We start from the raw sequence: 287,485 nt of genomic DNA, 5'->3' as shown, positions 1-287,485 counted from the left end.
TAAAGCTTTGATTAATAGATGAATAACTGATCCTTCATTAACAACAAATTGTGATCGCTTTAATAACTGATTAGCGTGAATTAACACTGGATAATAGACTGGTTTATTGCTTGAATTGAGTTTTTTATCTATCAAATCTATAATTTTGAAATGCAAACATTTTAAGGACCACTAGAAAATTTCAGAAAATTTTCGAGACAGCTTTCAAAACTGAATGTAAGCTTTTGACAAACTTCATCCTAATATCGTGGGGAACCTTAAAAATTTTAAATTCTATAATTTATGTGGTATAAAAAACCATCGCTGAATAATTTATTGTAAAACTCAAATCACTTAGTAAACCAATACAGTTTAGTTTATAATTATTTCAGCAAAATTCTTATAAAAAAATATAATGATTTTTATTTTTAAAACTAACGTAAATGTGAATATTTTATTGTAATAAAGTTAAAGAATGTTTTTTTACGCTAATGCTGTTAGGTTATCGCTTAAATTAACTTAAGATATTAAGTAAGAAAAATATTTTTTTAAACCGCGGTAACTTTTGGGTCCTTTTACGAAAGTAATTCACACCAACGGATTTTACACGCTGAAGTATCACTTTTTGTTTTTACAAAATGCTACTGATGTGTTCAAATTTCAACCGAATACTTCAGAACACGTGCCTCATTTGATTGTTACTACTTGGGTACAACAGTTTTGGGTTCATACTAGGGTCATATTTTCCTCAGCGTATGGGTACATAACATTTGGCCAATTCACAAGGTCTCTTATCATGTCATATTGTCATAATGTTCTAATATTTCACGACTCGGTGTCTCGGCTTAACCGACTCTTAGGCGTTCGGCGCAGGTCTCTGCTGGTTGGAGACGATAGCACAAAAAATACAGAGTAATATTATTTTAGGATATTTTTAGCAAGAAAGGCAATAACAACATTTTCAAACCATTTTGAAATATTAGGACATTATGACATGATAGGAGACCTTGTGAATTGACCAATTGTTTAAAATGGATATGTGCCTACCTACACTGACAATACTGACACTGCTAAATTTGTCTTATTTGTGTACTTGGGGTCCAGTATCTTTCAATTCGGTCATCTTGAAAATGTTCTCCCATTCGAAAAGAGAACATTATTTGATTTCTGTCTCTACATGTTTAAGTGTTTTTTCGCAGTTCGAGATCTAATTTCCAATTTGAGATTATTTATAACCTTTTGGAGAGTTTTCAATAATCTCTCTTATCTTGGAGTAGTTTTTTCTACCAAATGTTGAGTTTTTACAGTAATTGTCTCTTTCGTATACTCGTAATTTTTGAAACTGCTGATTTATTAATTGACTCTAGCAATTTTTACTTTTTTTACTTTGCAAAAGTCGTGAATAATCCCAGGAATATTCAATAAATTATTAAAAAAATAAGAATAATATTGTTGGTGTTTTGTTTAAGATTTAAAATTTTTACAAATACAGCTTGATCATTCGCTCTATAGTTTTATTTGTGGACATGGTTTCCTGATGATCTGGCCTAAGCAACCAGTGAAATGTGCATAAAAATAAATTTGAGTGCATCTTACTAAAAAATAAATTTTGATTTCCAAAAAAAAAATTTGAAAAATATTATAATTTTTTAGAAAATTACCAACACAAACCTTAGAAATGCTAATTTAATAAAAAAAATTACTTCAAGCAAAAAATACAATTTCTTAAAAAAAAACTCTAAAATCTGTATGAAAATTAAAATATTTGAAAAATATTTTAATACCTAAAATAAAAATACAAAACTCAGACTAATTCATTCTCCCAGTGTACTTTGTGTAACTTAAGTAATGATGACACCTAAACTTTTTCAATGTTGGTCTCATACTTTTGTATTTCCTTGGCAAATCCTTACAGCAAAAACACTTCAACAAAAAAAAAAAAGAACAGAACAGACAGAATACTGAAAACATAAAAATAACCTTTACCTTACTCTTTACATTATACATTGTTCAGGGTAAATGATTTGTATCTGGAAATTAACTTGTAAGCATCACATTTCATTCATTCGTAACATTTTCACAACATTTAAGCACAATGAAAAACGCCAACAACATCAATAACACCAAAACAACAAATACATAATGAACTTTTAAATTTCTAAAGAGCTTTTCTACTCCCTTGTACATAAATATAAATGTATTAAAGGTCCTTAAAGAAGGCGCATATTACCACAAACCTGGGTGTTTTTATGTATGTTAAAAGTGTAAACACGATTAGGTTTTTGTTGCATGCAACACAAATAATTTTAAAAGTCAATTTCACTTTCAATTGTGTCTGAGGCTGCTGTTTTTATTTATTTTGTTTAAATTTTGTTGTTGTGGGGAGTAGCAGGAGCACGAGCATTTTTATGAATTAAGAGTAATTTCATAAGTAATGAAAGTGAAAAAGAGCTTTTGTATTTGTTCACTTGTTGGTCTTTCGCACAATGGCTCATAATAATATGAAATTTTAAATAATTTATTGTATATTTTCATTAGGAAAGTGTCCGAAATAATTATTATCAAAATTTTAAGTTAATTGCTTAAAGTCTTAGCCAGTTCAATAAAGTAACTAAAAGAAAGCACGAGCGTGTATTATTTTGTCAATGAAATTTTGTCCATAATATCAGATAAGTTTGATGAAAAATCTACATTGTTGGCACTTTTGTTTTAAAAAATCGGAATCGTCAAAAATGCTAAAAAAATTACTTTATAAATACATGCAGATTCATGACGTCTGTCTATTAAACCCCAAAATTACTTACAAAAGTGCTTCATGAATATATTAGATATAGTCGCGGTTGCTATTTCAAATTAACTTAATAGCAAATATAAGCAAAAAACCACGACTACCTTGATTTATTTTTTAAGTCGAATTGTTTACTAATTCATGTAATCCTTTTAGAGCTTTTTTTAATTAAAACAGTTAATCCCTTATTCATAGTCAATTTTTAATTTTATAAAAGGTTTATAAAACAAAGATTCCATAAAAAATTTGTTTTATAAAGCTAATGAATTTAAAAATCGGAATCTTTATTATGTCATAGCCGCGAATACGCTGTAGAGTTGGTCCATTCGGAAGGTCTAATTTTCCATCACTCTTTCCGGTATCTCGTGAAATACGCGGGTAATCTTTACTTTAAAATCTTGAATCGTAGCTGGCTTATCGATGAAGACTTTTCACTTCACATAACCCTAACGATAACAATCAGGAGGTGTGATATCACACGATCTAGGCAGTCAGTTGGCAATTGTGGATCAGTATCATCAAGAAGTAGTGGGCTCGGAAAGTCGACGATGCAAATCATATGTTGCTCAAAGTGCAACATATTGTTACGTTTTTTCCTTTCCTAAATAAACCGGATACTTTTGATTGCAAATAAAAGCAATTGCAACAACTCTTTATTTATTCAAATTTACACAACAACAGTTTAAATAGTCACGGACAAAACTAGAATGTTCCAATTCAAGATATTTTATCAGCTTCAATGTTAATGTTAGCAGCTTAAATATTTAGTGTTGCCATTGCTAATAAGTAGAAGCTTTCAGTCCGTATTTTGCAATCTACAATTTCAACATCCAAATACCTACCTCATTGGATTGTAACTTGGTGAAAAAAATTCGAGGTGTGTTTGGGGTAATTCGAATCTCCAAACTAGGGGGATATTTTCCTCAGCGTATGGATACATACCATCGTTTAAAATGGACCTGTATCCAATTTCAGTCATAATATATTTTATGATATGAATTGGACCAATACATTGCCCTGAAAAACATAATATTGCCATCGCAAACTTGACTGTCTTATTTGTGTACTTGGGGTCCAGTCTCTTTCCCTTCGGCCGTCTTACAGATGTTCTCCCATCACTGCCTCTTAAATTCTATTTGGATCCACAATGTTTTCAATTTCGGGAAAAATTTCATAAACAATTTTGTTTTCCATCAAAGTTTCATTTCTCGAAAAAAGTTTTTTCAACAAAAATATTTTTAATTAAATAGTTTTTTTAATCTTTATCTTGTTTTTATATTTTAAACAATAATATTATGTTTTTAATAATCTTTAATCTTCACAAAAGGAACAAATGAAATTTTTATTTATTCACTTAAAGAATCTATTCTTTGCCGTTTAAAATGAAAAATCGCCAAGATGTCGATAATTTCCGATTTACTGATGTCGATAACTCGTGTTTCATATGACAAATATTTTTTCCCTGAGGATGCTGCACAAAATCACAAATATTCCAAAATATTTTCCTTTTCAATAGCGAAAACTTACCCGTTATATTGATATAAAGTTGATTTTAATGAAATGACAAATAGTTTAATTTCATTAAAAGAAGATTTAATTTAACCCACTGTAACTAGTACAACCAACAAGTGACTATTGAAAAAGCTTTTGTTTTCAATCGAAACATGGTAACCAAAAGCAAAACAAAAAATAAGAGATAAATACAAAACAATACTCTTAAACAAAAACACAACATAAAGTGAATCCTTCAACTACCCTCATCACACCAACAAGAGCTTACAAAATAAAAAGTGTGAATGATAATACCAAGAATTTCCAAGAAAAGTGTTCTATAACAAAATAATACTCACTCACTAGCACAATAATACAATGAATATGGATAAAACACAAAAACGAGACACAATACTACAGAAGAAATCCCCAAGAAAAATCGAAACAAATAAAAGTAAATTTTAATAAAAGAATGACTGTAAATATCAGGAGAATTATAAATAATACAGATGAAATACTCACTAAGGACATTCAAATTAATTTAATATAAATAAAGCCTTTAAAAAAGAGCTGATACAATTGCTGCCTATAAGTTGCACAGTGAGAGAGGTAAAGAGCCAGCTATGGTGAAATTTAAGAGTATGAGCGGTAAAATGATAATACCGTGTTTTTTGTTAGAATGAAAATTAAATTAAATGAGTTTCAGTAATTTTATTTTTAAAAGAAACCTGCTATAATGTAAATAAACCTCAAGACGAAATTAAAAGCCCTTAGATATGGTGGTTACACTTCATTAAGAGGTGTTATTCATACAATCCAACACGGAAAGTATGCCCTAGAAGCCATAGTGACACACGACTTAAAGAATCGAAAAAAGGTGAATGAAAAAAATTAAAAAAATAAATATAAATAAATACCATAGACATAATAACACTGCTGTGTTATGTACTAAATAGAATAATATGTTTGTATGCAAGAGTGTTAGTGTGTGTACTTAAATATGTATGTAGGTGGATACTACTAAACCAAAGACACGCATTCTAGCACCTGCACACATATCAAACACTCACTTGTATACATATTTATTCGTACACACTGTTAACAATTGTACACAACCGGAAAGGCAGACATATTGTGATTGTCAAAGCTTATGAACATGAGGGTGGCCCTTATTATTTATTTTTTTGTAATTTTCAAATTCTAGGACATTTCTAACCCTTTTATATATGAGAGCATCGTGAATCACAAAAGTTCAAAATAAGAGCCGCCTTATTATACATGTATTTGTACTATAAGCATGCTGTGTGTAAGTGCCACACTATCCAGCAGTTAAGCAAGTAGTCAATGTATCCCTTATAGACGGTAATTGTCACTAATATCTGATCACTTGGCTGAATGTGGAGGAAGGTTTGTTTACAAGCAATCGTTTGTTGTACTATCTGTGATATGTAGCACCCGTACATGTTAAAATAACTAGTTATGTAGCTGATCAAGTAACCAGTTAGCTAACTAGTAAAGTAAGTGACACTATGAAACCTGGATGTGTATCCAATGCGTTGACTACTTTGGACCAGCTATCGGACAGTCTCATTGTAATCAAAAAGGGTCATGCACCAGTTAAAATAACTAGTCACTTAGCTATTGAAGTAACTAGTTCCCACCCTAAATGATGGATAAAATCACTAGTTCGGGACTGTATCCTAGAACTGCTGGGTCGTTTTATCACTCATACACACACGTCCATACGTACATATTCAGTTAAATATAAAGTAAATGTGTAGTACTCATATGTATGTGAGTACGATTTAAGCTTAAATACACTCAAAAACAGATGAATGATAAGAGAATTAACTTCCGCTTAACATACTGTTACGAAATTGCATTATCAATTTGAATTTAACGGTCTGTAAAGGCTGCTTGCAACATTCATCATGTTTATAAACATTTCCATCAGTAGAAACTTCTATTTATCAATAATGTTGATAACACGCTGTTATTAACATTGTTTATAAGTATGACAACATTAACTGTAAAGCAGCTTTGATAAAATATCTAGATCATTGGTAGGCGTTCATATTGTTGAGATTACGAACATTTTCGTGAATTTACACGTACACAACCCGAAAGTAAACAAAACACACAGCAAGAGCGTAAAAACTACAAATAACTCATTGAATTGCAAACAATAGAGCGTAAAAATACAAACATTTCATTCTGTTGCTTGATGTTGTTGCGGATTTTTTATTTTTAACCTATACATGCACACAAACTACAATTTCTCTTTTTGCGCTTCCCTGATCTAGATGATCATTGTGGAAATAGAATATTCGAGTTTTTTCCGTTATATAATTCTTGAAACTATTTAGAGTTAATATCAACTGTAATACCAGTGTATCTTGTGAATTATTCAGTGTATTTTTAAAGTGTGTATATTAAAAGAGAGTGACTATTTAAATTGTTCAGTAAATTTAAATAAATAAGGACTTGTCACTTGTCACAATTTAAAAATTATCAAATCGCATAGTCGATATGAAAAAATAGTAACGCATTTTAATTATTTTGTTAAGATTTCTGATAACCCCGCCCCTGGTACTTCATCTTCACGATCAAAATCGCAAAAAACTTTAAAAATTTGATTTTTTTACCTTTTTTTCCCTGTTCAGGTCCATAGGTAGCAAACCGTTCAAAATTCAAGGAAACAATCAACTACAAAAATGTACCTAAGATCTCAATAAACAACTTTCTAGAACATATGAACTTCCTAGGAGTGATTCTTAACACCGTTTATGTAGGTCAATATGAGTTAGTAAGAGAAACTATTAGAATTAAGTGTTTTGGGCCATAAACTATTAAATTATAAACTAAAGCATACTTTTAGGCAGCTTTAATTTAATTAATTTCTTAATTTATTTCGAATTTTTTAAAGTTTTTTGCGATTTTGATGTTGAAGATGAAGTTTTTTTGATTTGATATGTTTTTTTGTTCTTTATGGCAAGGGCTACAACTTTGCCTCAGAGAGTAAATCAAAATTCCGAACTGTTTGCAAGATATGAGCTTGAGAAAATTATCACTTTTTTGCAAATATTACACCGAGGTCCCAAATCGTAGGGGGCAAATAAAAGAAAAGTACATTACTTTGGGCAAAACTGAGAGACACGGGTTTTTTTTGGTCTTTTATTACGTACTGGTGTCTGTATATGGTTATATTTCCATGACTTACTTCAAATATTCAAACCTAGTGTGATAAAGTCCTTAACCAGGGCTTTATTTACGCTTCTAGTGGGTAATTTTCCAATGTAGCACAGTGTTATTAATAGTCGAATTTGTTGTTTATTATCATAGGCAAGGTATTTTTATGATTTCCTATCAGCTGATACAAAATTTACTATGTAGCATTTATTTTAACATGAAGTTTCACAATTTAAAGGTCATCATGTGTTCCAACTGGCCCCTATTACTTCGCGTCTTAATTTCAAGATAGATTTTCTGAAAGCTGATGATCTCCTTTATATTATTTACTTAAAATGTTTCCTGAGTGTATACTTTAGTGACGGCACTAAAGTATGTGGTAAAGTCTTACACTAGCATACATACTAGTTAGTACCTAGAGAAGCTACACGGTCCTTTTAATAAATAAAATATGTTTATATTCTCCTAGTGGTTTTCACTTGATGTCATACATACAAACGACCAAATGAAATAGTTTTACATGTAGCCGGCCAGCACACAAAAACAGGGGGGAAAAAGCATTTCGTCATAAAGTTCATATAAAACAAAAAAATATTCCTTCATACCTTTAACTCTGCAGATGCTAAGAAAAAAAACTAGCCGTAGTTGAAATAATACACAGAACAATCCGTTTGTATGTCATTGTTGTTTTAGTTGTATGTAGTTTAGTTTTTATTCTTATTTGTTATAAACATACTTGACACATTCCTATAAATATGTACTTACATTCATACATACAGTAAGTGATAATACAATGGAACCTTTTTTTTAAAGTATATTCCGTAATTTCAGTTTTTAAAAACATAAATTTTTACCAAATATAAATATTTTTTCCTGCAATAATGTGAAATACTACTTATATTAAAATTAAGTGCTTATCAAAATAGTAAATTTTATTTAAACAGTACATTTGTCAAACATTTTCTACAAGAATACACAGGTAATACAGTTGATGTTAACTCTAACAGAGCCTACTATATACTGTCTGCTCTGCATCTCGCAGAGTGCCATCTTCTAGTAGTTTCATGAATTATCTAACGGCCAAAACTAGAATGTTCTATTTCTAAAATGATCACCTAGAGCTTTTATTAGTTTTAATGTTAATGTTAGCTGCTTTAACAGTGTTAGCAATGTTAATAACAGCTTGTTATCAACATTATTTATAAGTAGATGTTTCTACTGATGGATATGTTTACAAACATGATGAATGTTGCGAGCAGCCGTTACAGACCGTTAAATTCAAATCGATAATGCAATTTCGTAACAATATGTTCACCATCAACATTTTGTATCACTTCCAATAACAAATTTAATAAAAAAAATATTTTAGAATTTTCCATTTATATTTCAGAAATTTGTAATTGTATTTCAGAAATTTCCAATTGTATTTCAGGAATTTCCATTTGTATTTCAGAAAATTCTAATAGCAATACCAATGGAAATTTCTGAAATACAAATAGAAATTTCTGAAAAACAATTCGAAAATTCTGAAATACAATTAGAAAATTTTTAAGTATAAATTAATAATTCGGAAATAAAAATGGAAATTTCTGAAATACAATTGGAAAATTCTGAAATACAATTGCAAATTTGTGAAATACAATTACAAATTTTTGAAATATAAATGGAAAATTCTAAAATATTTTTGTTCAATATATTTTGACCGACACTGTATGTATGTTTGTAGGATGTAGTACGCCTAGTTGTAGTGGTTGTGTTTATTGTTTTGGTATTGGGTGTTCACATGCATGTTTTACAAATAATGTAATTGAACACAAATATTCCTTGATATCAAATGGACCTTCCATAACATTGTTGTACATGTGTATTACTTCACACACACATAAATACTTACACACATACGTATGTACGTGTAAATGTGTGTTTAGACATTGTTTATAATTTTGTTTTTTATTGTGGGCGTATTGTAAACATGCAACTTGCTGGTTGTACACAAGAAATCGTATAATTGTAATAGTATTTAAAGGAAAGACATTGTTTAGTAATTTTATTTTTCAATTATAGGTTTTATTGAATGATTTTAATGGAAACATTATTGATTTATGAATAAAATCAATTCTTGAAAGGATTTTTAATAAAATCTGATTTAATTATTAATACACTAGTGAGTGTTAAACAAAACAAAAGAAAATATTTCTAAACAGTTTACAGTTTAGCATAAAAGTTGATAGCCGTTATCATTTTAAATGTTTAGTACTAGAAATTATAATTTAACAATTAAAAATAACTGTTTTATTAAAAAAAGAAGCTGATACTTTCATAAATAATGAACAAAAATAACGACTGAGCACACAAAATAAATACCATAACTATATTAATTCTGAAAATAGAAATCAAACTAAAAAGTATTCATTATTATGGTATTGACAAAACAATGGAAACTTAAGTCTCATTTTTACAAAATTTGACTGGCGCTTAAGTGGCTCAGTATTTTGTTGTATAGCCCTGGGTTTTTATTACTGCAGCACAGCGCCATTTGCAAAGATCATAACTTTTGAACCAAATGAGATAATAAAAAAAGGCATATGATAGAAAAGGGTTCTACGCCTTTTAGGTGACTTATGGGTTAGCAAAGTTTAAATTTGTGGAAAAATCAATTTTATGGGAAGTAACCCAGCAAAAACTTTGCTTACCTAGTAAGCCAGCAAGTATAATTGGAGCAAAGCGATAACTACTTATTATTTGACTGAAACACTACTTACCGTTGTTCGAGATTTTTAAAAAATTCAGGGGTCAAGCTTACAAATGTACTTACAATCAGTTGAGAAATAAGTAGTAAATTCACAACAAGAATATGTAGCTAAAAAAAAAACACAAAAAATATTGCCTTGTGTGGGAATCGAACAGTCACATTATTTGCTTGTGTTTGATAGTCAAGCTGCTAACTCACTGCTCCATGTACGAGTTATTTTATTGGAAGTTAACAATAGTTTTAACATCAACATATAAATGAATATGATAAGAACAAAAAAATTAATGGCTTTGACAGGTGGCGAACCACTAACCTCCCGTTTTCCAGTCAAACACACTAGATAGCTGTGCTAAATGCAAAAGTTCATTACCAGCCTGCATAAAAATAAGTACTTATTCTAGTAAATAAAATAATGTGCTGGGTAACCACCACTCCTTACAAAAGAAGGCATGAAATAACTAGTGGTCATTACAAAAATTCACAAAATTTTTCCTGGGAAAATAAAAAATTTTTTAAAAGATTTTTTTTTTTAAATATTCCAGAAAAGATTTCATTTTTTTTTATTTATTTTTAAATTTTTTGTAAAATATTGCTCTAAATGTTTAAAATATGGGTTTTCACGGTTTCATGACTTTTTACAAAATTTTACTTCTAGCGAAAAATGGGGCAAGGACGGGCAGCTGGAAATTTGAAAAAAAGAGGAAAGTAAATCTGTAAGTTCTAAACCCTAAGACCTATTTGAATGAAATTTTACCACCAGGGGTGCGGTCAGGGGTCCTTAAATTAGCAATCAATTATTAGCTATCAATCATCTCTTATAACTTAGGAGATATTCGCATTTGATAATTAAATTTTCAAAATTTTTACCCACCCTACCCCAGTTTTTTGATAATTGCGGTTCCAAATTTTTCCCGATTTTCTGCATTTATCTCTTGTTAGACTAACAACAAATGTATATGTCAACCAAAGAATTGTTTAAAAATCGTGACTGATTCCAAAGTTATATGCATTTGAATTAAAAAAGGCGATTTTTCCCTAGTTTTTTTGGGATAAAATACTTTTTTTCTTTTTAAGTTACCTAAAGAAATTTCTAAAAAGATATATTAGGAATTTAAACTTTTTGAAAAGCTAACTTTATTTTAAAAATTCTAAATGAAAACAAATTTGAAAATTACTGATATAAAGGGGACCAGGTCCATCCAAAAAACGCCTATTTTTTATGTAAAATTTAACTTTAGGGCAAAAATTCTCAAATCGCATTGTCGTCGATATCAAAATATAGTAACCCATTTTAGATGGCCAAATATGTTCTTAACTATTTTGTAAAGGCTTCCGATAACTCCGGTACAACAAAATTTTTAAGAGATTTATGCACGTTAAAGTGATTTTCGAAAGCGGGTCTTATATGGCAGCTATGACTAATTATGGACCGATCGTCATAAAACTAGGTGATATGAATTCAGTATATATAAAACTTATTTAGAGCGAAATTTGTGTAGATATAAATTAACCATTTACAACCGATAAAATCCATTTTCGGGAGAACATTTGTATGGGTGCTAGGTGAAATAATTGAGCAATTTCAGCCAGTTTCAATAGGCTTCCTAGGGCCAAAAAAAATTTATGTACCAAATTTTATCGCAATATCATTAATATCTTAGTACAACAGACTGTGTATGACTTTTTAAATATTTCGTTAATCTTCAGCATTTACAGTCGGATCTTAAGCTTTGACATATCAAAGGCCCTTAGAGCAAAACATTGCTGTTCTTGAGAAAAAACCAAAAATATTTTTTTCGAAAATTCGTATTTATAATAACAAATATTAAAATTATTGTAAAAAAAATTAACTAATTTCCCAAAAGTTCTAAATAATTCTACTTTTTATCTAATTGAAAAAACATTTTTTTCCAATCTAACTTTTCATCATTTTTGTAATACACAAAACTATTTCTATTTAAACATACACACCAAAAAGTTTTCATAAATTCTAATATTTATTTCAGAGAAACATGATGGCTGTGGTGCCTTTATTCTCAAATTATCATAAAGGTAAGTCTATTATTTTCTATAACCAAAAGAGTATTAATGTAAACATTTATTCATAAACATATAAACGCACAAACTTTTATCTTTAAAACATTATAATCATACAAAAAACAAGCAAAATTTAACTAAACCAATTTAAAGATAAAATCAAATGTCTGAAACACACTTACGCATCCGCACACTTATGCACGAACCATAACAAATATTAACTCTTATACGATTTTTATAAGTTTGTGCGTATTTTGCTACAAATTAATTTTATATAAATTTTGTTAACTTTACTAACAACACAGTGTGTTTCACCACCCCATACCTCCCAAAAACAACCAAACATCATCATGTTTAATTCCAGCTAAATATTTCGCATAACATTATCAAAAGGTCTCACGTACTTGACAATCACACATGCAACATAATGATTCGATACTGACACTAACACTTTCATTTTCTATATAAAATATGTAAACACAAATACATACATACATATTTACATTTGTATATATATTTAAGAAACAACAACAATGGTAAGTAAATAAATATAAAAAAACAACAACGACAAAACAATCATATAAACAATAACAAAAAAGGCAACAGTAGCTAAATGAGAAAAAAAGTCTAAAAGAAAATATTTGCGAAAAACCCAAACAAAACAAAAAAGACAAAAATTAAGTGAAGCAAGTATGAAGTGCGTAAATTCCAGGCTAAAAACTTCAAAAACATTACAATCTTTCACCCACACAGATTCCACTCATATTCAACACACACACATTCACACACACCAGAGCTGTAAATGAATCATTCATTTTTGATTTTAATTCATTATGAATTAGCTAAATTTTGAATTAATTCATTGAATTGAAAAAATGAATTGAATGAAATTTGAATCAATTCAAACGAATTAGGCAGAAATGAATTTCAATTCATTTCCAATTCAAATGAATTTGTAAAAATGAGTTGCAATTCATTTCCAATTCATTTGAATTGAATTGATTTTGAATTAATTCAAATGAATTTGTAAAAATGAGTTGCAATTCATTTACAATTCATTTGAATTGAATTGATTTTGAATTAATTCAAATGAATTTTTAAAAGTGAATTGCAAATCATTTACAATTCATTTGAATTGATTTTGAATTAATTCAAATGAATTAGAAAAAAGAATTAGCAATTCAAATGAATGAATCAAAAATGAGTTGCAATCAATCAAATTCAAGAAGCAATTAATAAATTTTGAAATTTTGTGACCCACGACCACCCAACGACAAACTTTTTGCTAATATTTATGTTATATTTATTTCAAAAAAATAAAACTATCTTCAACAAAAAAACAATTGTGTTTCATAAATATGCTAAACAGATACATACATACATATGTATGTACATATGTATATTAAATGAGCTACATATATAAGGAATTAATTGCATCAACTAATTATGCTATTATTTTAGTTACAAAATAAGGCTAATTATATTTAATTAGAATGCATCATTCACCTTCAACAACAATAACTTTTCAAAATTATCATCTGAAAGAGATCCACGTTTAGGGATGTTTAGAATAGAGGCGTACGAAAATAATCTTTCAACAGCAGCTGACGATGGTAACGGCGTATTAAATTTAAAGAAAGCCTTTTTAACCGTCGGATAATTATGCAGCATACTTAATGATTTTGAAGAATCTGCTAAATATGCTGCGAATTCCGCTTCCGCGGGAATATTGAGTAACACTGTATTTTCTGGAGTTTCTGTAATAAATGTTAAAATATTATGGTTAATGTTTTTTAAAATTATTCTGCAAAGCGATTAGATAATTACCACAAATAGAAAAATCGAAGTAATTTAACATGTTACTCTCTGAATTGGTTGACGTTGTGATGTCCTTATCAGACATTTGTTGAACAGCATCCTTTGCCATTTGAATAATGTCTGCTTCAGTGCCAATATCAAAATTTGGGTTCAAAGCTTTTAACCACAGACACTTAATTGGTGGACAAAGAAGAGATGCCACAATTGCTGTTTTGACGGTTGCATCTAAGTTATAGAAATTGTTAAATCTTTTTTTCGTCGCCTCCATTAATTTTGTAGCCATATTTTTCAGATAACCACTTCCATCTTTCAATTGTATTTTGGCAAATTTTATTTGAATTGTGGCTAAGGATGGCAACAGATAACCAAATAACATGCCGTCGTCTTTTTGGAGAAAGTCTATAGCCTCTGCTATTGGTTGCAGAAGCTGTAAGTACTCTTCTAAATATTCAAAATCACTGTCTAGAAAAATTTCAATATTTAACTTTTGGCATAGATCGTAGAGCTCGAACTTATGGGACAGTAAGTCTTTTATACTATCGTATAAAGAGTTCCATCTTGTTGCTACAGGGTATTTTAACTGAGTCCCCAAAGATCGCACTATCTGTTCCGATGACTTAGGCCTGTTAACTTTCGCCCACAGCAAGCTGCACTTTCTCAAAACCTAACACAAAAGCAATTTTAAAATTGAGAATAAACCTGAAAAACCGTTAAAGTATTTTGGCAAAATAAAGATTTGACTTACTTGCTTATGCTTTTCATAAATAAAGTTCTGTGATTTAATAATTATATTGAAATCAGTTGTCGCGACTAAATTTAGTGTGTGGGTTGCGCATCGAATATGATTTGGTAAAACCAGTTTCAAAGCACGATTTGATGAATCTGTTAATTCTTCATCCAGAATATTGTCCTCGTCTTCGTTGGTTTCTTCGCCGAGAACGCCGAATTCTTTGAAGGCCTTAACGAAATTCGATCCGTTGTCCGTTGTTGTTGCTACCAAGTTGCTAACATTAAGACCGTATTCGGTATGAATGTCGTTTATAATTTGACCAATCGATTCAAAAGAATGGGTACCTCCAAATCGTTTGCAAGTTAGCGAAATTGACTTTCTTTCAAATTTTTCATTCAGCCAATGACATGTGTACCCAAAAAAGCTGCGGTGCTTTGTAGACCAAATATCTGCTGTGGTACAAAAAAAACTTCCACTTTTTATTATGTCCTTGATTTTAGCCTTAAAGGTGTCAAAAGTTGAGTCCATTAGCTTCATTGCGGTTGGCCTACACATAACTTTTAACGTCGGATTTGCAAAATGCATCAATTCTTTAAATGAATTTGACTCCACAAGTGACACAGGTAGCATATTTTTAGCAATAAACTTAAGGACAAGTAAGTCAAATACTGATTGTGTTTTTGGAGCTTTTTTTTCAACTTTCATCATCAACTCGTACTCATCATATATTTTTTTATGTTGCGTGCGTAGATGGCGAATAAAATTTGATGTCACATTCAATGAGCCTGATAATATCTTATCGCAATTGTTGCACTTTGCCATGACTTGTCCTTTATTAAGTTTACTTATAGTCTCCTTACGCTGTAGAAATAATGTCAAACTTAATAATTTATAATTTTAGAAGCAAATTTCAAACCTTTGTTTTAATTGAAAAAAAATGTCCAAAAAGCAAACTCCTAGGCGAGCATTTAGTAGATTCTGACGATGTTGATTCTAATAATGTGCTGCTATCCGTCATATCTGCAAGAGCAACGCGCGAGATTTTAAAGGAAGATGGTCCGTCTTCATTTGTATCATCAAACAATCGTTTTCTGGTTATTTGTTGAATAGAATATGTTGGATCCATCGACTCATCATCATTTGAGAAATCACTTGCTGATGACATTTTTAATAGTTAAACAAAACAATATTAATTTTTTGATCAATCACAAGAAACTTTAAACAATATATTGACTCTCAATCACAAACAATAAACTATAATCAAAGCCATCTTTGACGACTCAAAGACATTAGAATCTTTAAAATTCGATTGAAAAATTTTCAAAAAAGAAATTTTCCACAATATACAAATATTTAAACAAATAATTATTGCTAAAGTTTAAATCTAAGAATTTTTTGTCTTTGGACTATATTAGGTGATATACAAAACGTCTTTTACATAAAAAATTAGTTGAATAACAAAACGACAGTGATGCTTACTGTAGATTTACTTACAAAATCAATTCAAATGAGTTGGAAATGAATGGCTAATTCTTTTTTCTAATTCATTTGTATTAAATCAAAATCAATTCAATTCAAATGAATTGGAAATGAATTGCTAATTCTTTTTTCTAATTCATTTGAATTAAATCAAAATCAATTCAATTCAAATGAATTGGAAATGAATTGCTAATTCTTTTTTCTAATTCATTTGAATTAATTCAAAATCAATTCAATTCAAATGAATTGGAAATGAATTGCTAATTCTTTTTTCTAATTCATTTGAATTAATTCAAAATCAATTCAATTCAAATGAATTGGAAACGAATTGCAATTCATTTTTACCAAATTCATTTGAATTAATTCAAATTTCATTCAATTCATATTTTTGTGTGAATGATTCACGAATTAATTCAAAAATGAATGATTCATTTACAGCTCTGACACACACTCTCTCACCCAAAACAAAAAACTTTAGTGTGACAATGAAAGTAGCAAAAAAAAACAAAAAAAGTTCACAATGTTAAGAACAAATGCTACTTACTTATGTATATTACTCTGAATTTTTCACAGATGGTAGATTTCACTTACACCTACAGTGGAACAAACAGTATATTTGTTATACCCTTCACCTTCTGTGGCAAGGTTATATATAAGTTTGTCATTCAGTTTGTTTTCGACTGAGATCAAAAAAAACCTTAACACACGTTTTTCATTAAAACTTTTAACCCAAGTATTATTTGAATTTTTTTAACCAATATACCTCTGAAAAGTATGTCAGTTATTATCTTTAAAATTAAATTAATCTGATTAAAATGAGTGATGAGAAAAAAGTGGTCCTATAAAAAGTTGGCCACACAATCAAAGGGCTGGCTTTAAACCGATTCCAATGTTATTAAACAGTATCGGGAGAACATGTCCGTTGATAGAAAACCTGGTTCAGGTCCAATAAATAGAAAGCTTTTTCAAAAGAGCATATGCGGTAGGAAAGCCAATGTAGGTTTAATAAGTAAGAGAGCTATATTCGGCTGTGCCGAATCTTATATACCCTTCACCAAGTTATACTTAAAAATATATTTTTTTTAAATATTTTTATTTAAATAAAATTAAATTTTTTTAAATTGTTTTTAAAAAAAATTTCGTTGGGCATTTTTTTCCAAATGATTTAAAAAGATTTTTCCAATTTTTTTTTTAATTTTTAAAAAATTTTATTTTTTGGAAATAGAATTTAAGAAAAAATAAAATTTTTTGTTTGGTGGAAAAAAAATCGGGTTAAAAAATATTTTCTCCATTTTGACCCCATTGCAGGTCCAACTTACTATAGCGTTATATTCATCGTTGCAATGGACTTTAAAATATCTATCATTAGCTATCCATATTGTCTATATTACACAGAAAAAAGAAATTCATAATTGGAATGAATTTTGTAATAAATATTATTAATCGAACTTGATTTTTTTTTCCCAAACTTTTTTCATTCAGAATAAGAACATGTTCATAAATATTATTAATTTGTACATGACGGAAATTTTTGCTTTTTTTGCATAAATTTAATAATATTTTATAATAAATTGAATTATAATTGCATTATCTAATGAATTAATTCAAAACTATTTGCATAATAGCCATATATTGGCCAATATTTTAAGATGAATCAACAATATCTGAAAATTAAAAATATCATTAAACATAATAAAATATAAATAAACATAAAGCATATCATCCCCTTAAAAAAATTTAATCATTTTCGCGCATATTGGCTCATTTTGTAGCTGAAAATCATAAAAATAAATAAAAAATTTTCCAAGAAAAATTTCAAACATTTTTCAACAACATAAAAATATAAATGAAATTGAAATTATATTTTTCAAGCCTTCTAGATTTAATTTGAAAACATAAAATATGAACAAAATCTTAATATTTAAGAAATTATTTATAAATGTTATGAATTGAAATCAATGAAATCAAATCATAATATTTATGTTGAAACTTTTTTCTGTGTAATGACTTAGTAATCCAGATATTGATCAAAAATAGGGCAAAAATCGAAGTTGTCCCGGTTTTTTCCCCATATCTCAGCCATTTATTGGTCGATTTTAAATAGCAACCGAGCCGGAAGAATTCGCGATATATTGATGTATGAATCATGTATGTAAGTTATTAGACGGACAGACGGACATGGCTATATAGACTTCGGTATCTATAACCATCCAGAATATATATACTTTGTGGGGTCGCAAATGAAAAATGTAGAAATTACAAACGGAATGACAAACTTATATATACCCTTGCCACTCATGGCAAAGGGTATAAAAACATACAAGATTCAAAAAGTTCCTGACAGGAACTCTGCTAAAAATTTAGAGGCCAAAGACAGAGCACGGAAATTGAAATCAAATTTTATACAAAAAATATACATGCATAAAGGATGGCGAAAATTACGTATGGGTAAATATTTTTATGTTGCTGATGCTCAATGGAATGTTGTACAAAAGTTTAAAGGCAGAAAATTTTCCCAAAATGTTCCTGGTATATCAAGCAATATGCAGTTGTGGCAAAAGAAGCCAAACATTTGTTACAGGCAACATTTGTTGGAGGCAAATCCTCCAAACTGCCTGGAGCTAAGGCCAGTGGAGAGATATTAGCCTTTTGTTAAAAGAGAATTGAAGAGCACAAAAAAGGTGTCCAAAAATTAGGTAGATTTTAAAAAGAGATGGACTACGTGTTCGAACTAAATGACAGAAAGCTCTATAAAAACCTTAAGGGAAGGGTTTCGGGAAATGATTCATAAATGCATCACTAATGATTAGAACTATAAAAATAATATTTTTTGTAAATTGTAATAATAATTTCAAGCAAATAAAAAAAAAAATCAAAACTGTATGTTTAGTGTTTTCATTTTTAACATTAGGATTTTTTTCATCTCAGTCCTTATGTTGAAATCAAGTTGCCAAAGTCCCTAAATAACTGACATACACGATTCATACATCAATATCTCCGGAATTCACCCGGCTCGGCTGCTATTTAAAATCGGAAAATCGGTACACAAATGGCTGAGATATGAGGAAAAAATCTGGACCTATTTTTTGACCTATATCTGGATTACAAAGTCAATAATATAGACAATATGGATATCTAATGATAGATATTTCAGAGACCTTTGCAATGACATATATAATACCATAGTAAGTTGGAACTACATTGGGTCAAAATCGGAAAAATATTTTTTAACCCGAAGTTTTTTTTACCAAAAGCTTTTTTTTGCTAAATATTAAAAAATTTTAAAAACAAAAAAAAAAAAATTTTTAAATTTTAAAAAAACAATTCGAAAAAAATTTTTTCTTAAAAATTAAAAAACAACTCTGGAAAAAAAATTTATTTTGTTTACTTAAAAATATAGACAATATGGATGTCTAATAAAAGATATTTCAAAGACCTTTCCAACGACGGGGTATATGACTTAAAAATGCGGTATTTTTTAAAATTTTTAACTTTTATTTTGAAAGATTTCTACAATTTAAATTTATTCAAAGTATTGACCATTGTTAGCTATGACCTTTTCTTTCTGGCAACATATGGATTCAAGCCAATATCGGATACTCTCTTCCAAAGTGAATCCTATCCTAGAGAGAGCGTTCTGCATCGATCGAAATAAATAGTAGTCGGACGGAGCAATGTTTGGAATATAAGACGGGTGAGGCAAAACTTCCCAACCACTTGTGTTTGTTTTTAAAAAAAAAAATAATAGGGTTGAGCGTTGTCATGATGGAATTTTACGGTTTTATGTATATTCTTGACGTTTTTCGGCAAATCCTCGCTTCAAACGAATCAGTTGTTTTTGTCATTCCGATTGTAACACATCGGAATATTCATCGCAGACCCAAAAACGTATCTAGCACGATCTAGCTATGTCCGTCCATCTGTTTGCCTGTTGAAAATACTATAGAACCCAAACGCAAAGAGCTACACGCAGAAAAAAAATATAATTGGGCATGGTTACTGTAACCATTTAAATAGTGTTACAAAATTTTTAACAATATTATAGTCACAGTAACTATTTACATGATTGTGGTAACCATAATATGGTTAATTTATGATTCACATGATTGTATCAACCATATATATGGTTACAGTAAACAAGCATATGTTTGTGACAACCATATTTATGATGAATAATTTTATCATAATATGTTGTTCTCAGATTATGATAAGCCTTAAGCCGAGAGCAACATAATATGATCCTTCATCATATGAATGGTTGTCACAAACATATATTTGTTTACTGTAACCATATATATGGTTGGTACAATCATGTGAATGGTAAATTAACCATATTATTGTTACCACAATCATGTAAATGGTTACTGTGACTATAATATAGTTAAAATGGCAATATTGAAATGGTAACCATGCCCAACTATATTTTTTCTCTGCGTGTACCTGGATCTGTTTATAAGGTTTGTTTGGTATTGAAAATGGGCAATATCGATCCATGATTTCACCTAGCCCCCATACAAATGTCCCCCCGGAATACTTTAAACAGTATTCAGAAATTATATTGTAGTTGTAGTCCCAATTCTAGGTCCACTTCAGAAAATGACTGGAACAAAAGATTGCCAATACGAATTGCAGAGTTTCCTCTACTAACATTTCCAAACAAATAAATAGGTCAGGGGTCTTCGTCAATATAAGAATTTAGTAATCACGTAAAATTTAAAACATTAATTTTTATTTTAGTAAAATTGTTTTATGCTAAATTCCAAATTTTTAATTTGATAAATTCACTGAAATTTATTGTTGGGGGATAAGCTAGTTCCTATGCGCATTTCACTTGTTGCTTAGGCCAGATCATCAGGAAACCTTTTCCCAAAAGGCTTTAGAAAAACTAAAGATATTATACAAATAAAACTATAGAGTGTTTGAGAATTACAGACACTCAAGCTTTATTTGTAAAAATATCAAAGCTTAAACAAAACACCAACAATAAACCGTGATTTATCTTTTCTTACATTTCCTTACTACAATTGGTTGGTTTCTTGCCGACACAAACTGTAGTGTGTAAGTGAGTAAAGAAAAAACAAAAAAATAAAAACAACTTGCTTTATTGTTTTCGCAAGAAAATCAAAATAAAGCGAGTTGCCAGTTTAGTCTTAATGCAGAAGCAACTGCAAATTTATCGTTAAAAGGTTATTCGGGAATACAAAATTAGTATTTTAGTAAAATTGTTTTATGCTCAATTCCCAATTTTTAATTTGATAAACTCACTGAAATTTATTGTTGGGGGATAAGCTAGTTCCTATGCGCATTTAACTGGTTGCTTAGCTAGATCATCAGGAAACCTTTTCCCAAAAGGCTTTAGAAAAACTAAATGTCAATGAAAACAAAATACATATTTAGATTTAGAAAACTCTATTATTAATCATGCTAATCCCATAAATAGATTACAAATAAAACTACTGCCTATTTATTTATTACAACTTTATCTTTCTTACAAACCCACCGTTATATGTATTTCGTTTACGTAAAGAGCAACAAAAATATTATGAAAAAACCCTACACAAAAACAACTGTAGATTCAGGAAAAAGTACAAACTAAAGACAACAACAGCAACAAAACGACAACAACGACAAAAACTTTATTCTAATTCTAAATAACAAAAAAAAAAAAATAATAACAAACAAAAACTCAACAGTGCTGTTAAGTGCTGGAAACTCTTAAAAGAAACATTTGTTGTTATTTACCGTACTCTTCTTGCAAAATTCTACACACATACATGTAGAAATGCTCCATTACACACACTCACACACAAAGTAAAAGAGAATGGAAAGAGAGTATAAAACACAAAAAAAGTCTTTCGTTTATCTTCGGCACACACAATGCCTTTTTACAACAGAAATGAAAAAAAAGAACGACAGGTTTTCAACAACGAAACAACGAGAACAAGTGGCGCCTCGATTATACCCCGACATTGTAATGTTTTAACTTAGACAGACATTCGCCAGCTTACAAAGCTGTCTAACGGTCACATTTCTCGCATTACAACAAACAACAGTTTTCAATATTTTTGCTAGAACAGAAAAACACACACCTCAAAGACACGTGAAGTATGCGTAAAACTGTTTTTAAATTAAATGTCGTCGTGAATGAAAGTGTATGCGTGTGTGTTTGACTTACGAGTACGTGTTTGAGTGTGGAATTTAATAAAAAAGTAAAAGTGAAAATTATAATGAAAGAATAAAAGTTTGTTTTGTTAGACATAAAATATTAATAATAAAACACCAGCAAAACAAAAAGAAAACCTACGCGAATAAAAAAGAGTGTTGCATATTTAAAGGCTTTATAAATATTATAAACAACAATGTCAGGCATACTTTAAGGTATATTTTAGTGTTTTTTTTTTTGTTCAAATATAAATTGTGCAAGATTCTGTGGGTTGGAATTAGAAACAAGTGAAACAACTGGTGAATAATTAAAATGCAAATTAACAAAAAGTGTTACATACTTTTTAAGTTCATATTTGACAAATAAAATGCTAAATACTTTTAGGCTGAATGTGAAATATTTAAAAAAAGAGCTTACAAAATATACAAATATGTACTACAATTATTCAAATTAATATTAAGGATGATGGATTATTAATTAAAACAAAATTTAAGGCAACACATTTTGGAATTCAATTTTAAATAAGGTAAAGTTAACAATTTTAATTAAATTAATATTATATTGTTATGTAGGCTATTTATAACTATAACAATTTAATACGCTTAGAAAATTGGTTAGTTCTAATGAAAGATCAAATAAAACTACACACCTTGGGATTCACAGGTCTGATTGAAATCCTGCGAGAGTGAACATTACTGAGTAGATCACTAAGCTTTCAGAAAATTGTCTTCAAATTGATAAAGTGTATTTGAGTATAATGTTGCGAAATACTAAATTTATATTGAAAAATAATAAATTCTTATTAGATTAAAAAAAATTAAATTCATACTCCATGCATGTAAAAAATTTCTCGACATAATTTTTTATTTTCTCAATTTCACTTTAATTTTTTTTAATTTAATTAAATTTATTGCGACTAGGGTTTTCAATTTCCCGACCTTTTTTGATTCCCGGGAATCGGGATTTTTTTTCTACATTCCCGGGTACCCGGCTATTCCCGAAATATATAATTATACTGTAAATGGGGAATATTATAGCCAAATTTCGTATAAAAACTTAGTGTTATAATTATTATATATCAGAGCTTCGAATTAATTAATACAACTTGAGCTTAATTCACTAAAATCTAAAAATGTCAGCCTTTCATTCCATAAATCCATTCCCAATATTTATTTTTAGATTCCTTCAAAAGCCTTTGTTTAAACTAAATTAATTTTGAAGTTAATTAATAACAGAATTTATTCAAACTTTGAATGATTAAATTTTTGTTAATTCAAATTGAGTTAACATTTTTTCTTGATACAGTTTTGTTGTTATCATTTACAAAATTAATTGAAAAAAATTGCCTTAAGCCTTTTTGTAAAAGATTTGAATTGAAGAAAAATTTAATCATTTAATACATTTTTGAAGCTATTTTGTTATGGATTTGAAGAAGAAATTTGAAGAAATTGGAATGATTCAATAAGAAAAAAATTATATAAATAATGAATTCTTTTTTTAAATTTTCATACGAAAAACCCCATATAAATAATAATAAAATTTTCATCAGTTTTTAATTCCCGGGATTCCTGAGTAAAAATCCCGGGAATCGGATAGTGAAAAATTGGCAAAATTCCCGGGAAATTTGTACCGGGAATTCCCGGGATAAAAACCCTAATTGCGACATAAAATTTGTGTAATAAAGTCAAAAATAACAATAATAAATGATAATAAAATTAATATATCAAACTTGCTTAAATAATGAAATAAATGTTAATTAATAGAGTGAAATCTTTTTAAGTTCTATATTATACTCTGTGAATGCTGGGAGTATGTCTATTATAAAAATTTTGTCCAGAAATATTCTGCAGTCCCCCGCAGCCTTATCATAAATAAAATTATTTGAAAATCTCTATATAATTCTTTTCTATATATTTTCGTAATATATCACTTTCAAATTTTTTCATAAAAGTTGGAGATACATATATATATAAAAATGTGGATTTTTTTTAAATTATTTAACTTTTATTTTGAAACACTCCACTATAGTTCAAAGTACCACTTTTTCCGTGCGAAATTAATAACTATAAAAGTATTCTACTGTTTGATACCAAAATTGGACCATAGGTAGAAATACTTATATTTTCAACAAATTTAAGAAAAAATTAACCCTTTGTCGACCATTAACCCATCAGGAGAAAAATAAAGTAAATTCATTGCTTTTGATTAGAAAAAAATTATTTCATATTAGTTGAATCAGTAATTCATTTTGTAAACACATTTGATTCAAAATATTAATTGAAGTATCAGATAAAACTTCGCACAGTGGTATAGAAGAAAAAGAGGGAAATAAATCTGTAATTTCTAAATCCTTAGTCCTCGCATGGGTGCGGCCAGAGGTCCCCATTGTAGGACACCTCGGGTATGTTCAATTTGTAAAACGATCATATTTCTTCGTCTGTGTTTTCTATCATCTGCTTCGAATGTATTAATACCTTGTGTACTGTGGATGTCATTGGTAACCAAAGATACAAATCTGAAAGCATATATCACTATTAAGCCATATATTGTTTTCATTTCGAAAATCATCTTCCTTTCTTCTGCATTTTTTAAATTTTTCTTTTAAGTAATTGTAGACACAATTGCGAATTTTTCATCCAATAATTTCTTACAGCCCTTAGGAATAACAGGAGCACTAATTTTCTTCACAATATATTTAATAATAGCATCATTCTTTGTGTCTTTTGGGCGTTAACATTTTTTTAAAAGCTTCTATAAAGTTAAAGTTTTGTAATCAAAAGAAATTACTTTAAGGTTATGTTTAAAAATTGTAATTTTAAATATAAAGGGAAATAGTTTCCAAATATTTAGGAAAGAAAAATTAAGTACTTATACGTCTCATTGTTCTCCATTTTAAACATTATTTAAATTATTCACACACTTTCCACAATTAACGGTTAAAATTTACAATATAATATTGATACTAGTCACAAATTTTTAAAAATGTATTGAAACTTTGACTTTAAAAGCGTGATGTCAAGCAGTATTTTGTATTTTACGAAAACCAATTGCGAATTTGATTGCATTGGAGTTTTTGTAACAGGTTGATAACAAAAACTAATGAATAATAACAACTTCGAAATTTGAATTTCGCACGGAAAAAGTGATACTTTGAACTATAGTGCACTCGTACAATATAAATTTAATCAAAGTATTGGCCTTTGTTGCTATGGCCTTTTCCCATATTTCTGGCAAAATATGGATTTCGAGCGAAATGAACTGCTCATCTTTTGAGGCCAAGAACGAATCAAGCCAATATCGGATACTCTGTTCCAAAGTGAGCATCGATCGAAACAAATAGTAATCGGACGGGACAAGTCTGGACTATAATGCGGGTGAAGCAAAACTTTCCAACCAATTCCTTCTAAATAGTTTTTAACAGGTATTACAGTTTCATGTCTGGCCACATATTCTGACCATTTTTCGGCCAATGCTCGATGATCATCCTCGTGATGATCTGGTCAGATTTAGGCAGCTCATAATAGAAAGGACTCTTTTGCTCCCACCAAATACAGAGAATTACCATGGATATTTGGCTTTGGTGACGATTCGTCTGGTTGGCCGGCCTTCACATTCGATCTGTTACGCTTCGGGTTATCGTAATAGTTCGATTTTTGATCGCAAGTAATGATTCGGTGCAAAAATGATTTTCTTTTATAACGTTCTAGTATCATTTCGAACGTACATAATCGTCTTTCAGTTTGGAATTTGTACAACATTTAGGGATATGTATTTTAAAATATCCCTGCTTAAAGGATATTGTTTGAATTTATTATCCCTTATCTTTAAGTAAAGGATTTTTGGTAATATTTATTTAGGAAATTGAAGTCCCTACGGTTTTATATAAGACTAAGTTTATAAAAATCGGACAAAGATATGCTGTAAATATATTTAAAGTATATATTTTTGGTTAATCTTCGAAATATTAGGAAATTTTTACTGAATGTCGACAGCTCTTCAGTACCACATTCTGATTTTGCGACGTGCTGTTAACCATACAATGGCTTACAATTGAGGCGAAGCTTTAGTTCAAGCACATTTTTGTTGTTCAATATCCTGTGTTCATAGAAGACGATTTTTAGGAAAAAATAAACCAAAGAGAATTTACAAATTTTGAGCAACTTAATATTTTGTATGACCATGAAAAGTGTAACAAGTTTTAACAAATTTGGAACGATAAAGATCCAATGTCTTGTCGAATATTTTTTTCTCCCGTATATTATTTTAGATTTACAACTCATTGTAGTTTTATCTTTATTAAATTGTTCATACTCCTTTATTGCAAAGACTTACTCTTGATTTATAACTTTGAAACTAAATTAGTGTTAACTGGAAACTTTGCAAGAGTAAAGACGATAGCTTGGATATAGCCCTTTGAAGGTTAACCTTTGACCTTTTGAAGAAAATTATATGTATTCATACTCTATTTAAAGCAATTAAAATCAAAGTTGAAGTTGTAAATGGTTTAAAAGTTATAAGCAATTATCTATGAAGACTTTTGTGAAATTTTTTGTTTTTTTTTAATAAATTTTCATAAAATCATATTGTTACGAAATTGTACTTGAATTCAAATATAACGATTTTAACACGGCTGATTTAAAAGTAGTATAATGCATTCAAATAGCAGTGCTGTAATAGCAAACTGTAACATATCTGTTTCAGTTAAAGAACATTGTAGAAAGTACACCACAGATGGCGTATGTATTAGAAAGCTCTAGACAGTTAAAGAGCAATCTAGAGTGCAGATGGCAGTGTTAAAAATAGTGGCAGATGTTGTAGTCGTTAGTGAGTTTATCAGAGACGCTTTTCGAATAAACATCAACTGAGTGCTGTGTTTTTCAAGTGAATTCGTGTACATTATAAAGTGTGTCTGTATTTCTGAGAATTTATAAACGTGTATAAAAAAAACATTGAGAGACTATTTAATTCTGTTGTTGTACATTTTAAATAAATAAAGAGTTGTTACAATTTTTAAACTACTAAACGGCTTTTATTTGCAATCAAAAGTATCCGGTTTATTTAAAGGAAATAAACCAACGTTTTGAAAAGGTTAAAACGTAACAATATTTTTGGGCCAGAATGTTTCAGGAGTCCAAATGTAAATAACATTGAATCCGATATATCGAAATCCAATTGCTGTCTACTTCCAGATATATCCTCCCTATTGTTGAATTTAATTTAAAAATATACATATTTAAAAATAAATTTAGCTTCCAAAAATGTTGATAACATGTAAGACAAAAATCATTTAATATTTCAGTAGTTAGTGAAACACTTACTAATTTTTGGGTTGCAATACAAAACGAGAAGCTCTCCCGACTGTAGGCAGTTCTTTACTTTACAGCATTTTTTTAGAAGTTTTAGAAGCTAAATATTGTGAAAAGCTATATGGAAGCAAAGACGATGCTGGGATATCTGGGATCCTTCAAGAGTTTGGGTTGTCCACAAGTCTATATTTATTTCGTGATAAAATAATTGACCCGAAATTTATTGCACATTGTGACAAGACGGCCTTATTATTTTTTGTCTCTAGATATAATCGTTTAAACATGAAAAATCAATTAACAAATTAACTCTACTAAAATTCCACTTTACTACTTACATAATGTGTATCAATTCTCAAAAATTATTAAACATTTAAGTCTGCCTGCCCCTAATGTACACATTAAATTCTTATTAGATTTGCAAAAACTTTTCTTAAGCACACAAATTAATTAATTTAATCCTTAATCCAACCTCAAAGCCTTTGAAACCAAAGTCCAACAACAATATTACTTTTAGCTTTCTTGGTAAATTTAAATTGAAAATAAAAGCCAAAAGAATAATTTGTTTGCTAAATTATAATGAGTTATGTGCCTTGAAGGTTTCACTTTAGTAATGACTAAATACATATTAAAGATACATTTTTGGCATGTAAGAATCTTAAGGAAATTTTAATTTGAAAGAAAGCAGGAAGGTTTCTTTAATTTATGATTTTACTTAATTGGTTTTCTAAATATTTATTGAATTTGTTAAAAATTTAATGTTATGGTAAGATAGTCTATATTGAATTGTCATTGATTAGTAAGAAATTGTTGTCTCTTAAGTATGATGCAAGGAGCTCCAACTTTTCTAACGGAAATTTGAGATCTTAAGGTTCTTCAAAACTTTGACAGTTGTTAGCGGCCATATTGTTGAAGCTACATCTGTTGAATTGTCCTTCATTTATTTAAATTGTTGTGCCAAATCACCAATAATGGATATATCGTTCAAAACACGTTCAAATAATAAAATTGTTTTATCATAATTGGTGTTTTGTTCGGGCAACGTTTCGCGCGCTTCGCCCATTTTACGGTGAGGCCCATTTCTGGATGAATGGGTACGTCAATTAACAAAATTCTCGATTGCGAGTTCCAAGGGCGTCCAATGCATCAGGAAAAATTCACTGTTTTATGTGGATTCTGGGCTGGTGGCGTCGGTACATATTTCTTTTAGAACGACATTGGCCATGCCAACTTACCTCAACGGCGAGTGCTATAGATCGATGATTACCAACTTTGTGTGTCCTGAATTGGATGATAAATACACCAATGACATTTGGTTTCAATAGGACGGCTATACGTGCTACACATCTCATGCCACATTGGGCTTCTGAACAAGCGATTTGAGGGCATGGTAATGAATGTGAACTGACCAGCTAGATCGTGCGATTTCAGCTGTTAGACCTTGTGGGGTTTTCTTAAGTCGCAGGTCTATAGACTTAAGCCGCAAACTACTGCGGCCCAATTTGGACTGATTTCTGGACCAGAGTAATGGAAAGTTGAACATTTCGGATGTGCACCACCCCACGAAGCTGCAGCTGACATTTGCACGATGTTATATTCTATACATAATGACGCCGATAGGCTTTTCTAATGGATAAAAAATGGCGATGTCACACACATTTTATTTTATTTAAATTTGTAGATAGTAAGCGCTTAATTCAAGATATATTATTACCAGATAATTTAATGATGTGTAAGTTAAATGCTTTGGATCCAAGCTATCTGATTTGTAGCACACTCTTGAGCTTGAAGGTTCTGGGAATGATGAAACCACCTGACTATATGATGAGTATATGCTGTATATTTGCCACATAATAAAATATCCGCATCATTTTCTTAAGTTGTCCCAAAACAAAGAGCTTATTTCTAAGGCATAAAAATATTGATATTTGCCCAATTCACAATTGGTGTCGTAGCGTTGTATCGTTGTATGCGTAATTTTTTTTTATTAATGTTTTGTTTTTGTTTAAAAAAAATTGTTTGAAAAATATTTATGACATACAATGTTACAACGTTACGCCACCAATTGTGAATTGGGCAATTATGTATATTTATAAAGAATATTTGTATTATTGAGAATTTTTTAATTAAAGTACCTAAAAAATACTAGGGACAAAATGCCTGTTGTATGCAAACATGATAAGAATAGATCCCACAACTGCCTACAAAATCTACTAATAGGCCTTCAGGGGATCCCTTGATTGATATGTGTAGTAAATCATACTTAATCATCTATAAACTAGGTTATACAGTATTAAACATATTGTTGGAATGATTACGCTTATCCAATGGTTATTCAGTTGAAAACACGCAAAGTTTTAGTGCTTTTCAGACAGATTAGTATAAAGTAGGCTGGAATTATTTACATATATGTACACGAGTAATTTCAAATAGTTATTTCAATACTAAAGCTGTTTATTTGGCTATAATTTGTTGTATTACATGGTAATCTAAATCGGTCTCACAGGACTGTTTTCTCAAATAAAATGTCTGTTAAAAGGAATGTTATGACCATGACGTTGTTGTTTTTTTCCACAGAAACCTAAAATATTTCTATTGATTTTTCTTTAGGCAGTACTTGTAAATGTACTTTTATTATTCATATAAAAAATTTGTTAGAAAATAAAATAATTCAGTTACTGGAGTAGAGTATTGTAAGTATTTAAGGAATTTTTATAATGTCTAGAGAAAATGTCATATTCTTTATTTTTTCTTATTATTTTGATTGGTTGGTAGATACAAAAGTAAAATATGTATTTACATTAGGATAACCCCATTTGTATGAAGGAAAATAATGTTTCGATGTTTCCAACTAAAATACAAGTTTAATTTATTTCAAGATATCGTTTATTAAATTTTAGAATATAAGAAGAGACCATCTCTGGTTAGGAGAACTTTGTACAGCTTGTGACTTGTAAAAAATATAGACAGATTTAAATAAGTAAAACTTAGCAACAAATCAAGTGGGATGATAAATAAATTCCTGTTTATTTCACAAAATTATTTTATTTAGTTTAAAAGATATTTAAGTTTAAATTTTGAAATTTTCGTTCATTACCTTGATTTTATTTCTCGTAAATATGTTCGATAATGGATGTCAAAATATTCTTCTAAAAGCATCCTCTTATTTCTAACAAATTCCTTAATGACATATAAACAGGTTTTTGGCAATATCTCAACCCGCCTAATAGTGAAAAATAAACAAAGTTGGAAATGGTTTTCAAAATTTTCCAAATTGTAGCTTAATTGATTTTAATATTTCTCAAAGATTTTCTGGCTTCAAAAATTACAAATTTCCTAATTTATTACAAAGTTTCATTTATTGAAATCTGTCCATTTTTGTACAAGTCACAAGCTGTTGAATGTTTTCATCACCAAAGGTGTTTGACTTTGACACCCTGTTTCTCTCCTTGTATTCTAACAGGGTAGTTGAAAATTTAAATTTCTTTCAGCCTATGTCCTTCTCTACGATTCGTATATAATTTTGCAATCGTTCCAGTAGTGTAGAATATGCTGATTTATTATGATTTTTTTTACGATTGACACCTCAGTGTGGCGGGATTTTTTCAAATTTTAAGCTTTTATTTTGAAACATTGTTCAATGTATTGGCCTTTCTGGCAACATATGGATTCCGGCTGTTCATCTTGAGGTCAAGAACGAATCAAGTCAATTTCGGATACTCTGTTCTGAAGTGAAACGAATCCCAGAGAGAACGTTCTGCTTCAATCGAAACAAACAATTGTCGAACGGGGCATGGTCCGAACTATAAAGCGGGTGAGACAAAACTAGGCAACCACTTTATTCTAAATACTTTTTAATAGGTGGCCGAGCATTGTAATAATGAAATATTATGGATTCATGTCTGGCCGCACATTCTTGGCATTTTTCGGTCAACGCTCGCTTCAAACGAATCACTTGCATTCGCTACAGGTTCCCTGTGATGGTCTGGCCAAATTTCAGTAGCTCATAATAAATAGGATCCTTTTGGTGCAACCTAAATCAGACCATTATTTTAGCTCCAAGACTGGTTGTCCGGGCTTCACATATGATCTCTTACGTTTCGGGTTATCTTAATGGATCCATTTTTCCATTTCTGTGCAAAAACTATTTTTTTTTATAACATTCAAGCAGCATTTCAGGCATAAAAAATCATCTTTCAAGGTCTGTCCGCTTCAATTTGCATGGTACCCAATATCCCAGCTTTTAGATAAATCCTGTCACTTGCAAACGTTTTGAAATTGCTGATTGAGTTGCTCCCAATAATTTTGCATGCTCTTGTTGAGTTTGACAAAAATCTTCATGGACTAATAGCTACAATTCTTGGTCTTTAAATTCTTTAGGCTGGTTTGGTTGATCTTTGTCTTCCGTATCAAAATCACCACTTCTGAACCGAAAAAAAACTATCTTTCTCACGTTGAACCGATGGAACACATTCACCTTAAGCTTTGGTGTGCTTTTTTCCTTTTTAAAGAACTTTTATCCTAATTAAAGAAATAAAGCAAAACTTCTTGAATATGACCCTTTGTTGGCACAAAATTCGACATTTTCGAAGCAAACAAAAACTTTGTTGTTTACACTATAATGTTCAATAACTATGTGAGAATAAATGACAGATATGTACCCTTCAAACTGTCATATAAGTTATTAACAATAAGAACTTCCATCAAAGGATAAGGCATTTTTTGTAGATCCCTCATTTTGAAGTCATACACCCAATATTTTCTTCCCGATCTGATGTTAACTGATTTTCCTCCATACAAACGGGGTCAGCCTAATATACATATGAAAAATATATTTTTTACAAATAGTGTTGCCTAGTTGTAGGGGCTATGTTGTTGAATAATTTATTGTTCAAATGAAAAATCCTGGTTTTGTTTTATTTTTTTAAATACCGAATAAATCTGTTAGAATCCATTACCTAGTTAGTTTGTACAAATATTTATGATAATAACATACATTTTTACTTAAATTCCTTTGCCTACTTTTAGGAATATGTAGAAATTTAATTCATTGTAGACAAATTTGTTTACCTTAGTTTTGCCTCCTTAAGCAGTGAGTCTATTGAACACAGTTTCATTAATTTAAATGTAAACTTTTTACTTGGAAAAACCAAGTAAACTTTTTCATTTCCACAAATATGTAAGAAATCACACCTTTTCTGGGTAAACTGAAAATGAAATTGTCATTAAAACTTTTGCGTATTTTGTGTGTAACGACAATTTTGATTAAATTTTCCTTGTTTTATTACTAAAATAAAAAAAAACTCAAAAATTGAAGCACATGTAGTTAATTAATCTATTTCTTTTATGTTCCATGTATGTATGCGTCATCCGCAAAACATCAACAGCAACAACAAATCGCCAAGTAACACATTTTGTCGTTTTTGTTGTTTTAATACCAGTTGTCTTTATTAAAAAAGTTTTCAAAGTTAACAAAAAGTTGAAAAAAAGCAGTGGTCTTTTTGAAAAATGTCTTATTGTCAGACTAAACTATTGCAAAGTTTAACAAAGGGAGGGTCTTAAAAATAAAAAATAAAATATATTGCCTACATTAGGGAGTTTTTTTTAAATTGTTTTGTAAAGGGGATTTAGGCTTTAAATAATAACAAAATCCTTTAAATTAAGTTTTAATAAAATAATTATAAACTTATCACAACTATTTCAAATTTAGGGAATTGAAGATAGATTTTACTAAACCTAAAGAAAAACTTACTTATAAGTCAAACTAAAAAACTTTTTTAAACCGGAAAAAATCTTATAAATAAAATCAAATCAATCCAAGTTTTCAACTCTCAAAAAAGGTTCTAACTATATTTAAAACAAAATCGTTTTAATAAAAAAGGTTACTTACCTTTAGTTCTCTTAAAAAGAAACCCAATAAAGTTTAAAAGCCTTTTTTATAGTGTCAACTCTATCTAAACTACATCAACTATATAGCTGGGTGTTAAATTACCAATTTTTATTTTTATGTTTGTCGATGGCTCTGTGCCATTAAACACGCTAATAAATGTTGGGATTATTGAATTTCTGTTACCTGTCGAACAATAAAAATTAAGTAGCAACAAATGTGCGTTTCCTTTTCCCACTCTCTCACTTCTAATTTCCTTTCACTTTTATTTTAACTATTTTCTACACAATTTTTTTTGTTTTTGTCTGTTTACGACCCTACTTTTATGTGTTTTTGATAATACATGTGTTTTATTTCAAATTAATCATATTGACCATAAAAATACATGTTCATGTCTATACTCTCACCAACATCAAGATATCTGAATATAATGAACCTGGGGTGGTTTCATTTGTATGGAGTTAAAACTTGTTGTCATTGATTCTCAGTAAAACTTAAGTGTTGATAGGATGAAGTGCGATAAATAAAAATAATATTTATCTGATTTGTTTCATATTTATTCTATAGGAAAACAAAAATACAGCTTTAGTAAACTATTTTTTTGTTATGAATGTAGTTGATAATGTTTAAATATTTTTCAAAAGATTTCTTTCCATTCATCGGAATTGCTTTTTGTTGGAATATTTAATAAAAGTTTAATGTTCAATACGGTATAAAGCTTTCCATATAAAGCACTTTACCATGAATGATTTAAAACTTTACATAATTTAATATAATCGATTAATTTTATGCAAATAAATCTATATTACTGACATATAAAATAATTGAGACGAATTGGGAAAAATGTTGATCAGAAAAATTAATTAAAATTAATTCGATAAATAGTTTCCATGGGCATACAAAATTTAAGATTCTCCAAAATTTCGAAATTTGCTTTAGTTTGCTTTCATGTAGGTTCGAAGTTCATATTTTTTAATAGATGCGTGCAAAATACTTTAAATACAACTGTAAAGAACTGTTAGTAAGATTTTATAATTCTTGATCTCAAATTAAAGCTAATGAATCTTAGATTTTAAAGTATTTTCTAGAAATCTCCAAAGCACACCAAAGCTTATGATGACTGTATTCCACCACTTTTAAAGTACGATAGATGGTTTGTGCGATTTAGACGTGGTGATTTTGTCACGCAACACAAAGATCGCCCAGGCCAGCCAATAAAGTTTGAAGACCAAGAATTGGAGGCATTACACCATGCAGGTTGTTGTAAAATCATTTGGATCTACTATAGCATCAATTTCAAAATTTTTGCAAGCAGCAGGATTCATCTAAAAGCTAGGATATTGGGTCCCATACGAATTGAAGCCGAGATGATTTTACATGTCGGTAACGATGCTTGAACGCTATAAAAGAAAATCATTAGAGTATATACAGAAGAGCAAGAGATCGTATTTGAAGCTCGGCCAAGCAGCCGAACCAAAGCCAAACATCCATGGCGCCAATGCAATTCTCTGTATTTGGTGGGAGCAAAAGGGTACTATCTATTATGAGCTTCTGAGCATCATGCCAACGATCGGCCACTTATCGCAATACCTGTTTAAAAGTATTTAGAATTAAGTGGTTGGAAACTAAAGACTAGGTATTATACTAAATACTACGTCTTATACTAAAGACTACGTCTTATACTAAATACTACGTCTTATACTAAATACTACATCTTATACTAAATACTACATCTTATACTAAAAACTACGTCTTATACTAAAGACTACGTCTTATACTAAAGACTACGTCTTATACTAAAGACTACGTCTTATACTAAAGACTACGTCTTATACTAAAGACTACGTCTTATACTAAAGACTACGTCTTATACTAAAGACTACGTCTTATACTAAAGACTACGTCTTATACTAAAGACTACGTCTTATACTAAAGACTACGTCTTATACTAAAGACTACGTCTTATACTAAAGACTACGTCTTATACTAAAGACTACGTCTTATACTAAAGACTACGTCTTATACTAAAGACTACGTCTTATACTAAAGACTACGTCTTATACTAAAGACTACGTCTTATACTAAAGACTACGTCTTATACTAAAGACTACGTCTTATACTAAAGACTACGTCTTATACTAAAGACTACGTCTTATACTAAAGACTACGTCTTATACTAAAGACTACGTCTTATACTAAAGACTACGTCTTATACTAAAGACTACGTCTTATACTAAAGACTACGTCTTATACTAAAGACTACGTCTTATACTAAAGACTACGTCTTATACTAAAGACTACGTCTTATACTAAAGACTACGTCTTATACTAAAGACTACGTCTTATACTAAAGACTACGTCTTATACTAAAGACTACGTCTTATACTAAAGACTACGTCTTATACTAAAGACTACGTCTTATACTAAAGACTACGTCTTATACTAAAGACTACGTCTTATACTAAAGACTACGTCTTATACTAAAGACTACGTCTTATACTAAAGACTACGTCTTATACTAAAGACTACGTCTTATACTAAAGACTACGTCTTATACTAAAGACTACGTCTTATACTAAAGATTTTAATTCTTTGTCGAAATATGAATATCTTTTATAAAAATCGGGCCATCCTAATTTATGCACACCACTTGACCCTATATATAAATAAACTAACAGCCAGTGCTAAGGACGAAAACCGTCAACAATTTCATATTAAAAATGCATGTTCAAATGTTTATTAAATTTAAATTTAAGGAATGTTCACATTGTAGAATTTTTAAATTAAAATTATGTTATCACAATTAGTTTATGATATTACAAAAATTGTTTAGATAAGTTTAAAAACATAATGTATTACTGAGGGGATAAGCTAGTTACGATTTCGCTGTTTGCCATGGCCAGCTCATCAGGAAATCTTTCCCAAAAAATTAGGAAATATTTATGTTTTTAATAAAAAATATTTTTAATGTTAGTTTTTTCTTAAGCACTTTTTTGTGGAATTAAATTATTTATATATTGCAGTTTTGCTGCTTTTCTTGTTTATAAAACATCCGAATTTTTTACAATTAATTACTTTTTTCCGTTTAAAATTCTTTTGTCTTATTTCTCTTTGCTGGAAATATATACTAAAATACCCTGTAATCCAGTAAGGGTATTTCGTTTAAAAGTGGAATTATTATAATTAAATTTTTGTTTTTTAAGTTACTTTAATTCCAGCTATTATTAATTTTTCCAGTGATGTAAAATATGTTAAATAACTGAATTAATATTATTCAAATTTTGATAGACGAGTTCTTTTTAAGGACATTTAAAAGTAGTCAAAGGAGTGTTTAGGAAGTATTAAATCAAATAGTTTAATTACAATCATTAATGTGCTGAGGTAGGAGTTGTCATAAATATGTATTTACAATATCTCTAGAAGCCTAATAAATACACAAAAAGGAAAATAATATAATAAAGGAAACATTATATTTAGTGATTAAATATGTAGACTACTAAATGAAATTGACAAAAGAATACATTTTAATAATAGAAACTATCATTAAACTATTGGTTTTTATTGTGGTTTCATGTTACAGTCAAATAATTGTGTGTCTATATGTATATTTGTATTGTATAGGTATTTTTGTAATATAATAAAAAAATAATATAAATAAAATAAAAATTTTGTAAAAAAAATGTTCTCTCATAAATATTTGTCGTCAAAAAGTTTCAATTCTGTTCAGTTGTGTTGTTTATTTCCATTTGTATGCATAAAGTTTAAGTTATTTATTTAAAAACTCATACATGAGTATGTGGAATTTTTTTCAACTGTCCAATATTTTTCGGTTGTTTTTTCTTTAACGTTTATCTTTCAGTCTTTAAATTGTTTGATATTTTGTTTTATTTTATTTATTTGTTTAGAGCTTTTTTTAGAAAATAATTTATTTAATCTTATGAATGTGTGTGTGGGCAAGTCTTTTATGAGTTTAACAACTTAGTTACATTTTATTTAACTTTAAAACGAGCAAATAAAAAAAGAAAATTTGTAGAAAAAATTCAAGGAAATAAAATTTAATTGTAAACCATTTAAGCAATTGAATAAAACGTTATTTTTTTTCGTTACAAAATATTTACGGCTGAAAATGGAATTGAAGGAATAAAATCTTTTATTTGAGTATACTTAATATTTATCTGAAGGTATGTGTTAAATATTAAGTATACGTTCTGGTGACTACTGGCAATTTTCTCTACGAAAATACCGGCGCACAGTGGAAATAATTCGGTATTGGAGGTATCATAACGAAATTTCACAAGTTTAGAGTTGAGGTGTTTTCGAGTGAATTTAAAGTTGTTTATTTTTGTAGGCGAAAGGTGGTTCATTGGGTGGCCCCTCAAACGTGGTAACCTCGGGTCTCATATTGTTTTTTGAAAAAATCACCAAAAATCAATTTATAATCCCTATGAACTGAAATTTAAAATTTAAATATTCAGATGTCATTCAGAAGGTATACAAACAATTTTTAGGTTATGTTTTTTAGTGATATTAAGAGATATTTAGGTTTATTATTTTTAATTTTGCTCGATATTTTTTAGTTATCTTATTCCAGTTATCTCATCCTTATAAAAAGTTACAATCATCCAAAGATGGAACATGTAAAATGGGTTATATTTTCTAAGATATTTTTCTTAAAAAAATTCCTTTTATTTTTTCTTTTATAGAACAGAATTTTCTTTGAGACTGTATATAATTGTTATATGATACGGAAAGAGAACTTAATGCAAAAACGTGCAAGGTAAAGTTTGGCTCACTTAAGCGGATATAGTCCATTCCAAAGCTATCCAAACTTGGACAATTTAAAAAAAAAATTTAGGTTGGAGTAAAAAATTCTTAAAACTCAATGCTCCTGTACTCATAAGGGCTCCATATTTGTATAGCCCTATGTGTTAGTGAAATACGTATATAGTTTTTTTTACTATCACACTGTAAGTAAATTCACAGTGGGTACTTTTATAGGAAAACTCAGTTTTTGGATCACATTTTCCCCGTTTTAGGAATTTCGGTATTTGGAAATAAAAAATTACAAAAATTTTTATGGCATTAATTTGAGAACATTTGGAAGTATATTATTTCCAATTTTTTTTATGATATCTTTAACCGTAAAAATTTTCCATTAATTCAAATTTTATATTTTTCTTCACTTTTACGCATTTTCCCCGTTTTGGGAATTTCTGTATATGGAATAAAAAGTGACAAAAATTGTAATAGCATTAATTTAAGGACATTTGGATCTATATTTTATGATATATTTAACCCTTAAATTTTACATTAATTCAAATATTTTTTTCATGAAAAAATCACCATATTATATTTTTTAAGTAAATTAATTCGAAAATTTTAAAAATTTATTTAAAATATCAATCTCCAAGTTGTAAAATTTTTAAAAATATCAAATACCTATATAGAAAATCTTATATTTACTCTTCAGAAACTCCACAATCCTTGCCCCCTATCAAATTTTTTATAGTTATTTCATATATTTCATGCATGAAAATGCTATTACTTATTTTTTTAAAGGCAAAACAATTGATGATAGTTCTGGAGTTGAATTCATTTTTTATTTTTGTCTTGAAAACAAAAAAAAAAATTGGATATTTTGATTTGTTTTACATATAAACTAATACTTGATTTCTATTTTATTATAAAATTTTGTTGGAATTTGAATTGAGTGCTAATGTAATTATGTTTTAAACTTGAAAAATTAAATATTTTTTAAACAAAAAACATATGTATGGCTTGAATTTATGTATGACTCCCTTTTACTGGAGAATGCTAAGTGTAATACAACTGTAAATCAAATGCTTGTCTATAATTCTAGGCTTGAATTACACTTGCATTCAACTTGAATTGGAGTATAAATTCTTATTGGGTACCTACAATACATAATCCTCTTTAAAGAGTTGCTACTTATATCATTTTCTTGGATATTTTGTGTATTTGATTAGTGATTATTGTAGATTTTTGTGGTAGACATTTATAATTCTCTTCCAAATAATTTACAGTTGTTCGCCTGGCTACAAAGATGTATATTTTTAAGTATAAACACTTTAAGTGGATACTTTGTCGCAATATTTCTTGTCTACTTAGATTAACTTTTAAACAAAAAAGGTGGTTCATCAAAACTGTTGACTGTTCGCTAAAGTTAAATAATGAAAAGCATTTCATGTCATGTTTATTTAAAATTACAGCTTAAAGTTATTATATTGTTTAAACAAAATTACTTTTCTAGGATTTTCGTAATGTTGGTGGAGTATTAGGGTGTAAAATAAACTAAAAATATATGAACGAATAAAAACAATTGTGCACATATGTATATTCGAATATGCTGAGTTTTATACAAGCCTTTGCAGAAGGATATCTCGAAATTGTTCATGTTTTCATTAAACTGATGGGACAACTCTACAGATTGAGTTAAGAATCACAATAGTATATGATTTCTAGACGTGGTACTAGTCACATCACAAGTCTAAGGAATCTGAAGCCCTGCTGATTATAGTCATTCTATAAATAGTTATTTTGGAACAAGTTCTAAACCTTTTCTAGGTCTTCTACTATATATTTTACATACAAATTCATAATTTTCCCATAAATATATATTTTTTCCTTAACACTCTCCCTTCTATCACCCTAATATTACTGCATAATAATGTAGATAATTACAATAATTCCTTGCCATAAACAGCAGCCCGTGTTTTGTTCACCTTTTGCATGGAAGCGTCGGTGTGCGTATACTTAACATTTAATTAAACTTTTTAAGTTAATATTAAGTATACGCCCGCTGCACAAACCTGAATGGAAGGCAAAATCTTTAGCAACATTTTTAATTGCTTAAGAATTTATCAAACAAAATTTGTATAAATATTATCATAATACAGACAGGCAGATTGAAATGATTGTTTAAAGTGATAAAGAAAACACCTTCTAGCTAATGATAGCACAACAAGAATGCCATTAAAAAACAATATATTTAGATAAATCTATTTTAAATCGATTGTTAGATTTAACAGGCGAAATTATGTATGTTGAGAAGATGGTTTGTTGTCTGCCTAAAGTTAAACGTATTAATAGGTATTTACATAGACGGCTGGGAAATTTGTAGATAATTAAATGATGCTGTGTTACCTTGAAGTGTGGCAAAGAAATTTAAATTTTTAAAATATAAAACAGTTTTAAACTGAGATATTTTTGGTAATTTTTATTACCGTTTTTCTATAAACGAAACTGTTTCTAAAACTTTTAAAAATTTCCATACAATCTTTGATAAACTTAAAATGTCACTATGTACATTAATGTCATAAAGTAGGAATTAAAATGTTTTCTAATTTAATATGTACATAAACATGCATATATATGTATGTTTTAAATATATTTACAAAAATATATAAAATTTGTTAAATAATAAATAATAACGATATGGATCATTAAGGCATTGGATGAATGTATAAGGAAACAAATGATATGGAAAACGTATATTTTTACAAAAATGTTTGCATCATAATTAAATATTAGGTTCATATAAGTGGTGGATTAAAATCTTATTAGCAGATAGTGAATAAACACAGAAATTTATCATAATCCGATTTTCAGTAAATATAAATATTCTTAAGCTAAATCTATAATTGAACTGTTCCTAGAAAATAATTCTACACAGAAAAAACAGATTCGTAGTAGCAACCGAATTTGTTGCCAATTGAATGATTCGGTTGCAAACATAGATTTTTGCGGTTCAATCAACAGAAAGTCAGTTGATAAAGAAGAATTTCGGTTGAACCAACCAAACTTTTGTTACCCCTTCTAAAATTTTCTAGCCACAACTGTAAAATTCGGTCTCTAAGGTAGCGCCATTCGGTTGGCAACAAATTCGGTTGCTATCACGAATCTGTTTTCTCTATGTATGTAAGTGTGACGATTTGAAACAAAATTCTCTAATGAATGAACTAGCTCTAGAACTGATCTTAAGAAACTGTGTATATACTATTGCTGTTACTATTTCCCAGATTGAAAATTTAGAACACAAATCATTGAAGAAGTCTTGCAAGCGGGTTCAGGAGTTTTTTTATAGCCTTATAATTGTAGTACAGGAATATATATGTCGATTTAGATGTTATAAAAAAAGAAAAAAATTTAACAAGTTGAGGCATTTAGTTTGTGTTTGAAAGCCATTGATAGCAGACTACCTCTTGACTTGATATGAAATTGGAAACAAGTGAACTTCATCTGATAAATATTATGGGAACACACAAAACTATTTCATAAACCGTTTCAATTCAAATATTTTTCACATATTGAACTGGTTTCAATTATTTCATAATTAAATCAAGTATTCATTTGCTTAAAAACAGAATTTCTTGATATTTACTATTGAATTTTGAGTTTTGAATTTGATTATTTTGACAATTGAATATAAAATTTTTTGTTATTGGTTGAATTTCAAATACAAAAATTATTGAATCGATAGATTTCGTAATTGAAAACACATTTTTGTTATTTTTTGTTTTTTAAATTACGAAAATAATCTATTCAATAATTTTTGTATTTGAAATTCAACCAATAACGAAAATTGTATATTCAATTGTCAAAATAATCAAATTCAAAACTCAAAATTCAATAGTAAATATCAAGAAATTCTGTTCAAATTCAAAACTCAAAATTCAATAGAAAATATCAAGAAATTTTGTGTTTATCATCAATGTAACTTATTACCTATTGTTCTTAGCAAAATATGTCACAAATAGTTTAGAAATCTATTTCTTCAATCTTTCGAAAAAAATTTTAATTTTTAACTTTTTTCTCAAAATAAAGCTTAATAGGTACCTTTTTATAAAGGTTGGTAATTAACTTTTGCATTTAGCACAGCTTTCTAGTGTGTTTGACTGAAAAACGAGACGTTAGTTAGTGGTTCACCATCAGTCGAAGCCATTAATTTTTTTTTCATATTATGTTAATTTATATGTTTATGTTAAAACCATTGTTAACATATGTACGATAAATCTACTAAATAAAAAAATGAGCTAGGTAACGACCACTCATTACAAAATAATGTATGTGGTAACTAGTTGCCATTACCAAAATTCAAAACAAAATTTCAAAATTCTGGAGACCTTTAAATTGTGTATGGTCATGGAAAATATGTATGTGTTTTTATATTATTTTTAAATTTTCATTAATATTGTTTAAATTATGAACAAAAAAGTGGTAAAACACATTGCAGCTAAAGCGTAGGTTTTTTTCCCTAGCAAATTATACAAACAAATGTTGTTAAACTAAAGTTTTACTTTGTACGACTAATATATTCATTTGTCTAATCTTTTTTTTAACAAGGTGAGATATACATACGTACATTCTGGTTAGAAAAAAAGTTGTTAGTTTTTTGCTTTCTTTATATTCATTTGCATAAAATTTATATTCACCACAGAGAAAACAATGAAGCAGAGTATTACTGCATAAAACTTTTTGCCAAGTATGCTAAAACTGTCTTATACTGTATTTTTAATGGTAAAATGCAAAAAAAAAAGGTTAAACCCTTTTTTTTTTACAGATTTTATTATCACTTAGCATTTTCTGTTATGTAGACACATATACTCGTATTAATATTAATAATAATTTTTTATGTTGTCGTCTTCAATTTATGATGTTTTTGGTTTGAATTTATATGATTACATATTATTGTTGGGTGACCATTATATTTATAAATAAATTGCTTATACATAAGTAAGGACTTGGATCAGTTACTACTCAATTCTTATTATACATTTTGAAAATGCTTAACAAATATATGTATTAGTTAATACTCAACTCTATTAAAGAAAGTCTTTTAATTTATATCCAAAGCTAAAGTTTATTTTTCGTGCTTTATTTTGTTTAAACTCAGTCCTCAATATCTTTGACACACTTATTCATATAGACAAGTGCAAACAAAATATAATCCTTAATAGGTTTTTGTTTCCGGTTTTATTTTTTTTTTGTATTTAACATTACATCATGTAGAACATGATTTAATATAATATACTAACATGATTACATACAAATCTACTATGAATATTACAATTTAATTATGACACAATTTCAATTTTAATACTTATCATTTTTATATTACTTCGTAACGATATAATAACAAATATATTTCGAAAAGAGATAATAGATAAACGATTTGTTGTGCGACAAAATACATTTTCAAATATACATACATAAATACATATATATAAATGTATATTCTAACAGTAGACTAACTGGATTATATCTATATGGAAGTGTAAATCCAGTTCTTTATTACAGTCTCTCTTATAAGTACATATGTGTAAACTTAGATACAAACATTTGTTGTTTGTTTGCATGCTGGCAAACACATTACAGAAATGGAAATCGGTTTTCATACATATTCATAAGTACATTAGGGTGGTCCTTATATTGGAATTCTTAGATTTTTTTATGATCCCAAGTTCTGAAATTAGTCTGAAAACCAACTACAGAAATTTTCAACAAAATCGGATAACGTTTAGAAGTTGCACATTTTATTTGAAGTTTTTAGTTTAGGCTCAGTGTGGTCCCTCCCAAATTCAAATCTTAATGAAAAAAAATTATTTAATGACGTTTTTATATGGATTTGGAGTCTTCAAATCCAAAAATTATTTTTAAAAAGCTCTGTATTACGTATTTTTCCAGATATAAAGAACTTCTAAAAAAAATTGAATACTATTGTTTCGTTTTTACCTTTTAAAAACAATGGTTTATTTTGATTAAATAAACCAGATACATTTGATTGCATGAAAGCAGTTTAGTAGTTTAAAATTTTTAACAACTCTTTATTTATATTTATACAACAACAGTTTTAATAGTCACTCAGTGTTTTTATACACGTTTATAATTCGCAGAAATTCACACTAAATTACACACTTTATAATGTACAATTATGAACTGGTAATGCAGTTAATGTTTACTCTAATAGCGTCTATGCTAAACGCACTAACGACCTTTGAAACCTCTGCCACTATTTATAGACAGCGCCATCTCTCGAGTAGCTCCTACAATAATCTTAACGAACAAAACTAGTATATTCGAATTCTAGAGCTTTCGATGTTAATGTTAGCAGCTTAAACATTTAGTGGTGCCATACTTACAAACAATGCTATGCTAATAACTGCATGCTATCAACATTGTTGATAAGTAGAAGCTTCTACTAATGGACATGTTTATAAACATGATGAATGTTGCAAGCAGTCGTTACAGACTATTCAAATTCGTTCAAATTTAACACTATGTTAAAATTAAGGGTTTATCAAAAACCTAGTTTGAAAATTATTGTTTTTATATTTTTCTCTACAGTAAAATTAATTTAATCAAAAAATTTTCGAACATTTTCTGTGGTAAAATTCATATAATAAAATAAAAACGTGGATATACAAACACATTCCCTATTAGTTGCCATAAGAGATAAAAGCATAGTTATTAGATGGGCTTTTAAAATATTTGTTATTTGAGATCCAAATTTAAAGTACTAAAATTGGACAATACACATTAAAAAGACTTATTTTAACATCTATATAAGCTTTGAAGAATGGAATTCGAAAATTGTTGCCTAGAATCTAATAAATGCAGAATGAGTATTACAAAAATTAAAATTTAACGGTTGTTCCTATTTTGGCTATTGATTTGAAATTCGGTCTCCCAACATGCCCATAATAGGTACAACTGTTCAAAAATATTTGTTTTTATACCCTTTACCATGAGTGTAATTTCTAAATTTTTCTTTTGCGACCCCACAAATTATATATATTCTGGATCGTTATAGGTAGCGATGTCGATATAGCCATGTCCGTATGTATGTTGAAATCAATTTTCCTTTCCTTATATACATGATTTATTCATCGATATATCCGTTATAGTCCCGGTTCGGCTGCTATTTAAAATCGAGAAAATCGGCCAACAAATGGCTGAGATATAAGAAAAAAAACAGGACAACCTCGATTTTTGGCCTATTTTTAATCTATATATGGATTACTAAGTCATTTATATAGACAATATGGATATCTAATTATAGATATTTCAAAGTCCTTTGAAATATATTTTTAATAGTTTTTAACACGATTTTTTATTGCACCCAAATAAATTTTGTTGTCATAAATTTTTTTCACAATAAATTTAAAAAAAAATTTAAATTGAACAAATTTTTAAATTTTTTTTGGAAAATTAATAAAATAAATTTTGAAGAAAAAAATTGTTTAATTAATTTTTTTACCAAAAATATTTAAAAGTTTAATTTTAAAGTGTAATTTGGTGAATATAAGGTTCGACATAGCCGAATATAGCTCTCTTACTTGTTAATCCGCATTAGCGTTTATTAGAATTGAAAACTATTTTTTTATATTTTAAAATTTGGGATTTGAGAAATGCAAAAAATTTTATGATTTGTGAATTTTGTGAATTTTAAATCAAATAAAAAAGCAATATTTTTGATTTTTTTTAACAATTATTTTTGATAAAACCAAAAACTCGAAACTTTGAATAATTTTTGAACATGGGAACAGCGAATATCTAAAAAGTCCAATAAAAAGGTCACCCTAGTACACATACTACAACATATATAGTTTATGACAACAGTTGTTACATTAAATCAATTATTGTTTGTTTCATATTGTATCGTTTTTGTTTGTCAGACAGTCACTCTGTCTGTTTGTTTATGTGCTAGTTTGTATGTGTCTCTAGCCGTCTGTCTATGAAATGAATATTAGAAATCTATGCATTCATTACAAATGTTGTGTCTATTTTTGTTGTTACTGTTATTTTCATACTGTTTTTGTATGTCTGTCACTTTGTTGTTTTGTCATTACATCATCGCATAATCAGAGTTTGTTTTTTCAATGTTGCACAGTGGGATTCAAGAATAATACACTCAATATTCGATTAAATCGCACAAATGCAACATTTAACAACATTTCATAATTAATTAAAATAGTTTACTATCATGAGTATTAAAATCATTTACCAGACTACATGCTGCCGGACCTTGTTAAGTCAATTCACTTATTTTTCCCATACAATTCAACCAAAGCCAAATTATTGTACGCTTAACCATGAGTGTTAAGTTTGTTATTTTAAAATTTGAATCCTGAAGCTCGCATACCTTTTGAAATGGCTGCTTGAGTAATTCCCAATGGTTTTGCAAGCTCTTGTTGAATTTGAAAACAATCTTCATGGAGCAATGACTCCCATTCTTGGTCTTCAAACTTTTTTGGTTGTAAACAAAATTAAAATAGTTTTTTTTTTTAATTGTAAAAAAATATATGAAAAACTAATTTTTTTGATGAAAAAAATTTGTTTAAAAAATATTTTTCCTGATTTTTACTCATTGTCCAACTTACATGCAGAAAAAATATAGTTGTGCATGTTTACTGTAACCATTTCAAAATTTTTACAATTTTTTTTAACAATTTATAGTCACAGTAAATATTTATATGGTTGTGGTAACTATAATATGATTAATATACGATTTACATGATTGTATCAACCATATATATGGTTACAGTAAACAATTATATGTTTGTTACAACCATTTATAAAAAAAATGTTTGCTAATAAATTAGAAAAAAAAATTTATTTTGTTAACCTAAAAATATTTAAAATTAGCATTTTAAAGTATAATTAGCTCTCTTACTTGTTACACCCTTCACCTTCGTGAGAATGAGTCGATTAAGCCACGTCCGTCTGTCTGTCCGCCTGTCTGTTGAAATAAATTTTCTGAAGACCCCAGATATCTTCGGGATACAATCTTCAATAATTCTGTCAAACATGCTTTCGAGAAGTTTGCTATTTAAAATCAGCAAAATCGGTCCACAAAAGGCTAAGATATGAGGAAAAAACCAGGACAACCTCGATTTTTTACCTATATCTGGATTACTAAGTCATTAATATAGATAATATGGATATCTAATGATATATATATCAAAGACCTTTGCAACGATGTATATAAGACCATAGTAAGTTGGACCAACAATGGGTCAAAAACGGAAAAAATATTTTTTAACCCGATTTTTTTTTCACCTGTTGTCTGTCTGTTGAAATAAATTTTCTGATGACATGCTTTCGAGAAGTTTGCTATTTAAAATCAGCAAAATCGGTCCACAAATGGCTGAGATATGAGGAAAAAACCAGGACAACCTCGATTTTTGACCTATTTTTGACCCATATCTGGATAACTAAGTCATTAATATAGACAATATGGATATCTAATGATAGATATTTCAAAGACCTTTGCAACGACTTATATAAGACCATAGTAAGTTGGACCTACAATGGGTCAAAATCGGAAAAAATATTTTTTAACCCCAATTTTTTTTCAACAAAAAAATTTAAAAAACAAAACAATTTTTTAAAATTTAAAAATAATTTTAAAATTTAAAACAAACTATTTGAAAATTTTTTTTTTCCAAAATATGAAAAAACTGAAAGAAAATTTTGTGCACTTAAAAATATTTAAATTTTTTATTTTGAAGTATAATTTGGTGAAGGGTATATAAGATTCGGCACAGCCGAATATAGCTCTCTTACTTGTTTTTTAGTAAATTTGTGTGATAGTAAACTAACAATAAGTGTTAATTTCTAAATCGGAATTTCTAAAACAGTTATTATGAATAAGAAAATAATTTCATTTTAAATATTTGATTTGCTCCATAAAGTTTGTTGAGTATAAGAAAAAAAATATACTAAATTTTGTTGTGAAAGAATCGAATTATTTCAAACCTACGACTAAGTGAAATGTTTGCCTTGCCGTCTTATAGGAAATATTGCTATAAAATAAGAAAAACAGCCAACAATATTGTATATTTATCCGAAAATGATTGAAGGAAGTTCTAATGGTTTTAAATTTTTCAGTAGTGACCATTTTTCTATTTTTCAATTTTCACTTAGCTAATGAAACACTTGAAAAACTACATGGTTTAATCTGAAATGTTTCTCTGAAAACCACTGTAAAAAGTGTCAGTTTCAGCATACACACATATGCAAGTATCCTCAGTTATACATATTTATGTATAAGTATATGCAAGTTTGTATATTTACTTTAGCTGTGAGAGTTGTTTGTGGCTTGGTTGACAATAATAGAACTTTGATTTGATTGTTGTCAAATTGCAAATGTCTTGTCAATCAAAAACTCATTTCGAGCGTCATGTGTGTTTGACTATAAATTTTGTTTTCTTTAGCTTTATATGAATATGTTTTTCTTTCTTCAATTTTATATTCCTTTTTGATATCATATATTGTTGTGGTATATATTTGTGTTTTTTTTATACAATATAAAGTCATAGCTATCACAACTTGAAGTTTATTAAAATAAATAAGAAAAAAAAAATAGAAAACAAATTTAGTACATACTTTATATTAAATTCGACTAAATAAAATGATTTATTTTATTCTATTATGATTTTAATATTTGTTCATATATTTTGTTTGTTGTTTTTTTATTCATTTTTTTTTATAAATAAACTACCAGTTGGAATATTTAATCTAACAAATATCTGTCGTCTCTTAGTTTTCTTTATGGGTTATGGTTCTATAGAAATTTAATAGAAAATGTAAGAAACAATTTCTTATTTATGTTGGTATTATGAAGAAGGTATAATGACATTGGTTTTTTTTTATATTTATTAGTTCATTTTTTGTTTGTTTGTTTATTTATTATTGAATTTTCTGTGCGTCGTCTGTTTTGCTGAACAATGAAAAATGACATTCAATCAATGCCAGACAAATCGTATAAATCTCAAAAGCATAAATGGAAAAAAGCAACGGATTTAAAGTGGATAATGATGATTTAACATAAATATGAAACAAGTAGAACAAAAGTAGATTAAATTTTTTTGCAAATATTTCTTATTGATTGCATTTTTATGTGTTTGAGAGAAAATCTTAAAGCAAATTTGATTGTATTGGTAGGAAAATTGAATGCGTTAGAAAAAAATAGAGAATTTTGTGGTTTAGACTGTGGGTGCACAAATTGTGGCTTTTTTGCCAGTACAAAAATTGCTTGTAATGATTCACAGTGGGATGGATTGTAATAAAATGGTAATATATAAAATTTATTTCTGCCAAAAATTTACGAAAACTGTTTTAAAAACTTTTCGAACTTAAGTTTGAATTTTCGAATAAAATATTAAATAAAACCATTATTTCATAATTGAATCAAGTATTCATGTGATCAAAAACCACATTTTCTGATATTTTCTATTGAATTTTGAGTTTTGAATTCGATAATTTTGATAATTGAATACACAATTTTCGTTATTGGTTGAACTTTAAATACAAAAATTTTTGAATAGAAAATTTTCGTAATTGATAAAACAAAAAATAACAAAAATGGATTTTCAATTACGAAAATTATCTATTCAATAATTTTTGTATTTAAAGTTCAACCAATAACGAAAATTGTGTATTTAATTATCAAAATTATCGAATTCAAAACTCAAAATTCAATAGAAAATATCAGAAAATTTAGTTTTGAGCACTTGATTCAATTATGACATGATTGAAACCAGTTCAATATGTGATAAATATTTGAATTGAAACGGTTTAAGAAATAGTTTTTTCTGTGTATGTACCTTTATAAAATTTATATTTAGAAGTTAAGTTTTTAAAAAGTTTAACTCCTCCTCTATAGTATTTATAAAAACTTTTTTGAAATTTCACCAGTAATTCAGAGAAACATTGTCCTACAAATTCCACACCAAACTTTCACACTTAGTCTTAATTAAAGTTTGGCTATTTTTCAAAAAGATGTATTAAAAATTAATAGATTTATCTTTCGAAACTTAACCTCTACCACACATCATTAACTTGTCTTAGACATCTGCTCTCTGTGAAAAAAGACAACCAACCATCCTCTCCAAATGCTCTTACAGTGTGAAATTATAAATAGACCATAATTAAGACACGCATGAACACGTTTAAGTCATATTGTTCAGGCAGCTAAATGAATTTATACTTATCACGTATACGTTTCACAACATTTAATAACAAAAATAAAATAATAATCATAATAATGTGTCCAAAAAGTAAAGCAAAGAAAAAACAACTAACTATAAATTGCCTAAGAATGGAGAAGAAAACTTATCAAGCTCAGGAAAATTGCAAAACTTTTTGCCGCAAGTTGAGAAATTAATCACTAAAATATAATGAAATCAAATAAAGAAAATGACAACATTCCAGGGGTCAAATATAAAACTACTATATTTTACTTGAAATGAATAGCATATACTTAGTGAAAATCAGGGACCGCAAATAATGATTATTTTTCAAATTTCAACTAAAAAAATTATAATGAAAGAGAAAATCCATAAGGAATACATACATACTTATTACACGAACTAGTGTTAACTACAGGTATTTTTATTAAAAAACTTATACAAATTTGTTAGTTTAATTTTTTACTTAGAAAATAAAAGTTATTTTTTAAGTTAAGTTAATTCCTTCATTAAAATTTTTTCCAAATTTTTCTATAAATCTGTGGTGGTTTGGAAAAACTAGGTAACTCCATTTTTTGAAAACATGAGTAAAGTTTTAAACATATTTCAATAATTATTTAATATGAATTTATGTTATTATGCATGCGCATTAAACAAAACGTAATTTTAAATTATGTTGAAGATTTCTGGTTCCATTGAACTCATTTTTGGACATTAGAACCGAAAATTGTTGTCAGTTACCTTGTTTTTTCGAAAAATGGAGTTACCTAGTTCTTCCAAAAAAAAAAAAAATTTTTAATTTATTTTTATATTTTACGGAATTAAGGCAACTTTAATAATCGTTTGTGGTAAAACATTGACTATTTGACTCATTAAGTTAATTTATCCGTTATTTTTTACAAAAAAATGGAGTTACCTAGTTTTTTTCAAAAAAATAAATTTTCTTTTATCTAAATAAACCGATTTTTTTAGGTTCAAAATTTGATCCGAAAGACCCGTTGTTTTCGAAACAACGTCGTTTTAAACTTCTAATTTTTCAGTTTTTTAAGAAAATATGGAGTTTTTTAAAAAAATGCATGAGGTTAGCATGTTTTTACATGAAAATAACTTTTAAATGAGAAACTATACCAAAATTTCGATCTGACAGAGTAATTGTAAATAAAACGTACTTTCTATTTTTGGTGTTATCTCAATTTTCCCAAAAAGTGGACTTACCTAGTTTTTCCAAACGACCACAGAAATCTAGAAATTTTTTGCTATAATTCATTATTACTCTGCTTTAAAAGTCTTGTAAGGAATCTACACATTTGTTATAATCATAGCTGTAACTTGTGAATAAAATACAAAATATAAATATTTTTTATATTATTTTAGTTTTTGTTTCCAATTATAAATATTTATTTTCCAAATTATTTATTAGTTGAATAAAGTATTTGTCTAATTTGTTAATAATATTTACAGTTAAATTTATGCATATTTATATCTTTTAAAACCAAATAAATTATAAATAAAATCATTTTATATTAGTTTAATCAAATTATATTGATATTTTTTAGAAAATAGTAAAATTTTATATAATCAAATAAAATAAAGTTGAATAAAATTTAAAATTATTTTATTTAGATACAAAAAAAATCAACTAATTTCTTTGGAATATTTATTCAAATAAAATACAAAAAATTAAAATTATTCAAACAAAAAATGATTGAATAAAAATAATTCTAATAAAACTTTAGAAATATTTTTATTTCTCACAAATTTGAAACAAATAAATTTATTTTTCCAAAAATTACTGAATAGAAATAATTCTAATAAATGTTAAAGAATATTTTTATTTCACAATAATACTGATGTAAAATGTCTTCTGATTGCATTCTGAGTTGAAAAAGTTATTTTCGAAACGAATTACAATTTTGTTTTCAGATTTAACTTGTTTTTTTCTTAGTTTGGGAATGGAAAAATTCCGTTCCGACGTTCAATTGTCGTTGAATTATTTTTGAGCATTGCTTTTGTTTTTCCATAGCAAACGAAGGATATTTTTCAAAATTATCGGAAGAAAAATCATCATCGTCCGAGCTCATTGTCACACACAAAAATATTATTAATATTTGACTTTATTTTCACAAATAAAATTATTCAAAGAAAATTTCTGTGAATAAAAATATTCCAAAATTTTTTGTTGAATATTTAAATATTTTTCTTTTCTTGGAGAAATAAAATTATTCAAAGAAAATTGCTTTTAATAAAATCTATCAACAAATTTTCGAATAAGTAGAATAATATTTTATTCATAACTAGTTGAATAAACTAAATTAATATTTAATTTTAACTATAAAAATACAATTTGAAAATAATTACATGTTTTCATATTGATTAGAATATTTTAAAATCTATTCATTACATAATAAATAAAATACAACGTATTGTTACTAGAATACAAATACTATTAGTATAATTTTCTAAATGTTTATTCAAAACTTTTAAGTATAATTTATTTAATATCGTATTCTATTGAAATCAAATAATATTTAATGCTTTATATTCTAAATAGATATATGTTAATTAGTATCCTATTTTGAATAATATAGAATGATTTTAATATAAATTTATTTTTTCAAATATAACTAAAATTCAAAAATAATAAAGTTTTTGGAAATATTTTGAATAAAAATATTCACAATTTACAGCTATGGTTATAATAACACTATGCAACAAACGAAGAGTTTTGGAAAAACACAAGATCATGACAGTATAGGTTCGACTCTAAGTAGTAGTAAAACCCTATACTCAGTTTGTCCATTTTGGTGACCGATTTTTTTTATGGGCCCCCAAAGTTTCTGAAAATCAGTGGGGCCTCTAAAAAAGGTGTCATCAGTTTTTGGTTAACAGCTAATTCAAACTTTGTGATACGGCTTAACTTTATATGGCAATAATATAGCTAAGAAACCGCCAAATAAATTTTGTTAAAATTCTTTTCTAAAAAATAGCTTTTTCGTGCACTTTTGTTGAAAAAATATAGGAAGAAAAATTTTTTTTTTCTTTTTTTAGAATAACTTTGCAAAATTGTAGCTACTGAATAACTCTTGTGAACGAACATATGAATGCAATCCGAACATATCTAGGCTGTCAAAAATCACTTTGTAGCTTAAAAATTTTAGTTTTTTACTATTTTTTGACTCTAAAACAAAAATGTTTTGTTAAAAATGTATGTTTGAGTCTATACATCTCTATTGTGCTGGAGAATGGGCAAATCATTATCGGTATGATCCAGGCGCATCACTTTACCCAATCTTGATCACGCAAGACCGACTTGATGCAAGATATGAAAAAACATTAAAATTTTTGAAAGTGGGCAAGGTTTGTGGAGCTTCTGAAGAGTAAATATAAGCTTTTTATACAATTTTTTGATATTGGTGGAAACCTTATGACTTGGGGATTGACATTTTAGTGAAATGAATTAATTTTGTGTTTTTTCGGACGTATTTTACTTTAAAGACTAACAATATTATAAAATGGTGCTTTTCCATCAAGAAAAATAAAAACTTTAAATTAATGTAAAATTTGAACAGTTACAGATATCACAATAGAATTTGAAAGTAATATAGATTTAAATGTTTTTAAGTCAATGGCATCGCTAATGTAGCCATTCTTTGTTTTCAAACATCGAAATTCCTAAAACGGGGAAAATGTGTTCCAAAAACTGATTTTTTTTTAGAAAATAGGCCACTTTGACGTTATTTACAGTATTATAGTAAAAACGTTTTGTATGTATATAAACGACATATAGGGCTATACAAATATGACGAGCTTTTGAGGATCGGTGCTTTACGTTTTTAGAATTTTTTACTCAAACCTAAAATTTTGTTTCAAAATTGGCCAAGTTTGGGGGGTCAATGTCCGCTTAAGTTAGACAAATTTTACTTTATACGTTTTTGCATTAAGTTCTCTTTCCAGATCATAAAAAAAATGTATATAGCCACGAAGAAAATTAGTTTTTTATAAAAGAAAAAATATGGGGACTTTTTTGGGAAAAAACTTAAAAAACACACGCATACAAAGTTGAAATATATAAAAAGATGCTTCAACTTCAGATGCGTGTAACTTTTTATAGGGACGAAATAATTGTTATCGGGTTTGTTTTATTTTGTTTAGAATTTTATCGCAAATATACGTCATATATAAAAAACAAATTTCGACCTTTCGTAGGCCCATCATATATAAGATAAAAAAAGATCGAGCAAAATTTAAAAAAAAAATTAAACCCAAATATCTCTTGAACTAAAAGAGATAACCTACAGATAAAAGCATATTTTTGTAGACCTTCTCAAGGACTATCTATGTGTGACATTGAGGGTCCACTCACTGATCCCCATTCCGAACACCACAGACGAGTAAATAATACAGCACAACATAGAAGTGTGGACTTGATCATACTATTTTAACAAAAAAATCTTTGTTAAAAAATTGTTAAGGTACAAAGTGATCTTTATGTGCTATTTAGAGTGACTAAACACGTTCAGAATGCATTAATATGTTCTCAAGAGTTGTTCAACTTTACCGTAGCTACAACTTTGCTAAATATTGTTAGTGACAAATTAGGAGACCCTGGAAGTTATTCGAAAAAAAGTAAAAAAAAATATTTTCTTCCTATATTTTTTCAAAAAAAAGTGCACGAAAAAGCTATTTTTGGAAAAAAATTTTAACAAAATTTATTTGGCGGACTCTTAGCTATATTATTGCCATATAAAGTTAAGCCGTATCACAAAGTTTGAATTATCTGTTAACCAAAAACTGATGACACCTTTTTTAGAGACCCCACTGATTTTCAGAAACTTTGGGGCCCATAAAAAAAATCTGTCACCAAAATGGACAAACTGAGTAAAGGGGTTCACTACCCTTTGGTAGTAGAGTCGAACCTATATAGTCATGATCGTGTGTTTTTTTCACTGTTGCACTGTGTAATTAATAATATTTCATATCTGCAACATGTTATTTAAAGTGATGACAATAGTAATTATAAAAAATTAAAATACTTAAAAAAAAGTTTTGGAAAATCTGACAAGTTTCTTTACAAAAAACATTTAAACAACATGTCTACTATATATCCCAATTTTTTTAAGTGTATTACATACTTTCTGAGCATAACAATTTAAATAAAGTTGCTTAATTAACAAAATTTCTCACCATAAAACAAAAATAAATAAATTTCCAACAAAAATCAGACAATATTAATCATAAGTTTGTCATACAATTTTTTTTTTATTTTATATTACAACAACTTTACAAGTATTAATACAATTCATAATTGTACAAGTACGAAAGAGAGAGAGAGAGAAAAAAAATATATATTTTTGCACAAAAAATAAAATACAACAACAGGTTCCTTAACACGAAAAAAAGCCTTGAAATAAAAAAAATGGAAAAATGCTTAAAAAGGAAAACCACCAAAACAAACGTAATTTCTTGATTGCTAAAGTTTAATGTTTTTGTAGGTTTTTCTTTTTCTTCCTCTTATTCATTTTTTTAAAGGGGTGGTGGGTTAGCATGGTTTTGGCGCTCATTTGTTTGTTACTCATGTGCGAGTAAGAATATTTTCAATTAACTGCAAAGTAAACAAACACATTTAAGGAATTTCTCTACCAAGCAGGAGAGGAGAAGGAGGAGAGCTTTTAAGAAGAAGCAACAACTACATTAAGAAAATAAGAAGAAAAGTAACAAAAATTAACACAAATATAAATATATTAACACATATACACACATATACATAGTATCCCTGGCATCAATTGGAAGTTACTCTGCTAGTCGTTTTAAGAGGCTTTGCACATAGAGGAAAAATTCACAGTAAACATTTAAACATTTTTATAAGTTTTTTAAATTGCAGTAACCATAATATGGTAATGTTACCATCCACATGATTATCGCAATCATGTATATGATTGTAGTAAATGAATATATGTTTATGGCAATCATGTTCATGTAGTATATATAAAAATTAAATGGTCCATGTGTGTGATGTCATCACGTGAGAACGGCTGATTTTTTTTTATTCGATTCGAAATTTTCAAGAGATGGTTTGTAAAGAAAAAAAAATCAAAAATTCCGGGTAAAATTCGGAAATTCTTTTTTTTTGTTAGACCAGTCAGCTGTAATAAAAAAGCTCCCTAAAGTATGCAGTACAAATTTAGATATTTTATTTGCAAATAAATAAGAACAGGCTGGTGTGAGTGGGTTGGAGAAACTTGAAGAACTAGCATTGATCAACTAGTTTATAATAATTTTTATTTTTTTTTATAAGATGAGACGATTCAACTATATGTGTTTTTTCGAACTTTGACACTATATCGATAAGAAACCGATGTAATATTCGATAGGTTTCAACTTTCAACAGAAATTGTTGACAAAATTATAATTAGCAATAAAATCTGTTTGCCTTCTTATACACAGCTTTAATGTAACATTATTGGTACAAAAAACTAGAGTGGGTAGCAATATTAAAATTTATATATGAGGAAAATCAAAAACATTTCTTTTGGGTTTCGATAGCGGTGTCAATATAGCTATGTAAGTCTTCAAAGGTTTCAATGAAGGGTTTTAATAAAATCAAATACATTTTTTTAAATTTTTTTTTAATTTTCAGACTTCATATTTTTGGACCGTAAAGGCAAACACTTGTAATACATAATAACTGTGGGAAATTTCATTAAAATCGGATAAGACAAATCCGACTATTATCCGCTTTGGCATAGATCGCCCCAGGAGAAAGATTAGTAACCTAAAATGTCGCATACATAGGTTTTTTTGGTATGGTCTACCACCGATATGTTTCACTATTTTTTTTAATTTTGAAACACAAAAGAAATACATATTTTGTGAATTCAGTTTCAACCATTCTCCAAGAGCTCTTCATTACCAAATCACCCCTAATATAAACATTTTGACAATTGTCTAAAACTGTTTATGTAACTTAAAAAAATATTAATTAAATTGTTTTCAGTTAAAAGAATTTTAATTGAGATTTGGCAATTTTAAAAATATATTAAAAAATAAATTTGTGTAAATAAATAAATAAATTTGTTGCTAAAAATTCCTAACATTTTGCTTTATAAACAAATTAAAATTCAATAAAATCATTATAATAACAATTTAATATAATTCTTGTTCAAACAAATATTTGGCAATATTACATTTGATTTATTTATGAAATTTTAATTTTGTTAAACTCTTTACAATCGCAATATTTTAATTTATTACAATAGCAGATACTAAAGTTAGGTAAGTTGTTAAAATAATCAAATCAAACTTGCGCTAATAGAAATTGAAAAAGACTTACATAAATAGTAGCTGATATGCAAAAATTATATATAATTTAAATTTGGAAAATTAAATTAATTCTCAGAAAAAATTTTGTAATAACTCCTTAAATCAGAGAAAGCAAAGTAAAACTGAAATATATATGGAAAAGCATTTTTAACAATAAAATAGAATGCTAAATTTATCCCATTTAACTACAAACTACATTTTAATAAAAAAAAACTGATCCTAAAAGTATGCAACTTTTTTTTGAAATTTGATACGTACGGGCTTGATTTGTGCAACCGAAAGGAAATCGGGGTTGTTGCAATTTTAGAAATGTTGCAATAACCGACCACTAAATACAGTGTAATTTTTAAATTAATTATACCCTACACCACCATAGTGGGGAGGGTATTATGCGTTTGTGCAGATGTTTGTAACGCCCAAAAATATTAGTCTAACACCCACCTTAAAGTATACCGACCGACTTAGAATCACTTTCTGAGTCCGTCCGTCTGGTTGGCTGGCTGGCTGGCTGGCTGGCTGGCTGTCCATGTAAACCTTGTGCGCAGAGTACAGGTCGCAATTTTGAAGATATTTCGATCAAATTCGGTACATATTACTTTTTCGGACCAAGGACCATGCCTATTGAAACTGGCTGAAATCGGTCCATTATTTCACCTAGCCCCCATACAAAGTCCCCTCGAAATTGGACTTTATCGGTCATAAATGTTTAATTTATCTATGTATCTACACAAATTTCGCTCCAAATAAGTTTTATATAAACAAAATTCATGTCACCAAATTTTGTTACGATCGGTCCATAATTAGTCATAGCTCCCATATAGACCCGCTTCCGAAAATCACTTAAACCTGTATAAATCTCCTAAAAATGATGGTATATACACAAAATTCAACATAAATAACTTTCATTGAGACATAAATCACACGACTTAATTTCAAGGTGATCGGTCCATAATTGGTCATAGCTCCCATATAAGGCCCACTTCCGAAAATCACTCAAAAATATAAATTATTGAAATTTTAAAAGAAAAATGTTTTTGCTCTTTTACTTAGTGTAGGGTATTATATGCTCGGGCTTGACCGACCATATTTTCTCATTTGTTTTATAATGAAAGTATTCTTCTAATTTCAAAATAATATTATGGTCATATTCGAACCATAACATAATTTGACAGCAGCCATAAAATATAAATCTGTTCGATTACAAAAATTAAGTTTGAAAAGTTAGCATTTCTATATGATTTTCTACTAATAACAACTGATTAATCCATATTATAATGAAATATCAGAAAGAGTTACCTACTTTTAGGAGTATATTTTTTTATAAAAATATAAAAATTAACCATATGCATCAAGGCGTATTAACAAGGTGAGTGCATAAAATCAGCTGTTTCTTAATTCGCTGTGGTTTTATGTACACTATGTGTCAAACAATGTTTATGTTTACATTTGTTATTGTAAATAACATAGTAATATTTTAATTCGCCTTGATTTTGACATTTAACGTACATTTTAACAAAAACAAATTGCCTGTTGTTTTTGCATTGTTGTATTTGTTGCCGGGACGCACTCACCTTGTTAATACGCCTTGATATGCATAAACAATTTTTAAATTTATCAAAGGTTTATAGATCAAATTTTATATGGAAATTTTTTATAAACCTTTGATAAATTTAAAAATTGTTTATGCATATGGGGGTAAGTTTATAATTTTAGAATAAGAATAAGTAATTGTTTGGAATATTTTTTAAACTATATTGCTTATTTTTATATGAATCATACGCACCAGGGGTAAAATAAATTAAAAAAAATCTTTAACAAATTCACACGAAAATTAAAAATTGTTCGTACAAATTATACATATAACAAATATTGCCTGATTTTCGTCATACTTCACAGTATAATTTGAGAGTACTTAGAACTAATTCGTGAACAATTTTATCAGGATTGCAGCATAATCAACATATTTATGGCTTCTCAAACAGTATTTACTAATATGTGTCTGCGAGAAATATTTTGATGTGTTACAAACGGAATGCCAACATCAAATCGTGTTTCCTAAAAGTAGGCAACATTTTTTTAAATTCTTTTTTCAATCCAAAATTTTAATTTCATCAATAAATGAACCAAATTAATAAAATTCTATAATTCAAATATCAAATATTTGATTAAATTTAAAAAAAATACGCCTAAAAGTAGTTAACATTTTTTGTAATTCTGTATAAGAAAATTTAGGTCGCAAAAATTTAAATATATTTGATTTTAATAAAAAATTAATATTATTAAATATTGAAAAATACTAATTTTATACATAAAATAATAACATTTATTAAATTGTATTATTTACACTTAGATTTCTATTTTTTTTAATAAATATTTTATTTCAGAAAGTAGGCAACGTTTGTTGAAGTAATTCAAAAGTTATCTTTAGGTCATATTAGATTTTTCAGAAAATCAATAAACCATAATTTCACTTTTAAATTATTTCCACAGTAATTTATTCTATATTCCCTGGCCTAAACCAGCAATAATCACATTCCAATACCATGTGGATTATTTACAAGTATTGTTGATAAATTAGGATGATTTTTAAGAACAGTTTATTATTTTTTTTTATTTTCTTACATAGTTTAATTGCTAAGAGTATTACATTAATACCAGATCAATTAAAATTTTTTTAATTTCCTGTTCGTTTTATTATTATTATTATTTCATTATTCATAAATGAATAAAAATAAACCTTAATATCCTAGATTTTATTTCTAAACCGTAGAGGAAAAGACAAATTAAAGGTTGTGTGAGAGTTCTATGTAGTTATTTATAAATGAAGGATAATTCCCCATAATAGTCATGTGGCACATACAAACATATGTTATATTTTCTAGACAAATACTTAGGAATAACTATGTGCGTTTATGCATATTAGGGTGATGTTATAAAAGTTGAAAACCAATTATTTATGGACAAGCAGTTTATTCCTGTTGTTGGTTTCAACAGGCAAGACTTTCATGAAAGTTTCTTTCTGTTTCTCTCGTATGACTCGGTATCGTAGCACAAGTACAATCATAGATCGATTTCTAGATGGAAAATGCATGATTATGCAGCTATCACAGTAGTATTATGATTGTCCTACAGCCATGATTTAATATCATCTATTATATTTATATATAGCCATCTTATGAATAGCAGCAATCATGTTTGTGCTGCAACCATGATATGGTCATGTCATCTAATAGGTTTAAAAATAATTATATTAGGATTGAGCTCGAATCAGTTGGGCTAAACAAAAATATAACATGATATTATGCTGTACACAATCATATTATGGTTGGGCTTGACCGTAATATGATTGAGCTACAACCATAATTTGATCATATCAGCTATCATGTTTTTACATGACAATATTATGTTTCAGGTGGAATCATAATCAGCTTCGAATTAACTAATTTAATATGAATTCATTCACAAATCCCTTCCCCGTCATCTAATTCTTTAGCTTCATTCAAAGGCTTTTAATTAAAAAAGAATTAATTCATAAAGGAATTAATTCATTACAGAATTCATTCAATCTAATACAAATTGAATTAAAATATTTTTTCTTCATTCTGTTTTGTTTCTGTTTTACATTTAACCATTTACAAAGCGAATTGAAAAATTTAAGCATTTAATAAATTTTTAAAGCTATTTTGTAATGAATTTAATTTCAAGAAAATTTTAATGATTTAATAAGGGATTAATTCTATACAGAATAAATTCTCAAAGCAGTGAATTCATTACATTAGAAGTACAAAGGAATTAATACTATGAAATAATTCATAATGAATACATCAACGGAATGGTTAAGAGATAACGTTTATTTTGATGTGGGAAGTGGTATTAAGAATTAATTCTTTTGAACCTTTTTGCTACTTCTGTATATGATCGTCGATCGATGTACACCATGAATTAAATTATAGTTATGTGTTCCATCGGTTTCAACGTATGAGAGATGGTTTGTGTGGTTCAGAAATGGTGATATTGATGCGGAAGTCAAAGATCGACCAATCCAACCAAAAGAGTTTGAAGACGAAGAATTGGAGGCATTACTACATGAAGATTGTTGTCAAACTCAACAAGAGCTTGCAAAATCATTGGTAGATATTCAAGCAGCAATCAAAATATTTGCTAGCTGTAGGATGCATTCAAAAGCATGGAAATTGGTATACAAGAGACCTAGAAATGAGAGACCGAATGATTTCACAGTGCAACACGAAAAAATAACCATATACGGACAACACTACGTGATAAAAGACCAAAAAAAAATCTTGTGTCTAACAGTTTTGCCCAAAGTCATGCACTTTTTTAATTTTTGCAAAAAAAGTGATAATTTTCTCAGGTTTATATCTTGCAAACAGTTCGGAATTTTGATTTACTCTCTGAGGAAAAAAAAATTGTGAACATATTGTTACGTTTTAACCTTTTCAAAACGTTTGGTTTATTTCCTTTAAATAAACCGGATACTTTTGATTGCAAATAAAAGCCGTTTAGTAGTTTGAAAATTGTAACAACTCTTTATTTATTTAAAATGTACAACAACAGAATTAAATAGTCACTTAGTGTTTTTTTATACACGTTTGTAAATTCGCAGAAATACAGACACAATTTATAATGTACACGAATTTACTTGAAAAACACAACAACACACTTTAAGGCACTCAGTTGATGTTTATTCGAAAAGCGTCTCTGATAAACTGACTCACGACTGCAACCTCCGCCACTATTTATAACACTGCATTACCATCTAGAAAGCTCTATTTCTACAATGTTCCTTAACTGAATATTGGAATTCAAACAGCGTTGCCAACTTACGATCAATGGTCAACGGAAAGCTTTTATTTAATAATGCCCACAGATATGTTACAGTTTGCTATTACAGCACTTTTGTTTGAAAGCATTATGCTACTTTTAAATCAGCCCTTAAAATCGTTATATTTGAATTCAAGTACAATTTCGTAACAATATAGAATCAAAAAAACTTCATCTTCAAGATCAAAACTTAAAAAAATTCGAAATAAATTTAGAAATACTTTTTTTAAAGATGCTTAAAGGTATGCTTTAGTTTATAATAATTTAATAGTTTATGATCCAAAACACTTAATTCCTTTCGTTTTTTCTTATTGACCTACCTAAACGGTGTTAAGAATCATTCCTAGGAAGTTCATCTCAATAAACAATATTCATAGTTCTAGAAAGTTGTTTATTGAGATCTTAGGTACATTTAGGTACTAGCCGAATCGACACCAAAACCAAATATCCATGCCAATAAGATAATGCTCTGTGTTTGGTGTATATGTATATTATGAGCTAGTGAAATCTTGCAGAACGCAACTATTCTAATATTTATTATAATTTTACCACTGGTGCGTATGATTCATATTAATTAAATACAGTAAAATTAAAACTAATCTATCGGGCTATATGTAAATCATTGGTAGGCATGTATAGGTAAAAAAATAAAATATCCGCAACAACATCAAGCAACTGAGTGAAATGTGTGTATTTTTACGTTTTATTACTCTCTTTTGTTCAGATTCGAGTTGTGTACCTGTAAATTGACGAAAATCATTGTAACCTGAACAATATGAACGCCTACCATGGATGTAATGCAGGAATATATCTCTTCTCGAGAAGTGCAAACTAGAATTGTTTGCTTAAATAAACTATTTTCAAAAATTTCTCAGCAACTTGGGTTGGGTTTAAAATAATACCATTCTTAATTAATTCATTCGTTTTATGAAATATTTATATTTTTTTTTTATGAAAAACGCTGGAAATGTGTAATATTCAAAGGCATTTTAAAATTCCATCATATGTGTTCAAAGTTGTTTATTCCTTTGAAAATAACAGAAATACCGGAGTAATTACTTATTTCTCAGGTTTCCAGCTCAGCATGGCATAATTTAAAGTTAAAACATTTACATTCTGTGGCAAATATACACATGTTCGTCATGTGTGTCGTTTGAGATTTGTATGAGTATGTAGCTCCTTACTATATATGCCCTTCAGCTTATACTTTTAGTATTTATTTAGTCCTAACCATGGTACTGAAAGACCTTTAATGTTCACAGTTTTATTTGCTCTAGAAACATATTTATACATATAAAGGATTATAAACATTTAGGTTTTTATTACACAGAACAGAGAGACGCAAAGAATAAAGTATTCATTCATTCATTTATTTACTATTTAAGCCGTTTTGTAGGGAATATAATATAGTGGTTCTAGTTTATATTTCAAAGGTTTCCTGTGCTGCAGTCGCGCCTTAGACAAATACCAGAGTCTGTCACAAAAATCATTTCCTTTTAGGACTTAAATAAAGTAAAGTATTAAAATTTGAACACAATGAAGACCTATATGTTGCTGTTTTCAATATGTTACAAACTTAAGGATAAACTTACAATGCTTTCCCGGTAACAGTGAAGATTGTTAAGGGCATAATAAAATAATAACATAAACTTAACTTTTTTCAGACTCGTTAGAGCCTTTAAGAACCAAATCAACATTTTCGCTAAAAGGTCTTAACCACAAACCAACTCATGTAGAGACATACACAAGTTGGCACGCTCATGGTTACAGTGTGTGTTCCTTCATATGTTTAAGTGTTCGAACACATGTTTGTACTTGTACCTACACTTTTTTTATTGTTGTTGTCGTCAATGTCGCTGTAGTCCTTTACGCATTACGTGTGTAGTACGCTTACAAAAGTATAAATGATGATGACTTTTCAGTTGTAGGGTTACGTTACGTTAGGTATTATGATTTTATTTGCTTTTTGCGAGCGCTCTTTAATCCGTTACATTTGGAAAATATAGAAAGAAAATTATAATAAAACCTGAAATCTTAATGACAAATGTAACAGTTGTAATTTGACATAGAATATGATATACATACTTTTAATAAAAACGAGTGGAGGCTGAAAGCTATTTCCAGAAAGAATGTAAGGTACTTTATTAGATAATAACTGTGCATCTAGAATAATTGTAGCTTGTCTTTTGTATGCCTGCTTTGACTCGGAGACGCCCACTGTTTTATATATTACTTTTTACTGCTCATTTGATTACCACTCATTTGTAATCTGTAGAATATTAATTTATATGTAATAATGTATATGTATATTACAGTCCCTTGTTTTGCACTTTTGCTCCCAAGGTCCAAAATTGTTCCTCGCCATCTTAAAACTAATTGCTGAACATTTTGCAAGATCGGATAACGTTTAAATTTTACAAATTTTATTCTCTAGAAAATGTAAAAAAATAAATGTTGAAGATAAATGTTTAATTTAAATATTCAAAAATAATATTTCAATATTTTTTAAGTAAATTAAGTCAATTCCGGCCAAAAATCCATAACTTCTTTACTTCTTCATAAAAATTTTGGTATTTGTATTAAGAATAACATAACCGATCGATCGATCGATAAATATTTCGATGTTCAAATACAGGGTTTGGCCAAAAAAGCATGGATGTTCTAAAAGTATAAAAGAATTGCATGTAAGTGGCTGAAATTTAGTCCAAAAATAAAGAATACAAATTTCGGAGTACATATGTATATAGGGTTTGGCCAAACAATCATGGACGTTTTGAAATTATCGGAAAAATTAGGTTATTCATGTAAATATTATAAATTGCATACAGGAGTTGGCCAAGCAAATATTGACGTTATAAAAGTATCGAAAAAAGTATGTAATTTTTGTATATGGCTTCAAATACATGGTTTGGCCAAATCAGCATTGACGTAAATAACTCTCAAACTTATATAATTTTTGAAATTGACCAAAAAAATAAAAAAAATATGTGCAAAATATGAAGGCACTGAAATCGTTCTGCTTATTGGAATGGCAGATAATTGCATCTGAAATTTATAGTACTTACTCTTGATACTTTACAGTATTATATGTAATTTACATTTAATCTCTAATAGCCCCTTTTCGATTCAAAAGTAAAAAAATCACATTTTTCTAATATTAAAATGACAAGAAAAAACCTTTGACTTTACAGGAGTATAAAGAACCATATAGTTACTATATCGCCAAAATAATAATGAATAGCATAACCCGGTGCACATCGCTACCCCTACCCAAGTAAAATTAAAAAAATATGAATGGAAATACGAAAATAACACATACAACATTTTAGAATCTCTCAATTACAGTTCAATTGATATTCGAAAATAACTAACTAGATCCCACCCATTTTTGAACCTTTTATGTAAATAGCAATCTTTACTTTCCTTTATAAGGGAGAGGTAATTCCTACTAAGCCGATAATGCTTAGCTAAACTTCGAACAGGGAAAAGGAATAAATTCGTTTTTAGCTAACCTCCGTAGAATGGTAATAAATTGATTGATACAAAGTTTAAATACTTTTAGAATTATAGTTAATTCTCCAGATATTCAAAATTAATTATTTACTTTGTGCCACAACTACTAATGCAATCCCGACTATTTTCAGCCAATCTGTGTAAAATGGTAAGAGAGCTATGCGGACAAAGTTTGAAGAACCTTGTAATTATTACTTTGTATGGGACGTGACTCACATCCTTTTCCGACCCCTCCCATTTTAGGTGCTATGCCCTCTAATCTAATTCCGTCTATGTTCAGCTAAACTCCGCACAGTAATAATAAATTAATTTGCTAAAAGTTGAAACACTTTTATAATTGTAGTTCTACAGATATTCGAAATAAATTATATACTTTGTATAGGGTAAGCCACGCCCACTATTCCAATCCCGATCAATTTCGGTGAAACTATGCAAAATTATAAAAGAGCCATTTAGACTAAGTTTGAAGAATATATTCACAAAATATTTAGAAACATCTATTTACTTTGAATGGGAGGCAACTCACCATTTATTCCATTTTTTGATTAAACTTCATGCAGTGATAAGTAATAGATTCGTATGAAGTTTGAAAACCGTCACAATTATATTTCTGCACATATTAAAAAATAACTACCCAGCAGTTTGGAAAGTGCCAATTGAAAACCTTGCACTAGCTATATTACTACTTCTACAACTAACTAGTTCGATGTGGCTGCTAAAGTGGTAGTTAAATGGTTATCACTTGCACTACATTTCACCAGCATATTCAGTAATAAGCAATAGTCAGCTATTTGTCCTAAGTTTTTGAAAATAAATTCAAGAAAAATAAAATCTTCTAAAATATACCACTTCGATGGCCACATGTAATGCTGGCCGTTTGTGTTTTCATTCTCCGTGATGATGTAGAAAATGCAAAAATAGAGAGTAGACTCACATGTTATTCTTAATAACAATTAGAGAGCAGTACAAATAAGAGCTCTGTGGTTTAATGGTTAGAGCATTTGACTAGAAAACGAGAGGTTATGTGTTCAACCCCGCTCTCAGAAAAATTTATTTTTTCTTTTTTTCTCAAATGCTGGAGTATTTTCACTATTGAATTTAATAGTGAAGTGTGATGCAGAGTGTGCTAATCGGCCACTTGCAATGACATCCCCATGTTAAATTCACCAGTCAATAACGTTCTAACGTTCTTAAGTGTTAAGAAAAATTTACCATCAAAATTTTATAAAAATTAAAAAAACAAAAAAAAAAACATTTTTGGTCGGAATTTACCACCGTGCACTGTAGCAAACCTATTGGTTACCAAAGCTTCTGGTGAATGTGTTTCATCATTTTCATCATGCAAAATATGGTTTGTGCGATTCAGAAGGAATGATTTTGACACGCAAGACAAAAAAAGAGTCCTATCTGATTATCTGATCGATGTAGAATTCTCTCTCTGGGATACGCTTCACTTTGGAACAAAATAGCCAATATTGGATTGATTCGTTCATGGCCTTAAAAGATAAGTAGTTATTTTGGCTTGGAATTCATATGCTACCAGAATGATTGCAAAAGATTGAATAAATTTATATTGTACAAATCTTCCAAAATAAAAGCTAAAAATTTTAAAAAATTTCTATTTTAAATATTTTTAATTGGCTTTGTTTCCAACTTTTAATTAATTTTTTTTTAAATATTGCTGCTTGATTCAGAATCAGAGCTATAAATGAAACATACGTTTTTTGATTTTAATTTGTAAGAATTAGCTAAATTTTTAATTAATTCTTTTCACAAAAAAAAAATTAAATTTGAATCAATTCAAACAAATTAGGCAGAATTGAAATTCAATTCATTTCCAATTCAAATAATTGTTTAAAAAGGAGTTGCAATTCGTTTTCAATTCAAATAAATCTGTAAAATGAATTGCAATTCGTTTCCCATTTAAATTAATTGCATTTCGTTTCCAATTCGTTTGAATTCATTCAAATGAATTAGAACAATGAATTGCAATTCAAGTAAATGAAATCAAAAATGAATTGCAATCAATCTAATTCAAGAGCAGATCTAGGGGGAATGAAAAAAAATTTAAGTTTTTTGTAGCAAATAAACAAAATTTTCCCATTTTGATAGTATTTTCGCCGATACCTAATAATTCAATTTCTATTCTGCAGCTATCTGACAATTCCAATATATCATAGGAAATTCAAATCTAAGAATTTTTTGTCTATGGACTATACTAGGTTCTATACAAAACGAGAGTAATGCTGTCGTTTACATAAAAAAATTGTTGAATAACAAAACGACAGTGATTACTGTAGATTTATTTACAAAATCAATTCAAAATTTCAATCAATTCAATTCAAATGGATTGGAAATGAATTGCAATTCATTTAAATTGGAAACAAATTGCAATTTATTTGACAAATTCATTTGAGTTGAAAATGAATTGCAATTAATAACACGAAAGTTGAAATAAAATGTGAAACCTCTAGATATTATTCTATGTGTGAAATTTATAAAGGAGAACAGTTGAGGAGCCGCAGAACAAAAGGTACTTTTTCGAATTTTTGTACATATTGATTTTTTGGTACTTTTATAATATTTGGGTTGAAATCTTCTAGAAAAAAATCAATTTCCCAAAATTTTCAAAAATGTAACTTTTGTTTTTTGCAGCTCCTCAGTTTTCAACTTTCCGAAGATATCTTACGTACACGAATATTGTATCATTTTGGTATGGAAATCGGTTCAGAATTTATTGAGAATCATGACGACATTATTTTTTGACATCTTTAGGCTTATGTATATATCAGATACTGTATCCTATCATGTTTGGTGCACGACTCTGATGATTGGTAGTATTTTAGAACAATTTTAGCTTGAAATGCAATAACAACATTTTCAAACTATTGTGAAATTTGTGACTCCACTAATTATGAGAGGTATTTTAAATAGCATTTCGGAATGTTAGATTAAGCACTCTTGCTAGATTATTTCTACTATTAAACATAGAGGCAACTATATTACTAAATTTTCAAAAGACAGTTTCAGATTACCCTTCGTATAAAATATATGTGTATTTCTGTTTGTATGTGCAGATGTATAAATAGAATTTGTCTATGATTCTTCTCTCTCTCTCTATCTCTTCCTTAAATTGCTATATACCGTTAAGCTGATTTTTATTGTGCCATTTTGCTAAGTTGTTAATTTTTTCTTTTATTCTTAGTCAACATTTTTTTCTCTTATATATAATTTATAATATTTTCTACCTTCTATTTACGACAATTCCCAGGGATAAGTTATTTAAATTTATAATAGTATTTATTTCATTTTCTCACAGCAATTTTTCTAGGAATTCAAGTTGTTTGTCGTTGTTATTTTCATTGTTAAAGTGAAATCCGATTTTTATTTTATTTCATTTCAATTGCAAATATGTACATAAATATAATTTTTTATACCAAATGTCATTTCATTCATATGATTGTTATAGGTATTGCAAATGTACATGTAAAGATATGTACTTATACATACTATATGACTCTGTATAAATGTCACAAATATTATATTTTCGACATTTATGAACAGTATTTTCCAAGAAAGATATTTAAATTACATACTTGTTGAGAAATAGACATGGTTAAAGGATTTTCGTTGGAACTTTTTAAACAAGAAGGCTATTTATAGTTATATCAATAAAAATGTTTTCCGGTGCGTATGATTAATATTAATTCAGTGGTTATTTCAAAAATTGTTCTTTATTTCGAAAAACAATTAAGAATTTTTAAGTAAAATAATGATAAATGATAGCTAAACTATTAAGCTATATGAAAATGTATAAATTTTTTTCGGAAAAAAAGATTTGTAGACTTATGAGAAGTTTAAAATTAAATTTTTGACTTTTTTTCAAGAAAAAATTCGAAAAAATTTATTTTACAAAATTTTATATTTATATTGTTTTGTATCAATTGAAACTCAGTTTTAGTAATGTTTTTTTTTTTAATTTATTTTGCATTGACATTTAAATAACATTTTAAAGTGTCATGGTTTAAGTAATAGAAACTAGACCTTTTTGAAAACAGTATCTACCTAGAAATGTACTTGAAATATATTTATTGCATGTTCTAATGCCGTGAAGTACCTTTTTAACTCGAGTTATTAATTTTGTTTCGTATTATTTATTTTTTCCTGTTCAGTGAACATCAACATTTAAAAAGGAAAAACACAGGACAAACATACAGATACAACTACATTTACATGCATATTAACTTGTTTAAGAAAACGGATATAAAAGACAACTAACAACAAACAACTGTCATCAGCTGGCGCAGGTTGTAAAAAAAACACAAACACAAAATGACTGCAAAAAATGCTTAAAATAACAAGCACGTCAATAAAAAGAATATTAAGATAGTGCTCTACGAACACAACTGCTAAGCCAAGTATTTGCAAATGTATATGCAGCAGATAATAACTGTGGAATAGCAGTTACTGTGGAATTATATATTTAAATATTCATTTCTTTACAATATACATCAGCCAGTTAGTCAGTCAATTTTATAAATAACTAAACCATAACCTTGCTCACTTGATGGCCTGTCAAATTTTTTATATCATTTTTATTTTTACTATTTTGGTTGCCTATTTTAAATTTTATAGTTTGTTTTATACTTTACTATTCCATTAGTTCTCTTCATTGTCTTTATTTGTTAGTCATCGTTTTTGAAATTGAACATTGATTGAATATAAATAAATACATTTAGATTTACGGATATTGTACCAAATATGTGTATGAGTTCTAAGGATAAGTACATCGAGAAATATTGCACTAAATTTTTTTGAAGAACTTATAATAAATCATGTATGGTATATTTTTTAACGTTCTACTCTTTCGAATACCTTTTTATATTGAAATATACGTTTTTATAAATTTTGTAAAACAAATTTTGTCAGAATTTTTTTTTAAAAAAAGTCAAAAATCTCACTTTACACCTCTCGTAAGTTTTCAAATCTTGTTTTTACATGCCAATTTTAACATTTGCATATAGCTTAGTAGTTTATTTTTCATTTGCCTTTATTTTACTTAAATATTCTTAATTGTTTTTCAAATTATATAACATTATTTGAAATTACACAGAATTAATATTAATCATACGCACCAGGGGCAAACAATTACACTGTCCAACAAATTGAGACTTTTTTATTGGAACAGAATAATGACCCTATAATTCTGAAAAAGCATGTTGAGTAGATAATTTTTGTAGAATAAACTTATAGTCCAGCTGGTCTGAATTTTTTTTTACAGTGGGTCTAAGTTTTAATTTTTTGATCGAAGGGAGCATTATACTAACTGAAAAAATGTTGTAAGTTATTATCTGAGAGAATTCTTCTGATCAGAGTTATATTATGGAATTTTATCGGGATTATTTTTGTGGAAGATCTTTGAAAAACAAAATTCAGACCAGCTTGACTATAAGTTTGTTCTAAAAAAATGATCTACTGAACATTCCCTTTCAGAATTATAGGGTTTTATATTCTGTTCCAAAAATGCTGTCGGACAGTGTTATTAATATTTAATAAGCTTCAACGAAAATAATTTAACCATTTTTATTTTTCAACGACCTAAATAAATACTGCTTTAAACAATCTTAGTATTTAATTGTCAACTTTTTTTTATTATTTTTATTTTTACTATTTTTGTTGCCTGTTTTAAATATTATAGTTTGTTTTATACTTTACTATTCCATTAGTTCTCTTCATTGTCTATATGTTTTTTGTCATCGTTGTTGAAATTGAACGTTGATTTAATATAAATAAATACATATTTGTAATATTTACTGTAAGGATAAGTAACATTGAGAAATACTGAACAACTTATACTAAATCTTGTATGGAAAATTCGTTAATATTGTACTCTTTTCAGTACATTTTAACATTTTAATATACGTTTCCTTCAATTTTGAAAAACAGACTAATTTTAACATTTGCATATAGCTTAGTAGTTTAGTTTTCATTTGCTCTTTTTTTTACTTAAATATTCTTAATCGTTTTTCAAATTATATAACTGTTTTTGAAATTAACACAAAATTAATTACGCATTAGCGATTTGAATTTAACGGTATGTAACAGCTGCTTGCAACATTAATAATGTTTATTTCCATCAGTATAAACTTCTAATTATCAACAATATTGATAACACGTAGTTATTAACATTGTTTGTAAGTATGGCAACATTAACATTGAAGCTGCTAAAAGCTCTAGAAATAGAGCATTCTAGTTTTGTCCGTTAAGATTACTACTGGAAGGAACATAACGCTATGTATAGATTGTGGCAACAGTTACAGTCGGTAGTTAGTTGATCATAGGCGCTGTTAAAATTAACATCAACTGCATTGCCATTGTGTTCCTGTATATTATAAACTGTGCAATATAAATATAGAGTGACTATTTAAACTGTTGTTGTGTTCATCTAATAAATAAAGAGTGGTTACAATTTTAAACTACTAAAGTGCTTTTATTTGCAATCATAAGAATACGGTTTATTTAAAGGAAATAAATCACCCTTTTTAAAAGGTAAAAACGTAACAATATTAACCATATTACCAGGGAATATTATAATATTACAAGCTTCAACGAAAATCCTTTAACTATCTATATTTTTCAACAACCTAAATAAATACAGTTTTGAATAATATCAGTAACTAACTAGTAAAACCAATAATAACCTCTGATGATACTTAAATTTTCATTATTTTAGTAAAAAAGTGTTATTTTCAACAAAAATCTTTCAAAATTAGATAGAAATTAATTAAGAAATGGTTCAATATGTTTGTATATTTGTAGTTCTTTAGTGTTATGAAATGAAACAAATCAGTGATTGATGTTTAGTGGTAATGGTATTTGCTGTTATTTCGGTAACGATATTTTAATAATAACTAAAGTTTTTAATAGAAAAAATAAGTTGACAAACGTGGTATTTTTTATATTAAAATTTTGTAGATTTCATAGCAAACGACAAATTATGATAGAAAACTACACACTTTAAGAAGCAATATAAAGTATGTAATTTTTCTACCACTTGATTAGAACAATCATGTAGTCTTGAAAACAAATCATGATTTACCAGTACCAGAACGCGACATTAGAACATGAATATGAACTCAAAATAAAGTGCTGAGTGAAACCTAGTTTAGCTGGAAAATTAAAAAAAAAACATAAAACCGTATTAAGAATTCTTTTCCTGATTTTAATTTATTAAAAAATTGAAAACAAAATAGAAAAGCTAAGTTTTTAAATTACTTTGAAAGCAAAACAATTACTATATAGAATTTTGCATGATTTAACAACAACAAGGAGGGGGAGTGACTTTACAGTTTAAAAGAGAAATGAATTGAAAAGAAAACAAAATTGAAAAACAAATATTTATTGATAGATTCTTACACTACTTGCACAACAATCCCCCTGGATCGCACAAATACTTCATGTCTACAAAAGCATGATGAGGAACTTTATGTCGCAAATATTTCCCTTTGAACAAAAATTTAAAAAAGAAAACTTCAAATATTTTTTGCTTTTTATATGAAAAACAGAACAAACAAAAAAAAACAGTTGATAAAACAGATATTTTTTGTAACGATTTTGTAGTTTTATTCTGTCATTTAACTCATGTTCGATAAGGTTTATTTCAATACTTATGTGTGTATCATAAACAATAGGGTGGCGCCAAAAAAAGTTGCGGATGTTCAGCAACTATAAAATAAAAGTTGAGTTCTTTCTAAGAAATCAATTATTATTTTAGTTGAATTTACACGACAATTTCCAATACATGATACCAATATTTCATGCTGTTCCGTTTTTACCTTTTAAAAACGGTGGTTTATTGCCTTTAAATAAACCGTATTCTCTTAATTGCAAATAAAAGTAGTTTGGTAGTTTAAAATTGTAACTACTATTTATTTATTAAAATGTACACAATAATTTAAATAGTCACTCTCTTTTAATACACACATTTATTACACACTGATAATACAGTTGATGTTAAGACTAATAGCGCCTACAATACACTGACTGGCTGCAACTTTCTGTTATTATTTATATACCAAGTGCCATCTTCCACCAGTTTCATGAATTATCTTTATCACGGACAAAACTAGAATTTCTATTTATAGAGCTTTTAACACCTTTAACAGTTAATGATGCCAGACCCACAAATAATGTTATCAACATTGTTGATAAGTAGAAATTTCGAGCACTGGAAATGTATATAAACCGTTAAATTCAAATCGTTAATGCAACTTCGTTATAAGAGACATGGTCTCCTCAAACAAAATAAACTTTCATTTTAGTTGGGAACGTCGACACATTATTTTTCCTGCACACAAACGGCTTCACCCTAATACACATATGAACAAATATAGAGTGTTAAAAGTTTGAGCAGGGAGTGTCAAGGGATTTATTTATAAACACACACAGTTAGATGTTGTTTCTACAGTAATCTACTCTATCAATTTAATCCAATCATTTTAGTTTCCTTCTTTTTTTTGCTTTTGTTGGTTTGTTTGAAAAACATTTCAATATTTTTTAAATTATTTTCTATTGTCCATTTCCTAGAAGTATGTAGTTGATATTGTCCACAAAGACATTCATTCATAACAATATTTTCATATTCTTTTTTTGCAGCTTTTCTTCTAAAGTTTTTGATAACCCATCAATGTGTGTGATTATTATTATATTTTATCGCAAAACTTTTTATAGAAAATATCATCTTTTTACATTATTTTTCCATTTCCTTTTTTTTTGCTGCATAAACTTTTTCTTCATACTTTGAAGGGAAACAAACTTTTACTTGTGTAAGTAAAAATCATATATATATTTGTTTCTACGTCGATAAAATAATAATGTTATTTTGTAAGTGTCCAATTTGTTTGGTAAGAAATGCTTGCAATTGAAAAATCTTAATACAGCTGCTTAATATTACAGTTGGTGACATGAAAAATTATTTAAGAAAACTGTGTATTTTACACTTTTTTGTAGATTGAAAGCAATGCAAAAGTTTAAGAAGCGTGTTTTATAAAGTTTTAGTTTTTTGATGATAGAATGAATATGAGGAAAATAAAAATTTTGAAGAACTTTTAAAATCATGAAAAACACAGTCATTTTGACCCCAAGTGCTTTTAAGGGTTAATTTCCATTTTTGTACTGTTATTGTAAATATTAGGCTTCATGTTATATTTTTCTTAAGTTTCATCGAAATAGGCCCAAAAATATATAACATTTCGCTATCTTTCCATTAGAAATTCCAAATATTGAAAAATTTTACCTTTTTCTGATTTTATGAAAACTTTCAGACTATATTTAAAATTACCTGGACTATAATATCCTGAACCGATTTTACTTAAAATTAATAACAGTAAGGAAATTGCGCTCATTCGCCAAAATATGTCCAAAAAATTAGTTTTTCTCGAAAATCACAAAATTTATATCGCAGGTATGGAAAAACTATAGGAGGTATTGAGATACCTTTTCACATTTTTATTCCCTATTATGTTGTACATAAATCCCTATATGATGATCAAAAAATTCTGAAATTTGTTTAACAAAATTTTTAAAAATTTGAAATTGGATTTTAAACACTACCATTAAAAAAATATTTTTTTTGGTTATACCTGTGAATAGGTTAACTGTATCCTATGAAGATAAAAACTCATATACAAATAAATATGGATATATTTTAAGTAAGAATAAACTTTAGTTTTAATATTTCTCAAAATATGTTAATTTTGTTCCTACATTTCTTGTTCTAGTGGCCTGAGACACGTTAATGGCCTGGCGATTTTTTAATAACTTTAACATTTTTTAACCAATTTTTGTCATTTATATCTCATTAGAAAGATAATTGCGTACACATTTCAATACTTTTAAATTAAATTGCAAAAGTAATTACTTAATAGCAAAATTTTAAAAAAAACTGAAAAAAATGCATTTTTTCCCCGTGTAAATGCACCTCAAAACTAAATCGAAAGTCGGCACGGGTTGCTCTTCTTAGAACAAGCTAAAATTTTTTTTGGTGGTATTTTAGGTCATAACGAAAGTTTTCAGCGGGTACCGTTTCAACATTTCAAAAAATTTAATTCTAAGGGACACTCTATTGTGCAAGTTTACTGTAACCATTTCAACATTTTTACAAGTTTTTTAACAATATTATAGTCACAGAAACTACTTACTTGAGGTAACATGATTGTATCAATCATATATATGGTTACAGTTAACAAGTATATGCTTGTGACTACTATATTTATGATGAATCATTATATCATAATATATTGTTCTCAGATTATGATATTGTTACGTTTTAACCTTTTCAAAACGTTAGTTTAATTCCTTTAAATAAACCGGATACTTTTGATTGCAAATAAAAGCCGTTTAGTAGTTTGAAAATGGTAACAACTCTTTATTTCTTTAAAATGTACAACAACAACAGAATTAAATAGTCACTCAATGTTTTTTTATACACGTTTGTAAATTCGCAGAAATACAGACACAATTTATAATGTACACGAATTTACTTGAAAAACACAACACACTTTAAGGTACTCAGTTGATGTTTATTCGAAAAACGTCTATGATAAACTCACTCACGACTGCAACCTCTGCCACTATTTATAACACTGCCATCTGCACTCTAGATTGTTCTTTAACTGTCAAAATTCGAATATTCTAGATCTTACTAATACATACGCCATCTGTGGTGTACTTTCTACAATGTTCTTTAACTGAATATTCGAATTCGAATACAACGTTGCCAACTTGCGATCAATGGTCAACTGAAAGCTTGTATTTAATAATGCCCACAGATATGTTACAGTTTGCTATTACAGCACTGTTATTTGAAAGCATTATGCTACTTTTAAATCAGCCCTTAAAATCGTTATATTTGCATTCAAGTACAATTTCGCAACAATATCCATAAAAATGGTTGTCACAAACATATACTTGTTTACTGTAACCATATATATATGACTAAAAGAATCATGTGAATCGTAAATTAACCATATTATGATTAAAAAACTAAAAATGTTGAAATGGTTACAGTAAACTTGAACAACTATATTTTTTCTCTGCGTGCAGTTTCGACTTTAAACGGAAACTTCACTTCAAACCTTTTCAGAAAAGGAAAGTTCTTTGTTTACTCTCAAGAAAATGTCAAATGTGTCCATTTGAATTAGGGTGTCAACATTTCAATTGTTCTTCTTCTTTACTTCTATCATTCATTACTTTTATTTAACTGATTTTTTACAGCTCCTTATTTAATAATTTCCATTGTTTTATATTGTGTTACTATTGGATACCAAATTATTTATTGTATTGTCAATTCTGAAAACCAATGAATTTTTAGTATTTTATTTAAACATTTTATTATATTAAAAATATTAAAAAGAACTGTATCTCTAATAAATATATTTTTGTAACATTTGTTTTTTATTCAAGGTTAAATTAATAATTTTAACCAAGTTAGTTTTTGATAAGGGTCTTTTATTTCTGAGAGTTTGTTAAAGTGACCAGATACAAACATAAATAAATTTGGTGTTGTCCAAATACTTATTTACAAATCAATATTTTCATTACTACTATTGTTTATTTTAAAATGAATTTTTCCTTTTAAGGTTAGTTACAATATTTTATGCAAATATTGGCTGGGAACAAATAAATAAGTCTCCATTTATTGTATTGCATAAAACTTAATTTAAAATAAGTTTTCTTGAATATTTTACAGATGGTTAAATGAACGCCAAAGAGTTTCTATTTGTGTGTGTTTATCTGTATCGTACTTGAAACATTTGAAAAACGGTTTTAATTTAAACGTCAAAAACAAATTGTTTAGTTGCATGTAAATTTATGAGTTGGAAATACGTTTCTAACTTACACTGAAAGAATTGATGTGAACATGGTTTGGCAGCAATCCAATACTATGTCTGTTAAATAAAATTAATAAATGTAAGAATACATTCATTCATCATTTTTTGTTTAAATTATTGAAGGGTATAAATTTGTTATTCGTTTTGTAATTTCTAAAGTTTCCATTTGCAACATAATAGTAAATATATATGTATGATAATGGCTTATGTTTCGAAATGAAAACAATCGGTGGACCATAGACAAAATTGTGTGAGTGCAAAACTTTATGTTATCAAACTTTTACTTCTTGAATTTATGCTCATTTATAATTTAAACAAGTAAGAGTTTTATATTGGGCTGTGCCGACCATCAATATGTAGATTTAGCGTTCTAGGGTTAACTGAATCAGTTATGGTCCAAACTGTACAGAATTTGAAATTTAAATTTTCGAGTTCAAGTCATATGGAATTTTTTTTAAATATTATTAGACATATTCTCCAAAATTGTTGGTTTCCCACATAATATTGTTACATTTTTACCTTTTAAAAACCTGGTTTATTTCATTTAAATAAACCGGATACTTTTGATTGCAAATAAAAGCAGTTGAGCAGTTTAAAATTTGTAACAACTCTTTATTTATTCAAATGTACAACAACAAAAGAATTAAATAGTCACTCAGTGTTTTTACACCCGTTTATAAATTCGCAGAAATACACACACTTTATAGTATACAAGTATACACTGGCAATGCAGTCGATGTTTTTACTTAACGATTGTTTAAAGTAGACTCACTGACTACTGCAACCGCACCCACTATTTATACACACTGCCATCTTCATGTGATTGATGTTAACGGTCAAAACTCGTATATTCGAATTCTAGAGCTTTCGATGTCAATGATAGCAGCTTAAAGTTTTAGAGTTGCCATACTTAAAAAAATGCTAATCAATCGCATGCTATCAACATTGTTGATAAGTAGAAGCTTCTATTGATGGACATGTTTATAAACATGATGAATGTTACAGGCAGTCGTTACAGACCGTTAAATTCAAATCGCTATTTCAAATTCGTAACAATATATATCTGTGGAGTTTGGACAAAACATCTTAAGTCGAGATAAGAAAATATCATATTTTTTTTATAATAAAACTAACTTTTCAAAACGCTCCGTTTACACTAATCTGCTTCTTCTTACGAATATTAGTTTCTGAGATATCATAAAAAACAAATCAACTTATTTGGAGTTGATGTAGATTTATTTCTGACAAAACAACTTAATTCGCAAAAACTGTTGAATTTATCGATAATTATTTTATTATTTATCCTTTGTATCGAGAATTAAGGTTTTTCTGGCACAAACTGAGAGGTATTTTAATAATTTAAATTTTACTAATTCTAAATTCTAATTCTCGATTATTTGTAAGAGATACGTTTGTATAAAGTTCAATTGTGATAAAATGTTTGAAGGCTTTAATGTGGTGGAACACTTGCTATAGCCCACCCGACCTGAGTTTCGAAAATAAAGATTATTCAATAAAATGAAGAAATTTCGAAATAAAAATGTTCGAGAAAACATCAAAAATTTTGAATCCTCGATAATTTGTCGATAATACGTTTTTTTCGTTAAAATTTCGAAACAAAAATGTTCGAGAAATTATCTATGCTTCAAAATTTCTCGAAGGTACGTTTTACAAAAAAAAAAAAACTGAGCGACAGGTGAGCTCTAGGAGCACATTCTCTTGTCGCTTTCGATAGCCGTTTTCGAATGATTTACCCGAGAAATGATTGAGAAAACTTCGATGGTGATTTCATTATGGACAGCCGTGGTCAAGTCGGAGTGGTGCTGTTTATGGTTACAAAACTTTCTTTCTCAAAGGTTTACTAACATTATCAATAGTTAATATTTTCTCAAGAAATTATAAAGAATGGTGGCTGTGGAAAATTTGCATATATTTGAAAATTATCTAGAATTTCTTAAGCATTTGATAAAATATCGAGAATTTTTCTGTGTTTCAAACTTTTAGAAACAAAAACATATAAAATACGAACTTAATTCGCTTAAGCGAAATAACATAACTTCTCGAATATTTGGTTAAACGGGTATGTTTTCCATACATGCAAAATTTCCCTAAACCTCTTAGAAATGAATATGTATTAAGTAATATGCACATAAACATTTCCTAGTTTCCTCAAATACCCAGAAAACTGTTTAACACTCCGCTTAACTTCCAAATATTTGTTTGTACACCACCTGTATACGTACAATACATTTGTATGTTTGTACATACGAACATGAGAGTATATAAATTGTATTTATGTATCTAAGATAGGGAAAGTGAACTGATAACCTGAATTGTAGTTGTAGTAATGAAGTCTGACTACAGGAATTAACTTAACATTGAGGATGAAGTTAAAGTTACAGGACGAAGTAAAACAGACAGGAAAAGCAAAAAAAATATGCTGAACTTTAAGTTTATATTTAAAATGAAATAAAAGAATAATAAAGGTGAAAGTTGCTGCGGAAACTTTATACTTTTACACCGTTTGCTTTGCACCTAAAGTTTTTTTTTGTTTTTATAAACATGTTTTTATGTGAAAAAAGAAACTTTATTACACAGAGTTTAATTATTTGTATGGTTTTCATGGAAAACAAAAGTAATTGAGAGAACTACTGGTTCTGTTCCATGACATGGTGGAAGGAGAGTTTTAGTTTTTTTTTTACAAAATTTGATTACTTAATACAGTATTATAAATTGTCCATATAAATATGTACATTTCTATAACTAAATTGATTTTAACATTATGTCCTCTTCGCGAAAATTTTGTCGCAATGACCGCAATGTGTTTTTTTAATAAAATCAATTGTTTTTGGAAATAAATCTGGCATTTCTAAACTGCTTTGACACGGGTGTAGCCAAGGAGTATTCGAGTTTAAGTTATTAAAATGGGTCCTATAAATGCTACAGGGGCGGCGTTATGTGGGCTCAAAGTAGGGTGCCTTCGACATTTAAAACTTTTAAACACATTTATTTATTTCCCATAAAATTTCAAAGATTTCTATATTTTTTATGGAAAATATGCCACTTTTAAACTTCGTCTATCAAAAATATTGTATAAATTTTCTTAATATTTTATTCAACAAGTCAATTTATTTTATACTAATTTTTTTTACATGTCGAAGGTACCCTACTTTGTGCCCCCATAGCGCCTCTGGAGCATTTGAAGGGTCCATTTTAATAACTTAAACTCGAATACTCCTTGTCTGCGCCCACGTTTGAAGATTAAGGGAAAATCTCTGGTTTCAAAACATTGTAACTATGTAAAGTGTGTAGTTGAAATGGATTAATAGTTATCCAGAAATGTGAAATCTTTAAAAGAAATTGAACTTTCTAAACATCAATCGAAAACAGTGTAAAGAAAGAGGGGAAGTAATTTAAATAGTGTACCATGTTCAGTTATTCAATATCAACCAACCAACAATGCCAGTCTCTCCACACATACATAATCTCACTAACACAAGAATAAATTTAAGTATAAATGCATGTACGTATGTACATTAGGATGGTCCTTAATTTGCACTTTCTTGGATTTTTTACCAAGGCCTAAAAATATCCTTCTTCATCTAAAACTCATATGCTGAAAATTTTGTAAAATCTTAGAACGTTTAGAGGTTTCACATTTTTGAATTCTATGGATTTTTTTTAAATTGTGATTTTTTTTAGATGTTTCTCCACATAATGCATGATAACTCAAAAAGGGTTAGTCCGAAATTGAAGTAAACTAAGAAATGTTCAAATTTACGTAGTCTTTAAATCGTTTATATATTGCCTTTTTATCGGATCAGTAGTTTTGGAGACAAATTTGAATTTGGCGGGTTTTGGTCACAAATTTTTTAAAACTATTTCTAGAATATACATTTCTAATTCCACCAATTTTAAATCGTTAACCCACTATAAATAGAATTATTAAATTTGCGATTTTAATGCTCATGTAGTTTTTATTGGAATCGAAACAATATTTTTAATTTTGTGGAAATATCGTTAAAAAAAATTTAGAAATTTTAAATTTGGGATCATATAATGAATTATCGATGTCAGAAAAGTTTTGTGTTTAATATTTAAACATTTATGGGTAAATGAAATACACATAGATGTTTAAATTTTCAGTATTTGGATTTTACTTAGATGACATGCAAACATAAAAAAGCCACCCTAATATTTGTATTTATATGTGTATAAATGAGCTTCTATGTCTACATTTATGTGAAGGAATTCCAAAAGAAAGGAATATGTTGTACATACAAACTAAACGACTAAATACATTCGTTCATACCATTTGTACCAAATAGTTGTACATAGTTTTAGTATTTGCCTTGATATTGAATTTTCATATATAAAACGATTTTATTCTTTACTTACATATATTGTTTTTAGTCCTTTTTCTACTCTATTTATTGTTTATTTATTTTTTTCCTTCTGTCTTTCTTTCTATTTCTGTTAAATATTTATGCTATAAAAATACCAATAATATTTCTATTTACTCCCCTTTTGCCACTAAATGCCCTTAACTATGACAAGGTTTTTATTGTTGTTACGGGAAAGCAAGAAAAAAAGAAAATCTAATCGAAAACAGTTTGAAAATAGAGGAAGGAAGGTTGTGACTATGATGATGGTTATGGCTGTAGGTGAGTGTATGTCTGACTGTATGACGGCTGGCTTTTGGCAAAATATTAAGAAACGTGATTTCATGTTAATTGTGTAATAAAAATGAAATAAACAATATTTTTTATTGCCCTAAAAGGTGATTAAGCAAATGAAATAAAACATTTGGTCTTATTGATATTTAGAGAAAATATTATGAAAAATATCTTAATAAAACAAAATAAATACATGTGAATGAGAATAAAAGTTTATTGGAAGCCAAAAAATTAAATAAAGCATAAAAAAATAATACAATGTCAAGGTGTTGTTTCTAAGAAGATTAAGTAGATGGTCAGCTACTAATTATGCGATATAATATGAAATAAAATTTATTGTATTTGTAGGCTCATATTTAAGTAAGAAAATAAAATATTTAGTTGACATTAATTGGAAATTTATTTTTCTTAATTGCATTTTTATTATTTATATTTTTGACTTTATCTCTTTTCTTGATAAACAAATGAAACTAGTAAAAATGTATCTATTAAAACCATTACGTGTATAACTTATATCGCTGAACATAATTTATGTCTTAATTATTGTCATACTCCTATTATTTCATTAGCTATTTAGTGTAATTAGTATTTCTTATATGTATTAGAAACATGTTTCAACATAATTAACCTAAAAACAATTTTTCAATATTGATTTTCGTTTTATTTATTTTTCTTGTTTACATGTTTCATTTTTCAAAAATGTTCATTTATCTTTTATTCATATACAACAATTGAACCCCTTTCCTTGTTTGCTTTACATTCATTTTCCCGTTTAATGCTGATTAGGGAGGTCCTTATTTTGTTTAATTTTCTGTGCTCTCAGTAAAAAAAATTTGAGGCATTGGAGGCTTTACTCCGTGAAGATTGCTGTCAAACTCAACAAGAACTTGCGAATTCATTGGGAGCTACTCAAGCAACAATTTCAAAACGTTTGCGGACATCAGCATTCATACAAAAGCAGGGAAATAAGTTATCATACGAATTGAAGCCGAGATACCTTGAAAGACGATTTTTCATGTCCGAAATGACGCTTGAACTTTATAAAATAAAGTCAAATTCGAATCATTGCTTGCGATGAAAAGTCGATCCATTATAATAACCCGAAGCGTAAGCGATCATATATGAAGCCCGACAAACCAAGCCAAATCGAAACCAAAGCCAAATATCCATGGCGCTAAGTTGATGCTCTGTATTTGTTGGGAGCAAAAGGGTGAGATACTTAAATCAGTCGAGACCATCACAGGGAACCTCTACCGAATACATCTGATATATTTGATGTGAGGATGGGTCGAAAATGCCAAGAATATGCGGCAAGATATAAAACCGTTATATGAAAACGCTCAGCCACATGTTGCAATACCTTTTAAAAACTATTTAGTATAAAGTGATTGGGAAGTTTTGCCTCATGTCCATCAGTATAAGCTTCTACTTATCAACGATATTGATATCATGCAGCTGTTAGCATTGCGTGTAAGTATGGCAGCACTAAAGTTTATATTGCTAACATTGAAAGCTCTAGAATTCGAGTATTCTAGTTTTGTCCATTACGAACAATTGAGGATACTCGAATGAAAATAGCACTGTCTATAGATAGTGTCTGCGGTTGCAGTAGTGAGTGAATTTTATTATATAGAGTTAACATCAACTGCATTTTTTTTTACATTATAAAGTGTAATTTAAGCGTACATGTGTATTAATAAAGAGTTGTTACAAACTACTAAACTGCTTTTATTTGCAATCAAAAGTATCCGGTTTATTTAAAGAAAATAAACCACTGTTTTTAAAAGGTAAAAACGTAACAATATTTTTAATATTTTTTAGTGCAGGTAATTTTGACTCCAGATATAGAAGAATTTATAATGTCTTTGAACTTTTAAATACAAAATCGTAAATAAGCAAACGGAAAACAATTTTAAATTAAATATTTGAAAATAGGTTACGAAATTATTTTTAAGAAACTAAATCACCTGGAAATCTGCCAAACACAAATCGGCCCGCTAATTTAGTGTCATGGTGAATCGAAAAAAATATACACTTTTTTTGGAAAACTCTTTAAAAAATCTTTAAAAATGTAAATTTGCGATTTGAAATATGCAAGTAATTTTATAATTTTTTTAATATAAAATTATAATGAATTATTGATATTATATATGGGTTGAATATTTTTCACCAATTTTTTTTAAATTTTTTGGAAAATATTTCAACTTTGATCCAAAACTCCAGAATTTGATTGTTAGCAATTTTAGAAAATAATGGCCACCCTAATGTTCATACATTGATTCTGTACTTTCCCAGAAAATTTTCTACTTGGCTTGTGCTGTTGTGCAACGATTTGCTGCTACTTCTTGTAAACATCTTGTAACCACTACCTAGTGGTTCTGGGTTGGCAGAATGCGGTAAATGTGTTTTTGTTTTTGTTTTTGTTATTATCTACTGCTTACCACTGTCTACATAGTTTTTGGTCTAAATGTCACAGTGTCCTTTAGAAGTTGTATTAAAATTAAACTATTGAGAGCGTAGAAGAACATTTAGCCCGAAACTGTTTAATTAATTAACGCTAATGAGTTTTTCTAAATTTGTGTAAAAGTTTTTAAATATTTTGTGGTTGAATGTTAAAATAAATCAAACAATTCATGATAGATTGTGATATTTAAACTTTAAATATTTAAAAGCAGGTTCAATGGTTTTATTGTTTAGGCCTCGAGCAAAAGTCAAGGAAAATATTTCATGATTTTTAATAAATTAAATTAAATTCTAAAAATAAATGTATATTAATTTAGCTGCAGGTTTTTACATATTTTATATTCTTTATAATAAACATTTGTTGGGCTATTGGCCAATATAATTTCCAAAAAAACTTATTAATTTTTGTTTTACTGTTTACTCTTATATATTTCTATATAAATTCTTATATACTTTAATATTTTATAGGTTAAATACTTACTATATAAATACAGATACATTAAAATTTCATTTCGTGTGGCCACAGTGATAAAATCAACTACCTATTTTCTTTTATTAAATATGTTATGAACACAGCTTGTGATAATTTTATATTTATTTCAATAAACCATTTTTATTTGGACTATTAATATCTTGTTATTGAGGTTTAATTGCCACTAGTGTTATAAAATGTTAATAATTATTCGAGTTTTAATTTAATCGTATAATATTTCGAATAAAACCGGTGGTAAAGGCAATGAAATAGTTTGTGCTGAAGAATGCTAGATGATAGAAATATATATATTACGAATTCCACTAAAGAGCCTAGAAAAAAATAAACATTTTTCACCTTGTGTCTTCCGATTTGGACCATATTCAGTTAACCAAGGTTGGCTACCGTTATCTTTTTTACCGTTTTGGACATTTTAATTTGTATTATTTTATATGTGATTTTGTCATCGAAAGTGTAAAAATATAAGCCTGCTATTATCAAATAAAAACGTCGAAACACCCAGTGTTCTAATCTTACTTTTTTTGATTGTAAAGAAGAATATAGAAAAAGTACCAATAATTACATTCGCATTTACTCAGCTCCATTTCATGTTTCTAGGTACATTATTATATTAAAAAAGTACCATCAAGAGAAAAAGTACTAATTTTCAATTTTAACCTTTAACTTATGATGTGGTGGTAAATTTTACACCCTCTCTTCATTTTTTTAAAGTTTTATCAAAAAGGCTTGCGAAATAAAGTGCCTGCATTTTTGTTTCAAATAACATTTTGCTTTCTTTTTTAAATTTTTTTAAATTAAAATTGTTGTATCTTATTGTTAAAAAGCAAATATTAACGAAAAAATATTTTTTAAAGTGAAATTTTTTGCAAAAATTATAAGGTGTAAAATTTACACCACATCTGTGACTATGTCAAAAATTTTCACGTCATAAGTTAAAGGTTAAAGTTAGAATTTTCAAAATATTCCATTTTCGAACACGCAGAGAAAAAATATAATTGGGCATGGTTAATGTAACCATTTAAATAGTGTTACAAGATTTTTGACAATATTATAGTCACAGTAACTATTTACATGATTGTGGTAAAAAGCCTCTAAAATTTTTTCGATTTTGTTGCCCTGTGTTATCACGTTTATAAGGTGCTAGTTTTGATAAATTTACAAATACATATATTTTTACTAAAAAAAAACTACTATATCTTGTAGACAGATCATGATAAACTGTTTGGTACTTTTTAAAATACGAATACAGATTTGAATCGTTTGATACATATCTGTATCACAATCACGCAGAGAAAAAATATAGTTGGGCATGGTTACTGCAACCATTTCAATATTGTTACAAGTTTTTTAACTATATTATAGTCACAGTAACCATTCACATGATTGTGGTAACCATAATATGGTTAATTTACGATACACATGATTGTATCAAACATATATATGGTTACAGTAAACAAATATATGTTTGTGGCAACCATATTTATGATGAATAATTTTATCATAATATGTTGTTCTCAGATTATGATAAGCTTTAAGCCGAGAGCAACGATAAGTCCTTCATCATATGAATGGTTGTCACAAACATATATTTGTTTACTGTAACCATATATATGGTTGATACAATCATGTGTATCGTAAATTAACCATATTATGGTTACCACAATCATGTGAATGGTTACTGTGACTATAATATAGTTAAAAAAGTTGTAACAATATTGAAATGGTTGCAGTAACCATGCCCAACTATATTTTTTCTCTGCGTGATTGTGATACAGATATGTATCAAACGATTCAAATCTGTATTCGTATTTTAAAAAGTACCAACCAGTTTATCATGATCTGTAACCAAAATATAGTAGTTTTTTTTAGTAAAAATATATGTATTTGTAAATTTATCAAAACTAGCACCTTATAAACGTGATAACACAGGGCAACAAAATCGAAAAAATTTTAGAGGCTTTTTAAACCACTACACAATTTTGATGAATTGTGGTTCCAGTAGTACAAATATGGTCCAAATTTTTGATTCTATGGAGAAAAAACTATGCTTATATTCAAAGTATACGCTTGTAAACACTACAATTTTCCGAAAATGAGCGAATTCATTTAATTGTAAATAAATTTGAAAAGCATCCTTCGATTTTTATGATCGATATCTTATTTTGTTCGTATTGCACGTAGCTTTGTGATAAAGCAATAACTCTGAACAATATCAGCCGTTTTTGATTTTTCCTCATTTTTTTAAATCAAAAAAAAATTATATTTTCACATAAAAAATATATTTTTTGCTTCAATTTGATATTATAACTCCGAAACTACGGAGCCGATTGAAATGCAATATATAAACACATTAAAGGTTAAGTAATTGTCAACTTTTTTAAGTTTATTTTATTAACATCTGACTAACGCTTTTTGAGTTATCATTAATAATGTGTAGAAATGTCTAACAAAATTTATAATTTTACTTAAACATTTTTTAAAAAAAATATATATTTATTAGAGTGACAATCAGTTGTATGGAAAAAATTTTTTGTTAAAATTTTGAAGAGTGCCGGGTGGAATATTGTGACACTAGGCCTAAATGTGAGCCAAATCGGGCAACGATTTCTGGACGCGCATCGAGGTCAAAGTTCAGATATATGCAAAATTTTACTGTTAATATGGAATAAATAGGTGAAACTCGTTAACTTTCTGCATTGTTTTCTAGAAATATGTAGATTTATTTATATTAATGAATATTACATTAAAAAAAGTTTTGGAAATTAACCCTGTATCTCCTTTGGTTCAAAATGACCCAAAAACTGTATTATCGCCAAAATTAGAGAAAAATGCAAATTTTTCAGTTTTTGAAAAAAATTTGCTACTAAATAAATACTTTTGCAATTGAATGCAAAAGAATCGAAATATGTACGTAATTATCGTTGTAATGAGATATAAATGACAAAATTTGATTAAAAAATGTTAAAGTTATTACAAATTCGCCAGACCATTACCGTGTTTCAGACCACTTGAACAAAAAATTTAGAAAAAAAATTAGATATTTCGAGAAAAATTAAAATAAAAGCTCATTTTTACTTATAATATGTCCATATTTACTTGTATATGAGTTTTTGTCTTCGTAGGATACCGTTAACCTATTCGCAGGTATGGCCAAAAAAAATAATTTTTTTTAACGGCTGTTTCAAAACTCCATTTTCAAATTTTAAAAAATTTTGTTAAACAAATTTCAGATTTTTTCGATCATCACATTGGGGTTTATTGAGATCAAAATAGGGAATAAAAATATGAAAAAATTATGTCAATACCTCTTACAGTTTTTCCGTACCTGCGATTGAAATTTTGCGTTTTTCAAGAAAAACTAATTTTTTGTCCATATTTAGGCGAATGAGTCCAATTTCCTTACTGTTATAAATTTTAAGTAAAACCTATTCATAATATTATAGTCCTTGTAATTTTAAATATGTTCTGAAAGTTTTACTAAAATCGGAAATTTTTTTTTTGAATCGTGAAGGTCAAAGGCCAAATTTTTCAATATTTGGAATTTCTATGCCCAACTATATTTTTTCTCTGCGTGATTGTGATACAGATATGTATCAAACGATTCAAATCTGAATTCGTATTTTAAAAAGTACCAACCAGTTTATCATGATCTGTCTACAAGATATAGGAGTTTTTTTTAGTAAAAATATATGTATTTGTAAATTTATCAAAACTCGCACCTTATAAACGTGATAACACAAATATACATACTTTATATATATATGTATGTATATAAATGAGTAATGTTACTGAGTAATTGACTGATTGTCGCCCAGCCCAAAAGCATGAAGGTAGAGACATGAAATTTGGAATCTCAAAATGTAGATCAAATAAGAAGAGATTTTTGAAAATTCTTTTGGTGTAAAAACGGTTAAATTAGATAAAAACTAAATACTAAATACAGGTAAGCGGTACTTTATTTACACGAATTCGGTATAACGCGAACTCTAGCTAGCAACCATTTTTTCAAATACCCGACTTTTTTACAAGATTTTTATATAACACGGCAACAAACAACAAGAAACGGAAAACACAGATGCGAATAACAGATTTTTTTTTGAAAACTAAATGCATTTTTTTATTATTTTGAAATTTATAATTTATAATTTTTTGTTATATTTTGATCTATTTTATGCATTGGAATATTTTGTTTTTTTAATTGAAATTTTTTTCTTAATTTTCGATAAGAACTTTTTTTTATTTCAGTTTTTTACATTACTTTTGTTTTAAGTTTTTAAAAGTACAAATAACGTCCGTTTGCATTTAAGGTATTTTCGATTTAACGCGATTTTTAGGTCTCAATTTCTTTTTTGTTATGTGACTGATGTATTGTTTTACGCGAAATAAAAAGTTATCGGCCCCACAAAAGCATTTCGTTCTAAATTAGAACCTCGTTTTACGCGAATTTGATTTACACGCAATTTTTTGGGCCCAATTAACCGCGTAAATGGAAGCCTACCTGTACATATGTATGTAAATTAAATTTATGATTTGTCTTGTATGTTGGAAATATCAGCAGACTATCTCTTTTTTCATTATTAGTGGTCCATTTCGCTTATCACTTATCTTTTTTTACAATATTTAAGAGTGTTATGTTAGCTTTTAACCCTCCGTTAGTCGCAATCATTTTCAATCGAGACTAGTCGTAATTTATCAGATTGATATCAATAAAAGAAAGGCGCGTGTGAAAATAATCTCTTCACTTTTAATTCCGAAAACATAAAAATAATATTAAATTCAAAGTACTTAAAAGAATAATAAAAATAAAATTGCAGTAAAAATATATTTTTATCAAAAAATTGCTTAAAACTTAGGGTATTTAAAAAAATTTACAATAAAAAAATTTTGCCTGTATCAATTGCGAGTAACGAAGGGTTAAACAGAACTCTCTTAGCTGAACTGGCCATACTTTTTTAAAGGAAATATTGGAAAATTTTAAAATTTAAATCGTTGCCTCGGTTTTTGGAAAAATTTATTTTTAAAAAGAAAAAATTTACCAGATAACTTAGAAACATATTTGAGTCTTGCATTTGCCAGAAATACTAACTGTTAAAATCTTTGTTTGCAATATAACAAGATGAATCTAAGCCAATTGAACTAGCAGATTAATCAGTATGTATCATGTGTCACAATATAGTCAGTTTCTGGAATTTGTCTAAAAATTAATGATTATTTAGAAAGTATTACCTGGTTTAGTAAGTTAATAGCATACAAAACCAAAACTACATACGAAAAATTAGTTGGAAAATATGTTTTTTTTTTAGAAAAAGTAATCAAAATTCTTGAAAAACCCTTTTTATACAGCTTTATGCATTTGCAGAAATTACTTTATACACACTATATTACTTGTCATATTATGTAGAATTTCACTACATATTCCACAAATAGTTTTCATTTTTTCCCCTAAATTCTTTGGAAGTGTTTTAAAATTAAGTCTAAAAATATTTTCGTCCTTGCTGCCTAGAACAATTTTAATAATAATTTTCCATAAATGGTCCCCACCATACAGATCACTGTACATATTTTCATTCATTCATACATACACACATAAAATGTGACATACAGACACATATAAAATGCATATATACATTAGGATGATCCCAACATCCAAAATTGTTATTCGTATCCACAACCAAGTTTATAATATTTGAGCAAAAGTTACCCTTTTCAAAATTGTAATTGATTCTGGCTTTATTAACGCCAAATTAAGATACCTTGGGTATCGATCCTATTTCTTCATTTGTGTTCCGATTTCATAGACCTACAAATCGCACTGGGTCCTCTAAAGAGAGTAAACTCAAAATTTTAAAAAAATTCAGTAGAGGCAAACGGAAAAACGGTTATTTTTTTTAATACATTTCAATGAAAGTTGAAGATGTATACCAGAAATCGAAAATAACTCGTCCATATACCAAAAAACCCAAATTGTGATTTATATTTTTGAGATAAAAATAAATCACTGAAAATAACAGTTATACAATGATATTTATTTAAATGGTTTGGTATGACCTTTATTCGTTTTTGTTGCTTTTTAATGGTTTGGTGTGAGATAAACAATTCATTTGTTCTTGTTCTTAATAACTGTTACTTTCTCTTTTGTTTACATACAATAACATATTATTAGCAATTTTTAACAAATTATGGAAATAATATGATAAGTATGAAGTCTGAATAACAGAAATGAGATTTTTTTTAAATTGTTATTTATCTTTTGATAAATTTTATATATTTAAGCGTTTATTTGCATCAAATGCATTGTTCGCAAATAAAAGTCACAGGCTGACCTTTACGAAAAACATAAATTATAAATCACTGGATGGATTAGTTGTGTTTGTTTCTTTTCTGTTTCTCTCAACCCCAAACCTAAAATGTTCCCGAATAAATCACTCTCTCAGTGATATATCACAAACAAATATTTTTAAATGGCTGCGAATGAGAATTTACCATTGAAATGAAAGTGAACCCGTTATTTTCGGTCTCTGATGTATACAACTGTATTTTTTGGCTAAAGAGTAAAAGAGAAAATGATGTAAGATTATAATAACCAGTGCGATATAAAGAATCTCCTAGTCAAGCACTACAAAAAACTTCGTTAACTTTATATTTTTTATTTTATATTTTACATGAAAAAAAAAATTTAAAATTTTTGATACCATTATGTAAATGCGAGATGTAAAGTTTCCCCTAATTAAATTGCCACGTAAAAAAAAACATAAGGTATATCAATGGATATGGGATTTTGTTTACTTTTCAAAAAAATATATAAGTTTTGAGAATTAAAAAAATGCTTTATTGAGCTTTTGCGAAGATAAAAATTTTTCAAATTGATATTTAATTTTGTATTTATGAAATTTTATATAGATTTTGCTATGGAAAATTCAAAAATAAAAACAGATTTTGAAACCTATTATCAGGAATCCCGCAATTTCCAAAAAAAAATAAAAATTCCTAAAATGGGATTTTTTTTTTCTTGGACCAACACTCAGTGGATGACCCATACTCATGCAAAGCATTGTGTTGGAACTAGGAAAATAGGTTATGGGAGGGAGGATAGAGGGAGTAGTGTTTGTGGACATTTGATTTGAATTTTCCTATATTGAAAGTGACAGGAAAGACTACAGGAGGAAGCTTATTCCACATACTGACAGTACGGCTAAAGAACGAATTTTCCCTGTAATGTGTTGTGCGATCCACTGTCCAGTCGACAACGAATTGATGTGCTCTTGCCGAAGAGCGTGTGTTGCGTAAAAGACTACGGGTTTCGGGAACAAGTTCCCTAATTTCAGCAGAGCACATACCATTGTAGTATCGGTAGAACAGTGAAACACAACCCACATTGCGACGATGTTCCAGTGAGTCAATAGAGCTGGATACCCTACTGTACGCGGTCGAGTAACTCCAAAATAGACTTCGAAGCACCGGCCCACACATGAGAGTTGTATTCCATAATAGGTCGGAGATAAGTGGTGTAAATAGTAAGGCGATGAGATGGAGTGAAGTATTTCTTACATCGTTTTAGAAAACCAAGGCACATGAGTGCTTCTTTCGTCACTCGAAAAATGTGTTTTGTCCAGCGGACATCGCACTGAATACTCATGCCTAGAACATCAAGAGCTTCTGATTCCTTAATATTTACACCAACCATAAAAACAGATGGAGCAACATGATCTGTTGTGCGTTTGTGAGTTAACATACAACATTGAGTCTTGCGTGCATTGAAATCGACTCTATTCGCTCAACGCCATTCAGAAATTGTCACAAGATCTTGGTTGAGCGTATCATTCATATTTTGCTTCATTGTCCCAATTTCCGACAGGCTTGGTCTATAATTGAATGCATATGAATGGGAAATGTTGCTGTCATCTGCAAAAGAGTAGATAGGGTTGGAAGTTTGACGTTTATAAAGATAAGAAATAGAGTAGGAAATCGAGAAAATGTTTATAATTGGTATAAATGGAAACACAAACGAAGAAATATGATCGTTTTAAAAATTTAACATTCCCGAGCTCTGGACCCCTGAAATTGAAATTGCTCTTGTTGAATTTGACAACAATCTTCATGGAGGAATGACACCAATTAATTTTCTTCATACTTTTTTGGCTGCCCTGGGCGATCTTTGTCTTTCGTTTCAATATAACCACTTTTGAACCAAACAAACCATCTCTCGCACATTGAAACCGATGAAACACATTCTCCATAAGCTTTGGTGAGCAATGGGTGTGCTTCAGCGGCACTTTTTTTCAAATTAAAGATGTGTTGGCACAATAGGCTTCATCCTAGGGCCGAAAATTATATATGTGTCAAATTTTATCAAAATATCCCAAAAATTGCGACAGTCACTTTGCTTACAAAATCAGAAGAATCTTGTTAGAAAGTGATTCTGAGTCGATCGGCATACTTTAAGTTGAGTATTAGGCTAATATTTTTGAGAGTTACAAACATTAGCACAACCGCATAATACTCTCCCCACTATGATGGTGTAGGGTATAATGAGCAACGTATAAACGTTATCAGATTATGTTAAAATGTTCAGCAATGCAACTTGAGAGCATCGAAAATCCGAAGAGATCAAAACTAGGGCCACCCTAATTTATACATATATACAAATATGGATGCAACAACACAACCACTAACAAACAAAACAAAAACATGGATGGCATACAAAAGTATCATTAGGGTTGACAGTTTTTATGCACAGTTGCTTGTTTGGATGAAATTTTGTTGCATCCTTTTTTGTTTGTTTGTTTGTGAGTCTATTTCTAGTATATAAATGCTTGCATATCCTTTATTCATGTTATTCATGTTGCCAACAAAAAACTATGAAAAAAGAAGAAAAAAAAACCGTTTACTTCTTGATACTTTTGTTTTTAAATTGTCCTTGATAAGGATGTTACTCTTACTCACTCTTCATCTATATAAATATATGTTTGTATATAATTTTTTCCTTGTACTTGGTTGCCTGCCGTTGTGTTGTATTATTGTGCTGGTGATGGAGAGATGTAGAGGTTCTGGTTCTGGCTCTGGCTCAGTTCTGCTGCATTTTCATGTGGCTGTTGTTGAATAACAGATTTACTTGTTCTTGTTGTTGTTTTTGTAGTTTTTACTGTTATATTTTATTTTTATCCACTTAAATAGTTGTAAGTTGTAGTTTTTGCTATTGTTGTTTTTAGCAGCTTTAATTTTAGTTTAGTTTTAACTACTTTTTATATTTTTATAGTTTATATTGTAGTTGTTTTATTATTTCTCATTTTCTATTTAACTAAACTTTAATTTATATACGTATTTTAAGCAACACGAGTTCTACTACCAGTAAATGTTTTAGTTTTCAATTTAACATTGTTTTTTAATTTTATTTTACAATGTGAAAATTGAATTTCATTCGACTTGCATTTGTCATATTGCACTTAGGAAAAACTTTCTCTTTCGTTTTAAGATTTAAGTGCTTTTGCTGGAACTTACAGTATGTATAGGTTGATTGGTTCAGTTTGGTAGAGTGTGTGATGAATAGTGATTAAAAATTATATATTTATAACAAAAGTTTTGATTAATTTGATAAAACGAAAGTGTAACAAAAAAAGAACTATTTGTAGTGTCTTGATGTACTATTTATAATCTAGTATGATTTTCTATATATAAATTTGTTTGTTAATTTTTTGCTTAATTTAAACTACTTTTTTATATTTGCAGATTACTGTTATCTCTACAAGCTGAAGATTTTTATTTATAATTTCGCATTTCTCATTAAATGATGAACAAATTTTACACAAAACTCAGGTAATTAATAAATTACAATATATAGTCACATGTAATGAGTTCTTTTGGAACATTAAATATTTCTGAATACAATTTTAGACAATAAATTTTAATGAAATTGTAGTTTCCAATATATATTCAGAGGCTGAAAATAACCGGTGCGGTTTTCATTGCAATGGCAAATTTAGTAGTTTTTTAAAAATTATAGAAATAATATGATTTGATGGGTATACTATTGAGAATTTTTTCTAATTGTACACAGAAAAAAGGAATTCAAAATTGGAATGAATTTTTAAAAAATATTATTAATCGATCATGACTTTTTTCCAAACTGCATTCATTCTGAATAAGAACATGTTCATAAATATTCTAAAATTGTACATGAAGGAAATTTTTGCTATTTTTACACAAATTTTGTTGATATTTCGTAATAAATTGCATTATAAGATGTATATCGTCACCTAAAATGCAAAATAATGTAACATCACTTTTCATAAGTTTATAGGAGAAGCAAAAAACGTTATAAAATGAAAACTACTTGAGATATTGAAACAAAATTTTCAAATCTGAATTACAATGACTCTAGAAATATATATTTTTTTCAAACCACACTTTAAGATATGTAGCTTGCGTTTTTTTGACTTGTTATTTTCTGAAACAAAAAAACGTATCATAAATATAAATTTTTATTTTTATATAAATTTAACTTAAATAAAATTTTTTTTTTATTTTAAATAAAAGCAGTTTATTATTTTATTATGTTCTTTTATTTTAATTACTAACAACTACTTTTTTAAACTAAAAAAGGTTCTTCATTAAATTTTCATTAAGACTGCAAAAAATATTCAATTGCAACAAATTTAATAAAAAACAAGTAAGAGTGCTAATTCGGCTGTGCCGAATCTTATACCCTTCACCAAATTATACTTAAAAATTTTAAATATTTTTAGGTAAACAAAATTTAATTTTTTTTCCTGTTGTTTTTTCATTTTTTGGAAAAAAAAAATTTTTCGATTGTTATTTTAAATTTTTTAAATATTTTTTTTTTTTAAATTTTAAATTTTTTTTTGTTTTTTCAATTTTTTTTTTGTGAAAAAAAAATTCGGGTTAAAATTTTTTTTATCCGATTTTGACTTATTGTAGGTCCAACTTACTATGGTCTTATATACGTCGTTGCAAATCTCTTTGAAATATCTATCATTAGATATCCATATTGTCTATATTAATGTCTTAGTAATCCAGATATAGGTCAGAAATAGGTAAAAAAATCGAGGTTGTCTTGGTTTTTTCCTCATATCTCAAAAATACACTAAAGCCAAATATCCATGGCTCTAAGGTAATGCTCTGTATTTTGTTGAACCAAAAGGGTCCTATCTATTAGGAGCTGCTGAAATCTGACCATCACAGGGAACCTGTACGGAACACAAGTTCATCGTTTGAAGCGAGCATTGACCGAAAAACGTACAGATTATGCGGCCAGACATGAAACTGTAATATCCTATCATGGCAACACTCCGCCACATGTTGTAATACCTGTTAAAAACTATTTACAATGAAGTGGTTGGGAAGTTTTGCCTTACTTGTTAAGAAAACTAGCAAAATTAAGTTTAATTAGGTGAAAATGTAACTTGAGATTAAGTTTTAAATGAATCAAATCTGATTTTTCCTTTGTGTTTTTTTGAAAATTAGATATTTGATGAAAATAAGCTGGTCACTCTAAATTTTGAAATTTTTAATATTTGTACTCCAAAATATGTATCGTTCTCGATGTATTAGTTTGAAATTTTGAATCAATGAAATATTTTGTTTTTGATTGCTGTTTTACCCCAAAAGATTAATTTTCTTGTGCAATTATGTATGTATATTTATAGATATTTTCTTGTTCAATGAAAATTTTAGTTTTTACTTTTTTAAAAGCAAAATGAATAGCCTGCTCGATTAAAATAAAAATGTTTCTAGTTTCATATAAGTTTATAAAATTTTAAATATTTTAAATAAGTATTTACACTGAACCAAATAATGAAAACTAAATATGGGGATTAACTAACATCACATACTCGCTTTTTACCCCAAACCGTGGCACAGTGGTTTAGAAACTTTTTTTTTTGGAAATAATTCGGTATCTCGGGAACTATTGGAGATATTATTACAAAATTTCACATGGTTAGATTTGTGAAAGATACAAATTTTGAGACCCGAGGTGACCAACTTTGAGGGGGCACAAACTGGCCCGTATTACCCCTAGGAAGCTGAACAAATGTAATTCAAATCAAAAACACCTCAGCTCTAACCATGTGAAATTTTGTAATAATATCTCCAATAGTTCCCGAGATACAGAATTATTTCCAAAAAAAAAAGTTTCTAAACCACTGTGCGTGGCCCGTCCGAATTCTATTAGTTTCGATCGATGCAGAACGCTCTCTCTGAGATACGCTTCACTTTGGATTAGAGTATCCGATATTGACTTGATTGGTTCTTGGCCTCGAAAGCTGAGCAGTTATTTTGGCTCGGAATCCATATGTTGCCAGAAATATAGGAAAAGCCCATAGCTAACAATGGCCAATACTTTGAATAAATTTATATAGTTGAAATTTAAATGTGATAAGATTTTGTTATAATTTTTTACATGGCTTTTTGATAACTATGTGTGTTTGAGAAGTGTGGTGAGAGTGGTTTCAATACCAATGCATATAAACAAAATTTTTGGAATATATTCTTATAGTCATGTTTTTTTTTTGACAATAGAGTTAGGTTTTTTTGTCAGCGTTTCACTTATTGTTTTTCTTTAACATAAACTTACAAATTTGTTGCCTATTTATTTTTATTTTGAGGTTTTTTCGACATAAATAATAAAACCAGAGGAAAACTGATTTTGACAAATTTAAAAAAAAAATACATTTTGTTTTTTAAATAAATTTCATTAGCAATAGTAAAATAAATTACATATCGCTACCTTAATGTAGTAAGGCCCTGACTAACATTTTCATTACTTTAGAGGAGAAGAAAAGAACTTAATAAAACTTAAAGTTCTGTAGTTGCAATTTCTTTTTAACACAGACTTTTATGAAGGTCTTCAACCAATTTAATGTTGTGACATTTAATTTTATTTTATTAATTTTGTATTACGGGATTATCTATCGAAGTATGCAAAAAACTAAATTTTGGGAAAACACGAGTTAGGGCGTTTCTATATCAAGGTAACGATATGTATATGTAATTGAAAAAATTTATTTGCATTGTTTCCAACTAATGTCAATTAAAAGTTCCCATGTAAAATGTCATGACAGTAGATTAATATTTATATGATGACGATTATTCCAAGGATCAATATGCGCATTGAATAAAAATTTTGATCATGTGCAAATACACATAATATTATAGATTTAGCTATTTTGTAAATTTTTTGCAACAATAAAAATGTGATGGATTTTGTGTGGTCAATTACTTTATACGACCAATTTGCAGCACACAAATTGTTTGTTTGACGCATTCGCCGCTCTGTCTATCAATGGATCTCAAATTTCCTCTTTCGGTGCTCTATTTTTGATTATTTATTTATATAATAGTTAACCATTTAATGCATATTGTTGCCAATTGTCTACATTCCAGTTCCACTTAATTTTAGACTAATATAAGCTTGATACTAATTCAGATTCTAATTCAGAAAAATCAAATGGAGTACGAAAAGTTTCAGCTAATGAAATTCTAAAACAAACTAAAGCTAAAGGAAATTTAATTAATAAAAATCAACTAAATATTTGATAAAAATCAACTAAATATTTGATACTTTATAGAAAAATAAAAGTAAAAATCATGCATTTAAGTGTATACAATTTCATAATAAACGCGAAAAAACTTTAAAATCATCCAAAAGGTATGCTACACTTTTATTTGCCCGAAATAGTGATCGATATGTAGACGTATACTTATTACACTCAACATAATTTATAATGCTCATACGCATAGTAACACCGAAGCAGATACAACATTTTATTGTAGTTTTTTAACATTTATGGTTAATTTTGCAATTTTTTGTATAATTATGCAATCATTCTTATATAAGTATTAAAATTGCAAATATACTCATTTAATAGCCGTAGATTTCTAAATTATAAACAGTTTTTAACAATTTCATTCAATATTCTGCAACTTAAGCAGCTAAAAATAGAAATATATAAATTGCATATTTCAATTTGCTACAAATGTAAGCAAAAAATCAGTAACTTTTTGTGCTAGTTATAAAACTCATTTGTTAAAGCTAATTTTTTATTGTTTGTTCTCTGTTCATTTTAAAAAAGTTTACTTTATATTTCCATATAATTTCAATTTAACTTTATAAATCAATAAATCACATTTAAAAAAAAAAACACTTTTCAATTATACTGCTAGCAACTTTAAAAGGTCAAGAGCTGAAATAATAGCCACACATACGTTTACAAACAAGAGAATTTTATATTACCAAAAGTTTTGTCTGTTCTCAACAGAAAAATAAAAAAAAAAAAATAAACGAAGAACACAAATTCAATTCAATTATTTTAAGAGGTGAAAGATAATTGGTCATTTGGTGTGAAATTAATTTTGTTTCTCATCAAAATGTCACCTTTTACTCATATCGCAGCAGCATGGCCACAGCCACATCCACAACCAAGCCAAGCCAAGTGGTCAATACCAATGGCAAACTGTAAACTCAAAACTACTTATGCAAATAGACGCTCTCGTGCCAGACTAAGTTTGGCCATCAACAAAAAACTTTTAAACCATAAAATTACATCATGTAACCCAATAGTTGTTGTTTGTATAGATGGTTGCATATTTTATATTTTGTTTTCTGCTACACCCCCTTTTTAACGTTTTTGTAGGGGGGAACACAAATTTTGAGCAAACAAATTTCATAACCAATATTTTATGCAATTTAAAATGCAAATTGATGCACAGTGGCTGAAAGTGAAACCAAAAAGAAAAAAATAAATAAAAATATTACACACTTTCAAAATACTACAAGATGTACGACACACACAAAAAAACAACAAATTGTTCTTGTAGTTGAAAACTATTTTTCACAATCTGATTGTGATTATTTCAGTTTTTTTTTTTCTGTGGCTTTCTTGTGGTTTTACAATTCAAAAAAAAAAGGAAAACCATATCAAATGTAAGTTCTATTCTTTATGCAGTAACAGAAACAATTGCAATCACTTTTTTACATTTTGAGTTGTATGCTTCCAAAGAAAACAATATGAAGAGCGGCATAATGTTAGTGTATTGGTATATTTATGCACATATAAGGACCGAAATATAAGTACTTTTAAACCACTACTTTGTAGTAGTCGCAGGATGACATTTTAAATAAATATAAATAAAATTGGTCACACGAAATCATGCAGCACAGTGTAATTTGCCAGCAGTGTAGTGATGAGAGTACTTTAAAAAAAATAGCTAAAGATCTGAAGGTTCATAGTCACACTGTTTCAAAGGCCATTAAATAGTTTAAGGAAGACTTTGAAAAAAACCGGGGTCAGGAAGAAAAAAATGTCTAACAGATATTGATAAGGCAAAAGAAGTCGAACAACTTTATCGAAGAGCTCCGTTATATTATGTAAATTTAATAAATCGGCAACAGTAACCTCTAAATCCTAGACACTTTACAGATCACCCTCGTGCATAAAGAATTATGAATGAGTAGCTGAATGAGCAATGAACTACAAGAACTGAATGAATGACTGACTGACTGACGACTGACTGAATAAAAGATGATTGTGATTTCGTAACAATGAATGGAATGGAGCGAAACAAACATTAGAACGAACAAAAGTAATGTAGTAGTTATTGTGGTGTGTGCGTTATTAGGATTTGTTTTCTTTGAAAACTGAACAAGGTCAGTATGAAATTTGTATGTATTTCGTGTTCAGCTCTTGACTTTTATACAACCTGCAGGTTTATTAATGGGTATACCTGGCTTCAATCTAAAACCATTATCGCCCACTTGCATAAAGACAAGTAAGTACTTCAGTATTACTGTCAATGACTTGGATGTGGATGATGAAAAAAAAAAGTTAGGAGAAATGAAGTGAAGTATTAAGTGCTCTATAAAACCATTTAGTTGGATTTTTGTTTGTTAAATTTTACTTTATGTAACTGCAGTTGAAGCAATACGAATATGGTTAGTTTTGAAATTTAGAAAACTTTTGTCATAGACAGATGTAAAAATGGCTTAGAAATTGGGAAAAACGGAATATTTTGGTTAATTTAAAGTGTTGATTTTCGGTTAAAACCATGTTTTATAACTTCAAATCAACAACATCATGTTTTGGTCGATTCATTCATTTATATTTACACATGTGTATATTTCTTAAAAAAATATGAATGTTCAAGTTTTCTGAGAGGGAACTTGTATTTGACATTTGACTAGGGACAAATGTCAGCCAGCTATCTCATTTCATTTGGGTCATATCGTGATATCAACAGATATACAGATGGACGGACATAGCTAGATCATCTTAGAATCTTACGACTAGGGGGCGGATTTATATGCAAATGCATGTTTTTTCTCGAACGTCCAAATACAATGTAGACTAATTATCTATCCGAATCGCACATTTTGCTGCAAAATGACATCGATTTGTTAGTGCATATTTTTGCATATTTTATTGATAATGCATATTTTGTTATATTTTACTTCAAAATGCATATTTATATGCATATTATGCCAATTTTTAATAAAAATATATTTTTTTGTCATTAATGGGCAATACATTGTTTCGACCAAAAATTTTGTTATAGAAATAGCAGTAAATGTTATCGACTAACTTCTTTCGACATCGAGAAACTGGCATTATGTTCTTCATTTCTCTATCAGTAATTGAAAATTATCATTTCAAAAAATTTTTCTTCAAAAAAGTTTGGTTTTTTTAAGTATCAAAAATTCATTAAATGTATCGAAAAACATTCATATTTGTATTTATTGCAAATTTGATTTATAAGAGATTTCGTTATCGAAAGATTTTGTAACTTCACATACACAGTTACCGCTCCTGACAGTCATTTCTACGAGACTGTCGTAAACTAGTGATTTTGGATAACTTAGAGACAAATGCACTACAGAATTAACATTTAAAGTCCCCACAATATAGATTACATAGAGACACTTAAGTGACAATTGTCTTTATGCTAGATTCCATGGGATGTATAAAGTAACCAATTGACTTCTCTCTGCATTACAAATAGCACGTCAAATGACCCAAAATATATAAATTGGAGTCAGCCAAGTGATCAGATATTATTTCCGTCTATAAGGGATACATTTACTAATTGCTTAATAGCTGGTTTATTACGAGATAAAAATTAAGGTTGGATGCTACTTTACAGCACGATCAAAATATTGATGATTTTAAACGAAAAGTCACAATAGAGAAGCTCTAAAGATTATGGCTTTAAACAAGTATTCATACCAAGATATTACAATTAGTATATCGTCCATCGTTATTTCAGAAGAAAAATTGTTTTAAAAATAGTTTTATAACTTTAATTTTTTAATTCCTGGTATAATTTAAAGAGTTCTAACTGCTGGCAAAAGTGTTGTGTATTTTTTGGACATTTCGAATTCCATACTTAATTATTTTATGTTTCTGCACAAAAAAATAAGTGCATATTTTTTAAATTTTTAGGTCATATTTTGATTTTTTTGAAGCATATTTTAGGCGCATATTTTCCAATAATAAATGCATGAAAATCCGCCCCCTACTTACGACCAATATTTCGATATGTTAAAAACGGAGTGACAAAATGAAAATAACCCCCATCTTTTTGGACGGTGGGTATAAAAATTAAGGGAATGAATTTCGATATATCCGCCTTAAATCATTTCGGACCTAAATTTAAATTGCTTTAAGCATTAGTTAATTGGATATAAGTCGGTAAATAATGGTCCAATTGGAACAAAGTGATCAGTGATAACTTATATTTTTTTTAAAACTGAAATTGATTTTTTATATGAAAACAATGTGAGTAATTTTTTGAGTCATGGAAATATAACTATATACAGACACTACGTGATAAAAGACCAAAAAAGACCCGTGTCTCCCTGTTTTGCCCAAAGACATGCACATTTTTTTATGGGCCCTCAAAGATTTGGGGCCTTGGTGTCAGTTTTGCAAAAAAGTGATAATTTTCTCTCAGGTTCATATCTTGCAAATAGTTCGGAATTTTGATTTACTCTCTGAGGCAAAGTTGTAGCCCTTGTAATAAAGAACAAAATCGCAAAAAACTTAATAAATACATTTTTTAAAGCTGCCTAAAAGTATGCTTTACTTTATAATAATTTAATAGTTTATAGCCCAAAACTCTAAGAACTAAGAATCATTCCTAGGAAGTTCATATGTTCTAGAAAGTTGCTTATTGAGATCTTAGGTACATTTTTGTAGCCGATTGTTTCCTTGAATTTTGAACGGTTTGCTACCTATGGACCTGTAGAGGGGAAAAACATCGAATTTTTTAAAGTTTTTTGCCATTTTGATCTTGATGATGAAGTTTTTTTGAGTTTATGTTTTCACAATTTTTGTTCTTTGTGATAAGGGCTACAACATTGCCTCAGCGAATAAATCAAAATTCTGAACTGTTTGCAAGATATGAGCCTGAGAAAATGATCACTTTTACACCAACGCCCCAAATCTTTGGGGGCCCATAAAAAAAGTGCATGACTTTGGGCGAAACTGGGAGAAACGTTTTTTTTTTTTGTTCTTTTATCACGTAGTGGTGTCGCTATTCACTAGTGTTTACTCACTTTTTAGCCACAGTATGTTTTGTTTCATAGTTTTAGATGAATTATTATAAAAAAATCAAATAGTACCATTAGAAGAACGAAAAAGTACCATTTGTTTTGGTCCCTTTTTGGTTCTTCAATATTCTTTCCTCACTCAGAAGCATGTCGGTTTACTTTTATGTCAACAAGTTAAAATAATAAAAAGTACCATTACGAGAAATAGTACAAATTTCCCGTCTTCCCTCTTGAACACCCCTTAAGTTTGAAATTTCAAAATAAAAAATTTTACTGAATTTTTTATGATACTGATGCATTTCAAACTATTAAAATCGGCATTTTTGTGCTCAAGAAAAATATATGTTTCAAAAAAGTACCAATCTGTTTACCCGGATTTGACCCAATCAACTCGATTTCCAAATAACACCCTGTTTGTTAATTTATGTATGACTGGAGGAATCAATTTTTAATATTTTATCAAAATCCGCTTTGAATAAAATGCATTCTCCCATTTTTACCCCTTTTTGGTACTATTTTTCCCGTCTAAATTTTATTCAAATAAATTTCAGGGTCGAAATTGGAGCTCATAATAAAATATTCATATGACTATAACAATTTATAGAAAAACATATTTTATGGAAAAAAAGTACCAAAAATAAACACAATTTTTGTCCTTAAGTATTCGAATTTTCAATTAATCTGTAAATAAAATATTATAGAACATAAAATATGATTACGTAAAAACGGCAGAGTTTCCCAGAAAATAAAACGGCATAAGTATTCAGTTACTGATATCATTTATTTCGTCTAACATTTTATCAATCTGAATCTCAAGCCACATTTTCAATATTTTCTCATTGCAAAACACCATCTGCGTAAAATATGAAATATTGTTTCCAATTCACTTACAAATCCTAATAAAATTTTTAAAAAATATACCACCTTCATTCAATTATAAAGATTAGACGAAAACACCAAAATTATAGTAATTTTATTTTATTTTTATGTAAAACCACTTATCCAAACGTTCTTTAAAAGAAAACTTTCCTTTAAGTATTTTATAATTTGCCAACATTTAACAAGGAAAAGCTACAAACAATGAAAAAAATTCGTGAAATTGGTTTGTTATTTAGTTAAATATTTTTTCCTCTCTATATTTTAGCATATTCTTTGAGGTTTTCCCAACTGCCTTTCAAATTCAGTTTTACAAGTTAAACAAGGGAAAAACGTAAGAAATAAATCCATAAATACAAGTAGAGTACAAATTTGAAAATATGTAAAAAGAACACAAAATAAATAAATTTCACAACAATTTGCATTTTAAATTTGTGTTTTCATTTTCCGTTATTGAATTGAGTGGGCAAGATTTAATACTTGAAAGTTGTGGTTTTCTCCTCCATTTTTTTAATATTCTAGTTAAAGAAATAAAAGTAAAAATTTATTTGTTTTTTTTATATTTTTTGATTTATGCGATTTGTGTTGTTGGTTGTTGATGATAATGAACCTGAATTTACATTTAACAGGAAAATGCATATTACAACAGCCAATCAAGTATTATTACACTTAAGTTATAACTACTGTTGTGGCAAATATTTTACAGTAGAACATTGATTATACAAGAGGTTAAAAAAACTTTAAAGGTAGATCTTTTTAAGTATTTATACCCTACACCATCATTGAGGGGAGGGTATTATGCTTTTGTGCCGATGTTTGTAATGCCCAAAGATATTAGTTCTGCACCAACCTTAAATTAATCCGATCGACTCAGACACTTTCTGTTATGTAAATTTGTGCGCAAAGTACTGGTCACAATTTTAATGATATTTCTACAAAATTTAGTAAATGCATTTCGATAGGTCCAAGGACGATGCCTATAAGATCGGTCTATTATTTCACCTAACCCCCATACAAATGTTCTCCCGAAATAAGACTTTAAATTGTTTAATTTATATAAGTATCTATTCAAATTTAATTCCGTACATCGTTTGTAAACTCTACATTTTTCATTTGCGGCCTCACAAAGTATATATATTCTGAATCGTTATAGATAGCGAAGTCGATATAGCAATGTCCGTCTTTCCATCTATCCATCTATCCGTCTATTATTCTGTATGTTGAAATCATACATTATCCTCCAAATAACTTACATACATGATTCATACATCAATATATCGGTAATTCTTCTGGCCCGGTTGTTATTTAAAATCGACAAAACGAACCAAAATTGACTGAGATATAAGAAAAAAATTGGGACAACCTCGATTTTTGGCCTATTTTTGATCTACACATACATAATGAATATCTAATTATAGATATTTCAAAGTCTATTGCAACGATATATATGTATAAGGCTGTATGTAGTATGTTGGACCTACAATGGGTCAAAATCAGGAAAAATATTTTTTAAACCGAATTTTTTTTTTCATCAACAATTTTTTTGTCATAAAATCTCTTTACCAAAAAATAATATTTTAAAAAATTGAAAAAACTTTTTTAAAAACAATTTGGAAAAAAAATGTTTAAAATATATTGAAAAACAATTTAAAACAAAAACATTTAAATTTTGTTTACTTAGAAATATTTAAAAAAATTATTTTAAAGTATAATTTGGGTGTTCAAACGAATCAGTTGCGTTCTGTACAGGTTTCCTGTGATGGTCTGGTCAGATTTCAGCAGCTCATAAAATATTGGACACGTTTTCTCCCATCAAATACAGAGAATTATTACCTTATCGCCATGGATATTTGACTTTGGTGCTGGTTGGCCGGGATTTATATACGCTATCTTATGCTTCGGGTTATTGTAATGGATAAAAATAGACAGTACTGAGTACCCAAATTCTCAATACTTTCCCGCCACTAATTATACCCTACACCACCATAGTGGGGAGGGTATAACGCGTTTGTGCAGATGTTTGTAACGCCCAAAAATATTAGTCGAACAAGGTGACTTAGAATCACTTTCTGAGTCAATTAAACGATGTCCGTCCCTCCGTCCGTCCGTCTGGTTGGCTGGCTGGTTGTCCATGTAAACCTTGTGCGCAGAGTACAGGTCGCAATTTTAAAGATATTTCGATCAAATTTGGTACCGATCGACTTAGAATCACTTTCTGAGTCAATTAAACGATGTCCGTGCGTCCGTCTGGTTGGCTGGCTGGTTGTCCATGTAAACCTTGTGCGCAGAGTACAGGTCGCAATTTTAAAGATATTTCGATCAAATTTGGTATATGTTATTTTTTCAGCCCAAGGACCAAGTCTATTAAAACTGCCTGAAATCGGTCCATTATTTCACCTAGCCCCCATACAAATGTCCCTCCGAAATTGGACTTTATCGGTCATAAATGTTTAATTTATAAATGTATCTCCACAAATTGCGCTCCAAATAAGTTTTATATATACAAAATTCATGTCACCAAATTTTGTTACGATCGGTCCATAATTAGTCATAGCTCCCATATAGAACCGCCTCCGAAAATCACTTTGACGTGCATAAATCGGGCTTGACCGACCATACTTTCTTACTTGTTTTATATTTATCTATGGGTAAAAATTAAATACAAAAACAATTTTTATTTAGATTTTTTTCAAAATTTAATATTCTAAATTGCTACTTTGACTCAAAACTGAAAATTTCCGATTATTCGATTTTGCTAAAATTTAGTTTTTAGAACATGAAAGCATAAAAAATCCGAATGGTGAAAAATAAGGGCCATCCTACTGTATATATGTATATATGATGTAACATATAGTACTTTTTTGAAACTTTCTTCTTTTTCCTACAATTTAGGTTCTGAATAATAAAATAATTTGTTTTTTCCCCAACTTTTTGTTAAACACTTTTAATTTAAAAGTATTAGCAAGCAAGTTACGAATAAATAATGCTACATTGAAGTAAATAAATATTAAAAAAATATAACAAAAAAGAAATATATTTATGTATGTATTTTGTTTTCCTTTTTCAGTTCATTAAGAAATTTATGACATTTTGTTTGTTGTTATTTTTTGATTGTTTATTATACAATGAACAATCAAAAAAGGTCGAATTTTCAGCATGCTGAATTATATAACCAATTTAACAAATATTGTAACTCTTTTTAGCAAACATTAAGTAGCACTAAATATATTTTTAAATATAATAAAATCTTTTAAATAAAAAGGTTTAAAATAAGCCAATACATAACATATAATTAAATAATATTTGCTTTTAGATACTGAAAACCTTAATTTGACTCTTTTTAATCACTAGACTCTATTTCACAAAGCGGTCCTTATTATTTTTAACTTCAAAGTTATCCCTCAACTTAATCCACTTACTACTGCTTGCACTTGATTAACTAGAATATCATATTTTTTTGGTTCTTGTATTCTTAAGCCACTTTAAAGTTTAGCATGACCCTGACCCAAATCAACTAAAGCACAGAAAGTGAAACTTTTCCTTACAAGATTATTTTGATTTTGTATTTGGGTTTGTTAGATTCGTGTAAGTAACATATTGAGTTTTTCCAAAGAAATCACTGAAATTGATACCTCTTTTTATAATAAATATTCTCTAAGATCCCAATTTGTATGCAATATTATATACAATACAAGTTTAGCAACGTAAAAATGGTTTTCACAATGTGTCGAAATTCGAAAAAAAAACGTTTCATATATTGTAGTTCTGTTCATACATGTATAAAGGGGGTATTGTTGAGTTTGCTCTATTTATCAAATATAATAAATGCGCTGGCAAAAAGAAATTCGTTCTACTAGAATTTGTCAATTGTATGACTTTTTTCTTATTTTTATTTTTTTTTCGTTGAAAACTCAAATTGCACTTTGTCGTGTAAATAATCTTGTTGCCAAAAAAAAAAAAAAAAAAAAAAAAAAATAGAAAAAAATACATCTTGAATACTGCTAAGTAAAATAATATAATACTACTTCAAATCTCAAAAATACTTGAAATTTTAAGGTATTGTTAAGTAAACGCGCCAGAGAAATTACTTAGACTAAAGCTGAAATGTTATAAAAAAAGCATAGAAAAATAAATTCTTATTAAAGTTGGATTATGTTTCATAAACGTAAAAAACATACATGGTTTTACTTATTACAAAGTAAAACCTTTTCTTTCTTGAAGCTATAGCAATATGTGTACGTGTCATATAATTATGTGAGCACACAAAAAAAATACGCTTTATTTAAAGAACAATATTTTCTTTAATGTTAAACTAAATATTCTGTATTTAGAAAAAAAAATATATTTAAAAATTCCAAACTTTATAAGTGTTGCTCGTAAAGTTTGGAATCCTTCATTTTCAAAGATACATATCTGTCATTTATTTTCACTTATAAGTGAAAATAAATGACTATAGTTATTGAACATTATAGTTTTTTTTTTGCTTCGAAAATTTCGAATATTGTGCAAATCGCGTCATAATCGCGAAGTTTTGCTTTACTTATTTAACTGCGGTTGCTCATCAAAGCTTATGGTGCATGTGTTCCATCAGTTTCAACGTGCGAGAGATGGTTTGTGCGGTTCAGATTTGGTGATTTTGAAACGGAAGACAAAGATCACACAGACCAGCCAAACAAGACCTAGAATCGGAGGCGTTACTCCATGAAGATTGTTGTAAAACTCAACAAGAGCTTGCAAGGTCATTGAGAGCTGCTCCAGCAGCAATTGAGCAGCAGTATTCATCCAGCAGGGATATATTTTTGCACCGAATCATTACATGCTATGCAAAATCGATCCATTACAATAACTCTTAGCGTACGAGATCGTATGTGAAGCCCAGCCAACCAGCAGAATCAATACCAAAGCCAAATATCCATGTCGCTAAGGTAATTTTGAGTATTTGGTGGGAGCAAAAGGGTCCTATCTAGAGGGTCCTATCCGGGAAAATATTCCCGGGAATATTTCTTTTTTTTTACAAATTTTCGGGAAATTTTTTTATATGTTTTACTTCTTAAAGTTGCAATATTCGGGTTTGTTATGATGCCCAAATGTTGCTAATCGAAAGATTCCTTTTTATCCATAATTTGTTTTCAGTTCTAGCAACAGACAGTCAGTTGGTCACTCAAACTCAATTCTTTAGCCACAGCAGATCAATTTGATCATTAATAATGAACCAAATGAACAAACAAAACTAAATTAAGAAAAAATATTTAAACTGAAAACCGATCTTTCGGTCGGTTTTGTGATAATTTTTTAAACATCAAGTGTTATAGAAACAAAATCAGTTGATAATATAGGAATAGCTAACAAATTTAAAATTGAAACTTGACTTGACAAAGGAAAATTGGTACATTTTCTTTTAATGGTACTTTTTTAATATATTAAACTAGTTGACTGCCCCGGCTTCGTCCGGTAGCTATTTACTCATGTTAGTTCTTCAAGTTTCTCCAAACCACATACACCTGCCTATTCTTATTTATTTGCAAATAAAATATCTAAATTTGTACTGCATACTTTAGGGAACTTTTTTATTACAGTTGACTGGACTCACAAAAAACGAATTTCGGAGTTTTAACCGGAACTTTTGAATTTTTTTTCTTTACAAACCATCTCCTGAAAATTTCGAATCGAATAAAAAAAATCAGCCAAATCGCTCCAGCCGTTCTCACGTGATGCCATTACATACATGGACCATTTCATTTTTATATATACAGAAAATTAGTTAACTTATATACATTAAAGTTGGCTCATATACTTCTCAGTAAAGAAATAATCAAGAAAAGGAGAACTAAACCAAACTAAGGAGTACTTTTTCGTTCTTCAAAATGGTACTTTTTTTAATTTTCTATAATATTGAACCTATAATCAGTAAATTACTTTGATTGTGGATCTCTTTATCTTCTAATTGTACTTTTTATTATATTAAATTATTTTAAATTTAGACACATGATTCTGAATGAATTATAAGTCGCAAAAGGTGACATTAGTGGTACATTTCTTTTCAGTAATAATCGTACCAGAAATATGAAATTGGGCATTCATGATGCTGAGTGGGAATACAAAATGTGGGTATTTATGGTACTTTTTCAATTCTAATATTACGTTTCGAATGAGCTAAAATCCACATTAAAATGAACCAATAAACTTGAAACTAGAGGCATGTTATCCTGAATTATTATTAATTCACAAAGGGAGACTTATATGTATAAAGTATCTGTGTGTGTGTTTGTATAGATATTAATAAATAAAATATGTTAATTGCCAACAACGATAAACGCTTATGGATTGTAAGTGAATAACAGCAACAACCATAAAGTACACTTGCTCTGCGTATGTAAAAATTATTATTTTAAAATTTAATTAAATGTTTATTATAAGCCTTAATCTGCATTTCTTCATATGATTACATATACATACACATCGTCATATTAAATGCAAAGGGACGTAATTACAGTTTTCTTTATTTTACAGGAGAAGCAAAAAGTTTAGGTTCTTAAATTTTTAACTTATAATTATTTTTGAAAATGTCAAGACATTCAAAGTACCGTTAACACCGTGGTTAACAACAGTATTAACACACATGTCTTTGTGTTGTATGTTTTTCATACGAAAGTGTAGTTACACCTTTTTGCATTAAGAAATACATGTACTTGTGGTTACGTCCATTTGAGTCTAAAATTTTGCGTGAACATGTAGTTCGATAAAACAAACAATAATCAATCAAAAAGTGGATTTTGAATTTTGGTGTAGTTTGTCCGTTTGCTTTTTAGGTGACGATATGTATGTTGTAATGTATAATAAGTGTATGTGAAAGTATGTAGAAGCGTGTGTTTGTCAGACACTTATGGTTTACCATAAAGTATTATACATAATACATATTTGTGTGAGCAAATACGCATACTAACGAAAAAACAAAGGAACACAATATGAGAGAAAGGGAAAATAAGTTGTGAATTATTAAAAAGGTATAAAGCATACAAATAGGCTTTACGTAGTCATACAATAAAAATATACACAATAGGGTGGCACTTAATTTGCATTTATTTACTTATACTTGAATTTATCTAAGGTCTAAAATTGTACTCTGTTATCTAAAAACCAATGCACATCTTATTTCGGGTTCGGGTAAATGTAGCAATATTTAAAAAAAAATCTGAAAAAATATCAAATTAAAAATAGTTTTTGTATTTTATTTATCCATAGATATTCAAAAAAAGGTATTTTCATATATCATTAACCCATTAAAGTATGAGACCAGAACAATTTTAAATTCTAATCTTAAATCCAAAAATTTTCATAAAATGTTTTAAATAAAATTTAAATTTTTTTCTCCAATCTAATAAAAAATTGCTAATTTACGATTTTGTAATTTTAAATTTCTAGGACATTATAAACATTATAAACTTACAACATATACAACTTATATATTAAATTGGACTATAAGCGGGTATTTACATTGGGGTTTTTTGTACTTTCAAATTGTGCGGCACGGCACGGCACGGCATTTCAATTTAACTTAAAATATGATTTGATGAAAAGTATATAAGATTCAGCACTGCGAAATAATTTCAGAAAAATAAAAAATAAAAAAAAAATTATAAAAAAAATCCTGACGTGAAATAATAATATGATAACAGAAGTAATAGAATTTAAATAAATTTGAGTTTTTTCAAAACCAATACATGAGAGGATTTGTGAATATTTTGGAAACTGAATGGGTGAATGGTTCGCATACTAAACTATATAGAAGTATTGGTCACAGGGTTAATCTAATGGAATGGAATGGAATATCTGAAATAATCTTTGGATCTGAGAAATTTAGATTTGTAAAATTTTTTTTTAAACTATTTTGGGAACTGGTTCGCATACTAATAAATCAAATTTTTTTTCAGAATTTAACACTTTGCATGTAAAAACCAAATTCGTACAGTTAAGGATTATTATTCCATAATTTTACAATATTCATAGTTTCAATTTCTTTGATTTAACTACGGGTTAATATAGGTTAAAGAAGTCCAAGTAAAAAAGTATTAGATGTATGACTTAAAAATGTGGTATTTTTTCAAGTCTTTAGCTTTTATTTTGAAACATTTGTAGAGTATAAATTTATTCATAGTATTGGCTATTATTAGCTATTGTCTTTTCCAATCTCTCAGCTTTAATTCGTATGATACTCAGTTTTGGGATAAAGTCTTCTGCTCGCAAACGTTTTGAAATTGGTACTTCAGTGGCTTCCAATGATTTTGCACAATCCTTATGTGGTAATGCCTCCAATTCTTGGTCTTCAAAGTGTTTTGGCTGGCCTGGGCTATCTTTTTAAACCTATGAAACACATTCACGACAAGCTTTGGTGAGTTATTGGTGTGCTTTTGCCGTATTTTTTTCACATTAAAGAAGTAAAACAAAACTTCCTAAATATAATGATTCGTTGTTACAAAATTCGATATTTTCGAACAAATAAATAATGGTGTTGTTTACACTATTATATTCAAAACTAAGTGGGAATAAATGACATTTTCTGTACTGTTTCGCCAAAAATACAGTTGTATCCGTCCTTAACATTCATTGTAATGTATTAAATAAACTGTTTTTTGCCTCTACTGAAAATTTAATCAATCAAAGTTCATCTATTTTATATTAACTTTGCTGTAGTGGAGATTTTGAACCCCAAATGTTCTAAAAATTTAAAATAACAAACACATAACTTAGCAGTCCAATGAAATATTCGGAAATTATATATTAGAGAAAAGGCTAAGGAATTTATTTTTAAAAAATAATTTCAAAAAATTTGGGTACAAAATCTAAATTTCTTAGAAAGCTGTCAATTGGAAATTTGAGCCATAGAGCGGAAACTCTCCTATCAAAGACCTAACTCAGTTGTCAGAAACCTAAGTGGTGACAATGTATTAGTAGAAAAATCTATGTGAAAACAAATACAAGACTCGTATGTGTGATTATTTTGAGTACATTTTTTGTTTGAGTTTTTTTTCTAGTTTGCACTCTATGTTTCTTTATGATTTGAGCCTCTTGCTAAATTATCGTAAATTTTTTTCGAACATAAAATTTTTAAAATTGGTTTTTATCTCAAAACTCGAAACTTCAAATAAAATGTGCAACCTCTAAACATTATCCGATTTTGAGGTTGCATCCTACTATGCAACCACATACTTATTCTCACATGCTCTCACAGATCCAGATACACTTATATTACATACATATATCTTTTTTATTTATACAAGTATAAAAAGAAGAAAAAAACATTTGTTGTTTTATTTTTGTTTATGTTAAATTAAAGTAAATGAAGATGGAAACAAAACGAGCATAGTTACATACAAATAACAGCAAACATTTGAAATACCCAAGCGGGTAGATTTGAAAATGTATAAAGCAAGAAATACTAGAGCATATGTCTGTCGGTTTGTTTAAATAAAACTGGCATAATTTTTGTTTATCTCAGTTTTTTTTTGTGATTATTTTTTGGTATATTTGAATTTCTATTTGCAATGGAAGTTATTTTTTTGCTTGTTTGTTTGTTTATTTTCCTAAATAATCATCAAACATATGATGATAGTTGTAGTAGTATCATTAAATATTTACCAACATTTGCATAATACAATACAAATATAAATAAATACATTTATTCTGCAAAAAGTAGATAGATTTGTTTAAGCTACACGTTCAAAAATTAAATAAACAACATTTCATAGAAAGTTTTAATTTTATACAATAAAAAAATTATTAGCTAAAGTTTAAAAGTTAATTTTTCTATAGAATATATGTATATAAATGATATAAAAGTACATACATATGTACATTTGCTTTTATTCCCTAATATACTTACCTAGTATTTATTTATAACAAATATTTAATAATATTAATTCAAGCGTTAATGCTCTTTAATCCTAAGAACCTTCTCCATATGTTTCTTAACTATATCCCGTGAAAGCTTCCTCAGGAAACGCTTTGATTAAAAACCAACAACATCAACATTATCTTTTGTTTTTATACAAACATAATTTCAAGAAAGTGGAATGAAAAAGTTTTATTCGAATATAACGAAAGCAATCATAATAAATTCAAAACACGTTTCACTGAAATTTGATTAACTTTAATCTTATAAACACCTTAAAACAAAAACCATATTAACTTCAACTAATTCATCATATACTACATCTACTTTCATTCATTCATACATAAATATTTCAACAATCATGCACATGCTAACATGTGTTTGAACGTTTTGAATTGAGTATTTTTTTTTTAAAAAAAATATTTAGAATAATATGTGGAATTTAATTTAAAATATATTAACATTTCATTGCTTATCACACAACGTCAAAACGAGCTGATATTTAATGTTTTTACGGGCATATTTTATTAAAGAATATTCGTTTTACACTTATTGAACATTAATATAAAGTAAGCACTAACTATAGGTCTTAATATTGAAATAGTTAATGCTACCCCCTAACTCTACTTACCTAGTAAGCCAGCAAGTAATATTGCAGCCAATTCTTATTATTTGACTGAAACACTAGTTATTTTTGTTCGCGATTTGAAAAAATTCATGGACATTTACTCCATACTGTTACGAATTTGCATTAGCGATTTAAATTTAACGGTCTATTCTGTAACGTCTGCCTGCAACTTATCATCATTGTTGATAGCATGTAGTTATTAGCATTATTTGTAAGTATCGCAACACTAAATGTTTATGTTGCTAACATTAACATTGAAAGCTCTAGAAATCGAATATTCTAGTTTTGTCCGTTAAGAACAAAAGATGCTACTCGAATGAAGATGACTGTGTATTAGAGTGTATGGAAAAAAAATTTTGTTTGAATTTTGAAGAGTTCCGAGTGGAATATTGTGACACTAAAAGTTAAGTGCTGAAAATTTGAGCCAAATCGGACAGCGATTTCGGGACGAGATATATGCAAAATTTTACTATTTATATGAAATAAATGGGTGAAACTCGTTAACTTTCTGGATTGTTTTCAAGAAATATGTAGATTTATATTAATGAAATTAAATTAAAAAAATCTTTTGGAGATTAAGCCTGTATCTTCTTTGGATCAAAATTATCCAAAAACTGTATTATCTCTAAAATTCGAAAAAATGCAAATTTTGCATTTTTTTAAAAAATTTTGCTACTGAATATATACATTGAAACCTGAACAATAAATTTAGGAAAAAAATTAACATATTTTGAGAAATATTAAAATAAAAGCAATTTTTACTTAAAATATATCCGTATTTACTTCTGTATGACTTTTTGTGTTCGTAGGATACCGCTAACCTATTCACAGGTATTACCAAAAAAAAATATCTTTTTAACGGCAGTTTCAAATCTCCATTTTCAATTTTTTTTTTAAATTTTGTTTAACAAATTTCAGAATTTGTTGATCATCACATTGGGATTTATTGAGATTATAATAGGCAATAAAAATATGAAAGAATAGTGTCAATACCTCTTACAGTTTTACCGTTCCTGCGATTTAAATTTTCCGATTTTCAAGAAAAACTAATTTTTTATCCATATTTCCAAATTTGAGGTAAAACCGTGGGAACCTGTACCGAACACAACTGAGCGAGCATTGGCCGAAAAACTCCAAGACTATGCGGCTAACATGAAACCGTAAAATTCCAAAATGACAACGCTCCACCACATTATGCAATACCTGTTAATAACTATTTAGAATGAAGTGATTGGGAAGTTTTGCATCCCGCCTTATAGTCCAGACATTGCCCAGTCCGACTACTATTTATTTCGATCGATGCAGAATGCTCTCTCCGGGATACGCTTCACTTTGGAACAGAGTATCCAATATTGGCTTGATTTGTTCTTAGAGTCAAAAGATCAGCAGTTCTTTTGACTCGGAGTCATACATCCTATTATATGAACAAAAAAATTAATGGCTTCGACTGGTGTTGAACCACTAACTTCTCATTTATCATTTGATACATTTATATTTAAGGATGTTTGTACGATTATGTAAGGAATCATAAATAAACAATCCAAAGACGAACTAAAATTAAATACTGGAAAATAGGCTGAGAAATTTATTTTTTACAAATGTTTTATGAAATTTGAGTGCAAAAGCTAAATTTCCTCGAAATGTTTTCCCACGTTAACAACTGATAAAATGTATCAGCATTTATCGTTTATTGGAATCGAAAACAATCTGATAAGTTTTTTTAAACTTCAGTAAAAAAATTTGGAGACAAAAATATTTGAGCCAATTTGAGGCAATTTTGACGATTAGCAAAGCCATAAAGTTGAAAATATGCTTCATCGCATAGGCTGATGATGTTGCTCGAAGTTGTGCCCATCAAACTTTCAGTATTTTTCAAATATTTTTCAACAATGTAAACGCGTTGTTATCCCGTTTACCAACCCTAAACTGTCATTTGTCAATCAGTAATCTTACCCGTTTATAATCTTATATAAATGTTTTTTTCTTCCTTGACAAATTTTGTACCGCAAAATCTATTATTTTATATAAAATAGTATAAAAACACAAAATAATGATGAAATAATTTTGTAAAAACAAAATTAATTCACTTCATTTGTAAATCACAAAATTTTGAATTTTTGTTTAATTTATTTTTAAAATTTGTTTAAATGAAAATGAAATAATAATAAAAAAAACCAAACAAAAAATTTTTAAATTTTACTTCCTTGCTGTCCAAAAACAACAATTTGTTTAAATTCTAAAGTAAATATGACCTTTATTTTTTGTTATTTCTAACAAACCAGTTGGTTAACATAAACAAAACGTTTTTTTTTTCAAATGAAAACTTTAACATTCACACAATAGCATAAAGCAAAAGTAAAACTCCTTAAATGATAATATCTATTGTTGAATAGTTTTCTATACCTTAGCACAGATTTGTTTTGGCTTTTGAAATAAAATTAAAAAGAGGAAATCTTTGAGCACACAATGACTTCCATTCAAAATGATATTGAGCTTCTATTATTCTTCTATTTCATATCATACCCTCAGGTTCAGGTGATGAGACCACAAATCAATATTTACATTTGAAACCACAAGTATTATTACAGGTTGAATAGAATAAAAACACACCAGAAGTAACAAAAGGAAAATGAAATTTGTTTTTTTTTTCTTTTTTGTATAGAACTACAAAAAAATGGAAGTAAAGTGAATAGATATAAAAAATTTTCAAATTTTTACCTTTTGAAAGAGATTTGTTTAAATTTCTCTTAACACAATAAAAACAAACAGACAAACAACAACAATCTGACATTTAATGATAGAAAAATGTATTTAAAACAAATACTTAAGACAATTGAACACTCGAAAAATATTAAAAGCTAAAGAATTATTTAAATAGGTAAATAAATCTTAGGTTTTTGTAATTGCAAGAGATTTAATATAGGAACCCTAGAAAAAAGCGTTAATGAGAGACATAAAACCTAAGTCTGCTGTCAAAAACCTAAGTCTTTCAACAACAATTTGGGAGAGTGTAAATATTTTTTATATATTTTAATCTCTTCCCTATTCTAGAAACCTTATGTTACTTCAAAAAAGTAATTATTTTCATTCGTCTATCCCCTGTTAGCCACATTTGGGCCAATTTATGTGTTTAATTATAATCCTGGATTATTTTTTTTCGAGTGTATTTACAAAATTTATCTTTTTAAGTAAATGTGTTTATGTATTTATTTACATACATAAGTATTTATGTATGCAAGTTTTATTTTTTGTTTTTGTAAAGAAACCTTTTCAACAATGAAAACCTTTTTAACAAATCCCACAACGACACTTTAACAAGAAAATCACTTCAAGCATTGCCATTGTGTCACTGTGGTTTAAAGCAGAAAAAACAAAAAAACCATGGATTCATTTTCTGTTTTATATACATATTTTATACATATTTTTTATTATTGATGCTACTAAACAAGCAACAACTAAAAGTATTCAACAAAAGAACCAACCAACAAACCAAACAAATAATCACTACTTAATACGAGAGTAACCCTAAAAATCGTATGTAAAGTTAGGATATGAAGCTCGAAATGTTTCTTTTTACAGTTGGCATATTAAAAACAGGATCTTACAGTTTCTTTAGGTGCATAATTCACAACCAACAACCGCAGTCGTAGGGGTTGAATAATCCTTATGCATTAAACACATTGAAGACAGCAGGCTACCAACTGCAACCTGTCAAAAATAAAATACACACCTTTATATGAAGACGATTATTTTGACGACAGCACAGCTCGATTGCTTTTGCCGTAGCTGCCACACGACTGCAACTGCAGCCAGCAGTATTTTTGTTCGTGAAGTCGTATAGCCTGCTGTCTTCAATGTGTTTAATGCATTAATTTTAAATGTTTCTGAAGTTTTTTAATTATTTGTTATGATTTACAATGATGAAATAATCACAATTTTGAAGAAGTGCATTGGTGACTTATAAGACAAAAGTGGATAGCAGACCAGGACGGTTAGCGTCTTGCACAGAGGACAGCAAGTGTAGTACATTGCAAACAGACCAACTTTCCTGCTCTGGTACAAGCTCCAAGCCCGTAACGCTCAAGAATGACGTACCCAATTCAACGGGTGTGGTTCGTCAGGACCAAGTGGACAACACTGCCCACAAAAGGTCCTTTGTTGAGCTCACCTGTTCGAAGAAAGGTATAAATTCCTCAGCGAACAAGCCAAGCTCAAAGACGAAGAAGAGCGGCCGTGGTAGCAGTCAACGAAAGGGTTTCAGTGCCTCTGGGGAGGAAGCGGTACCATGCAGCACCAACTGTGATATGAAGATGGCGGCCGTGGTCCAGGAAACACTAATGTTTATCGAAATCATCAAAAAAAGTATTTTTTTAAGTTGATTTTATCGTTGGAGTCAAATCTGATTCAGACCAGACATTCCTTCAGGTTTGGAAATAAGAAATAGTCACTCGTGGCTAAATTCCGTAAATAAGACGGAAGAGGGAGCATTTCCTAGCCTAATTCATGGATTTTTTCAATGAAACCTTTTTGTACACCCGATTGTGAGCAACTGCGGCAGCCATCTTGCGGAAAGCTTTCTCATACCCAAGTGATAATTCAAAATTATAACCACTGAGCAATATGAGATGCCTATGGTTTCCACAATCTTTCGCATTTTAAATTTCCGATTGTGATTTTTTTTCAATTGCTTCTGGTGTAGAGACAATTACTGGGCGTCCTGAACTTTTGACATCTTCGGTGCTTGTATGGCCACAACGTAATTCAGTACATCACTTTTTATCATTGAAATTGAATAGAATTGATGGTGTAGAATTCCCATTTATTAAGCTTTGCCGTTATTTGGGTGATGGTATTTTTCCATAAATATGTAGTGGACTTAACACGTTTGTACGCTAAGCTAACGGTTTGCTGTTTTTCTAGTAAACAATTTAGTTTAAATTTTAACTTTATTTTGGCTTAAATTATTGATAACGTATACTTCAAGCATATTTAATATTAAGTATACGACATCCTAGCAGTTTCTCTATACTGAGACAGCTTAAATAAAGGCTGTTTTGTTTTTCGATTAAACATTTAGTTCCTTTGTTTGCCTACTAGCTTTAGTACTTTCCAATATATTGTTTACTTAGTCCCAATTTCATTTCATCTCATACAAAAATTATAGTAATTAGAAGTATATCGTTACGAAAAACGTTTACCAGATATTGAAAAAATGTGGCTTATTGTATTATATATTTTATGTACGTATGGGCAATTCTACGAGAATGACAACCACGCCTGAAAAAATAAAAATCCTTGAAACTTTTTATCATATTGCTGGTGGGTATACAAGATTCGGCACAGCCGAATGTAACACTATTACTTGTTTTTTTTTAATTTTGACGCTTGCTTTAGTACTCTAATGCTGAAAATATTAGTCAAATTGGGCCCTAATTAATGGGCTCTAAATTTTAATAATGCGTTCATAACAACTTTTCAGACCCTCTTCATATTTACATGAGTATAGTAGAATTGCATTGTTTAACTGTTTCTTTATATATGTATATACTAAAAAGACTAGACCGGCTCAGCAAAAACTTTTCTTTCCTACTAAGCCAGCAAGTAATATTGGAGCAAAGAGATAACTACTTATATTTAACGGAAACACTATTTATTTTTGTTCACGATTTGAAAAAAATCATGGGTCCTGCCTTCAAATGTATTAACATTCAGCACAGATATACATTCACAACAAGACTAAGTACTTACCATAATAAATAAAACAGCAAAAAATTACCTTGTGTGTGAAAATATTTGCTTGTGTTTGATAGTCTAGCTGCTAAATCAATGTTCCATGTACGTAAGTTAATGATGATTTTAATATAAACATTTAAATTAGTCTAATATGAACAAAAAAATTAATGAAATTAAAAAAAGTTTAAAAATCGAAAAAAATTCGAAATTTCGAAAAGTTATTGCTTTCACTAGGTAACCCTGATTGGCTCCAAATGTCGCTTCAATTTGTTTTAGATACTAAAAAACTAAATTAGATCGATCCAAGATAAAATTACTTTATGGGCATGGTATGATATGGTATTCAGGCAGCCGTCGAAAAACTTCGTCTCGTACAGCTCACTTGGGTCCAATAATAGTTCCCTTTGTGATACCTGAAGAAGAAAAATTAATACAGAAAGAAGGAAAAGGGAAGTAGAAATTAAAGAAAAGGGAAATCTATAGATTAAGTTATGGTGAAATTTCGAGAAAAGAGTTTATATAAAAGAGAAAAGAAAGTGGAGAGGGGTCGAGAATTCAAAGAATTCGAATAAAGCACACCATCATGGGATGATTTGCAAGTCTGGTCTTATCAACCATCCGCTTTCCCTAATAAAGGCGTCTATACACCTTGGATCCTTCACAGATATACATTTTTACATACTTTAAGGGCATATCTAATATACATTCTAAGTATTTATCGTACTCTTTATACATGATACATGGATTATATTAGTATTTACTAATTCTTCAATGTATGTGCTTTTGTTTCGTTTGAATGTATGTACAGTCAAACACAGTTATAAGAGACAGACAGTTTTAGTTCGCTTTATTAATCGAGCAAATAATTAATCGGGGTTTGGATTTAATCGGCTAATAATTGGTTAATTTTAAATTATTAGATTAACCGAATAATTCCAATTTTAATTTTAAATTGAAAATAAAACCACAAATTTTGTCTACATATTTAAGTATTATATATATTAATAAATAGGACAAAAACATAAAAAACAAGCAAACAAAATATATAAATTCAATCAAAAAATATGTAATTTTTCTTTGACATTTGAATTAAAACCTAGAAATATACTCAAAAAAGTGTAAAAAAAAGAAATGTTGGTTAATCGGTCAATCGACTCAAATTAATCGGTTTATTTGTTATTTGAAAAGGTGTAATTTTATATTATTCGAACAGTTAACTGACCAAAAGTAATCGGTTAACCGATTAACGGTTAATCGATTCACTGCCCTACTATGTATATTTTTATTGAAGACATATTATTTACAGAATATTGGAAACAGAATTTATGTTGCAATGCATACAGCCGATGATAATGCTATATTATGTTCGGAAATTCGAAATCAAGTTCGAAAATTCTATATTATGTTCGAAACATTTCTAAAACTTTTAAACTAATCTCCAGATCATACATATACCTGATAACAATGCAATATTATATTCAAAGTTTTGTTCGAAACTTATATTAAAATAATCTATAAATAATCTATTTGAGACCAATTTCTAACATTTTCCAATTTCGAACTTAAAAAATACAAAATTTTCATGAATTTTCAATATAGTATCAGAATAAAAGCTCTTTAAAATGTGTTCGAAATATACAAGGAACTCTAAAAAGAAAAAAAATTTAAATTTTCGAATTTAAATTTGAATTTTCGAACATATTTTAAAAAGCTTTTATTCTGATACAATATATTATTGTGTAATTTTATTTAGGTTCGTTTTAACAGCCTTCAACTGTATATGGAATACATGTTCACATGCGTGTACGTGTCTGTGAGAATAGTAAAGTAGTTGTTATTATTTAGCACATCACAGTGACATGAATTTTTGTCATTTTTTTTTTGTATTGTCTTCTTTTTCCTTTCCAAGTGGCATTACGTGTTATCCTTCCTGTAATTGAGAAACCTTGAAATCGGTTTACACTTTTTTGAAAATGAGAATTTTTTAAAAGTAGTTCTGTTTATTTCATTCAAAGTACTTATAGTGGATTTGTGTAATTTTTTAATATTTTTCTATAATTTATATTACAAAAATTACCACTTACCAAACAAAAACAAGTAAGAAAGTTTATTTGGTCAAACCCTTACCATATTACCTATTCTGAGTAAATGAACAAAAACATTATTGTTTTAAAATTTAGTTTCGTAATTGATTTTTGGAATCACTTATGTTGAATTTTATTTGCATACCAAAATTTTTAAGAGTTTTATGATCGTTAAAATAATTTTCGGAAGTTGACCCTATAAAGGGGCTGTGACTAGAGATGAGCGATATTTCCATACCTGTGATTTAATCACTGTGATTGAAAAATCACTGGTAACAACAGTTACTGAATATATCAAGTAACAGGTTCATTTAAGTCGTTCTTTCATATTTTTCAACATACTGTTAAATGTCGTTCTTTAATATTATTCAACATTCACTGGTAACCTTTTTAAAAAATCACTGGTAACAAATGCAGAAAGTAACAGGTACTTTTAATGTCGTTCTTTTACGTATTTCAACAAACTGTTAAATGTCGTTCTTTTATATTTTTTAACATTCACTGGTAACAGCAGTTACTGTATATTTTTAGGCGCATAATTTTATATATCTCCAATACAGTTTGTTGCATTTGCTTAATTCTGTTATTTTCCTATGTTTTTTAACAGACGTTTTTAAATCAGCAAATATTAGTTTTTGGTTAACATAAGAACAGATTTAAGAATGAAAATAATATGTAATGTATTCTTCTTAACATAATTGTTATTTTGCTTAACATAGATAAAACGTGATCACAGTCACTGTTTAAAAGAACAGTGATTTATAAATCACGTTCACTGAGAACGACGTTCTTCAAAAATCACGGGATCGCTCATCTCTAGCTGTGACCAATTATTGATTTTTTAAGAGTTTTATGCTCGTTTAAGTAATTTTTGAAAGGGGGCCTTATATGGGATTTAGTTGTGTTTATCTGTATATAGATATTACTTGTGGAAAAATCTGTGTGCAATTATGAAAGATAAACGAATTGATAAATTACAGAACTAATTTGACCAGTAATCTTTTTTGAATTTTGCAAAAGAATTTTTAAATTTGAATCTTTAAGCATCAAGAGCAAAGTGATACAATAATATCATATTATGATTCATTAAAAAAAATATGTATAAAAAGTAATCAGTTTTTATACCCACCACCAAAAAGAGGGGAGTATATTGATTCCGTCATTCCGTTTGTAAGACATTGAAATACTAATCACAGACCCAGAAAAATAAATATTCTGTGTCCATGCATATAAGCGAAGGATTTAGATTTAAATTGTTCTTATATATTATTTGTTCATTTGTTTATTGAAAATTTGCAAAATCGGTCAAGTAGGACCAGAGTTGTGGACCAAACTGTGAGTTATCCTCGAAAAAATTTAATATTTTTCAAAACTTTTTTGCAATTTTCGTTAAACACATATATAGCAGATAATACATTGAAATTTTACACATATTACAAACAAACAATTTGTGTTTAAACTGTTCAGAATTCAGAAGCCCATTATTTCTCCTAGCACCCACAAATATCATCCCGGAATATGGCCCTGTGATACATAAATGTCTATAGAATAGTACACTAAGGGAAAAACTGCAACTTAAAAACAAGAACGCGTCATATTAATTCAATAATGTTCATTATAATAGAAAAACTGTATTGAAACTAGCGGACCCTGCGAACTTCGCGTCGCCCCAATTTTAAGCTTTCAGACAAACTTTAGAGTAATAATACAACATTTCGCTTTTTCCGCAATTTTCCATGATTTACACTAATAACTTTCTATTGTTTGATTTGGAAAGCCATTAAGGAATAATAACACTATACAACAAAATTAATTTTTTTCCAAAATTACAAGGTCCGACCAATAAATTTTGATAGAAGGATACAAAAAAAAGACACGTGTATCGACGTTTTGAAAGTTTACATCTGAATTTCATTTGAGGGGGAGTTAAAGTTTCCCAACTCTGGCACATTCTTATTGTTATTCGGCATAAGAAACCATGTGATCCTTACATTTTGAAGATCTTTGTAGAATATGTTAACCCTCTAAATCCTCAAGTCATGGGTCTTTTTTGTCCTTCTTTTAAAAAGACTGTGGGGTTAAAATGTTACGCAAAAGTATTACCCGTGAAATTTTACTATAAGTCCCTGAATACATCAAAACGGAAAATTCAACCAGAAAGTCAGAAATAAGACATAACAAAAGAGAGCCCTGGGTTAATTTCGCATTTATTAAGAATTTTATTTACCCCAAAAATTTTGCATGAAAAAAAATAGTTAAAATTTAACTAAAAATCACTAATATCTCTATTATTTTACCTTCGATAGCAAATTTGGATAGGAAGTATTCATTTATTACATTTTTTTAGCTCTAGGCAATTCCACTTTATTACCATACAATGAAAATTCAGCCTCAAATAGTCTTTTTTTTATCTCCTCCATCAAAATTTATTGGTCGGACCTTGTAATTTTTTTAGGGGTTGTACAGTGTAATCAATAATTTCAAAATTTCATACAAAAACTCGATTTTCGATTTTTCCGAGTTTTCCGAGGGATTTCCTAACAAAAAATTTTATAGAAATCGGCCCAGCCGTTCTCATTTTATGAATTACTATAAATTTTTTACACCCTATACCACTATAGTGAGGAGGGTATAATGCGTTTGTGCAGATGTTTGTAACGCCCAAAAATATTAGTCTAACACCCATCTTAAAGTATATCGATCGACTTAGAATCACTTTCTGAGTCGATTAAACGATGTCCGTCCGTCCGTCTGGCTGGCTGGCTGTCCATATAAACCTTGTGCAGTGTACATGTCGCAATTTAGAAGATATTTCGATCCAATTTGGTACATATTGTTTATTCGACCCAAGGACCTATTGGAACTGGCTGAAATCGGTCCATTATTTCACCTAGCCCCCATACAAATGTCCTTCCGAAATTGGACTTTATCGGTCATAATTTTTTAATTTATTATGTATCTCCACAAATTCCGCTCCAAATAAGTTTTATATACATAAAATGCATGTCACCAAATTTTGTTACGATCGGTCCGTAATTAGTCATAGCTCCCATATAGACCCGCTTCCGAAAATCCCTTTAACGTGCATAAATCGCTTAAAAATGTTGGTATACACACAAAATTCAACACAGTTAACTTTCATATAGACATAAATCACACGACCTAATTTCATGGTGATTGGTTCATAATTGGTCATAGCTCCCATATAAGGCCCACTTCCGAAAATCACTCAAAAATATAAATTATTGAAATTTTAAAAGAAAAATGTTTTTGCTCTTTTATTATGTTAATATTGTTCCATATTGAAATAAAAATATTCAACATTACCACACATTCGTTAATATTTCTTATTGATTCAATATTGTTTTTAATGATTTTAAGCTGTTTTTTTCTCTGGGTGTAGTGTCCTAGTGCTTTTCATATGAATTTTCTGACAACTTTTTAATTTATCCTACGTAAAAATCTCACATTACTATCTGTTTTGGTTAGAAATTGAAACTAATTTCTAAAAATACATTTAGTTTTAAAAGTAGTTCTTGGTATACAGTGGCTTATATTCTAATTTGATTAACCAATCTAAAGGTCAAATCTTTTTTATTTTTTGATTTTTCAATAAGGTATGAGTTTTATATTAAATAATGTATCACTTCCAAAAATGAATACCTATATTTGTTTGATTGCTTGTCTATAGTTTTCTTATTTTACCCAGTTTAAAAATATCTAACATTCATTTATCCTACTCGCCTCCTACACTAGAAAAGGCGTCTTTAAATTTGTTAAAACTAATTTCGTAATGTCAGCACTTCATTTCAGGGTATGTTTAAAAAGGCGTCACCAACACGATTGTTGAAAATTTTTGGAAAACAATTTTGCGATATAAAAGTTTTGTGAAATATTTGTGTCATAAAGTCTTTAAGTGAATTGAATTGTGTAGTTAGTTAGTCGTTATATAACGCAACAAAACATACCATAAAAACACATACATATGGGCAATTCCACGAGAATGACAACTACGACTGAAAAAACAAAAACCCTTGAAACTTTTTTTCAAAATGATTTGTATAGGAGATAACACTAAAATGTTACTATGTGAAAGTATTTAGAGCTTATTAAAACACTTTAAGGGCAAAAATAATAGTTTAAACTGATTTTTTAATTTAATTTTAAGGGCAAAAATAATGGTTTAAACTTGATTTTTTAATTTAATTAGTATATTTTAGGGCAAGATTGCGGCGAAAATAAGCTCCCAATTAGCATGAGTAGTATGAAATGAATTTAACTCTGATTGTTTTTTTTGTTTTTGCTATTATCAAATTGTTTATTGAAACCGAATATATATTTTCTATTTAGTTTTTGTACGGATTTGTATGGAGATCAAAAAGTAAAAAATCGTATAGCAGAAACGCATTCTACGGAAAATTCTAAGAAAGTTTCCTCAAGAAACCATAGGTCTAAAATCAAATCCTATCTTTCGCATTTCTTCTTTTATCCAATAAAAAAACTATTAAAACAAAATTTGTATTGAAATATCATTGGATAAAAGACGAAATGCGCAAAATAGGATTTGATTTTAAACCTATGGTTTCTTGGGGAAAATTTCTTAGAATTTTCCATAGAATGCGTTTCTGCTATACGATTTTTCGTGAAAAAAATCGAACCGCCCTAATACATATATTTTTACAGAATAAAGAAGAGAAAATTCTGTTAAGTACGATATTTTGCGTACGATGTTAAATTTTATTTATCATAAAATGATTAAAAAATTTTTTTTATTTAAATATGACGGATTGTAAAGGAAAAATATTCGGTTTAGTGTAAGAAATTAAAAAAAAAACACGATTCACCAATTTTCGCATATTTCTACATGTACCTCAAAATTAATTCCGTTTCATGTCACTTACGATATACCCTTATTTCGCTCGATATTTTGGACAACAATATTTACATATTATTTCTTTAAAATATAGTACCCTATGAATGGAACATAAAGACCAAATTATTTTTCAAATACTCTTATTTTTGCAAAATCTATTCCACTCTATAGGCGTATAATTGTCACGTACGATGACATCCCAGTATGCAACATTTCGAGTCAGTTCTTTTTATCGAACTTATTTCGAATTAAAATCGAAAATATGAATTTATTATGATGCTCTATCCAATCTACATTTTTTAGAATATCGTATTTTAATATTTTATAGAAATGGCGAATAATGTTCGAGTTTTTTTAATGTCAAATTTTATTTTTGCACAAATTGACAAATTCATATATACACACATATTAATCTTTTGTCAATTTGTGAGAAATAAAATTTTATTTCTTATTCTATCAATAACATATTCATAAAAATATAGTTTAACACGAAAAATGGATCAAAGACGTCTTAAAAGAAAAGCGCAGCCAATTATTGATGTTGTTTTTGACAATTCGAATCTCATAATCAGCAAACATCAGAAATATGTGCAGAGTTTATTGCATTTGAATATGAAAACACATCTAACGCAACATTATTGGATAATAATAAAGGTATTGAATATGCATTATTTCAAGAAGAAATTGCTCGATGGTATAAAGTATACGAAATTGTTCATATATTTAATCGAAATCGAATCAATTTAGAAAATTTTTAATACCGAAAAAGGTATAGTATATCGATAAAAATTAGAATCAGAATAATAAATAATTTTCGACTCTTTATCGCTCTGCACTCTACTTAGGAAAACACGCACATTCTCGACATTATATCGAAGTCGATATCGATAAAATTTTACGAAAAAATGATTCATTTTCGACATAACTTCGAATCATTTTGCATACTGGGATGGAATTGCCCATATGTAACATATACGTTCTATATACCAATGTTGACAGAAAGTTCATTTGTATGTTAGTAACTGCCCTGCTGTTCATGTAACCAATTGTCTGTTGTCAAATGTGAGAACTACAAAAAAAACTACACTAACCAGGATTCCAGTGACCTTAGACTGCACAGTGGGGCAGAATCGATTTTTTTTGGAAATAAATCTGGCATTTCTAAATGGCTGGTCCGATCGGGATAAAATTTTACGTGGGCGTAGCCAAGGAGCATTCGAGTTTAAGTCATTAAAATGGGCCATTCAAATGCTCCAGGGGCATCGATATGGGGGCTCAAAGTAAACATTTGCCATTTTTATGTTTCCCATCCGATTTCAAAGATGTTAATATTTTTTTTATTAAAAACATTAACTATTTTTTGAATATTTAAATTGAAAATCGTTTATTTTTGGATCCATAATTGATATTGCTCTGAAATCTTTTGTATGTTATTCGTAATTTAGTTGTCTAACTAATAAAAAATTCGAATCCATTCGGTCCAAAAGTACGACCCATATTTTTAAAAAAGCGGACCAAAGTATGGCAAAATTTTAAAATTTCAATTTTGAAATGCCGAGCGCTTTCCAAAAATATAAAGATCTTTGAAATAGGATAGGAAACAAAAAAATTGCACGTTTAAAAATTTTATATGTCGAAGGTTCCCGACTTTGAGCCCCCATATCGCCGCCCAATTTTGATTCTGCCCCACTGTGGACTGGGATTAACACAACAAAAGTTTCTTTAGAATAGATTAAAATCTGTTAAAAGTGGTTCTGAAACTTTTGGATTAGAGAAGTTACATTAGAAGCCTTTAAATTTGTTGGGTATAAAGCAATTTACATAGACATTCGTGTATATTAGGATGGACCTTATTTTCTATTTTCGATGATCGCCGTTATCTAAAAACCATATGCTGATTTTATTTGCAGTTTCGAGTTTTGGGTCTAAGCAGCAACATTTTCAAAAAAGTTCTCAAAAATCTAATTACAAAAAAAACCGATTTAAGTTCATCTAACCTTTTTCTAAGTCCAATTTCATCACGATATTAACTATTATAAGACAATTACGAATTTTCAAGTCATTTTCTGATGGGGACCTTGTATGGGGACTAGGGACAAAAGTGTAAAATTAGTGACACCCTAACGTATGTGTTATATGTATATTTAAGAGTATATCCGCCTGTACGTGGGTGTTTTTATATGCCATTTGCATCATTAGAAATCAAATATTTTTGGCAAACATTATCAAATTTTTTTTTAAAAAAAATACAATCACACACATACGAATACATGTACAAATATTATATATGTTGATATGAGCAGAAAACTCAAGAGCACATATAAACACAAGGGCAATCAATGAATGGAAATGTCTGATTATGTGCACAGAAAGGAGACACAATCAAATACATAAATATAGCAGATTGTAAAATATATTCTCATATTTACAAAGTCAAATATTCATCTCTGTATGTATGTATATTATGCAATATTTGTCAACTTACATACATACACAGATATTAGTATTTACATTTCATATTTATTCGTTGATCTATAAATGAATCTATAATTTATAATAAGTTTATGAATAAATTTGAAAATTATTGCAAACGTATAAACGTAGGTTATACAATATAATGTTACAATATAATGCGACACATTTAAGATGATTTGAGTGCCTTGTTTTTAAATGAAATTCTAATTTCTTCAATTTATATTAAATTTGGAATATATAATTTGGAAGTTTGAATTTTTGTATTTAGCAGTTTGTGTTTGTCATAAAACAGGTATACATTCGAGATGGCACAGCTTTGGAAGATGACATCACAATTCAGGGAAGGAATGTAATTATTTTTTGAAAAAGATTAATATTTATTAAAATTCACATTCAAAAAAGATTTCGCTAAATATTTTTACTCTCTAGAGAATTATTACGCCAAAAAATATATATATTTCTTACTAATTATACAATTTACATATGGGCTACTTCACAGTCCAGAACGCGACATTCGTTAAGAAATTAAATTTGTTTTCTTGTTTCCTTTTCTTGATAGTATTTAAATAGCAACAACCATAGTAAAGGGTAGTTTCTGTTGTTTACAATATTGGCACTTTCAAACTCCCGAACGCGACATTCTTACGCCTTTGAAGTTAAGAAAAGAATGAAATCTAAACAAACAAAATCAGAATGAGACAAAAAATCAAAAAGTCAGCCAAAGAACGAAAAAACTGAATGAAATATTGACAGAAGTCACAAAAAATATTTATATGTGACCATTTTCAGTTTGCATTTTAGGTCGCAAAATATTTAAAAATTTCCAAAATTATGATTTAGCGATTTATCCGAAAAAGTTTGTATTTGAGAATTATAACACGTGACAGCGATTTTATTGTGAAAGATATACAAATATTACGATCAGACAACAAAGTGATATTTTTAAAACTTTCACGTTATTTCTATCAATTATTGAGGTGCTCTTCCTCAATAATTTGCAGTTAGGCACATTATCGTGACATTATCGATGCGTATTTACTTAGTTTATAATTGCTATTATATTACTATTAGTCATTTTTAGCTATAAACACCGATAGTCCAGTCGATTCGCAGTTTGTGTTTTTTTTTTTTTAAATTAGCTTTGAATTCAAATTTCCTTTTGATACAATTTGAATTTGATACCACAACGCGACATTGAAGTATGAACATAATCAAATGAAACATTTGACGTTAATCATGTTTTGTTCGGTCTCTTTTAATTTTGTTTTAAAAATTAGTTCTTAATAGAAAGATTTCATAAGATAAATTGTAAAGAGATAGTGTAATTAAAAGTAGCTAAGAGCTAAAAGGAATACATTTTAATTTTTCAGGCCAATTAGTTTGTTCCCTATAGAAGCCTAAACCACTGGACCTATTCTCTTGAAATGTTTTCTAAATATTCCTCTATATCTGGAAAGAATAATAGCCTACTTTTTATTTTGAAATTTCAAGTGGGCGTGGCACCTCCCAGAAATAGTTATTATGGAATATCTGCTGAACTATAATTGCGAATGCCGCAAACTTCGGTTGCTTTACTTCGGTACCATTCTGCCTGATTGAATAACTTAATAATACAGTTATTTTCGAATATCTGCAGAACTATTCATGACTTCAAACTAATCACTGCACGAAGTTTAACCAAAAATGGAATGGATCGAAATAGGGGGTGTGGCACCTCGCATAAAAAGTAAATAGTTATTTCAAAATATCTGGAGAGCTATTGTATAATTATGGAATTCGTACTAATTAATTAACTAACAAGAAATTCCGCTATGAATTATATTCATTTAATTTTGTAAGGGTAGCGAAGCGCACCCTAATTTTATGATGCCTCATATAATCATAAGCAAAACTCATAGCAATAGAATTATAAATAAAATCGAAAATAAATTCCTTTTAATAAAAACATATTCCCTTATACAATTTAAATACACCCAGGGAAAAGCTCCAACTTAAAATTAAGAACGCGTCATATTAATTCATAAAATGTTCATTATTATTGAAAGATTGTCTTGAAATACGATAAATCAATAATTTTCAACTTTAAATTAATATCGTTCCATATTGAAATAAAAAATTGCAACACTACTAGACTGTCGTTAATGTTTCTTATTGATTCAATATGGTTTTTATTGATTTTGAGTTTTTTTTTCTGGTTGTACTTATTTCTATTAATAACGAACAACTGCTGAGTACAGAAATCATTATCATTTGGTAACAATTCTGTTGATTCATTCATTGACGGAATGAAACACAGGCACAAATGTAAATCCAAACAAAACAATGCAAAACAAATGAGCTGATCCAGCACAGACTGCGGCACAACTGAGAAGACAATTACAAAAATAAAGAAATAAAAACATTTATTTAAAAAAAAAAATTGCTAATGTTGGCAATTTCTACTCTGCAAGTAGTACATACTTCTTCACATTGCAATACATGAAACATGACAACTGTGTGTTGAATTTATTTAAATTTTTATATCTTGTAATCATTAAGTTGAATGTGTGTATGTTTTCAAAATGATTTGAATATGTCTCGTTTATAATTTAAAAATTGTTTCTTTAAATATTTGTTTATCTTCTTGATTTTACAGCCATGTGGCGGCAATCAATGAAAAAGTATCAACAACAGCGACAACAACAGCAAAAACATCATCATTCGAACAATTACCACCACACGAGTGACTGTTGTAATCATCAGCATCAACAACATGATTGTCATTATTATCGTTTAAAGCTTAAATACTTAAAATCATTACAACCACAAAAACAGCAAAAGCAACAATTACTATACCAACAATTACAACAACAAAATCAGCAGCAGCAGATACAACTACTTAAGCTAAGACACATTGGCCACAAATCCCTTATGTATGGTTACACTACTGCTACAACTACTGCTCCAATTGCTACCACTACTACTGCTACGAATTTGTCTTTAGCTTTTGGTTGCTCTCATAATCATTGTAAGTACAGTCACACTTACATATATTTACATGCAAACATACATATTCCTGTAATACATATTCATTAGTATGGCCCCATGTGCAAGGAGCTAATTAAAAATGTTCGATATTCTCAACTAAAATGAAAGTTCTAGCGTAATGAGGTGGGTCAAAGAACAGCTTCTAGACGATTCTGGATTTGCTCATATTTCCTGCATAGTAACAATATGCCATTTTATTATCATATCATAGTTATTTAGCAGTATATCCCGGACTTTTTTCTTTTCCGGGAGGAAGTTAAAAAATCGTTTTATTCCCGGGATTTTTTAAAAAAAAACAGAAAAATTTTATAATTTTACCAGGGTTTTAAAAGAAGTATAAAATAACTATATTTTGTTGTACTATGTTGGTCCAGCCTTTATAAAGGTTTCTAATTTAATAATGGCATTTGATCGGTATTGTCACAGTCGTGGTATTAATCAGTATAAAATTAATACTACGACACCATGTTAAATCTACAAAACATGCGCAGTTAGAGAAATTTTTCAAATCTGATTGTAGATACACAAATTTAATCCACTATTATTGTTATTATTTTCTCTAAATATGAATAAAAATCACTAAAAGTTGTAATTTTAGGCATCTTAATAATTCCTTTAAATTCCTTTAGCATAAACTTTAAATTTGATCTTAATAACCAAATTTTGCTGCTGTGTCTTGAGTTGAGTGAAAAAAATTCGGTTATTTTAATAGTAATACTTCTTTGCCAACTGACTATCTGTTGCTAGAAAAACAAATCTATGGATATAATTGAATAATTCAATTAGCAACAAATTTGGCCATCGAAACGTATCTGAATATTGTAACTTTTAGAAGAAAACTTATTTAGAAATTCCCAAAAATTCCCGACAAACATTTCCCGAAAATTAACAAAAAAAAATATTCCCGGGAATGCCCAGGATATTTTTCCCGTATTTAGCAGTCATAAAATAAACTTCTGAGTTATTTGAGCCTGGCCAATCAGCCGAACGACACCAAAGTCAAATATCCATGGCACCAAGGTAATTCCCTATATTTGGTGGAAGGGTCCATCACAGAGAACCTATACCGAACGCTTGAAGCGAGCATTAGCCGAAAATCGCCCATTTTATGCGGCCAGTCATGATAACACTAGGCCACATGTTGCCATACCTTTTGAAAACAATTTATATTGAAGTGGTTAGGAAGTTTCGGCTCATCCGCCTTATAGTCCAGACCTTGCACTGTCCGACTTGTTTCAATCGATGCAGAACGCTCTTTCTTTCATATGTTTCTCTTTGGAACAGAGAATCCGAAATTTGCTTGATTCGTTCTTGGCCTAAAAAGATGAGCAGTTCTTTTGGCTCTGAATCCACATTGTTACGTTTTTACCTATTAAAAACGGTGGTTTATTCTTTTAAATAAACTGGATACTCTTTATTTATTCAAATGTTTAAAAAATTTAAATAGTCACTATGTGTTTTTAATACACACATACTTAACTAACGACTGCAATCTCTGCCACTATTTATACACAGTGTCATCTTTCGAGTAGCTTCTACAATGATCTTAACGGAAAAATCTAGAATATTCGAATTCTAAAGCTTTTAGCAGCTTTAATGTTAATCATTACCATCTTAAGCATTTAGTGTTGCCAAACTTACAACTGCATGCTATAAAAATTGTTGATAAGTTGAAATGTTGCAGGCAGTCGTTACAGGCCGTTAAATTCAAATCGCTAATTCAAATTCGTAGCAATAAGTAGCCAGAAAGATGGGAAAAATTCAAAGCTAATAATGGTAAATACTTTGAATAAATTTATATTGTACAAATGTTTCAAAATAAAAGCTAAAAATTTGCAAAAATACCACATTTTTAAGTCATAAACCCAATAATTAAACTAAAATGTTTGTTTTAAAACTCAATGAAATAATAAAGTATTATATATCAGTAGAAAGCTTATGAAATTAAACTTGTTATCCGCATTGAGATTGTCTTGAACATATATTTACCTAGCATAAGGTCGGTGAGAAAATAGGTTCCGAAAAATTAACATAAAATTCAAACTAGATTAAATGTCGGAAAACGTCAAAATACATTTCGATGAATTTATATGTGAGTTTTAACGCATTAATTTGAAAAATCTTAAAATTTCTGTTCAAAACTTACAATGTCTCCTTTGATAGAAATATTAAAAAATCGTATTTCTCACCAAAAACTGACGCAATGGAAAACATTTTGAGAAATGCGTTGGGAACATCGACACCTTTTTTTTCTCCATACAAATAGGGTCAGCCTAATATACAAGCATTCTTGCTCCTGCAATATATGGCTTAATCATGATAAACATTTTCAATGTGTTGATTCATTAAATCAGATTATAAAGTTTTATCTTCATAGTTATTTTAAGTTATCACATATACAGTACTTATGGCTGGGCACAATTGATTTCTGAAAAATATTTTTAGCCAAAAATTTATACAAAATGTAAAACACTTATTAAACAGTTGGTTAATAAAATGTAACATTAATTATGAAATAATCTATTTTAAGCTCTGACCACAAGCCAACAGAACAGCAACAGAACGAAGGCCACAGCAATAAGTGTAACATTAGCAATGGAGCTATTTAATAAAACGTTTAGCAAACATTTGGTGTAAATGATACCAGAAAATAGAAAACAAACAAAACACACAAGCAGACATAAAGAAGAAAAGCAAGGAAAACTAACAAAATTAAACTACAAAAGAGAAAGCATAACGTATAAAGGAAACATTTACAATAAGATTGTGTAACAATTGCTCAGTTTAAACATAATTTGTAGCTGGTTACTTATTCTCTCTTTGCTGTCATCAATGGTGTTTACAATGACACCCCTGATAACAACCGTCACAACAACTACAACAACTATACTACCACCTGTACTGTCTACAAATACGGTCACAACCACCTTGTTAATGTCTTTAATAAACATGACAAATATTAGTTCCTCTTTAACAAATTCCACCTCTGCACTCCCGCTGCAACCACACAATACACAGCAGCAACATAATCGGCAACCTTTACATCAACAACACCAGCAGCAGCAACATCATCATAATCTGATACACATTGATCAAGATGCCAATACGAAATATTTAAATTTCGTTGCCAATGGCCTACTGGACACAAGTGGGGTCGTTGGCGGCGGAGGTGGCGGTGGCAATGATGAAGCCTTTAGTATAAGTGGTTTTGGGAGTATGGGTGCGAGTGGCAGTGGCGGTGGTGGTGTCGGAGGTGTTGGCAGTGGTGAAAGTGTTACAAGTGCAGCGGATGTGAGTGGCGGAATGGATGGCAGTGGTGGTGGCAGTATTTCAGTTCCTATTGATGCCCTAAGCGAGTCACATTTAACATTTGTCATCGTCAAATGCTTCATTATCATTTTCATCATACTCGCTGCCATACTTGGTAACATGCTGGTGATTGTATCCGTCATGCGACACAGGAAATTGCGGTAAGTTGGCATGATGTGTGTATAATAAAATAAACTTATACGTAGTGTTGTCTAAATGAAGAAGAGATTATCTGCAAAAATTAATTCAGATTTTTATTTTCTCGATCTCGCAAATATCAGATATTGTGTGTATTACAAAATTCCGGCTAAACATTTAAATTTACTTGTATTTCATATTGAAGTGGTTAAATCTATAATGATCGGGGGTTTTCGTAATAACATGAATTTATGATTTTTGTGGTCATGATTGACAGTAGCTTATCCTTTCAATTATGGTATTGAAGTAATTCTAATTGACTGCTTGATTTGTAATCAAATCGTTTGAAATACTTCTCTCTTTTTTGATAAGTTCTTATCGTTAAACAACAGCCAATTTTATCTAAATCTAAATAGAATGGCTCAATATGATCATCATACATAGTCAAAATCAACTGATTAATGTTAATCCGAGACGAACATATTGTAATTCTTTAGTTAATATATTTTTTAAATAAACCCAAAAGTTAGTATTTATTCCAACTTTTTGTTTCCATATGTATTATTGTATTTTCATTTTAATAATACTAAAATACTTACGTATGTATAATAGGGTATTCGAATTATTCGATTTTTCTCTTGTTCGAATAAAACCAATAAATCGAATAAGAGATTTTAACTTGTTCGATTAATTCGATCACACGTTTAAAATTAATTGAATTATACGAATAATTTCAATTTTTTTAAAAAAGTAAAGATTGAAGTTTTGATGTCGGTTTTTTAATATCTTATTGTTAAAGAAAAACAAAAAATAACGTTAAAGTTAACAATTCAAGTATTAATAATGTTAAAAAACATTCGAAAACAAAGTCCATCATTAAATTTTCAACAGAAATATTCTGATCAGATTAACTCCAGAATAATTTACAAAACAATTGACTAGCAAACCCTTTAGTTTCCTTTTGGAGCTATGCTTTAAAAAATTTGAACTAGTTGGACATGATTCCGAATTCAAATACAATATAAACGTATTAAGAACTTTGTTATGTCGTTCATTAATTATTCACTATTTCTAAATTATTTATAACAAATTGTATTATATAACAAGCTCTATCAACGTTGCCGAATCTTTGCTTAATAAAGTGGTCTTGGGGAATTACACAATAAAGGGAATCTGTCCAAAGTTTGATATCATTGTCAGTGAACGTGGCTAATTTGAAGTCATGCAGTGCATGATTGACGCATTTACAAATACGCAAAAAGTTTATTACCATGTTAGACAATGATATTCAACGATGTTCAAAATCATGTATAAGACGAACTCCATGCTTTTATTGCAACAAAACGTTAGTCTGCAATATTTATGTTTATCATTCGATTAATAACATCACTTTTATACATATATTTTAAGATCATGGCCTTCATCTATTTCAATGTAATCATTATAAATGTCATCCACAATATCACTTTTGACGACCGTTTCAAAATCACAATCTCCATCACATTCAACTCCACTTTAATCTAAGTTAAAATTTTGATTATTAAGTGCGATTCTTCTAATATTTCGCCAGCTAAATAACAAATATTTTATTCCGTACCTTTTATTTTCATTGGTTCAAGTCCTAAGTTAAAAATTTCGAAAGATTTGTTTTTAGAATTGTAACTTCTTGCAGTAATATTTATATATTTATAGAAGGATCTTTTGGAACACTCATCTACAGTGATCGAAAGTCCATTTGACTTTAGTTATTTGTGGAATTTTAGAAACAATACAATTTTTGTGAGTCATTATTACTTTAATTATTTAAATTTGAAATTATGAACAATTTTAAGAAATTTAATAAGTTTAAATATATATGAACATTTATTCGTTTTATTCGATTATTCTACATAAAATTGTTCGAATTATTCGTTATTTGAAAATAGCCATTTTTAATTTTTCGAATAATTATTCGTAAGAAATTATTCGATTAATCGAACGATCATTAGTTGAATGAATACCCAAGTGTATATACATACATACGTACGTATTAGAGAGGCCCTTATTTGGCACTTTTTGGATGTAAGGTGTAATATCGTTCTCCGAAATCTGAAAACTAAATGCTGAACATTTTAGCAAAGTTTGATAACGTTTAGAGGTTGTACATTTTAAATACTTGGGCCCTAATTTTTTAAAACCCGTCACAAAGAGATATTTATATGGAAAGCAAAAACTAAATTTCAAAAATTTGTTTTTGTTTTATATACAAATTCTTAACAGAACAAACGCACCAAAATTCAATCGTTGATTTGCTTTTCATAATTGGAAAATTTTGTATATAAAACAAAAAAAAATTTCTAAAATTTTTGAAATTTTGTTTTTACTTTCCAGATAAATATCACTTTGGTGATGTGATTTACAAAATTAGGGCCTTGAGTCAAAGTAAAATTATTTTCAAAAACATTTTAAATAGCAAAGGTCTTATTCATAATCAATTTTTAAATTTATCAAAGGTTTATAAACAAACTTTAAATGGAAATTTAGTTTTATAAAACTTTTATATTGTTACGAATTTGCACTAACGATTTGAGCAACATTCATCTTGTTTATAAACATTTCCATCAGTAGAAGCTTCTATTTATCAACAATGTTGATAGCATGCGGTTGTTAGCATTGTTTGAAAGTATGGCAACACTGAATGTTTAAGCTGCGAACATTAACTTCGAAAGCTCTAGAATTCGAATATAGCAGTTGTCCGTTAAGATCATTGCAGAAGTTTCACGAAAGATGGCGTGTGTATAAATCAGTGTCAATGAGTTTATTATAAGCGATGTTAGAGTTAACATCAGCTGTCAGGTACATACATAAATTGTTATTTTCGAATACTAGAGTACTATAATTCTGAATGGCTTCAAAATTTATATGCCATGAAGTCTAACCAAAAATGGAAAGGATCGGAACAGGGACTGAGTCAACTCTCATACAAAGTAAATAGTAATTTATAAATATTTTGAGAACTATAATTGCGAATAGCTCTCTTATCATTTTACATATTGGGTGTATGACTTAAAAATACAACGTGTTTTAAACATTTTGCGACATATGGATTCTGTGCCAAAGGAACTGCTAATCTTTTGAGGCCAAGAGCGTTTCAAGTCAATTTCGGATACTCTGTTCTGAAGTGAAGTGTATCCCAGAGCGAACAATCTACATCGATCCAAACATATAGTATTCGGACGGAGAATGGTCTGGACTATAAGGCTGGTAAGGCAAAACTTCCCAACCATTTATTTCAAAACAGTTTATTGAAATGGCTGATTGAGTAGCTCCCAATAATTTTGCAAGCTCTTGTTGAGTTTGACGACAATCTTCATGGAGTACTGCCTCCAATTCTTGGTCTTCAAAATTTTTTGGCTGGCCTGGGCGATCTTTGTCTTCCAAATATATATTTTTTTTCGAAATATAAATTTTTGAACCAAAACTGAAACCATCAAATAAAATGTGCAACTTCTAAACATTATATGATTTTGGTAAAATTTTCAGTATTTGATTTTTAAATGACAACTTAGAACTTGGGATCATCGAAAATAGAAAAAGTGCAAAATAAGCACCATCCTAATATACCTATAAAAACATTCATTCGAATTGTATGGTATGCCTTGGTGTATGTAAGAATGTAATTTTTATGGGTAAATAATGTGACATGTGTAATTTAATGGGTATCATGTGTGAAAACAATAAACCCAGTTAACTCCAGTTGCTCAAACCAAATAAACTATTCTCATGAAAATGCAACTTTAAGTAGAAAACGTGTTGAATCTGGAGTTTTCTTTTAAATACTAAACTTAAGTAAAAATTCTGTGGAAAGTTCAAGGATATACGCAGTGTTAAGTATTTTGAACATAAATACAGGATCACCCAGGTCAGTCAAAACAATTTGAAGACCAAGCATTGTTTGCATTACTCCATGAATATTATTACAAAACTCAACAAGAGCTTGCAAAATCATTGGGAGCTACTCAAGCAGCAATTTAAAAAAATAGAGCAGATGGATTCATCCAAAACAGGGAAATTGGGTATCATACAAAATTAAGCCGAGAGAAATTGAAAGATTTTGTATGTCTGAAATGCTTCTTGAAAGCTATAAATCAACATAATTTTTGCACTGAATCATTACTTGAGATAAAAAATTGATCCATTGCGATAACCCGATCCATTGCGGTAGCCAGACCAACCAGCCGAATCTACACTAAAACTAAATATCCATGGCGCTGAGGTAATGCTTTATATTTGGTGTGAGCAAAAGGGTCATATCTATTATGAGCTGCTGAAATCTGACCAGATAATCACATGGAACCTGTAACAAATGCAAGTGATTAGTTCGAAACGCCGAAAAACGCGTGATATTCCATCATGACAACTCTCGGCCACATTTCGCAATAACTGTTAAAAGTGTTTAGAATAAAGTGGTTTGGAAGTTTTGCCTCACCCGTTTTATAGTCCAGGCCGTGCCCCGTCCGACTACAATTTGTTTCTATCGATACAGAACGCTCTCTCTGGTATACACTTCACTTTGGAACAGAGTATCCAAAAAATTACCAGCTCCATTGACTCGGAATCCATATGTTGCCAGAAAGATGTGAAAAGGTCATAGCTAACAGTGGCCGATACTTGGAATTAATTTATACTGTACAAATGTTTCAAAATAGAAGCTAAAAATGTAAAAAAAATCGCTCATGTTTCAGTCATACACATAATATAACATTTCTCAGATATTTTTTAAGAATTTTAAAGACATACATTTTTCAAATACCTTCTCGCACCCTAACATAAATATCGTATATTTCTTCACACACACACTACTTACTGAAACACTCTGTGGCTGCATTAAAATAATGTCACATCATGACATGGTAATAAATTTCAGTGACACAATAAATCTTTTTGTACGTCAACAGTATTACAGGCAGACGAAATAAAAAATGATAAAACAATATTAAATTTCAACAATTTATATGGATTGGTTGGTCATTGAACTACAGATGACAATCGAAACTTCAAATAATAGATTTATATGAATTTTGTGTGTTATACATTCGTTTCCTGGGGAAGGTGTTTTGTGTCTGCATAACTTTATCGTTAGGAAAATTAGATACAATTAATAATTTTCAGTTAAACTATAAATAACTGAACATTTGAACATGCAAACGATAAATATTTCTTTGAATGTTCATTTGTATAAAAAAATAGAAAATACCATTAATTATTTTGTGTTTAAGAAACAAAAACAAATTATGTACTTTTTCCATTTATATACAATTTCCTTAAACCTTTAAAATTTCCTTTTTATGAAGGCTTTACCAAAAAGACTAACAGCAAAAAAAAACTCAAAACATTTCAAATCTAAATTTGTGCTCATTTCCTTTAAATTGTATAAAAGTAAAATTTATATTTATTTGAGCCTGGCCAAAATATTTTATTTACTCACTTTAGCTTTTTCTTGTTGTTGGTGGATGACAGTCGAGTTGGTCTTTATTCTTTTGTTGGTGCGATTTGTATCTTGATAAAGTAAAATAGTGTGAACATTTTACAAATGGTTTTTGTTTCAGACACCCACTCACTCACAGACAAAGATACATATTTGCTGAAACAAATTTTATGGCTTGTTTTAAAGACTACTCGAAATATGTAATACATTAGGTGTAAATTAAGTTTTGTTAAGGTGTTTGCAACATTTTAAATATATTTATTTACTGCTGTTCCACGATGCATCGAAACAAAAAGGAGTCGAACAAATTTATATGAAAAACACTCAGTTTTTAAAATTCACCATGTTTACCATACTTCACCATATTGAGAACAACATATTATGATATAATGATTCATCATGAACATGATTGCCATAAACATATAGTTTATTTACCAAAATCATATATATGATTGCTATAATCTCATGAATGGGAATTTGAATTTGAAATACAAAATCAATTTTTAATTATTTTTTTTTTTCAAAATTAAAAACTTTAAACAAAATGTGCAACCTTTACATATTATCCAATTTTGCTTAAATTTGTAGCTCTTGGGTTCTAGATGACGGAGAACAATTTTCAGACATTGGCAGCATCAAAAAAAAATGCAAATTGAGAGCCATCCTAATGTATATTATTCAATATTAATTAGGGAAAATAACGTTTATTTTTGAATTAACTTTGAAATGTTACTCTTAGTATGAACTCGACGGTAATAATATTTAGGGTATTTGACAATCGTTTTTGCCTATTCTTCTGTTTGATATATAAACTTCTTAATATTAGTTTACATATACCTGTAATATAACGTGCCAAAATACATTTGTGTTTAACTTTTTATGGCAAACAATTTATATAAATTGTACAAACTTACATCCCACATCCCACGACTTTTTATATAAAAATGTATCATTGTGTTGGCAAAATGTTTAGTCAATATTATTTTACAAAACTAACAACATTTTTTTTCTTTTTAACTGATACCTAAAATATCAAATTATATTACTGATAAATGAAGTTAAAGAAATAATAAGACAGGCATTCACATTAGGAATTATTTTATAACAAATAAAAACTGTTTGTGACTTTCTGTCTTTAAATTATCTATATGATGACTACTAAATATGGATTTCTTTAAGTTGTTACCAAATCTTTTTAACATTTTATGTTCATTTGCTAGTCTTTAAGTAGATGTATAGTTAGCTTAGATGTATAGTTAGCAAGGCGCTAAACTTATTTTTACAAATTTTTACACATACATATTAAAATTTAATTTTCTTTAAAAATCAATTTAGTTCTTTTACACTCTAAGCTTATCATATATGAAATATTAAATTCTAAACTGACACTTTCTTTTACATTTTTTGCTTATTTATAAATAATAAAAAAAAGAAACAAAAGAAGCAAAGTAATGCCATCTAAATACCTGGAGGAGATATATTGTTTTATTAAATATGTCACATTCTTTTCCATATTCATTTCTTTGAACATTGCGTGAGTGTCATTTGAATATAATACACAGTCTAACATGTTGTATGTGATACAAAATTTATTACATCTAACAATAAAGTTGAGGGTGTAACCCTAAAGTTTTTGAAGAATCTCTTAAATCAGTTTTTGATATTTCATTGTTTCATATTAAAACTTTTAAATAGTCTAGTAATTGTGATAGTAATATCAACTCTTATATGTATACTTAAATACATTTCTGTTAGTATATAAAGTTTCGCTATACATTTTTAAATATAATTTTATTTCATTTAACATACTCACGCATAGTTTTCCCTAAACATCAAATGAGGTAGAGGCCCTTCAGTACATGGAACTAAAATCATAATTAACAATGTCATGACCTGTTAAAATTACAAGTATTTGTTGATCTATGTAAATATTTCAATTCTAAAAGATCAATGATCAGCTTCTATACTACCATTCGTTAGTTGTTTCACTAGTGCCGCTTAGATAATTCATACAAAATAGTATTTTTAAAAAAGAATAGCAGCCATAGGATTCCAACTCATAACCAGCAAAAACTTTCAATTACTCATTTACCTACTTTATAATGACTACAGCACACCGTCTGCATTACTTAGAAGTAGTCGTATAATAACTTGTTTATTATCATTAATCTATGAGCTGATTTTCTAGTCATTTGCATAAGCATATTCCGATAACGACTTTTGATAGAGTTATTAAAGTCATTACTTGTAACTAGTTTAAGTGATGTGACTTATTTAACAGCGGTTGTGGTAAGCACATGCCTCCGGTTGTGGAAAGTGTTAAAATAATGAATTAAAATTCTGTTCTGTGAGAAGTGAAGTGCCAGAATTTTTCGTTTTTACCCATTACTTAAGTATCAGTTAAAGTTTCTGCTGGTTTCATTATAAAACACATTAATTTGATATGATTTATATCACTCTTTTGTACTGCAGGGTAGCCGTAGACATGTATATTTATAGAATGTTACGCTTACACACATCTATGCATTTAAATGGAAAAAGTTTTTATACAACAATTATTTTAATGTCATTAACGTTTATTAGTAGAAACAAGAATTTTTACTTACTGCTGCCTTGTTTATTATTTATACATATATGTATACATAAATATTAAAAATGGGCTATTTAATATATATAAATAGACAAGCAGTTAGGAACAAAATTGTAATGGCAATTAACAACGAGTGGCAAGTGTAGAATATGTCATTCCGTTTATTTGTTGAAATATGTTGTCCGAACCCGCCATGATCCAATAGGGTATTAATATATCAGATATATTCATGAGTAGACATACCCATAAAACACATAACCTAATTTCATGGCAATCGGTCCATAATTGGTCGTAGCTCTCATATAAGGCTCTCTTCCGAAAATCATTTGCGAAAATAAATTATTGAAAAAAAAAATAAAATAATACCAATATAATGATTTGTGTTTTCTGAAAAGTATCTTCAGAGAGCGAATTTTAAAGACGACAAACATTAATAAACTGGGTTTACCTCAAGCATTCACAAATTTAACTCCTTTTTATATCGAAATTTTCTAAAATCGCAAAGCTGGGATTGCCAAACTGACAACAGTTTTAGATACTGTGTATACCAAATTTAAAATTGATGGCCAAAAGATAAAAAAGTCATATTTCTAGAAAATTAATTTATTTCTTTTTTGAAGAAAATTGTTATTTCTAATCACATCTCGGAAGTTACTAATTGTAGCAATTCCCCCTTATGTTTCAGAATTTTCTAATTGTATTGGGTGTATTACTAAAAAATTGGGGATTTACAATAGATGGCGTATCTTTTGAACCCGATTTTTGTTTATAATAATTTATATGTAATTTTGTAGGGTACATATATGTTATTTATGCCCATTTAAATACTGAACATTTTAGTGTAAACAATAAAGTTTTTTACTGCTTCGAAATGTCGAATTTAGCTTTACTTAAATAATGTGGAAAAAGTACCGATTGCTCATCAAGTACGTGCGAGAGATGGTTTGTGAGGTTAAGAAGTGGTGATTTTGACACGGAATACAAAGATCGCCCAGGCCAGCCTGAAAATACTGCAGACCAAAAATAGGAATTATTACTCCAAGAAGATTGTTCTCAAACTCATCATTGGTAGCTACTAGGGTATTCATTCGACTAATGATCGTTCGATTAATCGAATGAGTTCTTACGAATAATTATTCGAACAATTTAAAAATGGCCATTTTCGAATAACGAATAATTCGAACAATTTTATGTAGAATAATCGAATAAAACGAATAAATGTTCATATATATTTAAATTTATTAAATTGCTTAAAATGTTTCATAATTTCAAATTTAAATAATGGGTCGATTATGGATGGCAACCGAACTTCAGTTGCGTTGCCAGAGGACAACCAGAAATTTCTGGTTGCCAATTTAGCAACAGAAATGATAGCTGCCAGTTGCCATCTGTAATACCATTTAGGCAACTGAAAAACGCAACTGAAGTTCGGTTGCCATCCACAATCGACCCATAAGTAATAATGACTCACAAAAATAGTATTGTTTCTAAAATTCGACAAATAGCTAAAGACAAAGGGACTTTCGATCACTGTAGATGAGTGTTCCAATAGCTCCTTCTATAAATATATAAATATTACTGCAAAAAGTTACAATTCTAAAAACAAATCTTTCGAAATTTTTAACTTAGGACTTGAACCAATGAAAATAAAAGGTACGGAATAAGATATTTGTTATTTAGCTGGCGAAATATTAGAAGAATCGCACTTAATAATCAAAATTTTAACTTAGATTAAAGTAGAGTTGAATGTGACGGAGAATGTGATTTTGAAACGGTCATAGAAAATGATATTGAGGATGAAATTTATAATGATTACATTGAAATAGATGAAGACCATGATCTTAAAATATATGTATATAAGTGATTTTAATAACCGCTTACGTAAGTGTTGCAAAATATTTAATAAATCAAATGATAAACAAAAATATTGCAAACTAACGCTTTATTGCAAGAAAAGCATGGAGTTCGTCTTATGCATGATTTTGAACATGTTTGTCTAACATGGTAATAAACTTTTGCGTATTTTTAAAGCGTCAATCATGCACTGCCTGACTTCAAATTAGCCACGTTCACTGACAATGATATCAAACTTTGGACAGATTCCCTTTATTGTGTAATTCCCCAAGACCACTTCATTAAGCAAAGATTCAATTTATTATAAGTAATTTAGAAAAAGTGAATAATTCATTTACTAAATAATTAGTTACTCATTTTAAAGCACGAATTAATGAACTACGTAAAAAAGTTCTTAATACGTTTATATTGTATTTGAATTCAGGATCATGTCCAACTAGTTCAAATGTTTTAAAGCATAGCTCCAAAACGGAAACTAAAGGGTTTGCTAGTCAATTGTTTTGTAGATTGTTCTGGAGTTAATCTGATCAGAATATTTCTGTTGAAAATTTAATGATGGACTTTTTTTTCGAATGTTTTTTAACATGATCATTACTTGAATTGTTAAATTTAACGTTATTTTTAGTTTTTCTTTTACAATAAAATATTTAAAAACCGAAGTCAAAACTTCATTCCTATTTATTATGAGCTGCTGAAATATGACCAGACCATCACAGAAACCTGTACCGAACGCAACTGATTATTTACAAGCGATTATTTACAATTTATATTGTACAAATGTTTCAAAAAAAAATCTAAAAATTTTAAAAAATTACGCATCTATCATTACTTTTGATGCCGAAGTTTAAGTGGACAATGTTCAAAAACTTAGACACAATTTGGAATATACAATATTTGTTTACATTATTTTCTGCCAATAACCTTGACAATTATTTATTATCCCTTATTTGTCATCAAAAATGTCATAAAACTTAAGTTCTATTTACTTTAAAATCCTATCACAAATAATTGGCTAAATAAAATGTATCATTTGTACATTTTTGTGAAAAGTAAAATTGTGTCTTACCTGGATTACATTTTATTTTTTTCAGTTTACCTTAAAAGCTTTAAAAATCTCAAACACCTGTTACACATTTTTCTCAACACTGTATAAAGATTAATAATTACATATTGTAGAACAGTTTGCCTTATATAAGAAATTTTGTATGTATACGCTTGTTTATGTCTGTCAGTCCGTCTGCTAGCTTCTGATGTGGGCCTGTGGTTGTAAAACATTTGCTTGTTACACAGAAAAAGGTTTAAAAGCCAAAAATCTTTAATTACTTGTTTAGGTCATTAGCAAAAACAAAATGTTTATATCTTTTTTGCCCAACTTTCGTCCTTTTAGATTTTGCAAAAAAAACCCAGCAGCTTTACAAGTAGCCAATGTAGCCCTTATAGACAGTAATTTTCAATAATATGTGATCTGTTGGATAAATCCAATTTATATTTTATTGGGTCATTTGACATGTGTACTTACTTTATACATCCCAGGTAATCTAACGTGAAGACAATTGTCACTTTAGTGTCTCTAAGTAATCAAGAATTCACTTTAAACTTTTACTTTGTACTGTACTTTAGAAAGTAGTAAACACATATGGACGATATAATTACTAAATTAATACCAATACATTCTTATGAATAAGATTTTTTTACGTTACAATTAGGGTTTGGGGTTTCCCGGATAATTTTATTTCCCGGGAACTTCTTTTCAACTAAAAAATAAATAAAAAAGAATATTATTTTACAAATTGTTTAATTTTATTAAAAGAAAATTAAAAACAATACATTACAATTCAATTCTACTAACATAAACCCAAAAAAAAAATGTTTAATAAAATATTCAGAGATCATTTGTTACTATAAAATTAAATATTAGCGATATTCATGTCCTGCTCTTGTCCTGGTAATAGAGCAAAAGAGCAATTAAGTATCACAAAATGTCATATAAATAATGTTATATGTTCGTCAAGAACTATTTTTTTAAAAAATTTAGTTTTCAAAATGCATTCAGTAAGTCATTTGACAATTTCTTAGTTTAGTGGCAATGTTTCCAGACACCGAGAAAACTCATTCGTATTAAACAGGTGGTGACTTTATCGTTAATAAAGCATTATAAAGACAATCTAAATTTTTTGCTACTTGCTTCAAATAAAGCTAATTCCAGCTTAAAACGACTTTCAGCATTTGATTTTAAATGTTTAGGATTTTCTTTTTCGATATTGATTGAATAATCTAATTCGTTTTTAATATTTTGCTCCATTTGTATTTCGGAAACATCATCATCATCATCGCTTCGAACTGATGAGGGAACATTGCGGTCAAATAGGCGTATGTATGAACATTGTATTTTTGTATTATAATTCAGCTTATTATGTATGTTGTGAAGTTATTAGGAAATTTACATAAGTCTGTTGTTATATTGTTTATTAACTTTACATTTTATAGCAAGAACAATTTTTTGAGAAATCGTAGAATTTTTAGATAACAGCTATTCATAAAGAGTGTTCGTCATAGCAAAATGTCGGCTTAATGCTTCTACTGTATCCTTAATGGGGTTTAAAACCTCCACTAATATTTGGAACAAACAATTCATCAAATATAGATGTTATATTTAAATGTATTAAAGTATTTTTAATTAATTTTAAATTTCCCGGGCGGGAATTCCCGGACCCGAAACCCTAGTTACAATGGTAATATATTGCACATTGTTTTCAACATTATTGAGCAGCATAATCATTTTAGAAGTGTCTCTGCTAGAACATGCTGGAAATCGTCAGAAGATGCCATTGGTGTATAAAAATAATGACAGCTGTATTGCTTAAGCTTAAAAATTCATTCGTATCCTATTTTCTAATATTTCATTTCAAATGGTTTCTATGGATTTCTAATTTACGTGTTCGTAATTTCTATGATATTGTTAACCCTTTTTATCTGGTGTCGAAACTGTTCAAAGACCTCTGCCCTAAAATGGGTTAAAATAAGATACTTTTTTAATTAGAAATCGTTAAACCAAAGTCAAAAAATACAGAACAAATTTGTTTCGAATACATATAAATGAGACTGTAAATATTTTAAATTAAATTCCAAAACTATTCCAAATGATTTTTACATGAAATTTTTTTGTGGTTTCTAATAACCGCCAAATAAAGACCACCCTAGCGTACATATTAAAGTAACTAGTTATGTAGCTAATCAAGTTACCAGTTAAGTAGCTAGTAAGGTAATTGACTCTATATAACCGATATATGAATCCCATGCGTTGACTAATTTAGACCAGCTATCAGACAGTATCTTTTTAATCTATGTGGGGTCATTTAACTTGAACCAAGATATGTTCATATTAATAATAGATAAAATCACTAGTTTGGGAGTAGTCATCCAAAACTGCCGGGAAGTGTTTGTGTAGGAGTAAGTAGTTGTGTTACTCACGTAGAAATTAGTGGTTGCTTAGAGGTTTCTCCTTTAGTGTAATAGGTATAGGTATATGCGTGTGTCTTGTCTTTAGAAGTTTTCTACAGTCTATTAAAATTTGCCTTGTTTTCTTCTCTCTGCGGGTTCATGGTGGCAGCATTACAACGCGGTACGTACGTTTATATCATAATGAATGTGGTTTTAATAGACTTGATGGAATTTTTGTTATTTTCTTTACTTTTTGTTTTGGTTTAAATTTGTTGCTTCTTCTTCAGTTTTTGTTTTTATAACCAACATCAAAAAAAGATGAAGGTATATTGATTTTCTCATTCCGTTGGTAACACAAAAACATTTTTTTTGAGGACCCATATATATTCTGGGTCCTCAAAAGATACTAAGCTAAGTCCGTCCTTCTGTATGTCTATTGTTTGGTATTGAAAATGAGCAATATCAATACCATACAAATTTCCCCTCGAAATTCTGTTTGAGCAGTTATAAATATATTGATTAGGTGGCAATTCTGATACAATTTTGCACAAATTAATTCTAAATATCTGAAGGTATGGCGAAAATGGGCAACATTTGAACATTCATAACTGACTTTTAATTATTAATATCGTGATAAAATTGAACATAGACAAGTTTTATATGAACCTAAATCTTTCTACCAATTTTTGTGAGGTTCAGTTTATAATAGACCCTAGCCCTCATATAACCCCTATATCATAAATATACATACATATTTTATTGTAACATATTAATGTTGGGTATACAATATTCGCCATAGCCGATTATAACACTCTTACTTGTTTTTATTAGCATTAATATAATATTGCGGTTAATTTTGATTTATGTACATTTTATGATAATGTACAATTCTGATGATTTTATTATTATATTTTTATGTGGCATTTAGTTATTTTTTTATGTTTTATTTTTCATAATTTTTCAAATGATATTTTTATTTTATGAGTTTGAGAATTTTTGAAATTTTCTTTGTACCTTAAGTTGTGCCAAGTTTGTTTAATTTTTTACGCTGATTTTAATGGTCATGCTTTTATAGGAGTGTTAGTAGGTGTGTTTTTGTTATAAAAATATGAAGCAGTTTAAATAAATTATTATTAATTTATATAATTTAATCATTTCAAATTTACATAATTTAGTAATAATGACAGATTTTAGCTTATGAAAAGAATGTAGGAAATTTTGTGGTGATATTTTATATATTTAGAATAAAAGGAAATAGGTTAACTTCAAATAAAAAACAAGTAAGAAAGCTATATTCGGCTGTGCCGAATCTTATATACCCTTCACCAAATTATACTTTAAAATAAAATTTTTAAAAAACGAAAAAATTTTGTAAACAAAATCTAATTTTTTTTTAAATTTTTATTTTTTATTTCAAAATTGTTTTTTTAATTTATTTTAAAAAGTTTTTTCCAAATTTTTTTTTTTAATTTATTGAAAAAAACAATTTTTGGTGAAAAAAAATGCGGGTAAAAAAATATTTTTCCCGATTTTGACCCCTTGTAGGTCCAACTTACTATAGCCTTATATACATCGTTTCAATGGACTTTGAAATATCTATCATTGGATATCCATATTGCCTATATTAATCAGAGATCGAAAACATCTCGTCCATATACCAAAAAATCCAAATTGTGATTTATATTTTTGTGATAAAAATAAATCACTGAAAATAACAGTTATAAAATGATTTTTATTTAAATGGTTTGGTATGACCTTTATTCGTTTTTGTTGTTTTTTAATGGTTTGGTGTGAGATAAACAATTCATTTCTTCTTGCTCTTAATAACTGTTACTTTCTCTTTTATTTACATACAATAACATATTATTAGTAATTTTTAACAAATTATAGAAATAATATGATAAGTATGAAGTAATGAAGTCTGATTAACAGAAATGAGAATTTTTTTCAATTGTTATTAATCTTTTGATAAATTTTATATATTTTTAAGCGTTGATTTCCATCAAATGCATTTTTGCGATTTATTTTCCATGTTCGAAAATAAAAGTCACAAGCTGACGAAAAAAATAATTTATAAATCCCTCATCCAGATTATTTGTGTTTTTTTCTTTTCTGTTTCTCTCAACCCCAAACCTAAAATGTTCTCGAATAAATCACTCTCTCAGTGATATATCACAAAAAATTATTTTTAAATGGCTGCGAATGAGAATTTACCATTGAAATGAAAGTGAACCCGTTATTTTCGGTCTGTGATATTCATGACTTATGCCCGTAACTTCAGCAAATAGATATCTACGGTATAATATACCCAGCTGATAAAGTTACCTTAAAGGCAACTTGACATTAATTTCAAATCAATATCTACGGATAAAAATTACCAAATGTTTTTACTCCATAATTATCTAAGCACCGACAGATATCTATTTGTTGAAATTACGGGCATTAATAATATATATAGGTCAAAAATCAAGGATGTTCTGGTTTTTTCCTTATATCTCAGCCATTTGTGGACCTATTTTGTCGATTTTGTCGAACCGAGCCGGAAGAATTCCCGATATACTGATGTATGAATCATGTATGTAAGTTATTTGGGTGCTACGGAAAGTTGATTTCAACATACAGACGGACAAACGGACATGGCTATATCGACTTCGCTATCTATAACGATCCAGAATATTTATACTTTGTGGGGTTGCAAATAAAAAATGTAGAAATTACAAATGGAATGACAAACTTATATATACCCTTTCCACTCATGGTGAAGGCTATAAAAAAGTTTTATTAGTAAATAACAAAAATTAAAAACTTTAAACAACATTACAATATCAAATAAGAGTGTCTTTCTATGTATATCTTTATTTTACTTACCACTCAATAAAATAAAACGATCTGAAACTAAATAATAGGTTAAATGTAATTGTTTTATAAATTCGTTAGTGAACTAATTCACCAACGAACTCAATTATAAAGTGAAATTTATTTAGAAACTTGCATTCGACACGCAATATATCGTTTTTGAAAAATTTAAATTGTTTAAACAAATCACACACGAAATCTTAACAATGACCTACAATGTCAAACCAATGTACAATAAATAAATAATACTTTTGTTTTTGAAAAGAACATTTAGTTTTTTTGTACAATAATTAATGAAATATTTAAAGTTTATGAATAAAATAATGAAAGTTCAATAATAAAATAATTTGGAATTAATTTTTTAACTGATTAAAGCATTTTAAATATTTAATTAAATGTGGAAAATTATTCATTATGATGGCCCTTATATTGGACATCTAATTACCAAATCCATAAAATGTTTGCGTTTAGAAGTTGCACATTTTAATTGAAGTTTCGAAATTTCTCCTGTAATGTGTGTAGTTATGCACTGAATATATTTTCGTTTTTTCGAGCTTGATTTTTCATATCCCAAATTTTAAATTTTCAAATTTTATTTAAACGATATTTCAAAAAATGTTTCTCGTTTTTAATAAATGCTAAATGAGGATTGAGTGGGCATTTTGAAATTGGTGAATTTCGAGGAAATTTAGTTTTTGGTCATAAATGTTTTAAAATTTTTCATTTAAAATTCATTTAGTGTCCCCAAAGAAAGAGTCTGATATTAAATATTATAAAATAGTCTACGAAATTTTTTTTAAATAAATAATTTTAAAAAATATATGACCAAAAAAAAAAAACTTCTCGTAAATCCGCCAATATCAACTTCTAACATTTTAATGTTTAACTCTCATTTAGTATTTCGTAGAATCAAAAACAATTTTTTTTAATTTCTTAAAATTTTGAGAATGTAACATTTGGGATTTAAGTTCATGCATAACTAATTGTATGTTATTTTTTTTTATTTTTTGCTATCAAGGATATATAATGAAATAAAAACGATTGAATATTTCATATTCAAAAATCAATGGATAAATTAAGTATTAAAAACTATTTTTAATTGGACCTTTTTCAACATTTATATTTTTTTTTTAATTTTTCTGAAAATATTGCTTAACTTTAAATAAAATGTGCAATCTCTAAACGTGGTCACCGAAAATCGAAAAACTTCCAATATAAGGGCCACTCTATTATACATAAATACAATAATTGTATTTTAGATTTTAATGAAACCCCACAGTATGTATACTTGATATTAAATTTTAAATAAATAAATATATTAAGTATACGCCTTATCCTTGCTACAAGTTAATACATTTTGCTCTCTTTGATTATATTTAGTTTTGCTTTCTAATATCAATATCTGGCATAATTTACAAAATAATACTAATAACAATAGCATGTTATTCTGTGACAATCTCTCCATGTAACTTTTCAATCATCTAAAAATACCTTCTCATACGATTTATTTGGCTTATTTATCGATTTATTTAGCAAGCAATTGCCAGTACCTTGTGCAATTTTTCACATTACAAACATTACAGAATTATTATGAAGATGATGACCCTGAAATGGAAAATATCCCGTAGAGTTTTTGTTCTCGGAACAATAAAGTGCTTGAGTATATGTGTGCATGCAATTAAATAGCAAATATCGGTAACATCATTATCATCATCATCATCATCCACTGGCAAATGATTACGAAAATATGGAGTAAAATTCATGGAAAAGCATTTAATTATTTGAAATACAATTCAATGAAATCTGTGTAAATGAATATTTAAAGCACAAAATATGTTCTCACTTTATAGGTCAGGGCACAAATACAATCATCAGATTGACATCTCATTAAACAATTTTTAGTGAATTCGGTTAGAATTCGTAACAACAGTCAGTTTCATATATGTCGGACAGAATTCTGTACGAGTTCTGATGACTAAAAAAAACTTCCCATATTGTTACAACATTTCTAATAGAAGTCTAAACAAACTTTAGCAAATTGTCCGAAAATGATGACCACTATTAAAGTTCTGGTTTATTTTTATACCCTAGAGTGGCAATGGTATATATAAGTTTGTCATTCCGTTTGTAATTTCTAAATTTTTTATTTGCGACCCTACAAAGTATACAATATATTCTGGATCGTTATAGATAGCGGAGTCGATATAGTCCCCAAATAACTTACATACATGATTCAATATATCGGGAATTCTGCCGGCTCGGTTGCTGTTATCGAAACAATCGGACCAAAAAAAAAATTTAATTTTGTTTACTTAGAAATATTTGAAATTTGTATTTTAAAATATAATTTGGTGAAGAGTAGAGTTTTATGGTTTTTGTTTCAAATTGTCAACCTCGGAACTAGTTTTAGACAAGCTTTACATTCCACTGAAAAGGTTTTGCATTCCACTGAAAAGGTTTTGGAAATATGTTATTTAAAAATGCTTTTTTAGCTTTTATTTGAAAACATTTGTAAAATATAAATATACCCAAAGTATTGGCCATTTTTAGCTATGACGTTTTTACCATCCTTTTGGAAACATATGAACTCCGATCCAAAAGAACTGCTCATCTTTTGAGGCCAAGAATAAATCAAGCCCATTTCGGATACTCTATTCCAAAGTGAAGCGTATCGCAAAGAGTGTGTTCTGAAGCGATCAAAACAAATAGTATTCGGACGGGCACGGCCTGGACTGTAAACAGGTACTGCAATATGTGGCAGAGCGTTGTCATGATGGAATATTACGCTTTCATTTCTTTCCGCATATTCAAATTCAAATGAATCAGTTGCATTCGCTATAGATTCCCTATGGTGGTCTGGCTAGATTTCAGCAGCTTATAATAGATAGGACCCTCTTGCTGCCGCCAAATACAGGAAATTACCTGGCTTTGGTGTCGGTTCGGCTGGTTGGTCGGGCTTTACATACGATCTCTTACGCTTAGGGTTACTGTAATGGATCTATTTTTCATCGAAACTAATGTTTCGGTGCAAAATGATTTTCTTTTATAGCGTTCAAGCATCATTTCGTGCATGCAAAATCATATTTCATGGTGTCTCAGTTACAACTCGTATGATACTAAATGTCCCATTTGGATGAATCCTCGTAAAATGCTTTGAAAATGCTGCTTCATTGGGAGCTACTTCCCAATGACTTTGCAAGCTCTTGTTGAGTTTAACCATAATCTTCATTGAGTAATGCCTGCAATTCTTGATCTTCAAACTTTTTTGGCAGGCCTGGGCGAACTTTGTCTTCCGTATCAAAATAGCCACTTCTGAACCTATTATCTATTGTAAATCCTGCATTTTTAAGTCATACATCCAATACAAATGGATACTTCTGAAATAAAATCGGAAATTTCTGAAATAGTATAAGAAATTTCTGAAATACAATTAGAAGATTTTGAAATACAATTGGAAATGGTTTAATTGCAATACTGTCATTAATAAATCCGAGGTGGTTCTTATAACACACCAAATTTTGGATTACAATATTTAGAACACATTTTGACTTGTTTTCAGAAGTCCAACTGGGAAAGTAAAATGAAACAAAAAATAAATTCACCTTTAAAGTACAGCCAGAGAATTTTAAAAGAAATATAGGTTTTTGCATGGTTGCTGATAAAATAAACAAATCAATATTACATTCTACGAAATTTTTAAAAAAATATAAAAAAAAATTTTGACTATTGTCTCAAGTGGCAGAGGAAAATTTAGTCAAATCATAGTTTAAGAGAATTCTAACATCAGATACATGGTCAAATAATGTTTACTGGGATTATACTTAACACAAAATTTCAATAATCTTTAAGGCAGATTATGAAAACTCATTAATTTATTCTAATACATTAAATTTCATTAATTTTTGAGTATTCTTTTAGGCACAATGTTTGAATTTTATGCAATTTTCAATATTTTCTGTTTTTAATTTTCCGTATTAATGTTTTCTTTTGTATTTATGTTTGTTTTTTTTTTTGCAGCATAATCACCAATTATTTCGTGGTCTCACTGGCAGTGGCGGATATGTTGGTGGCTTTGTGTGCCATGACCTTTAATGCTTCCGTTGAAATATCCGGTAAATGGATGTTTGGTTCAATAATGTGTGATATGTGGAATAGTTTTGATGTATATTTTTCAACAGCCAGTATTATGCATTTATGCTGTATCTCAGTGGATAGGTGAGTAAATTATTTGCATGAAAATACATCCACCCACATGTGTGTATGTAAATATAAAACCTACGTATTCAAATAGAAAACAAATGAACTATTAACCCTATAAAGGCTATGAAATAAGATAACCAAAACAAATTTTTCAAAAAAAAAATAAAAAAAACAATTTAAGTGGAAATTGTATTCCAGACGGAACATTTCGTAAAATATTTTGGAAATTTTTAAAAGTCCCCCAATTGACTTTTATCCACAACTCGTTTGAATTGTACCGAGATTTTGTCACATTTTTTAATTGCATTAGGTACTCAGTACTCAGTATTAACACATTGACTGCCACGTCGGACACATATGTGTCCGACACGACTTTTATTCTCTCTAGCCATATCAGACAATGTTGACTGGAAGTTTCTCATCAAAACTGTAATCTTCACATTCTTCATCACTTTCTGAACTTGTACTGAGTATTTTTTCTAACTCAGTATCCCATAAAAAATCCTTTTCGCCATTTCGTAAGACCATCTTATTTATAAAAAAAAAATCTGTTTCTAAGCAGTAAATATTTTCGAAAGATTACGCAAAGAAAATGCTGTGGCCCCCAGCATCTTATTTGCTGAAAGTGCCTTGGCAGTCAATGTGTTAAATACAAATGGTCCTGCAATATTGACACATGTCCAGAGCACGCAGAGTAAAATAAAAGTTGTTCATGTTTACCAAACCATTTCAAAATTTGTTCAAGTTTTTTTTAACAATGTAATTACGTATATGAATACGGTAATCATAACATGTCACCATTCGCATGATTTTACATTGTTGTTTGTGGCAACAATTTATGATACTTCACCATAATGTATTGTTCTTGGTTTATCATACTCAGAGAACAATATATTATGATTCATCATTAACATGATTGGCACAAACATATACATAATTACTACAACCATATATATGATTCCTACATTCCTACATATATATAATTACAGTGACCATAATATTGTTAAAAAAAACGTGTCAAAATGTTTAAATGGTTATGAAAAACATGTACAACTAGATTCTTTCCCTTTCTTGCCTTTTGAGGGTTAATTGTCAAAATATTCACAATTGCCAAAATGTATCTGGTTTCTATTTGTTTGGTTTTTCGTGTCATATTATTTACAGATATTATGCCATTGTCCAGCCATTGGATTATCCCTTAATTATGACACACAGGCGTGTATTTATTATGTTGATTATTGTTTGGTTGGCGCCAGCTCTTCTATCATTTTTACCCATATGTTCCGGTTGGTATACGACCGGCGATAATTGGAGTTACTTAAAATCAAATCCGCACGTAAGTTTTAGCAAATAAATTTGTATATTGTTTTGAGTTTTTTTGTTCGTTCTTATTTTTTTTTGTAATTAATTTGTAACAGAAATGAAAATTGTGTACAAGCCTATAATTACAGTAATTTTTATGGCATTCATGAATATAATTTATATATTGTACATACGAACATATATGTAAATAAGTATATACGATATTACATTTAAATAAATGAATATGTATTACAATTAAACATATATGTATATGTATATTAGGGTGGCCTCGTTTGTATGTAGGAAAAATAGGGGGTCAATGTTCCCAACTAAAATGAAACTTTCGTTTGTTTGAGGAGATAATTTTTTAATATGTTTGCTTTTAGTATAAAATATGAATGATCACATATTGTACCTATTTTCTATAAAATCACAGTTTACAAAGTTTTTAACCATTTAAGATATCTGAGATTTTTGCTATAAAATATGAGCGACCTTATTTATTCCTAAATCGCAGTATTTGCAAAGTTATTTACGATTCAAATTATTTGAGATTTTTATATTAAAAATCGCAGTATTTACAAAGTTATTAACTATTTAAGCTTTTTGAGTTTTAAGCTTATTTTAAGATATTTAAGTTTTATATACTAAACATTTTTGATATAAAATATGAGTGATCACAGATTAAGGTTATTTTCCCTAAAATTACAGTATTTACAAAGATATTAAAGATTTGAAATACTTTAGTTTTGTATAATAAAATTTGTCATTTAGAATGAATTAAACATCCATTTTAGTAAGGAAAATCCACAATTATTTTTTGTGGGGCCACCATAATACACATACATACTACAAAACTAATACCAACAGGACGTAAAGTACTTTTAATAGGATTGTAATTGATGTTCTAACATCATGATTTCTACACAATGAAAAACAATCTTAATTACGAGTACAAACATGGAGTAACTTTGAATTGTATTATAATTAACTCAAAGATACTTAAATTAAAGAAAATGTATTCTTGGTCAGAAATAGGAGTGAATACAGATTGAGGAAATTTTGTAGTTTAGCAAGTAATTGACGATTTAAGAATTTTTGTGTTTTTTATTTAAAAAGATATGCGCCCAATGCATTTTAACGTAAGTTATGTTATTGTTTCTATACACAGAAAAAAGTTTAAACATAACCCAGTAAGCACCAAAGCCCCAAAAATTCAAGCACTTGAACATTTTGTTGGAATTTGACTTGAATGCAAATGTAATTATTAGGGTATTCGAATTATTCGATTTTTCTCTTGTTCGAATAAAACGAATAATTCGAATAAGAGATATTAACTTGTTCGAATAATTCGATCACACGTATAAAATTAATCGAATTATTCGAATAATTTAAATTTTTTTAATAAAGTAAAGAATGAAGTTTTGATCTCGGTTTTTTAATATTTTATTGTTAAAGAAAAACAAAAAATAACGTAAAAGTTATCAATTCAAGTATTGATAATGATAAAAAACATTCTAAAACAGAGTCCATCATTAAATTTTCAACAGAAATATTCTGATCAGATTAACTACCGAACAATCTACAAAATAATTGACTAGCAAACCCTTTAGTTTCCGTTTTGGAGCTATGCTTTAAAAAATTTGACCTAATTGGACATGATCCTGAATTCAAATACAATATAAACGTATTAAGAACTTTTTTTTTGTCGTTCATTAATTCGGGTTTTAAATTGTGTAACTAATTCTTTAGTAAATTAATTATTCACTATTTCTAAATTATTAACAATTTGTATTATACCCTCAAGCTCTGTCAACGTTACCGAATCTTTGCTTAATAAAGTGGTCTTGGGGAATTACACAATAAAGGAAATCTGTCCAAAGTTTTAGTGAACATCACTAATTTGAAGTCAGAGAGTGTATGATTGACGCATTTATAAATACGCAAAAAGTTTATTACCATATTAGACAAAGCTGTTCAACGATGTTCAAAATTATGTGTAAGACGAACTCCATGTTTTTCTTGCAACAAAACGTTAGTTTGCAATATTTGTGTTTATCATTCGATTTATTAAATATTTTGCAACACTTACGTTCGCGGTTAATAACATCACTTATATACATATATTTTAAGATCATGGCTTTCATCTATTTCAATGAAATCATTATAAATGTCATCCTCAATATCACTTTCGACGACCGTTTCAAAATCACATTCAACTCCTCTTTAATCTAAGTTATAATTTTGATTATTAATTTCAATTCTTCTACTATTTCGCCAGCTAAATTACAAATATTTTATTTCGTACCTTTTATTTTCATTGGTTCAAGTAATAAGTTAACAATTTTGAAAGATTTGTTTTTAGAATTGTAACTTCTTGTAGTAATATATATGTATATATTTATAGAAGGAGCTATCGGAACACTCATCTACAGTGATCGAAAGTCCCTTTGTCTTTAGTTAGTTGTCGAATTTCAGAAACAATAAAATTTTTGTGAGTCATTATTACTTATTTAAATTTAAAATTATGAAAAATTTTAAGCAATTTAATAAATTTAAATATATATGAACATTTATTCGTTTTATTCGATTATTCTAAATAAAATTGTTCGAATTATTCGTTATTCGAAAATGGTCATTTTTAAATTGTTCGAATAATTATTCGTAAGAAGTTATTCGATTAATCGAACGATCATTAGACGAATGAATACCCTAGTAATTATACTTTAGACATGAAAAATAATTGAAAATTTATTTATTTTTCAAACAAAAAACATATGGTTTGAATTTATGTTTCCTTTTTACTGGAGAATGCTATTGAAATAAAGTGTAATACAACTGTAATTCAATTGCTTGACTATAATTCAAGGCTTGAATTACACTTGCTTTCAACTTGAATTCCAGTAAAAATGCTTATTGGGAAATATTATTATTTGATTTCATTGATTTCAACTAATAACATTTTTCATATTTTAAGTTTTCAAATAAAATCTAGAAGGCTTGAGAAATATTATTTCAATTTCATTTACATATGTATGTACATTAGGCAAGATAGGATTTAATTTTAGACCTATGGTTTCTTGAGGAAACTTTCTTAGAATTTTCCGCAGATTGCGTTTTTGCTATACGATTTTTTACTTTTTTATCGTCCATACAATTCGACACGACCTAATGTTCATACATATATTTTTATGTTGCTCAAAAATGTTTGAAATTTTTTTTCTCTACAAAATGAGAAAATATGCGCGAAATTGATTCAATTTTGTTAAGAGGATGAAATGCTTCAATTATTACACAGTGTGTAATTTTTTGTATCATGGAAATATACCCATATACGGACACCACTACGTAATAAAAGACCAAAAAAAGACTCATGTCTCCCAGTTTTGCCCAAAGTCGTGCATTTTTTTATGGCTCCCAAAGATTTGGGGCCTCGGTGTAGTTTTGGCAAAAAAGTGATTATTTTCTCAGGCTCATATCTTGCAAACAGTTCGCTGTTTTTATTTACACTCTGAGGCAGAGTTGTAGCCCTTGTCATAAACAACAAAAATTGTAAACATCTTCAAGATCAAAATCGCAAAAAACTTAAAAAAAATTCGAAATAAATTTGTTAAAGCTGCTTAAAAGTGTGCTTTAATTTATAATAATTAATAGTTTATGGCCCAAAATACTTAATTCATTTAGTTTTTTCTTACTGACTTATTTTGACCTACCTAAACGGTGTTAAGAATCATTCCTATGACGTTCATATGTTCTAGAAAGTTGTTTATTGCGATCTTGTAGTCAATTGTTTCCTTGAATTTTGAACGGTAAAAAAATCGAATTTTTTAAAATATTTTGAGATTCTTTTTTATTTTATATGTTTACAATTTTCTTTATGACAAGGGCTATTACATTGCCTCAGAGAGTAAATCAAAATTCCGAACTGTTTGCAAGATATGAGCCTGAGAAAATGATCCCTTTTTGCAAAAATGACACAGAGCCTCAAATCTTTGGGGGCCCATACAAAAATGTGTTATTGTTCTAAATTGAGAAATATTTTTCATTCGATTAAATATATTTTTTCCGCCTTTGCCGTTTAAATGCATTTTAACAAAATTATTGATCATTTTATATTTTTTTTAAATTTCATACTAAAAATGTATTGGTTAGAAATTTGAGTGATCACAGAAAGAGGTTCTTTTGTCGAATAAACGGGTTTTAACAAACTTATTAACGATTTTAAGTTTTTTGGAGTTATGCATTTTAAATATCGATTTTTGGTCACAATTGAGATACCTCTGGCATTTGAAATCTTGTTAATAAATTTATTGACGGTTTTAAATTGTTTATGTTTTTTTTATACAGAAACCGAAACCAAAATTTCTGTTAAGTCAGTATGTGTTTGAATTCAAAATTTACATTTGATTTGTTATTAACATTTTGCATGAAAAAATATATGAAAAAACGTAAAAATTGTTCAAAGGGGTCAAGGTGTGTGAAACTTCTGAAGACTAAATAAAATCTTTTTATATAAGTATTCGATATTGTTGAAAACCTTAGTAAAATTAAATAATTTTATAAAATTTTGGGACGTCATTTACCTTAAAATCTAAAAAAATTATAATATGGTGATTTTTCACGAATAAAAATATAAAATTTGAATCAATGGCATAATAATTTTTGACATTTTTTATTTTCAAATACATAAATTCCTAAATCGGGGGAAATGTGGTCCAAAAACTGACTACTGATTATACTTTATTTTACACAATAATGTTCAATAAAAAAGTGAGAATAAATGACAGATAAGTTATTAAAAAACACAAAATAAATTTATTGACTTTTTCATACTTAAAATTTTTTTTTCAGAAATATGAGTTAGACTCTTAAAGATGTTTAAACAAAAATCGATTTTTGGACAGGAATATGAATGTTTAGGAACTTTTAGCCAATTAAATGCGTTTTAATAAAGTTTTTATGTAAATTCTAAAATAAATACTAAAAATGTATTTTTGGCCAGACTGAATTACTTTCCTAGTTTTTCCTATTGTATACTCCTTAATAAGTTTAAAAACCTATAGGTTATTTTTACATACATCTTCATAATGTACATGAACGAGCATGTAAAATTCCACTTGCACTCGTTTCCCTCCTCAATTGTTTGGTCGGTTGGGCTAATACTTATTGCCATACAACGAAAATCTTGTCGTCGTTGATATTAACGACAACTGTCTTAAAAGGAAATTCTAATTTAGTTGGATTTTTTATTTATAATTCAGTTTGTTTCCCATTCCGTTCACAATATCTACATATAAGTATACATACATACTCTCCCTTAAGCAAAAAACAACCTGCCTCAACTTAAGACTTCTTAGTTTGTTTCTCATACAGTCCTAGTATTTGTATTGTGTTGTACCGTCTCGAATGTTGAATAGCTGGTATTTTTTCTTCATCATCGCCGTCGTCTTCTGCAGTGTTTATGCTTCAAGTTAATATTTTATATTTTTTTTTGTACTCAGATCTTTGTGTCTGTTCATGAGTGAGTAGAATGTAGAACTATTAAACTACCTTGACATATTTGTTGTTATTAAATTGTGCCACATCGGGGAAAGTCTACGAGTTTTAAATTATTTCTTAATGAAGATTGAAATAACACAAACATGTGTGTAAAAAGACTTTATTCGACTGTGTCAATTTCTTGCCTATTAGATATGGGAATTTCATGTACTATTGTATTTTTTTCATTACAGTAATATATATGACAGTGATAAGTTTGAAATACTAAATGTCAGGGTATATTTTTGGAATACAGATGTCAGAGATAAAATAAAATTTGAATTTTAAATAATTATAAATATTAAAACCTTTAAATAAAAATATAGTTTTTGTTTAATTTCTTTTACATAAGATGGAAACTATTCTTCTTTAAATTTTCGAAATTTCCAGGAACATACTTTTTGGATTTGGTAGATTTTTATTAATTTTTTTTCATTTAAGTTACAATAATTTCTGGGAATCCTTAAGTTTGTTGTTCCCTGGGTAACACTTCACCTTAGATCCCACAAACTACACACTTATAATATTTTTTTTTTTCATAACATTACAGTTAGATATGTCCGTATGTTTGTGTAAAACACGCTCACGTCTAAAATACCATAGCAAAATTAATAAGATTCATGGTGAATGTTTGACTCTGACTTAGGCAGCTTGGTATTAAAAATCAGCTCAATTGGTTGTGTATTAAGAAAGTTATGAACCAAAATATTTCACAACCTAGAAAAAAGATCATTCTATGAAATTTAATAAAAATTGATACTTTTCCTTAGATTTTAATGTGTATATAATTTTAATGGGTTGTATTTTGATTGTTGTTGTATTTTTTACACTAAGTGTGTTTGAATGACGTTCCATGTTGAGGCGAGTATAGTAATTCTAATTGTACACAGAGTTGAATATCATTCTTATTTGTTTAGCTACTGCTTTATTGTCCAACTTTAATCTTCCACAGTTTTCATTATTAAAGAATCTGCCGGAATATAATTCAAATCATCAAGTAACACTTGTTTAAAAGTATTAGACATTTGAGACTAAAAACATAAAAATTATATTAAAAATTTATTTTGTTAATTTTATATGATAAAATCATTGTGATAAATTTCGTACAACCAAAAACTCTTAGAAAACTCAAGATACATGTTTCAATACTCCCACTTTTTATTTGTACATATTCCTGTATGTGAAACTAAAATTCTATTCCATTTTTAATATAAAACTGTCTACAAACTTTGAAGGTCATCGACACACTTTTAATACAAGTCAATACAAAAATACATACAAAAGCCAACAAAACATAATAGAACACTTCCCTTATCACTGTTCTGTTCTTCTAATAAGATCCCCCAATGGGGTACATTTATTCAAATGTATTTAATATATACTCATTAGGGTTTGCCGATTTGTAAGGACAAAAATTTCTTAATATTTTGCCATCGATTCGAAAGCTTTTGGCATGAGGAAAAAAAAGTTCCACTATGACATATCAAAAACTCATTTCCGAGGCGACCAAAATTATTTTTTTTTTACTTTTTCTCAATTTTTATTATTAAGGTTTTTTTGTAGGTAATAAAAAAAATCGGCTGATTTAAAGGTTTTTTTAATATTACCTTTCCAAGGTTTTCAACCGATGGCGATAGCATTTTTTCCAAAAAAAATTCTAAAATATCTCTATCGGTTACAGAGTTTTCACCGAAGAAAAACGATCCTGAGCCACTGTGCGACGAGGTTTCTTGTAGTGCGACGAATATGTTCTATATATGAAATTTTTTTGAAATCGGAACACAGAAGAAGGAATACGATCGTTTTAAAAATTGGACAGACCCAAGGTATCCTATTTTGGGGACCCCTTGGTGCATGGACTTCGCATGTCAATTTTCATTCAAATCGGATTAAGGGGGTAGAAGTTACAGATTTATTTCCCTCTTTTTATACCCTTCACCTTCGTGAGAAGGGTATATATAAGTTTGTCAATCCGTTTATAATTTCTACATTTTTCATTTCCGACCCTATAAAGTATATATATTCTGGATCCTTATAGATAGCGGAGTCGATTAAGCCATGTCCGTCTGTCTGTTGAAATCAATTTTCTGAAGACCCCTGATATCTTCGGGATCCAAATCTTCATTAATTCTGTTAGACATGCTTTCGAGAAGTTTGCTATTTAAAATCAGCAAAATCGGTCCACAAATGGCTGAGATATGAGATAAAAACCAGGACAACCTCGATTTTTTACCTATATCTGGATTACTAAGTCATTAATATAGACTATATGGATATCTAATTATAGATATTTCAAAGACCTTTGCAACGACATATATAAGACCATATATACCAAAAAAACAAAAAAAAAATTTTAAAATTTAAAAAAAAATTTAAATTTAAAAACAAAAATTTTAAAATTTAAAAAAAACAATTCGAAATTTTTTTTTTTTCAAAACTGAAAAAAAAATTTTGTTCACTTAAAAATATTTCAATTTTTTATTTTGTAGTATAATTTGGTGAAGGGTAAATAAGATTCGGCTCTCTTACTTGTTTTATATCACTGTGTATCGTTTTTAGCGTACAAGTTCACCTTGAAAAGGTAATATTCAAGAAAAATTAAATCAGCCGATTTTTTTATTACCTACTAAAAAAAACCTTAAAAATAAAAGTTGAGAAAAAGTCAATGAATTGAAATTTGGACGCCACCCTACACCACCATAGTGGGGAGGGTATTGTACGTTTGTGCAGATGTTTGTAACGCCTAAAAATATTAGTCTAACACAAACCTTAAAGTATACCGATCGACTTAGAATCACTTTCTGAGTCGATTAAGCGATGTCCGTCCGTCCGTCTGGTCGGCTGGCTGGCTGTCCATGTAAACCTTGTGCGCAGAGTACAGGTCGCAATTTTGAAGATATTTCGATCAAATTTGGTACATATTATTTTTTCGGCTCAAGGACCAAGCCTATTGAAACTGGCTGAAATCGGTCCTTTATTTCACCTAGCCCCCATACAAATGTCCTCCCGAAATTGGACTTTATCGGTCATAAATGTTTAATTATACCCTGCACCACCATAGTGGGGAGGGTATTATGCGTTTGTGCAGATGTTTGTAACGCCCAAAAATATTAGTCTAACACCCACCTTAAAATATACCGATCGACTTAGAATCACTTTCTGAGTCGATTAAGCGATGTCCGTCCGTCCGTCCGTCTGGTCGACTGGCTGGCTGGCTGGCTGTCAATGTAAACCTTGTACGCAGAGTACAGGTCGTAATTTTGAAGATATTTCGATCAAATTTGGTACATATTATTTTTTCGGCTCAAGGACCAAGCCTATTGAAACTGGCTGAAATCGGTCCACTATTTCACCTATTTCACGGTCCCATACAAATGTCCTCCCGAAATTGGACTTTATCGGTCATAAATGTTTAATTTATAAATGTATCTCCACAAATTGCACTCCAAATAAGTTTTATATATACAAAATTCATGTCACCAAATTTTGTTACGATCGGTCCATAATTAGTCATAGCTCCCATATAGACCCGCTTCCGAAAATCACTTTAACGTGCATAAATCGCTTAAAAATGTTGGTAAACACACAAAATTCAACATAGTTAACTTTAATATAGACATAAATCACACGACCTAATTTCATGGTGATCGGTCCATAATTGGTCATAGCCCCCATATAACCCCACTTCCGAAAATCACTAAAAAATATAAATTATTGAAATTTTAAAAGAAAAATAGTTTAGCTCTTTTACTTAGTGTAGGGTATTATATTGTCGGGCTTGACCGACCATACTTTCTTACTTGTTTATATATGTATCTCCACAAATTCCGCTCCAAATAAGTTTTATATACACAAAATTCATGTCACCAAATTTTGTTACGATCGGTCCATAATTAGTCATAGCTCCCATATAGACCCGCTTCCGAAAATCACTTTAACGTGCATAAATCTCTTAAAAATTCCGGTATATACACCAAATTCAACATAAATAACTTTCATATAGACATAAATAACACGATCTAATTTCATGGTGATCGGTCCATAATTGGTCATAGCCCCCATATAACCCCACTTCCGAAAATCACTCAAAAATATAAATTATTGAAATTTTAAAAGAAAATTTTTTTTGCTCTTTTACTTATTGTAGGGTATTATATGGATCGATGGCACAATATAGACAAATTTATGTCCTTACAAATCGTCCCACCCTAGTATACATACATGTGTATATGTATGTATGTGTGTAAATTACGCCTGCAGGCAAACATCACATTTTTCCAACCAATTCATTTCCACGGTTTTCCATCTTTTACTCTATGAGTATCTAATGCATTTGTTTATATATGTATGTATGTATCTACATTAAGTTAAAGGTAAAAATGCCTCAAGATGAGTTGGATGAAATGAGTCTATACACCATTTACTTTGTTGCTGTAGTTATTGTTTTTGTTTTGTATATGGAAATTGATTTATCTGAGATGAAATGCGTTTAGTACTTGAACATTAAATTTAATATTGAGCTCGTATGTGTTGAGTGCTTTATTAAAATAGTAGTAGTATTGGTTATAGTGTGTCCTTATCTGTGTTTTTCCATTATCATATTTAGATTTTATTATTTGCTGTTACTTACTTTTCGTTTAAAACAAAAATCTTAAAGCAGGAGTTAAGTGAGTCTTAAAAGTATGTAAAAATTGAGTAATTCAATAGGATGTGTTAAAAGAAATCTCATAATAATGGGGATAAAAAAATAAAAGTTGTTAATGTTTTTAACACAAGTGAAAGTCTTGCTTATTTCATAGTTAAATTTATGAAAAGATTGGTCCAACATTATCAATGAACCGACGAAATAACCTCTTTCAGCTTCTACTAATTTTCCCCATGAGAATTTTATCCAAGGGAACAAATCAGTATTCACATGTTGACACCACGTAGCTGATAATTTGTATCCAAATGAGATAACAAACAATTCCTTTGTCAAAATGATGTTAGCTGACATTACTATTTCGTTATCAAAAAAAATCTCAGTTGCCAGATATCAATTTTAATAAAATATGAAAGTTCTTTGAAATCTCTATTAAACGGCATAAAGAAAATTTCCGAACCATAAAATAATTCAGTTGGATTTTTTACAATTCCTATAAAATTGAGTTTTCAACATAATACCTCTTTTGTTAACACCCACTTTTATATCAATCTATACGTGTTGGGACTTTCTTAGATTCACTCTTTTTCAATTCTATTATTTTGCTGTTTGCTCGACAGAAACAAAAGACATTAAGTAAATGTTAATGCAAAAACATAATTACTTTATGGTTTTCAGAACACAAGCAACATTTTTACAACTTAGTATACGATAACTTAATAAATATCAAGACAAAAGTAATAAAAACTGTGGCCAAATGTTAAGAAAAAGAAAAAAGTTGATAACATAATCAAAAGTAATTTGTAAATTCTTTATACAGAAAGTAATATCAAATAAATTATTAAATTGTGGTTAAATATAACTTATGCCAATATATCATTTAAAACAAGTAAGAAAGTATAGTCGGTCACGTCCGACCCTATGATACCCTACACCAATCTAATTATAGACCAATCACCAACAAATTAGGTGGCATGACTTCTGTATATATGAAACCTATTTGTGTTGAAATTTATTTCAATGCCAACATTTTTAAGAAATCTATACCCATTAAAATGATTTTCGGAAGTGGGCATTATATGGGAGCTACGAGCGTTATAAAATTTAGTGACATGACTTTTGTATAGATATAAATTATTTCTATGGAATTTAATTGGAATACTAACATTTTTAAGAAATTTGTGCTACACAGAGAAAACAGATTCATGATAGCAGCCGAATTTGTTTGCAACAATTTCGGTTGCTATGGCTAATTTTGGACCGATCATCACAAAATTTGGTGAGGCAAGTTCGACTTGTATACAACTTAGTTTTGCTGAATTTGCTTTGGATATCTATATAACTAAGATATTTATGAGAGCTTAACTATTTTCAGATAGGGCAATCGTATGGGGGCTAAGAGAAATAATAGACCGATTCTAACCAAATTCAATAGGTTTCGTCCTTGGGGCAATGGAAGAACTTGTACCAAATTTTGTCGAATTATCTAAATATAAGCTAAATCGTCTCAGAAAGTAATCCTGAGCAGATTGGTATACTTTAAGGTGGGTATTGGGACTGTATTTCTGCACGTTACAAACATCAGCACCAACCCAATATACCCTCCCCACTACGGTGGTGTAGGGTATAACAAAAGTTATATTTTAAAATAAATTCGACTTTAACAAAAATTAACTTTAAAATTTCTTTCATAGTTAGGGTGAAATTTAATCCTATAATAAACTACATATGTATTTTCAAGTGCATATTTTTAATTTTTAAGTGCATATTTTGGTTGCCTAATAATGACATATAATTTTTTGGCTAGAAATTGTGAATTTATGAAAATCGTTGAAAATAACTGTTTTAAATCCTCTAAATTAAAAATAATATTTAATTATGAATTTTATAATTACATTTATATTAAACACTAGCTAAACCCGCCTCTATCGTAGTGAAATCAAAAAATGTGAAAGGATTTTATTAAAAATTAAATAAATTTAAGTTTGAAGACTTTCACAATTATAGTACTCCTGATATTCGAAAATAAATATTTACTTTGTATGGGTTGTGCCACGCCCATTTTCAGCAAAGCAGCGCACAATGTTACTGAAGTAAATCCCGAAAAGTTTTGCGGCTTTTACAATTATAGTTCATCAGATTTTCCATAATAACTATTTACTTTGTATGGGAGGTGCAACGCCCCACAGTGGATTATATAAGGTGAATGCATCTCATAATTGATTTTTGCAAATTATTGAAATTAACCATAAAACAAGTTCTACCGTAAAGCTAAGATGTCAAGCAATAATTATTTAAAGAAATTATAGTTATTATGTCAACAGGAGTATTCGAAAATGGCAACAGAACACATTACTTTCGACTTTAAAAATTTGGGGTGTTAAAATTATACCATATTCAAGGGTGTATTTTTAATATTTATAATTATTTTTTTTAGGATTGTTATACCTTGTTGTCCAGATTCCAGATTCTTTGTAATGAGTTTTGTATATATTTTTAGCAGATTTGAAATTTACGCAACTTTGTCTAGGATTTTAACTATTGTCGCCATTTGCTACAGATCTAGTTTTAACAGGGAATGAAAGTTTAACTTATTTTCAAAAAGATATATCAAAATTAGCTGCCTTTTGGTGCCTATAAACAAATTGCATGCCAATGTTGAGCAACTCAGAAATTTAAAAAGAAAAAAATTATCAACTTTTTTTGATTTCATAGCTTATTTTGCTATTAAACCTTATACAAATTTATAACTGTATATAAAGTAAATTTAGTTCTTAACAAAATACTGTTTTAATTTTTTTAACCGGATGAAAATTGTGAAAGTTATTAAGAATAAATTTTTTTTTTACAATTTTTAATTTACAAGGTAATTTTTTTCGAACTTTTTTCGAAAAAGTTTAATAACTTTTGCAAATATAAAACGATTTTAACAAGAAATATCTCATTTTTGTCTACATAAAATTGTCTTGAAAATACGGTGCGAAAAAAATAGGATTTCATATAAAAAAATTAAAATAACTATTGTTGAATTAGAAAAATTATGAAAAAAATAAAAAAAATGCGAAACTCTTTATAATAACTTACATAATTTCATAAAATATGCAGTCATTTATGAGAGATTAATTCGATATCTTTCATAATTGTTTAAAATTTTGAAATCGGTCTAAAAATATGTGAGTTAGAGGTACTGTAGTACTATTACTTTTATACAAAATCTCAAAAAAAAATCAAAAATCTATTTTTAACCGTTCGTAACTTTTTTTAATAATTCTATTTTTATGACTAAAAATACATATTAAAGCTTAAAGTCCCACCTATTCAACAAAAAACAAGTAAGAAGGTATGGTCGGTCAAGACCGACCATATAATACCCTACACTAAGTAAAAGAGCAAAAAAAAATTTTCTTTTAAAATTTCAATAATTTATATTATTGAGTGATTTTCGGAAGTGGGGTTATATGGGGGCTATGACCAATTATGGACCGATCGTAACAAAATTTGGCGACATGAATTTTGTATATATAAAACTTATTTGGAGCGGAATTTGTGGAGATAAATATATAAATTAAACATTTATGACCGATAAAGTCCAATTTCGGGAGGACATTTGAATGGGGGCTAGGTGAAATAATGGACCGATTTCAGCCAGTTTCAACAGGATTGGTCCTTAAGCCGAAAAAATAATCATACCAAATAAAAATACCAAATTTGATCGAAATATCTTCAAAATTGCGACCTGTACTCTGCGCACAAGGTTTACATGGACAGCCAGCCAGCCGACCAGACGGACGGACATCGTTTAATCGACTCAGAAAGTGATTCTAAGTCGATCGGTATACTTTAAGGTGGGTGTTAGACTAATATTTTTGGGCGTTACAAACATCTGAACAAACGCATAATACCCTCCCCACTATGGTGGTGTAGGATATAAAAATCTTCATCCATTCAAAAGTTACAGATTTTTTTATCCGAAAATGACCAAAATTTTCCACTGTGGGCTCCCTTGAAATTTCAAAATAAAAAATTGTTTCTTCCAGATATATGGGAACATACAGTAAAAATTTCAAGAGGATCGGTTCAGAGGTTTAGGCTCCTATAAGTCACAGACAAACAAACATATAAATAAACAGACACATTACATGTGCTGATAATAATAATGTGCTAATATTAGTACTTTAAATTGAATTTTTCTCAAAAAAATATTTACTTACTTTTAACATAAATATTCATATACTTGTGTGTAAACAGACTCTTATAAAACATGTCTATAGATGTGAATTAGGATGCTACTTAGAAATAAATGAATTTTGAAGTAAACTCTCCTAAAAAGTTTGTACTAGGACGATTTACTGTTTAACGGAATAAACGGAGAACTGAAAGTAGTTTATAATCTAAAATTGTTTGCAACTTATTCGTATCGGAAATCAAAGTATATGGTATTATAAAAAAATGGGGTATAAATTATATAGAATGACATCAATTGATTTGTTTATTAAGCTTGTGTGACTTCTATTATGATTTTCATTCTAAATGGAAATTGGAGGATTTATACGACTTAAATTTATTTTTTCCCCCATGCTTGTATGGATCACCCTAATCTACATACGTATCATTTGATGTAATGTCACTCACATGTACTCTTGCATTCATACATATGTATAAATTTAATTACCTTTCAGACAAAGCGACAACATTAGTTTGATTTAATTAACTTAATTAATATTCAAACATTCTTATGTTCCAAACTCATGACCTAGATTTTGTGTATTTATGGCATAAACATGTAAGGAATGTTGTTCATTAACATAATCAGTATTTAATTTATGTGTTAAAAACAGAAGTGAAATTTCGTATAAACGAAACATATTTTTTTTCGCAAATAAATCTTAATGTTAATTTTCAATTACGGGTTTATTTTTAAGGTTGTTTGTGGCATAACACATAGCAGGAAAAGGATCAGGAGGAGGAGTAATATGTATTTAAAGATTTATTACATGAAAGTGGGTGTTTTATGTGAATGAATACTTACTTAAGAGATAAATATTTGAATTTTATTTAAAATTAAGTGTAAACCATAAATTATGGAAGGTACTGCTTATTTTACACAACACTTCCCAAAGATATTTATTAAAATATTTATGAAAAACTGCTTATTTTCATTTCTAAACACTCTCACAATGAAAATAACAGAATTAAAAATTAATAAACTCCTTCATATTATACATTATATTGAGCTCTTAAAACTTTTTTAATTATTTTGAAGAAAAATCTATTTTAATCCAACTCATTGGCATTTATTTAATTGAATTTTTATGTCAATTATCAAAGTGCTTTCATAAAGAACTGATTGCCATCCATAAAAATCCCATAGAATTCTTGGCTTGACAAAGACAAAAAATTAAATCAATTGTCTTTCTTAATGGTTGACCAGTTCATTAAAATACAAATAATTTGTAAAAATTTATTCTAATTCTTAGGATTCTATACCTTCAGCTAAAATTGTTTCAAAAGTATTTTTCTGTCCCCTTTTGGCTGAAGTCTAAACTTTAAGTATTTACATCCACTATCTAGTGTTAAATTAATAGAAATAAACTTCAAAATAACGTATAAAACTTTATTTATTAGTAGAATAAAATAAAGTAAATTACAGGTAAAAGCGTATAAAGTTTTATGCGAGTATAATATCTACATTAAAATAAATATTTTGTGCTAAATAAATATATACGTATGAAAATATATATTTAGTTACATTTGTATGTAAAATATGGTATCCACATTTATGTGAAATGCTATAAGGATAAATATACATCTATGTATCCTTGAATTATAAATAATAATAAATAATTGATGCTTATACTTGACACTCTTATATTCTGTTATCCTTGTATATACCGTTGAGTATTTATGTACGGATAAGTATTTATAAACAATCACAAATAAACACTCAAACATACAAACATATATGCGTGTATTTATTTATATACACTAGGAGAGCCTTCAAAAAATTAGTGGTTACCAACTTCCCAACATTTGGCTGTTTTTCGGTAGATACGGTTTTTTTTTCAAATTGTTTGCATTTTGCTAGGAAACATTTGTACAATATAAATTTATTCAATGTGTTGCCCATTGTTATCTATGACCTTTCCCATCTTTCTGGCAACATATGGATTCCGAGCCAATAGGACTCCTCATCTCTTGAAGCCAAGAACGAATCAAGCTAATATCGGATACTCTGTTCCAAAGTGAAGCGTATTCCAGAGAGAGCGTTCTGCATCGATCGAAACATATAGTAATCGGATGGACCACGGTCTGGACTATAAAGTGGGTGAGGCAAAATTCCCAACCACTTCATTATGTTTTTCTGTTTTAGAGAACATTTTGGTATAAAAACCATGTCATATTTTTCGAATACGCCCTTTCTTCATTGATAATCTGTAAGCCAAAAATGGCCAAATTGATTACAAAATGATGGCACTTATATTTAACATTATTATTTATATTGTTACGTTTTAACCTTTTCAAAACGTTAGTTTATTTTCTTTAAATAAACCGGATACTTTTGTTTGCAAATAAAAGCCGTTTAGTAGTTTAAAAATTGTAACAACTCTTTACTTATTTAAAATGTAAAACAACAGAATTAAATAGTCGCTTAGTGTTTTTTATACACGTTTATAAATTCGCAGAAATACAGACACACTTTATAATGTACAAGAATTCACTGGAAAATACAGAACACTTTAAGGCATTCAATTGATTTTTATTCGAATGAATGAATTCGAATCTGAGAAACTGAACTCACGACTGCAACCTATGTCACTATTTATAACACTGCCATCTGCACTCTAGATTGTTCTTTAACTGTCAAAGCTCGTATATTCGAAGCCTAGAGCTTTCGAATACACACGCCATCTCTGGAGAACTTTCTACAATGTTCTTTAACTGTCAAAACTCGAATATTCGCATTCGAATATACGAGTAGCAGCAAACATTCAGCGTTGCCATACTTACGATCAATGATTAACTCAAAGCTTGTATTTAATGTTAATACTGCCCACAGATACAGTTACAGTTTGAGAGGCACTGTTTTGAAATAACATTATGCAACTTTAAATCAGCCGTTAAATCGTTATATTTGAATTCAAGTACAATTTCATAACAATATTAATTTATAATTAAATAATTTGTATATTATATGTTTTTAACTTAAATCTAAATAAAAATATCATGGACGTGAATAGTTTTCTTTAAAAAAATATCTTAAAAATCAAAGAAATTAAAAATAATATCATATTACCACCTTCGCCAAAAACATTCAAAATATTAAAGATTTGACTTAATCTGGCTTTTATATTCGGAAACAGAGTGACCACTTCTTTCACTGTATGGTAAAAGAGAATTCCAGATACCAAAAACTCTTACTACAAACGAGAAAAAACGAGGACAAATTAAAATATGTGATCTGGAATATAGAATAACGTCATTAATTTTACCTTCAATGAATCAATAATCATGTAATTGAGGAGATGTTATCATGAATGATTGAATATTCACAAAGGGAGTTTTTCTTTCATCTCATGATACTTTTTGATAACATTTTTGTGCATTAACATATCGAAATGTAATTTTTATGTCGGTACAACTTTTGACACCAAATGTCAATGTGGAAACAAATATAAGATTTAGGAAAAGCAATTCCACCAATTCCCAAAAACCAAAGAAATAATCCCAATTTGCGTGTTTATTGGACTAAAAGTCCACATTTGTATTTGGTCTAAATTTAAAATTCCGATCAGAAAAAAAAAATAAATTCGGCTCTGGTACAATTTTCCATTGGTACATTTAGAGATTATCAATTCACATCTCTGATGCATGTTTACTTTGTACGTGTCAGTCTCTGACCAGTATTAAATATTTAATTTTGCATTCTATGTTGTTATGTAGAAATACCAGTATGTACCCAGTAGTTCTAGCTAAGTGTCCCGAACTAGTTACTAAAGAACTTTAAAGTCACTACACCCTAGATTACTTAGAGACACTATAGTGACGACTGACTTCACGCTAGCATACCTGGAATGTATAATGTAACCAATTGTGTACAAACGTGACAAATGACCCTAAAATATGTTTATAAATTGGATTCTGCGTTAGACAATAGACTGAATTTGTTTGTAGTCATTGCAGAACTGCTGGGTAACTTCCAAACATGAGTTTGTGAGCTTGAGGTTCATGTGTATAAACATGGCAACAATAACAAATTATATATTTAAGTATTAAATTAAATTGTTAAATGATTAACCAATTTAAAGAAGGAGCATGTGTTTAATTGAATTAAATACATAAATATTTTGTTATGAATTATAAATGAATTTTAAAATGAAATTTCATTACATAAAATGTGTTACTGGAATAGTCAAAGACTGTTGCGAGTATTTAAATACAAATATTTATTATATTATTGCTGATTGATTGATGAATGTTTAATCAATGGGTATGTGCTCGTACATAAATTTATAAATTATGATATAAATGGCATTATGTTTGATGTACTTTTATTATGAAATGTTTTAATGTCCGGCCAATGACTGTCATCTGTGAAAAAATTAATAATAGGAATGAAAATTTCACCCAGAAGGTTAGTCAGAAATATGTGTAATTGAATAGTGTATTATCTAGGAGAACGTAGCTTTGAACATAGCTTCTAACTAATATCGATCACGTTTAATGCAATCTTTGCCTATATCTGCACCTGAAAAAACTCAACTAACAATCTATCGGAGCACTTTTCATGTTTTAAATTCAAATCTAGCTGGACACAATTATTCAGTGGTGGTTTTATGGTGGTTTTATATAGATTTAGGGGTCTCTGAAACCAAACGCTTGATTCGAACATCTAGCAACGACCCTCTCTATTTTCGGCTAACAGCTATAGAGTAGATTTGATTTCCTGTGACATTATCGGGGGAGATCCAAGTCACCTTGTGCACCTTTTTGTGAGGAAATAAAGTTCCACCAATGACCAAGTTGATATTCATGCATGTTTCCAGGAAGAGCTCGTCATTTTCGGTCATTCTACCGGTTTATACATGCATTAACCATAGTTAAGATGCCGTAGAAATCCTCTTTCACCGACGGTTCTGCAATATCGGCTTGGGTTCGAAAACGGTTTCCATTCGATGATAGCATATTTTGCTTCTCTTGATAAGAGAATCCCGAATCAACTTATATTTGGTTGATCTGATAGTCTGCCGGAGTATATGAGAGTTAGGCCATGTGATATAACGAACTACCCTGATTAGCCCATTAAGATTAGTTTATATTTTTTAAATTCTGTATATAATTTAGCATGACATTACTTTAGTTTGGGTTAGCACGTACTTTGAGTGTACATTTTACATGTGTTTTGTTTTTGTTAAACCTTTTGTTACAATAACAAAACACATGTAAAATTTACACTCAAAGTACACGCTTGTACGCACATACAATTTTCTGAAAATAAGCGAATTCACTTAATTGTAAATAAATACGAAAATAATCCATAGATTTTTATGATCGATATCTCTTTTTGTTCCAATTACATGTGGCTTTGCGACAAAACAATAATTCCATACAATTTCTGCCGTTTTAATTTTCATGATTTTTTTGAAACAAAAAAATTTTATATTTTCACATAAAAAATATATTTTTTGCTTAAATTTGTTATTATAACTCCTTAAATTTGTTATTATATAAGCCGATTAAAACGCAATATACAGGCAAATCCCGGTATAACGAATCTCACTTTAACGAAAATCCGATTTAACGCACGGTCAAATTAGTTACATTGACTACCTTATATAACGAACGTTTCAAAAATTGTATGCTCGATATAACGAATGATGAGAAAAAACAAACAAAATCAAACAAACGACCACATTTTTAAAATTGACAACCTTATATAGCGAATATTTCGAAAATTGTACGCTCAATATAACGAACAGAAAGTATAAATAACAAAAGTAGTAAAGAATGTGAAAATAAGAAAATAAGTCGTTACATTACCGTTTTCAATGGTTACTCTCTTTATTAATAGGTGCTGACATTTTTTCTATAGTTGTTTTAATTGCTTGTTTTCACAATATCGAATGAAAGATTTCGTTCGCATTCTAAGCGAAAGAAAACTGATTCACATAAACATGTAGTTAGGGAATCCAAAATCAGCTTTCTTTCGCTTAGAATGGGAACGAAATCTTTCATTCGATATTGTGAAACAGGCTATAATTCACGTGAATTAAGTATGGGAAACCGTAGAAGAATTTCATTGAAAGAAAAACTAAAAATTTGGATGAATGAATGAAATATGGAATAACAAAATTATCAACATTTATTTTGAAGAAAATAAAAACAAACATTTTATCGTGACTAAGTGTTTCCTGTAAATTATGTTTACATAAATTAAGTGGAATCTTCAAAATCTGTTATTTTAAATGTTTGTCCCTGAGTTTAATTTTCTGCAGGTTGAATCATTTTCAGAATCGAAATCCCTTACAATGAAGGCTTTATTAATCATGGATAATGCAACAAGCCATCCTCCAGAAGAAAAATTAGTAAAAACTACTAAAAATATACACACAGAAAACAAATTGGTCGGAATTCGGTATTTATTATAAACATTTAATAACGTAAACTGAAAAATTATTGTAATTATTAAAAAAGTATACATTTTACAGTTTTTCTATGTTTAGAATTGAAAAATCATAATCATAATTGAATTGAGGTTCTAGCAACTGTAAAATAAGAATATTTAACCGGTTTGTGTCTTTACTAAGCTTTACTCGATAGATTCGGAAATGACAATCGAATTAAATCAACAATATTAATGATTGTGATCGAAAAATTCGATTAAGACGTAAGAAAACCAAATTCGGTGTTGACAACCGATACAAAATAAAAAATGGTAAATAGTTTTGACATTTGTTCAAAATAAATATTAAACTAAATTCTAAAATACAATATTATTTGTTTAAAAGAAAACAAAAACCAGAAAAGTCGATTTAAATAATTAATATTAGCGGGTTAATACAAGGGAAAGTAAGTTTCATAATTATTTTAACTGATATCCGGATACAAAATAAGTATGTGAATGAATACTACATACATACATATTTTGTAGAAGAATCTTTCTTATGATTTCATTAAAGACATATTGATATTGTTTTAGGTATAAAGGAATCAAAGATGAAAGGTAATTCCCCAAAAATGCATACAATCATGATAACGAAGAATAATTCAAACCCTAATCATCCGGATATTATTTAAAACCAATCCTTATCATGCATAAGAAATTCAGTTTTCAGTCGTGGTTGCACAACATTATTTGTCTTGGTCTATCGTTCAATTCATCTTTTATGTATGGACACCTGGAACGTGCTGTCATGTTATAGTGTACCAATATGTATTAAATTATATTTTGTGTTTCTTTATATTTTAAATAAATTTAAATAAACGGAATGAAATGGAATGGAATGTTTGAAAATTTATTGATTATAGCTACTAATATTTTCAGTCCTTTTCACCGAATTGTGTTTGAATACAGTTACGTGTACTATATAATTCAGTTATTTCAATCGAATTAAGAGATAGTAATTGCAACCGACAAAATTCGATTGGCGACAAATTCAGTTGCCACAACGAATCTGTTTTCTCTGTGTACCAATTTGGACGATATTCATGCCTCCTAATGTCACACCGCTCATCCAACCTAGGGATCAAAACGACATACGTTTAGTTAAATTCCAATATAGAAAAAGTTGTCGAAAATTAATAAAAAAAAACATCTCGATATAACGAATTTTTCAATTTAACGAATGGGCCTGACAACATATCGTTCGTTATACCGGGATTTGCCTGTATATGTGATAATTTGTACATAGCACGGGGAAAATGTTTTCAAAATTCAAACAATCGAAAGAAGAACATTAACTACTCAATTTTATGTATAACAAATAAAAAAGTTAAATTTTGTGAAAATGAGCGAATTCACTTAATCGTGAATAAATTCCAAAAGAATCAATCGATTTCTATGATCGATACCTTATTTTGTTGCTATTATATGTGGGTTTGCTATAAAGTAATAAACCTGAACAATTTCTGATGTTTTAAATTTTCATGATTTTTTTAAAACACAAACTTACAATAATATATTTTTTGCTTCAATTTGTTAATATAACACTGAAACTACTAAGCCGATTAAAATGCAATATATAAACGGATTAAAGGTTATGTAAATCTAAACTTTTCTTAGTTTATTTTAATAATATTGGGCTAACCCTTTTGGAGATATCGTAAATTATGTGGAGAAATTGAAATTTAAATAGAATAATGATTTGCTCATACACTGGGTATAGGGTGTTATATTATATATTTATAGAATATCGGTAACGGTATTTTAGCGGTTACGGTAATTGTAGTTATTATATAAAGTTATTAATTCATAAATACTTTTAATGTTACATTCAATTGGTTTCTAATTGTCAGAAGTTTTAACCAAAGAATTATTGCCACTCCAATTAAAGTAACAACATCTCCACCTTCAAATTTTAATCATCGCCATGGTTTAAATTCTGTTTATTTTTAGCAAATCATTGTAAACACATTTTGCTTAATGTATTTAACACTAACAAATTAATTAATTGTTAACTTAAATGAATTAATTGGTTTTCAAAATAAAATTAACAGATTTTTTCTTTACGTGAAGTTTGTTCTCTTACTCTTACATGTAATTAAATCATCATTAGTTAAAGACTAGAACAGAAAGGAACATTTAAATTTTCATTACGCATGATGAACATTTAATTGCTAATTTAGAGTAAGAAAAATAATACTCATACGCCAGGTGTTGAGTAGAAAGAAAAGGGAAACGGATACGTAATGTTGAAATCAAAACGAAATTAAAAGGCAGCCAACAAAACAATGCGAAAGCATTTTACATTTACAAACGACAATGAAAACGTCAACACCAATTACAACGCAACTCACAGTACAGAGAAAATCAAATCAACCCATTTCATTTCTGTTGAAATCGTAAATTTTTGCTTTCCTTTCAAACAAAACTAAAAAAAAAAGATTTTGCCAATCATTTATCTTACTTTCATTTCCAGATCTGTGAATTTAAAGTCAATAAAGCATATGCCATTGTCAGTTCGTCTGTAAGTTTCTGGATACCTGGTATTGTCATGCTTTCAATGTACTATCGCATTTATCAAGAGGCCGACAGACAGGAACGTCTTGTTTACCGGTAAGTTTATTTTTTATTTTTACTTTTTTTTTTAATCCCTAACACAGATAAAAAAGACTTAAAAACAACAAAGTCATACAAACTCAGCACTTTCTAACTTTTATACATTTATACATGTACCTACCAACAACATCTAAACTAATGTTGGTAGTTAATTTAAAATAAGAATCTGTAAAATAAAAAAATAAAAAATAAACTGTCCACTTTCCTTCTGAGCTAATAAATTTTCACACTTTTTCATCGTCCATGTGTAACATTCATTCCATTCGTGCAAACAAAACAAAAAAGGTCGAAAGTCGCTGCTTTATTACTGGAGAAACATCTGCAGATAAGTCAAATACCTAAACCTCGTCCCAGCATACAGGTGGAGCAGTCAACCATAACGACGATGCGACGGGAACGCAAAGCAGCACGCACTCTGGGCATTATAATGAGTGCCTTTTTGCTATGCTGGCTGCCCTTCTTCCTCTGGTATGTGTGTCACTGTGTTAAATGAATCATTCTTGTATTATTCCATTCCACAACCCCTCCCCGTATTATTACAGTAAACACTTTTTATTTTTCTTCGTTTCCTTTTTGAGTTCTTTTTCTGGACTCTTTTTCTGTTCAAAGTTAAAGGCTTAGTTTAATAACATCCTTTTGCCTTTTTGGTTAATAACTTATTTATTGTAAAATCAAAATGCTTTAAATTTATGTTTAATGTATAGCTGATTTTGTTCAAAATAAAACAGATTTTTAGAATATGTCTTCAAAGATAGTTCATTAAAAAAAAATTAAAATAAATTGCATCTTGAAAAATATAATTTTTTGATTTGAAGATCCCAATTCCATATAAAAAACCTAACTCTCATATACTCCGGCAGACTATCAGATCAACCAAATATAAGTTGAGTCGGGATTCTCTTATCAAGAGAAGCAAAAGATGCTATCATCGAATGGAAACCGTTGTCGAACCCAAGCCGATATTGCAGAACCGTCAAATTCAAATCTAGATTAACAAAACTATTTTGTGGTTTTTTATATGGAATTGGGATCTTCAAATCAAAAACTTATATTTTTCAAGATGCAATTGGGTCTACATTTAAAAACAGCTTCAGAAGAAAATATTGTTATCTACCGATAAATTTAATTAAGTAGAAAATTTGTCCTAAATCTGCTACAAAGTCTTTTCCGTTAAAATGAGAAATAAAATAAAAGGATGGACGAGGTGGGCTGATACATTCTTGTATTATCCCAGCAGTTAAGCAAGTAGTCAATGTATCCCTTATTGACAGTAACTGTTACTAATGTCTGACCACTTAACGAACGACAATTTATATATTTTTATTCGCAGATTGAAGTCAATTGGTTATTTTATACAACCCATGTAATCTAGCGTGATGACAATTGTCACTTAAGTGCAGTGTTGCCAATTCAAAAGGGCTAGAAAGTGGCTAAAAAAGGGCTAACATTTTTAATTAAAAAAATACATGCATTTGACACAAAAAACAACTTAGAATGTTACATTTGGCTATGCCGAATAGACAAACACAAATGTATGAATATAATACACGTTCAAGTGCAAGAAAATAATAATATTGTATGTATGTTGATCCTTAACTTTAACGTATTATGGGGCCACTCGTATATCATATGCCGATGTTTTTAAAGCCTCATATTTATCACATGGCCTGCAAAATGCTCCTAGGCAAATTTTTTATATGAAAGACAAATTATGTATAAAGTAATCCTTTGTCATAACTTCGATGGAAAATATTTTGATAAGTGAATATATGCATATTTGCCTCTCATGCAGAAAAAAAATATTCTAAAAATTATACACGTCGCCGGACAGAATTGATTTTCATTGGCAAAAACATAAATTTTGCCATTAGTTAGTAAACATATCAAAACTAAGGTAGCCAAAATATGTAAACATAAATATTTAATTTAAATTTGGAAAAAAGTTAATTTTCTATATTTGATCAGATAAAAATGATCATAGCTAAATTATTATCGATAATGAACTGAATTTTTCTTTCTAAATTGGTTGGATTGTAGTCTTTGAAACATGTGTTATAAAATATTTGTTAAAGTACTATATTTACGTCAATACATCGCCCAGATAAAGTTAAAAGAATTCTCTTTAACACTATATATGATTTTATAAACGCCCGGACCCGTGCGTAAAACATTAACAATTTTTATTCAAATAACGTCCATTTTCTCTATATTAGTTATGGCATTTTTTGAATGCATGGAAGGTCCAACAATTTGTATGTGCTTAAATTGTTTACTGGTTCAACATTTTTAGTTGATTTTTGTCATAATATCTCTACCAATTTTTTTGAACTGATTTTACTAATTTTCAACAGCAAAAATTTCAGATCATTAGAGTAAATATATAAGTTTTGATTTAGTCATAAAAATGGCTAAATGAAAATAAAAAAGGCTAAAAAAAGGCTAAATTAATTTTTTGTGGCTAAACAAGATTGAAAAGGACTAAATTTAGCCCAAAAAAAGCTAAATGGGTCAAAGTTTTAATTTTTTGATCGAAGGTAGCATTATACTACATATATATTGAAAAAAATGTTGTAAGTTAATATCTGAGAGAATTCTTATTGTCAGAGTTATATTGTGGAATTTTATGGGGATAATTTTTGTGGAAGATCTCCCCTCTTTAGGGGTCAATTTGACCCCTTTTTTGAGAAAATCGAATCTCGGGTCTCACACTTTTTTTAAATATCTCCAAAAGTATGATCCAAATAAGCTGAAATTTAAAATGTAAATAATCCATAAGGAGATCTACAAAATATATGTAAATATATGTAAGTTATATCTTTTAGTTCAAGATATATTATATTTCTGCTCGATATTTTTTGGTCTTTTAGATATGTCGGGCCTACGAAGATTCGAAAATTTTATTTTTAAATATTATCTTTCGAAAACAATAAAAATTACATGATAACAGTTATCCCATAAAAAGTTACACGCATCCAAAGTTGGAACATGAAAAAATTGTCATTTTTTTAGGTTTTTTTTCTTAAAAAAGTAACTATATTTTTTCTTTTGTAGAAAAAAAATTTCTTCGGGACTATATAAAATTTGTATATGACCCGAAAAGAGAACTCAATGCTAAAGCGTGTAAAGTAAAACTTTGCTCACTTTAGTGGACCTAGTGGCCTCCAGACTTATCCACCCTTTTACAATTAAAAAAAAAATTTGTTGGTTTCATTAAAAAATTATAAAAAGTCCGATCCTCAAAAAAGCATCATGCTTATATAGCCCTATATATTACTTAAATACGTGCAAAGTTATTTTGCTATAAAATCAGTTTTTGGAATACATTTTCACCGTTTTAGGAATTTTGGTATTTTGAAATAAAAAGTGTCAAAAATTGTATCGCCATTGATTTAAGAACATTTGGATCTACACTATTTCCAATTTTTGATGTATTATCTTTAACCGTTGAAATTTTAAATTAATTCAAACTTTATATTTTTGTTCATGAAAAATCCCTATATTATAATTTTTTAGTTTCTAAGGTAAATGACGTCCGAAAAATTCATAAAATTATTTCACTTCACCAAACTATTAAGCTTCAAGTCCTAAGGTTTTCAACAATACCAACCACTTATACAAAAAGCTTATATTTATTCACAAGGAGCTCCACAAACATTGCTCCCTTTTGAAAAATTTTAAAAATTTTGTATACGTTCCATGCAAAATGTGTTTTTGAAAAAACGTAAAAAATATGGCCATTTTTTCATGTTCCAACTTTGGATGCGTGTATCTTTTTATAGGGATGAGATAGTGTAATTGACCTAGAATCATGAAACGGAGTGAGTTTAAATACATGGGGCAACGTTTCTGAAAACTTTTCTTTATTTTAATGCCTGCGAATATAAATGATCTCATATTATGGTTCTTTTTCCATTTGGACCACTATTTACTGACTTACAGTCATGTTTTTGTTTTAGTACATTTTCATATAAAACATGGATTTTTGGTTGAAAATATAAGTGATCACAGATGATCGTACTTTTTCCATTTCAGTTCATTTTTATTTTACTATGATTGAGGTGCTTCGCCCCTTGTTCGCTAGTTTAGAATAAAAGAGACATACATAAATGTATTTTTCTTCTATTTATTTATGTATATTAATTTGAAAGAAAAATAATGAAAAATGTTTGCGTTAGTTTTAAATAAATTAAAAGTTTTAAATTTGATCATAATCAATAGTAGTTGAACTAACCAGCTCTAATTTAAAGTTTATGATTTCTAAAGCATTTTCTATACAAATGCTTGACCTTTTATTGGAGCTTTTACTGTATTAAGTCATGCAAATATTAATTTATTTTTATGTTTACTACCTTTTTTTATTATTACACATTTCCACCAGTTTATTCATATACATTTTAATGATAATAATTTCACGATTTCTGGGTTTTTTATCTTATTCTCTCTCTCTCTCTTCCTTTTTCACATGTCTTCTTCTTTTATTTTCTATAAACGTTTCCATTTGTTAACTGTTGTTGTTGGCAAACAAACAAACAAACAAAATGTCTGCATTACTTACGCTGTTTCCGCTGTGTGCGTTCACTTACTCACGTACGTGTGTGTGTGTGTTTATTTTCATTTCCGTTTCCAGGTATATAACATCGTCGTTGTGCGACAGCTGTACAACACCTCGCATCGTAGTGGGCATATTATTTTGGATTGGTTATTTTAATTCAGCCTTGAATCCCATCATTTATGCGTATTTCAATAGAGACTTTCGAGCCGCATTTAAAAAGACTTTAAAGGTGAGTTCAACAAATAATGCTTATTATGTCATTTCGTTGATGTTCTTTAAATATTTTTCGTTAATGCTTTTTTCATTGAAAATAAATTGTATATTAAAAAGTTTACATCTTCTACTATGTATTTCTTCTTCTTCTTCACATATTTTCATTTTATTTTCTTTTTGGGTTGTTATTTTATTGAGTTTAATGTTGCCACGGAAGTCAGCAGTGACAAATTTCATGTACAATATGAATACTTATAACAAAAACAAATATTAATGAAATTCTTTTATCGTTGAATGGCTTCTTACTTTTATTTACCATTTTTTTGCTGTTCGTCAATATGAATTAAAGCCGAAGTTACTTAAGAACTTCATAAAAAATATTAAAGAAAATTGCAAGAAAAATACAACATGCCCATTAATGGAGAGTATATTAAAAAATATTTCATTTTTTTAAATATAAAATTCTTTAAATGTTTGAAAGAAATTTAAAGTTAATAATCTCAACTTAAAATTAATAGGCCTTTTAATAATACATACTTAATATTTAGAAGAAATATAACGTATTTCAATAGCATTAGTATTAGGATGGCGCATAATTTAAGTATTTCATTTGCCCATAGATGATTAAATAAAAATGCAATTATAACCTGATGCCTAAATAAATCATAAAATTTTAAATTTAAAATGAATGAGGATTAAAACGTAAATTTTGACAATTTGTATATATTATGGCTTAGCCTGTGTACCAATTTGACATTGGCGGATTACGAGAAAATTTAGTTTTTGGATGTCCATATAAATGTTGGCCCAAGGAAGAATCATATTGAAACTGGTTGAATTACACTGTGCCCCCATAAAAATGTTCTCCCGAATTAGAACCATAAAAATTTCTCAAAAATGTTGTGCGGATCGATCCATTTTCGAATCCCATTTCCAAAAATCGTTTTAAAGACCATAAATGTCTTTAAAATGTCGATATCCACAAAAAAAACCAACACAAATAAGTTGTATATAGATATAAATCACCGACCTAATTTCGTAGCAAACGGTCCATCATAATTGGTCATAGCTCCACTTCCGAAAATCACTTTAAATTCAACACAAATAAGTTCCATATAGAAAGACATCACGCTTTTAAATTTCATGAAAATCGGTCCATGATTAGTCATAGCTCCCATATTAGGTCCACTCCCAAAAATCACCCACGAAGAACATATTATTGAAATTTGAAACGAAAAGAACATGTACTCAGTGTAGGGTATTAGATGGTCGGGCTTGACCGTCTTTAATTTCTTAATTGTTTTAACATTGGTTTAATATGGGTTTAAGATATCTAAGTTATTTTTCATAGAGTACAACAATTTATTTATTGGACATCTTTGATCTCAGATATAGAAATTTTAAATTACAAAATCACAAATAAGCTACCCAAGGGAACAGTCTAAAATTAAATATTAGAAAATAGGCAAATATTTTATCAAAAACAAAATTTCCAGAAAATTCTCCAATTTGAATTTTTAATCCTCATTTAAACATTTAATAGAATCGAACAAATTTTATCTAATTTTTGGAAAATTCTTTAACAATTTTATGTCTTAAAAATGCGGGATTTTTTCATATTTTTTGTATTTACTTTGAAACATTTGTACAATATAAATTTATTCAAAGTATTTGCCATTGTTAGCAATGACCCTTTTCCATATTTCTGGCAACATATGGATTTCGAAGCAAAAGAACTGATCATCTTTTGAGGTCAAGAACGAATCAAACCAATATCGGATACTCTGCTCCAAAGTGAAGTGTATCTCAAAGAGAGCTTTCTGCATCGATCGTAACAAATAATATTCGGACAGAACTTACCAACCACTTCATTCTAATTAGCTCTTAACAGGTATTGCAACATGTGGCCATATATTCTGGGCGTTCTTCGCCTAATTCTTGCATCAAATGATCAGTGTTCCCACCAAATACAGAGAATTACATTTGCGCCGTGAATATTTGGCTTTTTTGACGATTCGGCTGATTGATACGATCTCTTACACTTCGGGTTATCGTAATGTAAACATTAGGTGCAGAAATGAGTTTATTTAAAAACGTTCAAACAGCATTTGGGCACTGCTACACGTTCAATATATATTGTGATATTTGGATCGCGATCCATTGTACTGGATCACGCAAAATTAGGTTATTCTGAGATTTGGATCGAGATCCATTAATACTTCATGCTACACGTTCAATAAATATCGCGATACTGGATCGCGGTCAATATATATTGAACATGTAGCAGTGGCCTTTCGGACATTCAAAATCGTCTTTAAAGGTTTCTCGGCTGCAATTCGTATGGTACCAAATTTCCTTGCCGTTGGATAAAGTTATTAAAAACAAAAACCGAATTCAGAAGATACGCCATCTGTTGTAAATATTTTTAAATCATTTACCAATAATTTTTTAAATTTTTTTAAAATTTTTTTAAAATTTTGGGATTTGGAACATGATTTGGGATACGTACACCACTACGTGATAAAAGACCATAAAAAATATTGTTTCCTTGAATTTTGAACGGTTTGCTACCTATGGACCTGAACAGGGGAAAAATGTAAAAAATCGATTTTTTAAAGTTTTTTGCGATTTTGATCTTGAAGATGAAGTTTTTTTGATTTTATACAACTTTGCCTCAGAGAGTAAATCAAAATTCCGAACTGTTTGCAAAATATGAGTCTGAGAAAATGATCACTTTTTTGCAAAAAATTACACCGAGGCTCCAAATCTTTGGTGTCCCATGACTTTGGGAAAAACTGGGAGACACAGGTCTTTTCTTTTTAAGTCTTTTATTACGTACTGGTGTCCGTATATGGTTATATTTCCATGACATAAAAAATTACACACAGTAATAATGGGTTACCAATGTCAGAATATTTTTATATATTTTTATTGCAACATCTATGTGTAAATAAAAACTATTTTTAAAAGGTTATTCGGGAATGCAAAATTTGTGTTTTAGTTAAATTGTTTTATGCTAAATTCCCAATTTTTAGTTTGATAAATTCACTGAAATTTATTGTTGGGGGATAAGCTAGTTCCTATGCGCATTTCACTTGTTGCTTAGGCTAGATCATCAGGAAACCTTCTCCCAAAAGGCTTTAGAAAAACTAAAGATATTATACAAATAAAACTATAGAGTGTTTGAGAATTACAGACACTCAAGTTTTATTTGTAAAAATATCAAAGCTTAAACAAAACATCAACAATAAATCGTGATTTTATTTTTAGATGTTTTTTTCAAGATTTAAATTTATTAAATTTTTTGGAAAATGTTGAGCCAAAAATCGTAATTTCAAATAAAATAAGCAACCTCTTAGAGTTATTAGATTTTTCTGAAATTTTCAGCATTAGGAAATCACTTTTACACCGTGTTAGCTCATCTGAAATCCAAAAAGTGCATAATAAGTACCACCCCATTTATTACTATTAAAAAATATTTTAGTTTTTTAAATATAAAATTCTTTAAATGTTTATACAATATTTAATGTAATCTCAATTTAAAATTGTAAGCCTTTAATAATACATACTATTTTTCACAAGAAAAATAAGTTTTATCTGTCCTTTTTAAATTAGCTTAAAATCAATACATTTTTAAATCTGTAATAAATTTCGATGCGGCAACATTAAACTCATTTAAATATTTAACCAACAAAAAAATCATTTATTTACAAAACTTTTCTAAATCTTAACTAAAAATCTATTTAAAATTCATAAAAAGAACAAATCTTAAACATAAATTCACTATTTCCTGATTGACTGAATAAAACAACGTTTTTTTCCAAATCTTTTCATCATTTTCATTTTATGTAGATGGCGTTTTCATATCTGATACGGTGTCTAACACCAACCACTTGTTAAAACATGAAAATAGTCTTTCAAACTAAAAAAAAACGAATCTTAACAAAAAAAAACAATACAATTTATAGAAAATTCTAAAAATATCTAAATGAAAGCAATACTTACTATTGGTATGCAAATTGAAATTTTGTTGTCTTGAAAATGAATGTTGAAATAGACAAAATGTTATGTGTTTCTTAGTTTGTTTGTGTTAAACACGAAAATACTACACTAAACCAATCCATCCACTTCCACACACCCACCTCCACTTTCAAATCCAACCATCCATCCATCCATAAAACCATTAAATGTATTCAAATTCTCACTCTTATATACAGACAAACATACAGATACAGCCTGTAAAACTTTAACATTTTTAACAAATAAAACATCCAAAAATTCCAAATACATTTTGTAAATATACAGTAGTAGTGTATAGTAGATAGTAGTGTTCAGTAGAATATTTATTTTTTTTTTTGAAAATGTAAAATAAAATATACATATATATTTAGTTTATGTTAAAAAGTCATTTATTCTTTCATTTTCATGAACATGATAAACACCTTTACAGTTTTAGTTGTTTATATTAATCAAAATACACACTATTTATCAAAAAAGATAAACAATGTCAGTAGTGTTGGCAGTAGTATCCGTAAATATTGTACATAGTATTGGTAGTAACTAGTGCAGTGTGTAAATGTTTTCAGTTTTTTTGTTTATAAAAAATATATTGTACAAACAAAAATAAAAGTAGAAAAGAAAATTTATTATGTATTTTAAAAATGATTTCATTACAAAAATCACATCAATTTAAACACATAAAAACACTTTGGTAAAACTTCACTGCATAATAAAATAAAATCAACGAAAAACGTAAATCGATTGCACAGTGGTACACTGGTACATACATATACTCGTATATGTAGGTATAATATACCTATATACTTAAGACAAATATAACATGAAATCTAGTATTTATAATAACAGCACAAAAATGGAAATTAACCCTTAATGGCACTTGGGATTAAAACGACACTCAACTTTTAAAATCACCAAAAAAATACAGTATATGTGAATGGTGCTAATTTTAATGTTTTTTATAATTAAATAAACTAAATCATTGAAGTTATTTTTTAAATTTAATAAATCAAAAGTACACTAAAGGGTTAAAATCAATTTTATTCTTCAAAAATCTTCAATAAAATATTGGTAACGTTATTAAGGCAAATATCAGCTATAGCTAAACACAATATTTTGCCATTTAAAAAATGCGTGGTCAAAATTGATCAAAATTGTGACAATTTTTATACCCTACACCACCATAGTGGGGAGGGTATAATGCGTTTGTGCAGATGTTTGTAACGCCCAAAAATGTTAGTCTATCGACCGATCGACTTAGAATCACTTTCTGAGTCAATTAAGCGATGTCCGTCCGTCTGGTCGGCTGGCTGGCTGTCCATGTAAACCTTGTGCCCAGAGTACAGGTCGCAATTTTGAAGATATTTCGATCAAATTTGGTACATATTATTTTTTCGGCTCAAGAACCAAGCCTATTGAAACTGTCTGAAATCGGGCCACTATTTCACCTAGCCCCCATACAAATGTCCTCCCGAAATTGGACTTTATCGGTCATAAATGTTTAATTTATATAGGTATCTCCACAAATTCCGCTCCAAATAAGTTTTATATACACAAAATTCATGTCACCAAATTTTGTTACGATCGGTCCATAATTAGTCATAGCTCCGCTTCCGAAAATCACTTTAACGTGCATAAATCGCTTAAAAATGTTGGTAAACACACAAAATTCAACATAGTTAACTTTAATATAGACATAAATCACACGACCTAATTTCATGGTGATAGGTCCATAATTGGTCATAGCCCCCATATAAGGCCCACTTCCGAAAATCACTCAAAAATATAAATTATTGAAATTTTAAAAGAAACATTTTTTTCTCTCTTTTACTTAGTGTAGGGTATTATATGGTCGGGCTTGACCGACCATACTTTCTTACTTGTTTAAAATGTGTTAACTTAATACTTTCTAATACACCCCAGCAAAAACTTTACTTACCTAGTAAGCCAGCAAGTATAATTGGAGCAAAGCGATAACTACTTATTATTTGACTGAAACACTACTTACCGTTGTTCGAGATTTTTAAAAAATTCAGGGGTCAAGCTTACAAATGTACTTACAATCAGTTGAGAAATAAGTAGTAAATTCACAACAAGAATATGTAGCTAAAAAAAACACACAAAAAATATTGCCTTGTGTGGGAATCGAACAGTCACATTATTTGCTTGTGTTTGATAGTCAAGCTGCTAACTCACTGCTCCATGTACGAGTTATTTTATTGGAAGTTAACAATAGTTTTAACATCAACATATAAATGAATATGATATGAACAAAAAAATTGATGGCTTTGACAGGTGGCGAACCACTAACCTCCCGTTTTCCAGTCAAACACACTAGATAGCTGTGCTAAATGCAAAAGTTCATTACCAGCCTGTATAAAAATAAGTACTTATTTTAGTAAATAAAATAATGTGCTGGGTAACCACCACTCCTTACAAAAGAATGCATGAAATAACTAGTTGTCATTACAAAAATTCACAAAATTTTTGCTGGGACACTATAATATTCTTAAGTTTTCTTCCTTTAAAAATCAAATTTTGATCAGCACTATTGAAATTAATAATGCTTTTTATGATTTTAAAAGTTTGGAGTCATTTTAATCCCAAGTGCCATTAAGGGTTAATTTCCATTTTTGTGCAGCTATTATAAATACAGACTTCATGATATATTTTTCTTAAGTTGCATCAAAATCGGCCCAAAAATATATAACATTTCGCTATCTTTCCGTTAGAATTTCCAAATATTGAAAAATTTGACCTTTGACCTTCACGATTTAAGGTTTAATTTTCGTAAAACTTTCGGACTATATTTAGAATTATCTGGACTATAATATTCTGAATAGGATCTACTTAAAAAGAGCTCATTTGTCAAAATATGTCCAAATAATTAGTTTTTCTCGAAAATTGCAAAATTTAAATCGCAGGTACGGAAAAACTGTATTTTTATTCCCTATTATATTCTCAATAAATCCCAAATGATATGATCCAAAAATTTTTAAATTTGTTTATGAAATTTTTGAAAAATTTGAAAATGGATAATTTTCTTTTAGGTTGGCGGTATGAAAAAAAATTAAATTTTTTGATAGCGAAGAGGCCAGGTTCATTAAAAAAACGCCATGTTAGATGGCCCAATATGTTTTTAATTATTTTTTTTTCTACTGGGCAATGTTGATAACACGCTGTTATGTTAACATGAACATTAAAGCTGCTAACAGCTCTAGGTGATCATTGTGGAAATAGAAAATTCTAGTTTTGTCAGTTAGATAATTCATGAAACTACTAGAAGATCGCACTTTGTATCTTCTTATATATAAGTAGGCCACATGTTGTTTTATGGTACACTTTTAAGTATGTTATTTTCCACCAATATTGATGAAACATAAGGAGTGAGATCGAAAAATTCTTAACATACATATATGTTTATAAAAAAGAAACCACTAAACTTACAGCTTTAATTTTTTTTTATTTGATTGAAATTATTATTACAATTTACAAAAAAAATTATTTTTATAGTTTTAATCACTAGTGATGAAATTTTGAACCTTTTTCGGAAATCCTTCCATTAACGTTTTTATAGTGCTTTCTGTCACTTTGCTCGAACATGTAGTCCATCTCCGTTTAAAATCTACCACACTTTTGGACACCTTTTTTGTACTCTTCAATTCTCTTTTAACAAGAGCCCAATATCTCTCCACTGGCCTTAGCTCCGGGCAGTTTGGAGGATTTGCCTCTCTTGGTACAAATACCACATTATTGTTCTTGTACCACTCAAGGGCTTGTTTGCCATAGTGACAGGATGCCAAGTCAGGCCAAAAATAAGTGGACACATTATGAAGTCTTATGAATGGAAGCAGCCTTTTTTGTAAACATTCCTTGATGTAAATTTCGGTATTTATAGAGCCCGTTGTAACAAATGAGTGGCTTCTTTTGCCGCAACTGCATATTGCTTGCCATACCAAGAACTTTCTGGGAAATTTTGTCTGCTTTTGGGTCCTAAACTTTTCTTCAACATTCCCTCGAGCATCAGCAACATAAAATTTTTGACCTGGAAGTTGCGAAAAATCTGCCAGAACATACGTTTCGTCATCCATTATGCAGCAAGAATATTTTTTTATAAAACTTGACTTCAATTTCCGTGCTCTGTTTTTGGCCTCTAAATTTTTAGTAGCGTTCCTGTCAGGAACTTTTTGAGCCTTGTATGTTTTTAAACCTGCATTAGCTTTAACTTTTCGTACCAAATAGTCCGAGCACTGAGCTAACCGGGCTGCTTTCCTACCGGATGTGTTGGGAGCTCTTTTGAAAATGCGTTCTATTTTTTTGGCTTTAGAAACATCATGTGGACCATTCCTTCTACCTGAACCAGGTTTTCTATCAACTGACAAGTTCTCCCGGTACTGTTTAATAACATTGGAAACAGTTTGACGGCAGACCTTTGTATGCTTGGCCAACTTTTTGTAAGACCAAGTTGGGTTTTGTTGAAAATATTTAATAATTTCAGTACGCACTTTTTTCTGGTCACTCATTTTAATCAGATTAACAAAAAAATTAATATAATTGACATTACACATAATAACTGACATGTTTTTCAAAGGTAACTTGATCAAAAAAAAATTCAAATAATACTTGGGTTAAAAAATGTAATGAAAAACGTGTGTTAAGAATTTTTCGATCTCACTCCTTATATGGTTTAAAAGGTTCTTTTTTCTAGATATTGTTACGAAATTGTACTTGAATTCAAATATAACGATTTTAACGGCTGATTTAAAAGTAGCAGAATGCTTTCAAATAGCAGTGCTGTAATAGCAAACTGTAACATATCTGTGGGCATTATTAACATTGAATAAAATTTTTCAGTTGACCATTGATTGTAAGTATGGCAACGCTGTTTGCTGCGACCGTATATTCGAATTCGAATATTCAGTTAAAGAACGTATGTATTAGAAAGATCTAGACAGTTAAAGAGCAATCTAGAGTGCAGATGGCAGTGTTATAAATAGTGGCAGAGGTTGCAGTCGTTAGTGAGTTTATCAGAGACGCTTTTCGAATAAACATCAACTGAGTGCTGTGTTTTTCAAGTGAATTCGTGTACATTATAAAGTGTGTCTGTATTTCTGCGAATTTATAAACGTGTATAAAAAAACCATTGAGTGACTATTTAATTCTGTTGTTGTACATTTTAAATAAATAAAGAGTTGCTACAATTTTTAAACTACTAAACGGCTTTTATTTGCAATCAAAAGTATCCGGTTTATTTAAAGGAAATAAACCAACGTTTTGAAAAGGTTAAAACGTAACAATATGCACAATATAAAAAAATGTTTCAAAATTCTTTCATAAAAAGTGGTAAAAGGCTTTTTAAATGTGGTCGAATTTCGACCACCTGGCGATCCTAGTATGAATATTAACAGCGAGTTGCAGAGCAGCCAGTATATAATTAATTATATATGTATATAATTAAAAAATTTTGAAGAAAATGAATCCCATAAATCCAGTTAGAAATGGCATTAATAATATTTTTTAAATTAATAATATTTTTAGAGATTACAAAATCCCGAAATCGCGATTTAAATATTCCCAATCATGGCATTCGTAAAAAACGATCGCTTGACATAAGTATACCACATTAATCTAGAGTATACTTGTTATGATTGATCAATAATACTCATACGCTACATTGGTTTTAGAAAAATACGAATGAGAAAAAAAGCATTTGTTAAATAATTTTTTTTTTTCAATTTTGTAAAATTTCCTTTTTGTTCTTTATAAATATAGTTGAAGAAAACTAAAAACATTTTGGATATTTTTAACCATTTCGAATCATTTTATAAAAATTATATCATATGATTTCATACTCAGCCACTGTATAATTGAATTTTCAAAATTTCCATAATATTGTTTAAATAAGTGTAAATATATGTAAATAATATAATATATTATATAAAGTAGCCGTGTATTAATTATATTATTTAGTAGATATGTATAAACAAGTATCTGTTTTGCTAGTAGTAATGTAGTTCCTTGTCGTTGTAGAATTTCTTCTATCTATATGTAGTACAATATATATATTCTTATACTTTCGTTTCATTCTCTACAAAAAAAAGCAAAATAATCTAAAATAAACCAACTCATTTTCTTCATTTATCGTTTAAATATAATTTCATCCAATCAATATTTGATTTGATTTTCGTTTAGTAATAAATACTTTTTGTATCAGTGATATTTATTACGTTTGTTGATGATGATGGTCTTCTATAATTCAATTGTTTACATTACATTTACAGTCCTGTTGTCCCTACAAACTTATAAATTGTCGTGTAAGTGCTGGCGGCGAAATGCCACCATTTGTTAATTCCACCGCTTCATCGGAAATACACATGAACATAATACGTGCCCGCCAATATGCCACCTCAACATCATCCAATCAATTGCAAACATTATATCAAAACTAACTGAACACCATCTAAATGAAGGGGAAAAATACAAAACAATTCTACAAAAATAACAAATGTTTAAATGGAATAAGGTAAAAACTCAACTTTTATTTTCAATTTGATATTCAGGTGTTTTTTTTCTTGTGTAAAGTAAAACATGAAAAGAAATACTAAACAATTGTTCTACGAAACACCTAATAATAAAATGTCATTACTTATGTATGTATTTGTATTTAGTTACTAACAAATTTGTAGGTAATAAATGTGTGTAAGTATTTATATTTGTACTAAAACTCGTGCTACTAAAACAATTGACTAAAACTTAATAAATATTATTTATGGTGGAATCATAATTTTGTTTTGGAATCTTTTAACACTCAGTGAAATTCAAATAAAGGCATTTGTTTTTTTATTCTATTTATTACATATTAAGTTTGCTTTCAATTAAGTGTGGCAAAATAAATAATTAAAAAAAATAAATAATTAAATTAAAGACTTCATGAACATCAGTGAATATGTTACGATATTGATTTAATAATCTATATACAGTGGTGGCCACGAATTTAAGACAAAAATTGTTTTCTAAATTCCACGTGATTGTCAATTATTTTTTCAAATATTTCCACAAATATGTATGCATGAGGACTGTTTTAACACACAAGTGTGTTTTATTCGACTGTGTCAATTCATACATATTCACCACGAACACATAAAATTGTTCTACAACTTGACCAAAAAATTTTTTTTTTAAATAAACATATTTTCTCACATTTATATCATTATATTTTTATTATTATAAAATATTCGGACCAAATTTCGTATTTTTAGTTCCATTAGTTTTGGTCATATCATGTTATTAACAGCGGATGTTCGCTGAGGTGGGTCAACGTATTTCCACATATCTTTGTCCATATATGTTTTACCGATTTTTCCAAACATTTTTCAGAAACTACAAACATTAATAATAAATTTCATACCCTTGAGGTCCTTTTATTTTGGCTCTATCGCACTTAAAATTCAGTTGATGAAAAAAATTCAAGTATTTGTCTTAAATTGGTGGCCACCACTGTATATATAAATACAAGGCCTGACTCACTCACCAGCCCAAACTGCTTAAGCAAGAGACTTGAAATTCAATGCACAGATACCTCTTTCCATGAGCAGATCCACTAAGAAGGGATTTTTTGAAATTCGATCGTAAAATGTAACATACTATCTCCGAAATAAAATTCAAAAAGCAAATGAATACCGTAAAAAAATAAGCGGACTCATGTATAATACTTTTTTGATAATTGTACTTTTAAGAGGTAAAATTTAAAATAGGAATAAAATTTAAATCGAATTGTTCTCTTCTTAAAAGCTTCTCGAATGTTTTTTGGTACAATTTTTGAAATAACGGAAAGAGTTCGTGAACGATCTTGTTGAAAAATTGTGTCTGAATTACTATATAGAACTAACAATGGTGCAAATTTCATCCAAATCGGAAGACATCGATTTCTAAAGTTGGTTCACTTGACATGAAATCCCTCATATATAAAACTACTCGTATGTCTATGAATTTTAAAGAAATTTGGGTTAGTTACATGCCCTATTTCGCGATTTCAATTTATGGAAAATAACAATATTAGTATCCTTTGAAGCTGATGTTGATTATATTCAAAATAGAAAAACCCATGCTAAAAGACTTGTCTTTTTCTATGCTCTTTAGTGGAATTCATGATATAATAAATAATTCTCGAAAATTTCCAAACTTCTAGAGGTCAATAATATGATATTTGAACTAATTTTCATTGTTTGTTGTCTATCACTTTGCCTTGAAATCATTGAGGTAATTTTGCACTGCATTATCGATTATAATTTTTTTTTTTATTTTATAAAAACCATTAAATTGTCTTCCGTTTTTAAAAATTAATTTATAAAAAATAATCTTAAATTATTATAAAAATCTTACCTAAAATATTCATTATGCCTTTAATTGAATTTCACTGGCTGTATTATTTTTTCGAATATTTCAACTTATTCGAACAAACACTATACAAAATAAAAACCAAAGAGCTCTGAAAGATAAACAATAACATAAAAACCTACTCCCAGTAGAAATAAATAAGTTCAAAAAATAAATATTGTATGTATAAACTAAAATAAAATAACTAACTATAAGATAAATGAGAATAAGTTTCATAAGCAAATACAAAGAAAAACACAACCGAACAAAACAAAAAAAAAAAAACAAATAATAAATAATAAAAACAAAATAAATAGTTAAATAATATAAATGTATGGTGGAAATAAACAAAAAACTAGTAAACTAAAATAATATGTAAATAATAAAATAAATAATACATAAATAAATAAATGAAATACTATAGGAAACTTCATCCTACGACAATCCCACAGATTAAAAGCCTTTAGCATTTTAGAGTAGCAACAAGATAAACAATAATAAAAGAAAATTAAATTAAATAAATTCACCAAGAAATAAATATTTCATAAAATTAGGCCATGAAAACTTTAACTCAAAGTTAAAATCAAATAAATAAACAAACAATACCAACAAAACACAAATACTAAATTCAAATTACAAACTCAAACACAAATATTTAACGAAAACTTAACCTCAAATTTGTGGTTTTCAAAACAAAGGAAAAATAAAAACCAAATAATGTTTGTTGTACATATATAATTTGCATACCTACATACATATATAAATTCGTACAACATTTATAAATGGACAAACAAATAAATATATTTGAAATATTTGAGGTATTCATAATAAAATTATACTCACTCGTACAATATAATTTATTCAAATCGTTTAAAATTCCAAATTATACAATTAAAACATCATCATCATTATGGTTGTCATTATTTTAATTGTGTATATGAAAATCATATTTTTAATATTTTCAACATTAATTTAAACCAGGGGTGCCCACAAGTTCCTTATGGAAGAGTAAACACCAATACAGTTAAAGAAAAGCTACTTTTTATTCAATATTTGTTGTTGCTAAAACCAATTCATACAAAGAAAAAAGAAAAAAAACTCACTTTCAACACACACATTTTTTAAAATATCATACGATAAACAAAAACAAAATCTACATGGATGATCGCAGTCGTCAATGTTTACCAGCAAGCATACGAAAGTGTTGTTGCTTTCAACATGCGTGTATTCAGTGAAGAACGACAAAAAAAATAATAAGACAAAGTTGTTTGTGTATTTTGTATTGCTAATGCTGAGTGCTCTAGTGAGTATACAAAACACACAGCCTATAGCTAAGAGCAATTACAATAACAAAAGAGTACCAAGAGTATAGGGCTTGGGCATGACTGATTTAAACCATATGAATATTTATTATAATGATTTTGTTTTATTTTTGAGGTTTGCCAATTCAAAATTTCAGTTTTTAAATAAGAGAGAGACAAGAAATTTTAATTATCAGGATATAAAGTTAGCTTATCTGGGTGGTTTGTAATTAGTGATACTGGTAAAAAAATATCCAAAAGACTTTAAAAATATTGTGGTTCCTGCGATACTTCTGTCACTAACAACTATAGTTTGTTAGACTTCATTAGGTGCATTCGGTCCATTCTCGAATTTTCCCATGCATAATTTTTTCACAATTTTGAACATTTGAAAATTTGTATGTCTTAAAATTTTGTATGTAGGTACCAGAGATGTGCATGAATACCATTCAAATAACGTATTTATTATTTTGCAAAAATGAATACTGATTTATCACTATATATAAACTGTCATTGCATGATTCATTACAGCAAGTGTTTTGTTACAAAATGCATATAACAAATCAATATGAGTGTTTTGAATATACGCAGAGTTCTTTGAGTAAATATACACTTCCCTATATGAGTATGTTTGAATTCATTTAAGGAGGATTTTTCATGCATATTTATATTTTTTATAATACGGAAAACGCCATTTTTAATATTTTTTATTATTTCGAAGTTCATTGTATCAAAATAAGACGAAATTTATTTCTTCTACTAATTCAAGCTTATTTAAAACAAATTAATGCACTGATTTATCATCGAGCTCTTTTGCATCATTTGAATTTTGCATATGATTCAAAACACAGTCATAATTTTTGAGTTGCTATTGCTTTCGAATTATTCGATTTTTCTCTTGTTCGAGTAAAAAGAATAATTCGAATAAGAGATTTTAACTTGTTCGAATAATTCGATCACATGTTTAAAATTAATAATTCAAGTATGGATAATGTTAAAAAACATTCGAAAACAAAGTCCATCATTAAATTTTCAACAGAAATATTCTGATCAGATTAACTCCCGAACAATCTACAAAACAATTGACTGGCAAACCCTTTAGTTTCCGTTTTGGGACTATGCTTTAAAAAATTTTAGCTATTTGGATATGATCCTGAATTCAAATACAATATAAACGTATAAGAACTTTATTATGTCGTTCATTAATTCGGGTTTTAAATTGAGTAACTAATTCTTTTGTAAATTAATTATTCACTATTTCTAAATTATTTATAACAAATTGTATTATACATCAATCCCTATCAACGTTGACGAATCTTTGCTTAATAAAGTGGTCTTGGGGAATTACACAATAAAGGGAATCGGTCCCAAGTTTGATATCATTGTCAGTGAACGTGGCTAATTTGAAGTCTGGCAGTGCATGATTGACGCATTTACAAATACGCAAAAAGTTTATTACCATGTTAGACAAAGATTTCCAACAATTTTCAAAATCTTGTATAAGACGAACTCTTGCAACAGCTTTTCTTGCTAGAAAACGTTAGTTTGCAATATTTGTATTTATCACTGGATTTATTAAATATTTTGCAACACTTACGTACACTTACATCACTTATATACATATATTTTAAGATCATGGCCTTCGTCTATTTCAATGTAATCATTATAAATGTCATCCTCAATATCACTTTCGACGACCGTTTCAGAATCACATTCTCCATCACATTCAACTCCACTTTAATCTAAGTTAATATTTTGATTATTAATTGCGATTCTTCTAATATTTCGCCAGCTAAATAACAAATATTTTATTCCGTACCTTTTATTTTCAATGGTTCAAGTACAAAGTTAAAAATTTTTAAAGATTTGTTTTTAGAATTGTTACTTCTTGCAGTAATATTTATATATTTATAAAGCTATCGGAACACACATCTACAATGATCGAAAGTCCCTTTGTCTTTAGTTATTTGTTGAATTTCAGAAACAATGCAATTTTTGTGAGTCATTATTACTTGTTTAAATTTGAAATTATGAACAATTTTAAGAAATTTAATAAGTTTAAATATATATGAACATTTATTCGTTTTATTCGATTATTCTACATAAAATTGTTCGAATTATTCGTTATTCGAATAATTATTCGTAAGAAATTATTCGATTAATCGAACGATCATTAGTCGAATGAATACCCTACTAACAGCATTTAAAAACTGATTGAGAAAATGGCAATCAATTGTGAGATCGCAAGCACTGCAATATTATTAGCACATGTTGATGATTGAAAACACTACAAAAGCAGTGATTTCATTCATATAGAAAAAAAGCGAATCAACTCATGTACATCTCTGGTAGGTACCTCTGATCCACTAAAAAAGGATTTTTGGCAATTCGGATAAAAATGTATAAAAACAAGATAAAATCGGTACTCTACATCTCCAGAACTAATAAAGCTAGCACCAAAACTCAAACATAATCGGAAATATTCCAAAAAAATAAGTGGACAGATTTGTGGTACTTTTTGATTCTTGTACTTTTAAGGGGATAAAACGGACAAAAACCGTGTTTTGGTACTTTTTGTATCCCAGAAAATAAATTTAAATGAAATTGTTAAAAAAAAATCAAATAGATTTTGGCACTTTTTGAAATTTAAACGAATAATGGGTCAATTTGGGTGGTGCAAATTCTTGATAAAAACTGTGATAGAGCTATATTTTTAAAAAAGTATTATTTCCAATACTTTTTACAAAAAGTAGTATTTCTACTTCTTTTTAGAAAAAGTGGTGTTTCTACTACTTTTTAGAAAAAGTAGTATTTCTTTTAAAAAATTGTATTCCTACTACTTTTTTCCTATAGTAGTATTTCTACAACTTTTTTCAAATAGTAGTGTTTTTACTACATTTTTTAAAAAAGTAGATTTGTACCTTACTGATTGGTTGCACAAATTTGCGGCATCAATGTCAACAATTTGCATTAAAAAACATTTGACGTAAAGCAATAATCGCAAATATGCTTTTTCGAACGCTAAATTTTTAATTTGCTGCAGTGATGCAATCATGCTGAACACACAGTACTTTTTTTTGAAGTAGTATAAATACGTCCATGTCCATTCGTAAAGCCAATTTTCGAATTTTCATATACAAACATTTTTCACAATTTTGAACTTTTGAAATTTTGAAAATTTTTTTTTTGAAATTTCTTCCGATGTGTAAAAAAGATTTTTGGAATTTTAAGGTGGTGAACATTTGGTAAAGTAGGTATCTATACATCTCCGAAGCGTTTTTCTTGTCTGCAGATACACCCAGAGTCTCTGGCGGGAATCGAACCCGCAACCCTCAGATTGATACTCCAACACACTATAAACAAAGCAAGCACCAAAAATTAAAGTTAATCTGCATTTATGCAAAAAACAAGTGGACAGGTGGTACTTTTGAATTTTGTACTATTAAGAGGATAACTTTGGGTACTTTTTTGTATCCCAAAATTGAATTTGAATGGAATTGTGTAGTCCTTATATAAAAGAAATTCAAATGGCTATTGCCACTTTTTTGATATTTAAACACATAAGGGATCCAATAAATCCCTGTTTTTGTACTTTTTTACAAAAATATTTTTGTCGGTTCATTCAATATAAAAGTAATACAAATTTCCAACAAACAGATAAAATGGCCAAGAAAAAACTCAAAATATTAAGATAAAACTCTTTTTACTCTTTTTCAACAAATAAACAATATGTGTTGATGTTTTTAACGTAGTAGCATATGCCAAGTATCCGCTAGTATATAATATATTTAGAATAACTCGGGTTATTGTTGCAAAAAATATTTATACCGTTTTATTTTAAAAATCTAATATTTCAAAAGTTGTTTACTTCCACTCTAACATGTACGAGTAAGTAAGAACAAACCAAAAAAAACACAAATAGTTTGCATGTGTAACTAAATTAAAAATAAGAAAAAGACGCATCTTAGACCCTTCACCAAATAATACTTTAAAATACAAATTTTAAAAATTTTTAAAAAAATTTTTTTTTTTTTAATTATTATTTTAATGAATATTTTTTCAAAATTTATTTTTAAATATTTAATTTTTTAATTTATTAGTAAAAAAAATTGTATGACAAACTAATTTTTGTTTTCACAAAACTATTTTTTTTGTGAAAAAATTTAGTTTAAAAAAAAATTTTTCCCGATTTTGACCCATTGTAGGTCCGACTTACTATGGTGTTGTAGCGTCGTTGAAAATTTGAAATATCTATCATTATATATCCATATTGTCTATATTAATGAATTGTAATCCAGATATTGTATCAAAAATAGGTCATAAATCGAGATAGTCTTGGGCCGATTTTCTCGATTTTAAATAACAACCGAACCGGGTCTGTAGTGGATATATCGATATATGTTAGTTATTTTGGGGCTACGGAAAGTTGATTTCAACTACTGATCCAGAATATACATACTTTGTAGGGTCGCAAATGAAAAATGTTGAAATTACAAACGGAATGACAGATTTATATTTGCCACTCATTGTGAAGGGTATAACAACATAACAATGTTTTGTTTCTACTTGGAATATTTATCTCTCAAGAACCACAAAAAATAAATTTCTCATATAAACAATCATACACTTATGTATTCATTGAGGTAGTCACAGATCGAGTTAAAATTTAACATTTATTTCTAAAATTTAAGTATTTATTTTGAACTAAAGTTTAGATTTGATTGCAAACAATCAACCGAAAAGTTTTTAACATATTTAAATTGTAGTTATTACTAATGATTATAATAAATACAAAAGATAAATAACACTGAAAGGTGCTAAATGATTTAAATGCTTTCTCAGCTATATTTTTTCAGTATTATAGACACAAATTTAAATAACTAATAACATTACAAAGCATACCTACAGATGTACACCTAATTTTATTTTTTTCTCTTGACCTATTGTGATAAACTTTTTTTTCCCAAAATTTATTTGCTTTTCTCCAAAAGTTTTAATTTGACGACAAATAACTGTCTAGTCCACACACATTTCTGTATTAAATAATTTGTAAAAATAAATTAATATGAATCTTGTCTAGTCGGTATATAATAAAAACTAAATTATTACGATAAAATAGTAGTAACATTTATGTGTCTTTCACATAACATTTTTATCGAAGAACTTGTGGCAAAAGTCATAAATTTCCAATTCACAAAACAATAAAATTTATAGCATTTTTCTTTTCAATTGCATTCATTATGAATGACTTCATAAGCATTTATTTATTTTAGATTTTGTTTAAAATTTTTAACATAATTTAATTCTTAAAATTTTATAAGTTGTTTTTAATATTTCATAACAAATAAATGATTTCAGATTGAGAATATCGTTAATATAGATGCATAAACATAATTTTCAACAAATATCTTCATTACACTGTTATTAATATATAGCATACAATAGGAATACCCAAACAAAATTTAAAAACAAAATCGCTTATTTTGAGAAAATTTTTAGAAAGTGAAATTTTGTGTAGTTGCATTTTACATTTACTTTTCAAAAACGAAATTTTCCGACAAGAATAAAGCACCCACTAGGTGCTTTAAGTATGACCTTAAATGTACAATAGATAGTTCATCTTTTGAACGCGGGATTGAAGGAGAACGCTCTCTGAAATGCGAATCACTTTAGAACAGAGTATTTGGCTTGATTCGTTCTTGGCCTCAAAAGATGAGTAGTTCTTTTGACTCTGAATCCATATGTTGGCAGAAAGATGGGAAAATGTCATAGCTAACAATGGCGACTACTAAAATTATAAAAACAATTCCTCATTTTAAAGTCATACACCCATATTTATTTCGAAGCATCGTCAACATAGAAACTGTGCCACCCAATTTTATGCATCATATTTTTACATATTTTCAACTACTAAAATTGCCACATATGTATGTAAGTACAGTATCATACACATTTTGTACAAAGGACGAGTATTTATAAATTTACAACTGAAAATATATTTCTACCATAATAAAACCAAGAAAAATAAAACAATTACCATTATGTTCATAGATATTAGACAAAACAAGTAAGAGAGCTATATTCGGCTGTACCGAATCTTATATACCCTTCACCTAGTTATACTTTAAAATACAAATTTTAAATAATTACAGGTATACAAAATTTAATTTTTTTATTTTCGATATTGTTTAATTTTTTTTTTTTTTTAAATTTTTAATTTTAAAAAATTTTAATGAGAAAATTTGGGTTAAAAAAATCGTTGCAATGGACTTTGAAATATCTATCATTAGATATTCATATTGTCTATATTAATTACTTAGTAATCCAGATATAGATCAAAAATAGGCCAAAAATCGAGGTTGCCTCGGTTTTGTACTTATATCACAGCCATTTGTGGGCCAATTTTCTCGATTTTAAATTGCAACCGAGCCGAGAGAATTTCCGATATATTGATGTATCAATCATATTTGTAAGTTATTTGGGGACTACAAAAAGTTGATTTCAACATACAGGAAAATTAAACAAATTCGTATGAAAACTATTTGAAATATTTTCAAAAACTGAGTGTTTTTCATACAAAATTTTTCGACTTATTTTTCTTTCAACATGGTGGAACTGGCAATTATACTTTTTCCTTTATTTATAAATTTACTAAAGAATAAAAGTAAGCATACATACTTGTATATAAACTATTAAGACCTCGCATTTAACAAAGATAACAAGACAAGAAATGAAATGAAAATACAATTTTTGATACTACATATTAGTATCAAAACAGTCATAGTGATTGAAATAAGAATTAAAGCCAAATCTAAATAAGCTAAGATACTACATAAGTAAATTAAAGAAAAAGGAGACCAAAATATTTTGCTCAGACATTAAGAAGATTAATAATCATTTTGTGGCTAAAGGACCATGACAAGAATATCTCTACTAATTTTGGCAGACAAACAAACAAGTAAATAAACATAGAATTTCAACCATGTTATCATATTTAGCTGCAGATACTCAACCCAGACAATTGTAATGGAATAAAACATAGACAAGTGCTTCTCAAATAACTTAATTCAAATAGACAACTTATATTACATTGAATATTGAACATACATACATTAGTATGTCTTTGGAGTTTTTTTAAAGATGAATAAATTGTTATTAATATTAATAGAAAAAACGATTAAGATACTCCTACCGAACATTTTCCCTCAGTGTTATATTTAGAATTATAATTATGATGCCGTTTGTTCTTTAATAGTCAAAATTAATAGATAATAATATTGGCCCATAATCATAGTCAGAAATAAAGAATACTTTAAGAGAATTATACTCGACTTTACTCTAGAGCAGGGAAAGGCAAAACATGGGCGCCGCGTTTTTCATTTACTCTTCTCTTACGTACGTGTGCACACGTATTGTAGAGAAATAAACAACTTTTAATCAGTCTAGCTTAAGAACTCAAACAAGCAGGTTGTGTATCGTTTTTTTATTGCACAATTTAAGAATCAGCGTTGCCAGTGAAAAAAAATGTCCCAACTTTTGAAGATGTATGATGAACAATATGAGATTTTACATTTTTAATTGGGGAAAAGAGACGAAAGTTTACTGGCAACACCGATTCGTGGTGAGAGCGGAGAGATTGTATAACTAATACAGTAGTAAAATGCAATAGTATAGGTTGCCTTTCCCTGCTCTAGAGTGGACTTTAGGTCTATCATAGACAAGTTAAATTATCAGGGAAACCGGAAATATGCTCTAAAAAAAGCGTTTTAGGCGCTTTAATATGCAGTAAAAACTTTAAAATATGATCTTAAAATTTAAAAAATATGCTCTTAAAAAAACAAATTTTTACATAATTTTTAACCAAAAAAAAATTTACATAAATTTTCAAATAAAACTCGTTGTCTATTGAATCTGAAAAAATTTTTATACATAGAAAATGTTCTTTCGACATCAACTGATGTTACAGGAGCAAATTTAAAAGACAATATTTCTTTAACACTTAGAACGGTTAAGTTTGAATTAGAACTAAAATTTGATATTTAGATGGAGCTATTATTAAAATAGTGCTTATTTTATATTAAAACAAGTAAGAGAGCTATATTCGGCTGTGCCAAATCTTATATACCCTTCACCTAATTATACTTCAAAATAAAAAATTTTAATATTTTTAGGTGAACAAAAATTTTCGAAAAAAAAAATTTTTTTTTTTAGGTGAACATTTTTTTCAGTTATTTTAAATTTGAAAAAAAAAAATTCTGTTTTTTAAATTTTTTTTTTGGTGAAAAGCCATCTATTTTTCAATTTTGAATTTTAAACAAAGGAAATAAAAACCTGTAACACAACAGCGAAAAATAAGTAAGACAAAATTTGTTTTTGATAAACTCAAAATATGCTATTAAACAGTAAAATATGCTCTAAAAACGCAAAATATGACATAAATATGCTCTTAAAACAAATATATGCAAAAATATGTATTTAAGGGTAAAATATGCAAAAATATGCACTAACAAATCGATGCCAAAATTCTTAAATAGTTCTGAAACGTGTAAATATCTTATCCATGTGCTCATTAGACTCACCAGAAAAAACATGCATTTGCATATTTTGGTTTCCCTGTAAATTATACTTCTGTCGTAAGTCGACTTTAAATATAAAACTAGCTGAATTTTATTAACTCGTTTAACAACAGCATTAGCAGTTCTTCACCAAGTAAAAAAGTTCGGCAGAAAGTAAAAAATGTTTAAGTTACAAGATATTGGTAGAGATTTTGCAATTATTGAACAGTTATCAATAAAATTAGTACCAAAATATTCTAATTATGATATTCATATATATTATATTGAATTTGTCATTCCGTTTGCAACACATCGAAATATTGGTCGTCGGGCCAAAAGATTATATATATTCTAAGATCTAGCTATGCCCGTTAGTCTGTCCATTTGTCTCTTGAAGGGGTATGCAAATTTCCACAAATATTGTTAGTTGATTAATATTTTTGGTATTCAAAATGGGGAAAATCGGACCAAACAAAAAAATTTTTGAATTTACTACTGATATTTTCTAGTACTTCATAAAAAAAATTGACCAAATCGATGAACCAGGGAGTTCTTGCAGAATTGGATTCGAAAAAAAAATCATTTGAATTTGTATGCTGTATAGAAAATGATTTCATTCGAATCTAATTACACAACAAGTAAGAGTGCTATATTCGGCTGTGCCGAATCTTATATACCCTTCACCAAATTATACTTCAAAAAAAAATTTTAAATATTTTTAGGTAAAAAAAATTTATTTTTTTTCCAAAGCTGTTTTTTTCATTTTTTGGAAAAAAAAATTTCTAATTGTTATTTTAAATTTTTTTTTTTTTAAATTTAATTTTTTTGGTGAAAAAAAAATTCGGGTTCAAAATTTTTTTTTCCGATTTTGACCCATTGTGGTCCAACTTACTATGGTCTTATATACGTCGTTGCAAATGTCTTCGAAATATCTATCATTAGATATGCATATTGTCTATGTTAATGTCTTAGTAATCCAGATATAGGTAAAAAATAGGTCAAAAATCGAGGTTGTCCTGGTTTTTTCCTCATATCTCAGCCATTTGTGGACCGATTTTGCTGATTTTAAATAGCAAACTACTCGAAAGCATGTCTGACAGAATTATTGAAGATTTGGATCCCGAAGATATCTGGGGTCTTCATAAAAATTGATTTCAACATACAAACAGACGGACAGACAGACGGACATGGCTTAATCGACTCCGCTATCTATAAGGATCCAGAATATATATACTTTATAGGGTCGGAAATGAAAAATGTAGAAATTACAAACGGAATGACAAACTTATACATATATACCCTTCTCACGAAGGTGAAGGGTATAATAAGACCCCTTTCACACTAGGCAATTTAGTTGCGCAAGTCTTTTGTGTTTGTAGACATCAGAGGTAATGACGGGTTAAGGAGAAGAAAATTTTGCATGCTTATTTGTTGTTGTGCAAGAGACTTGCGCAACTAAATTGCTTAGTGTGAAAGGGGTCTAACCCCCAGATACATGTTTTTATACAAAATACACTAAAATCGGAGATCGTATTATATTTGTGGGTGTATAAAATTCGGCACAGCCTTTTGAATTCGAATATTTTGGAGGAGAAAGAACTAACTATATGTATTTACCTTTTTGAAACCATATGTATTTTTTGCACCAACAAATATAGAAATGAATTTTATATCGTATTCTTTACATCTCAAAAAATACCAAATAAGGGCTAAAAAATGTATTTATTTTTGGTACTTTTTTCATAAAATTAATTTTTCTCTAAATTAACATAGATATATGGATATTATGAGTTCCCACTACGAACCTAAAATTTATTTAAATAAAGTTTGTAACCTCTCATGTTGACAAAAAAGTACCAAAAAGGTGTAAAAACCGGAACAATAAATTTTATCCAAAATTATTAAGCAAATTTTGATAAAATATTAATAAAAATTGGTTCCTCTAATCATACAAAAAATAACTAACAGGTTGTTATTTGGAACTCGAGTGCAAAAGGATAAGATTCAGCCAAATCCGGGAACACAGTTTGGTACTATTTGTTTGTCTTCAATAAATTAATACAGATTTGAATAGTTTGAGACATATCTGTGATATCTAAATTCACCAAAATGGAACATAAACTTAAGCACACACGAAGTGAGAAAACTGCATTTCACTGGTACCTTTTGAAATTTCTATTATGAGGAACCTAGAATTTTTTCTTGTTTTTAATGGTACTTTTTGAATTTTCTGTATTTATGAAACGTGAAATTAGATTTTTATGAAACTAAGTAAAATTGGAACTTATGAATGATAATTAAGATCACTTGTTCATTATTGTAATAGTACCCTTTTTGGTTCTATATATTAACCAACTCGTCCTTTTTATACCCTACACCACCATAGTGGGGAAGGTATATTGGGTTAGTGCTGATGTTTGTAAAATGCAAAAATATTGTCCTACCTTAAATTTTGCGATTTTGATCTTGAAGATGAAAGTTTTTTGTTCTTTATTACAAGAGCTACAACTTTGCCTCAGAGATTAAATGAAAATTCCGAACTGTTTATAGACATGAGCCGAAGAAAATTATCACTTTTTTGCAAATATGACACCAGAGCCCCAAATCTTTGGGGACGCATAAAAAAAGTGCATGACTTTAAGCAAAACTGGGTCTTTTTTATTTTTGTCTTTTATCACGTACTGGTGTCCTTATATGGTTAAATTTCCATAAAATATAACATAAAATATAAAGTTCTTTTTTTGTATTTTTAATATTTTTCCTTTAAAACGCAATTTTAATTTATCACTTTGCTTAAATAATGAAATAAATGTTCAAATACTTAATGACACTTCAGTAATTTTTAATTTATTTTTTTAACATGATTCTTACTTAAATCTATGTAATAATTTTCTATGTCATTTTATTTATTGTAATATTTTGTATATAAATAGTTTGTAACTACTTAACTAATGGAAAATATCTATACAAAACTAAACAAATCCTTCAAAATAATTTAGGCCATTAACTAGGGCGTTTTATAAAGAGTAACAGTATGAATGTTCATGTGTATGTTTGGATTTGTATGTCTGCTATGTATCTGTGTAAATAAACTATAAGTAGAGTATAAATAGATTTTAAAATAGAATAGTATCTGTATCTTAATATGTCTCGTATGTAGGTATGTGTATTTATAGCTGTAACTTAGAATTTATGTTTAAGATCCTTAAAAAAATATTTAATTTTTCTTATTTAAATGGCTTAAGCTAGACAATCTCTTTAAAAATTAAAAAAATAAATATAAGAAATCGAATGTAAAACATGAAAAATTATCTTCTAAAGATTACAAACAACAACAAAAAAAACATAACGCTTTTTTCAGACTAGAATTGACAGACACATTTTTAATTTTAAACTGAAGTAGAAGTAAACGAACAAGGTTATTTAAGATTATATTTTATTTTACTTGATGTGGTTTTCTATTGTACTGACTGAGACTACAAACATGCAGCTGTAACAACCATTAGTTAATTACTTATTTATACTTGAACTTTTACTGTCAGTTCTATTTGGATCTTTATTATTCGTTTTCTCTTCAATTTTTATGTTACTAAGGCAAGCATCTCTCAGAAGACAAAAAAATATTTTTAATTTAAAATGCTTTAACTATTTATAGTTGTATTTTGTATTTATTTTTAACCTGTTGGTTCAGGGTTTGAAATTATTACTTTAAGAAAATTTTACAAAATACATAGTTGGTATATTTCAACAATTTCGAAATTCTCTGTAGGAAATCCCATATTCCTTAAATTTGAATAAAGAAACAATTGTTACAATTTTAAACTACTAAACTGCTTTTATTTGCAATCAAAACTGATTTTTATTGCAAATAAAAGATTTGTTGAGCTTTTACAATACCTTTTTCACGATTTTTTTTAATAATTTTGGGAACTGGGACCGAATTACCGCTCTCGTGATCGAATGAACTATCGTATCGAAAAATAATTTCGATATCGTAATTATAACAAAATGTACTAAATTTCATGCTCGATCGAATTTACTCGATATCGAATGCAGTAATTCGGCCCCTGGTGATTTTTTAATTGGATATTTATCACAGATAAATTTTTCTACAATCCAGCATTAAAGACGTTTATTAGTTTAGTTTTTAATTGTTCGCATATCTTGACCTAGCCATTATATCTAACTACTTAAAAAAGTATTGTTCGAAAAAGAAACAGCAAGCTTTTTACATACACATCTGCTCAAAATAATAGATACACCAAAATTTATTTTTTAAAAACTAAAAAAAATAATGGTATATTGTAAAATTATAAAAAAAATTCAGTCGATTTTTATTTATAGTTAAAAGGAGAGTAAAAAACAAAAACAAAATATTTCATAATTAATAATAAATATTATAAAGTAAATTAAATTTCTTAAATTTCGAAAAATTTGGTGCTCATAATAATAGATACATTTTTAAAAATTCTTATTAAACAAAAGCTAATAAATTTTATCTTAAAAAAATTAGTTTATTATTAAAGTAAAGCTAGTATCCAGTATATCCACCTTTGTTTTGTAAAACTTTCTCCACTCTTCTGGGCATACTGGATATCAAGTTCTGACACTTCTCCAATGGAATCTCGTACCATATTTTTTTGCGTTTTCTCCCATAAATCGTCTTTATTTTTGAAAATTTCCTTCGAAAGCCTTATCTTTAATTCACTCCACAAGTTTTCTATTGGGTTTAAATCAGGGGATTGGCTGGGCCAGCTTAAAACAGGTACGTTATTCTCCAAGAACCAGTTTTTAACTAATCTTGAACTATGTTTTGGGTCGTTGTCCTGCTGGAATGTCCATATTAATGGCATATTTTCCGATGCATATGGAAGCATTACGTTTTCCAATATGTCTCTATACCCACTAGCATTCATGGTATCTTCTATTCGGAATATCGGACCAACACCATTCCATGAAAAGCAACCCCAAACCATTATGTTTCCCCCGCCATGTTTTACCGTCTTTTTTGTAAATTTAACGTGGAATTCTTTTCCTTTTGGTCGGCGTACATTTCTTTGGCAGTCGTTTCCAAACAAATTTATTTTTGTTTCGTCGCTCCATAAAATATTTCTCCATTTTTTTTCGCCTTCACACCCGGACCATTGTAAGTGCTCTTTAGCAAATTCTAATCTTGTCTTGATATTTTTTTGGCGCATTAGTGGCACTTTTCTGGCAATTCTTCCCGGCAATTTAGCTTGTAAAAGACGACGACGAACTGTTTGTGGACTGATTTCGTTACATAGCTCCGCAGAAATAACTTTCGATGATATGAAAGGGTCTTTTTTAACCATAAGGACGATCCGCCTATCTGTTTCTGGACTGGTTTTCTTTGGTCTACCGCGAGTTTCTCTTTTTTGTTTTTTAGATAAAGCATTTTGGACAAAATGCTCTTTGCTATTTCCCGTAATGATTTTCCTTGATTTCTCATCGTTTGAACAATTTTTTTCTCATCTTCGGTACAATGATGATTTCGTCCCATTTTCTTCAAAAGAGTCCTATTTTTTTATAAAATTGTTGCTAAAATTTAAATTATACTTACTGTTTCACGTAAATAGGAACAAAAAATTGCACAAAAAAAAAATTGTATATAAACAAATTACAAATTACTGATGTGTATCTATTTTTATGAGCAAATAATTTTTTGTAATTCAAATAAATTCGTTTTTAAAAATCAACATGAAAGCAAATAGTTGCCAGATTTTTGACTGACATGACATTTCCAGATAGAAATTTTAATAATATGATGTATTCTTAACGCTTGCGAGGAAATTTTCAATGTTACCGCCATTTAAATTTTTTCCAATTAGGTGTATCTATTATTTTGAGCAGATGTGTATTTATCTTATTGTTTTTGTCACTTTTTCTCAATCACTTGTTATTTTTTTATCGTGACGATATAGTCACATTTCTCATACAAACATTAGATTAAGTAGTATGTCGCTACGAAAATCGATAACCAGAGATTGGGAAAATGGGGCTCAGTCTTCTTTCTTGTAGACATTTAACATTTCCATTGTTTTGAAAATGCTGAGAAGTATATCACCATTCTATAAATGTAATTTTGTTAATATTAAAAGCTTAAAATCAATTTTAATAGAAAACCTATTAAATTTGAAAAATATTTTTTTAAAAAAGGTCATGATTTTGAAAACTTCTATTACGGAATAGTTTTTCAAAAAACGAGTTTCCATTGTATTGTTACTCACTGCATCTGAGAATCCCTAAATACGATAAAATTCTATACTTTCTAAGTTCAACAACCGTAAATAACTTATTGCTATAAAAATTTCTTAATTTTCAACATTTTCTTTTAAGTACATACTACTTATTATTAAACAAATATGGAATATTAAACAAAACATTTTATCTATGGCCAAATGTAATATTCAAATAAATCATTTCATTAAGTTTATCAAAAATAATTTATTTGTAAACAAATCATTAAACAGCCAAATAAATAAATAAATGTACTGAATAGATAAGAATTCAATTTGGAGAAGCGTGGAGAATTTTATTGGAAAAAACACAATTCGCTCAAATTGAATGAAAATAAAATTAATAATAGTCTCTTTCATACAATTCGAGTCATAATAAAAACAACAACATTACTGTCATACACAATGGAAGAGAAAAACTGGACATACACAGGACTCTGTAACAAATTTAATTACAACAATGAAATTGTTATCGTTATTACGAATGAAAACAAAAAGTAAAACAATAAACACATTAACAACTTTTTGGTTGTTATTATTTTTTTGCACTAATAAGTAAATAAACAATATGATGGCGATAACGTTACAAAACCGCCAAAAAAACACACAAAACTATAATAAAAAAAACAATAATAACAATAATTAAAATGTAACAGTAAATAAACCAAATAATTGTGCTTGTTCGTTCGTATCAATTGTACAACTAAATAATAACAAATTTAAAACTATATAAAACAAATTGTGACACAAAAACAGCAAAATAATACTCACACAAAAGTTTTAAATGACTGATTAACCAAAACCAAAATAAAAAGGAAAAACAAATTTATATAAAAAAAAAACTGATGTTAATACATATTTTGTAATTATATAAAACACATAGATATTTTTAAACAAAAACCAAATCCAAACAGAATACGAGTAAAATGTATGTATGTATGTAATATAATAAAATATATTATAATAATAGTTAAGTAAAAATGTTAATTGTAAAAGTCCATAGTTACTAAAATTATAAAGAATTTACATACATAAAAAAAAAACATTTTTGAACACACACTACATTGAGTTAATAAATGTTCTAAAAACTAAATGTAAATCATTTAACTATTAAGTGGTAGACAAATTAAAAGTTTTTTGTTTGTTAATTACTTGTTATTTTAATTACACTATTTCAAAACAACAAAAAACACAATCATTGAAAAAATAAAAAAAATAAATAAATTTTAGAAATTTAAAATATTACAGAATTTGTATTTAAAGAAGGGCAAGGTAATATTTTTATTTAAAAAACATTTAATAGAAATCCGAAATATTTTAACATAATCGTGTTATTTAAAGTATTTTCAGATTACTATTTTCCCCCCGTATTCTGAATTTATGAGAAAGCTTAGCTTAATATTAAAGCTAAGCTGAAATAATAAATAGTAACCGCCAGTAATACACCACTTATCCTACCTTCATCTTGCTCATATGGCAGCGTTACAATTAGAAAATATGGCAACTATTTGTTTGTAAGTGGAATATGGTAACTCGTGATTGCTCGTTTGCTCGTGATGACTGTTCGGAGAATCTTATTTTATGAAAATAAAAATGAAAACGTTACACATTAGTTTATAATATAGTTATATGAATGAAATGTAAATAATTTATGGGAATGAACAAATTACTTTCAATTAAAAGTGTTTTCAATTTTAAAACGTGAATCGTTAATGTAAAATTGTGTGAATATATTTTATAAAAAATATGTCTTCAATACGTTTAACTTGTAACCAACTAGTGCTGGTGCAAAGAAATAGTTAACTACGTAAAAATTACTATTAAACAATGTTTCAATTGCTTGAAATAGCTGAAATTACATACTGTTCAGTTTATCAATGATTTAAGCAAACAATTCAGTTTACAATCGTTTAAAAAATTAAACAAATTACCGAAAACAAAGGTTTTAAAATCTTATGTTTAATAAAGACATAAACTGCATTAGAGCAAAGAATATAAATCATTATATTCTTTGATTAGAGCCACCAAATCGGCATATTTTACAAACTTAATTCCCATAACATTTCTCCGTTCTATGCAACGAAATAAACCGAGCTCACTCAGCCACGGGCTTTTTTAACTCTGCATCAAAGGTTCCAAAAGCCGGCATATTTTATAAAACTTAAATTTCCATTACATTCCTACAATTCTATGCACAGAAATGAGCCGAAATCACTCGGCCAAGACCTGTAAACTCAGTAACCGCTGCTGCTACAGTAACAACAACAAACTTAAATCTACTGAAAATGGAAAAACGATGAATATAATTGTGTCTTTAAATATTTTCAAAACATAAATTCATCTATATTTGTTTTAATAGTTCCTTCCTGCTTTGCTGTAAAAAAAACTTGGAAAACATGAATTGGATGAAAAGTTTACTATATTGTCGGCTTATTTCGCTGGAAACGGAAAAACGATTAATATACATAAGTATTTCGATAAATAATTTCCTTTCCGAATTAATCTTGAACGTAAGTACAAAATCTTAAAACATTTGCAAAACATAAATTCATCTAAATTTTTACGAATAATTGCAGGTTTGTTCCGAAAAACCTTGGAAAACAGAACGGTATGAAGAGTACTTTATCGGATAATGGTATGAAAATAATTATTTGCTTAAACATACAAATAGCGATAATTTATGATCTTAAACAGTTCAGATTATTTAATATTTGATTGTTTTAAATTTGTGATATAGGTACCTAGTCGTTAACTCTAAACAGAATTTTGATAAAATCTCAATATCAAAAACATTACCCATTATTCGTCCCCATAATAATACAATAGTGTATAATTTGTTTGCCATTTCGAAATAATTGAGTTAAAAATTTTTGTGTTAGTAATCATCTAGAACAAAAGTAATATTTCAATTGATCTTTTGATCCACTTTGTGGAAGTAGAATTTCACCAAATAGAATCAGTTATGTAGATTCTTATTATGCCAAAATAATGGTGTATATGCTTATACATTATTGTTTTATTGAGGGATCGCATTAATACTAATAAATATTGCCTTTGTATTTACGACTTGTATGTTTTTATGTTGTATAAAGTTATAAATTCTTTAGACATTCTAATTTATCTGTCCACATGATTGACGACTAAAAATAGCTTTCAATTATATTCTCAGATATTTTTATTTAATTTCACAGTTGGATTATAGTATAATAATTCTTAAAATGTTTTGATTCAGCTGAAGATATATAAGCGTTTATAATTTCTTTTATATATAATAGTTTTATTTTTTTAATATTGTAATAATAATAAATATGTACATATATGCCTAATAAATATGAATCGTTTGTTTATAATAATACTGAAGAATGTATTTTTACTTGCAAATATCAGGTATGTTCTGTAATCCACGTGATTTCAAATCACATACCGTTTTAAAATCACACGTGTGATTTGTGCCTGTTCTGTAAATCACACTGTTATTGTATTTTTCGGTGTGATTTTAAATTTTCGAAAGCACAAGAAAACAGCTGATTCGTTTATTTTAAATGTTTTGTTTTGAAAATAATTTTGTAGAAATATTAAAGTGAAAATAAAAAAATGCATGGAGCTTCTGTTATATCTTTAATTGAATTAAAAAGAATGGAATTACATAGCTCAACCACTATGTCAAAAAGAAAACAAAACAGCAAAGCTGCCACAGTACACAATTGCTTTTGGTTACCACTTGCTTCAACTTTGTTGCATTTTTTTCCAATTAGCGCAAAAAACTTAACGCATATTGATAACTTATAATATAATCTAACAAATATTATAAATTTTATGACGAATTCTATAATTAATTTAAAGATATTGAACATATTTTAGACAAACATTAAACAATTTTAGTCTGGCAAGCTTCCATGTATTTTCGAAAATCATAAACAGCTGACAACTGAAAACAAACCTGAAATCACAAAAGAAATCACACAAGCAAAAAAACTTTTTACAACAGAATAGGTGTCTCTAGATTTTTATTAAATTTTAAGTGTTTTTTTTAATAAAACAAGTAATTCTATAAGAAAATTAATAAAGGACATATTGTTTAATATACTTAAGTAATTTATTTTAATATTTTCCATGTAGTAGCCGCAGAAATAACCAAGTGATTTGAAAACATTAGTGACTTTGCTGAACGTTTTAAAATCACAAAATTATGTGCACAGAACACCTTTTATGTGATTTCAAACCACTTTTATAAAATGTGATTTGCAGAACATACCTGTATATAGTGGTTTGTGTATTAGGTTTATAGTAGAAAATAATAGTCCTAGATGGCGCTGTAATTACATAAAAATAGCGCCATCTATTGTTTAAGATTTTTCTGCACGCAAAAGTGAAAAATTGATTTCTCCAGGTGGCAACTTTGATAGTCAAATATCATTCCCGCTAACGAAAACAATCCGGCAACACTATGAAAATATTAAGCAAATACCAATGATGCCATATCAGTTTCATTAGTGGCATACATTTTTTGCGACCGGAGTTGCCACCCAAAAAATCACATTTTTTCACATATTATTTTCAACAACCTACTTTCAATAGATGGCGCTATTTTCATAGATGTACAGCGCCATCTGATGTCAATATAAATTATTAATTTATCAAATACCCACTATCAAATACCCTCTTTGTTAAATTAAGTCTATTGTAAATAAAAACATTTTTAAGTGAATTTATTAATAAACTGTTTATATTTATGCATTTAACTACAATATCTATATACATAAGTGGATCTTAAAACAAATAAACAATCAGTTTCTTTTAGATTTACTTTATACACCAGTTTTCTGGATTTAGAGACATCGTAACACAGAATTCAATTTTGGGGTGTCGTTATCTAAAACAAGAAAATAAAATGTATATATTAAGCAATACAATTAAAAATAGTCTTCTTAATTTTTCAACAAAATTAATGAGTATATTGGTATCTAAAGGCTTTTCCGACACGTAAAATTGTTTCCGATCTATCAGGTATGTTCTGCAAATCACATTTTATAAAAGTGGTTTGAAATCACATAAAAGGTGTTCTGAGCACATAATTTTGTGATTTTAAAACGTTCAACAAAGTCACTAATGTTTTCAAATCACTTGGTTATTTCTGCGGCTATTGCATGGAAAATATTGAAATAAATTATTTAAATAAATTAAACAATATGTCCTTTATTAATTTTCTTATAGAATTACTTGTTTTATTAAAAAAACACTTAAAATTTAATAAAAATCTAGAGACACCTTTTCTGCTGTAAAAAGTTTATTTGCTTTTGTGATTTCTTTTGTGGTTTCAGGTTTGTTTTCAGTTGTCAGCTGTTTATGATTTTCGAAAATACATGGAAGCTTGCCAGACTAAAATGTTTTAATGTTTGTCTAAAATATGTTCAATATCTTTAAATTAATTATAGAATTCGTCATAAAATTTATAATATTTGTTAGATTATATTATAAGTTATCAATATGCGTTAAGTTTTTTGCGCTAATTGGAAAAAAAATGCAACAAAGTTGAAGCAAGTGGTAACCAAAAGCAATTGTGTACTGTGGCAGCTTTGCTGTTTTGTTTTCTTTTTGACATAGTGGTTGAGCTTGCGCCATAGTTTTTGCAAAATTTTTATAAAATGTAATTCCATTCTTTTTAATTCAATTAAAGATATAACAGAAGCTCCAGGCATTTTTTTATTTTCACTTTAAAATTTCTACAAAATTATTTGCAAAACAAAACATTTAAAATAAACGAATCAGCTGTTTTCTTGTGCTTTCGAAAATTTAAAATCACACCGAAAAATACAATAACAGTGTGATTCACAGAACAGGCACAAATCACATGTGTGATTTTAAAACGGTATGTGATTTGAAATCACGTGGATTACAGAACATACCTGTATGTGTATTTATCTATGCTCTGGGCTGTTATCAAAATTTTCCGACACGTAAAATTGTTTCAGATCTATGTGTATTTATCTATGCTCTGGGCTCTTATCAAAATTTTCTGAAGTACATATTGTTATATAAATTCATAAAGGAGGTATTTTGAAGCACTATTCAGTGATATTCATAATGATTAGAAATTTTCTTAAACTCCTAAACCAAAAATTTATGTTTTAAAGTAACAACAACCCTTTACATTTTCCTTCACATCACTTTTTGGAACAATTCAAATCCCTGTAACACTTTACATTCTTATAATTTTTTTGGTCTAGAAACATTAAAATGTTTCGGAATTTTCAAAGTATCTTCATATAGATTCAAAATGTAGTTTTGTTGATAAATTGTATAATGTTATATACATATGTATCAGATTTTAGGAGCACTATTTATTCATGTCCTTGTTATTCAGATAATTTGTTTAAGCTACTAATGAAGAGAGCTATCACCGCAAACAATTATTAAAATACAAGCTGTTGTCGTTTTTGATTTATGCCCACTTGTATCCTTGTAGTATTTAGGAATAGAACTAAGAGTTCCTATATAATTCCAGAACTAAACCGATAAATGTTTTGTACACAATTTTATTTGGTATACAATTTGTTGCCGATATTATTTGTACTCACATTTCTTATATGTGTTTATAAATATACATAATTTATATTCAATATCTTATTGGTTTAATTCAAATCTTTGCATTATTTTACACTATTTTATTCACAAAATTTAAAACAAATAAACAACTAATTTTTAACACGCAAATTTTACTAATCAAGTCAGTGCAAGGTAGCCATATTTTAATACAGATATTTTCAAAGTTACCACCCTACACAATCATAGCGAAAACAAAGCAGTGTTGCATTTGAGCTTGCTCATTTATGTTTATCCGTTAAATTTTCAAATACTTTAAAAGTTACTTATAAACTAACTATTTAAATAAAAAATGGTAACTACTTACCTGAATTTGTGTTTGTACATACATATGTATATACTTTGGTTAATACTGTACACATATTTTTGCTTTGAATCTTTTATTGTTTAAGTAAAAATATATGGATTTTTTAATGTGAGTTTTAGAATTAAATTATATATAGAATGAAGATGAGTTAATAGATGAATGTATTGATAATACTTTACAAAAACAATTTACGGTTACAAAAAAAAATATTATTGTAGTATAAAAATGTAAGTTTAATATAAATAAGTACTCAAATATACTCTACGTTAACTAAAACTATGTATGACAAGTTATGTATAAATTTATATAATAAAATTTTGAAAATAAAAAATTGACACATACGTTGTAATTTATAAAAATAATCACTTTTTATTATCATTTGCATTTATTTCGTTCAGTTGAAGGAATAAATATAATTGTATCTTTGTTTATCAGTTGTTTTGTTTGTTTATCCTAAATTAATATAGGACATTAAAATTAAGTCCTGGTTTTATTATTATCTAAAGTACGTAAGGATTATTGTGAACTATTATGGTAAGTATCTCGAAAACGTTTTTGTATCAGTTGATATGCATTATAAACTCTGAAATAAAGAAAAAAATAATAATAATAAAAATGTTAGTGATAAGGAGAAAAAATAGTTAGATACTTTACAAATTTAATTAACAGCATTCTAGTCTTTTGTTTTAAATTTATTAATACAATTTTTTCTAAAAACGTACTAACAAGTGAGTTCCTTTTTGAACTTAGTACATTTTATATCATGAATATCACTAAATAACACAGAAAAAAATTACTTGGACTTTAACTTTAAATATTGAAAGATAATTATCTGCACTTTTAGATATGTTCTTCAAGTAAAATCTAAAATTGTTTCAAATAATCTTAAAAAGCGTGAAATTGACTAAACAAGTAAATGATTTTTTTGTGACAGGAAGTCCAACTATTTTTAATATTTTTGTTATATTTAATATTAACACTTTTCTACACACATAAAAAATTTAAATTGGTTGTTCAGTCAACTTAAGACTTTTTAATGTAAAAAAATAAAATTTAAGAGAACATTTCCAAAAGTTCATTTGAAAATTATATTTGCATCATGAATTCATTTTTTGAAAATAAATATTGCTTTAAGTTCAAGGAAGACATTAATATTTTCAAAAATTAAATTAAAAGAAATAAAAATGGAAATGTCGAAATAACTCTAACAAGTATGTGTTTAACAAATATGATTAAAATCAGAAGAACGAAGGCCAATATGTTTGTGATGTCTTATGGAATTCCTGTTATTACTTATTTTATTCAATTAAATGGCGATGCAGAATAGTATCAGTAAAATATATGAATTATCCCACTTTTTTACATTAATTTATGAAAATTCTAAATTTGCTATCTTTTAATCTAAATCTACAAGCAATGCACAATTGTTCATTGAATTGAAGAGAAATAAACTATATTGAATTTATTTTTCAGTTCATTATATCTGTATCCGTATGGAAGAATAACTTAAGTCGAAAGAACAAGTTTTGAATTATTCCCAATTTTGTGTAATTTTTATAATTTCTTACAAAAAATCTATAACTTAACTAATTGATAATAAAATTATTATACATTAAAGCGACAAGTTTTAAAAAATAATTTATAAATAGAGAAGATTTGACACATTTTCCACTTAAGAGCATTTTCATTATTAATTCGCCCTTATGTCGACTTAAGCTACTCTTCCACATATTATTTCTAAACTTACTTTTCTTTCGCAGCTTTAAATGACTTTTTGCGTGTCTTTTTGCAGGTAATATCTTGTCCATCAGAAGGTAGAGGTAAATCGTTGGGAGAAATCATTGTCAAATTATCTGCAAAATCAAAATGAAAGAAAGCACACATAAAATAAATAAAACACACAATTCTCACATATCCGCAACTTACCAGGATGACAAAAGAAAGCTATAGAATGGCGACCTCTAGTACGTATGTGTTCTTGTTCGGGTACTACTACACGATGTTGCTAAAATTTACATCTATTAATCTCAGTGTTTAATATTTGTAATTACAAACTTTAACTTACCAATGCAGGATAACGACTTTGGGTCCATATCGATAATATTTCACCACAATTTATTAAAATGGCTCCCGGTAAGTGACCAACTCTTTGCCATTTTTCACTACCCGGTATTTTAACTTCTAGACCACCTTCAGAATCCTGTGCCAATAATGTAAATGTACCATAGTCTGTGTGAGCACCGCAACGTATTACAGCGCCATTGGGCAAATGACGTTCTGTGCAGTTTAAGTTGCCATTTAGACCGTTTGAATCTTCACCATCGACCTCATTGTATTCATCGCGGGGATTGTATTCTGGACGAAAGTCTGGCTGATCCGATAAACAACGCTGGTAACTGTATTTGCAACGACCTTTGAGAAATTCGTTTTTACTAACTTCATCATCTTCTATGACAGGTGGATAGTACAGCAAACGTAATGTGGTCTCATTATCATTGTCACCGGACAACATGTGTGAGTGTTTTTCCAGGAAAAATGTCTGTGGTATGTCCAGTGATAGAGCTAAAGCTTGTAGCAAAAAACGCGACAGTGCTTTGAAATCTTCGGCCAACACCGATATATGATCCGCAAAACCGGGCAAGGGTTCTTCTGGCAGATTTTTGGCATTTAGTGTGCAGATATTAAAAGCATGACGTAACTCTGGTGTTTTGCCATCAAAACGTTCTAGGCCGGGACTAACATAACCATGATTATCATCACCTGAACGTATATAAAGTTCTTTAACGTCTGTGGGTAAATCGACAAAATCATCTAAATGATCCCAAGCAGTTTTCAACTACATTAAAAGAGTAATATATTTAGGATAATTAAAAAAAAACTTAATTCCATAAGAGTGTTACTAACTAACCTTTTCATCACAGATGCCATGATTGACTAAGAGAGCCATACCCTTTTCGGAAAGAGCTTTATGTAGTTGAGAGCCCACACGATTGACGACAGATCTTACGGGACATTCTTCGGTACCTAAAATTAAAAGAAGAGAAATAAATATTTTATTTAGCTGTTGTTATTAATATTAGTTCCGTAAATTTAAATTATTATTATATAAATAGGATACAGTACTTAAAATTAATTAATTCAATTTGAGCTTAATTCTCTAATAAAGTTAATTTGGAATTTAAAAATGTCAGCCATTCACTCCATAAATCCGTTCACAACATCAAGTTATTTAGCTTCATTCAAGGCTTTTATTAAAATAGAATTCAATCATCATTGATTTAATTCATAAACGAATTCATTCAACCTTTGACCTCATACAAATTTAATTAAAATATGTTTCTTCATTCAGTATTATGTTTGTTTTGCTTTAATCAGTTACAAAATGAATTGAAATAAATTGACTTAAGCCTTTTTGTAATAGATTTGAATTGAAGAATTGAAGACATTTTTAAAGCTATGTATTTTGTAATGGATTTGTATTCAAGAACATTTGAATTATTCAATAAGGAATTGATTCTATGAATAATGAATTCTCAAAGGAATGAATTCTCTTTTAAAACCCCTACGAAAATCCCCTTGCATTTATACGATGCCTTTTTTCAAATATGTTTTTGATCTGAAATCGTGCCTTTTTGTTTGCCGTCACAATTTGCGAGTACAAAAAAACATGTCTTTAAGTCATTACTTAAAGTCATATTGTAAATGCACTCTTGAAGTATAAAGGAATTAAGCCTATGAATTACAATGAATTCATTGACGGAGAGGTTAAGATATAAAATTTTTTTTTGATTTCGAACATGGAATTAAAATTAATTCTTTCAAATCATTGATAGGATACATAAAGTGAATAAAATTTAATCATATTTAATTTATTAGAAAGATATCATTTAGTTAACATGATCTAAATAGAATTAATAAAGAATTTGTATAAAATACAAAGAAATCGTATCCAAGCTTTATAAATATTAAAATGCATTTGCTATTTTAAATGGAGATCAATAATAGAGTATAAGTAAAAAATTCTTAAAATAAGTCGTTGTGAAGAATTTCGACTGTACTTTTTTAAAATTATTATTAAAGTTAAACCTCATTTATTTCGCTATAAAATTACGAAAATCTTTATTAGTAATTGGCAATCAAAAAAAAAACCTAATTATTTTATAAAAACTTGGATTTTTTCTTACTAACACTTACAAAATGTGGTTGCAATTGAATTAACAATTTGTCGCTGTTATTGCTAGTATAATATTTTATTAATTTATGCATTCATTCATAAAAATGTGACTGTTAAATCCCCTACTCTAAACACGTTACAATTGTGTGATGGATAAATGTGGTTATTTACATACAAATAAGTTTACAAACAGATACGCGTTTATAAATAAATTTACAATGAGCCAAGTAATAAAATAATTAATTTCAACAATACAAATAATCAAAATAGATAATTTCATAGAAAACAACAATAATAGGGAAAAATATTAATATAAAAATAAATATGAACAAGTAATTATAAGTTACTAAAATTGTTCAATGATAAATTTTCACAATACTAGGTTTTCCGGTTAATTAGTTTATAAATTACCGGCAAATTTCTTAATAAGTTTTCTTCTTATTATTTCTGCAAAGATAAAACATTGCCAATCGAATAATTCGATTATATCCATAAATTCGGTTATCACATACAAAACTATTTTATCTGTATGACAAAAACCGAAAAATGTTTATTTAAACCTGTAGAATTAAATTTTCAGTAGGTGGATTTAATAAAAAAAATAAATTATATTATATTAACATAGAATAAATACATAGAAGGGATATTTTCTTTCATTTCACACATATGGGAGAACAATAACAAAATACATGGCAATACATTCACATAAATTAGGTTTTTGTCAACAGACTTTATTATGACTTTAGGTTAAACAATAACTAGACATTGTGAAAATGGAACTAAAAAGTTTTGAATACAATGGAAACTTATGTTTTATTTTTATAAAAATGTCTGGACCCTTTAGTCATTTCCTTATATTTATATATTGCAATTTGCGAACTACGATTTTGAATAGGTTTTCTATGGTATTAAGATCTGGCGATTGGGCAGACAACTTCAAATCACGTAACTTATTGGATTGTAAACACTGGGTTACAGTCATTGTCATGTTGCAAGCTTGAAACAAGATACATATTTTCCTTAGCGTATCGTTTAAAATTAATCTGTATCTGATTCCAGTAATAGTAAGTTTTATGATGAAAAACACTCCCACACTATAATATTGCAACCGCCAAATTTGAATGTCTTATTTGTGTCCGGTCTCTTTCCCGTTTTACAAATGATCTTTCATCACTGCCTTTTAAATAGTATTTGCATTCATCCGAAAAGAAAACAGTATTCCATTTCTGTCTCAACCAGTTTAAATGTTATTTACGAAATGTCTCCTTTGTGCTCCAAGCGCTTTGTCCACTTTTATCCCTTCCTAAAAATAAGATATGTCGATGTCATCGAAATCATTTAATCGTTGTAGTCAAATCTCCTTCCGTGACACTTTTCTTCAGGTTTGAAAACATGAAACTCGGATCTAAATCCGATGAATAGGGCGGAAAAGGGAGCATTTCATAGCCAAATTCATGGATTTTCAATGGCTGTCAAACTCAAACTAATGGGTCATTATGGATGGCAACCGAACTTCAGTTACATTGTCAGTTGCCTAAATGGTATTACAGATGGCAACTGGCAGCATAATTTTCTGTTGACAAATGTCAACCAGAAATTTGTGGTTGCCCTATGACAACGCAACTGAAGTTAGGTTGCCATCCATAATCGACACATAAATGGCGATGCTTGTTCAAATTTGCACAGAAGTCAACTGAGGGATGCTTGTTAATTCTTGGAAATTCAAAAAGTCGCGGACTTTGCCCTGCGACTAACAGTTCGAGAAATAATTATCAATTTTAGATTATTGATAAGCTCTCGTCATTTTTGGAAAATTTTTAAACTCTCTTCCACCCAAATGTTGAGTGTTTACAATAGTTGTGTTCGCGTGCTTGATAATCTATATATCACGTGAGAACGGCTGGAGCGGTTTGGCTGATTTTATTGGATTCGAAATCTTCAGGAGATGGTTTGTAAAGAAAAAAAATAAAAAATTCCGGGTAAAACTCGTAATTTTTTTTGAGTCCAGTCAACTGTAATAACAAAGCTCCCTAAAGTATGCAGTACAAATTTAGATATTTTATTTGCAAATAAATAAGAACAGGAAGGTTTATGTGGGTTGGAGAAACTTGAAGAAATATCATTAGTAAATGCTACCGGGCGAAGCCGGGCCTGTCAACTAGTTTGTAATAATTTGTACAAATTATCATTGGATATATAGAGAACATGATATTTTTTACTGGAAATTTTGTTTCCAGTATAAAAATATCAACATAAAAAATATGTTTAAAACATATTGTTGCAAATGTAAACAAAACTAAAATGTTGAAAATTAATACAATTTACAAGTTTTGTAAAGAAAAGAAGTAAAATAACACAAAACAAACTTTTTAAATTGATTTATAATAAAATACAACTTATTTTTACAAATTGTTGTTCGCGTACTTTTTTGATATTTTTTTAGATTGAGCGTTAATGTATTTTTACGCTCTAAATTAAAGTTACTGGATAATTTTTACTGGAAAGTACACTTAATTAATACCATTATCACGAATATTTTTATAATTTTTGAAACATCTGATTTATTAATTGAATATTTATCACAGACACTTAATAAAAGGTTAGGTTATAAAGGCAGCTAGTATCAACCAGCTCACTTGGGTCCATTAATTGGTCCCTTTGTGTTACCCTAAAAGACCATGCTCAGGACCTCAAGAGGTCCTTCACATGTCAGAACTGGATTCAATGCCGAACCAACCTGTCGCACGAATGAACGATTCTATCTTCCTGACATCCAGAGTAGATAGATCCGCTAGGCCGTCCAAAAATGGACTACCTATTGTCTCAGTCCGAGTGCCTGCTAAGGCAGGGCAAAGGCAGAGGAGATGTTCAATCGTCTCATCCTCGTCTTCATCATGGCAACTCCTACAGAAGTCATTAAATGGAGTATTCAGTCTGTGCACCTATCAAGCAGTGCCACTTAATAAAAATAAATTACAAACAAATTTAAAAAATAAATTAATTATTGAAATTTACCGTTATTTCATCGATTATTTGAAACATTTTTCTGGTTTTTGGGTTAATTTAGTATTACAAAAATCCATTGAATGAAGAGATTTTTATTAATATTTGCTGGGAATAGAAAACGTCAGTGAAATTAGGAACCCTATTTCTAACAAAAAATTTATTTTTTAGTTTTTCCCCATTACTATGTAAAAATCTATTTTTAACGAATTGCTATTGTTTGTTTAAAATTAAAAATAAACTTTGTTTTACACTTTAAATTGTGCTATGCAGTGAGTGAGTAAATTAGTATAGAATGCGAAATAAAAACAAAGGAAACAAAATAAACCTTCTGAAATTAAATAAATAATAAGACAAGCGATAGATATGAACGAGTGAGCTAAATTTTAAGCACTTTTCTAGTGAGTAGTAGCTAACAATAGTAAAACTGATCAAAGAATAATAAAATTTAAATAAATTTTAATGAAAATATCGTAATTTTTTTACAGTTCGAATGATTTCAATTTTATGGATTTGCTAACTATTGTCACCAAAATTATATTGTTCTAATAAATTTACTATATATTAGCAAAACTCTAGATCACAAATAGAATAGTAATAACGCATTCTATATTCAATACCAAACATAATTTCTGTCACGCAACCATGGTTGGATTATCGAAGAACGCCATTCATTATAAGCGAAAAAAAAACCTTTAAAATAAAAAGAACAAGTTAAGCACCGACACTGACACAATAATGCCATCCAATATTTAATCTTCAAGTACTACGTACATTATTACTAGACAATACTCATATTCACACTCGTATTTGCTAGCAAGCAAATAATTGAAAGCAAAAAATATAAAATAAAATAAAACAATTCCAAGGAATATACCTCCACACACTTAGATAACAATTGCTGATGTTGGCTATTGATAGTCTGAAAGAAAATTATCTTGCCATTATTTTTCTGCTTGTGACAAAAATAAAATACTGAAATATTTACTCAAGATTAGATTGCGACTATTATGATTACGGATGCACGAAGTAAGTATTGAATAAAAGTTTGAGATGAAGACGAGAAAGGAAAAGTGTCAATGTATAGCTCATGAATAAATGTTTCATAGTGGTGGATAGATTTAAATCACTTGTTGCGATTACCAAGAATCTTACAAATGTACGTAATATTGCGACAAAATAAATACTCAGTTCAGAGAAAAATCCTTTTAATTGTTATGGAGTATTAAATGGCAGACGTACAGATTAAATTAATGCATTATTATTGTTAATTGTTGCTATGAAATCAAAGGGGTTTATTGCTGACACTTAAATAAGATTTATCGTATTTAACAGGGTGATGAAAAATAAGCATATTTCCACATTTTTCCAGATAATGAAACTGAATTTAATTCCAAAGACGCAAAAGAATTAATTATTAATTCAGTTTTCAAAATCAAATTAAATTGTATCTCTTAATCATTCAATTACCCCCTGTCTAGATTATCAATAAATATTTTGGCAATAACGCCGGCACAATAACATGTTAATGCTATGGGAAAACATATTTACATTTACAATTCATTTTTTTTTTCATAAAATTATTGAAAATTTTCGTTTGATGTTTTTATTGAGCGTCTTTTTTTTTCTTTGAAATGTCTAACACAAATTGGCAACCAAATTTGACATTTTATGTTCGCTATAATTGTCAAAATATGCGTCTTCACTGGAGATAACATAATTTTGACATTTGCTGCAATATATGTTAATGAATTTGTTGCCAGTCTAAACGGGGGGTTAATGAATTCATTACGAATTAATTCATAGTTTCATAATTTATTAGTATTTGAAACATATTGAATTCATTCCATTGAGAATTCATTCTTTTTAGAATTAGTTCCTTATTGTATCATTCAAGTTTTCTTTAATTCAAATCCATTACAAAATACATAGCTTAATCAAATGTACGAGTATTGAGTGATTACATTTTTTTAAAATTCAAATCTATTACACTTTTTTCAATTAATTTTATAAATTATTGAAAACAAAATAATTTGTATGAAATAAAACATGTATTCATTTAATTTGTATTAAATTTGAATTGACAAAAATTTAAGCACTTAAAGGAGGAATGAATTTTATTTAAATTATGAATTTATTCAACAATGAATGAATTCTATTTAAATAAAAACCTTTGAGTGATGCTTAAGAATTTCATTTGTTGTGAATGATTTTATGTTATGAATTGCTGATGATTTCTAATTCTGAATTAAGATATTAATAGGTTTCACTTATTAATATTTTACTGGTAGACTGTATTCTACCTCTATTTAACTCTTAGTTACGAGTTAAATAGAATTCGAAGCTTAATCAAATAACAATTAATAATAAGACCTAAGATTCTGTCAGATTTGTTAATATGTATTAAAAGTTATTCTATATGACGCGTGTATTTTATTCTGATCAGTTACACAGTGTACCGCTCACTCTACATTTTTGTAATATTTGATTATTATTCGTGATGCCTTGTAAGAAGTGTCATACTCTTAGATCGGAAACTCTCATATCAAAGACCTAACTCAGTTGTCAAAAACCTAACTGGTGAGAATGTATTAGTAAAAGTAATTCTTTTGTTTGAGGTTTTTTTTTAGTTTCTCTACGAAGTTCATTTGCAATTTTCTCAATTTCAAATTGAAGTTCTCAATATTTATAATTCTCTCAATTTAATTTATAATTATCTAAGTTTCAAATTCAAATTTCATTCGAATTTTTTCTATTTATAATTGTAATTCTGAATTTCATTTGGAATTCTCCCAATTTCAAATTGAAACTCTCAAATTTCTTTGGAGTTCTCCCAATTTCAAATAGAAATTCTCATAGATAAATACACATAGATCGGAAACTATGTACATACGAGAGTTGTTTTTGTTTTCATATAGTCTTTTTTACTAATACATAGTTACCAATAATTTTTAGGTCACCAATGAGTTAGGATAGGAGAGCTTCCGATTTATGAGTATTTATTTATGGAAATTAAAATTTAAATTCTAACATTTCTTTTCAGTTTCAATGAAAAATGATGTATCTATTAAAATTATTTATAAAACATTTTTAAAGTTTTATTAATTAGTAATACATATTTCAATATTAATTTTTTTGCATATTTTATTGTTTTGTTTAACTATTAAACATGACAGAGGCGTTCATATACGAGTAAGTATTTTTATTTATTATTTATCAAAGTGCTTTAGTCACCAAATTTAGTAGTCTGTATAAATGCAAACATATTTGGTAATTAAATCGAAAAAAATATACAAAATGCAATTTTGCGCTTGATATAATTAAATTGTTTAATTAATTTAATTACAAAACACAAACAAGTTACAGTCAACAACTTTAAAATGCAATATAAGCACTAGTAAAAGACTTTAAATACCCTATGAGGGAACAGATAAAATAAATTTTCAATACGATATTTATACAGTTTAAATTATTATTTGGTGAAGAACTTGGTAAAGAACTGAAATTATTTGAGGGATCAGTTGAATTTACATTTGATCTAGTCAAGTAGATACTAATCCTATTAACAAGCTTTGAATAAATACGTAGAATGGAAGGAGATAAATGTCAATGAAAAAATATAAACGAAATTGCTTCGATAACAGACTGAGGTTTTCGGCCATAGGGTAATATAGAAATGAGACGTAATTGTAAAAAACTTAATGTGCTGTTTTTCTATAGCGAACAAGTGTTTTGAGTGGACGTTTTACATGTATTTTGTTTTTGTTACAATAACAATTTACATTTGATCTAGTCAAGTAGATACTAATCCTATTAACAAGCTTTGAATAAATACGTAGAATGGAAGGAGATAAATGTCAATGAAAAAATATAAACGAAATTGCTTCGATAACAGACTGAGGTTTTCGGCCATAGGGTAATATAGAAATGAGACGTAATTGTAAAAAACTTAATGTGCTGTTTTTCTATAGCGAACAAGTGTTTTGAGTGGACGTTTTACATGTATTTTGTTTTTGTTACAATAACAAAACACATGTTAAATTTCCACTCAAAGTACTCGTTCGCTATAGAAAAACAGCATATTAAATTTAATTTATTTAATAAATATTGTAACACTAAGTAACAGAGTTAAAATTTTTTAGATTTTTATTAGATTCCCTTCTTTACACTGAATCGACCAAAATAATATTTGCTTGTATGGTTGAAAATATATAGAAATCAATTAATTGATTAAATGTTATCAACGACATAACAAACTTAATAATTCCAATTAACATACCGTACAGGTTATTACAAAATACAAATAAATACTATATACTACATATATGTATAGTATTTATATTTTTTTAATTAAGATCTATGACATTTCGAACATTTATAAATAACTACTAAGCACAGTTGTGTTAAATTGACTGCATGAACATATGTTCATACCAGATACTCGTATTCCAGTCAAACTACCTAATTTAAATACCAAATTAGATATATAAAACCAATTGAAGCTTGAATATGAAATTTGTAGTGCTGGTCCAAAGTCGATTAGAATAGTAAAAAGATACGAGTTAAAATGACATACATACATTTTGTAAATAATAATAATAAATTCAATTTTAAAATTGCTCAAAATATGTAGTATGTGCTTATTAAAATTATCAACTTATTATGTTATTTGGTTAAAAAAAAGAGTTAGAAAGAAGTCAATTATCATAATTTGGTGCCTGGGATTTCCATACAGCACTGAAAAAGAGTTTTCGGTTGTACTGTATTCATTGGTAGGAATACAGTACAACCGAAAACTCTTTTTCAGTGCTAATCCGAACATCGGCCAATTTAGCAAAGTTTGCCATTTTACAACAGTGTTCCAGAAACTATTTGGTCAATTCACAAGGTCTTTTATCAGTCATATTGTCATAATGTCCTAATATATCACGACTCGGCAGCTCGGCTTAACCGACTCTTAGGCATTCGGCTCAGGTCTCTTCTGGTTGGTTACGATAACACAATAAACATAGCATACATAGTAGTATTATTTTAGGACAGTTTTTGCTAGAAAAGCATTATGACAATATGACATGATAAGAGACCTTGTGAATTGACCAATTGATATCAAGAAAAATTAATCTGTTCATATATTTTCATTACAAGTTTGGTGTTCGGTAAAACTCGTACGAAACTCCAAATATTGGAATAACGACACTTTATTCCGAACAACGTAACAGAACCCGAAAGTTCAATCGGACACTACTAATAGATATTAAACTTCAACATTTGTTGAAAGACTTAAATAAACTGATGTTTTCTCAAATGATTTAACCAATCAGTACTGAACGATCAAAGACGGATTTTCTTATATGAAAAGTATTCGGAATGAGGGATTTACAATAGATGGCGTATCTTTTGAAAGCGGTTTCTGTTTTTAATAACTTATGTGTCATTTAGAAGGGCACATATCTGTCATTTATTTTCACTTAAGCTACGTTTCCGAATACACCGTAATCGGCACCGAAAACGAAATTCCATAGATTTGCACCGAAAAAAAGTTCTTTTTAGAAATCGGCAACGAAAATTGGGAACGAAACGGCACCGATCAGTAACGAAATACCTGTCATTTGGTATTTCGATCAAGTAGGTTGTTTTTGGTGCTGTAGGAACGAAATTATTTTAATTATTTTTTTATTTCAAATTTAAAGAAAATCAAAATCTTTCTTTATTGGAAGTGAAAAAAATAATAGATTTTGTCAAAAACAATGAAATTCTATTTAATAATCCAAAATTGAAAAATAATTTCGTTTCAGTTTTATGCCGCAACACACCCAACTGAAACGAAAACAATTCAGAAACGAGACGGTGACGAACGCCAACGTTTTTCAGTTTTCATTCGGCTCCGATTACGGTGTATGCGGAAACCCCGCTTTAGTTATTGAACATTATAGTATAAACAACAAAGTTTTTTTGCTTCGAAAATGTATAATTTTGTACCAACGAATCGTCATATGCAGGAAGTTTTGCTTTACTTCTTTAATTTGCTCACCAAAGCTTATGGTGAAAGACAAAGATCGGCCAGGCCGAGGCATTACTCTATGAAGATTGTTGTCAAACTCAACAAGAGCTTGCAAAATCAGTGAGAGCTATTCAAGCAGCTACTTCAAAACGTTTTCGAGCAGCAGGATTCATCCAAAAGCATGCGAATCATTAATTGCGATGAAAAATGGATCCGAATCGTAAGAGATCGTATATGAAGCTCGAATCGACACAATATCCATGGCGATTAGGCAATTCTCAGTATTTGGTGAAATCTGTCCATACCATCACAGATAACCTGTACAGAATGCAACTGATTCGGCCAATGCTCGAAAAAGCCCAGAATATGCGGCTAGACATGAAACCGTAATATTCTATTATGGCAACGTTCGACCACATGTTGCAATACATGTTAAAAACTATTTATAGATAAGTGGTTAGGAAGTTTTACCTCATCCGATTTATAGTTCAGACCATGCCCCTACTGTTTGTTTCGATAGATGTAGGACGCTGTGAAAAGGTCATAGCTAACAATGACCAATACTTGAAATAAATTTGAAATAATCTCGCATTTTTAAGTCATACATTCAATAGTTATAGCAGTTATAGTGAAAAAATTTCTGCTCTAAAATCCGTTATATGACCAAAATCATCAAAATTAAATTTTTGCCAATACACCAGATTTTTGGGGATAGGAATTCATTCAAGTCTACAAACTGCTCAAAATCACTTTATGCAATTTATTTTATTATTTAGAGCACTGAAAAAGTTTTAAACGTTTTTTTCAATTTCTTTACATCTCTTCCGTAAACAATAACTGATGTTTCCTTTGGCATGGAATTTTTTCTAAGCTTGTTTAGTTATTTGGTAATCGACTAATCGATTGATCATTTGAAAAACAATATTTAAACGTACATATATTATTTCCATTTATGTAGACGAGTGAGTACGTTGTATATTTGATTTATAGATAATATGTCATGCAAAAGTTAAGTAAATTGGCATATTCAATTATTTATTGATAGAATAAAAAGAAACACAAAAATTAGCAATCATTAGCGGAATCAACTGAAAAATGGTTGACAAATTTTTATTTATTTACTCTTTTGTGTATAATTGAAAATTTCGAGAATTGCTAATTTCCTATACAAAAAGTAAACAACAACAACATTAATAATAATAATATTAATAAGAGCAACAATAATAACTGTAGCAGCAATAATAAAATTACGTGTTGAAAACGACTTGTTTTTTCATTGTGGCCTCCCGGGCATCAATGGCAGCAGTTGGCATGGATTGTTGCTGCTGCTTGCTGCTATACGCAAAATGAAATTGTGCGAATACATTTCAATTTATAATAATTAACAAATTGTTTCTCTCCTCTATTATAAATCTATCAACACTGTGTTCGACTAAATTACAATAATATAAAACAGAATTAGAGCGACATGTTTTAGGTTCGGAGAAAATGTTTGAGTTTGGCTGCAATTAAATTATTTCAATAAATCTCCAAATATTGTTTCATAGCAATTTGTCAATGAATATTTAATATTTATTTATGTTTAATTTGATGCAATTTGTTGCAAAACAAATTAATTATCAATAAAAAATATTCACATATAAATAAATTTGACTAAAAATTGATAAGCAAAAAGAAACCTGTTAATTTAAAAATATAAAATTATTCAACAATGCCATCGATATCCGCCGACTTCCCAGACATTTGGTGAATTAAATGGAGCTTAAAATCAACAGTTTGCCAATATTACGAAATTTCCTAGTTTTTTTTTTTGTAGTTTTGCCAGCTGCTAATTGTGTTCTCAATATCCTTTGCCCGACCTTACTCCAATTTGTTCGTCATCATCATCGTCTTTAGGCGACGAGGAGCATTTTTGAATAAATGTTAACAAGAAAATTAACCTACAAATAGGTATGGTCCGTACTTCTTCGAATACGTTGGTGAGGACATCACCTTAAATGAATTATACGATTCGATTAAAACAATTGGTCGATTCACAAGGGATCCTATCATATCACATTTTCATAATGTTGTAATATTTTACAATGGTTTGTAAATGTAGCCTTGTCAAGCTAAAAATGTCCTAAAAAAATAGTGTTATCGTAGCCAACCAGCAGAGACCTGCGCCGAACGCCTTAGAGTCGGTTAAGCCGAGCCGCCAGAGCATGAAATATTACAACATTATGACAATATGACGTGATAGGATACCTTGTGAATGGATCAAATAATAATTAATATTTTCTACTATTAAGCTACGTTTCCGCATACACCGTAATCGGCACCGATAACGAAATTCCATACATTTGCACCGAAAAAAAGTTCGTTTCAGAAATCGGCAACGAAAATTGGGAACGAAACGGCACCGATCAGTAACGAAAAACCTGTCATTTGGGGCCGGAACGAAAACAACTTCAAGTAGGTTGTTTTCGGTGCTGTAGGAACAAAATTATTTTAATAATTTTTTTATTTCAAATTTAAAGAAAATCAAAATGAATAAAAAAAAATAATTTTCTTTAATGGAAGAGGAAAAAATAATAGATTTTGTCAAAAATAATGAAATTCTATTTAACGTGCGACATCAATAATTGAAAAATAATTTCGTTTCTGTTTTATGCCGCAACGCACCCAACTGAAAAGAAAACAATTCAGAAACGAGACGGTGACGAACACCAACATCGGCGCTGATTACGGTGTATGCGGAAACACAGCTTTAGCCGTTTGGAAAATATTGATCGTCACAAAATATTTCAAGTCAATCTAATATTTAGATGACAATAATACTTATTTCCCTTTTTCTTATAATATACACAGAGAAAACAGATTCGTGATAGCAACCGTATTTGTTGCTAATCGAATGATTCTAAGTGACCGAATCTTACAGTTGTGGCTACAATATTTTCTAATGGGTAACCAAAGCTTGGTTGCCTCAACTAAAATTCTTCTTTATCAACTGACTATCTGCTGTTAGAACTGAAAAAATCTATGTGTGCAACCGAATCTTTCGATTGGCAACAAATTCGGTTGCTATCACGAATCTGTTTTCTCTGTGTACATATATTTTACAAATCCTTTCTCCATTAAACCTCTCAAATTCAATAGCATAGTAAATTGATTAACAAAAAATAAATCTATCGCATTTACTACATAAATAATTTATAAATTTTAAATTAATGCGTTCTTTTTTAATTCAAATATCTTATCATCAATACAAATTTCAATTTCGAAATATGATTTAAAAAATAAAATAAAAATTTGTATTGTGTTTATCAGTGGGAAACCCAAATTGGTTTATCTGATTATAAATGTTTACTTACATCTCCGCTGATAAACTTTAATCGAACAAAAAGTCATAAAAATGCAATTTATTAAATCAAACGAATAATATCATTGTATTTATAAGGAAATTGATACTTCAATTATTAATGCAATTGAAAGATAGTCTTAAAAAAGAAATACCAAAATGTCTAGGTTATATTTAAATTTAATTGTTTTAATTTCAAATAAATAACAATTTAATAATTATATCCCTAATATTAAGACAAAAGTCCAGTTTTTGGTAAGGAACAAACAATTACAATTCCACTTAGAAAACTGTAAGGAATTTATCCGAATGAAATTCTATGACTGGGTGGTTAGTGTCTTTAATTGTTTGTGTTAAATAAAAACATATATAAATAACAATTTATTAATGTCAACTGATAAAACTTTAATCGAACAAAAAGTAATAAACATGCAATTTATTAAATCTAACGAAAAACATCATCGTTTTTATTAGGAAATTCATACTTAAGTTAATAATGCAATTGAAAAATAATCTAATAAAGGAAATACCAATATAGGTTATTTTTAAATTCATTTAATTTGTAATCTAATAAAGTGTTGCGGCTTGCAGTTTTACGTTTTGATTGTAATTGTGCATTGTTACAATTTGGAAAATAGTATTTTTAAATTTTTCGCGTTAAATTAGTAGTATTTTTTTTGTTTATTTATAAACTATGACGTTTATATAAATATTCTGAATACTATCTATGGATAACATTCTCTAAAAAAATGTTATGAATTGATTTATTTCAATTTAATCGTTTATTAATTCCCACTTGAAAGCAGACATTTAAAGCAGTATATTCAATTATCAATAGATATATTAAAAAAAAAACATATGTTTTACACAAATTATTGGTAGTTTATCAAAAGTTTGGTGGGATCAATTATGGACCGATCATGTTAAAAACATGTTTATATTCAATTACATCATGATATTAGTTATTATAATATAATTAAGAATGTTAAAGTTATTTTTTGAAGGGGACTAGGGGCAAATGTTACCGGATTTTCGTCATACTTTACAGTATAATTTCAGAGTACTTAAAAATATTTTTTGCAAAATTTTGTCGCGTAATCAACATATTTATGACTGCTGAAACAGTTCCGGGGGGACATTTGTATGGGGGCTAGATGAAATCATGAATCGATATTGCCTATTTTCAACAGACAGACGGGTTGACATAGCTTGATCGTCTTAGAATTTCATAAGGACCCAGAATATATATCGATGGCTTAATATAAAAAGGCCCTAACTTGTGTTTTTTTTTGTAAGTCCAGATTTTCGTTTATTTCGATAAATGGTCCGATGATCATATATCATAATTAGCCAAACAAATCTCGACTTAAAAAAACCTTTTTATATTAAGCCATCGACATACCAGGTCTGGTATTTGTGGGTCTGCGAGTAATATTTCGTTGTATTACAAACGAAACACTGGGTATAAAAACATGATTTTGAATTTAAGAACCAAACTAATGAAATTTCATTAAATATTAATGAATTCTTTTAATTTCTGCTTCAACTATTATGATACGACTACATTAATTGTTTATTAGGGTGATCGATTCTTCGACATTTTTTAGAAACCGGTGTTCGGTTTCTTCCAAAAATTGCAATTTAATATAAACCGGTTTCGGTTTTTTGGAAAAATATTAAAACGCCTAGAAAAAAGAAGAAAAAAAGATTTATTTATTAACACATTGACTGCCACGTCGGACACATATGTATGTCCGACACGACTTTTATTCTCTCTAGCCATGTCAGACAATAGTGGTGGATTTTAAGAATTTTTTCTATGTTGTCTGGAAGTTCCTCATCAAAACTGTAATCTTCACATTCTTCATCAATTTCTGAACTTGTACTGAGTATTTTTTCTAACTCAGTATCCCATAAAAAAATCATTTTCGCCATTTCGTGAGACACTCTTATTTATAAAAAAAAATCAGTTTCTAAGCAGTAAATATTACTGACAGTAGCCTAAATTCCAATATTGATGTTTTCGAAGAGATTACGCAAAGAAAATGTTATGGCGACCAGCATCTTATTTGCTGAAAGTGCCTTGGCAGTCAATGTGTTAAAATAATAGTGATTAAAACAATTTTGATTACTTCTTTTATCCTTCACAAGGTCTTCGGTTCAAATATTACCCATTTTGAAATTAATATTAAATTTTTTCTAAAAGCGAGTGGTTGATATTTTTGATATTTTATTTCATTTCAAATGTCAACAACTAGAAAAACAAATTGGCAAAAAAATATCTATAAACTTGTTTGGACTTAAGATCTTTTGTTAGGTACAATTAAGTTAAATTTTTTCAGAGCTTTGGTAGCACTACAATATATCTTTGGTAGCTCTAATATATATCTGTCTCTTTTCATCATACTTGCTGTACTACTGTTTTTCTTATCGTTCATAAGGTCTTCGGGTAAAAATGAGTGGTTGATATTTTTGATATTTTATGACTTTAATTTAATTTCAAATGTCAACAACTACGTTAGGTTTTTTTTAAAAAAATCTATTTTCTATTTGGGTCAAATTTGACGCGAAGATCGTTAACGTCAGTAAATTTGAAGACCTAATGAAGGTAAAATAATCTCCTAGGTAAACACAGTTTAAATGCTTTGGAGTGTATCGATTTTTGTTTTGTTTTTATAAAACTAGACATTGAAAATTATCTTTTACTTTGTAGGACATATAGAAAACAAAGCATTGAGTAAGTTTTCAGGTTTTCCAGATCACTTGTGATATTTTCTAAATCTTTAAAATAGTTGAAGTATTTCTTTTATTTTTTTTGATTTTTAATATTTTTTGAAGATTATAAAAACACACTTTTAGAAAAAACCGGCTATTCGAGGAGAAAACCCGGTTTCTTCGATATTCGAAATTTGAGCTTTTCAAAAAAAAAACCGAAACCGACCTTAGCAAAAAACCGGTTATAATCGGTTATTAAAAACCTGGCCGATCACCCTATTGTTTATTGAATTTTTGTTTGTTTTTTTATTTATAAAGCTTAAATTTATTTAGAATTTCATATGAACTGCTCATTTTTTGTTTTGAAATTTTGTTGCTGAGTAAGAATATTCTTTTCCGAATTAATAATGTGTCGTCAGTGATGGGTGGTGTTGGATTTTAATTGTTTGAATTTTTTATCAATGTTTGGCAGCCAGTCATTTACTTATTTATAAATAACACAAAACAAATTTAATTTCTATTTAATTTTTGATAAGAGTTCATTCAGTAGTGCTGCTCTCAAATGCTTCATTCAACCACACTTAAATAGAATCTTCAAATGGTTCAAATTTGTAATAATTTAATTGAAATTGGAACATTTAGCAACTGAAATTGTTTAGTTCTCCAACAGATGACTAATATTTAATTGATAATTGCGAGTACATGCTTTTTGTTTTTCCATGACTTTTTAATAAATGTTAAAAATGTGTGAATATGTACTAGGATTGTACTTACTACAAACAACAAGTGCTTTTTTACAACACACTAAAATGTCTATGAAGTACACCTTAGTTCCGACTTGACTAGAGATGATGAGTGTATGTGTTTACATACTTGTAAAATTTATTTGAAATAAAATTCGTCATTTGTAATGTAAACACTGTCTTGTTATCGTCATAGTTTTTGCACGATCGCTTGGTAACACTGTGTAAATCTGTTTCAAATTCTTGTATAATTGATTAGCATCTCTAAATTAAGCAAACTCACGTTTTATAATTATAATATAAATGTACTACATTTATTTCTTGATCTATTTTAATGTTTCACTTGACATGAAATGTTAAAAAAGAAAATATAAATGGGTCCGAACTGTGGGGGGTTATTCGATACTTTGAGTTTGTAGGAAACACTTTTTATATTAGCATACAAATTTGTAAAAAATACTTATTCTTTAGCATTTGCAATTGTGATTTACATATTTCTAAAACAGTTTTCTTTTTTGATTTTCAATATTAATTTTCCTATTGTGTTTCAGACAATCGGTATTTTGCGCATTAATTTCGATAATAGTATTATATGACGTTATATCGAATTCATTTGACCTTATTGGGGCTGCTATTAGCAATACAATCTAGTTACGACCCAGAACATTAATGTAAGTTTCACTTTAGTCAGAAATCGTCTACAAGGTCTTCTAAATTTGGTTGACAGGATTTGCTTCAGAGAAGTGAGAACATTAATGTCATAATATACCTAAGTATTTGTTTGGCCTGTGCCATATCTTTTATTCAGATTTGGTTATATGTCAACTGGTTGTCAAAAATACATTTTTAATATTCAATGTCCAACTTTTTTACACATTTAGTAAAATTTCCTCTGTAAATTGTTGAATATAAAATTAGAATTTTCCATTTCATATTCGGAAATGAAATCATCCATTTATAATTCAAGAACGACCATTTGAAAATTGTATTTTTCAGTTCAATTTCAGAGAAGAACAATTGAATCTGAGATTTTTCAATTTAGATTTAGAAAAGACCAAATTACTTTTCTAAATCATTAATTTACAACTGTTATTTTGGTAAAAATGGTCACCGAAAAAAAATACGTGAAAAAATAGTTAAAACTTTTCAAACAAATCCTATATGGACTTTCAAAAACATAGGAAAAGATTTGAAGGTTCATCGTTACTCATTTTCAAAAGCCTTACTGGCGTTTGTCTTACATTATAAGGAAGACATGAGCATTGTATGAAAACCTGGATCAGAAAGGAAAAAAGGTCTAAAAGCTATTGGTAAGGCAAAATAAGTCGAACAACTCTTTCGAAGAGCATCGAACACTTTTATGAGAAAAGCAGCTCGCACAGTTAAATTTTTGATTCTTTTGTGTGCAGAGTCAAAGATAATGCTGGGTTGAAGTCGTATAAAGTTCAGAAAGTTCCAGATCGATGTGGTAAAGAACTTAAAAGCAAAAGAGCGAAAAAATTGAGGTAAAATTTTATAAAAAAAAAAAATATGAAAGGTCAAGCCCGACCATATAATACCCTACACTAAATAAAAGAGCAAAAACTTTTTTCTTTTAAAATTTTAATAATTTATATTTTTGAGTGATTTTCGGAAGTGGCTTGTATGGAAGTGGCTTATTAGGTCGTGTGATTTATGTCTATATGAAAGTTAACTATGTTGAATTTTGTGTGTATACCAACATTTTTAAGCGATTTATGCACGTTAATGTGATTTTCGGAAGCGGGTCTATATGGGAGCTATGACTAATTATGGACCGATCGTAACAAAATTTCGTGACATGAATTTTGTATATATAAAACTTATTTGGATAGTAATTTGTAGAGATACATATATAAATTAAACATTTATGACCGATAAAGTCCAATTTCGGAAGGACATTTGTATGGGGGCTAGGTGAAATAATGAACCGATTTCAGCCAGTTTCAATAGGATTGGTCCTTCGGCCAAAAAAATAATATGTACCAAATTTGATAGAAATATCTTTAAAATTACCACCTGTACTCTGCGCACAAGGTTTACATGGACAGCCAGCCAGACGGATGGGCGGACATCGTTTAATCGACCTAGAAAGTGATTCTAAGTCGATCGGTATACTTTAAGGTGGGTGTTAGACTAATATTTTTGGACGTTACAAACATCCGCACAAATGCATTATGCCCTCCCCACTATGGTGGTGTAGGGTATAAATACACCTGTTGTGTGATTGATGATGAAACGAATGTACTGGCAGACTTTTCACAACTTACGAGTCAAGATTTTTATGTGGCTGCTGGACGAGGTAATGTTCAAAAATAATACCGGACAAAAAACAAACAAAATTCCCCAAGAAGTTTCTTGTGTGGCCAGCCATTTGCAGTTGTGGCAAAAGAAGCCAATCATTTGTGACATCAGGCGCGATGAACATAGAAATATATATTACGGAGTGTCTACAAAAACGTCTTATACCTTTTTGAAAAGAGCACAGAGTGCCTTCATATTTCTGGACCGATTTGGCATCATGCCACTATGAGAAAAAGGCCCTTGAGTGGTATTCAAACAATAATGTCAATTTTGTACCACTGAAGGCAAATCCACCCAACTATCCAGTACTTCGGCCTGTGGAAAAGTATTAGGCCGTTGTAAAAATAGAATTAAAGAACACAGGAAAGGACATGTCCGATTTTAAGCGTTAGTGGATCACCTCGTCCAAAAAGGTAACGTATGTATTTTTGAGAATTAACTTAATACAAGTAAAAATTTTTTTTTGGCACATGCTTTATCTATACTTCTTGATTCTAAGACCAATATTTTGATACTTTACAAATGGTTGAAAAATAAATTTTCCATTTGAAAATGAGAAAATAATAAATGAAATTGAGAAAAAATAAAAATTTAATTAAAAACATATGGATAGTTGAATTGGTACCAAATTCAAGAAGTCCCAGAATGTACATAAACATTGTAAGCAGGATTGTTCGGTAGTATCTGTCAGATTTTAGGCATTTTTCTTGCTGCGGGTGAGTTATCATGAAGAGATTTTTGGTCATGCATATTAAAAACACCTGTACAATGAAATATCACCTGTACAGTTTAATATAATTTGCTGCTGAGGTATTTTTTTCTAGACTTACTACGTATGCATGAACAGTTTACTATGAAGAGTGATTAGCATATCGCTCCAAGCAACAGATAACATAATTTAGATGAATCATTATTTGAACATTAGCGAGAAATTAGAGATCATGAGTGTATACGAATACACATACGTACATTCGTTTAAATCATTCGAGTGAGTGATCCGAACAAATTCGACAATATTTTAGCTTTTTGTAAAAAAAAACATTTATTTTTATATGATATTTTAAATGATTTTCATAAAATTGTTTTGAAAAACTTTTATTTAATTCCGCATTTATTTATTTTTTAATTATTTAAATTAAAAACACTTTAATCTGATGAAATTTTAACAAGAAATACAATTCCAAAATCGCAGTTAAAACATTTTAGGATGTTATTATTGTTAAGAAGTTATGATTAATTTGACTACTTCAACTTTTTAATTTTGATGGAATATAAGTATTTTCTTTTATTTGTTAAAAAATACCCTTAAACACATTGATCAAATATTTAACGAAAAAAATGTAACCACTGTTTTCAGAAAATGTTTATTTGATCTTATATGACTTTTATAAGAGCAAACAACGTCAAGCAATACAATAATGATCTTAAATTGTGATATTTTTTAAACTAAATATTTGTTCAATGGAAATATGGATTTTTTAGTGGTTACGTTTATTATTTCAACATTGTAAACGTACCTTTTATTGCTCATCTACTTAATATTCTTTGAGTGAAACCAATACGTAATCAAGAAATATTGTAGTAAAACTGTGTAAGTCCCCTTCGTTGTACTTGCCATAGAAAGATCAATTGACCTACACTAAATGAAGTTCAGTTTTAAGAGTTGAAGGTCAAATATGTTTTTAAATATTTTTTTTTAATAAAAAGAAAACCTTGAATTTGTATAGCAAAGTTTAAACTGAAATGCAACAGTATACACCATATTTATTATTTAAAACAATAATAAGCAAGTAAATAATAAAAACAAAATTATTGACGCAGTTATATGCAAAACAAAACAGATGATGCTTTCGAAAAAAAAACGGTTAATCTTAAATTTTGAACAAAAATTAAATAACGAAAAATTATTATTCACAGCATAAAAGGGAAATATTCAAAATAAATAACTATAAAAACAATTACTGGTATAAACAAGTTTAAAGCAAAAACTTTTTGTTTTAAAATAAAAGGGAAACACCTGAAACCGTAGGTAAACAACGTTATGTATAGAATTTGTTTGAATAATTATATTAATTAAATATAATTAGTTACAATATAATGACTAACTAACTTATACTATAGTGATAATATTTAATAGAGTTGGTTAAATAATTAACACATCTCATACATTCAAACTTATATATAAGTTTGTCATTCCATTTGCAATTTCTACATTTTTCATTTGTGACCCAATATTTTATAGATCGTTATAGATTGCGGAGTCTATATAGCCATATCTGTCTCTATGTCACTGTCCATTTGAACAGTAATAACTGTTGATAATGAATGATTTAGAAAAAATAATATCTGACATATTTTTTAAAAGCTATCGTGATTAAAAAAATAATAATTTATTGGACTAAGGATAAGTTTTGGCTGGAATAGTGTGTATACGTTTTTTCTGACTCACTCTTTAAGAGATTTAATACGATTTTAAAAACAGAATTAAAGATTTAATTCCAAAGTACTAATTCTTTAATTGATAGAATATAACAAATAAAAAAATATAATACAATTTTGTATGATATTTAAACAAATCGAAAAATATGAATAATTGAGCATTTAAGGGTTAAAGAAAATCATTATTGAAATTTAGTAATTAAGTCTTAATAAATAAAATATTGTATTTATATTGCGAGAGTGTTATTTACTTCACCAAAAACTCTATATGTTAAAAATATTTAAAAATAAATATAAAACTTACCACAGTGAGCAAGATCTATGATTGGTACCACACTTTTGGCCAACAGTGTATCAACTTTATCATCATTTGTTTTGGTTTTCAACATTTTTTTTTTTTGTATAATTTTTTGTTTATTTTTAAATTGGTATGTGTTTTAATTTTCTCTGTTGTGACTGTTAATAACAGTTGATTTTTTGCCTAAAAAAAACAATAATGACAAATTTTAAGGTTAATTGATTTTTAATTGTTTGTAAATTTGTTTTAAAATCTTATTTTAATTATTATCACGTTTTAATTTTAAGAAATTAAATGTTAAAAAAATTAATAATTGGAATTGCGATTATTCTAAATGTCTGCTTGATTTAAAATAAATTGTCTGTATAAATATAACCTTTAAGTTTCAAATTTCTTTTGAAAGCAAATTAAGTAAAACTCCAGATATTGAGAAAATTATTTTATATTTGAATTAGCATAAATTAAAGAAAAAAAAGCATAAATTCAAGCTTTGTTTGGATAAAGGAGACTTTTATTTTGGATGTTCCGAATTTGAATGTGTGTAACTTGTTATAGGAACCAAATAACTGTATTGATCACTTTTATTTTAAATTTTCGTGACTAAAAGAGACAATTCACACAAGCGTATTTTTTTTTAGATATTTTGAAGTACTTAATATAAAATTTCTTGATATTCGGATAAGAACTGAATTTTTTGTAATATTTTTTTAAATTTTGTAGGCCTGAGGTGAGCTAATTTTGGGGATCGCATACTAGCAACCATACCAACTCCTGTAAATAAAATCAACTCAAATACTCCTCGGCACTGACTATGGGAAATTTCATTAAGATATCTCCTATCGTGCACTAGCTACCAAATTATTTACAAAGTAAATAGTTTTTAAACCACTGTGGCACGTTTTTCTAACTCCAATTTGCATTATTTCGGTAACAATGTTTTACTGTAACCTAAATTTGGACTAAAAACATGCATAAAGTATCCAAAATTCATACAATTTCTTAATGCAAAATTAAGCTGAAATTCAATTATATTTAATTTTAAGATATGCGTGTAGAATAACAAAAAATAAATACCCGAAAAATGTCAGGTATTAAATCTTTCCTGGAAATTAAACGTATTTTCCAACTGAGTCATTTGAAATAAGAAAGAAGCTTACACAAGAAAACTGTTTTTTTTTTCTTTGAAAAATATTAAAAATATTTACACAGAAATTTATTAATTTAAAATCAATTCGAAACACAAATATTTATAAGCACTTATTAAACACATTTAAAACTGGTTTATTAAAACAAAACAAAATTTAAGAGAATTTCAAGAATTCCAGCAAAAAGTTTTGTATTTAAAAACACAATAAACAAATTTAAAAAGAAATGTTTGAAATAAAAAAAAATATATTTAAATTAATTAAACGCACTTGCAAAATATTTTATTTCTTGATTATTTTGTTTCTTTTTTTTTGTATAAGTTGCCGAAAATTAAAAAAAAAACTGCACTTCTTTATTCTTTTGTTTTAGCGTATTTTTTTATTATAAAAAATCTTTATTTCACCAAATACACCATATAAAAATAAACTTTTTTTTTACGTTAACAGTTTAAAAATAAAAAGAGTATTTTTTGATTAAATTTAAAAAAAAATAAAATAATAAAATAAACGTTCTATAACGTTCAATGTTCTTGTGCTAACTAACCTGTATAAAAACAATTTACGTACGTCAACCACATAGAAACTGAAATGATATCTTTGCTCCCCAATGTTTGTTTTTATTGTTTATAAGCCTACCCCCCACACCCCAAAACCTCACCTTAATATTTCAGTATTTCAGTAGTAGAAATTTAAACTGAAACAATAATAAGAAGCCGCAGCAGCAAAATGCAAATAAAACAAATTACAATGATCTATTTGCTTATCGTTCGATCACTCTCAAATTGATTAGATTATCAGTTGTTCATGGTTTAATGAGAGTACATTACACTCATTCACAAATAAAAAAAGTAAAGGGTACCGCATAGGTGAGAATTGTATTGTTTCCTTATAGTAAAAGAGCCAAAAAACGTTTGTTTTTGTATTTATCTTTGAAAAAAAAAACCCAAAAGTTTTTAATCTAAGACAAAATATTTTGCTTATCTTTAAAAGTTTTATTGTTTTTTGTTATGGTTTGACTCACTCAGTTTTACTACTTAAAATAACTGTTTTCTTTTTAAAAAAAACTTAAGGTGAGTATTTTTTTATCACCTTCAGGTTTTACACACATGTTTTCTTTATTTATGAATTAATTGTACATATTTTTTTTTTCTATTTTTGCAATAATACACCATTCACACTCGTACATACATATTTATGTTTTAATTTATGAAAATATATACATTTTATTGCTACATTTCCATTTTTCTTTTCTAATTGTATTAAGCTTTCAGCAATACACGCGCTCTCTACTCAATTAGTTACAGGTTTAATCGAAAAATTGTGATAAGCAAATTAGCACTTGTTGAAGTACTTGTCAAAAAAAAATAAATAAAGTTCAAATTACACAGCTAAATTTGCTGAGAAGGGGTGTTATCAGTGTTGCCAATTGGTTTTTGATTACGAAAGGAGTTTGTGAAATTGAACTTTTCGATATTGGTTTCTTATTATTGAGAAGAAATTTGAGAGTAAATAAAAAATAATAAAATAAATTGTTTTGAAAAATTAAATTTGCGAAGACAAAATTAACTCCATACATTTGACATGTGGGAATGAAAAGAACTAATTTACGTCGGATCGAAAATTGTATCTAAAAACATTTCAAAAATGCATAAATAAATAATGTAAATACAGTGAGCCGCAAAAGTGAGTATACACCAAAAATTATTGGATATTTTTTAAGATAATGAAAATTCTAAAATTTATCCATGATTAAAATTTTAAAGTTTCGGTTTGATAGAGATTGGCTTGAATAATATCTTTGGTTGTGAAAAATATAGATTTAAGTCGGACTATAATGATTGTCATGATCTTAAAAAATCAAAAAATTCGCTGCTGTTTACACACTTTTGAGGCTCACTGTATGTATATTTAATTCATTTTATTGCTTGAATTTATTTTCAAAATAACTATCATTTAGGGCTTGTTTATTTGGAACTTCGTTTTTCCAATTTTTAATGTCATTTTAAAAACCAAAAGTTTCGAAAAGGTAATTATATTGCGAAATTTCGGTTTTTTTAGTTTATTCAATAAGGTAAACCGTTTTTGAATTACGCGAATATATGTTATGCAAGCTCCTCCATTTTCGAAATAACGGTATATCTCGAAAATACGAGCTAACTTTAAAAAAACGGTTGGCACCACTGAGTTAGTTTAAGCCGCTGGGTGACGTACTTGACAGGAAAAAAGTGTCAATTTCGTGCACAGTGTAATTAATCATAGCTTCCATATAAGGACCACTTCCGAAAATCACTTTATCGAGCATAAATGTCTTAAAAATGTTGGTATTCAAATAAGTTTCATATCATATACTCGTTGTTTATAATCATATACTCGTTGTAGGGTATCATAATTAGGAATGCGCGACTAATCAAATAATCAAACATTCTGATTAATCAATTAATTAATTAATCAACATTTCTGATTAACCAAAACCAAATGATTAATCAATTGATTTGAATTCTGATTTTTCAAATTTGAATAAAATAAACAAATAAAAACCAAAAGTTACATAAAATTCAAAGAATTTATTTTACAATTACAGCACTGTTTATGACTAACCCCCATATGCATAAACAGTTTACAAATTTTGTATGGAAATTTTATTTATATATACGGGGGTAAGTGTATGAATAATGATCAAACCATAGATAAATACATATAGATCGGAATGTCGCCTGTCAAAGACCTAACTCAATTGTCAAAAATCTATGTGGTGAGAATGTATTAGTAAAAAAAAAACTATGTGGAAATGTATATTGATTTTTTTCACATATATTTTTGTTTATACCCTTCACCTTCGTTAGAAGGGTATATATAAGTTTATCATTCCGTTTGTAATTTCCACAATATAATTTTCCGAACCTATAAAGTATATATATTCTGGATCCTTATAGATAGCGGAGTCGATTAAGCCATGACCGTCTGTCTGTCTGTTGAAATCTACTTTCCGAATAAATAACATACACGATTCCAAATAAATAACATACACGATTCATACATCAATATCTCCGGAATTCTTCCGGCCACAAATGGCTGAGATATAAGGAAAAACAACCTCGATTTTTTACCTATATCTGGATTACTAAAATTTTTCTTTTCCAAAAAATTAAAAAAATAACTTTGGAAAGAAAATAAATTTTGTTTACCTACAAATATTTAAAATTTTTATTTTGAAGTATAATTTGGTGAAGGGTACATAAGATTCGGCACAGCCGAATATAGCTCTCTTACTTGTTTTTTTTTTCTACAATAGTTTCTGCCCTATATGTATTTTTCTACTGGCGTTTTCTTTTCTGACACAAAATGTCAACATATTGTGTATCATTTATTAAAGGTTAACGATCACAATAGAATAAAAATCATTACTACCCAGCAAAAACATTCATTGGAAAGTAATGAGTTAAAAAGCTAATATAACTACTCTTCACCACTTGTACATTGGCATTTTAACACATTATTTTAACACGGATGTCATTGGTGGCAATTACTTACCACCTTCGCCTACAAATAGGGAGTTAAATAAGTCATTACCACATTCGCTTACAAATAGGGACTTAAATAAGTATAACATACAAAATATTATTTTTCATCTCATTCATATCACATGTGCATAATATTTGAAAATATTTGAAAGTTTTCAAGAAGGCATAAATTTGTATTAGATTTAATTCAACAACAATTTAATCAATAAAACGTTAAAAGCGTTTTAATATGATATAATTCGTAAACCAGCTCATAAACAAGTACTTATGTATCAGATTATATGCCCGCCATTACTAAACTACTTATATTTAATGCAGGTGGTATGAAGTAGTCATTGAAAAGTAACCTGTTCATAGTTTAATATAACATAACAAAGAACTTATTCCAATATTACGCCCATTTGCATTTCTGAACACGATATGTACATATTTTTATAATCCACTTTGCCAGGTAGTTGACATTATGAACTCACGCATTTTATTACTCCTCGTACATTCTTACAACCGTAACAATATTTGCAGACAACAATGTGTGTCAACGATTTACGGACTTCGGTTTTGGGTGTCTGATAAACATTCTGGTTTATTGCACAGAAATGTCCATATGTCTGGCAGTGTGTACACATCTTCCGAATAAACAACAATGCAGAGCAACAACCTCTATGATTGAGATAAATATTTGTATGTATAATGAAACAAGAAAGCAGGTGGTGTTGTATTTTTCAATATACATACTTGTACTCACTGACATGAATACATACTTGCAGTAAGGAAAATGGTTCGAAACATCCATTTAATCGATCACATAGGTACATACAAACATTCTGCATATGGTAGTGAGACATTTAGAAACTGATCAATGATTATTTTTCTTGTACAATGAACTTATAAAGAAATCTTAAGTAGCTGAAATTAAAGGTATTTTACAGAAACATACAGTAGCCACTATTTGTAAAGGATAAGGGAAATATCTTAACAGATCTTTACATTATTATTGAATGATATTAAATCAAAATTCATTAAAACTATTTTTCAATATAAAAATTCTCAAAAATATGTAAATTTATTCAAATATTGTACAAATTCATTAAACATTAAAATATTGGCCTATTAATCGGTGTTTATAAATTTATCCACATTTCTTTGCTTCCGTTACCTTTTTGAACGAGGTGGTCCACTTCCGCTTAAAATCGGACATGTCTGGGACACCTTTCCTGTGTTCTTTAATACTTTTTCTACCCAATACCTTTCCACAGGCAAATGTTCTGGGTTAGGTGGATTTGCCTCCCGTGGTACAAAATTCACATTATTGTTTGAATACCACACAAGCGCCTTTTTTCCATAGTGGAATGATGTCAAATCCGGCCAGAAATATGAAGGCACTCTGTGTTGATTTATGAAAGGTAAAAGTCGTTTTTGTAGACACTCTATCAAACGGTGACAATTTTGATAGAAATAACAGTTGAAAATTAATGATTTAGAAAAAATAATATCAAACAGCCATATTTTTAAAAGCTAACGTGATAAAAAAAATTTAATTTGTTGGAACTAGAATAAGTTTTGACTGGAATAGTGTGTATCAGTTTTTTTGGACTCACTCTTCAAGCGCCCTGGAGACGATCAAATAAACCCGTAAATCAGTGCATATGTGTGAGAGTCGTATGCTTGTAGCTTTAAAGGAAACGTACAAAAAAAAAACTCGTCAATCACCATTTGTATTTTGACGCACTGACATTTATTACCAAAAATCTCAATGAATTTGATGTTTTATATTTGTTAATCAGTGACGTAAAACACAAAATAAATGAAATTTGATTGTCAATCACAACAGGAGACGATCAAATAATCAGTCGTCAAATAAAAAAATCAAAACTTTTTAATTTTCATCAATCATTGCCGACAACGCATACGTGTAGCCGAAAAAGAACGACTGCACGCACACAACTATTTTATTTGATCGTCTCCAGGGCACTTTATACTCTCAGAATTTATCTCGACGGATAAAGGGTTTAATGGACTGTTATTCAAAATAGCACACTAAAAATCAGATCAAACACACTGTGGTACAAAGGCAATTTTTAGATCTAAGACATAAAGGGAGTTTTTTCCCTTTTCCCATTTTTCCTATTCAAATTCAATGGGAAAAAACTCCCGGGGAAATTTTTATTCATAATTGGGCTGATATTTTTCTATAAATATGTCGAAATGTTAAATTTTTGTTTGACAACCACCAAAAAAGAAAATCGGAATTACTTCGAATGTTTGGCTATATTGTTCGTCTATATTTGTTCCAAAGTTAATAGACATAAGAAGTCTGGTCCCATACCTATAAAATTTTAATTCAAAATCAATAGCGGTTATGTAAATCACTTCACACTTAAAATAAGGTGTAAATCACCACCTTATTTTACAAAATAAGGTGGTAAAATTTCCAATAAAACCTCAGTATTCTTTGATAACGTTTCGTTTCATAAAATAAGGTTTTAAAAATCATTAAAATCTCCCAAAACTTTCAAGCTTACAAAAATCTGTTTATTTATATGGCAACATTGCGGCTCAAAAGTAAATTGTCTTCAAAGAGCACAAAAACAAACAAACAAAAAACAGAGAGAAAGAGAACATAACAAGAATAAATTACAATTTGAAGTTATTTTAATTTTGCAGATACAAGATACAAGAGAGACATAACAAAACTGAACTAGTACTACAAATTTGTACATACTGCCAAACCAACCAACCAAACAAAAGAATTTCAATAACAAAACACAAACAATAAAAAATACATGTTTGTAAAACTAAATACTATTAAAACAATAAAAAAAACTACTGTACATACATTAGTGTAAGTGTCTAGAAAAAAAAACAATAAATAAAAACATTTAGATTTTAATTAGAGCATTAAGCCACAAAATACAATGCATTAACTTATTTTAGCACATACTCGTTTAATAAATACAAATATACAGACTAGATACAAAAGTATTCAGTACTAAATAAATTCAAACATTTGTATTTGTATGAATGTATGACTAAATAACGTGTCGAATACAATTTTTGCTAAATACCGCGCTTAAAAATCAGACGGACAGACATAGAAACAGAGAAATTCAACTCGAAAATATTGTTATTGTGCAAAAAAAATCCAAAAAGGGTCCAATACCCTATATGTATCTGCCTCTGCATTTATTACTTTGTACTAAATTCAAGTATTTCTTACTCGACACTCTACTCTACCAAAAAAGGTTAGCAACAGTCTGCAGTTTTTTCTTGTTTTTTTTCAATTTTATTTCACCGACTTCAAGTTTCAGTTAAATTTTAACACTTTTATTTTGTTTTGTAGAATACGTGGCGTTCAAAAATTCACTTCCATTACATATTTTTTGTATTTATTTTTTATGGCATATTTTGGAAGCAATTTTATTTAATCATTTCATGTTGCTTTATTAATTTTTTTGTTAACTTTATATGATTGCAATAAAAACTAAACGAAAATGTTTAAAAACTTTCTATTAGCTTACAATTTTTTTTAAAATTATTTCTTCTGTCTGGCCAAGCACACTTCACAACAGCAAAACAAACAACAGCAAAATATTAAAACAGCCACACAACAACTGGTATCAGTGGTTAGAAAATAACGATTAACACCGTCGTCACACCAAATAGTTTTACGTAGGTCCACCTTCTATGCTTCACAACATTTTCCACAACACTGAATGAAGACAGATCGATGAATTTGATCGTAAACGTTTTTTTTAGAGTCCAAAGAGTTGTGGTGAATTTATTTTATAGAGGCGTTGTAGATTTCTCTTGTGCTCTTTAATTTTTCTCACATTCTCTCTATGTTTCCCTAATGATTAATGTAGTTGCTAATTAGTGTTTTTATGTTGCTGCTATAAATACAAATGAAGATATTTGGGGTTTGTTTCTTGGCTAAGAGATTTACAGTGATATATCGTTATTACGACATCGTAATAACGATAAATCACATTTTATTATTAAATGTATTAACTTCCAATCAGAGCTTCGAATTAATTAATTAAATTTGAGATTAATTTATTAAAATCTTTATTCTGAATTTATTCCATAAATCCATTCCCAATATCTAATTCTTTAGCATCATCCAAAAGCTTTTATTTAAATAGAATTAATTCACAACATAATTCATTCAACCTTTGAATGATTAAATTTTACAAATTGAATGAAAATATTTTTTACTTTATTCAGTTTTGTTTTTGTTTAGCTTTTAATCATTTAATATAGATTTGTAATAGATTTTTATTGTAGAAAAATTTAATTATTCAATAAATTTTAAAGCTATTTTGTAAAGTTTGAATTTAAGAAAATTTTAATGATTCAATAAGGAACTAACTCTATAAAGAATAAATTCCCAAATTAATGTTTTCAATACATTTAAAGTTAAGAATTCATTCTTTCGAACCTTTGCTTCCAATTCAATGAATAGTAAAAACCCAAATATATACACATCTGCTCAAAATAATAGATACACCTAATTGGAAAAAATTTAAATGGCGGTAACATTGAAAATTTCCTCGCAAGCGTTAAGAATACATCATATTATTAAAATTTCTATCTGGCAATGTCATGTCAGTCAAAAATCTGGCAACTATTTGCTTTCATGTTGATTTTTAAAAACGAATTTATTTGAATTACAAAAAATTATTTGCTCATAAAAATAGATACACATCAGTAATTTGTAATTTGTTTATATACAATTTTTTTTTGTGCAATTTTTTGTTCCTATTTACGTGAAACAGTAAGTATAATTTAAATTTTAGCAACAATTTTATAAAAAATAGGACTCTTTTGAAGAAAATGGGACGAAATCATCATTGTACCGAAGATGAGAAAAAAATTGTTCAAACGATGAGAAATCAAGGAAAATCATTACGGGAAATAGCAAAGAGCATAGGAAGATCTTTACATTTTGTCCAAAATGCTTTATCTAAAAAACAAAAAAGAGAAACTCGCGGTAGACCAAAGAAAACCAGTCCAGAAACAGATAGGCGGATCGTCCTTATGGTTAAAAAAGACCCTTTCATATCATCGAAAGCTATTTCGACGGAGCTATGTAACGAAATCAGTCCACAAACAGTTCGTCGTCGTCTTTTACAAGCTAAATTGCCGGGAAGAATTGCCAGAAAAGTGCCACTAATGCGCCAAAAAAATATCAAGACAAGATTAGAATTTGCTAAAGAGCACTTACAATGGTCCGGGTGTGAAGGCGAAAAAAAATGGAGAAATATTTTATGGAGCGACGAAACAAAAATAAATTTGTTTGGAAACGACTGCCAAAGAAATGTACGCCGACCAAAAGGAAAAGAATTCCACGTTAAATTTACAAAAAAGACGATAAAACATGGCGGGGTAAACATAATGGTTTGGGGTTGCTTTTCATAGAATGGTGTTGGTCCGATATTCCGAATAGAAGATACCATGAATGCTAGTGGGTATAGAGACATATTGGAAAACGTAATGCTTCCATATGCATCGGAAAATATGCCATTAATATGGACATTCCAGCAGGACAACGACCCAAAACATAGTTCAAGATTAGTTAAAAACTGGTTCTTGGAGAATAACCTACCTGTTTTAAGCTGGCCCAGCCAATCCCCTGATTTAAACCCAATAGAAAACTTGTGGAGTGAATTAAAGATAAGGCTTTCGAAGGAAGTTTTCAAAAATAAAGACGATTTATGGGAGAAAACGCAAAAAATATGGTACGAGATTCCATTGGAGAAGTGTCAGAACTTGATATCCAGTATGCCCAGAAGAGTGGAGAAAGTTTTACAAAACAAAGGTGGATATACTGGATACTAGCTTTACTTTAATAATAAACTAATTTTTTTAAGATAAAATTTATTAGCTTTTGTTTAATAAGAATTTTTAAAAATGTATCTATTATTATGAGCACCAAATTTTTCGAAATTTAAGAAATTTAATTTACTTTATAATATTTATTATTAATTATGAAATATTTTGTTTTTGTTTTTTACTCTCCTTTTAACTATAAATAAAAATCGACTGAATTTTTTTTATAATTTTACAATATACCATTATTTTTTTTCGTTTTTAAAAAATAAATTTTGGTGTATCTATTATTTTGAGCAGATGTGTACATACTTTGTTAATAAAGTTATTCTTTGGTAAAAAAAAATACATTAATGGAATTTGAATCAAAATAAATTCTTGATCCAGCTTGTATTTTTTTTCAATTTCGAATAAAAACATAATTTTAATATAATTTTAGTACGCTGAACACAAATCTGTCCAAAATTTTAAAATCGTACCTGACATTTTCACTATAAGTTTTTACGAAAAATCCTATTTTAAAAACATTAATTTAATTGCGTGTTTTAAAAACTGTTTATGGATTTGAAATCTATGAAAGTTAATTTGTTAGAGGGGGTTTTTGACTTGAATATAAAATGTCAATTAATAATCAGATTAGTTAATCTAATCTATATATATAAAAGAGTAACGTTACTGACTGACTGACTGACTGACTGATTCATCATCGCACAGCCCAAACGGCTGAAGCTAGAATAACGAAATTTTAACTGTGGGTTCCTCCCTCCCCAAAACGATCCGATAAGAAGGGATTTTTGGAAATTCGAACGTTTAGGGGGTAAAAAAGGGTAAAAACGGGTAAATTCGGTAACCTTATATCTTCAAAACTAATAAAGATACAAAAAAACTTAAAGTTGCATGTTACTCCATTTAAAAAATAAGCTGACAGGTGTTTCGTACTTTTTCGAAATTCGAAACATTTAGTAAAAACTGTATTTTGGTACTTTTTTTGCACCCTATGTATCTTTTAAACCAATAAACATAGAAACAAATTTTAAATCGTATTCTTTAATTATCAAAAAATAAAAATATAAGTTTGGTACTTTTTGGAAATTCGAACCCTTAAGGGATAAAAAATGTGTTTATTTTTGGTACTTTTTCATAAAATATGTTTTTCTATAATTTGACATAGGCATACGAATATTTTATTATGAGCTCCCACCATGATACAGAAATTTATTTGAATTAAATTTTACCAAAACAATGGGGATAAAAAAGGTACCAAAAAGGGGATAAAATCGGAAAAATACATTTTATTGAAATTATTAAGCCAATTTTGATAATTTTTTTAACACTGGTTCCTGGATTCATACAAAAATTAACTAACAGGGTGTTATTTGGAACTCGAGTGCCAAGGTGTATATTGGGCCAAATCCGGGTAAACAGTTTGGTACTTTTTTAAAACATATTTTTTCTTGGGCACATTAACACAGATTTTAATATTTTGAGACATGTCTGTAGCATAAACAATTTTGGCAAAATGGAATATTTTTAAAGGTCGAACTTGAGGGGTGTTCGAGGAAGAAAAGGGAAATTGGTACTTTTCTCCTAATGGTACTTTTTTAATATTTTAAATTATTGCACTTATCGACATTAAAGATAGCTGATTTGTATCTGAGTGAAGTTTGTGTTAGGCATAGGGTATAATATTTAGGTACCAAAATGTGTGAACAGAACTATAGGTACTTTTTTGTTCTTCTAATGGTACTTTTTTGAAATTTCTATAACAATGGACTTAGAAACATGAAATTAAACATATATGGTCCTAAGTGAGTGAGAATTCTAGGGGGAGACTTTTTGGTACTTTTTCTTTATTGGAATGGTACTTTTTGTAATTTCTTCACCAATGAACCTAGAAACATAAAATAAAGCTTATATATAAACCGAGTGAGTAGGAAACCACAAGTGTGGGTTTTTTGGTACTTTTTCTATATTCTAATGGTACTTTTTTGAATTTTCTATAACTATGGACTTAGAAACATGAAATTAAGCATATATGGTCCTAAGTAAGTGAGAATTCTAGGGGGAGACTTTTTGGTACTTTTTCATTATTCGATTGGTACTTTTTGTAATTTTTTCACCAATGAACCTAGAAACATGAAATAAAGCTTATATGGAACCGAGTGAGTGGGAAACCACAATTGTGGGGTTTTTGGTACTTTTTCTATGTCCTAATGGTACTTTTTTGAATTTTCTATAACAATGGACTTAGAGACATGAAATATGGCCCTAAGTGAGTGAGAATTCTAGGGGGAGACTTTTTGGTACTTTTTTTTTATTCGAATGGTACTTTTTGTAATTTCTTCGCCAATGAACCTAAAAACATGAAATTAAGCTTATACGGACCGGAGTGAGTGGGAATCTACAAGTGACTGCTTTTTGGTACTTTTTCTATATTCTAATGGTACTTTTTGAATTTTCTGTAATAATGGACATAGAAATATGAAGTTAAGCATATATGGTTCTAAGTGAGTGAGAATTCTAGGGGGAGAGTTTTTGGTACTTTTTGTTTATTCTAATGGTACTTTTTTGAATTTTCTATAACAATGAACTTAGAAACATGAAATTAAGCATATATGGTCCTAAGTAAGTGAGAATTCTAGGGGGAGACTTTTTGGTACTTTTTCTTTAATCGAATGGTACTTTTTGTAATTTCTTCATCAATGAACCTAGAAACATGAAATAAAGCTTACATGCGCCCGAGTGGGTGGGAATCCACACGTGGCTGCTTTTTGGTACTTTTTCTATATTATAATGGAACTTTTTGAATTTTCTACAATAAAGGACCTAGAAACATGAAATTAAGCGTATATGTTCTAAAGTGAGTGAGAATTCTAGGGGGAGACTTTTTGGTACTTTTTCTTTATTCTAATGGTACTTTTTGTAATTTTGTATAACAATGGACTTAGAAACATGAAATTAAGCATACACGGTCCTAAGTCAGTGAGAATTCTAGGGGGAGACTTTTTGGTACTTTTTCTCTATTCGAATGGTACTTTTTGTAATTTCATCACCAATGAACCTAGAAACATGAAGTAAAGCTTATATGGACCGGAGTGAGTGTGAATCCACAAGTGCCTAATTTTTAGTACTTTTTGTATATTGTAGCGGTACTTTTTGAATTTTCTGTAATAATGGCCATAAAAATATGAAATTAATCGTATATGTTCTAAAGTGAGTGAGAATTCTAGGGGGAGACTTTTTGGTACTTTTTCTTTATTCTAATGGTACTTTTTTGAATTTTTTATAACAATGAACTTAGAAACATGATATTTAGCATATATGGTCCTAAGTGAGTGAGAATTCTAGGGATAGACTTTTTGGTACTTTTTCTTTATTCGAATGGTACTTTTTGTAATTTCTTTACCAATTAACCTAAAACCATGAAATTAAGCTTATATGGGAGTGAGTGGGAAACCACAAGTGGGGGCTTTTTGGTACTTTTTATATATTCTAATGGTACTTTTTGAATTTTCTGTAATAATGGACATAGAAATATGAAATTAGGCGTCTATGGTCCCAAGTGAGTGAAAATTCAAGGCGCTTGGTACTTTTTCTTTGTTCTCATACGTACTTTTGTGAATTTACTATAATAATGGACCTAGCGTTTCCAAAAAACCAAAGAATTTCAAAACCGCGGTTTCGTTTTTTTTTTTTTGGGTTTTGTGATAATTTTTAAATATTGTTAAGAAACAAAATTAGTTGATAATATAGGAAAGGCTATACAAATTTAAAATTCAAAATTGGTTTAGTGAATGCGAATTCAAAAGTGATAATCAATGGTACTATTTGTTTATTGCAATGGTACTTTTTGAATATTTTATAATAATTTTAGGCACACATGATTCTAAATGAATTTGAATTCACAAAAGGTGACTTTAGTGGTAACTTTCTTTTGCATTTTCTATAATAATGGACCCAGAAATATGAAATTAGACATTTACAATTAGATTCACAAAGGGAGACTTAATAGTACTATTTCATTCTTCTAATTGGGGTGGCGAAGCGCACCGGGTCTGCTAGTAGTAAATATAATATAACATTAATCGAATTTAATGTTTTTGGGTTCCAGTTTAAATTTTGTTGTATTTCTATACACAACGTCAGAAAATGTCACATTTTGTTATCAAAATAGTGAATAATTTATAAATAAGATAAACAAAATTTTAGCTAGCTGTGTGTGTTGGGAAAATAAATTGGAAAAATTCCGAAAATTCAAAATAAAACATTAAATATATTCAAATAATATATTTTCAAGTGTCTTAAATCTTCCTTAGCACAGGAATGATCCATTTGTTTATGTTTATCTACACAAATATTTTTTCGACGACCCTAAAACCACATTCGTAAATTAAAATTAACTTAAACTCCAAGCTTTAAGTCAAAAACTTTTCAGTTAAATGCCTGCAATTTATATCGCAGCTAATATAATTAAAGTTTTTTGCAAAACTATAAAGCTTTGCGATTAATATTATGCATTAAAGTTTGTAAAATATTAAAAGCCGTATTCATAAACAACGTTTTAAAATTAAATTTTGTATGGAAATTTAGCTTTAAAACTATTAAAAAATTACTTTAATTTTGTAAAATAATTTGTAACATTTTTTATGTTAAAAAAAATACGTATTACCCCCAGTAACACCAAGTCTGGTTATGTTTTAACTAATAGTTATACTGACAGTTTTCATACAAAAATAATTTTAACCGACAGTATAACTAATAGTTAGGGCATAACCAGACTTGGTGTTAATGGGGGTTAATGTTACAAAAAATATGTTGAACAAATTTTTTTTGAGAGGAGGTATATTAAAGGTTCGAAATAATTAATTACATTTTCGAAATCAAAATACATACATTTTACCTCTTAACCGTACCATTAACGAATTCATTATGAACTAATTCACAGGCTTAATTCCTTTGTATTGAATTCATTATTTATAGAATTAATTCCTTATTGAATCATTAAAATTTTCGTAAATTCAAATACATTAGAAAATTGTTTTAAAAATCGATTGAATGATAAAATTTCTCTTCAATTCAAATATATTACAAAAAGCCTTAAATTAATTTTTTTTCAATTTATTTTTAAATGATTAAAAGCAAAACAAAACTGAATGGAGAAAAAATATTTTAATTCAATTCGTATTAGATTTGAATTAACAAAAATTTAATGAATTCTGTGATGAATTATATCAACTACGAATAAATTATATTTCAATAAAAAAAGTCTTGAATGGAGCTAAATAATTAGATGTTGGAAATGGGATGAATATTGGGATGTAATGAATGGTTTAATATTGGTAAGAAAAATACAAACAGAAATTATCTAAACCAATTTGGATGACCTTTTACAGTTAAAGTTTTAAACGAATATTGAGCTTACCAAGAAGGATTTTCAGATTTTCTTCATATTCGGTAGACACTAAATCTATGGAGCTATGTAGATACTGTAAGTTCAACAATTTTAATTCGCGAACTTTTATATACTGGATCCGCACAGGTAGCGGAGTCGAATTAGAGATTTCCGTCGGACCATCAGGATGCTTGAAAAAAAAAATTAAATAGAATTTTTATTTCATATGCATTGATAAAATATTGTCTTTTAAAAATAGATAACTCCTTCAATGTTTGCCGAATATTTTATTACATAAATATATCAGCATATTCCCTATAAGATTGAGATTTTAAATAACAATATACTTTATTTCATTACTTACCAGATTTCAATATACATAGGTATGTACTAAGTTTTCCTGATTGCCTCTGATTATAGCATGCAAGTATTCAACAGTAAATTGTATCTCTTATGAGGCCAACGGAAAATTAAAGTATACAAGCTTCGTCCAACTGAATCTGTATGAAAAGCTTTTTTATAAAACTCCTCTAAACAAAATTCAGTGTCAAATAAGATATAATTTAAATTAAATAAATAAAGCAAGTATAATTACCGTGTTTAATTTGTTCGACTTGTTATTATATTAATAAGTACATAATCTGTGTTAATAAGAGGATTTATGTGTAAATAATTAATTTTTTACTGCCTCCAATCTGTTATTTTGGAACACTAACTGCACAAAATACAGCCCTGTTGCTGTACAGTACTGGCTAATATTGTGCATTTATTTGTGGACACTTTTATTTAAAGCTATTTTAACTATAAAAAACATAGATTAACAATTAACAAGTAAACAAAATATAAATGTTTGCTATTACATTTATTATTATTTCTTTGTTCTTGTATTAAATTTATAAAATGAAAATATAAACAAAACAGCCGCTGTAGAAAATCAACCGCTGTTTGTTTTTTGCCAATTTGACATTTCTAATGTCAATTCAATTCCACAAATTGTGGAATACATTGATCACATGACAGCACGTGAGATGTCACTGTGAATTTTACTAGTTCAGAGTGAATTTTTCTTCGTACTCCATCAACGTCGCAACGCAGCTGACTGGACTCCCCTCGGCATTGAAAAAAGAAAAAAAAACATACAAAATCGTCAAGAAAAATTGTGTGTATTTAGCAAGAAAAAAATTTATTTATTTGAACCAATTACTAAAGTGTGTTTCTTTTGTTTTTATTCCATATCAAACAATTTGTAGAAATATTTTTCTAATCAGAGTGAGGAAATTCCAATTGGAACGAAGAAAAACAAGTGAAAGAAAACCAACTAAAAATGGCACTTTCTGCATCCCAAGCTCACAAGGAGCATGTCCTAGCTGTTTCTCGTGACTTCATTTCCCAACCCAGATTGAGTAAGTAAATCAATAATTAACAAAAACCTAAAAACAAAACGTAAAAGGGAAAATGTTTAAAAATTCGATATAGTAAAAATATAATTTTCGAAAAAGTGCAATCACTCAGTGGTCGCCATATTAGATTTAATTTTATCAAAACTTTTTTACGTCGTCACAAGATGTGAGAGAGAGAACGTACGAAAAAAAGTGTAAAAGAAAAATCAATAAAAATTTGCCAATTTTATTTTTGTGCACTTTTTTCTGTATCCAAAGGAATCTTTGGCTACAGAAACTGTATACAATAGATACAAAATGACATAAACCCTTTAGAAGCTGATAATTTTGGTTAATTAATTGCTAAGAAAAGTGAATTTATTTCTACATTTTAGTTGTAGTTATAGAGTTAATGAACATTAATAGATAGTTAACATTTTACGTCATGTGACTTGTTTTCATTTGACTGTTTTTTTTTGGTTACAGAGATGCCACGAATTGTTTAGTAATTATTTGCTTAAGTTTTTTTTTTGTTAATTGTGTTTAGCACCTGACTTGTGTGTATTATGAATTTAAAACTTATGATTTTGAAATGATTAATGTGAGTCTCGTTTTTGCATTTTATGCAATATTCTTTTAGATATTATAGCAAATATATTCGAGTATATCTCTTTTTTATTAGTAAAAAGTAAAAATCAATTATATTTTAATGTTAATTTTTTAAACGACATCAATTGGAAATAAAATACTAAGTTACATTTTAGAATTTTAATTTTATATACAAATGACCACCAACAAAATGCAATTCAAACAAAATTTTAGATTAAAAAAAGTATATACATATGTATTATGATATTATATATGAAACAAAATATCATCTACAAATATCTACAAAAAAATAGATTTTCAACAACTTCTCACGAGCGTTAAAAACAGATGGTAAATTAAATTTATGTCAAAAATATATTTACATATTAATTGAACATATTGTTAGACTCTGCGTTTTCGCCAAATCAGAAACATTTTTTTTTTTTTTTAAAAATTAGAATTTCAAAAACCACTTGTTTGCCAAATACAAGGTGGCGCAAAAGTAAACTTCCGATGTTTTTTGGCTGTAATTAAAAAAAAATGAAAAACTGATTCTTCTTGCGGATTATTTTTATTTGGTCTTTTAATTTATTTTACATCAAGTCGAGAAATGATGCAATGTAAATGGCCGCCGCCACAGTTGATTGTCATTTGAGCCCTTTTTATGGCATTTTCCATCACATTGGCCAAAACTTCCGGCGATAGGTCCTCACATTCTTGACGGATATTGTCTTTAAGAGCGCAAAAGTCTGAGGCTTGTTGACATAAACCCGCGACTTCAAAAAAGCGAAAACAGCACACCATACAGTGACTTTGAGCGGGTTACACGCGGATTTTCAGTGCCCCAGAAGCGTAAATTTTGCTTATTTACGTACCCGCTAAGATGGAAATGGGCCTCATCACTCATGATTATTTTTGATGAAAAAACCGACAGATTATTGGTCAAATAAATAGTCAGCAATATTTCGCGTTCTGGAGCAGTGTAGCGTAACATTGTTTATTAACGTGTATTTCGCATGTTTTTACTACACAATTTTCAAAACAGAACTGACATTAGGGGTCAATCGCAAAATTTATAGCATTTCCTGATAGGAGGATTACTTTTGCGCCACCTTGTACATACCTATACATTCACACAAATTTATTTAACTCAAATTTCCATTTTTTTAAATTACATATTTCCAAACAGTTTTAATAAATTTGCATAAAATATTAAGACATGATTACATGTTATGTTTTAGTGGTTTTAATTAAGTTTTCATCAAAACCCATTTAAAAGTAATTTTTGATTTGAATAGAAAAACTAATGAATAGATTTCAAAATTTAGTAGTTTGAGTTGTGACCAACTTTTAATTTTTGGAATATTCGATTCTAGATTTCAAACTATATCGTAATAAGATCGAGCTTTAAGCTTATTTAATTAAAATTCACAATGGCCTTTGTTACCATTCTTAAAATATTCAAATTATCAATAGTTTGATAACGAGAACATTTTTATTAGATGGAAAAGCAACTTTAAACAATCGATTTTTTACTTAAATTTATTTACATATCTATACAGTAATTATAGAAAGTCAATCAAAGCTTTTTACTACTTTTAACATCTACAATTTCGTGCATTTAAATTACACAAAAAAACAACTAAATATATATAAAAACTTGGCAACCCTTTTAAATAAATATGGGTTATTTAAAACTCTCTCTCCCCCACATAACTCTCTTTTTCTCCAATTGCATTACGTTTTTACTAGTTTTCTTTTGTTCGTTTATTCGTCTATTCTTCAATGGATTATTTTCAAAGTCAGCTGACTTTATCTATTTTCTTTTCCATTCTATTTTGTTAAGTTACGTTTTTTTTATTAATTAATTACGTTTCTTATCTTAATATTTTTTTAAACAAAAATTATCCACATATATTGTAAGTAGAGAATACTTTACTTACTCACATGTCAAGTCAAGTGATTTTAACAATTACCTTTTTGTTTTGATGTTATTATAAACTGTTGTTCTAATTTCTTTCTTTTTATTTTAGCCTACAAAACCGTGTCTGGTGTAAACGGTCCTTTGGTAATTTTGGATGAAGTGAAATTCCCCAAATTCGCTGAAATTGTACAGTTGCGTTTGGCTGATGGTACTGTACGTTCCGGTCAAGTATTGGAAGTCAGTGGCTCCAAGGCTGTCGTCCAAGTCTTCGAAGGTACCTCAGGTATTGATGCCAAGAACACATTATGTGAATTTACCGGTGATATTTTGCGTACCCCCGTATCTGAGGATATGTTGGGTCGTGTCTTCAACGGCTCCGGCAAACCCATCGACAAGGGTCCCCCAATTTTGGCTGAAGATTTCTTGGATATCCAAGGTCAACCCATTAACCCCTGGTCTCGTATCTACCCCGAGGAAATGATCCAAACTGGTATCTCTGCCATCGATGTGATGAACTCTATTGCTCGTGGTCAAAAGATTCCCATTTTCTCAGCTGCTGGTTTACCCCACAATGAAATTGCTGCCCAAATTTGTCGTCAAGCTGGTTTGGTTAAGGTGAGTACTTTAGATAAAAATGCCTTTAAAAGTAAAATCTTTATTAAATATTTTCTCTTTATCTATTTAGACTCCCGGCAAATCTGTTTTGGATGATCATGAAGATAACTTTGCTATTGTTTTCGCCGCTATGGGTGTCAACATGGAAACTGCCCGTTTCTTCAAACAAGATTTCGAAGAGAATGGTTCTATGGAAAATGTGTGCTTGTTCTTGAATTTGGCCAACGATCCCACTATTGAACGTATCATTACACCACGTTTGGCTTTGACTGCTGCCGAATTCTTGGCTTACCAATGCGAGAAACACGTTTTGGTCATCTTAACCGACATGTCCTCATACGCTGAAGCTTTGCGTGAAGTATCCGCCGCCCGTGAAGAAGTACCCGGTCGTCGTGGTTTCCCCGGTTACATGTACACCGATTTGGCTACGATTTACGAACGTGCCGGTCGTGTTGAAGGTCGCAACGGTTCGATTACACAAATTCCCATTCTTACTATGCCTAACGATGATATTACCCATCCAATTCCCGATTTGACTGGTTACATTACTGAGGGCCAAATTTACGTTGATCGTCAATTGCACAACAGACAAATCTATCCTCCAGTCAATGTGTTGCCCTCTTTGTCACGTTTGATGAAATCTGCCATCGGTGAGGGTATGACCCGTAAGGATCACTCCGATGTCTCCAATCAGTTGTACGCCTGTTATGCCATCGGTAAGGATGTACAAGCTATGAAGGCTGTCGTCGGTGAAGAAGCTTTGACTCCTGATGATTTGTTGTACTTGGAATTCTTGACCAAGTTCGAAAAGAACTTCATCTCACAGGTAAATACATGTTTTATTTATTTAGCTATGAATAGGATTTTTTTTAAATAATTTTGAATTAAAGTTTGAAAATGTGCAAAGTGATTAGAAACAATTTAAATATTGGAATAATTAATTTCATTTATGGAAGAAGTGTGCTTTATATTCTTGATTCGTGAACATAAATCTTTCAAAACTTAAAATTTAATGTAATGATAATTACACAAAATTTTAGTTATTCAACATGAGTGGATTAACATGTTTTTTATTGTTTTTTATTTATTTTATCTTCAATTTAAAAATTTTTAAATTTATTTATTTTACTGAATTTTTAACCAGTTCCAGTAGCCCCAATAGGTTGAAATTTGTCATTAATCTGATTTAAATTGAAAAGAAAATCATTCGAATTTGCTTAATACATGGAAATTCGGAATTTTTTACATTCGAAACGAATTACACAATAACCTCACTGGTGACATTACAATATTATGTACGAAATTTCGAAACTTCTGTAAAAATTGTTTCCTATTGTTAAATTTTAAACATTTTCTTATTGTTATTGTATTTTTACTTATTGTATTAATTATTTTCATTCTTCTTTTCTTACAGGGTAACTACGAAAACCGTACTGTATTCGAATCTTTGGATATTGGTTGGCAATTGTTGCGTATCTTCCCCAAGGAAATGTTGAAACGTATTCCAGCTTCTATTTTGGCTGAATTCTATCCCAGAGATTCACGTCATTAAACTTGTTTTTACATTATTAATATTTTTTCGTCATTATCTGTTTATTTTATTTGTTTATTAAATTTTTAGTCTTAAAGGCTTTTTTGCAAGCTTTTGAAATATTTGTTCTTTTCAATTGCAATAATTAAACAACAACAACAACAAAAGCACATTAAGCAAAACACTGTTAAATTTAAATTAAAGTTAAAGTAAAGATAAAGTTAAACTTTGATGTCAACGAAAATTTAGAACAATTTTTAATTTTCAGCCATCAAGCCAAAACTATAATAACAACAACAACAAATTATATAATACTAATTGTATATAAACAAAATATATATAGTGAAAAAAAAGAAAGAAATGGAACACAATGTAAAAACAAATTCTATTTTAAAGCAATATTTACTTACATACAAAAAAAGTCGCCGCCCGCCATAAAATCTTGTTTTAAAAATGATATTTGTTTTTTATTTGAACGTGTTGAGGGTTTACTACTAAAATAATACATAAACATTTATCATACCAGCAACAACAACAACACCATGTAAAAATGCAATAGCAAATTATTTTTATTTTAGTAGAAAAGAAAAATCATTTGCGTTTTGTTAAAAATTATTTAAAAAAAAAGAAAAATACAACTATTTGTTTCTTTGTTAGTTTTTAAGTTTTAAAACACATGTATTAATTAAAATGTCTGTTTATTGTTTTTCTTCTTTTCATTTTACAAACAAAAAAAATCTATTTTATTTTGCTGTTATAAACAAAATTATCTATCATATTGTACACCTCTCTCTTGTTCAACAAAGTGGAAAAAAAATGAAAATTCTTTATATTATTACACAGCATTCCAAAAAAAATAAAAACATACATTATTACATTTTAAATATAGGTTTTGTTTTCTTTTCTTTTGATTATTATTATTATTTCTTTAAGTTTTTGCTTCATTTCCTTTCCTCCTTATTACAAAAAAAGTATTATCCTTAATAAACTTTCTCCATATTCATATGAAATTGGCCATTGTTTTTTTTTTTGTTTTAAGTTTTGTTATTTGTGTTTTTTATTTTCTGAAAATAACTTTCGGAATATTTATTTTTAATAAATCTTAATGTCCGTGTGTGTTTATTAAATAATTAATTGATTAAAAATTGTTGTAAATTTTGAAATCTACTTGAAAACAATAATAAACTTTAATAAAAAAAAGTAAAATACATGCCTATTAAATAAATACTACTACTATATGAGTATTCGATATAAATAAATAAATGAAATACTAAATTTCATATGTATTATATAAAAACTAAAAGATTAATAATGAGTGTTTAAAGGAAAATAATTTAAAAATTATATAAATATTACAATAAAAAAAAGACATAAAAACTGTTAATGAAAAAAAAAAAGTAAAATGCTGTGCTTTTAATTTTTCGTTTTTAAATAAATTCACTTATTTTGGTGTCTGTAAATCGAATCTACATGACTTACTCGATTTACTTTCAAGTTCTGTTCTGAAATCCACTTGATTTCAAATCACTAATTTTATTAAATCACACGTGTGATTTGTGCCTGTTTTGTAAATCACACATTTTAGTATTTTTCGATGTGATTTTAAAATCTTAAATCACAAGGAAATATTAATCACCCCTATCGGCAATAACATGTGAAATTTTGTTCCCATGAAATATTCATTTCCCTCTAAGGGAAAATTGCTATCGGGAATATCACGATGAACTTTACATTCACAATAGTTGATTTTGTTTGTAACAGCTGTTTATTGTTTACAAAATTCCATCTAAAAATTTCACAACAAGGGGAATTTTTTCACGTGAACAAAGTTGATGAACGAAAAAAGGAAAAGGGAAAATATTTCATGTGAAATATTTATTCGCGATTTGATTAAATCTGTATTTAATCAAAATTTTTACTTGTCAAATATACAAGAAAACATGAATTTTAATTTTGTCGTTTACAACAAAAACACTCATACAAAAAATAATTCACTTTTTTAAAAACTGATAAAACTATCAGGCCTGTCACACATTTTGTTCGGAATGTTTTCAATTCTGTACTTTTTATTCCGATCGATATCGTTTTAGGTTCTTCAGATTCCGTTTAATTTATTAACTCCAAAAATATTTAATAATTCTATATTTCTGATTTTGATTAAAAATTTTAGAAAAACAAACAATTACAAAGAAATATCAATTCCACTTTGAAAACTGAAAGTGGTTTCATTCCAAAAGAAATTTTCGTTTTACTTTTCCTGAAGAAGCAAAATACGGAATTAATTCAAATTTCGATCGGAATTGAATTCTGTGACAGGCCTGTATATGAAAGACTAATGAACGGCGCATATTTTGTGTTACTCAGTTCAAAACACCCGGATTTTGAGTTATGACATTGTTGCAGCAAATGAGCGATATGTAAATGATTAAAGAACTCATCGAATTATTTAAATTACAAATTTCTCACAAAAATCACAAAATTATGTACACAGAACACCTTTTTGTGGTTTAAAACCAATTCTATAAGATGTTATATGTAGTAGTGAATGATAAATCGATTACGATTATGGTCGACAATCGATTTTCAGGATCTAACAACTATTATTTCGTGATCGATTATATACTCCGATTTTTATGCTGTAATCGATTTTTGATAACGATTAATCGAAATAGAAATAAAATTCCGGAATTTTTAGTATTGTTTACGTTTTTTGCTTTCATTGAAATTTGCAATATACATATGTATAAATCTTCAGCTGACATCGGAAAATATCCACGGAGGACCTCATTTTTTAATGCGTAACTTTTTCAACATTAAGAAATTTTTATAAAAATTGCTACGAAATTTTTTACATAAAATTGTTGTCAAATATTTGCCGTTACGGTTTATAAAATGAGCACCTCAACATAAAGGAGTTATAATACTCTTCCAAAATATGATTTTAATCCGTAATTATAGCGTATATGGGTCATTTGCTATAGTTCAAAAAATGCAGGTCGATTATTAAAAATTCTATTATTGGGTTCGTTTAATCGACTGTAAAAATCGAAATGAAAATGGTTGATCGAAAAGTAGAAAATCGATTATTAGCTTTTCATACCATTCACTAATATGTACAAAAACGTATGATTTGCACAACATCGATTTACAGAATAGGTGTGATAACTTTTAAGTATTTTTTTGTCCCTCCTATGCCATTTATAGACCGATTTTTAATAGCAATCTAACCGGGATCATACACGATACATATGAGGAGCCGCAGAACAAAAGTTACTTTTTTGCATCTTTCACAAAATCTATTTAACGCTGCGTTTACACATGCAAGTAGATTGATGAAAGTTGATAATACGTATTATTATCGAAAATGTCGAAAATACATCGAAATGTCTACAAGTTGCTTGAGCGTTTACACATGCAAGTAAAAGTTCATTTTGTAAATGTTAGCGAAGGAGAATGATGTCTTCAAAATGCCACAAATATAAGAATATTACAGCTAATTCGATAAATAAACCTTTTATATATCAGCATTTGTTATTTTTAAGTCCATTTGCGGCTTGAAACCAAATTTTATTATTTTTATTCATAACAATAAAGTGTTACCATGATATTCAAATATAAAAATTTCTGGGGAAAATGTTAGGTTAACAATTTTTATAGATATTAGTAACAATTTTATTTATTAAAACTAATGAAATTGCTATTTTTACGAAAACGATAAGCATTAGTGGTCATTTGTACTATTTTCTTTTACAAAAATACATAAAATAAGTTAAAAATATAATTATTATTTTACCACCTTCTGATAAATTTTTTAAAAGCTATTTATTGGCAACTCTATTTGTCATCACTTGTATGAAAGTGTCGAAAATCACTGTCCACCTAAATTCAGTAGGCAGTGAGCTGCAAGTGGCTGCATGTGTGATTGTGTTAGTGCGTATGTATGTATTGTGTTTTTCGAACTGTTACTTGCATGTGTAAACGCTAGGTAAGTCTGCTTTTACACACAGCAAGTTTACTTGAAGCAAGTCTCTTCGATTCCCTTTTAAACTTGCTCGACTGTTTACACACAGCAAGTCTGTGTTCAATTTTGTATGTCAAAACCTAATAGACGCCATAGTGAAAATGAGAAAACAAAAGAGAATTGAAGAGACTTGCCAGTACAAGCAAGTGTGTACCCCTCTTCTTTCTTCTTGCCTCTCTCTCCTATAAACTCTAGACTTGCGCAAGAAAACTTGCCCTGTGTAAAAGCAGACTAACGTTTGGTAAAATCATCACTAAGTTTTTAATGAATCATTAGTAAGATTTAGCTTAACTTCTATAATTATGCGGAATTTAATTTTTAATAGCTTCATTATGTGCAATTAATTCTGAAAGCTTTTTCTACTATTTAGAATCATTCGGGGTTGTCATAGAATCCAATCATTGTCGGAATCGGTTTTGAAAACGACAGAAAAAGGACATTGGTCTCGTGAAATTGAAAGTTATTCGTTTTATATTCGATCTAGAATTAAATTCCTTATCGATTAAAAAAAAAATTAAATTGGATTTCATAAGTCAAATGTACCTTTTTTGTCGTTTTCAAAACCGATTCCGAATGAATTCTATGACAACCCCGATAATGAATAAACAAATTCACAAAAACATGAGATTTATTCATTTTAATCCAAAATTTTAAAAATTGGTTAACCAAAATTTTAAATTAACGGGTTTTCGAAGAAAAACCAGTTTATTCGGTTAACCGTTTTATAAACACTACTATGTTCGAAGGATATTAAACCTTCGAATTTTTAATATTAAGCATCTTAATAATACCATTAAGAAATTCAAATTTCAAGTCTTTAACCTACTACACCATTTATAATTTTATTTCTGAAGTTTCTATATGTATTTCATACATTTCTAATCGTATTTCAGAAATTTTCATTTGTATTTCAGAATTTTTAATTTATACTTAAAAATTTTCTAATTGATTTAAGAATTTTCAATTGACTAAGAAATTTTTATAGACCAAATTGAAACATTTACAATATTTTTCCAAAAAAAATTTTACAATAAAATTAAAAGTCGTTAATTTTATTATGAATTCATCAATGAATGAATTCTATTCAAACCCTTAAATGAAGTGAAATAATTTGTTTTTTTCTAGGTTTTATGGAATAAATACCTAAGCTTTAATTGAATTAATTACAATAATTCGAAGTTCTGTTTCTGTCTAATTCAGAACATCATACTCATCGAAAAATGGGTACAATTATGCCCAAAAAAGTACTTCTTTGCATCGTCCTGGTACCTATTTATAATTCTTATTTTAAGGCCTGTTTTAGAACATAACATGTTTATGATTTTGGGCTACAATTTAAATAGATACCGTTAATTTTACTTGTTGTAATTAATATATTTTAGTTTAGTCTGAATTTGTCAAACCAGTGTGTGAGTCTCAGTTGTAATTTTATAAACATTTTTTGTCATAATTTAAGCGAAAAAATGAAATTTATTATACAAGTAACCAACGATAGTTCGGAAGATGAAGATGAGGAATTGGATGAAGGTAAATATGTGCACATAAAGTACTGGAAATGATAATGAATTTAACACATTTTTCAGAAGAACAATCACAAGATGAAGGCAATGATAATGAAGCTGAAGGCGAAGACGATGAAGAGGGTGAAGAAGACGAAGAAGATGGCGATGATGAAGATGAGGGCGACGAAGTAGACGATAATGAAGATTTTGTTGATGATAAGGAAAATATTGCTAATAATGCGGCTAAAGTGGCCACACCACGACAATCGTTGGGTGGTGGCAATAAGAAAATTGTGTTGAAAAAGACGGGCTCAACTAATTTGAAAAAGCCCGCTACCGAAAAATTGATTTACGAAGCCATAAAAGAACTTAATGAAAGGCGCGGTTCATCGACTGAGGCTATTAGGAAATATATAATGAATAAAAATCCCGCTGTCGATGAGAAACGCTTGAAAAACCAAATCAAACGTCAAATCAAAATTTGTTTGACTGATGGTACATTGGTGCAAATAAAACGCTCCTTTAAATTGACCAATAAGCTTGAGATGAAGCAAAAGCAACTGGAAAAGGAAAAACAAAAAGCTAAGAAGGAAAAAGAAAAGGAGAAGAAAAAACTGGCTAAAGAAAAGGTAAGTGTAAAATAATTAGGATTTAATAAAAATAAAAAATAATTATTTGTTATACAAATTTTATTTTATTAAAGAAACCGCCAAAAACCGAAAAAACAAAAGAGGAAAAAGCTGTCACTAAAGAAAAATCTACCGAAAAGCCCAAAAACAAAACTAAAACAACCAAAAGAGCAAAAGAGGAAACTACTGATGCTAAAGTTAAGCCGAAAGCTAAAAAGCCCAAATTAGAGAAAGATGGCAAAGGCGCTCCCACGGCCGAGACAAAGACTAGCAAGGAGAAAGCTAAACCAAAAAATAAACTATCACGGAAATCGATAAATTTGGTAGTGAGGCCAACGCCACCTCGTCCTAAAACCATGAAAAAGTCTAAAACTACTGCTGCAACATCTAAAAAGAAAATTGATTTTCCAGCTACAGAAAGTGCACCGGCTCCAACAACTACCACTGCAGTTAGGGCCACTGGTCGGGGAAGAAAGAAATAATTTAGTTCAATGTTGATTTAATGTTATAATTCTGAATGCATTTTATTTACTTAGTTTTAATTTATATTGTTCTTATTTATGTGTATTATTAATAAAAATTATACTTTTGTTTGTTATTTACTGTTCCATTATTTAGTTATTCATAATATTTACCAGTACCGTAACGTTAATTAAAAATAATTCTGATATTCAGGGAAAAGTTTATTATGAAAAAAATTCCCCGGGAGTTTTTTTTCATTTCCCATTTTTCCTATTCATAACCAATGTTAAAAAAATGTTAAGAAAAGGGAAAAAATTCCCGGGAAATTTTTTGAATAGAATTACTTAATTGTTCATAATGGAATTAATTCATTATAAAATTCATTCAACCTTTGAGTTAAATTTTTCAATTTCAATCCAAACAGAATGAAAATAATTGTCTAACCCCCATTAACACGGAGTCTGGTTAAGCCTTAACTGATAGTTATACTGTCGGTTAAAATTATTTTTGTATGAAAACTGTCAGTATAACTATTAGTTAACACATAACCAGACCACGTGTTAATGGGGATTATTTTCATTGAATTTATTTCCAATAAATGTTATAAAGGTATTTTGTAATGGATTTGAATTAAATAAAATGGATTTGAATTGAATTTAAATTAATTCAACCAAGAAGATAAACTTAAGAATTAACACTCTGCTACAAAATAACATTTTTTGTCAGAACTTGAAAAATTACATAGTGGGCATTGTAGGCCTCCTTCACCCTCAAAATTTTAAGTTATTTTGAATAAAGTTGGAATAATTTTATCTTGTAAATTAAAAACTGTACAAATAAGTATTTGTTTGTATAGTTTTTTGTTTATTTTTAATATGCGCTGGTTTAGAAAATACTAAAAAACTTGTTAATGAAAAGTTTTGTTAAAATTTAAATTTTCTTTTTTCGATTTTTTTCATAAAAAATCGTATAGCAGAAACGCATTCTACGGAAAATTTTCCCCAAGAAACCCTAGGTCTAAAATCAAATCCTATCTTGCGCATTTCGACTTTTACCCAATAAACAAACTATTAAAAAAATATATATATACTGAAATATCATTGGATAAAAGTCGAAATGCTCAAGATAGGATTTGATTTTAGACCTATGGTTTCTGGAAGAAACTTTCTTAAAATATTCCGTAGATTGCGTTTCTGCTATATGATTTTTTACTTTTTGATCCTCCATACAAATCGACCCGGCCTAATGTACAAACATTGGTATAAATTGTTATAAGCTTTCATATCAAAATAAGCAATGAAAAGCTACTAAAATCAAAAAAGTTGATAAATTTTTTTTTTAAATATTCGTAACAATACTTATAACTTACAAATGTGTCAAAAAATGCACGTTATTTGAAAGCGTAATTAGTTTTCTTTCTAAACCCTTAAAAAAAATTAAAATCGGACAGAAAATGACTCAGTCGATATGTTGACGAACATCACTGAAAACTGTTTTTTAGAATAACTTATGAAATTGAGGATGTTTCTGAAATTTTTGAACACAATTTGTAATGTAATAACATCTAATTTTTTTTAAACAAATCATTACATGCGATGAAAAATGGATCGATTGCGATAACCCGAGCATAACAGATGTGAAGCCCGGCCAATAATCCAAATCGACACCAAAGCCAAGGTAAATATCTGGATTTGGTGGGAGCAAAAGGGTTTACCCATTATGAGCTGCTGAAATCTGACCAGACCATTACAGGGAATCTGAATCGAACGCAACTGATTTGTTTGAAGTAGAGTTTCCAAGAAACCGAAGAATTGCAAAACGCGGTTTCGGATTTAAAAAATTGAAAACCGATCGGTTTCGGTTTTGTGATAAATCAGTTGATAATATAGGAAATGATATAAAAATTTAAAATTCAAACTTGACGGGGTGTTCAAGAGGATAAAGGAAAATTGGTACATTTTCTTTTCATGTTACTTTTTTAATATATTCAATTAGTTAGCTTATATACATTAAAGTTGTCTAATATGATTCTCAGTAAAGAAATAATCAAGAATAGTGGGCTCAATGGTTTCGTTATTTTTCGTTCTTGAAACATAGAATCAGGAAATTACTTTGTTTTCAAACTTGGCGGGGGTTCAAGTGTGGAAAATTGGTACTTTTTCTTCTAATGGTACTTTTTATTATATTAAATTATTATATTATATACTTATTGTATATACATAATAGTTGGCTGATATGCTTCTGAGTAAAGAAATAATCAAGGATGGCTTAATGATATTGAGGTAACAAAAGCTATTAATTTCGAATGAGCTAGAATCCACAATACAATGAACCAACAAACATGAAGCTACAGATTTGTTCTCCTGAATTAGTATTAATTCACAAAGGGAGAATTAATAGTACTATTTATACCCTACACCACCATAGTGGGGAGGGTATATTGGGTTAGTGCTGATGTTTGTAACATGCTTAAATATTGTCCCAACACCCACCTTAAATTATACCAATCTGAATCACTTTCTGAGTCGATTAAGCGATGTTCGTCCGTCTGTCCGTCTGTTCATGTAAACATTGTAATCAAACTAAAGGTCGCAATTTCAAAGATAATTCGACCAAATTGGGTACAAGCTTTTCTATTGTGCCAAGGACGGAGCTTATTGAATTTGGTTAAAATCGGTCCATTATTTCTCATAGCCCCCATACGATTGCCCTATCTGAAAATAATTAAGCTCTCATTAATATCTAATTTATATTGATATCCAAACCGAATTCTGCACAAATAAGTTTTATATAACCAAATTTTGTGATGATCGGTCCATAATTAATCATAGCTCCCATATAAGGCCCACTTTCGAAAATCTCTTTAAACAGCATAAATCTCTTAAAGATGATGATATTCCAATAAAATTTAATACAAATAAGTTCTATATATACCAAAGTCTTTACACCAAATTTTGTAACGATCGGTCCATAATTAGTCATAGCTCCCATATAAGACCCACCTCCGAAACTTACTGGTTTTTTCTTCTAATTGGGGTGGCGAAGCGCGCCGGTTCAGCTAGTACTCCATACTTTTATCGGATATTTGAAAATAACTATAGGTCTTATTCATAAACCATTTTTAAATTTATCAAAGGTTTACAAATCAAATTTTGAATAAACAACTAAGAGAGCTATATTCGGCTGTGCCGAATCTAATTTACACTTCACCAAATTGTACTTCAAAATACAAATTTAAAATATTTTTAGGTAAACAAATTTATTTTTTCATTTGTTTAAAAAAAAAAAATTTCGAATTGTTATTTAAAATTTTATTTTTTTTTTAAATTTGTATTTGTTTTTTAATTTTTTTTTGTTGGTGAAGAAAAAAATTCGGTTGCAAAGGTCTTTTTTATCTATCATTAGATATCTATATTGTCTATATTAATGACTTAGTAATCCAGATATAGGTCAAAAATCGAGGTTGTCCTGTTTTTTTTCCTTATATCTCAGCCATTTGTAGACCTATTTTGCTGATTTTAAATAGGAAACTTCTCGAAAGCATGTCTGACAGAATTATTGAAGATTTGAATCCAGAAAATATCTGTGGTCTTCAGAAAATTGATTTCAACACACAGACGGACATGGCTTAATCGATGCTATCTATAAGGATTCAGAATATATGTATATACTTTATAGAGTCGGAAAATTATATTGTGGAAATTACAAACGGAATGACAAACTTATTTATATATGCAAACGGTTTTAGGTCTTGAAAAACCGAGGTTTCGGTTACGGTTATAACCTAAACCGAACGCAACTGATTCGTTTGAAGAGAGCATTGGCCGAAAAACATCCAGAATATGCAGGCAGACATGAAACCGTAATATTCCATTATGACAAGGCTAGGCCACATGTTGCAATACCTGTTAAAAACTATTTAGAAATACTTAGTTGGGAAGTTTTGCCGCATTAAGATATTTCCAATCGTTCACGAGCTACCAAATTATATCCAAAATAAAATGTTTGGCTGCACCAATTTTACACATTTTCAATACCAATTTCAGATGTACAGACGGACGGACATAGCTAGATCGCCTAAGAATTTTATAATGAACCATAATATATAAACTTGTGTAGGTCTACGGCCAATATTTCTTTTGGGTGATGAATATATGTAAATTATATATAGGAATAATAATTGGAAATTTGAGTTTATTGGAACTGCTGATAGCTAAACGCGAAAAGATGTTCCAACTAGTTTCAAATAAATACCACAATTATTTTAAATTATTATTCTAAAAACTGATTTAAATTTATTTTTATATGTATTTACACATGCAATTTTTACATTATTATGTTTTGTTTTAAAAATAATTATTTACACGAACAAAAACCACCATCATAAAGTTTAATCCCATTAAAGATTTAATGCCAGCACTGCCAGAACCTTTAACACAATCACTATCGTTGTATGAATAAAAACCCTTCTTACAATTGCATTCACCATAAATACAATCCATTGATTGTTCCGTTTCGTTCAATTGACGTTGATAGCAATCCTCATCAATGCGACAATAATGGCCACGTTCAACAATTGCAGTGCACACTGTTTCCATAACGCCCTCGTCGGTTTTCTTTTCTTCCACAAAGTATTTCTCCGCACATTGACAGACATTTTCCTTACACTTACCACCTAGTCCCATAGTGCCCATACACTGCATATTCTCGATACAATCTTCCAGATATTTTGATGTTCTCAAACAGCGTGAATTATCGACTGAAGCGAAATGTTCGGCTGTACAGACACAGTGTTGGGTGATATTGCTGCATCTTGAATTGGCTCCATATTGTTCATGGCACTGGTCATCGCTAGAGCAAAATGATTTATTGCCTGTTGAGAGAAGATTGAAATTAGATATCGTTGCATGAAATTATAGAAGGTTATTGGGAAATATTTAGCTTGCTTCAGAAATAGATTCAGAATAACTATATAGAGTTAATAAATCGAATAATTTAAAATTAAGCGATTAAATCTACACCCTGATTAATTTAATACCCTAGTATATAGAAATATTGGTCGTATAACCAAAAGGTATACAGGATATATCCCGGGACCTCATAATATTCTAAGACCGTCTAGATATGTGTCCGTCCGTCTGTATGTTGAAAACACGATAGGGTCCATATAAAAAGAGCTAGCTGGCTGAAATTTTCCACAAATACTGTCTGTTGATAAGGTTTGTTTGGTATTGAAAATGGTCAATATCGGTCGATGATTTCTGGCCTCCATATTAATGTATTCCGGGGTGATTATTATTGTTTCTGCGGCAATCCTGATAAAATTTTGCAGAAATTAGTTCTAAGTACTCGGAAATTATACTGTAAACTATGGCGAAAATTGGGCAACATTTGTCCCTAGTCCCCATATAAGGTCCTCCTCAGAAAGAAACTTGGAACATTCATAATTGTAAACAAGATTTGGCACAGCCGAATATAACACATGATATTTTACACTCACCAACTGTAGAAGTACATTTGCCTTCATTATGAACAAAGTGATCCATGCAGCTGCACTGGTTCGATACATGGCAAATGGCATTAAAATCTGTTTTTTGACACTGTGAATCCAGCTCACATTTCTCACCCAATGCAACCATTTCTACAAAAAAAAGAAAGAAAATACATTTATAGAAAAAATCAAGCGTAAAATAAATGCAAATAATAATAATGAAATAAATGACATGAGTGAGACATTTAATTAATTGCATTTAATTAATTATATTTGTGTAATGTTATTTGTAAACCTTTCAGGCAGTTATTCATTCAACCATTCTTACTACTGACTCTGACTCGGTCAATCATTATTCATTCTGTCATTCAATCATTTTGCATTGATGGATTTACTTACTCAGTATGCATCGCCTCTTATCACTGCTGGGCATGTAATCGCTGGCACAATAGCAGACATCCTGTTGCTCATCACACTCAGCATTTGGTTGTTGGCAGGGACATGGTCCACCAATAATATTGTTCACTTTATGGTTCTTGAAATATGCAAAAAAAAGATGAAAAAAAAACCAATGAAATTTAAGTGCAGTAATTAAAACTGCTTCTTACCAGCGGTTGGCATTTAACACTATCTCCATTGCTGGTGGTGCATTGACATTGTTCTTCAATGCACGAGGATTTAATGCCAGAATGTTGAAATTGTTTACATTGCGTTTCATTAAAACAGTTCAGCTCAAGTAGTTCTTAAAAAGATAATTTGTTTTTTAATTTAGTTTCATTTTTTCTTTATTGAATTATATAGATTTCTTTTAATTACCATCACTTTGTATTAAATTTACACAATTTAAAATTGCAGTTAAAATTATTAAAAACCTGTGATTTCTCATTTTTTTCTTTCTTTTTTTATTTATTTAAAGTGTTTGTTTTCTCTGGCCAAACGAAGCTACATAAATGTGAAACTCAAGTAGCGGTGTTTGAAATCTAAAAGGCCACTGACCCTAAAGTAAATGCAGTGGTAATACAGATTCTGCATTAGTTATTAGTTTCATTTACTATACATATTTACTTATACCCAGTTGGTCAAATATTTAGTTATGCTTTCTCATTGAAAATTTCAAAATATTTGCACAATAACCTCTGTGTTGCCGCTTATATTGCATTTTTGAAATTTTCAATGCTTCCAAGATCTACAATTGTTCTTCGTCATCTAAAATTTAAATGCTGAAAATTTTAGCAAAATCGGTTAATGTTTAGATGTTGCATATTTTATTTTAAATTTCGTGTTTTGGGTCTAATATAAACTTAAAATTTTATGCATAGGATAGTTTTAAATTTTACAGATACCCATTTTTGGGCCTTGTGACCTGTTCTCCCACAGAGCGTCGATGATGACAGACCAAAGAAAATTTCAAAACGATCTACTATTGATAGCACTACAATTTATGTTTTGAAGATATGGCCAACTGGGTATGATAGATGGTACTAAGAAAAAAAAGTAAGAAAATACGGAAAGCAAATAAGAAAATTGCAAGTTATAGCGTTTCCGATGTGATACCCTACAGTGGTACGAGAAAAAAAATGATATAAATCTGTAACTTCTAAACCCATAGTCCGATTTGTATGAAACAAATCTTTACATGCGTAAAGAAGAAGTGTTGTCGAGTTTAAGTTTTGAACTTGGACCTCATGAGCCCACCAGAAGCCGGGCATGTTCTATTTTAAAAATGATCCTATTTCTTCGTTTGTGTTCCGATTTCAAAAAAATTACACATATAGAATGTTCTTGCCGAGCACTACATAAAACCTCGTCGTAGCTATCAATTATCTCTTATTGCTTAGGAGATATTCGAATTTGAAAATTAAATTTTCAACATTTTTACCCACCCTACTCCAGTTTTTTGATGACCGCGGTTCCAAATATTTCCCGATTTTTTCCATTTTTCTTTTGTAGGATTAACAACAGATGTATCAAATGTATCATCTGTATCATGTATCAAATAAAGAAAGAATTGTTTAAAAATCATGACTGAATCCAAAGTTACATATATTTGAATTTAAAAAATTTAAAAAGGCGATTTTTCGGAACCCTTTACAAAATAATTAAGAACATGTTGAGCCATCTAAAATAGGTTTCTATATTTTGATATCGACTATGCGATTTGAGAATTTTTTCCCTAAAGTTGAATTTTACAAAAAAAATAGTCGTTTTATTGAATGGACCTGGTCCCCTCGGTATCAAAAATTATAAATTTTTTTCATTTAAAATATTTGAGTAAAGTTAGCTTTTCAAACAGTACAAATTCATTATACATCCTCTTAGAAATTTTTTAGATAACTTAAAAAGAATAAAAGTACTTTTTTCCTAAAAAAAATAGCGAAAATCTCCTTTTTTTAAATTTTCTGGCAACTATGCTCGTAACTATGTTTTTGGAATCATCTTGAATAAAAAAAATGTTAGTTACGAGATGTCCACATGAGATCATCGATATATCTTGTTAATTTTACTATTTAAACAAAACTATGTAACTAGACTAAACTGCATATTTTAAATAGTCCATTTCTACTAAGCACTTAGTACTATTCGAATTGTTATTAGCAGAAAAGAGCGAAAAAGGATTCAATGTTAAAATAAAATTAACTTTAACAAAAATTCCAACAAATGTTCATGCTGAGAAACATTTTATTATTTTTATGACATTCCTTGTGACCTAAATGAAACGGCTAAAACCTTTAAGTCGAATATCATAAAAACCAACTGCTTGCTGTATTATTATTTATTTTTTTTTTTCGTTAAAAAGCAATATTCAATTATGTGAACAAATCTTTAATACAAAACTAAACTGACCTTGCTAATGACGGCTATGTGCGAGTATGCAAATTAAGCTTTTTATGTGGAAACCCAAAAATGGAAAAAGGATTTAATGGTTTAAAAAGGTGTTAGACTGACTGTGCGCCTTAACAATTGACCGACCTTTAATTTTTGGCGATTTGTTTTACTTTTTAAAAATTGTATTTACTTACATACAACATGTAATATTTTATTAACAAATCTTGTAAAGCTATTAAGAACCGTTGGCTTGTTTTTTAACTTGTAAATTTGAATTTAAATTGAAAGAATAACAATGTTAACACAATTTGTTCATGTTTATCGTGGAATGACTTATTTAATATTAAAAAAATGTAGTTAAATTGTTAACAACAAGTAAACACACGGGCATAAATTCTCGTACTTTTGGGATATTAAAGGAATTAATTCTTCATAGTTATATTCACCACCAAAATATTGAGTTTGTTATATATTCTGGGTCCTTATAACCTTCTTAGGCGATCTACCTATGACCATCCGTATCTTGTTGGAATGATATGGCCTCGAGAAAAAAATGTACGGTGATAACATTTTCGCCAAATATTCTTTGTTGGTCAGAAATGTTTGGTATTGAAAATGGGTACAACAGGTGAAGTGGAACCATAGTTATGGGCCAATTTGTGAGACAACTTCCAAAATAGTTGATATTTTTCGAAAATGTTTTGCTAGTTTCTTTAAATATATTGCAAATAATATGCAATTTTGAATACTTTTTTATTTTGATAAAAATATAAGCTCTGTTGAAAATGTCTCGACAATAGGCCCTTTTTGTCGAATTTGTTATAGAAATATTCAAATATTGTCGAGCTATGTCACATTTAGCAATGTGCTGGCAAATACTGGCAATGAAAAATCGTTAGCAAAAGTTAAAAAAGATAAAAAATTATCAGGTATAGTCTCCACTTATTATTGCTTCGTTAAGACAAAATTTTTAGAGATTTTCTTTGCTCACAGAACTATGTCTTGACAATAAACGTCATTAATTGTTATGATAAATATTTGTCAAGTGTAGACAGTTCAAACGATTGTAAGAAAATCTTACAATTGTCAGACAATAAATTTATCTGCCAATAAAAATTGTCAGTTCACACGGTTGTCAGATTGTTGTATTTTGCTTTTCCCGCACTTTTTCATTTCCCGGGAAATCGGGATTAACTTTGAAATTTCCCGGGATCCCGGGAATTCCCCCCTAGAACAAAATAATTTAATTTTAAGAATGTAGACTTCGTTAAAAATCTAAAAAAAATCTTTGGTTTTATAATGTAATTGGATACAAATAACTGACTGACTCGATTTTGGTTATATACAAACCGGTCACCATTTGTATCGGAATTAGCTTCAATTTCTTTAAATTTTGTTTTACCTTCGTTATGTTCCAATTCTGTTAATTAATTTTGAATTGGGAATGTTTCGCTTATTGAATCAAAAATTAAGTAAAGATGTTAATTAAAACATGAAGAAAAAAACATCAGTTCCACGGAAAGTGGTTTTATTCCAACAATTTTCTTTTTACACTTTGTGAAGAAGCAAAATAAATTTTTAATTTGAATAATGAACTTATTAATGGTCTATTTGGGTTAAATCTTTTTTGTTGTATGAATCGTCTGCATTTGTTTTGGAGCTTTAAGCATCTTTTAGAAAAAGAAAAGTTCAAAAAACATCATAAAAACTAAGGAAATATTTCCCGGGAATTCTTGCACAAACTCTAATTGTATCAATGTACTGACAATGCTTTTTCTGACAATGGTGCAAGACAAAAATTTTAAGTTCAGAAAAACCGAAAATCATTTCTCTAGTAAACTTCTTTCTGAAGCAATAATAAGTAAAATTAACAACCACATTTTTTTTGGATCTAGTTGTAAAAATTGCAAATTTATCAATTTACTCTTTTACTACACAGTCGCAGAGTAACGTCATAATGTTGCAAAATAAAAAAAAAATGTTTTTTGTTTGTTCGATTTTTAGAAGTTTAACGAGGATAAAACCCAAAAAATTTCTAATAAAACAACAACTTTTTTGTTCTTAGTGTTTTTGTACATGTTTTTTGTTCGAAGGATTCATTCATATTTGGGCTGGGAAAAAAAGTATGAACAAGTATTTAGTAGAACCAACCAGTAAATGCAGGAATCTTTATGTCCCAGCAGTTTTACAAGTAGTCAATGGAACACTTTAAGACAGTCATTTTCACTAATGTCTAATTAGTTGTCGGACTAAAATTTTTGGATAATTTTACACAATTGGTTACTTTATATATCTCAACTAATATAGCATGAAGTCAATTGTCACATTAGTGTCTCTAAGTAGTCTAGAGTGTAGTCGCTTTAAACTTGTTTGCATTTTAGAAAGTAGCTATTTTACCTACTAGAAGTAATCTATTACAGAAGAAATTGTCAATGTCCAATTTCATCACTAACCCCCATTTTCTCAATCTCTGGTTATTTTTTATCTTCACGATTAGAGTGCTAATCGAGACTGATTTTTGAAAATCCCGGGGATCGGGATTTGGTAAAGAAAATCCCGAAACCTCGGGACGGGATTTCGGGATTTTCGGGAAATCTAAAATCCCGAAAATTATAAGAAAGAAACGTACATAATTATGTCTTTACAATTGAAAGTAAATTTTTATTAGACACTAAAAATCATACACATAGAAAACAGATTCGTAATAGCAACCGAATTTGTTGCCAATCGAATGATTCGGTTGCACACATGAAATTTTTCGGTTCTATCAACAGAAAGTCAGTTGATAAAGAAGAATTTCGGTTGAAACAACCAAACTTTGGTAGCCAAAACTGTAAAATTTGGTCACT

General features: G+C 28.6%; 5 protein-coding genes across 5 annotated transcripts; 3 read left to right on the top strand and 2 right to left on the bottom strand.

Annotated features, from left to right (window-relative positions):
* The first annotated feature begins 59,270 nt into the window (after nucleotides 1–59,270).
* Octbeta1R (Octopamine beta1 receptor) lies at nucleotides 59,271–197,800 on the top strand. The gene is made up of 11 exons (XM_065503266.1): nucleotides 59,271–59,293; nucleotides 119,704–120,122; nucleotides 133,561–133,932; nucleotides 136,483–136,585; nucleotides 136,754–137,422; nucleotides 157,625–157,822; nucleotides 158,972–159,143; nucleotides 182,426–182,562; nucleotides 182,851–183,033; nucleotides 187,193–187,346; nucleotides 197,629–197,800. The coding sequence occupies exons 1-11, from the start codon at nucleotides 59,271–59,273 to the stop codon at nucleotides 197,794–197,796; spliced, it is 2,598 nt and encodes an 865-aa protein (XP_065359338.1). The 3' UTR covers nucleotides 197,797–197,800.
* A 25,002-nt stretch (nucleotides 197,801–222,802) lies between these two features.
* On the bottom strand, nucleotides 222,803–247,959 carry LOC135964078 (1-aminocyclopropane-1-carboxylate oxidase-like). Its single transcript, XM_065516140.1, has 6 exons — nucleotides 247,788–247,959; nucleotides 225,655–225,770; nucleotides 224,812–225,582; nucleotides 224,673–224,751; nucleotides 224,494–224,599; nucleotides 222,803–223,329 (listed from the first exon to the last, which is right to left on the bottom strand). The coding sequence occupies exons 1-6, from the start codon at nucleotides 247,870–247,872 to the stop codon at nucleotides 223,263–223,265; spliced, it is 1,224 nt and encodes a 407-aa protein (XP_065372212.1). The 5' UTR covers nucleotides 247,873–247,959; the 3' UTR covers nucleotides 222,803–223,262.
* A 16,715-nt stretch (nucleotides 247,960–264,674) lies between these two features.
* Vha55 (V-type proton ATPase subunit Vha55) lies at nucleotides 264,675–270,589 on the top strand. The gene is made up of 5 exons (XM_065516131.1): nucleotides 264,675–264,827; nucleotides 264,919–265,071; nucleotides 267,669–268,174; nucleotides 268,245–269,000; nucleotides 269,589–270,589. Exons 2-5 carry the CDS (start codon nucleotides 264,993–264,995, stop codon nucleotides 269,724–269,726), a joined length of 1,479 nt encoding a protein of 492 aa, XP_065372203.1. The 5' UTR covers nucleotides 264,675–264,827; nucleotides 264,919–264,992; the 3' UTR covers nucleotides 269,727–270,589.
* Nucleotides 270,590–275,128: 4,539 nt separating this feature from the next.
* Nucleotides 275,129–276,339, top strand: LOC135953362 (late histone H1). Its single transcript, XM_065503241.1, has 3 exons — nucleotides 275,129–275,253; nucleotides 275,310–275,863; nucleotides 275,932–276,339. Exons 1-3 carry the CDS (start codon nucleotides 275,190–275,192, stop codon nucleotides 276,337–276,339), a joined length of 1,026 nt encoding a protein of 341 aa, XP_065359313.1. The 5' UTR covers nucleotides 275,129–275,189.
* A 4,326-nt stretch (nucleotides 276,340–280,665) lies between these two features.
* On the bottom strand, nucleotides 280,666–282,709 carry LOC135959007 (integrin beta-2). The gene is made up of 5 exons (XM_065509995.1): nucleotides 282,627–282,709; nucleotides 282,419–282,552; nucleotides 282,210–282,345; nucleotides 281,820–281,960; nucleotides 280,666–281,192 (listed from the first exon to the last, which is right to left on the bottom strand). Exons 1-5 carry the CDS (start codon nucleotides 282,694–282,696, stop codon nucleotides 280,666–280,668), a joined length of 1,008 nt encoding a protein of 335 aa, XP_065366067.1. The 5' UTR covers nucleotides 282,697–282,709.
* Between the last annotated feature and the right edge of the window lie 4,776 nt (nucleotides 282,710–287,485).

This window comes from Calliphora vicina, chromosome 1 (assembly GCF_958450345.1).
Source record: "Calliphora vicina chromosome 1, idCalVici1.1, whole genome shotgun sequence".
NCBI classification, from domain to species: domain Eukaryota; kingdom Metazoa; phylum Arthropoda; class Insecta; order Diptera; family Calliphoridae; genus Calliphora; species Calliphora vicina.
Note: the sequence above shows the minus strand (reverse complement) of the source record. Positions and strands in the feature narration are given on the sequence as shown.

What these genes read in the sequence shown, in the direction of transcription:
- Vha55 (XM_065516131.1), top strand. Translation starts at nt 264,993, where the DNA reads ATGGCACTTTCTGCATCCCAAGCTCACAAGGAGCATGTCCTAGCTGTT. An exon ending in GTCAAGCTGGTTTGGTTAAG is followed by an intron (nt 268,175 to 268,244) that starts GTGAGTACTTTA and finishes TTATCTATTTAG; the next exon opens with ACTCCCGGCAAATCTGTTTT. An exon ending in AAAAGAACTTCATCTCACAG is followed by an intron (nt 269,001 to 269,588) that starts GTAAATACATGT and finishes CTTTTCTTACAG; the next exon opens with GGTAACTACGAAAACCGTAC.
- LOC135959007 (XM_065509995.1), bottom strand. Translation starts at nt 282,696, where the DNA reads ATGAGAAATCACAGGTTTTTAATAATTTTAACTGCAATTTTAAATTGT. An exon ending in AAATTTAATACAAAGTGATG is followed by an intron (nt 282,553 to 282,626) that starts GTAATTAAAAGA and finishes TATCTTTTTAAG; the next exon opens with AACTACTTGAGCTGAACTGT. An exon ending in TAAGAGGCGATGCATACTGA is followed by an intron (nt 281,961 to 282,209) that starts GTAAGTAAATCC and finishes TTTTTTTTGTAG; the next exon opens with AAATGGTTGCATTGGGTGAG.
- LOC135953362 (XM_065503241.1), top strand. Translation starts at nt 275,190, where the DNA reads ATGAAATTTATTATACAAGTAACCAACGATAGTTCGGAAGATGAAGAT. An exon ending in AGATGAGGAATTGGATGAAG is followed by an intron (nt 275,254 to 275,309) that starts GTAAATATGTGC and finishes CACATTTTTCAG; the next exon opens with AAGAACAATCACAAGATGAA. An exon ending in TGGCTAAAGAAAAGGTAAGT is followed by an intron (nt 275,864 to 275,931) that starts GTAAAATAATTA and finishes ATTTTATTAAAG; the next exon opens with AAACCGCCAAAAACCGAAAA.
- Octbeta1R (XM_065503266.1), top strand. Translation starts at nt 59,271, where the DNA reads ATGCATCAAGGCGTATTAACAAG. An exon ending in TGCTGTATCTCAGTGGATAG is followed by an intron (nt 157,823 to 158,971) that starts GTGAGTAAATTA and finishes TATTATTTACAG; the next exon opens with ATATTATGCCATTGTCCAGC. An exon ending in TGGCTGCCCTTCTTCCTCTG is followed by an intron (nt 183,034 to 187,192) that starts GTATGTGTGTCA and finishes TTCCGTTTCCAG; the next exon opens with GTATATAACATCGTCGTTGT.
- LOC135964078 (XM_065516140.1), bottom strand. Translation starts at nt 247,872, where the DNA reads ATGTTGAAAACCAAAACAAATGATGATAAAGTTGATACACTGTTGGCC. An exon ending in ATGGCATCTGTGATGAAAAG is followed by an intron (nt 225,583 to 225,654) that starts GTTAGTTAGTAA and finishes CTTTTAATGTAG; the next exon opens with TTGAAAACTGCTTGGGATCA. An exon ending in TTTAAAGCTGCGAAAGAAAA is followed by an intron (nt 223,330 to 224,493) that starts GTAAGTTTAGAA and finishes TCTTTATTTCAG; the next exon opens with AGTTTATAATGCATATCAAC.